At 38.0% G+C, this 254,349-nt stretch overlaps 1 protein-coding gene across 3 annotated transcripts; it reads left to right on the top strand.

Annotated features, from left to right (window-relative positions):
- The first annotated feature begins 32,003 nt into the window (after positions 1 to 32,003).
- Igsf11 (immunoglobulin superfamily member 11) lies at positions 32,004 to 192,847 on the top strand. 3 transcript variants are annotated; one of them, XM_021263276.2, is made up of 7 exons: positions 32,004 to 32,316; positions 171,163 to 171,326; positions 172,394 to 172,601; positions 174,922 to 175,077; positions 185,174 to 185,296; positions 186,141 to 186,207; positions 188,103 to 192,847. In XM_021263276.2, the coding sequence occupies exons 1-7, from the start codon at positions 32,265 to 32,267 to the stop codon at positions 188,545 to 188,547; spliced, it is 1,215 nt and encodes a 404-aa protein (XP_021118935.1). In that variant the 5' UTR covers positions 32,004 to 32,264; the 3' UTR covers positions 188,548 to 192,847. The 3 variants fall into 3 exon arrangements, with proteins under 3 accessions (XP_021118935.1, XP_004835734.1, XP_087071969.1); XM_004835677.4 differs by having other exon boundaries at positions 32,073 to 32,316; positions 186,057 to 186,207; XM_087215843.1 differs by lacking the exon at positions 32,004 to 32,316 and adding an exon at positions 35,053 to 35,073 and having other exon boundaries at positions 186,057 to 186,207.
- Positions 192,848 to 254,349: the final 61,502 nt, after the last annotated feature.

Genomic DNA, 254,349 nt, shown 5'->3' with positions numbered 1-254,349 from the left:
CTTCACTCCAAGCTCTTCTTGCCTTTAGGGTTTGTGTTGACAAGTCTGCTATGATTCTGATAGGCTTTCCTTTGTATGTGATTTGTTTCTTTTCTCTAATTGCTTGTAGAATTTTGCTCTTTTGTAGCTTTTCTGGAATCTTGACTATTATGTGCCTAAGTGCAGAATTTTTTTGGTCCTGGCTAGTTGGAGTCCTATATGCTTCACTTACTTGTATGTCAAATTCTTTTCCCCTGCCTGGGAAGTTTTCTGCCATTACTTCTGTGAACAGTTTTTTAAAAATATCATTTGCACTATCTCCCATTTCTTTATTGACTCTGATAAGTCTTATGTTATTCTTCTTCACATTATGTAGTAGCTGCTGGATTCATTTCTCATGTTCCCTTGCTATTTTTAAGAAATCTTTCTTTTTTTGGTCACTAATTGCAATCCTGTCTTCTATATCTGATATTCTATCATCACATTGGTTCATTCTGCTGTGTAACATTTCAGTGGAGTTTTAATCTCCTGGATATCTGTTTGCATCTGTTTTATGGATTCCATTTGTTTCCTATGCTAGGATTCTATCATATTCCTTAGCTCCTCTATTTTTTTTATCTGTGCCTGCTCTAGAGTTATTAATCATGTCTTTGATTATGGACACAATCTCTGTTGTTATCTGAGAAATTATTTCTGATTTTATTTTTTCCACATCTTCTTTCATTGCCAGTTCATGGAGTTCAGGTGGTTTACTTTCAGATTGTTCCATCTAGTTGCCCCTTGGGGTTGCCTTTGGTGATCTGGAAGTCTGGTTTTGAGACTTTTTAGATGTCTTCTCATTTCAACCACTGCAGTCTGCTGCACCTTTATTGAAGTGACTGAGCTCTCCCAGTGGGCTTCAATTCTCAACAAGCCTCAGAGAGGCCTTCTCTCTGCTGCTCACAACTGCACCAATACCTGGGTTCAGAATGATGGTCTTCTGGATCCCCATCCTGGGCTATTGTACAAGAAGGCTTCTGGCTGGGGCTGTGTGCCTGCAGAGCCTTTTTCCAGATGGGCCTTCAGCTGTGGCCTGCATGCTCAAGCTGCTAATGTCTGGGTGGGGCCCTGCCTGGGGAATGCACTGCTGAGCCACTGGTATTTTGGGGTGGCTTTTGCCTGGGGCTTTTGTGCCTGCACAGCTGTTTGCTAGGTGGGCCCTCAGCTGGGGCCTATGCCCCAAAGTAGGTCTTGAGCTTTTTTAGGTGTTAGATTCTTTATTATAGAGTCAATTTCATTGTTTGTGATTGGATTGTTAAATATATATATATATATATATATATATATATATATATATATATGTCTTGAGTTAGTTTTGGTAGTTTGTATGTGTCTAGGAATCTGTCCATATCTTCAAAATTTGGCAATTTGTTGGAATATAATTGTTTTAAAGTCATTACTATCTTTTGAATTTCAACAGTGTCTGTGATTTCATCTTTTTCATTTCTAATTGCATTTATATGTCTTTTCTCTCTTTCTCTTGGTGAGTCTTAATAAAGGCTTGTCTATTTTATTTATTCTTTTGAAGAAGAATATCTTCTCTTCATTGATTTGTTTTAATGTTTTTTTAGTCTCAATTTTATTAATTTCCACTCTCATCTTCATAATTTCTTTCCTCAGTTTTGGTTTGGGCCTGATTTGTTGTTGTTTCTCAAGTATTAAGATTTCTCATTCTGTTTTATTTGGGGTTGCCCTGTTTTCCTAATGTTCACATTAATTGCAATAAATTTTCCTCTTGGACTTCTTTCAAAGAGTCCCAAAGGTTTTGTTGAGTTGAACAGTCATGGTTATTAACTTCCAGAATTTTTAAATGTATTGTTTGATTTCTTCTGTGATCCATTGGTTATTCAGGAGTATGTTATCAATTTTCCAGGAGCTTTTGCCTTTTCCAAATTTTCTTCTGTTGTTGACCTCTATTTTCACTGCACAGTGGTTGCATAGTACGCATGGGGGTAATTTCAGTACTTTTATATTTGCTTAATCAGGCTTTGTGGACTATTATGTGATCTAATTTGGAGAAGGTACCATGTGCTGCTGAAAAGAATGTATATTCTGTTGTAGAGAGGTGGAATATTCTGTATATATTAAGTCCATATGTTCAAAAGTGTGGTTCATCTCTGAAATTTATTTATTAGCTTTTTGTTTAGTTGATGTGTCTCTTTGAGAAAGGGGGTGTTAAAATCCCCTAGTATGATTGTGTTAATGTTTATTTGATCTTTTAATTTCAGCAGTATCTGTTTTATGAAGGTAGGTGCTCTAGTATTTGGTGCATATATGTTTATTAATGTTATCTCTTCTTGTTGGATTATTTAACTAGTATGTAGTGACCTTCTTTGTCCTTCTAATTAATTTTAACTTGAAGTTTACCATGTCTGAGATTAGAATTGCCATGTAATAACCAGGTATTTTTACCCTGATTTGAGATTTCATGTTGTTAGTGGTTCTTCTTCCATTATGTCCTCAGTAATATCTACAAATTTTTATTTCTCTTTTCACACCACACTTAGTATAGCATATCTTTTTCTAAGAATCTGACTTTGTCTCAAGATTAAGTTAGACTTTTCTCAGCCTTTTTGTCAATTTCCTTCTCTGGAACCTACAAATTGTACCCTTCCTTTACTACTTGCTTCCTGTCTCCACAGGGAAGATATCTTTAGTTTCCTTCATAGTAAAAAGTGCAGGAAATCATTACATCAAAAAGCTAGGTACATGTTCCAACTACCCACAATGAATGCATTCACTATGTATTGCAAACATGTACTATTTTTTAAAAAATCTAAATCTTCATGTTTATTGTAGTACTAGTCACAATAGCTAAGATATGGACTCAAACTAAGAGTCCATAAACAGATGACTGGATTAAAAAAGTGTAGCATATATCACAATGGAATATTGTTCAGCCATAAAAGAATGAAATCGGGTGGAGGATATTATGTTAAGTAAAATGATCCAGGCACAGAAAGACAAGTATCTCATGGCTTCACATGTATGTGGAAGTTAAAAAAAAGTTGATCTTACAGAAGTTCTGAGTAGAATAGTGGTTATCAGAAGCTGGAGGGTGGAAGAAGGGGCAGATAGGGAGAGGTTGTTCCATGGTACAAAGTTACAGTTAGGAAGAATAAACTCTGGTGTTGCTTTGCAGAGTAGGGTGATTACAGTAAACAAAAATATTTTATATATTTCACATAGCTACAAGAGAGTGTTATGTTTGTTCTCAACACAAAGAAATGATAAAAATTTAAGGTACTAGTTATACTAATCAATCAAATTTGATCAGTATACATTGTATATATGTTACACATTGTACATAGACACATATTAAAATATCACACTATACCACATAAATATGTAATTATTATGTGCTGGTTTAAAAAATAAATTGTGAAATGATACCTTATATTTCTCCACTTTTTCATTTCTCATTTACCAGTAGCCCACTGCAAGCTGCTGGTCTGTCTCTGCTATGTTGGAATATCTTACTAGAGCAACTAAGATTCAATGGAATTTTCACCCTGATCTTTTTCTACATTGAATATTTTGACATTTTATAACATCTACTGTGGCTTTGTAATGATACTCTCAGTTTTCTTTCTATTTTTCTGGTATTTGTATACTAGCCTCCTTTGAGGGCCCTTCTTTCTCCCATTTATTCATTCTTTCACTTATTGGATGATTCATTCTATGCATTTTTTGAGTGCCTTGTATGTAGCAAGCACTATACTATGTACTAAGGTAATTACAATGAAGTATAACATTGTCAAGACCTCTGTCTTCCTGTATCTGGGTTTTAACTGGGGAGATCTTCTGCAAACAATGAATGAATGCTGCTGCAGACAGGCAGGTCTGTGCACACCCTACCGAGGTCCTGAGTGGCCCAGAACATGCCAAAGCAGCCTGCTGCAGATAGGCAGGTCTGTGCATGCCCTGCTGAGGGCCCTAGGCATGCAGTACATGCTGAATCAGCCTGCTGCAGACAGGCAGCCACCTGGTTCCACACTACAAAGATGAAGAGGACACCAGACAACCAGACCAAGGTACTGAGTCCTGCTGCACCCGGCCCAAAGGTAGGGGCTTCTGAGCCACCATCCCACTGCTCCTGGTCCAGAGGAAGGGGCTTCCGGGCCACCATCCCTCCGGCTGCTCCCAGCCCACAGGAAAGGGCTTTTGGATCACCATTCCTACCACTGCTCCCGGCCCCTGTCCTACCTCTCCCAGCTCAGAGGAGGTAATCTGTGCAGGCGCTACCAGTTGAAATCAGAAAACACGTAAATAAGTCTCAAAACCAGACTTCCAGATCAGCTACAGCAACCACAAAGGGAAATGAGATGGAACACTCTGATACTCAATCATCTGGACCCACTGAACTGGCAACAAAAGGGGATCTGGAAAAAATGAAATCAGAAATAATTTCTCAGATAACAGGAGAAATTGTGCCCCTAGTGCAAGACATGATTAATAAATCTAGACAGGAGCTGAGGAACATGATGGAATCCCAACATAAGAAAGAAATGGAATCCATAAAACAGATGCAAATAGATTTCCAGGACATGAAAAACTCCACTGAAAGTCTACACAGCAGAATGAGCCAATGTGAGGACAGAATTTCAGATATAGAAGATAAGATTGCAATTAGTGACCAGGAAAAGAAAAATTGCTTCAAAATTATAAGGGAACATGAGAAATCAATCCAGCAGCTGCTAGATGATGCAAAAAAGAATAACATAAGACTGATTGGGCTCAATGAAGAAACAGGAGAGAGTGCACTGAAATAAAAAACCTCTTCACAGAAATAATGGCAGAAAACTTCGGAAGCAGGGGAAAAGAGCTTGACATACAGATAAGTGAGGCATATAGGACTCCAAATAGCCTTGATCAAAAAAAATCTACACATAAGTGTATAATTGTTAAGATTCCAGAAACACAACAGAAGAACAAAGTTCTCCAAGCAGTCAGAGAAAAGAAACAAATCACATACAAAGGAAAGCCCATCAGAATCACAGCAGACTTCTCAACACAAACCATCAAGGCAAGAAGAGCTTGGAGTGACATATTCCAAGCCCTAAAAGAAAACAGCCTCCAACCCAGATTGATGGACCCTGCAAAACTATCTTTCAAAATAGATGGAGAAATAAGATACTTTCATGATAAAGAGCACCTTAGGAACTTGGTGAATACCAAACCAGCACTCCAAAGAATTTTACACAATATCCTAGGAACAGACATTGAGGATCACAACCCCAGGAAGCAAAGCAGAATGAACCCATCTGGCATGACAAGAAATTAAATGGAAAGGGGGAGAACCCAACAAAAAGAAAAAGTCATGGCAATGATAAGTCAATCCATTTCAGTTGTAACCATCAATGTTAATGGTCTCAATTCACCAATCAAAAGAAATACACTGGCAGAATGGGTCAAGAAGCAAAATCCAACAATAGGCTGCATACAAGAAACACACTTCATTCCAAAGGAAACTCATAGACTGAAAGTTAAAGGGTGGAAAACAATACTGCATGCGACAGGAACACGAAAAAAAGCAGGAGTAGCTATCCTCTTGGCAGATCAAGTAGATTTCAAACCAACACTGAGTAAGAGAGATGAAGAAGGACACTACATCCTTGTAAAGGGAAGAATCCAAGAGGAAGAGATGACAATCATAAATATCTATGCACCAAACACTAGTGCACCCAACTACATAAAACAAATACTAACCCACATGAAAAGTCATATATGCACTAATACAATTGTAGTGGGGGACCTCAACACCCCACTGTCACAAATAGATCAACTAGACTAAAAATAAGTAATGAAATACTGGAACTCAATCGAACTCTTGAACAAATGAACTTAACAGATGTTTACAGAGTCTTGCACCCCACAAAATCAGAATACACATTTTTCTCAGCTGCACATGGGTCATTCTCAAAAATAGACCACATACTAACACATAGAACATGTTTAAGTAAGAGCAAAAGAATTGAAGTTATCCCCTGTATATTATCAGACCATAGTGTGATGAAATTGGAGATCCATAGCAAAAGAAACTCAAAAAATTTCATAAACACGTGGAAAGTGAACAACACACTTCTGAATAACCAATGGGTCACAGAGGAAGTTAAAGAAGAAATCAGACAGTTCCTTCAATTAAATGACAATGACAATAGAACATATCGGAATCTATGGGACACAATGAAAGCAGTCTTACGAGGGAAATTCATAGCAGGGAAATGAGCCCAATTAAACAACCTGATGCTGAACCTCAAGCTTCTAGAAAAAGAAGAGCAGGACAACCCCAAAGCTCATACAAGGGAGGAAATTATAAAGATCAGAGGAGAAATCAATGCAATGGAAACTAAGAGAATGATACAAAAAATCAATGAAACCAAGAGTTGGTTCTTCAAAAGAATCAACAAAATTGAAGAACCTTTATCCAACCTTGTCAGAAAAAGGAAAGAAAAGGCCCAAATCCATGCAGTTAGGAATGAAAAGGGTGAAATTACAACAGACCCAGCAGAAATCCAGAAGATCATCAATACCTACTTCCAGAAGCTATATGCCAATAAGATGAACAACACAGAAGAAATGCACAGATTCCTAGATACATATGAATTACCAAAGTTGAACAAAGAAGACCTACAAATTCTGAACAACCCAATATCAACCAATGAAATTGAAAATGTAATTAAAAACTTACCAACTAAGAAAAGCCTGGGCCCTGATGGCTTAACTGCTGAATTCTACAAGACATTTAGAGAGGAACTGCTGCCACTACTGCTTAAACTCTTCAATGAAATTGAAAGGGAAGCAATACTCCCAAATTCCTTCCTGGAAGCAAGCATCACCTTGATCCCCAAAGCAGAGAAAGACTCAACTGAAAAAGAAAACTATAGGCCAATCTCAGTAATGAACATAGATGCAAAAATCCTTAATAAGGTACTGGCAAATAGAATGCAGAAGATCATCAAGAAGATCATACACCCTCATCAAGTGGGATTCATGCCAGGAATGCAGGGATGGTTCAATATATGAAAATCAATCAATATAATACACTATATCAATAGAGCCAAGGACAAAAACCATATGATTATCTCCATAGATGCAGAAAAAGCATTTGACAAAATCCAACATGCATTTATGATAAAAACCCTACACAAAATTGGAATAGATGGTCTCTACCTCAAACTGATAGAAGCCATCTATGAAAAACGAACAGCCAATGTCATACTAAATGGTCTAAAACTGAAATTCTTCACACTCAAATCAGGAACAAGGCAAGGATGTCCACTATCACCACTCTTGTTCAATATAGTTCTGGAAACATTAACCATGGCAATTAGAAAAGAGAATGAAATAAAAGGAATAAAGATAGGAAATGAAGAAGTCAAATTGTCATTATTTGCAGATGACATGATACTCTATATAGAAGACCCCAAGAACTCCACCAAAATTCTTCTAGACTTAATAACCAAATTCAGTGGAGTAGCTGGTTAGAAGATCAGCACACAAAAATCAATAGCTTTCCTCTACACAAATGACAGACTCACTGAGAGAGAAATAGGGCAAATAATTCCTTTCACAATAGCATCCAAAAAAACTGAAATACCTAGGAATCATCCTAACGAAAGAAATCAAAGACCTCTTCTCTGAAAACTATGGCACTCTGAAAAGAGAGATTGAAGATGATATCCGAAAATGGACAGACATCCCCTGGCCCTCCTTCCAAAACTGCTATATTGATTTAATGCAATTCTAATTGAGATCCCAGCAGCATACTTCATAGACCTTGAGAAAACAATCCAAAAATTCATTTGGAACAAGAAGAGACCCAGAATAGCAAAAGCAATTCTAGGTAACAGAGACATGGCAGGGGGTATCACAATCCCCAACCTGCAACTCTACTACAAAGCTACTGTGATAAAAACAGCATGGTACTGGCAAAGAAACAGACCTGAGGACCAGTGGAACAGATTAGAAGATGCAGAAACAACACCAGACGCACTCAGCCATCTCATCTTCGATAAAGGAGCCAAATACCCTCACTGGAGGAAAGATAGCCTCTTTAATAAATGGTGCTGGACAAATTGGACTTCAACTTGCCAAAGATTAAAACTAGACCTATATCTCTCACTATGCACTAAACTAAAATCAAAATGGATTAAAGATCTAAATATTAAAATAGAAACTCTGAACCAGTTGGAAGAGAGCTTAGGTAGAACCCTTGAAGACATCGGTGGAGGAAAAGATTTTATGAACAAAGCCTCAGTTGCCCATGAACTAGCACAAACAATCAACAAGTGGGATCTCTTCTTATTTAAAGGCTTCTGCACATCAAGAAAAACCACCAGCAGTGTGAAGAGACAACCCACAATGTGGGAAAAATCTTCACCTGCTCTTCCTCAGACAAAGGTCTACTATCTCAAATCTATCAAGAACTTAAAAAGGTCAGACCTCCCAAATTTAAAGACCCAATCCAAAAATGGACATCTGAAGTGAACAGACATTTCTCAGACAAAGAAGTAGAAATAGCAAATAAATACATGAAAAAATGTTCAACATCACTGGTCATTCAAGAGATGCAAATGAAAACAATGCTGAGATTCCACTTCACTCCAGAAAGAATGGCTGCTATCATGAAATCAACCAATAACAAATGCTGGCGGGGCTGTGAGGAAAGAGGAACCCTGCTCCACTGCTGGTGGGAGTGTAGACTGGTGCAAGCACTGTGGAAATCAGTATGGAGATACCTCAAGGAACTAGGACTGGAAGTCCCATTTGACCCCACTATTCCACTGCTGGGGATCTTCCCCAAAGAATTAAAAGAATCATACCACAGTGATATATATGCGCCCTTGTTCATAGCACTACAGTTTGTAATACCTAAAACTTGGAAACAGCCCAAATGCCCATCAACTGGAGGCTGGATAAAGAAAATGTGGTTTTTTAATAAAATGGAGTACTACTCAGCCATAAAAAATGAGAAATTAGAGACATTTATAGCTAAGTGGATGCACATTGAGGCGATACTCTTAAGTGAAATAAATAGGACACACATGTATAAATACCAAATAATTTCTCTGGTGTGAGAACCTGAAAGTGTAAATAAGGACTAAACATACAATAGGTAATGTGAAATAGGAAGAAAAGGGGCAAAGGGGAAGAAAGTGGGAGGGCTAGGGGAAAGGATAGAAGGGAATGGGATTAATATGAGAAAATGGAAAAATAGGAACAAAATCTTTGTAGGTAGGGAGGACTGGAGGGGTTGAAGGGAGGGCTGGGCAATGGTGAAAAATAAGAACCAAGAGAGACTATGTAAAGGTGCAAATTACCAATGATGAAAGTCATTATATTGTATACCTAAAATGTACCAATGATTAGAATGAATAATCGATAATGTAAAATAGGAAGAAAAGCTCCAAAGGGGTAGGGGTAGTGGGAGGGGCAGGGGAAAGGAAAGAAGGGAAAGGAAAAAATGATGAGAAATGGGAAAAATGGAAATAAAGTCTTTGTAAATAGGGAAGGGTGGAGGGCTTGAAGGGAGGACTAGGAATGGGGAAAAAATAAGAACCAAGATGCATTATGTAAAGGTACAATTCCCAATGAGAAATGTAATTGTGTTGTATACCTACAATGTACCAATAAAAGAATTAAAAAAAAACACAAAAAAACAATCCTTGAATCAACTAAAATGGTTTCAAATTATGATAATTACGATTAGGGCCATAAAGGAATGTAAATGGAGTGAAGAGATAGGAAACTACTATAGACCGTGTTTATGTAAGGCCCCCTGGCAGAGAAACCAACAGTGGAAAGAACAGAGCAACACTTCAGCCAAAGAAATATCATTTAGATGGTATTTAAAGTCACAGGAATGGATGAGATCACTGGAGACTGAAAAGAGCAGACATACTAACATTGTGAATTGAGCAGAACAGAATGGGCCAGGAGAGGAAATAGAAGTAGCTAAGAAGATAGGAAGTGGGTGAGGTGAATGAACAGGAAAGGATACCCACATCTTAATTTTGAAATCTATGAATAGTTTAAACATTTGTTAAAACAGTAGTTTTAATTTAACAAAGAGGAATTAAGGTTGCAGATAGAATTAAGCCTGATAATTAGAGATTAGAAAGATCTCATAGTTGCTTGATTGAAATATGGACCAAAATGTGTCTTACACCAAGTCATGTAAAATAGCAGCACTGCCTTGGAATATTACAGAGGAAGGTATCCAAAGGAAGATTAGAAAGTTAGACTGGATTTATTATGTGAACAGTTCTTCCAACCTTGGACGGTCTGGACGACATGTTTTTCATCACAACTGTGAAAAGCAAATTTGTGAGGACACCCTGATTGTTCACCTACCTACTTTGTGACAGATTGAGTACCTCAAATTACTTCCAGCATGGAAGATGTGGCAATTCTTACTTGACTAATATATACTTACTCTCAAGGTGGACTTTTATTTTCCTGTACACAGAAAAAGTAGTTTGCTTCTTCCCAAACTGCTATTGCAATACCTACCCACTCACATGGTGTTCCATTTAACATGACTTCTGATCAAGGAAGTGATTTTACAACAAATGAAGTACAGCAATAGGCCTATAGTGATGAAACTTACTGATTTTATCATATACCTCACCATCCCAATCAGCTAGTAAAATGGCTTTTTGAATAAGCAAAGAGTCTGCTGCCAGGTGGCAATACTTTGTAGAGCTGAAGAAATGTCCTCTAGGCTGCAGATTCTAAGTCTAGAATCTAATATCTGACAGTATTTTACCTACTGTGAGGATTTGTGGGTCCAATAATCAAGGGGTAAAAACATTATCATTTTTTTCATTTCCCAGTGATGCACTGCCAAAATTTTTGCTTCCTGCTTTAGGTTCTACTAGCCCAGAAGTCTTCATTCCAAAGAGAAGTGTGCTTTGACTTGGGGGAGTGGACAATTATTTCACTGGACTGGAGGTTGAGGTAGGTGCTTGGGCACTTTGGGCTCTGCATACCTCTGAATCAATACAAAGAAGGAGGTTACTACACTGGCTGTGACCCTCAATTCTGACTGATCTTATACATTTTTGTGGATCTTATACAGATTTGTGATGAGGGGAGCTATCAGAGATAGCATTCTCTAGAAATAAAACTCTATGTCCTTAACTTCATCTGCAAATGGAATAGATCAGTGTCACTGCTAATATATTGATAGTTGCAGAATTAGATTATAAAATACATATATAGAGCACATACCACATCCTACTAGTCAAATAAATAACCTCATTTATGAGTCCACCTCCTGGGTTTGTCTTGACATGTTAAACCACAGCAGGGTCAAATTTTGCCAAAATCAGCTATTATAAATAATGGAAAGCCTGAAACTGCTATGTTAACTCAAAAAAATATATTATTTCCTTCAAAGAGTTTCTTAGTGCAATTTTTTTCTAGCTGTAAACATGAAACATGGACAGCTAAGGCCTTACCTTTCTGTGAGCCTGACTGTGGCTATGTAAAACTTATGCCTTGCTTTCCTCTTAGCTCTCCCTGTTCTCATAGTGTCCCCAACCAGCCTAGGGTTCTTTTACTCGATTTAGATAGAAATTGTGATCTGCCAACTGCAGCTCTGCTGGCAGTTCTGATGTCATCCAGTGATAGCAGCTAATGTTGGATGTCAACAGTTGACACAACCAGCTGGTAGTCACTACTGCTGGTGTTGCTGACTTCCAGGGCTGACTTGTGCCAGATGTTGTAGGGCTGTACCTTAACCCTACTGAACATTGGTTTCTGCTGTTGGTTTTTGAGGGCTGCTGTTCTCTGCACCTGATCAGTGCTAATAGCTCTTAGTGTTTACTGCTCTTTGCTTTGAGTCAACTGCTCTGTCCATATTATTCAGGATGAAAATCCTGAGAAATAATATATGAGCAGGTTTACAGGACCACGGAAGTATTTTAACAGTATCTGTATGGCACAGCAAGAGGGTCAGTACCCTAGAGGGAGCCCTCCTGGACCAAACCTGAGAAGTTGTGGGGGAGTGATACTTATATAGCAGCTGCAAGCCAGTGTCCTTGACAGGCAGGGCTGGAAGCCTAGCTGTGATAGCTGGGTATGTAAATAAGGGACCTAGATTCCTCACTCCCTGGCCAGAGCAGGGCAGGGGCTTCACACTGACAGTCTGGCTGCAATGCTGGAGTAGATCAGCTAGATAGCCAGGGAGTACACTGAAGCAAGCTGTCCCAGTCCACTGCAGGGTGAGAGGAACCAAAGGCAATGAAGGGGAGGGGTGAGACAGGTGCTGTCCAAGCCTCATCCATTGCCAGCTGAGGTGGGGAGAATAGTAGAGTCATCTATCTCAATAGGACTTTACTCTACTCTCAAACATCTCTCCCATATCTCTGGGGTTTCATGTGTGCTCTTCCACTGTGCAAAGCTCTTGACTGAAAGCTACTGGGGAAACTCAGTTCCTGGCTAAGAGCTTTCCTTAAGGGTGTTGCTCTGCTGAGAGTTGCTGTCTTCTACCTGCTGTCCTCCATGTATCTGTGGTTGAGTTGGGGGAAAGGGGGAATAATGTCTCTGATTCTGTATTGAACTTGGCCACCCAGGTAAAAAGTAGCTGTGTTTAGAGCCTCCTTTATTGATACCTTTCCATTGATTTTGTCCTAATTCAGCTCTCAGATGAAGTTGAACCCATCCACCTGTACAAATGTGGAGAGAAAGAACACAGCCTCCTGATCACTGTCCTCAGTTTGCTCTTGTTTACTCCATAGGTGTCTCTATACTGCTGTATTTCCCCTTAGAAGGGAAAAAAATCCAAACCCAGACCAAACCAACCAATTAACCAACAAAAAGAACAAAGAAAGAAAGAACAAAGCCCAAAATAAAGATTGATATTTGAATGCTACACACCAAAAGATCTGATTCTCCTGGTATACTTACTTAAATCATCCTAAAGTAGTTAAGGGCTCAGTGTGCATAAAATATCACCATTCAGCTTTTATTTTTTTTTAATCAGTTCAACTCCCATCATTTTGTATTTTTTTCTCTCATATATTCCAGATACATATTCGTTTTACAATTAGAACAGTATTGTAATATATTATTTAAGGCATGGGTATAAATACCAGACATTCCCATATACACAGGCTCCTGGGAAAAAAGTAAGCCCTTCCTGTTGAAGATCAGTTTATTTTTGTTTTGAATTTTTAGTATATGTGCTGCTGAAGCAAGCACATTGTTTTGAATTTTTACAAGTGTAAGAAAAACATGTCTGAAATTCTTTCTGAGGGCCTGGGGTTGTAAGTTATACTTTTTTTTTTTTTTTTTTTTTTTTTTTGGCTTAGAAGAACTAAGGGAATAAATGAAGGGAATGAATTCTGAAGTCAGCATGAGCTCTGAAGTCAGGAAGATCTGAATTCCAACTTCACTACTTCCTCATGTTGCCTTGAGCAAGGTGCTTTGTGAGCCTCAGTGTCCTCCTCTGTAAACTAAATATACTTCCTGGTGTTCAAGGTAGGGTTAAATGAGCTGATGCAAAGTGCCTCACACCTAGGTGGGGCTTCCACAGATGTTTCTTCCTCCTACCCACTGCTTTTTCTCCCAGAATTATCTCATTCTCCAGTGAATCATTGCTATATGGAATTTTAGAGCTGAAAGAAATAGGTCTCCTTTCTCATTGCCATGACGACAGAATCAGAGAAGTGAAAAATTTTCCTCCTGAAACAGTGAGCAACTGTTAACAAAGTAGCACCTTTTTAATTGGTGGCAAGTATGTGATTTCTTCTTTTTCTCCCTTTGCTAGTTTTCCTAATCCTATTTGTTTATTCTAAAAGAACCAAAGAAGACATTGATTATTGGTTTTCTTACCATGAAAATGTTGACAATGATTTTCTGCCACTTGTAAACCTCCTGCCCTGCTGCCTACAGGGTATCATGGAAGAGACCTGGTATTTTATTATTACCTGAAATTAACTCTTTTCATAACCAATATCTATGCATTATGCTATATTTCATATATAAATTCTCAATGAGTTATATGGCCATCTAGTCTTTCCTTTGCCCTCTAGGATAATTTCCAACAGGAATTTTGCAAATGAAAATATGCAGATACTAGTGAAAAAATAGTGTTTTGAAATTCTTAAAGTTGATTCAACTAATTTCTATAGTAATAATTTCACTTTCTCGTCGTTTCTGTGGTCTTAGTTACCAACTTAACAGACTAAAATTTAAGCCTGTTGCCCTCTTACCATTGTCGTTAATCATATCCTCATATGTTCTAATTATACACCTTACTAAAGAAAGACTATTATATTTTCTTTAAAATAAATAACATTGTCCTTTTCAATCATGTCACCCAGTAAAAGCAATTTTAAAACAATATTTTCTGCTTAAAAATTATTTTTAAAAAGTTACTTTGAAAGCCTGAATCTTGGAAAGCAGTTTCACATAGGTCAGTAAAGAAGTTATTTACTGAAAATGTCTTACTAGAAAGAAGAACTGAGTGGTGTAGAAACAATGTCACCAGCAAAATTATTTGCTTCTCATTGATAACAGACCACTCCAGACAGAGAAATCATGCTGCTTGCATGCAAAAGTAAAATGGCAAAACACTTTTTTGGCTTTTGATAAGGTGTTTGGAGCAGAAAATAATTGATCTCTTTTACAGTTATGGCCAGGGATTTATTAGATAAGAAAGAAGATGAAAGAATTGATAAGAATGGAACTGTAGCAGAGATGGTGAGCTGCTCACCTAATATCCATTGCCTCCTTCCCTTGGTGTAGCAGAGGCAATAATGTATTCAGGTTAAAAAATACTACATTTCCCAGTCTCTCTTACAAATAAAATTGGATGAGTGATACCATTTGGATCAATGATAGAAAAAATGAAAGTTTAAGATTTGAACTCCTGGAAATACTTTTTAAAAGTTGATAATCTATTGTTACTATACTTTTCTAGTCTATGGATTTTCTAATTTTTCCTTTGTGCAACTTGATAGGCATGTTGGGAGCCCATTTATCATGTAACAGTGGGGAAAGCCAAGAGAGTCATAAGTGCTTCAGCCTGACCTCAACCTGGTCATTGTTTCTTTAATGAGATCAATATTGTTGAAGATTGGCTGCTTATGAGACTCTACCAGAGATATTTCAACAATTTAATCATTGAGATTTCTAACAGATAGGATGTGCACAATGTGCCAGGGTAGTGTTTCTATTGAAAAAAAACAGATAAATTGCAAATATATTTTTAAAGTATCAGAGAGCTTTAAAACCAAGTTTATTATACTAATACTCCAGAGAGGGAAGAACCATCCTCAGGCAGGTAGATGAACAACAGTCATTTCTTGCCCAGAGGACATTGGCTTAGGCAGAGGGTCTCCACCAAGAGAAAGAGACATGAATAAAGTTTTTAGTGTCATGCAAGGATAGAATGAAAAAAGGAAGCTTGAGACACTTCAGGTACATGTCTGGTTTTTCCCACAGGACCCATGTTTTGGGGCTGCTCAGGTAGGTGAGGAGCTAAGTTGAAAGCTTCTAAAAGGCAGAGCAAAATCTGTCATGATACTTAGGAAATGAAGAGCCACCACAGAGGGAGACTTTCCATAAACATAGAGCTAACCTCTCCTTAAAGACATTTGCTAGGCTTTAAAATGTAGGAAGCAGAAGGATGAAGGCTGAGAATTTTGGAAGGACAGAGGTGGATCTTTCAGAGTTTCTTAGAGCCAAAGAGCAGGAAACTCACCAGGATCTCAATAAAAAGCTCAAAAACGCCTGAGGTGACAGAGTGACTCAGAGGTACACTCGAGTCTTAAAACTGAAACCCAGATGTAACTCATCTCAGGACTTAACTTGACTGGGGTAATCAGCCTCTCATCCTATATGCTAGCAGAGGACAGGAAAAACTCTTTTGTGATAGTTGATATTATTTAGATATTTGTATTTTTTTAGTACACAGAATACAATATAGAATCAAAAACTAATAGACATGCAATGAGGCAAGACAAAAATGATTTGTAATGAAGAGGTGGGCACCAGCCCACCACTGCATGTGAATCATATTCACAAAGCCTATGTTTAATTTGAGACCTAGAAAGAGAAAAGATAGAGAATAGGCAAAACAACATTTAAATAGAGTTTGAGCCAAAAATATCCCAAAACTTTTGGAATCATCAGTCCATAGATTAGGACTGCACTGAACTACAAACATGACAAATACAAAGACTACATCTAGGCACATCACGGTAAAACTGCTACAAACTGATATGTGAAGTGATGAATGATGATATCCTAATATCCTAATTCCTGGAATTTGTCATTGTTACACTATTCGGTAAAAGGATATTTGCAGATATAATTAAATTAAGGATTTTTTTTGCGATGAGGAGATCATCAGTATTATTTAATCCAGGTGAGCCTTAACAGTTATCCCATGCCTATTCTACCACAGAGATGGAGGTGGAGAGATGAACTACCTGCATTAATTACGAAAAAGAGACATTATTATTATGGATCGTATAGACATCAGAATATGAGAGACTTGTGAAAAAATTCCTCTCCAACACATTTGGATAAATTTGGATGAAATGGATACATTTTTGGGGGCCAAATACAACCAACCAAAGCTGACGAAGAAATAAAAGACTTATTGTCTTTTTTAAAAATGCCCATTGAAAAACAACTATTCATAGTGAAAATCCCACATTTGATAGATACACAAGTGAATTCTTCATGTCCTGGAAATCTATTTGCATCTGTTTTATGGATTCCAATTCTTTCTTATGTTGGAATTCCATCATGTTCCTGAGCTCCTCTCTAGATTTATTAATCATGTCTTGCACTAGGGGCACAATTTCTCCTGTTATCTGAGAAATTATTTCTGATTTCATTTTTTCCAGATCCCCTTTTGTTGCCAGTTCAGTGGGTCCAGGTGGTTGAGTATCAGAGGGTTCCATCTCATTTCCCTTTGTGGTTGCTGTAGGTGATTTGGAAGTCTCGTTTTGAGACTTATTTACATGTTTTTTCATTCGACTGGGCGGGGGGAGCTGTTGGCGCCTGCATGGATTACCTCCTCTGAGCTGGGAGAGGTGGGACAGGGGCCGGGAGCAGCGGTAGGAATGGTGACCCAAAAGCCCTTTCCTGTGGGCTGGGAGTAGTGGGAGGGATGGTGGCCAGGAAGCCCCTTCTTCTGGTCCAGGAGCAGTGGAATGGCGGCTCAGAAGCCCCTACCTTTGGGCCAGGAGTGGTGGGAGGGATGGTGGTCCGGAAGCCCTTTCCTCTGGGCCAGGAGCAATGCGACAGAAGGTGGCCCAAAGCCCTTTCCTCTGGGCTGGGAGCAGCAGGAGGGATGATGGCCGGGAAGCCCCTTCCTCTGGACCAGGAGCAGTGGGATGGTGGCTCAGAAGCCCCTACCTCTGGGCCGAGAGCAGCAGGACTCAGTACCGTGGTCTGGTGGTCTGGTGTCCTCTGCATCTTTGTAGCGTGGAACCAGGTGGCTGCCTTTCTGCAGCGGGCTGACCCACAAGTGAATTCTTAAAACATTTACATAAGAAGTAAAATAAATGTTTCCTAAATTGTTTTATAAAAAATAACACTTTACTTTTTATAAGGCCAGCATAACCTTGATTATAAAAGCTAACAAGGAAATTATAAAAACAAAAGCAAACAAAGGGAAAGAAAGGCAGAAAGAAAAAAAGTTAGGAAGTAAACTACAGCTAGTCATATGAAAATGAATGCATTTAAAAAGTGAAATGACGTTATATGTAAAATGTGCAATACATTGCATCAGGCATGGTGGTGGACCCCTGTAATCCCCAAACCCTGGAAGGCTGAGGTTTGAGCTCAGCCTGGGCAACTTAGTGATTCGTGAGACCCTGTCTCAAGATCAAAAAAAAATCTGGGAATTCAGCTTGGTGAGAAGGCCCTAGGTTCAATTCCCAGTAAAGAAAGCAAGAAAAGAAAGAAAGAAAGAGAAAAAGAAAGAAAGCAAGCAAGCAAGCAAGCAAGCAAGCAAGCTAGAGGGATTTATTTTACAAACACAATGGTAGCTTAGTATTAAAAAGTTAATTAAGGCAATTTACACATTATCTGGAAAAAGAAGGTATTATTTTTTGCATCAAATACAGAGAAGCATTTGAGAAAATTTAGAACATTTTAATGATTTTTTAAAAAAAATCCTGGACAACTTGGAATAAAATGGAATTTTCTTATTTTGTTAAATGTATCTATTTAAAAGGCTTTAGGAAATATCATATGAAATGCTGAAATATTCAAATTTTTCCCTCTGAGATTAGGAAGGCAGGGAACCCTATTACTAACATTTCCAGTCAATGTTTTCTAGAGGTGTCAGGAAATGCAATAAGGCAAGAAAAAGAAATGAATAAAGATTGGAAGAGCAGACAGAAACATATCTTCAGATGACATGACTGTGTAGACTACTAAAAGGAATCTATAGATGAGCTATTAGAATCAATAAGTGAATTCAGTAAGAGAGTTGGAAGTAAGTTACATATATGAGTTAATTTTTGTATATATTGGTAAAAACCAAATAGAAAATGAAATTCGAAAAAAAGATACCATCTATAATAGCACCCAAAACATCTCATAGCTAGGAATAAATGTAACAAAAAATGGGTTGAAAAGCTGTAAAATATTATTATGAGAAATGAAAAAAAAAGCCCATGAAAACCCTTATTGATATGCTAAGTTCTTGTTTTGGGAGACATTTTAATTTTTTTTTTGTACTGGGGATCAAACTCAGGACCTTGCCCTTGCACCAGTCAGGCATGGTGCCACTGAGCTAAAGACATTTTAATTTTTTAATTTGGCTTGCTCCTTTCCTGCCTAAAAGAAAATCATCTTGCACATCCACAAAAATCTAACTATTGCTCCAAAAGCAGGGGATGACTTTTTTTCCTGGGTACCTGTTCTGTCTATGTTTGTGTGAAACAAAACTCATGCATTGACCTCAAGGAGGAAGTACTACAAGAAAATGTGATTAAAAAGGGGTATTGAAAAGGCAAATTTTTCTTTTGAAATATGTCTGTTGCCTGTGTTTGCTAGAGATTATCTACTTCCCCTTTGCCTAGTCAGCCTCTGCCTTTGTACAGAAACCATGTCTTCAGGGAACTCTTTCAAGATCTCTTTGATTATGCCAAATTATTCTGTTACAGGCCTGCTTACAACATGACTTCTCCCCTTAATAATGCTTGCCACAATTGTTTACAGGATTATGTGATACATTCCTGGCCTTTCTACTAGATTAGAGGTTTTGTAAGGGCAAAGATCTATTGATTTTTGATATTTAATGTGGCACCAGTACCTTGGACAGAAACTGGGAACTGATGTAGTCTCAACAGATATCATAAAACACTATATTGTGTACCTTATCAATAATGAAAATTAATATATAATTATATTGATAATGAATCCCTGTCATGTTCATCCTTTTCCTCATGGGAAGAACAAGCTAAAATACTCATTTTCTAAGGACAATGTGGTTGGATGAAGTTAGAAGTTTAAATGGTATGATTGCCTTTGGAAGAGCAGAGTGGGCTCACATCTAGCATGGCTCAAGCTGATGAAACAAATGCCTACATACTATTCCTGGGGTCACTGATGCTTCCATAGAAGCACCAGTCAATACATTCTAGAAATGCTCCCATCAAAAAGTTTTTAGTTTGGAATGTCATTAGGTGGTACTAAACTATGGTGAGGACAGGAATGGTTAGGCATCCAGCAATAGGACTCCCTGGAATTCCTGGTCATTTAGCTGGTGAACTTTTTAACCCAGTCATTTTATAACTTCGCAATACTATGATTACAAAGTTTGCAAGATATAATTGTTTAGTTTCCACTTACATCATAGTGGGATTTTTCTATATTTGTTGAGTTGAAGTATTCTACTCTCCTTTCAAAGATCTCTACAGAGGTTTTCTCAGTTTATTGTGTGGAGATAGCTTGATTCCAAATATTAAATGAATTCAAATATTTGCTTATGGCTACAAAATACAATGAAAGATTTTAGGTGGAAATACCAAGTCTAAAAAATGGATTTTTTATCACAATTATGGCAGTTTCAAATAAAACCAATTCTACTTATATTGGTAATAACAGCAACTGAGAGTACTTGCCAGGCTGATTATCTGTCTGGCACTATAATGGGCATTTTCATACATATTGCCTTCTTGACCTAATAACCTGTGAAGTAGAAATTATGTTCCATTTTTATAAATGTGGTAGTTGAGGCATTGAGAGGTTGACTTTCAAGAATACTAAAAATATATAGCACAGCTGAAATTGAGCAAACCTCTTATCATTTAGACATTCAAAAACAAAAGCTCTGTTTTATATTTATTTGATTCTAGTCATCAAGAAATACATGGGCTGAGGATTTAGCTCAGTGGTCCCGCTGCCTGCCTTGCAAGCACAAGGTCCCAAGTTTGATCCCTGGTTCCAAAAAAAAAAAAAAGAAATACATTATAGGAACCTGCCAAAATCTCTAGGACAAGAAGAAGCACACTGTTCCCATAATTCTGATATGCAATTTAAAATAGCTGGATGCTAATTTTATTTTTTATAAAAACCTATATTGAATCTTAGTAAAAACCACACACACACACACACACACACACACACACACATATATTCACCCTGAATATAAGTATCTCAGCCTGGCTTCCCCGAAAGTATATCCTGAGTCAAAAGCTAATGTATAGTTGGTTTATTTAAGAAGCAATTTCAGGAAACAGAAACAATTGAAGAAAGAGTGAGAAAGAGAAGAGGAAAAATAAAGATGCATTTGTCCTTGGCTGGTTACTGTTGATTATACCAGAACCATGGGGGCGCCTAATGAAATTTGGCTAAAATCTGCTACTTGGAGGATGCAAGGAAGACATTGACTCCCAGTCTACACTGGTCCGGGGTAGATATCCCCATGCTTTTTTTGTTGCACACATCGGTGCCATCAGTTTTCTGCCAGCATCTCTGGCAGGAGCATCAGGCTGTCCTGAGCAGGAAGAGAGGCTCACGGTGCAGGTCAGGCAAAACCAAGACAGTGTCAGGTTACACCTGTGAGCAGCAGATCTGAGCCCACAGCAGAGGCTGAGAAGCTCTGCAGAGGGGCAACCAAGGGTCCATTGCTATGGTACACTTTAGCAGTTCATGGTGACAGTATGTGGATTTTGGTAATAACAGTGATTAGATAAGTATGGATTTTTATAAAAATGTTATTAAAGCTGTGAACCAATGTATTGGAATTAAAAATATTTTAGACCATCTAATTTTTTTCCTTATTGTGTTACCATAGAAACATAACATAGCTCACTGTTTTTAAATTCCAATTTTTATGGGTTATTTCTTATTTTATTATTAAGAGCATATGAAATCTAGATATTTATTTAGTCTCTCTCATGCTCACTAAATGTAAAACTTCAGATTAATTTTAAGAGAGTGGTATCTATTTAATTGAGTAAGATTATCTCTAAAGGAAGACTGTTCATTAACTGGTATAGAGACAGGCTAAAATCTGAACAAACAAAACTTTATGTATTAAAAAGTAGCAGAAAGATAGTTCCAAATTGTTGATCCAGTTGCTAATTGACATAGAAGTATCAGAGTATAGCAGAAAGAACACTGACCTTAGAGGCAGGTAACTTGGCTCTTATTCCCTGGACTTTACTACTTAAGAGCAGTATGATCCTGATCATGCAGTTTGAAGCTTCTTTGGATCTCAGCTTGGATCACTTAGAAAAAATAGGGCAAATGTACTTATAGGACAGGATTTTTGTGAGGATTTGAATGAGATTATTTATGTTAAATCACATAATATAGTTTCAGTGCTTAGAACATAGAAGTATATCATAAATATGGATTGAATTTAAATCTGAAATATACACCCTGTACTGGTTCTAATCCACATCCTGGTCATATACACCATCAGACTAGAGGCCATCTTTCCACTGTCTTCTAGTTCTGATATGTCTTATCTTTTGAGTTCTTGCCTATGTGTTACTTCCTTAGAAAGATTTTCTCTTATGATACTAACCAAGTACAACCCTCACTATTTTTTGAAGTGAGAGTTAATCAGTATTCTTAATTTCCTAGAAAGACAAGAACCTCAGAACACTTTAATCCTAAAGACAATATTCTTTGTTGCAAACAACAGAAACTGATGGTGGTTAATTAAAGCAGAAAGGATCCAAGATGTTGGGTAGATTATAGAAAAGAAGGAAAGTCTAAAGATGAAGAAGACAAAGGACTACAAAAGGAGGTGAGGTAGCCAAAAAGATACCACAGAGGACGGGGATTTAGCTCAGTGGTTCTGGCACCTGCCTCACAAGAGCAAGGTTCCAAGTTCGATCCCCAGTAACAAAAAAAAAAAGAAGAAGAAAAGAAGAAAAGAAAAGATACCACAAGAACATTCCAGTAAGGATTTCCTGAACACTCCCCGCACCACCATTACTGCTGGCCTTGGGCACTGAATGCCATGTCTGCCTCTCATCAGTGGACAGTGGAATCAATTCTCCCTTATCCTTTCCTTACTTTTATATCTTTCATTTCCTTTTCCCTGAATTTTTATGATGCCTGCTCAAGACTTAATATTCCAGAGGTGAGCCTTATGTTGTTATAGATGAGCAAGTTAGAACAATAGAGGTGTGCCACACTCTGCATCAGATTTGAGTCTGTTTATTAAACCAGCGATTGAGAGGGGGCTGGTGCCCAGAAAGTTCTCTCATGGCTGAGAAGCAGTTTGGTTATTCCTTTTAAACTATGCTTTCAGTTGGGGAGGGCTCCAGAGGGGGAGCAAATGGAATTTTACAGAAGCAGAACCATGCCAGGTTCGTGGGGGGGGGCAAAAGGAAGTTTCACACACTAGGTGAGCTACAAAACATCCTGCACCTGCACCAAATTTACTGTCAAAAAAGATGTGGGCTTTGGGTGCTTTGTCCAAGCACAAGCATTCAAGATGGAGTCTGGTTCGTTATCACAATGTTATGTAATAGCATTCTGGATTCTTAGAAGTAGAGAAGAAATTTTGGCTTTCTTTTCCACTGAGAATCAAACTTTGGCTAATTCTTTGAACACTGGAAGAGGCCTTTGATGTTAAGCAGTTTTAAAAAATGCTTAGCACTAAAAAAAATTCCTACCCATTGGATGCCCAACATCCACCAATAAAGATACATGTATCCTTATTTTGAATTTTTAAAAAATCACTCAATATTAAGAGGTAACTCATAGTTTTGTCAGTTACTGTTTCTAGAATTTAATCCAGTGGCGATAGCCATTCTTCTTCTACTTGGATTGTTCCGGCTTGATATTCTTAGTCTGTGGAGTAACTGTAAACTTGTCCGTTAACATCATATTCTAAAATAGGGGCTACAGGGAGAGGAAAGAATCAGAAAGGTTAGTTAAAATTATAAATGTATACATGGCACGGTAAGAAGTGAGGCAGTGACAGAGGCTGCAGACCTTATTTCTGAAACTGATTATATGGTCTTAGCTGTTTCAACCCTGCATCTTCAAGAGATAGCATTCTCTGAGGCACACTCTTAGAAAGTATGTGGATTTCGGTTCTGGCCATGAGCCCAGATGTAGGGATTTAACTGTGTTATCTTCTTTCTTTAAGCAGTGTGTTGCCATGAAAAGTAATCCCCTACTCCGTAGTTCTTCCATCTGGTTTTACTGTTCTCTGAGAGTGGCGGCCAGGTTTTTCAAAGCCTTCCCTCTTCAGTGGACTCTTAGTGAAATGATCATATGCTTTTTTCTTTTAATCTCAATATAATTAATTAGATTGATTGATTTCAAATGTTTAAACAATGTCCTAAAATAAATCTAGTTGATGAGATGCAATATCCTATGTATTTTTGGATTTGGTTTTCTAACATTCATTTGCATTTATCTGCTGCTATTTTTCTTTCTTTTATTATTTTTTGTAAATATTTGATATGCAACATATAGTATCACCAAGATCCTAAAATGAGTCAAAGGAGTGTTTCTTCTTCATCTCTATTTTTTTTGAAAGTTTGCAAAAAGACAGTTGTTTGCTGAAATGTGGTAAAATCTGCTAATAAAGATTGGATTTTTATCTGCGAAAAGATTTTAAGCTATTGTTTTAATTACTTTAATTATATAGGATGACCCAGATTTTCTTTTACTTTTTGAGCAAGTATTGGTAAATTATATTTTCCTAGGATTTGATCCATTTCTTCCAAGTTCTCAAATTTATTGGAATAAAATTATTCCTTATTATTATTATTATTTTTTGATACTGGGGATCGAACTTGGGATCTTGCGCTTATGAGGCAGGTACTTGAACCACTGAGCTAAATCCCTGGTCCTAAATTATTCCTTATTTTTATCTTTTTAATATCTGAGACATCTGTAGTGCTGTATTTTTTATTCTGATATTATTCGAGGTCTCTCTCTTCCTCATTTTTAACATTAATTAGACTCAGTAGTATTTGGTTCATTTTCAATTGACTTTTGGCTGTTGATTTTCTGTACTGTTTGTTTAGTATTTTATTAATTTCCCCTTTATTATTTTTCTCCTATTTCCTTTGTAAGTATCCTATTTTCCTTATCAAAATTCTTAAGCTATGCAGTAATTTATTTGTATTTAGGCTTTCATCTTTTCCAATACAAATATTTAAGGCTTTAAGTTTTCTTTGAAGTATACATTTTAGCTGCACATTACAGGATTTGATATGAGGCATTTTTGTTTTTCTAAATAGATTTTAATTTTCTTCGTGATTTCTTGTTTTTGAAATATTAAGATGTGCTTTTATTAATATTCAAATGCACAAGTCTTTATAATGATGCTTAACTTAATATCATTGTGGTTATATAATGTGGTCTGAATGATTCATTGTTTGAGGTTTACCTCATTCATTGATTAATATTTTTAAAATATTTATTCAGTATCTACTATGTGTCATACACTGTTAGAAGTGTTGAGATTTATCAGTGACTGAGCTAGATTAAAATTGCTGTCCTCAAGGATTGTATCAGGTAAAGCAGACAATAAACAAATAAGATTATTAAGTAAAATAATAGAATTTGTGAGTGATGGAGTGCTAAGAAAAAATATAACAGGGAAGAGGATTTTTATATGTGTTTAAACTTTTAATTTTAGATGGAATGGTCAATTAAGGCCTTACTTCAGGTGATGTATGAGAAAAGACCCTTAAAATGAAAAGACAGATAAGCAGTATACAAGGAAAGAACAATTCCAGAGCCCCTGAGGCAAATATGTTCCTACTTGTTTAAGAAACATTGGCAAAGTCCTTGTAGGACGTGGTCAGAGAGTTCGTGGGAAACTGGATACAGGTGGGCCAGGTGGCAGGCAGAATAAGGGCCTCTGGAGATGCCCACTTCCTCATCCTTAGAATCTGGGTTCTTATATGGCAAACAGGAATTGGGGTTGCAGATGGAACCTGGAAATGTGAAAATTATCCTTGTTTATCTAAGTGGGCCCAAAGTGATCATAAGGATCCTTTAATATGGAAGGAGGCAGAAGAGAGTCAGAGAGCTGGCAGCATGAGCAGAGGTTGGTCTGACTTCACTGGCTTTAAAGATGGAGAAAAGAGCATGAGCCAAGAGAAGAAAGCGAGGCTCTGCTGGAAAACAGATGGAAATGGATTCTCTCATGGGTCCTCCAAAATGACACACTCCTTGTATGCTTTGATTTTAGCAAACCAAGTCTATTTGGGACTTGTGACCAAGTGCTGTAAGAAAATACACCAGTGTTGATTTATGCCACTCTTTAAAGTATTTTGTTACAGCAGCAACAGAAAACTCAGACCTGCCAATATGCAGTAAGGACTTTGACTTTCACTCTGAGATGTAAATTGTCTGAAGGTCTTGGGTGAAAAGTGACCAGATTGGAGCTGGTGAGATCATTCTGGATGCTGTGTTGAGAATAAATTGTGTAGAAGACTGGTATTTTTCATCTAACTTTCGGCTGGACTTTTCTGTATTGTATTTTATTGAGCACTCATCAATACACTAAAGATTTTAAAAATATACTTTTACCTTTTTTTTTTTTTTGCTAAATCAAGGTCTCTAGTCCACACAGAAATAAAGTCTGAACTTTAAACTTCTGTGGAAAACATCAGATTTGAAGACATTAAGATTACTGCTTATATTTCAATATGTAAAATCAGGTAGATTAACTTAGTGAGAAAAGAGACTTTGCAGAATATTTATAAATATATTATTTGGGCTAGAGATGTAGTTTAGTGTTAGAGAGTTTGCCTGGTATGCACAAAACCCGGAGTCTGATCTCCAGCCCTGCCCAAAAAATTTCTTGTAAGAAAAAGACTACACAAAATTTTTAGGTGACATGTAAAATGCTAGTTATGTTATTGCCCCTGTCAAGTCTTAAAGACAGCAGTACTATTTTAAATTTGTCACTGGAATAATCTCAATAGCATTTTGTTATGCCTCGTTCAGAGAAAAACTTCACCTAAAAAAATTGTGTTCACATGAAAGGGTTTCAAGGAAAAGAGGTAATATTTCCCATAACAGACGAAAATTTTGTGACACTTTTCTTTAACAATGTTCACAACAGTGATAGGAATTGGGCTATGGGAGGTGGGTGGAGATTGTGCTCTATCTTTGTGTAAATCCTGTCAAGCTAGAATTGCTGGAGGGATAGAAAGGGATAGATTCAGAGAGACTAAGCTACTGATATATGTAGGGGATAAATTACTCCAAATCTGAGAAAGATGTTTTAAAATATTAAATCATCTACTGATGCGAGCATACCATAAGTATTTGCTGGTTAGCTTGCTGCCTTACTTAAGGAATCTCACTACTTTTGTCTTTACTCCTTTATTTTAGAGATTTTCCATACTCTTTTTTTTTTAATTCTTTTATTAGTACATTGTAGGTATACAACACAACTATGTTCTCATTGGGAATTGTACCTTTACATAATGCATCTTGGTTCTTATTTTTTCCCCATTCCTAGCCCACCCTTCCCTATTTACAAAGACTTTATTTCCATTTTTCCCATTTCTCGTCATTTTTCCTTTCCCTTCTTTCCTTTCCCCTGCCCCTCCCACTACCGCTACCCCTTTGGACCTTTTCTTCCTATTTTACATTATCGATTATTCATTCTAATCATTGGTACATTTTAGGCATACAATATAATGACATTCATCATTGGAAATTTGCACCTTTACATAGTCTCTCTTGGTTCTTATTTTTCACCCTTGCCCAACCCTCCCTTCAACCCCTCCAGTCCTCCCTATTTACAAAGATTTTGTTCCTATTTTTCCATTTTCTCATATTAATCCCATTCCCTTCTATCCTTTCCCCTATCCCTCCCACTTCCTTCCCTTTTTTTCCCCTTTTCTTCCTATTTCACATTACCTATTATACATTTAGTCCTTATTTACACTTTCAGGTTCTCACACCAGAGAAACTATTTGGAATTTATTCATGTGTGTTCTATTTATTTCACTTAAGAGTACCGCCTCAATGTGCACTCACTTAGGTATAAATGTCTCTAATTTCTCATTTTTTATGGCTGAGTAGTACTCCATTTTATGAAAAAACCACATTTTCTTTATCCAGTCTCCAGTTGATGGGCATTTGGGCTGTTTCCAAGTTTTAGCTATTACAAACTGTGCTGCTATGAACATGGGTGCACATATATCACTGTGGTATGATTCTTTTAATTCTTTGGGGAAGATCCCCAGCAGTGGAATAGTGGGGTCAAATGGGACTTCCAGTCCTAGTTCTTTGAGGTATCTCCATACTGATTTCCACAGTGCTTGCACCAGTCTACACTCCCACCAGCAGTGGAGCAGGCTTCCTCTTTCCTCACAGCCCCGCCGGCATTTGTTATTGGTTGATTTCATGATAGCAGCCATTCTTTCTGGAGTGAGGTGGAATCTCAGCATTGTTTTCATTTGCATCTCTTGAATGACCAGTGATGTTGAACATTTTTTCATGTATTTATTTGCTATTTCTACTTCTTTGTCTGAGAAATGTCTGTTCATTTCAGATGCCCATTTTTGGATGGGGTCTTTAAATTTGGGAGGTCTGATCTTTTTAAGTTCTTTATAGATTCAAGATAGTAGACCTTTGTCTGAGGAAGAGCAGGTGAAGATTTTTTCCCACATTGTGGGTTGTCTCTTCACACTGCTGGTGGTTTCTCTTGCTGTGCAAAAGCCTTTAAATAAGAAGAGATCCCACTTGTTGATTGTTTGTGCTAGTTCATGGGCAACTGAGGCTTTGTTCATAAAATCTTTTCCTCCACCGATGTCTTCAAGGGTTCTACCTAAGCTCTCTTCCAACTGGTTCAGAGTTTCTATTTTAATATTTAGATCTTTAATCCATTTTGATTTTAGTTTAGTGCATAGTGAGAGATATAGGTCTAGTTTTAATCTTTGGCAAGTTGAAGCCCAATTTGTCCAGCACCATTTATTAAAGAGGCTATCTTTCCTCCAGTGAGGGTATTTGGCTCCTTTGTCGAAGATGAGATGGCTGAGTGTGTCTGGTGTTGTTTCTGCATCTTCTAATCTGTTCCACTGGTCCTCAGGTCTGTTTCTTTGCCACATTGTGGGTTGTTAGAGATTTTCCGTACTCTTTACAAAGGGAAATGGGGAAGAATTCCTCCCAAGGTTTACTTTTAAAAGGACCAAGTTCTACCCTAGACAATATCTGGCTCTAAACTGCTGTATTAAAATAGTTGCAGAAGGAATCACTGGCCCAAAGAACCAAACAAGTCTCTCCTGACTTTAAGAATGATGGTATAATAAAAAACACCCCGAAGACAAATATCAAGCAAAACTTAAATGCAATTAACCTTTAATTTATGTACATGAATGGAGAGGAAACTGAACTATTAATAATTTAAGATGAGTAATTTAAAAATAATTTATATTTAGCTTTGGAAAGCCTTATAATTCCTCTATCCCTTCCTTAATTATGATTCTCTTGAGCTAACAATAAATTAAGTTTCCATTTTGAATGCAAATTAACTGATTGTGGAAAGAAATTGTCCAGCATTTAGCATTTTAAGAAGAAAAGCATGTCTAGATTTAAAATTTGAATTTGAGTAATACATATTCAAGTATTTGGACGTTGACTTTACTCCCATGTCATTAATGGTTGTGTGGCAAGATTACTACTACAACAATAGCAGCCTCTTTACCAAGTCATTTCGTCCCAGTCATTTCGTTTTCTAATTTTTTCTTGGTAAGTTAGACCAGTTGTCCCTTACCTACAGGTGGGAGTAGGGTCAATCTCATCTAAATTTTACTGTTACTAAGGTGGAGGGTGGGTGTTGGTGGGGTGAGGGTGAGGTAGAGTGAGGCAACTTCAGTGTTTCTTGGTGACAGCTTTAAGACACTAGGCTGTCTTTAAGTGTCGGTCTTTAGAGATGAAAGAAAAAACTTTGTGATGTGGTAGAAAAGGCTATAGAGTAAACGTTAAAAGACATTTGTTCTATTTCTACCTACTGGTATTTGTAGTTCCTGTAGCTTGGTCTCTTTGACACTTAAAATGGTTGATCTTTATTATTAACTTGATTGGCTTGAGAGATGCCTAGAAGATTAGTAAAAGATACTTCTGGATGTGTCTGGGTAGATTATAGGGTGGTACCTTGGGGACTATAACTGGTCCCTGGCCTGTTTCCCTGTGGTCTGCTTTCTGATGCCATGTGGTGAGCAGCTTTCTTCTGCTATGCCCTTCTACCATGATGTTTCTACCTTGGAGCCAGACAACCATGAACTGAAACCTCTGAAACCAGAAGCCAGAATAACTCTTTCCTCCTTTAAGTTCTTATTCGCAGGCATTTGTCTCAATGATGAAAAGCTAATACAAGATTCAGTATAATCCTATGTGAGGAGGACATTATAATCCATACCTTTTTCCCTTCTGGGGTTGTCGTGATTACATAATAACCATGAAAGCACTTTGAAATTTATAATTTATAATGTGTGATGTCTGTTCATGACTCAGACTACTGAAGGGATTTAAAGAAATTTTACTGTGATCAGAAGGCAAATTAGGATAAAAAGGCTAGTGAAAGTCATTACTAATAAATCTACTGAAAGTACATGCAGTGGTATTATCTCTGTGAATTAAAAACCATATTTTTGTTTCATGTCCCGTGGGAGTACACTATTGAAAGCCTCTGTGTCCAGCACCTGGAGTTTCCAGTATTCTTGCTCTGCTTCCTTTGTGTTCATTGGCCCCAAGCTTCAGTGCAGCAGATTGCCTCTTGAAATCTGATCGTCCCCACTCGCCCTTCAGAAGTCACACTTCTACTAAAAGGGTTCCCTCCACCAAATTGTGAACACTCTGTCCTCTCAATACCTCACCAGCTCTCATTAGACAATGCAGAGGTACATTGCAGTGACAGAGACAGGAGAACTTGTTTTTCTGCAGCTCACGGCAGCAGAATGCATATATATCTTAGGTACAATGAAGACCTTATTTGAGTATTTTGGGGTAGGGATCATATCTTATGCTTTGTGTTTAACCTTCAACTCAGTGCCTTACATAATGCAATTAGTAAATATTTGATGAATTGACACAACTTGCTTTATCAGGGCTTTTAAGCCTAAATTATTAGGTTATTTAATAAAAAATAAATATTCTATCTATACAGTTAAATCCAGGGGCTGTGATGAAGCAGAGCGAATGCTCTGAGTAGTACTTAACAGTTTTCAGCTTGTTTCCTTTTCTCCTTATTTTGCTTATCTGCTCTCCTTGGGACTGGACTAGATTGCGAGAATATGTGCAAGAAAGGAGAAAAGAAAAATCCAATCTGTGCTCTGGAGTTTAAAAGGATGTGACCAAGTTAGCTGGTGGTATCATAGCATAAAAGACAAATGTGAAGCAGTGAGCAAAGTGAGGCATTTGTAGTTCATAATGAAAATTTATCTTTTCAATGTATTGTTGTTAAAAATGATTAATATGCTTCTTCCTTATTTGAAAATGTAACACTCACATTTTCAAAACACGAAAAAGTACATCTAAATTGCACCATTTTGATTTTATTTTAATTTTTCCATGTATCTTCCAATCCATGTCCAAATGTATGTTGTAAAAACGTTTTACATATTTGCCTTTCTTCTGTGCTTCCTATTTTTGAATCTGAGTTGCCCTGTGAGGACTGTACCTGCTAGATGAGACCTAAGAAGCTCTGAATGGCCCCAACAATCCCAGTCTATGCTGCTGTAGAAACTGAGCAAAAATGGTCTGGCAGTGTCTGGACAGATAAACTCTAAAAGTTAGAAGTCACAGATTGGGTGTGAAAGCAGAGTGACTATGGGCTAGAAAACAGAACAGAGACCTAAACAGAAAAGCTACGAAGGTGAGGCTTTATAAGGAAGGATGTAGTTAGAGAATGACTAAAGTCAAACACTTTCAGAAAGTTTGAAGGTCTAGCACAAGCAAAACAAACAAGAAACAAAAAGTAAAACCCAGCTAAAGTAACAACTACCCCAACAAAAGTTAAATGTTGATTTAAGAGAGCTTTAATGTTGTAATGGAAATTAAAAAATATTTGAAGTTGTCATAAATTCTGACAGAGACAAGAGAAGATGGCAGTTTCTGACAGAAAAGGGGAGCTAGGAGCATTTTACGGTCTCCGTGCTCTTTTGAGGGAAGAAGGGCAAAAGGGTATCCAGACAAATCCATAAACCATAAGAGTTATAGGGCAAGCCTCGATTTTAATTTTGCAAGAGTCAAGTTCTTTCAGATTATTTAGGTTTCAGAAGAGAAGATTGAAAGTGAGATGATCACATAGAATGGGACCCAAAAACTGCAGCAGAAAAGACGTTGGCTGTGATGTAGGCTGCTAGGTCACCTCGAGGGGGCTCTCTGGGGATTTGGCGGACACCTTCCGTGGCCGAGCGGTTCCTAGCGGGAGGCACCCTGACGCCCGTGGGAGGGGGTCGGCCCCAGGCTCCTTGCGCCCGCACAGGTGGCCCAGGCAGCTGCGCGCGCTGCTCCGCGGGGGCCGCCAGGCGTCGCGCGGGAGCCGCGGTTGCCCTGGAGACCTAGCGGGCGAGTGGGCGGCGCGGTGGCTAGCGGGGCCGCGGCCCGAGAGCCGGGCGGGAGTTGGGGGAGTGGCTCCCCGGGCTCCGGGGGCCGGCGGGCCGGGCAGCGCGAGGTGGCCCGGGCACCTCTGACCGCCGCTCCGCCGCGGAGCTTCCGCGTCGCTTCCGCGCGTCTTTCGTCCTGGCGGCTGGGCGGCGGGTCGGGAGGACCGGGCTGCCCGAGAGCCCCAGGCCCGCCGCGCCTCGGCTGCCGGCATGACTTCTCGGGTCTGCGGGCTGGCGCCCCTGCTGCTGCTCTCGCTGCACGGTGAGTCCCCGAGCTCGCCCGCGCGGGCAGGGATGGGAGCCCACTTCCCTGCGGGAGCGCCCCGTCCCCGTCCCCCTCCCCGTCCCCGCCGCCCGCGCCGCACAGGTGCTCCGCTCCTCCGCAGCGCCTGGCTCACCCTGGATTCGAGATAACGGAACTCTCGCACTCCGTCGTCCAGCTAGAAACAGTACATAGAATCAGATTCCCTTACCCGAGACTGCTGGAGAACTTCAAATTGAAGCTTTACCATAACCTTTAAGAAGCATGCGCACGCTTTGAAAATATTTGTTGTAGAAATAATTCATTTAATGTGGTGCATTACGTTAGAAAACAGTTATTTACACTTTAGCTTCATGTCTAAAGGAATTGTCTCGCAAAATACACAGACTGTAACAGCACTAGGACACCAAACTGATCTTTGTTTCTCGTTAACGGTTTAAAAACATTTATTATTAAAATTTAATTTCCCACTCCAATTTTTCTTACATTTTCTTTTCTCAGGATAGCCATCGTAGGAGACTTTGATTTTCACCGTATAAACTGCAGTCTGCTTTTGTGTGTGCTTTGTGCTGGGGATCAAGTTTTCTCTCCCATTTAACTGATTGCTGAGGTTTACTGAGATTTATGCTGAAGGGTTTTCGCTAACCCTTTTATTTAACAAGCAGGTTTGGTGATTTATAGGTTACTATGGTTAACACTGTTTCTTTCTGGAGATACCAGTATTGTTTCCAGTCATTTTATGACCTCATTTGAACTGATTATATGCCTGGTAGATTGTGAGGTAACCCAATTTCAGTCAGTTTAAATTGTACAGATTTATTAGGACAGAAAAGAATATCCAAACTTTTTGTGTACCTCTTCTGCAGCAGCTAGTGAAGGTATAATCATCATAGTTATAGATAACTTTCCTGGAGTTCAGTACGTATATTTTTAGTGACAGTATACAGATAATAAAGTCACATCAATGTGTACATTTTGTGAACTTGTGCTTCCAAATTAATTTTGTCCTGTTACCATTTCAGTGGGCCAGTGTTTTCTCTCTATTCCATTTCTTTCATGTGTGTATAAGAGAATAGTCTTTTTATTTAATCCTTGAGCATAATTGAAAACTTTATAGATATTACCATGAGAAGAGGCTCAAAGTTTTGGTAGAAAAATCTTGTTAAACATAATATATTACAATATATTTTTAGTCTCTTTTTGTAAATAGCATTTGTGTAAAGTTTGTTTTTGAATTATTAGGCAGTACTTTTAAAGAGTTGATGTAATTCACAGAATCAGCCTTACAAGGTCATCTGATTTGTTCTTTTGCTTTCAGCAGAACTATTTCTAAGCCATACGAGAATGTTTTTAAAGGCTTACAAGGACATTTCAGCCTTTTTGATAATATATTCCATAGAGACACTTTTTACCCACAAAAACGTGTTCATTTGTTTAACAAATATTTACAAAGCTACCACTCTGTGTGTTTGGGTATCTGGTGGGGAAAGGGAGTAGTGGAGTAAACAGATGCATTGGAGTTTTTCTGCAGCCCTTTAGGAGTTTTCAGTTTTAAAGTGAGCCGTGAGCATGCACAAATAATTTATAAAGCAGGGAATATACAACCATGATTACAATGCATGATTATGGTGATATCAAGGAACGTTTTATGAAAATGTTGTCTTTTGATCTGGACCTCGAGTAGAATTTGAACTGCCCCATAGTAGGGAGTGGCTAGGCTTCTTTAGCCAAAGGAAGCCCCTGAAAGACAGATATGAAAGATAAAGTGCAGGCGTATTCTAGAAGAAAAGTTAACTTCTGTATCATTCTACCAGTGGACTAAAAGCATCTAGTGTTTCTTATACTTTGATTCCTTGAAATAGCAAGTGACATTTGAGAAAATTTATAAAAAGAAAGAAAAGACCATATAAAATGAAAATAAAAAACATTAACCTTCTAAATGGCACTTGAAAAAATTATTGTAAACTTCAATACCTTAGCTGTACATTTAATTATGTAAATACTTTGGAAGGATTCACTTTTTAGTAAAAATCTGTGGTTTGACCTACATGGAAGGTTACAGCTACTGTATGAAAATTTTAGAGAAGACAACTTTAACACATCATATATTCAACATGGACTGGTCAGGAAGCAATGTAAATATTAAATCACCATTCATTTAAAAAAATGTTACCCTTAGAACTGTTGTCAGTCCCAAAGGTAATGATGCAGTAGGTGGAAGGGACTTTCTTGTTTCTGCTCCCCCACCCCAACCCATTAACAGCAAATGGCACATTTTCAAATGTGTTTTCGTACTTTGATAATAGAAACATTTATAATGAAAAGTCTCCTGTGAGCCTTCATACTTAAGCCGTGTGATTTAGTGTCAAGGGGCTGAGCTGATGCACAGGACTCTAGTGCAGTAAATGAGACAAAACAAGGGATTGGCAGTACCTGTGGAGTTGGGAGAAGCTTGGCAAAGTTGTTGGTGTTCTGCTAAAATTCTCTTCTATAACTAGTTTATTTGGAATAAGGATTTGAAATCTGTTGTTATCTGGACAGATGGTCGCAATTTATACTCAACCTTTTAAGTATTTTAAGCAATTTGAGGTGAGAGGTGGGCATTTCTAGTCATTTGCAGTAGGCACAGACACCTCACCTTTCTCTTTTGTTCCAGGAGTACTCGCTGGCACTCTTGAGAGCAGCAGCCTCCTGACCATCTGGAGGATCTGAAATTCTCTCCTGCTCATACTTCTGGGAGCAACTGGTTTAAAAGAGGTTGTCAGTTCTTGGGTGGTGTTCAAAAAGCCATCTGATTAGAGTTTAGTCTTAAAAGTGGAGCGTTAATTAGTTTACTCATGGGTTAAGCTTATCTTATTAAACTGTGGGAAGGATTTTTTTTTTTCTTTCTTGAAAGTTTGTGTAACTGATCCTCGTGTATCAGATTTGCTGTCCTCTAAGGAAGAGACCATAGTAGCAGTTTACATTTGCAATGGTTTGAAGTTTTAGAAAGTGAAGTCAAAGAGAGAAAATGTAATTGTTTCCTAATTTATAAATGATAGACACAACCACTGATCTGCTACCAGTGTATCATTGCGATTATCGGAGACAGAAGTGGTGCAACTGTGCCTCATTCATGTATTAGAGGAAGAATCATATTTTAATAAGCATCACTAAAATTAATGTGTTTCCAGTATAGGATTAAACCAACACACATTTGCCAATGGGCACAAAGTCTATTCATTCAAAAGTCCTTTGAAAAAAACCTACTTAGTGGTTTGTTTTCATTTACCAGTTAACTTTTTTGAGCTTGAGAAAGAGAGAGAGAGAAAACTAACATTAGAGGCATACTTTTACTTAGAGAATTATTGCTGGTAAAGAAATTTAAATCCTAGAGTGCTGAGTTCAGGAAAATCTTGCATGACATTGAGTACTTTGGAAGAATCTTCACCAGCTGTGAATCAGTGATTTAGGGCTGGGGTTAGATGGTTAAAGTGTAATAGATGTGTGGGATTGGAAAGTCAGTGTAGTTTTTAATTCAGGGTGACAGATATGTAATAGCACAATATGACATTGTGAATTCAACCTTAATGTAATACAGTTATTTCCAGGACAGTCTAAAAGGAACTCATTAGTCCGATACTTTAAAAAATTGTAAGAATTTTAAATCCAGGCCAAAGTTGATCACATAAATGGAAGCATAATAAAGTCCTAACTTAGAAAAACCCTTTCCCCACCGTTGCCCAAAGTTTGATTGTTCATATGTAAATTCTCTTTCCTGTGTTCTCAGTGTTGATTAATGTTGATTTTTTCTCTCCTCTTTCCACCATTACTTTTCTCTCCCATTTTAGAGGATTTTTCTTTTCTTTTTGAGTAGTGTCATATTCTTCTAAGAAAGTAATTCAGTCATTCCCGTTGCTTCCAGTTGTTATTCAGCTCTACTTGTTGCAGAATTAATTCAAACAAACAAGCAAAAGCCATGTAGAGCCAACCAGGCAGACCCAGAAATCACCTTAGAATGTGGGTGTTGGTGGAGTGTGTGGGAGTGTGGACATAGTTATTGCTAGCTATTGGCTCCTTATTCCATGACTAGCTGTGTAATATAGATTTTCTCTACTTGTAAATGAATGTTTACAGATATATAGGTGGTACTTCTGTGTTTTTGGGTTACTTGAAAAGAGTTTTGTGTTTTTCTTTTTCAAAGAAAAATTGGGTTTTTGTTTGAATTTTCTTTTGAGAGTGATGTGACTTTGTCAACTGCAACGCATCCTTAAGTTTTAGTATATACTTTGTGGAAGAGATGATAGACATCTATTTTCATAGCTTTAAAAAATATTCTATGACTTGTTTAAAAGTTTACTTAAAAATGTATCACTCTTATAAACATTTTAAAGTTGATTCTTAGCTTATCTGTAATCCTAAAACTTTGACGCTGTCCTTCTTTGAAATATTTTTTTTCCTAAAGAATTCTGAAGGTTTTGCTTTATGTAGTTTTTGCTTTATAACCTTTCTGTAGGTTTTGCTTTATGTTTTTATCTCAAGCTGTTAGCATTCCATTGTGAACCTTGAAGTTTCTCATTTCCGTATCTGGTGTATGTATTCTTAGGCTTGAGTCCTGTATGTTATAACTAGAAGTCAAAACACAGTAGTAATCTAAGCTCTTCCTCTTCTTCTGCACATCGTTGGAGATAATTCTTTAGAAACAGGAGCATTAACTAAATTAGCCCCATGTGGGAGACATCATAACCTTCTGCCAGTGGAGACTGGCCATTATCTTTCCTCCCGTTCCCTTCCCTTCTCTTGAAGTTTACATATTTACATTCATAGTTTATGCCAGCTATGATCTATACCCTAATAAACTGTCATCTCAGTTTGCAGTGTTTATGATCCTTCCAGATGTCAGAAGTTATCTCTTCATAGTTGACTCCCCAATCATGAACTTAAGATAGTTTAAAAACCAGCGGCCAGCACACATTTATTATGGTTCTGGACTATCACTAACAGTTATATAGTCTCTGCCAGCCCCCATTGGCAAAGATCATTTGCCAGAACACAAAATACATGGGAAGAACAGAGACTGCAGTGTGGCAAACATCATTTATTGTGATGTTAACATCTGCACATTACGCTGGCATTTAAGGCTTTTACTGGTTAGGAAAGCTTGTAGTACAGTTCACTTAACGCTTGTTGGGTAAATAAGATTGCTATCTCTGATCTTGTTAGCCACTACTTAAGAGAGCATGCAAAGCATTTGAAAATGTGTTTAGTATACTGCAGAGATCCTCAGACTTTCTGACAAAAGGTTATTGGGGCCGGGGAATTAGCTCAGTGGTTTTGCTGCCTGCTGCGCCTGCTGCGCAAGCCCAAGGACCCAAGTTCAATCCCTGGTACCAAAAAGAAAAAAAAAAAAGGTTATTGGGTCTCTAAAGATTATTGAGGCTCTCAAAGAGCTTTTGTTTGTGTGGACTATGTTTATTGGTATTCACCATATTAGAAACTGAGTGAGAACATTTAAAAACTGATCTACTTACAATAAGAGAATTCACTAAATGTTAAATAAATGAAATATATTTATGACAAGTAGTGTGTTTTTCCCCCAAACAAAATAATATTAGTATTGCTGTTGTGCATTTTTGGAAATCTCTTAAATGTCTGGATATTTGCCTTTGTATCCCATTTATTATGATATGTTATTTTGATTTTGTTGAAGTGTATGAAGACTATCTGACCTCATACAGATATGTAATATTTTTGATAGCATTTTCAAATAATTTTGGATATTCTTTGATATCCTACCAAAATATGATATGTGGCATTTTCTGAAAGATTAGTTGCAATGTGGAATAGGAAACCATCCAGTATTTCTTTCTCGGTATGTTAAAATCTATTGGTTTGTCTTGTAATTTGAATGGTCCTTTTACCATGCATGATTTTTGAAATATTATATGTTGGTCACTGGAAAACATTGATTCACTGTGTTAATATATATCTTACGTATGTTAATCTCTTGTAGAATATAAAAAATTTTGTTTTGTTAACATCACCACTGATTTCATCAGAACATTCTTCCAGCATTGTGAAGCTATTAAGCTTACAGTATCAAATAACAGAGTTTTCCAAAATTTTAATATTTGCTCCAGTTTTATAATTGGCAATAAACCACTGTTAGTTATTTCCCTTGCAATGATAGTATAAGGTTGTTCAGTTTTGAGAAAGTGTCTTTCAGATTGTTAGATCTGAATGACCATAATCTGTTTGTAGTTGTTCTTTCAAGTCAGCCTGCTGACCTATTAAAAATGGTTACAGGTCCTCTTAGCTTTGAGCTCACAGGGTCGCACTAGTGCTGTGATGTGTAGTGTACGTGGTTAATGTTTTATAATACCCATTCCGTGACTCAGAATATTAGAAAAATTCAAGACTTAGTAAAATCATTGTTAGTGCCCCATCAAAGGCATTCTTTAATGAAGCTGGATTTTCCTTTTATTTATTTATTTATTATTTTAAAAATTCTTTTATTGGTACATTTTAGGTATACAGTACATTTACATTTCTCATTGGGAACTTGTACCTTTACATGATGTATCTTGATTCTTATTTTTTCCCCATTCCCCTGCCCTCCCTTCACCCCTCCACCCTTCCCTATTTACAAAGACTTTGTTTCCATTTTTTCCATTTCTCATAATTTTTCCTTTCCCTTTTTTCCTTTCCCCTACCCCTCCCACTTCCCCTACCCCTTTTGGATTTTCCTTTTAAACTGTAAGTGTATAATAGTGAAGGCTACAGTGACTACTTGTACAATTTAATGCCAAGGCCCTGATCTGTGATAAAATGTTCGGAGTTTCACCCACCACTGCTTCTATATCTTCAGTGCGAATATCAACTCAGGAAAAAAAGCATATGGAACTTTGCTATTGTTAAGAAAAGTAGTTTTTAACCTATAAAGTTTCTTAAAGGATCTGGGGAGCCCTGTGGGTCCATCGAGTATGCTTGAAATGTCAGTGTACTATAAAAGAATATAGAGTTTTAAAAAATTGATTTAGAGGCAAGTGGGCATACAATTAATATGTAATTGGGAAGACATTCAATAGTATTTGCATGCATAATTTAAAAATAAATAATGAACTCATTTAAGGTTTTACTTTGTATTATAATTTTTTAAATTTCAAAGGTAAAACATTCTAGGTTTAAAAACTCAAACAGTGCAGTAATGTGTAAGAAGTGACTCATACCTTGCATCTACCCTCCCAGGCTTACTGTGCATGTTTTCAGGCCTCTTTGAAATCATGTTTCTTTTAAAATTAAATCATGGGATAGATATTGTTCTACAATCTATTTTTAAAACAACAATTTCATATAGGTATCTTACCACATCTGTTATGTAGGTGTACCTCATTCTTTAGTACCAGTTCAGTATCTAATAGCAAGTATATACCATAATTTATTTAGCTGTTTCCCTATTGTTGGACATTTATGTTGTCTCTAAGTTTTGGATATTGATATTATAGTGAACATTTTTGGACATAAAACCTATACATTTGTATAGTATTTCTGAGTCCATCTTGTCCAAGGTGAATTGTTTGGATGTACACATTTAATGTTCTGGGGGAAACAGCAGCATTGTGCAAAAGTTTCTGGGGCTTTTATAGTCAGACATACTGAGTTTGAATTCCTGACTGGCCATTTCTCTGCCATAAGACCTTAGGAGTATTATTTAATACTCCAAGCTGGAGTTTATTTTGTAAAGTGGAGATGGTTTTTCTCTTGTGTTGAAAAGAACGAAGTTAAATGAAATCTGACATCTTTATAAAGTGTCCTGCATAGTGCCTGGCATGCAGCACATGTTTAGTTAACAGCAATTTTTGTTGTAAGGATCTTCCCTAATTTAAGCCAGGAGATGAGAGTTCATCCAAGACATAGCCACCTGGGCATATCTCAGGTAGCAGTGCTCCAGGCCTGCTTTCATTTGCAAAATGATTGTGTTAAATTAGGTAACCTCTTGTTCACTTTCAGCTTTTGCCCTGGGAATCTTTTAGCCTTGGGAGACATAGTTCCTAATAGTATGAATATTGGTAGTAACATAAGCAGCAGATATTATATGGCTGGATATATATATATATATATATATATATATATATATTTTTTTTTTTTTTTTCCCCTAAAATAGTTACTTGACTTTCCTCTTGCCCGCCTCCCATCAATGTAATTAGATGTTATGATGATTTCTATTCTAGGAATTAAAACGATCATCATCTGTTGTAGATTATAAAGAGTGGTTAAAATATGAGTAATATTTGAATTTTATTTTAAAACTGATATTGGCTCACTTTGGTGAAGGCTACATATGTACGTCTTTTTTCTTTTAAATCCTTTTTATCATGGACAGATCCTCTATGCTATGAGAGGGTCAGTTGAAGCAGGCCATAAATGTGGTAAATATCATATCTGTACCACAATCAGTGTCACCCATCCTTTTACTTGATTTCTGTGAACTTTCTCAGCATTTCTCTGATAATGAATTTTCTTTAGGCTGGCATAGGGGTCTACATTTAAAAAAAAAATTTTATTGGTACATGGTGCCTACATTTTATCTCTTCTAGGTTACACAAAGAATACAGCTATTTTATTAGTGCTGTTATTAAAACGGAAAAGTCCACAAACTTTAAAAATATTGCAAGTTCTATTAAGGAAAATGATACTTAATCTGAAAGCTCTGAGAGATGTGGTTAGGGCACATCTTCATTCTGATTTTCTGTCCTTGATAGGTTTTGTGGCATTGATAGTGTTCTCCAGCTGTTCTTTTTGCATTTTCATGAGAGAGGATATTTTTATACAAATCCATGTGGTCTCTAAAATGGGCAGTTAGTCATATTGGCAGGACTAAAATAAAATTCCAAGATTCATAAATTCACTGCCTACTATGTTGTCTTGTTAACTAGAATCCTTTATTAGATCATCAAATTTTTCCTAAAACTAAACCACACTGATAAGAGATGGTTCTTGGGCCTCAAAATAGTTATAGCAACTTAAACTTGATTCACTTTTATAAAAATATTTTCTGGATTGTGACTTTTTATTCTTCATTTTTTATTTCCTTGCCCTCAAGCAAGATATGCTTTAGTTGCCTGTAACTATTTTGGGGACTAAAATGCATTTTGATCAATCTGTACCTGTGTAGTTTCAGTCTTAACATTTGCACTTATCTGGACAAATAAGTTGTGCTCTTGTGTGCTGCCTGTTCGTTACAGTAATTGAACTCAGAGCGCTGAGTTGTATTTCTCTCTCTTTTTTTTATTGGTACATTTTAGGTTTACAATACGTTTACATTTATCATTGAGTGCTTGTACCTGTACATGATGTATCTTGGTTCTTATTTTTTCCCCATTCCCTGTGCGCTCTTCACCCCTCCACCCTTCCCTATTTACATAGTTCATTTCCTTTTTTTTTTCTTTCCTCATAATTTTTCCTTTCCATTCTTTCCTTTCTTCATCTCCTCCCACCACCCCTACCCCTTTGGACCTTTTCCTGTTTCAAAGTATCAATTATTAGTTACTAATCCTTTTAATCCTTATTTACACTCAGTTTCTCACACTAGAGAAACTGTTCAGTATTTACACGTGTGTCTTATTTATTTCACTTGAGTATGGTCTCAATATGCATTCATTTATCTATAAATGACTCTAGTTTCTCATTCTTTATGGCTGAGTAGTAATCCATTTTGTGAAAAAAACCCCACATCTTCTTTATCCAGTTTCCAGTTGATGGGCACTTGGGCTGTTTCCAAGCTTTAGCTATTACAAACTGTGCCTCTATAAACATGGATACACATATATCTGTGTGGTATGATTCTTTTAATTCTTTTGGGAAAATACCCAGCAGGGGAATAGCTGGGTCAAATGGGGCCTCCAGCCCTAGTTCTTTGAGGTATCTCCACACTGATTTCCACAGTGGTTGTACCAGTCTGCACTCCCACCAACAATGGAGAAGGGTTCTTTTCTCTCCACACCCCCACCAGCATTTGTTATTGGTTGATTTCTTGATAGCAGCCACTCTTTCTGGGGTGAGGTGGAATCTCAGTGTTGTTTTCATCTGCACCTCTCGAATGACCAGTAATGTTGAACAATTTTTCATATGTTTATTTGCTGCTGTTACTTCGTCTGAGAACTGTCTGTTCATTTCAGATGCTCATTTTTGAATTGGGTCTTTGAATTTAGGGTGTCTGATTTTTTTCAGTTCTTTATATATTCTAGATAGTAGCCCTTTGTCTGAGTTACAGCTGCTAAAAATTTTTTCCCACATTGTGGGTTGTCTGTTAGCTCTGTTGGTGGTTTCTCTTGCAGTGCAGAAGCTTTTTAATAAGATGAAATCCCAGTTGTTGATTCTTTGTGCTAGTTCCCATGCTACTAAGGTTTTGTTCATAAAGTGTTTTCCTATGCCAGTATCTTCAAGAGTTCTACCTAACTTATCTTCCAGCAAGTTTAGTGTTTCTGTCTTAATATTTAGATCTTTAATCCACTTAGATCTTAGTTTAGTGCATGGTGATAGATATGGGTCTAGTTTTAATCTCTGACAGGTTGAAATCCAGTTTTTCCAACACCATTTATTAAAGAGGCTATCTTTCCTCCAATGAGGGTGGTTGGCTCCTTTGTCAAAGATGAGGTGACTGAGTATGTCTGAAGTTGTTTCTGCATCTTCTAATCTGTGCCACTGATCCTCGGGTCTGTTTCTTTGCCAGTACCATGCTGTTTTTTATCACAGTAGCTTTGTAGTATAGCTTCAAGTTGGGTATTGTGATACCCCCAGCCATGTCTCTGTTGCCCAGAATTGCTTTTGCTATTCTAGGTCTCTTCTGGTTCCAAATGAATTTTTGGATTGCTTTCTCTAGCTCTGTGAAGTATATTGTTGGAATTTCAATCAGGATTGCATTAAATCTATATAGCAGTTTTGGAAGTATGGCCATTTTCACTATATTGATTCTTCCTATCCAGGACCAAGGGATGTCTTTCCATTTTCTTATATCCTCCTTGATCTCCTTTTTCAGGGTGCTGTAGTTTTCAGCATAGAGGTCTTTTGCTTCCTTTGTTAGATTGATTCCTAGATATTTCTTTTTTTTTTGGATGCTATTGTAAAAGGAATTATTTCCTTAATTTCTCTCTAAGTGAGTCTGCTATTTGTGTATAAGAAGGCTATTGTTTTTTGAGTGTTGACCTTATATCCAGCTACTCTACTGAATCTGTCAATTAAGTCTAGAAGTCTTTTGGTAGAGTTTTTGGGTCTTCGATGTAAAGTATCATATCATCAGCAAATAATGACAGTTTAACTTCTTCCTTTCCTATCTTTATTCCTTTCATGTCTTTCTCTTTTCTAATTGCTGTGACTAATATTTCCAGAACTATATTGAACAGGAGTGGTGATAGTGGGCATCCTTGTCTTGTTCCTGATTTTAGCGTCAAAGTTTTCAGTTTTTGACCATTTAGTATGATGTTGGCTGTTGGTTTTTTATAGATAGCCTTAGTCAGGTTGAGATAAAGACCTTCTATTGCAATTTTCTGTAGGGTTTTTATCATGAATGGGTGTTGGATTTTGTCAAATGCCTTTTCTGCATCTATTGAGATGATCATATGGTTTTTGTCCTTGACTCTGTTAATATAGTGTATTACATTTCTTGATTTATGAATATTGAACCATCCTTGCTTCCCTGGGATAAATCCAACTTGGTCAGGGTGTATGGTCTTCTTGATGACGCTCTGTATTCTGTTTGCCAGTATGTTGTTGAGGATTTTTGCATCTATGTTCATTAGGGAGATTGGCCTGTTGTTCTCTTTTTGGGTTGGGTCTTTCCCTGGTTTTGGAATCAAAGTCACACTTGCTTCCAGGAATGAGTTTGGAATCCTTGCTTCCCTTTCAATTTCCTTGATGAGTTTAAAGAGTAATGGCGTTAGTTCTTCTTTAAATGTCTTGTAGAATTCAGCAGTGACGCCATCAGAACCTGGGCATTTCTTTGTTGGTAAATTTTTTACTACATTTTTCAATTTCATTCATTGTAATTGGGGTGTTTAGAATTTCTATATCTTCTTCATTTAACTTTGTCAATTCATATGTATCTAGGAATCTGTCCATTTCTTCTTTGTTTTCCATTTTATTAGAGTACAGGTTCTCAAAGTAGGTATTGATGATCCTCTGGATTTCTGCTGGTTCTGTTGTGACTTCCCCTTTTTCATTCTTAATTGCATGGATTTGAGTCTTTTCTTTCCTTTTTTTGATAAGGTTGGCTAAAGGTTTATTGATTTTATTTATTTCTAAAAACCAACTCTTTGATTCATTAATTTTTTTGTATCATTCTCTTAGTCTCCATTGCATTGATTTCTGCTCTGATCTTTATAATTTCCTCACTTGTGTGGGCTTTGAGTTTGTTATTCTCTTCTTTTTCTGGGAGTTTGAGGTTCTGCATTAAGTTATTTATCTGAGTTCTCTCTGTTTTCCTAATATGGGCATTCATTGCTATGAATTTCCCACATAGAACTGCTTTCATTGTGTCCCATAGACTCCTGTATGTTGTACTGGCATTATCATTTACTTGTAGAAACTATGTAATATCTTCTTTAATTTCCTCTGTGACCCATTGGTTGTTCAGGAGGTTGTTATTCAATTTCCAGGTGTTTGTGGGAGTTTTGCAGTTTCTCATGTTATTGATCTCCAATTTTATTGCACTATGGTCTGATAATATACAGAAGGTAATTTCAATTCGTTTACATTGACTTAGACATGTCCTGTGAGCTAGCATGTGGTCTGTTTCGGAGAATGACCCATGTGCAGCTGAAAAGAATGTGTATTCTGATTTAGTGGGGTGGAACACTCTGTAAATATCTATGAAGTCCATTTGTTCAATAGCTTGGTTCAGTTCTAGAATTTTGTTGTTAATTTTTTGTCTAGATGATCTGTCTATTTGTGATAGTGGGGTATTGAGGTCCCCCACTACAATTGTATTAGTGCTTATTTGGTTTTTTATGTCCATTAATATTTATTTTGTATAGTTGGGGGCATTCGTATTTGGTGCATATATATTTAGGCTTGTCATCTCTTCCTCTTGAATTGGTCCCTTCACAGGGATGTAGTGACCATCTTTGTCTCTCTTAATTAGTTTTGATTTGAAATCTACTTTGTCTGCAAATAAGATTGCTACCCCTGCTTTTTTCTGGGTTCCTGTCACATGGAGAGCCATTTTCCATCCTTTTACTTTCAGTCTATGGATTTCTTTTTGAGTTGGGTGTGTTTCTTGTATACAGCATATTGCTGGATTTTGCTTCTTAATCCATTCTGTCAGTCTACTTCTTTTGATTGATAGATATTGACTCATCTTTGTTTTATTGTTGTTGGCTCTTATTTCTTTTCCCCCCTTTCCCTTTAGTTTCTTACCTTGCCTGGTGGCTTCCTTCTGTTGGGCCTCATGGAGTTGTGACCTTCATTGCCTTTTTCTAGGATATTGCTTAGAATTGTTTGGAGTGCTAGTTTGGTGTTCATGAAATTTCTCAGGTGTTCTTTGTCATGGAAGTATCTAATTTCCCCATCGATTTTGAAAGATAATTTTGCAGGATACAACAGTCTCGGTTGGAAGTTATTTTCTTTTAGGGCTCGAAATACTTCACTCCAGGCTCTCCTTGATTTGAGGGTTTGTGTTGAGAAGTCTGCCATGATTCTGATGGGCTTTCCTTTATAGGTGATTTGTTTCTTTTCTCTAACTGCCTGTAGGATTTTGTTCTTCTGTTGGGTTTCTGGGATCTTGACTATCATATGTCTAGGTGTAGATTTTTTTTGATCATGGCTGGGTGGAGTTCTATATGCCTCACTTATCTGTATGTCCAGTTCTCCTCCTCTGTCTGGGAAGTTTTCTACTATTACTTCTGTGAACAGTTTTTTTTAATGTCAATTGTACTTTCTCCTGTTTTTCGTGGACTCCTATCAGTCTTATGTTATTCTTCTTTGCATCATCTAGCAGCTGTTGAATTGATTTCTCATGGCCCCTTACTATTTTTAAGAAATCTGTTTTCATGGTCCTTCACTGCAATCCTGTCTTCTGCATCTGATATTTTATCTTCAGATTCTCTTAATCTGCTCTGCATGCTTTCAGTGGAGTTTTTAATCTCCAGAATATCTTTTTGAATCTGTTTCATGGATTCCATTTCTTTCTTATGTTGAGTGATCATGGTTTCCATTTCTTTCTGATGCTGGGCATTCCTGGCTTCCAGCATGTTTCTGAGCTCATCTATTTTTTTTTATCAGTTTCTGTTGTAGAGCCTCTAATCATGTCTTTCACTCTGCTCACCATCTCTGTAGTTATCTGGGAGATTATTTTTGCTTTGAATTTTTCTAGAGCCTCATTCATCTGTTCTGTTATTTCCTGTGCTATCAGTTCAGGGTGTCCAGGTGGTTGATTATCAGACTTTTGCACCTCATTTTCCCTAGGAATTGCCTTTTGTGGGGTGGAAGTCTGGGTTTGTGACTTGCTTAAATGTCTTCTCATTTTTTTTTTGGTATTGTCCTTGGTTTAGTTCCTGGGTTGATATTTTGAAGTTGTTTATTGTAAGTATCTTTGTTGCTGTATTTAAAACCCTTATGGAATGATTGCTTCTCAGAGGTGTCTTCCAGATATAGCTGGTCTTTAGGTTTTAAGTCTCTAATGACTCTGAGGCTATCTCATTTTCATTATACCAGGAAGGAAAACTGTTTAGATCAATCACAACACCTTAGCCCCAGTCATACAATCAGCAACACCATAGCATCAAATACCTCTTAGAGAATGACAATTTGTGGTAGTTATTAATCGATCACCTTTAAAAAATAAAGGGCCTCCTTCAGGGTATGTCTCTGCTGTCACAATAGACAGCGAGGGCAGCAGTGTGCCATTATAAGTCAATGAGTCTCAGTAAGCTAGTCCCAGACCCATGAGATTCAGGCAGATTTCTGGTTGCAAGTCCCAAGTTGAGCTCCCTGTCCTCCTGCAGGGTTGCACTCTGCAAGTTTCTACTGCAGGTTTCAGCTGCTTTTCCCTTGAAGAAAGTCCAGTTTCCGATGGGAGCTGATGATCCCTCCAACTTACTAACCATGGTGGTCTGGTGTACCTTTGTTGCAGAGATTCCCTTCACTTTTCCAGTGGGCTTGTTTTCATCAGGGAGCCTGAGACAGGCGCTCTCTCTGTTGTTCACTTCTGCCGCTCTGTACAATGGCTTTTATTTCCCTCTGTGCCTCTGTACTGTGTAACCAAGTAGCTGCACAGCCAAAAGGCCAGAGGCTGGGGTGGGGTGGATGGTTGTTGGAGGTGCCCGTCGAGCAAGCTGGAGCAAGCAGGTCCTGGTCAGCCTGCAACCGCTCCACCCCTCCCAGCTCCATTAGGCTGGTGGGCCTCTGTATTTCTCATTAATAAGAACGTATAATGTTGAGGGGGTGAGGATTTAGCTCAGTGGTTCCGGTGCCTGCCTCGAAAGCGAAAGGTTCCGAGTTTGATCCCCAGTACCAAAAAAAAAAAAAAAAAAAAAAAAAAGTATGTTGTGAGTGACAGGAAGCTAGACCAGTAAGGACTCTCAGAGCCCTTTAATTCCATAATGTCCTTGATCTGATGAAGCAGCTCAGTAAATCTCTTCACAATTTCCATGACCAAGCCATCTGCCTGCATTAAAATAAATCAAATCTGCTTACTCTTTCACTATATAACAAATAGTCTATAAACTGATGATGATGAGGTCCATGAACACAAAAATAATTTGCAGTCTTCAGCACTTCCTCTTGAGTTCTTGCTCAGATCTCTCAACAGTGGAAGTTGGCCTGGCAGCTCTGTGCTCCTCCAGAGTAGAGAATAGTGACGCTGTGAATTTTCCCAGCTGTGGCAAGTGAACCAATTCAGCTTCCCATGTTTCAACTTTGAAAAACCTTTACTTGACCTTCTACTTCATGTATATTAATTTGGCAAACACACACATGTATTTATTTCATTTTACTTATACGCTGTGTGTGTGTGTATGTGTGTGTGTGTAAACAGCAGACAGACTGAGTTTGTGTCTGCCCTGCTTCTGATATTACCTGGACTTGGTGACTGTGTCATGTGTGGCAGCACCATGCTGTCAAGTGCTTGATCAGCCATGGCCTGTTTAGAGGCAAAAAGTGTTCATTTTTTTTTTTGCACCTGAAAACCACCAAGTCTCCAAAAGCTTTCTTCACAGCTATCTTACAAAATCTAATAACCTTATAAAAACTTCCAGCAAACTAGGTATAGAAGGGCATTTCATTAAACTGATAAAAGGGATCTATGAAAGTTCTATAGCTGACAGTTAGTGGATATTATATTATATTATATATCTGAAAAGTTTTTTATTTTGCCATCTTATTGAAACTTTTGTGTTTGTTTGTTTTTGAGACAGGGTCTTGCTCTGTAGTCCAGGCTGGCCTTGAACTTCCAGCCATCCTTCTGCCTCATTCTCTCAAGTGCTGGGATTATAGGTGTGTGCCACCATAATTATTGGAAAAATTTTTGACTGTGAAGAACTTTAGGTTGCTTTTTGTCCTTTAAAGCATTAAGGAATTTTCTCCAGTGTCACGTACCTTGTGTCTTTCTAACAAGAAGGCTGCTTTCTCTTTACTTTTGATTCTCTGTATATGTAGGTATTTCTTTTCTGGCTACTTTTAAGATTTTCTCTTTCTCTTTTTCACAGGTTTTAAGTAATTTGGTTGTGATGTGCTTTGCCTAGTTTGGGGTTGTTTCTTGAACTTGGGTCTCAGTTGAATGTCTTGTATCTATGAGAGTTATTTTTCATTTTATTTGAAAACTATTGGCCATGATATCTTTAAACATCTACTCCTTTTTTTGTATGTGGGGAGGACTTCAGTTATGTATGCAACTATCCCAATGAAGTTGTTTTTGCCCCCTTACGGTTTTTATTTCATGTTTTAGTTTTAATAGTTACTTCTGTCTTCAATTTTGTGCATCTTTTCTTCTGAAATATCTAATCTGCCCAACTCTTCTTCATTACATTATTCATCTAAGAAATTGTAGTTTCTCTCTGATGAAGTTTGTATTAGTCTTCATATTTTCTGTATGTTTACCTCTTTTCTAACCATTGGGAATGCAGTTAATATAAATATTTTAATTAATGTAAATATTAATGTTTTTGCCTACTAGTTCCATCATCTGTGATGGTAACATAATAATGACTATGAATACCCATGGATGGCCTTAGTCCCAGGTTCCTGGGAGGGAGACTTTAAAACTTCAGAATTTTCGGGGTTAACAGAAGTGACTTTGTTATTTGTAAACCCCATGGATCAAGCCTGAGTTGACATGAGATTTCTCAGAACGGGGACAGTCACCAGAAAGACCAAGTCTTGCTAGCGGACACAGCAGACAAGATGTGTGCGTGTCCCCTAACCTGTGTATATGTACCAATTCAGAGATATTTCTCCTTGGGACTAGATATATCTTACTGATGTCTGCAACACAAATCCATTACTGCATGGATTCTTCTAGTCCCCACCCCTCACTTATTTATAAACTCCCAGTGCAAAAGTAAGAAAAAAAATCTGTATCCTATTATCTGCCATCTATGTACTTAACTATTTAATTACAGTATATATTTTATAGTTGCATCAGAATTGTGAACCCATGGCTTTGTAAAATACCTTTATCAACTACAGTATGTGCTTATGCACAATTCCTTTGTCTTTAGTCTAACACACTGTGCCTATTCCAAAGTTACTTACATCAACACTTTTCTTATTATTTTCTTCAACAAAATTATTTTCTATGATGTAATATGATTAGATTCAACAGAAAGCCTATAACCATTTAGCAGTAACTCCCAATTTCTACCTTCCTTTAGTCCCTGGTAACCTCTAATCTACTTAGTTCCATCTGTAAGAATTTTACATGTTCTAGCTACCTCATGTAAGTGGAATCATAAAATGTTTATCCTTTATGTCTCTTCCTGTCCTGCTCTCCTTTCTTTTGCTAGGCATCAAACCTAGGGCCCTGTGTGTGCTAGGTAAGTGCTGTCCGATTGGGCTACATCTCTAGCTACATGAACAAGGGATTTTAGTATGTAATCTGATCATTTTGAGGGAGGTCTCAGAAATTTTAGGCTAAATTTAGTGTTGATTTCTGCCTCCCAAGAGGGCCTTAGAAGATGTTCTTCAATTTTCCAATACAGTATTGAGAACTCATTCTATATGCACCACTGTGGGTTATACAGAAATAGTCAGTGTGATGCCTCGTTTTAAGGAACTTAATACATGTGTAACTGGAGTTGAAATTATGTATACCTGTAGTTACAATTTGAATATTTATATAAATAAAAAAGGAGTAATTGTAAGATACTTGTTAGGATTATGTGAGGAACTAGAAATGCAGCTATGTGGTTGTTTTAATATCAAGTGGAAGAATAAAGTCAGATATTCAAAAGTCTTGTGTACTACCTGTGCTTGATTTCACCCTATATTTGAAACACAACACTTTTATTTCTCATGTCTTTACAGTTTTTAAGCATAAAAAGCCCTGAGAGTCTTTTGTGTTCCAGGAATCTAGGGGTAGAACAATGAAAAAGGAGCAGGGTCTGTCCAGTCTTGAAGTTTAGACTAACTACTGTGCTTTTGTCTAAGAGAAACACAGTTCATCTCCTTGTGGTGTAATGTGTTACAGTAATAGTGTGAATGAATGTTTTCTCTTGCCTCACTCTCATTCTTGTTCTCACCATGCCATTTGATTCCCCTGTTAATCCAGTTCTCGGGTTCTGCATGCAGTGCAGCTGGCCACTTTCAGGATTTGCAGGAATGATGGCATTGGTGGTAGCAGGAAGCACGTGGAGCCTCAGGAGTACTCCATGCCTCAGGACCCATCTGAAGTGTGTAAGAGACTAAGTAGTGTCTATGTGTCCTGGTTAAGGGACTGTTAGAGGCTTGAGGTTAGAAAGAATTCGTTTGTAGGAATTTCAAGATCATTGTCTTACTCTGTCCTTGTTACCATGGATTGTTTTATAAACAATGGAAATCTGCTTCTCATAGATTTGGAGGCTAACAAATCCAAAATAAATGTGCTAGCAACTTCTGTGTCTATTGAGGATCTTCTTCCCAGTTTGTAGTCATTTTGTTGTCACATGTTCACATGACAGAAGCAGCAGAGGAGCTCTCTGGGGTTTCTTTTATTAGGACCCAAATCCCTTTCACTAGAGCCTGACTCTATGACCTGATCACCTTCCAGAGGCTCCACCTCCACATAGCATGACACTGAGGATTAGGTTACAACATATAAATTTTGGGGGTGAGTGCAGACATTTACTCTGTAGCAGTCAGAGATGAATGACCAGGGTCACAGTATGAAGGTGAGGACAGGACATGCTTACCACTATTCCAATTCAACAACAGCAGAAAGAGCCCCCGCAGAGGACCAAGCCTACTACTGGTTCCCTGTCTGGAAGGAACTTATCCTGATACTCTGTCTGTTGCAGGGGGAAATGACAAACCAGAGCACTTTGTTTTGATAGGAGAGCCAGTTCTCCTCTCCTCTGCCTTGGAGAGGCAGTGATACAGTAAGCTACTGTCTTACAGTAATACAGGGCACAGAAAAGAAATTTGAATGACTGAATGTTTATCTGAGACATGCAAAGAAACATTGACAGATTACAGTATTTGAAGAAGATGTTCAAAGTATTGGACTAGCCAGAGATGAGCAGATTATACTGAATTTAGACCCCCTTCTGAGTCCTGCCACCCATCTAGTATGGGGATGGATTGGTGAGGAGGGGGTTTGTGAGAAGTGGTAAAAAGATCATATCAGTTTGAGAGGAAATAGACTCTGCTTCTTTGCATATGCTTATTTATTAGCGAAGGAATGTAAATTTACATGTGGCCATTCTCTTGATGCAGTGTGATTTAGATGCATGTCTAGTCCCACAGAATCTAGAGTCCTCATCTGGCCAGATGCACCAGTCTTGAGCTCTGTCCTAGTTTTTAAGTAAAGCTGCTATACCAACATGGCAGCAAATGTGTAAGCAATTGCAAGAACTGTACTACATTGCTTTATTGAATCTCAATAAATGATCTTTTCTTTCAAGAAAAGCCTCTTTATTTGCTTGCCCACTTGGAGTGCTTTTTTTAAATACTTGGATTTGGCAGGCTTTTTCTGATAACGCGGTGCCCACAGTGTACTGAATGTGGTTAAACAGCTTGGAACACTGGAGTTGAATAGGCTTTGTGCACATGTGCCAACAGTGGCCAGCCAAGTCATCCTGCAACCCATGCCAGCTCTGATGAACCTCGGTTCTGCTGCTGCCACCACCTCTGCATGCCTCTCAAGTTATACACATTTCTTCTGCTTTTACTGTCACAAATTTCAGGTCTGGATGTCAAGTTGTTGGGTACTCATTTGTGCCATGCATTGCTGGGGATTTTATGTGTACTTATTCATTAATTCCCAAAATAAGTTAAGCATTAGTCTTATTTTCAAGTGAGAAAATTGATGATGCACTTACAGGGTAGAATGAATTTGAGTACCTGGAACTAAGTGCTTTAAAAAATAAGAGAAATATAGGAGATGCCAGTACTGTGTCATGTTCAGACATCAGCAAGGGTTACATTTTCATTTCTAAAGTTCCATTTGATTCTTTGGAGGTTTTGTCTCCATTCTAGGGCCTAAGAATTTGAAAAATGTTTATAGCAGCAGTCCCCAACCTTTTTGGCATCAGGGACAGGTTTTGTGGAAGATAATTTTTCCACAGACTGGGGATGAAGTTGGGGGAGGGAGATGGTTTTGGGATGATTCAAGTACATTACATTTATCATGTACTTTATTTCTATTATTATCACATTATAATATATAATGGAATAATTATACAACTCATCATAATGCAGAATCAGTGTGAGCGAGCCCTCTGCTTGTTTTCCTGCAATTGGATGGTCCCATCTGGGGGTAATGGGAGAGAGTGATGCCTGAAGTGAGCTACTTATGTCCAGTCTATTCTGTAATGTTGTTTTGGTTGCTGTCACTGCAGAAAACCCTGCTTTACAAAGCGACCACTGTTGCCTTGTTGTCCATATTGGTGGACTTGTCAACCTGGATGGCATACCATGGTGACTCATTAATCTGAACAGTTCTACCTAGATACCCTTTGCTATTTCATCAGTTCATCTAGTTAATTGCTAGCCAAAGGACGAACACATGCCACCTTTGGAACTATAGCCTCTCCTAAAAGTTTATGACAAATGTTTTTAGCAGCAAGGAAGATAAACTTTTCATCACAATAAATATAGGATGTTGGAAATGGAAGCAGGCTTCTCAGTGCTTGTGTGGCAATCTCAGGATATTCTGCCTTTTTAATCTAGAATTTATGGGGATTTGAAGTTGTCTCAAATATACTTTTAAGGGCACCTTTATTTGTGATCTCATCCTCTTCTAGAATGGCTTATTAACAAATGGGTTTGTAGATCCATTCTTTCTAATTCAGATGTCTTTTGTGGTTGAGAAGTAATGCTTCAACTCTTTTGAAGGTGATCTTGTATCAGCTGGGAGAAAGAAGGGCTTGGTTCATTCTCTTTCTCAGTCTCTGCTAATGTTTGAAACATGTCAAAAATCCCAATATTTACTCATTGCTCCTTTAATTCCAGTGTGGCTTTGAATGCAGTCATTTTATCTGTTGATTTGAACACAGTTGTCATTCTCCCTTAAAGTGACAGATTGAGTTCATTGAGTAGGTTGAATATGTCACACCAATTAGCAAGTTTTGTGACCCATTCTGTGCCACTGAAATGTCTTGTCAGTAGTGACTGTTTTTTTTTTTTAAAGAAATCTCTAGAGTGATTTTCATAACTCACAAACTCTGGCCAGTGATTCACCTTTAGAAAGCCATCTCATTGCGTAAGAGAAGAAGATGTTTGTGCTCTGCATCCATCTCCTGGAGCTGCATGAACAGACATGACTCATGGGCATGTATTTTAACGTGGTTGATAATTTTAATGACATCCTGCAAAATTTTGTGATGTTTTTGGCTAGGCATTTCTCTATGGATGACACAGTGAGTAGACTCACATTCACAAGTGACCTCTGACTTGAGTGAGTAGTAAAACCAGAAAGCTTTCTAGCTATGGTAGCCCCAGAAGGTCATCCAGTCATGGCAGCTGCTCTGACCATGCATATTCCAAGACAAAACAATTCAGTTTTACCGATATATAATCATTCTATGATTTGAATAGTTCTGCAGCTGTGGTATTGGTTGGCAACAAAGGTGCACATAACAGAGCCTCATGCCTATCCTCTTGACAGCTATATTGCACAAAAACAAGCATTGTTGCTTTTAATGTCAACATTGCTGAATCTGTCAACCTGGATTGCACACCACACTGACTTATTAATCCTAACAGTTGTGCCTGAATATTCTCTACCAGATCAGTTCATCTAGTTAATGTGCTGGCCAAAAGAGGAACACATGCCACCTTTGGAACTACAGCCTCTCCTAAAAGGTTATGACAGATATCCTTAGCAGCAAGCAAGATCAGCTCTTCACCCTTAGTAAAGGGCTTCATAGTTTTAGCAATGCATTTAGCCACTGAGGGTGATGCTCTTAATGTAGACACATTTGATGAAGTGGTGGCCTTCAGTACTTGTTTCTGTTCTTTGTGTTCTTGTTTTGTGTCCACTCCAGAGCATTGTATTTTAATGGTGTAATTTAAGGGTGATTGGTCTCCATGTGACAAAGGTTTCGTGGCTTCCTTTTGGTGTCACCACGTATTATGCAAGGTGGACTTGGAGAATGTGACTCACTTGTGGCAATGAACTTGTAATTTAAGTACGATTCTTGGTATTTTCTTTGAAATTCAGCTTTCTTTCTGTTGACTTAGAGTCTTCTCTTGTCTCATCATCTAGTTTTCCCCCTTTTCAAACAAACTCTCCAGTGATTTTTGTTTTTTACTCATTTTGGCAAGGGTCAACCTGTGGGCTTAGCAAAACTATAACTGAAACAAGTGTGCAGTACAGAAAAGAGGTGTGGATGAAAGTGGTAAATAAAATAATGGTGGACCACACATGGTATAAAATAACTATTGGATACTGACTTACAGCCTGACAGTTTATGCAGTATATAATTTAAGTATATCACCTTATTTACCACTGCAAAGCCTGCCACCAGATGCAGCTTGTCACTTGCCACAATTGATATGTGTGTAAACAGTTACTGTGTATGTGTAAGCAGTTGATGTATTATAGGTTTTGATATGTGTGCAAACAATTGATTTATTATGGTCTCTGTACAGTGAAACCTCTTTGCTAATGTTAGTCTGTATTTGCAGCCACTCCCCAGTGCTAGCATCACTGCCTCAGCTCCACCTCAAATGATCAGGTATTAGATTCTCGTAAGGAGTGAACAGTCCAGATCTCTTGCATGTGCAGTTCACAGTAGGGTTTGTGCTCCTATGAGAATCTAATGCTGCCTCTGGTCTGACAGGAGGTTGAGCTCAGGCAGGAATGTGAACAATGGGGAGTGGCTATATATAGATGAAGCTTCACTTGGTTGCCCTCCACTCATCTTTCTGTGCAGGCCAGTTCCTAATGGGCCACAGACTGGTGGTCCTGGGTTTGGGGACACCTGGTTTACTGGAGCTATAACTCATCATATAAAGACCTTTAGAACTCTGAATATTGAAAAGCATTAAACATTAAGCACTGTGAAATTTGAAGCACCAAACTGTATAGCAGGAATGAACAAGTATAACTAATTTCTGAGTCTTCCCCTCAGGAGGACCACTTTCTCCTACCTCTGTTTTAGCTTTGGTGATCTGTACATATCTGTTGGTAGTGCCCATTGGGAACACAGCACTAGCCATGACAGTATTTAAAGTTTTATTTGCATTTGTATTAAGTACATAGGAATACTAGAAGATTGATGTTATTGAGTTTAAAGAGGAATTGTTAAAAATTACTGTATTTATATGTTTTGGAGATTACTGGTCAACAAGAAATTGTGCTTTGTTGGCTGGGGATTTAGCTCAGTGGTTCTGGTGCCTGCCTTGCAAGCACAAGGACCTGAATTCGATCCCTGGTACCAAAAAAAAAAAAAAAAGAAAGAAATTGTGCTTTGCAATGTATTATACAATGCAGGTGGATGAAAAGACTAAAACTTGATGCTTGACTGAGTTTACAATTGTAGAGGACAGAAGGGGGAAACAATTTTTGAATGCCTACTAGGTATTACTCTTTCAGTTTGGATTATATAATTAATTTTCAATACACCTCGACATTATTACCATTTTATAAATAAGGAAAATGGTGGTCAGAAAGACTAAATAAGGTCATATAGCTCATTTATTTTGATTTCCAAAACCATCTGCCTGTTTTAGGAAACAGAGCAACAAAATATAATTACTTCAGTTTGAAATCTCTCTTCCTTTTTTGGGGAGGGGGAACCTGGAAAGTAATGCTTGTCTTTCAATACCTCGCTTGGATATCACTTCTCATGTGCAGTTTCCCCCAGAGTTAGCCATTCCTTTCCCTCTGTCCATGTAACTTTGTTCACATTTTACCCCTTACCAGTTTACTATGATTTATGCATGTAACTATTTAACCTTCCTCTTCTTTTCTCAGCCAGTGCTTAATTAATATTTGTTTCATAAACAGTAAGTGATAATTGTATAGTTGAGACTAGATATGAAACTGGATAGGTGAGCCCAGTAGAGTGTTGGAGGTTCTGAGTGGTATTTCTGCTGGCTCATCAGAGGCCACACACACCAGACTAGGGCGGGGGGCAGGGGATGGTGTCAGAAGTGTTCACATAGAAGGGAGTATTGCTGGTTCCTGCTGGAAAGTTATATGTGTTAAATTTGGATGACATATTTATTTCAGCCAACTCTTCGTGGTATCTCTTTTCTTTTGTTTCCTCAAAATCAATTATCTGTTGGTAGCTATGGTAACTCATCTGAAGATCTATTATGTGTATAATCTGTACACATTGAATTATTTGCTTCTGCATTAAACATCCCCCTGTATAGTCAGTAATACTATGTTCTTTTCCTTCTGGTGAAAATTGACTTTTCCTTTTAGATTTCTGAAGATAATTTTTTAAAGAATTAAGAATGACAGTCTGATTAATAAATTACCATAAATGGCCATCATCTTTGTCACTATTTTTTGTGCCATTATTTCCTCGTATTGACATTAGCAGTTCTTATTTTGAGAACCTTTGAACACATGACATACACCACCCTGGTTTCTCTAGCATCTCAGCTTCCAGGACCTCTCATCCTCATTCCCAATGCTGCACACCTCCCTCCACTCTTTTCTGGGCCCTGATGCACAGTGCAGTACCTTTTGTGCCTCTTGCCTGGCTCTGGTCTAGCCAGTTTACCTCTGTGCTTTCCCCTCTTCTTTTCCCTTGCTGTTGTTTTAGCTGCTGCTAAGCTGTTCAGCTCGGCTGGTCTGAAGGGTCTGGTCTCAGACTGGATTTCTTTGTGTCCCACCTATTTCAGAGGAGTTTTGTAATGCACCCCAGCTCACTGAGGTGCATCACGTGGTCCCATGTTTTCTTCTCTTCTTTGGTCAGAGTATTAAAGTGCATCTTTTCCCTCTCGTGGAGAGTGGGACAGGTAACCCCTGCCCCACCAAGGGCTCAATTAGATGAAGAGATGGACCTAAAGCACCTGGTGGATAGTGAGAGAGAGTGTAATTTCCTTTCCCATGGCCCTTGCATTATAAACTGCTTATTTAAAGAAATACTTTGTCATTTATTCACTATTGATCCTATGCCTGTTTTATACTAGGCTCTGCTCTAGGTACTAGAGATATGTTCTAGAGGCAAAAATAGATAAAAACCAGGTTGGCAACACCTAAGGCAGTTAAAAAAAAATGAGATAGCATTTAAAATTCTTTTTGAAATCCTTATTTCTTAAAAATTCACTATTAAGTTCAGTATTAAAAATTCACTATTGGGCCGGTGATTTAGCTCAGTAGTTCCGTCACCTGCCCCACAAGCGCAAGGGCCTGAGTTCGATCCCCGATACCAAAAAAAAAAAAAAAAATTCACTATTAAAGAGGTATAAGAATAATTGATCCTGAAAAAATTATTAGCTACTTAAGAGTCCTTAAGTCATGGTAAACATGCTTTTGAAAGTTTTTACATCCTTTTGGTTTTTATTCATGTCCTCTAGGTGCATAATGGAGTCCTCCATGCAGTGACTGGGTCACTTTGGGTAGAAGGTCTCAGTGACACCTATGCGGTTAGTTGTATTAGACAGACGTCTTATACAAGCACTAGTTTTCATTTCTAATTAAATGATTTCTGGCTGAGTACCAATAAAAACTTGAATCATTTTGTTTGAGACAATTATCAATCACTACTGCTTGTAACACAGGGCCTTACACAGGGCAGAAGTAAAGAAAGGTTTTGGGGCTCAGAGAATGTTTCTCTGTCCTTTTTTACTTTTGGGTGAGGGGGTTTTATCAACAGTTACATAGAATGTTTGTCAGCAGTAATGTAAATCATTTTTGATGATGCTTGTTTCTCTTTTTCTTTTAACTTAATTTTATGCATTAAAAATGTAAAATTGTTCTGTTTGAATTGTGTTTATTTAAAATTTTTTTAAACTTGTTTTGTTATTCAATAAATATTTATTTGCTTACAATATAAATGATTCATATACCTACAAAGTACTAAGAAAAGTATATAAGTAGTTATTTACTGATTTGGTTCTGAGTTTAATGCTGATGATTTCAAACCAAAAAGGTATTTCTTCCACATACATTATCTTGTGAAAATTTATCTAGCTGTCTCGCAGTCCCAGAACTGTGGATCCTGAAGATAGGATCATTTCATTTTTCTTCAGTGCTCACCTCCTCCCTCTTTCTTTTCCTGCCTTTGTTTGTATATGGCGTGTAATAAAAAACTTAGAGAAATAAAATGATTTTTAAAAAACCACACAAAAATGTATAAGTGGCAAAGTTTGTTTAGGTTAATAATCTTTCCGAAAAAAAAAAGATGTGAAATGACACACCACACAAATAAGCAAGCAATATTGGAGTTACTCTTTCTGCCTAGTTTAAACTAATTTCAATCTGTGTAGTGTCAAATATTGTATTTTCCTATGGTCTTTCTGTTTCAGTCACCTGACCTCCACAAAATGGTATGCAAGAGTAATGTTCATGCATTACTAATGTGCACAGGTGTGTAATTGTGGCACGATTATTTAAACACAGTGGGGGTGTAGTGTGTAGGAAATAAAATGCCTGTCAGATGCACTGCCCTTAGTAACATTCATGGTTCTGCCATGTCTGAATTCCAGACTGGGCTGGATGAAACAGAGAAGAAAATACTCAAATTTCATTTCAGAATTTGCAGCAGCTGGAGTAAACGTCAAACAGATGGGCTTTTCCACCCTGATTATCCTAACTTCCTAAATTTAGAATTACATGCTTTAAAAAATGTAAATTACCCAAGGGGGTAGGCAGCACATGCCAGGCAGTGCTAACGAGTGCAAATAGATGTCATCTGCTGACTCAGATGAAGCTCAGCGGTACTGCTGCTCCTCTCTTATTTTGTCCCCCTTAGGTTTGTTTTATGTCACTGCTTTTCTTTCTGGAAATGTAGTGGCAAGCTTCTTTTCACATATAGATTAATGTGATTCCAAACTGTTGAGATGTACATAGTCTTTAACCAAAATAGTGTTCAATTTGTCTTAGTACTCATAATTACTCCAAACTAGTGCAGTAGGAATGGGGGTGGAGAGAGAGAGAGAGAGAGACTGACAGGCATTGGATGAGAAACCTCTGCATCTTACCTTCCCTACAAATTAACTGGGTGAATTTGGGGAGGACTCTTCTTCCACTGTAAAGTGGGTGGATTGGGCTCACTTGTCTCTGATGCAGCTTCTGTTTCAAGTCACAAGGTTCTTGGTGGTTTTATAATTTGTCTGCATCCATACATTCTTTTGAACATTACTTTGCCCCAAGGATCTAGTTACAATGGATGGCAGGCACATAGTGGACAATAAACATTGTCAAAAGAGTCAAAACTGTGGGCCTATGTTTTCTGTTAGCAAAATTCTTTGAGGAAATTGTTTAGGAATTGTTTTATGACCACTCTGTCCCAATTAGAATATATGACTTTTTCCTCTGTCTCTTATCCTTCAGGAGACCAAGCGGTCACTAAGTGCATACAAAATAGCCAAGCAGGTGAGGAGGTTCGTGTATACAGATATGTGTGCATTGGAGTGTAAATTATTTGGGAAATCACATTTTATGTAAATGTGCATGTTGAAACACCTTTGTGGGAGAGTTTCAGTAAGAAATTGGAGAAATCTATATGGAGTAAGGGAATTGATCAGCTTTGCAAGGTGAAGGGCAGAAGAGTCCAGAAGGTTCGTCTTGGAGGATGAGTAGAAGTTTAGGAAGCCAGTGAGTGACAGCAGCCAGGCGGAGAATAGGTACCAGAGTTACAGAGGCAGAAAACAGCCTGGGAGCCCTAAGTCTTTCCACATGACTGGAGGAGAGGGACTCCCAGGGAGCCTGGGGTAGAGATGGGGCCAGAAGGACAGGCAAACACAAGGTTTTTGGACTTTACCCGGTGAGCAGTGGGATGCCTTTCAAAGGTGGTAGATGGAGGAATAATAACTTGCTGAAGTTTTTTCTTTTAGCATTTTTTCTTTAGCAGCAGTGTGGAGGATGGATTGGAAGCAGGCCAGGAGGGAGATGGGGAGGTAACCTAGGAGGCGGTCATGGTAGTTAGTGTAAGATCACGTGTCATTCCTCATAAATGCTAATAAATTAAGTTCAAGAAGAGAGATGTACTCTCAATGAATTGACTACAGACTTGATATAATTGTTGTTTAAAAGCTAAAAAAAAAGATGGTGTTATGAAAGACTTTTAAAGCGAATATTTCCTTTTCAGAAGGGGAGAAATACAAGAAGAAAAATTGTTAAATTTTGTGGGAATTTCATTTAGTGGATGAGACGTGAAAAGTTGAGAGGTTATTAATGTTGCAGCTACATTGAAATTTAGCCATTAGGGTTTTCTAGTTCTTAGTGATCAAGCCAAGACCACAGAAATCTAGATAGTGTGGTAAAGGGAAATTCAATTTAATTTCATTAAACACCCAGCTGTGCATAAAGTAAATTAAGCCCTTTTTTTAGAGGGGGCTTAAATTTGCCAATACAATGAATAAAGCCATAAAAATCATAGTTTAGAACTTACTTGGGAATCTCATGAAAGATTTGGGAAATATCTTAGTGAATGATTCTGAGAATGGCAGACCTTTGCAGGTTTTCTTTCCCGAGTTGCATTGAGAGACTAATCATTCTTAGCTGGCCAGTTTCTCTTAATTTTCTAGAGGTCTGGAGGGATCTGAGTCTCTTTTCAGAGATCCTCATTGAGGATGTGTCACTTTTCTATCTTACACTATGGGATGGACCCTCTCCCATCTCCTGGGAGGAGGAGAAGGTGGCATTTTTATTCAAATTTCCTTTCTCCCCTTCTTACCTTGGTTAACTGGCATCCTCTCATCCATTTAAACGACCCATTCAGGGTAATTTGGTATGGAAATAAAACTGGATTTATTTTTTAGTTCACAGCTTTGTGGAAGGTGATAAGTTACTGAGTTGCCTTTGCCTTCCTTGAATTTCTGTAGCTGGAAAGTATTCTTTGAGTCCTGGCACTACTGGCCTTGGCTTGGTACCTACACTTAAAATCATTAAATCTTAGCTTTGTTTTCTGTAAAATGTTGATTGCAACAGGAACTACCTTGTAGGGTTAGTGAGAGAATGAAGTATGCTAATCTATGTGCTTGACATTTAGACATAATTAATTGTATGTCATTTGCCAGACAAAATATGCCTGCATGTGTCTGGACTATTTCCTAATCTATACTGTGGCGCTTACCACCATTCTAGAATGTACATGGCCTTCTCCACTGCCACCTCCTATTTTCTAGGTACTCATGTTCTTGACTATAAAAGTTTATAAGTACAATACATTCTGTATTACTCTTCTTGCAGGGCACTAAATGGTGCTATATGCAAAACATGTTAGATGCTCTCAGTTATAATTTCTTTTCTTTCAACTGCAGTGCAAGGTGGGTGATTATCCTAATTTTAGAAATGAAGACATTGGAGCTCAGTGTTATAAAGTAAGTTGTTTTAAGCTGTCATCCTGTTGGAACTAGGATGAGCACCCAGGTGGATCTGATCCTAAAATCTAATCATGTCTCATAAAGAAGGACACTTTACTGGGTGCTAATGATTTAAAAATAAACAACTTTGATGAGATACAGTTTGAGAACAAAGTTCGGTATCTGTTTAAAGATTATAATTCTGTGATGGTTGTAAATACCCAGAACCCCCCACTGCAGCAAAGATATAGAACATTTTATTACTCCTGAAAAATCACCTCTGACCTTTTATATCCACCCCTCCCCTCCCTCTGCACACAGGCCCAGGGAACCTCTGGTCTGTGACTATATTAGTTTGCATTTTACAGAATTTTATGTAACTGGGATCGTACAATATGTACCCTTTTTTATTCTTACTTCCTTGACTCAACATAATGATTTTGAAAGTCATCCACGTTACTGAATGTACCAGTCGTTGGTTAATTTTTGTTACTGAGCAGAACTCACAACTTTGTATGGCTATACTGTAAGTACTTCTCTTCTCCTATTGAGGAACATTTGAGTTGTTTCTAGTGTATGAGACTGTGTGAACGTGTATTTTCACTTGTGGCGGGTAAATATTTATGAATGAAATGGTTGATGTTTAACTTTCTAGGGAACTTCTAAACTGTTTTTCGAAGTAGTTGCACCATTTTTCTCTCTCTGCTGTGAATGTACAAAATATCATTGCCAAGTCTTGGTATGGTTAGTCTTCTAAAACTGTCGCCATTATAATGGATATGTAGCATGTGTGTTTCATCATGGTTTTATTTTGTATTTTCCTGGTGACTAGTGACATCGAACATCTTTTCGTATGCTTAGTGGCCATTCACAGAATTTCTTTGACCAAATGTTTGTCCAAATATTTTGCTGTTTATTTTCTTACCATGTGTTGTGAAAATTATTTCTATATTCTGGATATCTCTTATTTGTCACGTATATGTACTGTGAATATTTTCTGCCTCTCTGTGGATTGTCTTTTCACTTTTTTTCAGTGGTACTAGGGAGTGAACCCAGGACCTTTCTATGCCAAGAGCTATATATCTAGCCTCTTTTATATTTTATTTTGGGACAGCATCTCAGCAAGTCTCTCAGTTACCCAGGCTGGGGTCAAACTTGTGATCCTCTTACCTCAGCCTCCCAGAGTGCTGGGAGTGTGTGTGCCACTGCACCTGGTTTAATTTCACTTACTTACTTTCTTCCTTTCTCTCTCTCTCCCTCCCTCCCTTCCTTTTGTTTTTTTTAGGAGGAAAGGTTTATTTAGCTCATAGTTTGTAGAAGTTTCAGCTCATAGTTGGCTGGCTCCAAAGCAGAGTGGCAGAGCCAGAGGGGCATCACAGAGGAGAAACAGTTCATGATGGGCAAAAGACCGGAAGGCAGCAAAGCAGTGAAGTAGAGAGGAAGCAAGCAGCAAGTCTCTTTCTTAATTGTGTCTTTCAATAGCAAATGTTCTTAATTTTGAAAATTTTGTTATAGTTTTTTTTGGGGGGTTGTTCTTTTTGTGTTTTATCTAATAATTTATGCTTACCTTAGAGTTGCAGATATTTTCTCTTACATATTCATCTTGGAGACTTCTAGTTTTAGCTTTTACATTTAGGTCTGTGATCCACCTCAAGCTAATTTTGCAGGTGATGTGAAGTAAGGGTAGCTACTCAGGCTAATGCAAATATCCAGTCCTAGTGCCTTTTGTTTAGTAGATCTTCTTTTCCCCATTTAATGACACTTTTGACTTTAGTTGAAATTCAGTTGAGCAACTGGGGTCTGTTCCGTCATTGGTCTGTATGTGTCTGTTCTTTCATCAAATCCACACTGCCTTGATTACTGCAGTTTCATAGTAATTCCTGGAATCTGGTAGTATGCCTTTTTTCTGTTTTTAACATTTGCTTAGGCTATTCTGTCATTTTCATTTCTATATAAAGTATAAAATCAGTTTATCAGTTTCTAAAATACTATCCTGCTAGTCTTAATTGGAATCTCATTGAATCTATATATAATTTAAAGAGAATTTAGATCTTTAGTGGTTTTAGATTTTGTTAACAGTTTTGTATAGATTTCAGTGATGATTTTCATTTCTTTTAAATTTATTCTTAAGTTTTTTTGTGGTGCTGTTTCTCTTTTTTACTATAAATGAAGTTAAATTTTCTTCAATTATTTGCTGCTGATAAGAGAAAGCAATGCAGTATATTTTTATTTAAAAGCTATACCAGCTCATTTATATAGTTGTTTTGTAGATTCTTTGGAATCCTCTGTGGAAATAGTCATGTTATCTGCAAATAGAAGCGATTTTATTTTCTGTTGTTTGTGCCTTTCTTTTTCTTTTTTTAATTGCAGTATCAACAACTTTGAGTATACTGCTGAATATAAATGCTTAGAGTGGACATCTTTACTTTGTTTATGATTTTAGAGGGCAATGTTTAGTAATTTGTTGATAAGTATGATGTGTTCTCTAGTTCTTTTTATAGATGTCCTTCACTAGGTTTAAAAGTTCCCTTCTATTCCTACTGTGCAGAATGATATGATCATAAATGGGAATTGAATTTTGTCACATACTTCTTCTGAATTTGTTGAAGTGATCATAACTTTTTTTATTTTATTCTTTAATTATGGGGAAGTCCATTGATTATTTCTGAATGGTAAATTTACCTTGCATTCTTGGGGTAAACTCTTCGTCATTGTAATCTATCATCTTGTTTTATATTGTTGGATTCAGTTTACTGATGTTTTCTTAGGAAGTTTTGTTAAGGATATATATATATATTTTTTTTAGTTCTTTTATTGGTACATTTTAGGTATACAATTCGTTTACATTTATCATTGGGTGTTTGTACCTGTACATGATATATCTTGGTTCTTATTTTTTTCCCCATTACTTGTGCGCCCTTCACCCCCTCCGCCCTTCCCTATTTACATATATTTCATTTCCATTTTTTTTCTTTTCTCATAGTTTTTCCTTTCCCTCTTTTCCTTTCCCCTTCCCCTCCCTTCACTCCTTCATCTTTGGACCTTTTTTCCTATTTCAAATTATCAATTATTGATTTTAATCATTTTAACCCTTGTTTACACTTTCAGTTTCTCACACTAGAGAAACTATTCAGTTTTTACACATGTGTGTACTATTTATTTCACTTAAGAGTATGGCCTCGATATGCATTTGTTAAGGATATATTTTAATGATAAGGTAATAGTCTGCAGAGTTTGTTAAAGTCTTTTATCAAATTTTAGCATTGTGGTGATTCTGGCCTCAAAAAAAGCTGGGAAGTGTTTCGACCTCTTCTGTTTTCTGAAAGAGTTTGTGTGAAATGGTGTTATATAAAACCGTCCGAGTCTGGAGTTTTCTTAATCAGAACATTTTTGATAACTTATTCAATTTATGTATTAGAGGGCTATTTAGATTTTCCATATCTTCTTTTGTCACTTTCAATCAGTTGTACTGTTGAAAGAATTTTTTCATTTTAAGTAAATTATCGTTCTTTTGGCATAAAGCTGTTCATAATATTCTTATTTTTCTTACATTCATGTGTGCTCTACAGTGAAAATTTCTTTTTTCTTTTCTGCTATTGGTGATTTGTTTTCTCTTTTTAAAATTCCTTGATTAGCCTAGTTAGGGCTTATCAATTTTGTTAATGTTCTCACTGAAACAGCTTTCAGTTTGTTAATTTTCTCTATTGCTTTTGCTTTGGCTGATTTTTGCTCTTTACCATATTCTTTCCTCTGTTTATTGGTTTTACCTTGTATTTCTGTTTTAGCTTTTTGTGGTAGAACTTATGATTTTAAACTTTGTTATTTATAGATAAGCTGTAACTATCCCTGTAAATACTATTCCACAAATTTCAATATGCTGTATTTTTTCATTTGAATTCAGTTCAGATATTTTCTAGTTTCTATCATGAGTTATTTGACTCACAGGTCAACATGTCCTATTTAATTTCTAAGCATTTGGGGTTTTTCCTAGATATGCTACTGTTATTGATTTCCAATCTGTCCTTTTTGGAATGTATATACCAGAAGGATGGTATGATTTAATTCCTTTAAATTTAGTGAAATTTGTTTTATGGTAAAATACATGCTCTCCTTTGGTGAATGTATCATGCATACTTAAAAAAAATTTGTGTTCTATGCTGGTGAGATTTAAGCTGGTTGATATTGTTCTGATTCTCATCTTCTGTGCTGATTTTTTTTGTCCAGTGTGTATTATCTGAGTGGGGAGATTAGCATCCTGTACTATGATTATGGAATTATGTCTTCTTTTCGCTGTGTCAATTTTTGCTTCATATGCTTTGAGTGTCTGTATGGGGCACATACATGTTTATGTTTCCTAGTGAATTAACCTTCTATCATTATTAAATGTCCCACTTTACTTTTGGTTATATTCTTTAAATCTTTCTCATGCTTCCAGGCTTCACATATTTATTACTTGCATGGAATAACTTTTTCTGACAATTTATTTTTCGGCCTATCTGTATCTTTATTAACATCCATCTCTTGTAAATGATGTATAGGTAGGTGTGTCTTGCTTTTTAATCTCTTCTGATTATCACCTGTTGCTCTGTAAGCTACAGAATTTATCTTTATACAAGTTTGTTACTATTTACTCTAGGGTTTATATGTATTCTTAATTTGTCTCAGTATACTGTAGTTAGATTTAATATTGCACTGTTTCATAAAAAATATAGAAAACTTGGAAACATAAGAGTTTATTTTCCATAACTCCTAACATTCTTTATGGAATTAGAGTATTTTTAAACGTTGTATATCTGTGTATATTATCAATCTCAAGGGAATTTTTTTTATTAAATTCTTTTATTGGTACATTGTAGGTATACAACACAATTACATTTCTCATTGGGAATTGTACCTTTACATAATGCATCTTGGTTCTTATTTTTTCCCCATTCCTAGCCTTCCCTTCACGCCCTCCACCCTTCCCTATTTACAAAGACTTTATTTCCATTTTTTCCATTTCTCATCATTTTTCCTTTCCCTTCTTTCCTTTCCCCTGCCCCTCCCACTACCCCTACCCCTTTGGACCTTTTATTCCTATTTTACATTATTGATTATTCATTCTAATCATTGGTACATTTTAGGTATACAATATAATGACATTCATCATTGGAAATTTGCACCTTTACATAGTCTCTCTTGGTTCTTATTTTTCACCATTGCCCAGCCCTCCCTTCAAGCCCTCCATTCCTCCCTATTTACAAAGATTTTGTTCCTATTTTTCCATTTTCTCATATTAATCCCATTCCCTTTTATCCTTCCCTCTAGCCCTCCCACTTCCTTCTCCTTTTCCTCTTTTCTTCCTATTTCACATTACCTATTATACATTTAGTCCTTATTCACACTTTCAGTTTCTCACACCAGAGAAACTATTTGGTATTTATACATGTGTGTCCTATTTATTTCACTTAAGAGTATTGCCTCAATGCGCACTCACTTAGGTATAAATGTCTCTAATTTCTCATTTTTTATGGCTGAGTAGTACTCCATTTTATAAAAAAACCACATTTTCTTTATCCAGTCTCCAGTTGATGGGCATTTGGGCTGTTTCCAAGTTTTAGCTATTACAAACTGTGCTGCTATGAACATGGGTGCACATATATCACTGTGGTATGATTCTTTTAATTCTTTGGGGAAGATCCCCAGCAGTGGAATAGCGGGGTCAAATGGGACTTCCAGTCCTAGTTCCTTGAGGTATCTCCATACTGATTTCCACAGTGGTTGCACCAGTCTACACTCCCACCAACAGTGGAGCAGGGTTCCTCTTTCCCCACAGCCCCGCCTGCATTTGTTATTGGTTGATTTCATGATAGCAGCCATTCTTTCTGGAGTGAAGTGGAATCTCACCATTGTTTTCATTTGCATCTCTTGAATGACCAGTGATGTTGAACATTTTTTCATGTATTTATTTGCTATTTCTACTTCTTTGTCTGAGAAATGTCTGTTCATTTCAGATGCCCATTTTTGGATTGGGTCTTTAAATTTAGGAGGTCTGATCTTTTTAAGTTCTTTATAGATTCAAGATAGTAGACCTTTGTCTGAGGAAGAGCAGGTGAAGATTTTTTCCCACATTGTGGGTTGTCTCTTCACACTGCTGGTGGTTTCTCTTGCTGTACAGAAGCCTTTTAATAAGAAGAGATCCCATTTGTTGATTGTTTGTGCTAGTTCATGGCCAGCTGAGGTTTTGTTCATAAAATCTTTTCCTACACCGATGTCTTCAAGGGTTCTACCTAACCTCTCTTCCAACTGGTTCAGAGTTTCTATTTTAATATTTAGATCTTTAAACCATTTTGATTTTAGTTTAGTGCATGGTGAGAGATACAGGTCTAATTTTAATCTTTGGCAGGTTGAAGCCCAATTTTTCCAGCACCATTTATTAAAGAGGCTATCTTTCCTCCAGTGAGGGTGTTTGACTCCTTTATCGAAGATGAGGTGGCTGAGTGTGTCTGGTGTTGTTTCTGCATCTTCTAATCTGTTCCACTGGTCCTCAGGTCTGTTTCTTTGCCAGTACCATGCTGTTTTTATCACAGTAGCTTTGTAGTAGAGTTGCAGGTTGGGGATTGTGATACCCCCTGCCATGTCTCTGTTACCTAGAATTGCTTTTGCTATTCTGGGTCTCTTCTTGTTCCAAATGAATTTTTGGATTTTTTTCTCGAGGTCTGTGAAGTATGCTGCTGGGATCTCACTTGGAATTGCATTGAATCTGTATAGCAGTTTTGGAAGTATGGCCATTTTCACTATATTAATCCTTCCTACCCAGGACCAGGGAATGTCTGTCGATTTTTGGATATCATCTTCAACCTCTCTTTTCAGAGTGCCATAGTTTTCAGAGAAGAGGTCTTTGATTTCTTTCATTAGGATGATTCCTAGGTATTTCAGTTTTTTGGATGCTATTGTGAAAGGAATTATTTGCCCTATTTCTCTCTCAGTGAGTCTGTCATTGGTGTAGAGGAAAGCTATTGATTTTTATGTGTTAACCTTGTAACCAGCTACTTGACTGAATTTGGTTATTAAGTCTAGAAGACTTTTGGTGTAGTTCTTGGGGTCTTCCACATAGAGTATCATGTCATCTGCAAATAATGACAATTTGACTTCTTCATTTCCTATCTTTATTCCTTTTATTTCTTCCTCTTGTCTAATTGCCATGGCTAATGTTTCCAGAACTATATTGAACAAGAGTGGTGATAGTGGACATCCTTGTCTTGTTCCTGATTTGAGTGTGAAGGATTTCAATTTTTGACCATTTAATATGATATTGGCTGTTGGTTTTTCATAGATGGCTTCTATCAGTTTGAGGTAGAGACCATCTATTCCAAATTTTTGTAGGGTTTTTATCATAAATGCATGTTGGATTTTGTCAAATGCTTTTTCTGCATCTATGGAGATAATCATATGGTTTTTGCCCTTGGCTCTATTGGTATAGTGTATTACATTGATTGATTTTTGTATATTGAACCATCCCTGCATCCCTGGGATGAATCCCACTTGATCAGGGTGTATGATCTTCTTGATGATCTTCTGCATTCTGTTTGCCAGTTTCTTATTAACGATTTTTGCATCTATGTTCATTAGTGAGATTGGCCTATAGTTCTCTTTTTCAGTTAAGTCTTTCTCTGCTTTGGGGATCAAGGTGATGCTTGCTTCCAGGAATGAATTTGGGAGTATTGCTTCCCTTTCAATTTCATTGAAGAGCTTAAACAGTAGTGGCAGCAGTTCCTCTCTAAATGTCTTGTAGAATTCAGCAGTGAAGCCATCAGGGCCCGGGCTTTTCTCAGTTGATAAGTTTTTAATTACATTTTCAATTTCATTGGTTGATATTGCGTTGTTCAGAGTTTCTAGATCTTCTTCGTTCAACTTTGGCAATTCATATGTATCTAGGAATCTGTCCATTTCTTTTGTGTTGTCCATCTTATTGGCATATAGGTTCTGGAAGTAGGTATTGATTGGAAGTAGGTATTGATTTCTGTATTTCTGCTGGGTCTGTTGTAATTTCACCCTTTTCATTCCTAATTGCATGGATTTGGGCCGTTTCTTTCCTTTTTCTGACAAGGTTGGCTAAGGGTTTGTCAATTTTGTTGATTCTTTTGAAGGACCAACTCTTGGCTTCATTGATTTTTTGTATCATTCTCTTAGTCTCCATTGCATTGATTTCTCCTCTGACCTTTATAATTTCCTCCCTTGTATGAGCTTTGGGGTTGTCCTGCTCTTCTTTTTCTAGAAGCTTGAGGTTCAGCATTAGGTTGTTTAATTGGGCTCGTTCTGTTTTCCTAATATGCTTATTCATTGCTATGAATTTCCCTCATAAGACTGCTTTCATTGTGTCCCATAGATTCCAATATGTTGTATTGTCATTGTCACTTAATTGAAGGAACTGTGTGATTTCTTCTTTAATTTCCTCTGTGACCCATTGGTTATTCAGAAGTGTGTTGTTCACTTTCCACATGTTTCTGAAATTTTTTGGGTTTCTTTTGCTATGGATCTCCAATTTCATCGCACCATGGTCTGATAATGTACAGGGGATAACTTCAATTCCTTTGCACTTACTTAAACCTGTTCTCTGTGTGAGTATGTGGTCTATTTTGGAGAATGATCCATGTGCAGCTGAGAAGAATGTATATTCTGATTTTGTGGGGTGGAAGACTCTGTCAACATCTGTTAAGTTCATTTGTTCAAGAGTTCGATTGAGTTCTAGTATTTCATTACTTATTGTTAGTCTAGTTGATCTATCTATTTGTGACAGTGGGGTGTTGAGATCCCCCACCACAATTGTATTAGTGCATATATGACTTTTCATGTCCGTTAGTATTTGTTTTATATAGTTGGGTGCACTAGTGTTTGGTGCATAGATATTTATGATTGTCTTCTCTTCCTCTTGGATTCTTCCCTTTACAAAGATGTAGTGTCCTTCTTCATCTCTCTTAATCAGTGTTGGTTTGAAATCTACTTGATCTGCCAAGAGGATAGCTACTCCTGCTTTTTTTCGTGTTCCTGTCACATGCAGTATTGTTTTCCACCCTTTAACTTTCAGTCTATGAGTTTCCTTTTGAATTAAGTGTATTTCTTGTATGTAGCATATTGTTGGATTTTGCTGCTTGACTCATTCTGCCAGTCTATTTGTTTTGATTGGTGAATTGAGACCATTAACATTGATGGTTATAACTGAAACATATTCACTTGTCATTGCCGTGACTTTTTCTTTTTGTTGGGTTCTCCCCCTTTACATTTAATTTCTTGTCATGCCAGATGGGTTCATTCTGCTTTGCTTCCTGGGGTTGTGATCCTCAATGTCTGTTCCTAGAACATTGTGTAAAATTCTTTGGAGTGCTGGTTTGGTATTCATGAAGTTCCTAAGGTGCTCTTTATCATGAAAGTATCTTATTTCTCCATCCATTTTGAAAGATAGTTTTGCAGGGTACATCAATCTGGGTTGGAGGCTGTTTTCTTTTAGGGCTTGGAATATGTCACTCCAAGCTCTTCTTGCCTTGATGGTTTGTGTTGAGAAGTCTGCTGTGATTCTGATGGGCTTTCCTTTGTATGTGATTTGTTTCTTTTCTCTGACTGCTTGGAGAACTTTGTTCTTCTGTTGTGTTTCTGGAATCTTAACAATTATATGCCTATGTGTAGAATTTTTTTGATCAAGGCTCTTTGGAGTCCTATATGCCTCACTTATCTGTATGTCAAGCTCTTTTCCCCTGCTTGGGAAGTTTTCTGCCATTATTTCTGTGAAGAGATTTTTTATGTCATCTGCACTCTCTCCTGTTTCTTCATTGAGCCCAATCAGTCTTATGTTATTCTTTTTTGCATCATCTAGCAGCCGCGGGATTGATTTCTCATGTTCCCTTATCATTTTGAAGCAATTTTTCTTTTCCTGGTCACTAATTGCAATCTTATCTTCTATATCTGAAATTCTGTCCTCACATTGGCTCATTCTGCTGTGTAGACTTTCGATGGAGTTTTTCATGTCCTGGAAATCTATTTGCATCTGTTTTATGGATTCCATTTGTTTCTTATGTTGGATTTCCATCATGTTCCTGAGCTCCTCTCTAGATTTATTAATCATGTCTTGCACTAGGGGCACAATTTCTCCTGTTATCTGAGAAATTATTTCTGATTTCATTTTTTCCATATCTCCTTTTGTTGCCACTTCAGTGGGCCCAGGTGTTTGAGTATCAGAGTGTTCCTTCTCATTTCCCTTTGGGGTTGCTGTATGTGATCTGGAAGTCTGGTTTTGAGACTTATTTATTTGTTTTCTCATTTTGACTTGGGGGCGGGGGTGCTGTTAGCGCCTGCAAGGATTACCTCCTCTGAGCTGGGTGAGGTGGGACAGGGGCCGGGAGCAGCGGTAGAGATGGTGACCCAAAAGTCCTTTCCTGTGGGCTGGAGGGATGATGGAGGGATGGTGACTGGGAAGCAGAGGGAGGGATGGTGACTGGGAAGCCCCTTCCTCTAGACCAGGAGCAGTGGAATGGCAGCTCAGAAGCCCCTACCTCTGGGCCGGGAGCAGAGGGACTCAGTACCTTGGTCTGGTGATCTGGTGTCCCCTGTGTCTTTGTAGTGTGGAACCAGGTGGCTGCCTGTCTGCAGAGGGTTGATTAGGCATCTTCAGCGGGACTGGGGACCTCGGTAGGGCGTGCACAGACCTGCTTGTCTGCAGGGAGGTGATTCGGTGTCTTCAGTGCGACCTCAAGGGAATTTTTTGTGTTAAATAGCTGTATTTTATTTTAAATGAATTAAGAGAAAAAATTCCTTTATATTTATAACCAATAATCATTTCTGATGTTTTCCTCTATTCATGAAGATTCAGAATCTCCCCTCCCTAACACTTACATTTAGCCTGAAGGACTTTAATATTTCTTAACATGCTGATCTCTCACGACAAGTTATATCTTGCTATCTGAAAACATTGATGTCTCTTTTTTATTGAAGGGTGTTTTGTTTTGTTTTGTTTTGTAGTTTTTTTTTTTTCGTACCGGGGATCAAACTCGTGTCCTTGCGCTTGCGCAGCAGGCAGTGAAATTACTGAACTAAATCCCCTGCCTGTTTTGTTTTGTTTGGGACCAGGGATCGAACTTGGGTCCTTGCGCTTGTGGGTGAAGTGGCGGCACCACTGAGCTAAATTCCTGACCCCTTGAAGGGTATTTTTGTGAATATAGCCTTCATGTTGGCATTTTTTTTTCTTTTTATTTTTTTTGGTTTCGGGGATCGAACTCAGATCCTTGAGCTTGTGAGACAGGCTCTGGAACCACTGAGCTAAATCCCCGGCCCCTTTTTTTCTTTCTTTACCCTAAAGATGTTGTTGAATTGTCTCCTGAGGCTTTAGATAAAAACTCTGCAGTTATTAGAATAATTTCTTCTTTATATATAAGGTTTCTTTTTTCCTGACTGATTTTTTGATTATCTCTTACTTTTTTTTTTGGTACTTTGATATTGCATTCCTAGGTGTTTTCTTTGAATTTATCCTGTTTGTAATTTGCTGAGGTTTTCGAATCTGCACATCCTATGTCATTCACCAAATTTGGGGAGTCTGTAGTCATTTTGTTGGATTTTGTTCTCTTTTCCATAAGTTCTTGTCTTTGTTTATTATACTTTAGTTAGTATATATTAACATTTTGAATTGACACATATATCACTTAAATACTGTTCATGCTTTTAATCATTTATTCTCTCTTCTTCACTCCATTTCTGTTAACCTGTCCTCAAGTTCATTGATTTTTTCCCCCTTTGTTCTTATTCTGCTTTTAAGCTTATCCAGTGAATTTAAAATTTTCAGATATTTTATAGCTCTAAACTTTTCATTTTGTTCATTACAACTTCTATTTTTTTACTCTGTTTTTTAGTCATTACAAGTACACGTTGTTCTTCTTTGTTGAACATATTTGTTTTAGCTAATTTAAAATACATACCTAATTTTATGTGTCAAATTGAGAAACAGTACACATACATGCACACAATGCATGGAGGAAGGAAGGGTGGGAAAGAGAGTGAAGAAAACCATGGGAATACTGATGAATACAGCATCTGTTGATTATGTTTTTTTCCTATATGAATGAATCAGATTTTCTTAGCCTGTTTTGTGCGGAGTAAGTTTTAGATCATATCTTCAACGTTTTGAATGTTGAGAATTGGTTCTTCTTTTGTTAACAGGTATGTTACTTGGTTGGACTCAAATTTTCAACTCTTTTATGCCTCTGGTGAGTAGTGGCTCCAATCTCATTTCAGGATGCCTTGGGTCTGTCTTGTATAATGCTCAGCCAGAGACTTGCAGTTTTCCTACAAGACTGTGGGTCCCAATTCTGTGACCCTCTTCTTTCTAGGGCTCCCTTTCTTATTCTCTGCTGGCCCTTTGCAAACCTTGGGCCTTGGTTACTTCTACTAGAAAGATGGCAGGCTTTAAAGTTTAGCCCCTGCATGCTGTGGCATGACAGGTGGTGGCCTGCCCCATAGTTTAGACAGTCTGTCCCATGCAGACATGCTTTAGAGGTCTACCAGAAGCTTTGGCAGAGCTTTCATACACAAGTTGATGTTCTTCTCTGGCCCTCTATCTCCTTTCCAGGATTTTCCCATCACTCTCTGGTGGTTCTATTTTCCCTGAGCTCCTTCCTGTTTGCTCTGGCCATTAAAGTAATTTTTTTGTTTGTATGTTTTTAAATGGGAGCTTACCACCCCATTGATGAAGATGCGTTTCTTAATCGCTCTACTCATTCAAATGCTCATCTCTTCCAGAATCTTCCTCAGACATACACCCAGAAGTAGTGTTTTACTAACTACCCGGGTTATTCCTTAGTGCAGTCAAATTGACACTTAAAATTAACCACAAGAGGAATCCTATCTTTTCCTGCTTTTCTCCTTCTAATTGTGTTTGTACTTTTTATCCCTTTTAAACAAGACTGGAATGGGAGGTTGTCTGGGTAATGCCTGCTGGATCAGTGTGACCTCATGCATACTGCTTTGCCAGAGGAGTCCCACTCATGGCACATCCAGTTCTCCCTGCAGGAGGCCTTCTACTTGGAAGCAGGAGTCTGAAGGAAAGCAAAACATTTAAGGGGCACCTCACAGCACCCTAGAGGCAGTTAGAAGGATGGCTGTTCTGTGCATAGCTTCCTCAGCTTTTTTCTGTGTCATTCTCCCATCTTTTCATTTTCTTTATTTGCTCACTGATCTTCTTCTCATTCTTAGCAATTTTAATAAATCAGTATTCAAAATCATATCAAAATAATATATTAACCAGTAAAGCTTGGCTTTACTTTTCATGTTTAGTTGTTAATCTTGGTATCATATAATTCAAAGTAGATGTTAGGTCCCTTATAATACCTTATCTTAAATTGTGTGGTGTTTGAAAATAAAATAGTATGACAAAACAGTAATAAGTGAAGCAAAAAGGCTGTTGAAAGCCTCCGAAGTCCTGGTAGTAGAAATAACTGGAAAAGCTAAAAGTAAGCGAAATCATCTTTTTATATATTAATTCCTATTGACTTTTCACAGGTTCTTTATGGACCTCCTTCTTTGTAATATAGATGTTGCAGAGGACTTAGGGTTTATGGAAGATGTTGGATGGGGGAGAAAGTTTAGTATAATTTCAAATATTTTTCTTTAAGATTTTTGGTTGACCTCTAGATTATACAGTCGGAAAGGCTGAACATTGGAGCAAATTGATTAAAGAATGTTTACTCTTCATGCTCAGATGGTGTATTAGGGTTCTCCAGAGAAATGCGTATGCAAGCGCATGCACATGTATGTGTGTCTGTGTGTCTGTGTAGCTATTTGTTACAAGGAATTGGCTCCTAAGATTGTGGACACTAGCAAGTCCAAAACCTATAGAAGTTTTGAAGTCCCATTTCAGGTTCAGAGGAGTAGCTGCAGTAGAGCCGGAAGAGCTTATGTTCCTTTTAGGCTGCCAGGCAGGATTCTGTCCTGTTGTGGGGAGTGTCAGGCTTCTGTTCACTTGCTGAGGCCCACCCGTGGGGAAGGCAATCTCCTGTACTCAGTGGATCGATTTAAGTGCTAATCTGGTCTAAAAACACCCTCACAGAAACATCCAAAATAATGTTTGGCCAAATGTTTGGAAATCCCTGTAGTCCAGTCATATTGTCACATAAAATGAACCCTCAGAGGTGAGTGTGTTTATTTGTAAAGAGGTTATGCTCTAATACAGGCACACTTTAAAGACTTACACAGAATGATTACAGAAATGCCATGTAGGTCTGTGGGGGAGGCATGGAGCACAGTCAGCTTTTGGTGTTGTTGACTGCCTTGTTGATGATGAAACTCCTTCCTTTTTTTTTCTCTTTTGGTACCAGGGATTGAAATCAGGACCTTGTGCCTGTGAGGTCGGTGGCAGCACCACTGAGCTAAATCCCCAGCGCGAAACTCCTTCCCTTTTATTCTTAGGTTCTCTTTCTACCAACTCTGATGTCTCCTTTGCTTTCTATGCAGGATCTTTCAACCCTCAGATTTAGTCTATGTGCTCTAGTGCACGACTGAGGAAGAAAAAGGAACAGGAAAATTTGACTTTCACAGGAGAACTTTCTTAGATGTTTTAGAGTTCACAAAGCACAAGGCCAGGTAGACTGGGTTTTGGATTATCTGCTCCTATTGGCCTCCATTTCAGATTATAAATGTGGCTTTTTCTTTTACTTTTATGTAGATAATTGAAATAATCTTGAGGTTTTATTTACTTGTTTTGTTTTCAGTTGGTTTCTTTAGTCAAGAAATGTCTGTTCTAGGGGATGAAAGGTTGTCCAGTTTCTTGTAGTAAAGCTGAAAGTGCCCAGAGTTGGAAAGCTAAAATGGGAGTAGGAATTTGAGAGCAGAGAATCTGTGGCAAAACTCTTAAGGCAATTCTGTCAGAAATTCACTCAGGCATTAATAGTGGGACTACCCATTTGAAGTTAGGTAATGAATAGAGAGGTCAAACTTTTTATTTTGTTTTATGTTTTTAGATTTGTGATTCTTCTTCCTCTATAGCTGTTGGTGTCAGTTGGTCACTGGTGTTGAAGATGACATCTTTGTTCTCAACATTTCTTGACCTGGGACCCTATTTCTAAAGAACTTTCTTAATTAATTTTAAAAAACATATTGTCATTTTGGGTCTACAAAAGATAGTGTGAAGTGAATGTATTAAATACTGAATCATAAAGTATTTGTTCATTTGTTTATGTAGTTAGTAGTGTTGAAGCCTTTCTTTCTCTCTTTCCCTCTTTCTCTCTCTCTCTTCCTTCCTTCCTTCCATCCTTGCCTTCTTGTCCTTCTCTTCTCTGCCTTCCTTCTGTCCTCCGTTTTTCCCTTCCTCACTCTTTCTTTTTTTCTTCTCTGTCTCTCCTTTCCTCTTTCTCTTTTTTCATTGTTGTCTTTCTTTCTCCCCTTCCCACCTATCCTCTTCCCCTCCCTTTCTTCTTTCTTTATTTCTCTCATCTTCCTCCTCTTCTTCTTCCATCTCTCTTTTTTCCTCTTCCCCCTCTTCATCTTCTTCTTTCTCCCCCCCCCCCCCTTCCATGGTGCTGGGTGTTATATCTTTAGCTCTTTTTACTTCTTAAGTTGCCTAGGCTGGCTTTATGTAGCAGTCCTCCTGTTTAGCCTCCAAAGTAGCTGGGATTACAGGTCATAAAGTTTATTTCTAATATTTAATTTAAGCTAGCATTATGAGTGAGATGTTTTGACTTTTTTTAACAAATGTTGTACCGTATGATTAGAGAAGTTGAATATTTTCAAAATTTTTTGTTAATTCACTTCTTATGAAATATGTCAAGTTACTTAAGATTTTTATGCCATCCTTGTAGCCCTGAAAAAACTAAGAAATCTATTATAACTACTGCTTCAACTGTTGATGAAACATAGAAAGCATTTAAGATGAAATGAACTCTTTAAGATTATTATATGCTGGTACAATTAAGGGGACATATACTGAGCAGTTTTATCATAAATATATTATAAATTATCATAAATATTAAGCATATATAGTCAAATATATTTACATATTCCTATGCAAGTAATAGAATACCATTCCATCCATTTCCTTCTTTTTTAAATAATTTTTTAATAATTTCTGCATAACATTTCAATGTATTAATATATTATGGGGCCGGGGATTTAGCTCAGTGGCACTGCCACCTGCCTTGCAAGTGCAAGATCCTGAGTTCCATCCCTGGTACAAAAAAAAAAAAATACATATATATATATATATATATCTATAAATATATGTAATATATTATATATATAATTATAATATATTATATATATATAATGATAGGCACTTAGTTTCCAGTCTTTTATTATAAACAATGCTAAAATGATATACATACATTATTTTGTATATGTAAAGTTGCTTCAAATTTACCATATAAAATAATGTACCATTTGTCAGATTTTTAAATGTGCTTTGAGGAGTAAGAGTAGATTGAAGTGCAGATTGCAATTTAAGATTATCTTGAGGTGATAAAAATAAATGAAAACCTTATCCAGTTACCTAGTGGTTAAAAGTTTTATTTTATTTATTTATTTTTGATGCTGGAGATTGAACTGAGCGCCTTGTGCATGCTAGGCAAGTGCTGTATCATTGAGCTGCATCTTGGCCCAAAAGTTTCTTTTAAAATACAATAAAAGATAAAATATTTGAAACTACTATTTACAAGTACTTTGTTTTCAAATAACATGTATAAAGGCAGATAATATTTATTCACTGTAAATTAAAGCTGGTTTGATGTTTTACTTGCTATATTTTTCCTTTGGACTTTGAAGCATTGGAGACATTTTGTCTTAAATGTAAGAAGTGTATATAGTGTATATAACACTATATACAGAGCTGGTAAACATCTTGAGTTTCAGGGTTTACTTTTTTTTTGGGGGGGGCACCAGGGATCGAACTCAGGTCCTTGTGCTTGCGCAGCAGGTGGTGAAACCACTGAGCTAAATCCCCAGCCCCAGAGTTTACTGTTTATTTTCCTTACTATCTCATACTTCAGCAATTCTGTTTCCTGTGTTTAACTAGATACAAAATAAATGATGTAAAATCAAACACAAGTCAGCTTAAAACTTTAGGATTCTGAAAGTCACCAGGCTCCTATCTGATTACCAGAATAATAAACCAAATGACTGGATCATAAGCTAATTGATCTTACATTTACTAGCAGTTGTACATGCTCCCTGATATTGACAGAGGTTTTCAGAAGGTCTGTTTCAAAAGAAAATACTTACGTAATTATTTTATGTATTGCATTAAAAATAAAAATGGATATAGATGCCATCACCAGTGTTCTGAACTTAAGTTTGTGAACAGTAAAGAAATGCTAATGTTGGTGAAAGTTAGGAAAGAAAAAGATATTGCATATTATAATTAGTGTCTCTTACATATGCCTTTGGAAAGGTAAGTTTTGCATATTAGAAACTCCTTAGAAATGGCATTTGTTGTGCATAATACTTGATATATATATATATATTTTTTTGTTTGTTTGTTTGTTTGTTTTTTGTGGTACTGGGGATCGAACGCAGGACCTTGTACTTGGGAGGTAGATGCCATGCCACTGAGCTAAATCACAGCTCTCTAATACTTGATATTAAATGGTTTTGCATGGTAACATAGGAAAGTCATAGTAAATTTTAGTTTTATTATTTTTGAAAGTTTTTAAAGCAGCGCCATCCCAAGGTAGCTGTCTAGGGTCAGTAGAAGAGAGGAATGAAGGTAACTTTCACATTAACTTTCCCCAGACTGAGAAACTGCCTGGTGTATTGTCAGAATGCAGACTTTCTGGGACCACCGCAGTTGTGCTCAGAGTCAAGTAAGATTTATGATGAATTAATAACAAAGTCATTTGGAAATTGATAGGACATTAGGAGCAGAGGGACAGAGGTATTGCAAAAAATAGTTTGAAGGAAGTGGCCAAATCACAGACTTTGCTACAAAATTGTTCCTTTAAAAAGATCCTACCTCAGAACCAGTGCTTGATTGGTGGTTTCTGTTGTCCTTGAAGTGCTGACCTAGACCTCACCCAGAGATGCAGACCTTCAAATCAGAGAGACACTTTAATCTTTTCTAAGAAGTTGAGCTTGCTTCAAGCAAGTTGACTTAGTTCATGATTATCCAAAATAGTCTTAGTCCTGTTTACATTGGTCCTGAAATAGTGAAGATAATGCTATTTACATTGGTCTTGAAATAGTGAAGGCAAACGTCAGTTTAGATTTCAGGTCCATATGGTTACTTTCCAGTAAGGCAGCTACTTGGATATCCTCAAGACATAGCCAACAGGTCTGAAATGAAATTCATCTCCTTGCTCCAGACTTGATCTTCTTTCATTCTTTTAAACTTACTTACTGTCTATAGAGTACTATGCACTGAGTATTCCAAGATGACTAAAACAAGATGTATTCTTTTGTCTTCAGACTTTTTTATTGAAAGCCATTGAAGGGTTTTATGGCTTAATAATATAATTCTTGTGTGTGTGGAATGGATTAGAGTGCATCAAGAATAGCAGTAGAAAGACTGATTGAGAGGCTGTTGGAAAGAAAGAGGCATGAGATGGTGGTAGCAAGAAAGAGGATGGTGGCTGTGGCAATAAAGAGAAGTGAATAAATGAAACAAATTTTGGAATTAGAATGGTGGCATTTGGTGATGGACTGAAAATAGGGGTGTGGGGAGCACATGTCAAAGATGATTCCTAGGTCTGTGTTTCAAGCACTAGCATCAGTCTAGTGCTGAAGCCACTCATACTGGGAAGAGACTTGGAGGAGGGGCAAGAATTCAATTTTTTGGAATTATTAAGTTTAAAATGCTGATAGGAAAGCTTAGTATTTGATTACACTGCCTTTATCAGTAAAGCCATCCTCCTTTACCCAGGCCATAAGCCCAGACATCACTCTTGATTCTTTCTTCTTTCTCACTCTCTGGATTTGGTCAGATATGAATCCCTGTAAATTCTGTACCTCCTTAGAGCTTTCTGGACTCTCTTCTTCCCCCTTTCCATCATTTATGCTTATTTTAGGCACTGGTCATTGTCCTGGACTATTGAATTAGTTTCATAATTTCCATCCTTACATTATTGCCTCTCTTTAGTCCAAAGCTTCCCACACCATCTTCTGTAGAGTACTGGTAGTTCTTCAATGGTGGAGGTTAATGGAACACAACCTAGATGGGGTTCCAGGCCCACTACCACTGGTTCACCCATGAGGACTTTGATTTTTTTCTCTTTTAGATATTGGGTTACTATATAAAATCTCATACAAAGCATGTTAAAAGTAATTCATCGGTAAATACAAACTGGAGAGCCCTCATCCTAGTGAATCTTCACCTTGCAAACATCTGCTAGGATGTTATTCCTAAACTAAATATGATCACTACATTTTTCTGCTTCATACCCTTCAGTAGGTCACTATTACCTTTCAGATAAGACTTGACATATGTAACCTATCCATAATCTAGACTCAATTCCCTGACCTCATTCCTGTGGTTTGGATGAATGTCCTCTAGAGGTCCAGAGTTAAGGATTGATTCGCAGGGTGATGGTGTGGTAAAATCTTCAGGAGGTTGGGTCTAGTGGGAGACCCTTAGATCTTTAGGGTTGTGCCCTGGAAGAGGATTGTGGGGCCCCTATCCTGTCTTCTTGCTCTTTTGCTTCCTGACCCTAAGGTGAGCCGTCATTTCCACCACATGCTCCTCACCATTGCCATCTTACCCTCACCAGAGGCCCAAAGCAGCAGGCCAACCCAATCTTGAAATGCAGCTTCCAGAACTGTGAGCCAGTGTAAACCTTTTCTCTTATAAATTAACGATCTCCAGTATTTTATTACAGTAGCAGGAAGCTAACACACTTATCTAACGTTCTTGCTTAATGCCTCTTTTTCCTCAAATATCTTTTAGTCCGCCATGGATCTGCTGTTTCATACTTATTTTTATTACCCTGTCTGAGGTTTGCCTTCATTCTTCAGGCCCTTCCCTGCATTACTTCCTTCTTGTCTGTCAATCCTTTAAAGCTCTGCTCAGGCATCATTATTCCTGTGAAACTGTGGTTCATTGCTATGGTTGGAGAATGGTTTGAATGTGTCCTCAAAGGCTCAAGTGCTGTGTTAAAAGGGTGGATGCTTTAACAGCTGGGCATGATTAGGTCTTAGGGTCATCCTTTCAGAAGAGACTAATGTTGGTATTTTTGAGTGAATGAGTTCTCTCAAGAGTCAAATCTAGGCCATCCTATGTGCTCGGCAGCCTCTGCATGTGTCACGTTGTAACACAGCCAGGAAAGTTCTTGCTGGTATTTCAGGGTCATGAAGATGGAACTGCAGAGCTAAGTAAACCCATTTTCTTTATAAAGTATCCATCCTCAGGTATTTTGTTATAGCGATAAAAATAGACTGGTATAGTCATCTTCAGACAGAATTAACAATCCCTTCTTTGTACTGTTTCTGTCCCAAACTTATTCTTGTAATTTGCATACAGTGCACTGACTGAGAATCATGTGCATACATATTTTTCTTAGACTCAATAAGCTATGAACTTATTGGGTATTGGACCCACTGTTTTTTTTCACTTTATATTTTAAACATAGGCCTTTGCCTATGGTGGACCTCAGGTGATATTTGTTAAAGCTAATAGAGTCAAAGCTGGCAGCATCTATTGCCCCACTTTGGTAGTTCTGCGGAATTCTTAGTGTTTGCCATGTACCATATATATTGGTGTTGGGTTCTTTGCTGTTGCTGGAGCCAGCACAACTCAAGGCCAATGCTTGGAATAGAGACACAGGTTGATATTAGAATAATTTTCCTGGCCACATCTGATTTCAGTTAGCTTGGGGAACTGCTTTCAGGAATGTATAAAGGTTTATTATTTGTCACAATTTAAAAAAAACCCTGCTATATTGATATATAATTTACATACCATATAGTTTAGCTATTTAAGCAGACAATTTGTATATTTGTGCTTTCATTACTTTTACATAATTTTAAAACATTTTTGTTTCTTCAGAAGGAAAACTCATACCTATTTGTCGTCACTCCCCAGCCCTTCTACCCCTCCTAGTAAATGGGAAACCTCTAATCTGCTTTCTTTCTCTACAGATGTGTCTATTTTGAACATTTTATTTCAGTGGAGTCATGTTATATGTGGCCTTATTTGATTGGCTTCTTTCAATTAGTGTAATGCTTGTGAAGTTTGTTGGTGTGTTAGAATGTTATCACTACTTCATTTGCTGAGTAATATTGCAAACATGGATATACAGCTTTACCTGTTCATCAGTTGATGGACATTTAGGTTGCTTTCACTTTCAGCTGTCCTGAATACTGCTCTAAACATGTGTAGAAGTTTTGTGTGATATATTTTTTTATCCTTGTGTAAGAGTGGAATCACTGGGTCTTGTGATGACTCTCTGTAAAACTACTGAGTGGTTTTAGAAGTAACAACACTATTTACATTCTTATTTCTTCATATCCTTGTCAATGCTTGTAATCATCAGGCTTTTTATTGTAATCATTCTTATGGGTTTAAAGTGGTATCTCATTGTGGTTTTGTATTTTCCTGATCACTAATGATAGTGAGCATCTCATCTGTTTATTGACCATTCATATGTTCTTCTTGGAGAAATGTCTTGTTTAAGACTCTTTACCCATTTTTAATTGGGTAGTTTTTTTCATTGTTAAATTTAAAGATTTCTTTGTATGTGCTGGATACAAGTCTTTTATGAGAGGTATGATTTTCTCACCTTCTGTTGGTTGTCTTTTCACTTTCTTGGTAGTGATTTAAAGTACAAACATTTTTGTTTTTGTGGTGCCGGGGATTGAACTCAGGTCCTTGCGCTTGTGCAGCAGGCGGCAAAACCACTGAGCTAAATCCCCGGCCCATCATTTTTTTTTTTAAAGTACAAACATTTTTAATTTTGATGAAATTTATTAATTTTTTTCTTGTGTTATTTGTGCTTTTGGCATTATATCTAAGAAATCATTGCTTAACTGTGGCAAAACTTCCTGTGCTTGTCTTCTTTACCTAAACTTTTTTTTTCAATCTCTAGATAGTCATGGAGTCATTGTAACTTATTTCATGCCTTGGACTTGTACATTCTCAGGATCAGAGTGATGAAACCAGATCCATGGGTCAGATGGACCATAATTATGTGCATGTGTTTTGAGATGAGGCTCAGGTATTTTCTGTAATCTATTAATAAAGACCTGGTGAATGAACAATTAAAAATTTTGGCAAAATGACATATAAAAAACTTTGTATCTTTTGCTAAATGTTTAAAGAACATCATCTAAATTATCCTGTGCTGGAATCTTGGAGTACAATTTAAACTTGTATATAATAAGAAATTTATAAAAGAATTACTTGGGTAAAACCTAGCAGGTTAGGTTGATAACTGGGAGATCCATAATATCCAGATTATGTCTGCCATGTAAAATTTAAAAAATGCTAGCTATAATGCCCTTTCTTGTTTATTTCACATGTTAGAATATTGGATATTTGAGATCTTTTTTTGGTACATTTCCTTGCTCTTCCTCTTCGTGCCAGTTTAAGGAATTGCTAATTGTCTATTCTTGCTGGAAAGTACTGATTTCCATTTGAATGTAACAGTCTTTTTGCTAAAACTTTCCTATGGTTGATTTGAGCAAATACAGAAGCCTTCTGTTTGTGGACTGAATGTTCAGCCAGCCGTGACGTAGCCACTATTATCAATGAAGCTTATTCATCGCTCTGTGCTAGTGCATTGTACAAGGTTTGCTGAGGATCTTGGAGACTTTGAATAGAGCGCTTCTCCTTGCTTACCTCTGTGCACTGTTGGTATTAAGTGATTCTGTTGTCTGTCTTTTGCAGACCTTGTGGATAATTAGATCTTTTTGTTTTATATGATTCCCAATAGTGTTTTGCAGATGCTAGGCACAGATCGAGAGTTTGTTCATTTTCTAAATTAAAAAAGGGCAATTAATGTTCTTCAGAGATAATTTTGTTCCATTCTTTTATATGCTAATATTATCTTATATCCAGTGTCATTTTACAAAGATATAGGCAATATTATGTTTTTATAAAATGAAATGAAGTGGCAGTTGAAGATCTTAGGCTAAATCTGATTAATCTTTAGGTAAGTTAAACTTTTTAATACTTAATTTTGTATCATTCTCAAATATATTAATTCACACATTAATTGCTGAATTTCACTTGTGTAGATACAGCTGTAGAAATAGGTATAATGGGGATTATTTGTCCCAGTGCACAACCAGAATATAATCAAAGTTATTCAACAAAACCCATTGTATACTTTGGTAAAGTTTTGTGCTGTGAAATGTAGCAGGCACTGATTATGAAATCCATATAAAATATAATCAGCTCTCCATCACATGGACGTTGGGCCTGGCCACACAATGATGTTATGACAGTATTATTACCTCTGTGTGTTTGTTGTAGGTATTGGGGTACAGAATATCCATGCTAGAACAGTGATTGTATTTTTTCTGATTCCTCCTCAAAAAATTAGGTCTTAAAATAGTGCATGACACTGTAAGTGCTGAATGAATTAAATATAGCATTACCTTATAATCACAACTGCCTTTCATTTTAGTTTGCAGAGAATCTTGAATCGAATTTTAGTTTGTATGAGTGTTGTTTTGAACTTCATGATGCATAGTGAAACCTTGCTAGGAAAGAGACTAGCGAACTCAGTCTGAAGTGGATGCACTTGTGCTGCAATGTGCCTTAGCTTTAGAGGTATCTTAAGACATCCTGAGAACAGGAAGGAGACATTGCCACATTCCTAGCACTGGAGATAAAATAATTGTTTGCTATAGGAGATAATGTTTGAACTAGTAGCACCATTGAATCAGTCTTTGTCAAGTAGTTGCTTTGAAGGGAGAGTGCTTGCTCAAATGCCTTTCATTTTTCTGATTTTACTGAGGAACCACAGGTAGATGCCTTCCAGGTCTCCCTCCCCAGAACATTCAGCCCTCATCTCCTTCCAGTCCCCATTCACATTCATTAGTTTATATGTCTTTAGAATCTGCATTTTGGAAGGTTGTGTTGTCAGCTTCAGAAGCATAGAGCCTGCCACATTTCCTGTGCCTTTGGAACAAGGGTTCTGCTCTGGAGGAAAGTGCTGGCAACCTGAGTTCCAGCCCAGACTTTCCGACTAATTGATTGCATGACTCTGGGAAAGCCATATGCCTTTTCTAACTTGTGTCCTCACTTGAAATCTAGACTAAGTTATTTCCAGGGTTGCTTTACTTTTACAAATACTGGGGACTTAACTCGGGCACTGTGCCACTGAGCTACAGCCACAGCCTTTTTATTTCTTGTTTTGAGGCAAGGTCTCACTAAGTTGCCAGGCTGGCCTTGAACTTACAGTCCTCCTGCCTCAGCGTTCTGAGTAGCTGGAATTACAAGTGGGTACCATGGGATTGCTTTCTAACTCTTCCCTTTGGTTTTACAGGGGTCCATGTTTTCGTGCCTTTCTTTTAGTCATTTAAGCCTGGATAACAATCTTTATATACTGCTGTACGTGTACCTTGCCAGTGGTTAGTGTATTGTATTGACATTCTCTTTGCTTTTTTCTCCCCTGGTGTACTGTTGCTTCCCCAAAAACATCTTATTCATCTTCGTGTTAGCAGTTTTTGACCTACAGTCTCTATTTGTGCCCTGTTAATGTTGGTTGATCTGTTGAGTTGAACTCTGTTCTTGCATCAGAGTTTTGTTTAGCAGCCTGGCTGTCATGTAAGAAACCTTGCATTGGTTGCATATTTGGGACCCAATTAATATATTACAGAAATGATTAAGGTTGTAAAAGTCATAAAAGCCCAGTTAGAGTAGTGCTGATCAGTCATATTCAGTTGTAAGACAGGAGGGAGTTGTGGTTATTCATTCATTGTTCTTAGGAAGGTCTCGTTGATTATTAGCTTGATGAAGGATAAGAGTTGGTATTTTTCTGTCTGTGCTTTCTTGGTCTCTGGCAGCAGAGAAAAAGATGTGAATTCTCTGTCCACAGACTCCGCCCTGTGGGGCAATCTGCCAAGATTCTCAAGTCACATGCCTAGTGAGCTCCTTCTACATTTTTTCTACCCTTGTGTTTTTCAAGGCTACTGTTGTTGGGCTGTCTGCCTGGTATCCCTGAATCGCAGCTCTCTCAGTTCTCTGAGTGATGAACCCCTAACACTGTTTAGCAACTGAAGCAGTCTTTATGAGGAACTGGATTACCTCTGCCGAGTAAGCCAGAGATGTTTTTACTATGGCTTTGCAGTACCAGGCAGGTCTTCCAAAAATGGCAGGCATTGCACTTGTTTTTGTCCTTGTTCCTGAACTTGAAGTCCTGACTCACCCATTTGCTATCCTCAGTATCCACACTTTGCCCCAGAGTGCCCCAAGCCTAGGATATGTGTGGGAGGCAGCCAGTCCTCCCTCATTTCCTGGGGTAGAGGGGCCCTCATTCTCTGGAATAACCACAACAAATGACTCTTACACTTAAGTGGCCTCACTCTTCTACTTAGACTTTCCATTATGCATTTCATTTGCAGATCTGAGCCTTTGGTCCCTTTGCCAATAACTTTCATTTACCAAAATGTTAGGAAGGTTAGTTATAACTTGATGTTGCAACATTTTTTCTGGCTGCATGTTTGTGACATGGTTTGCAAAGGTTTAGGGGATAGATGTCCAGTGGAATGAAACTAATTAATGCTTAAATTTTATTGATCCACTAACTTTAACTTTCCTTAACACTGTGTTCCAGGTAATAGCCACAGTCTTGAATAACCCCATTACCCAGAGTTAACCTACTTTGCTGTGAAATGTGGAGAAAAGAGAAAACCAGGACTAAAAAAGAAGTTGGAAACATTTCTCTTCTAAATTTTTGCTTTTCCTTTTCATTCTGTTGAATTTCTGAATTCTTGCTTTTAAATGAGAAGCACTTTTGAGTTCATGTAAAATCTATACTTCAACATTGACCCATCCAATTCCCAGCCATGTTACCTTGAGAGAGTTTTCTGTCCTCTGTGAGCTGTGGTGAGCTTTCTGTGAGCTTTCTTCTTGCAAGAATACTGCCACTACTTAACTTGATGGGTACATTAAATATTAAATAACATGGTGAAAATGTATACTTGGCATGGTACACCGCTAACCTGGGAAGACCTCCATGAAGGCTCCTTTCTGCTTTCCTATTAGAGTGAGCATTTGTAATATTGCTTAGTATAAGTTTATCACTTGTGCCTCTGTTGAAAACTTAGAGAAAATGTTACAAATAGCGTCAAGTAAAAGTTGAGGCACCTAATGAATAAAATGAAGTTTAGTTCAAAGAGTATTTATTGCACACCAGCCTCTGTGGGTGGAGAAGATAACTTCTTTGGCCACTTTACAGCCTGAAGAGTAAGACCGATAAGTAAGCAGACCTGGGGGTGCGATGGGTGCTGCAGAAGTGTGACTGGGTTGCTTTGCAGATCCATTGGGGTGTACTTGATTTTGTCAAGCAGGAGAGGTGTGTGAGGGGTGGCAAGAAGTCAGGGAGGAGTTCCTGAAGCAATAGACTTTTGAATCAATCATAGCTCATTAGAGAAGAGGGCACATTTCGGGTAGAGAGAAGTGTATGAGAGAAGATTTTTATAAGTATAAAGCAGCTTTGCATGTTCAACTGCAAGTTGTTCAGGCTTGCTTAATTGGGCAGTGCGAGGTGGCTAGAGTTGGAAGGTGAAGCTGCTGGTGGCCAGCCTGTGGAAGGCTTTTCTCATGCTAAGAAACTTGGTTTACATCCTATAGAGAATGGGGGGCATTCATTCCAAGGCTCTATATGTTGTTGTGACATGATCAAATTTGTATTTTATAAGAAGCATTCTGGTGCTGGTGCACAGAGTATTGGAGGGAGACAAGCTAAGAAGGAGGAGGCATGTTGAACTGGTGCAGAAATTAAGAGGAGAGATGATGGAGGCGGAACTGAGAATGAATGGCAGAAGGGATTCAGAGGAGGAGACCAACTGGTAGTAATTTTAGAAGTAAGACCTATGAGAGCCTCATTGTAAAGGATGGAAGTGTCAATAGTGAATGGCTTAGGTTCTTACTTTGGGTGCTTTGAATTGGAATGGTGAATGCAGGAAGATCGGATGTGAGGGAAAGACAACTGAGTTTCAGACAAATTGAATTTGTTCTGCTTGTGGGATCTGATCCAAGGGAAGGGATTACAGGCAGGCAGCTTGATACATGGGTCTGGGACTTAACAGAGGTCAGGGTCAGAGATGCAACTTTTTAACTTAACCTTAAATGATAATAATGATTCTAGAAACAAGTAAAACGGCTCCTCTGTCCTTACATTAAAAAAACCACACAGATTTATAATATATCACAAATATAGTGGTCATCAGAACTGTCTGTTAGATGTCCCCCCTTTCCTCCCATTCCAGCTCTCTCATTAATGGAGAGAGAATATTGTTATCTTCCTTTCCTCCCTCAATTCCCATAGTGTCTTTTGGTTTGAAATTAAATGATTGAACTTTGAAGCATATTAGATTTTAAAGTGATACTTTCTATAACTCCAAGCTGCATTTTGATGTAGCTAAGCATATCTTCTGAAGACTTTGAGAATATTTCAGAGTCATTTATTGTCACCATCATCATCATCACCATCACTGTCATCATAGATCATTTTGTCATTAGTTTAGAAAAAATTATTGGAAAAATAAGGATGTATTCCCTAGGCTGTAAAATGGGATAAATGTAAATCCTCAGCTGCAGTGGTTTTTATTTCCTCACCTGGCTTGCCCTGCCTTCTCTCTCCTGGAGACTGTGGTTTTAGATTGGAATCAAGGTGTTCCAGAATGATACCCTTCAGTTCTTGCAGTTGTACAAGAGAGATGTCTGGAAGGATTACACTAAGAAATGGGGAGGAGATGGAGAACTCAAAGCCTTGTCAAGGACTCAAAGCCTTGCATCTGGTGTGAGAAAACCTAACATATTTACAGTGGGTGTTGAGGCAACATAAAATTGTAAGAATTCACTAGAGTGAAGGAAGTAGTTAGGACCTGGACCTCCATAAATACATCACCCACTGTCCCAATAGTTTCTCTGTTTCCCTTTGCATACTACACAACATGGCAAATGGTTTTCATTCTCTGGAAATGAGTTTTCAAGTATCTTAAAACACTTTTCAGGAAAAATGGGACTTCTCAAAATGCTTTCAGTATCATTTTTCTCTTTTCAAGTTTTAATTATTCATACATTTCTCCTATTGATCCATAAAATTGAGCAAAGAAATACCAATATAAAGTATAAGAAAAACCCAGACCAGGAATTAAGGTGACTTAGAGTTTACGCCAGGCCAGCTTCATTGGTAAATACAGGCTGAGATATAAAAAAATATTTCATTCATAGCATTATTGGATCATTGGTCACATATCCTGTGCTTGCACTTCATAAGATAATGGCAGGCTGGTAAAAAAAATGTTCCCCAAGTATTCTTTTAATGATTATTGTCCCATTTTCACATCAGAGAAGATAATAAAATTTAGTATTTTATTTACAGAGGAGAGTGGCAGGAAGTTTACTTCTTAGAGGGACTCATCATCATTTTTTTTTTTTTTTGTACCAGGGATTGAACTCGGGACCTGTGCTTGCGAGGCAGGCGCCGGAACCACTGAGTTAAATCCCCGACCCTCATCACCATTTTTGAAAGATGAGATTATGAAAACCGATGTCTGATACTGAGGTGAAAGTGTTTCATTGGGTTAGGTTGAAACTGTCATGTGATTTGCATTTCTCTCCTGGTTCATTGTAGAGGGCCACGGCACTAGAAACTTGGATGCACATTAATAATCTGGGTAGAAATTACATTAGAACTGAAACAAGAGGTTTATAAGTTTTGGAAAGGAGAGTTACCTATAACCACTCTTTAGAATATTTTGTATCTTCACACTGGAAGGAAAAGTCTCTTTCTGTCTCTAGTTTTCCTGGTAGCAGGAGTTCCACTCTTTCTGGCACTCAATTTCTGTGTAGTGTGGCAACGTTTTTGGCACCAGAGATCATGGCTACAGTGGTGGATGCATCCTCTGGAGCTGGGGAGGAGGTGAGGAGAGCCCTGGGCACTTCAGTGATGATGGTGGTTTTGGAGTCATGCATTAGGAACTTTACCTAATAGTACAGATATAACAGCTTTAGAAGAGTCAGAAAAGGCAATTTGAAGGTTTGAGCCTGTGGCCATTAATGTGTGTGTTCACACACGTGCACCCATGGCTATGTGCACAGGTTAGGAAAACAAATTTTTAAGGGGATGATGACTGCATTTTTAGACCTCAGATTTGCATTGGTGAGCACTGGAGTGGTGGCTGGAACGCTGACATTCCATCTTTTGTGAAAAGCTGGAGTTCACAGTGTTTTAGACAGAGATTATTTTGTTGCTGGGCCCAAAGAACCTCCCCAGTTCTACATTTGATCAGGCACATTTTTGAGATTATAATGCAGGTTTGTAGAAATAGGTAATTGTTATATAAACACCTAGCAAATAACTGTCAATGAATGTGTCCCCCTTCCCTTTTCTTGGTTTACCAAGGTTACAAATTTGTAACATAAGGCCAAACTCAGTGAGTGAATGCTCTTTTTAAGTAAATGTACTATTAAGGAAATATAAAAGTGTGATAACATTTAAAGATATATTTGGCAGGGCCGGGGATTTAGCTCAGTGGTTTCACCACCTGCTGTGCAAGCGCAAGGACCCGAGTTCGATCCCTAGTACCAAAAAAAAAAAAAAAAAAAAAAAATAAAGAACTTTAAAGATATATTTGGCTTTGTGAACAAATGATTTAATTTTAACTTTTCTAAGAGAAAGTTTCTTGAATAAATCAATAGAAGAGAGTTTATTTTCTTTGAAACTTAATCTGTAGCCATCTGCTGCTCTATCTCATTATGTTCTTCATGTAATTAGAGCAATTAGGATCAAGCTTGTGCCATATATTGGCCTTAGAAGGAGGGTTGAGCTATTTCTAGACTTGTTTTGAGAAATTGGAGATTAATGACCTAATCTTTTAGGTAAATTGATAGAAACGGAGAAGCCTTTAAACTAGGAAAGGAAAAGGGCATTTTTGTTTTTGTTGTTGTTACTCGTTATGTTGTTTTCTTATCATAGTGGTAAGTAGGTATCCTAATAATCATGTTTTTAATGAGATGATCTCAAAAGGTGGTAGAGAAGAAACATTTTAGAATGAAAGACAGGAGGTTGGAGCTTGGCTCCAGACTTTTCAGATAATACAGGCTGGAGATAAGGAGGGCGGGGAATTTAAAGAATAAGACAAAATCAGAGATACACAGAATTCTTCTTGGGGAAGCCAGTCACATGGCTGTGGTTTTTCATAGTGAAGGAGGGAGATGAGATTAGGTACAATAACTACAGATGTGCTCACCCTCAGTGGGATTCCTGAAGTAGTTTGTAGAGCCACTCCATGCTTACCTAGGGTTGATATCTATTCCACATCTTGGGCAGTGCTTCTCCTAGGTCTGGCAGTCCTTTCTTCCTCAGTGCTCCCTTCACTGCAGTGGTGATTTTCATCACAGATACTGAACCATTGCATTCTTCTTCTGGCTGACCTTTCCCATGTCATTATCTACTCCAAGGGGACTTACCTGTGACCACCAAATGGCATTTTTATGAAATACTACCAGATCATTGGATTCTTTCCATTTAAATGCTTTTATTTAGGGTTCATATTGCCCACAATGCCACATTTCTTATCCTGTGTTTAAGGTGACCTGGAAGAAGGGTGACTTACTTTATCTGCTGTAGCTCTTCTGAATGACCCTTATTTTCAGCTAGTCTAGTATCCTCCCTGTTTTGAAACTTCCCTTGTTCAGCTCTGCTTTCTGCATATGCCCTTGCTCTTGTTTAAAAGCCCTCTTGGTTCTCTAAGTCCTAAATCCTTCAAGGTCTGTCTCGGTACCTTACTGTCCTAATAGTGTTCTACCACGTATTATTTTAGTATTTGTGCTGCTGAAGTGAAAACTGTTTCCTACCACTTATTATCTCTTACATTTTTACTTAGTAGTCCGGTACAGTGCTTAGCATAGCTGTTAGTAGTAGATTGGTGCTAGAAAGTCTGTGGTAGGGATTGAAGCATAGGCCATTAAAAATAGAAGGAACTTTAGAGGTCAGGATGGCTCACTTTGTTTAGAATTTCAAGTTGCTGTGGCACCAGCTCTTTGGAAACTCAGACAAGTCAGAATAAAGAAATGACTTGAGTCTTTATTTCATTCCTTTGTTTGATCTTCTGCCAGGGCCTGGTGTCACCAGATTCCAAGGCACAAAATTCCCGACTCTCACACTTGACAGAGAAGGGCATTTTTTTCCAGCTTTGAGAGGTCTTATCCTGATGCACTGAGTACACTTTGCTTCTGGGTGCATGCCCAGTGTCTTATACATAGAATGGTTAATTCTAGGGCTGTCCATGACCCACTCTATTCATATCAGGGCTCATTTTGTGTGCCAGGCCACTGCTGAGCTTGGCATATGCTAGTGGGCAAGAGAGGCCTGGTTTCTCTCCCTCATGTGACAAGCTGTGCTCCCTGCTGGTTGGGGCATGTGCCTGCCTGAGATCGCAGCAGAGAGCAGAACACACTGGGAATGAGAGGCTAAGCAGTAAGAGCCCAAATAAAAATAGGCATTAAAAATCGAGGGAATTGAAATTGATATTAAGAATTGAAACAGCCAGGCAGAGCAGGTTTCAGATATCTTAATGCCATAGTCTTTACCCAGAGTTTACTGAAGTTCTAGTGTCATCTGATGGTCATGGACTCCAAGTTGTCATGCATTTGTGGTGCAGTACACACCTTATTCCTACTTTACAGAGGTGTTAATTTCTTATTAATAGTGTCAGTTTTTTCCTTTTTTAAATTAAGTTGATAGATACAGTTTAGATATACATAATGATCGCATTCATCATAGGGAGTTTGTACCTGTGCGTGATATATCTTGCTTCATATTTTTTTAGTGTCCATTTTTTAGCTCTTCTAATTTGCTTTTATGCTAGTGAGACTCTGGGATATACACTGAAAAGGTTTCATTTATCCTTGAATCATATCTCCCAAACATACACTAGAGCATGTATAAACTGAGCACTAGCTAAGCTGATCAACAACTCTTTATTGAACAGTATTTTCTAACGTGAAAATATGAAGGTCCTTGTTCTCATGGAATCTGTATTTTAGCCAGGAGAGAAACATTAAGCACAATACCTAATAAGTTTGGTAGGAAGTTATGAGCACATTGGAAAACAGAAAAAGTGGTAAGAGCTAAAGATTCAGAAGTGAGATGAAATATAGTCCAATATTTACAATTTGGGTGAGGTTAAGCCTTGTATTTTAACATTTGAGGGGGCTTTTCACAATTTTTTGGATCATGGGACCATGAGGAAAGGAAGCACCCAGAGCCTTACAACTACTGGTGGGCTCCACAGAATAAATTGGCTCCACAATTGGCTGTTTTATTCTGGCCATTTGGCATTGGTGAAAAGGACAGGAATAAATCCCAAATCTCAAGTCTGGATCAAAAGCTAACGAGAAGCCCTAAAACAAAACTCTGGAGTCCTTCCTTTCTGTTCTTACAGTTTTGGGACTTTTCCCTGTTTTAGTATTTGTCTTCAGTGTAATTCAGTGCAATCATAGTTTAAATGTTAGGGGATTTTGACTGTATTGACAAGTCAGTGGTAGCTAACCTATGGCATGTGTGTTATTTTTCTCATAAGACAAAAGATTTTAGTGTATGAGTTGTTTTTGCTAAACTAAAACCTCAGTATTCAAGTTTAATTGCAGTGCTGGCACTTTACAATAAATAAGTGGGTTTTGGCCTGCAGTTTGGGCACTCAGTCTCTAAAAGGTTCACCATTGATTTATAAATGTTATTGGGAGAATACTAGTATTCATTAGTTTATAAACCAAAATGCTCAGGTGTGAAGAAAGCCTTAACCAAGCAGGGAGTTGGGGCAGGATAATTTCTTCTACCTACCAACTATCCTTTCATGTCTCTTATCCTTTTTTCATCCAATTACTTCTACTGAAATGAAATATATTTCAGAATTAAGACCAAGCCACATGGCCTAGTGTAATCTTGAATACCTGATGCTGTATTTTTTATGTGTGCATATAAGCCTAAAAGGTTTTTCTTTAAGTATTTGTTTTCTGTTACTGAATTTTCACTTCTTAGAGTTTGCTAATGTGACCGAAGCTGACCTAATAATCATTCATGTGAAAATCTCTGTCCATTGTATGCTTCAGTCATTCCAGTGCTTTTTCCATTTTAATACTATAATTGACTCTTGTTATATTTCTTTAGAAATAAGTAGAGATGTAAGTAGTATAAGGTACATTTGTGAGTTCAGAGCTCACCAGATTTGCAATATCACAACACTTTTTTTTTAATCTTTCTCAGCTAAATATTTTTTCGAAGAGTAAATAGCTCAGGTATAGTACCTACTTCTACAAAAAAAGAGGCCACTTAATGGAGAAATGGAATGCTACAGCAGATTTTAGTGTTTTAAGAGTTAAAAAACTTTTAAATAAGGTTTCCTTTAACAAAACTGTATAGCTATTTAAAATGTAATCATATTTGAAAACCACAGTAATGAATATTTATTGAGAAACAACTCAGTAGTGGTAACTTTTAGAATAAGACCTGAATCTCCTTTTCTGCTGTTTAAAATTGCCATATTAAACTAGAGAAATCTAGATGAATGTATTTCAAAATCTTTCTGTCTAACTTGGCTTCTGTACTGATAATGCTCAAATTTTGCTAAATTGATATTGGGAACATGCTAAAGTTAAGACACTATAGATAAATTTTATTTCCTCTCATTCAGTACCTCTACTTCTGTCAAACATTCCTGCCAGATTTTTCTTTTACTATCTCTTAAGTTTATTTATTCTCTGTTCCCAAATATCTGTTAGTTCATGTTATCTTTATGACCTGCTTAACTTGATGTGATAGCAGTTGGAGGTACCAGCCAGTGCCCTGTGGGAAGGCCCTGCTATTACTTGTCATCTTACCCCTTTGTTTGAAAATCTAACCTTTTTTTTTTTTTCAGGAAAAGATATATATAGTATATCCCCTCCCACAAAAGTGTCAGAGTCTTGACTTTTGAATTTTATAAGTAAGTTCTAGGGATGAAGGGACTTGATCCAAAAGAGCCAAATCAATTCTTCCTTTCTTCTGAAAAGTAGAGCTTGGGGTGGTGGCGGAGAGATCCACTGTGCTCAGCATGACTGGAGAATAGGCAGCGAGAGAATAGGGATCAGGGGAAGCTTTGCAAAAATTCTCTGTGGCAGGGATAACTTTGGGGGCAAGGAAGAGATACTTCTATGCCCCCAAAGGCATGGATGTTGCCAAGAGATAGCCAGACTTGCAGGGGGCTTGTGGCAAGAATGAGGAGGGTAAGGGAAGGACCTAACTGCTACAGATAGGGGAAGAGCTACAGATGTATGCAGAATAAAGGTTATTGACCTCTACCTACCCTTCCCTTTCCCTACCTCTAAATCTAGCATTTTATAATTCTCTAGAACTTAGATATAACTCTTGATCAAGGGGAAACCTGGCATTGAAATTACCTTGAGTTGACTGAAATTTAGTTTTTAAAATTCAGCAGAATGGGGCCTCAAAACAAAAATTAAATTCAGTTATACAAAAATAAACCTGTTTCTCTTGTACCTGACTTTGTGCTTTGTCGCAATAACTGCTGCACTAGTTTCTTTGGTCTTCTGTTTGTAATTTTGCTGCTTTCAATGGGGGAAGATTTCACAATACATGGCCTGTAGGTTCTTCCTAGTCTGGGTCCACCCCGCAGTTCCATACTCTTCTCTCATTTAGGCAGGACAATCCTTTCCTCATTAGCCTCCTGTCTACCAGATGATTTCTGCTATTGTGATGGTGATTGTCAAACTGATTAAAGGAAGAGACCCCTACGAAATTAGCAAAGCACATGTCTAGGTATATCTATGGGATGTTTCTAGAGATGGTTGGGATGTACACCTGCAGCCCCAGGGGAGAAGATACACACTGATTGTGGATGACACCATCTGGTGGGATTGAAGCTTGGATGAACTGAAAAGAGGAAGAAGGAGGAAGTTGGTCTGTATTTCACAGCTCAGTTCTTCTTGAGCAGGTGTCACTTTTGCTGCTGCTGTCACCTGTGGACATCAGTTTGTAGCTGCTTCAGCCTTTAAGCATGGACACACACCAGCAACTCCCAGGTAGCTTCCAGGCCTTTAGCCTCAGGCTGGCACCTTCTTAGATTGAGCAGCTCCTGGATTCTCTGGTTCCATAATGTGCAGATGGCCATTGTGGATTATGTAGCTTCTAATTCTGTAAATTGTCTAATCTACACACACACACACACACACACACACACACACACACACACACACACACACTGTATTGATTCTGTTTCTCTAGAAAACAAATGCAGCTATGTTTTGCATCTGGAACATCCTCCAAAGGCACATGTGTGTCAGACTTGGTCCTGGCATGGCATGAGTGAATCCTTGAAGTGGGTTCAGTGGGAGGTCTCCATATCCCCAAGGGCGTGCTGGTGAAGGGGATAGAGGGACCCTAGCCCCTTGCTTGTTCTCTTCCCACCTCCCAGACACAAGGTGAGCAGTTTTGATCTGCCATGTGCTCCCAGCATAATGTTCTACCACAGGCCCAGAGCAATGGGGCCAACTGATCATGGACCAAAACTTCCAAAACGGTGAGTGAAAATAAATCTTTTCTCTTTCCAAGTTGATCAGCACAGATATTTGCTATAGTAATGGAAATCTAATACATCTTCAAAGCTTCCCACGCAACTACTCTTCCTTTGTGCATATATCTCCCTTTTTTATTCACATATGGGCTGTCCTCTCCCCCCCACCCTTTTTTTTGGTACTAGGCATCGGGCAGTTGATGGCACCACTGAGCTGAATCCCTGGTCCTCTTCTCCCCTTTTTAAAACAGTCTACATCATACCCATTTTCAAGGTTTGACTCAGATTGTGCTTCCTTTTAAAAATCTTTATTTTCAAACTTTCTTGGTTTAAAAGAGATATTTACAACGCCACTTAGCTCTTAGTTACATAGCACTGTTTGTGCTTGATTTTTTTGTTCCATGCCCGTTAGTTATTTTTCTCCAGCTGGATGATGAGCTCCTTAGACGTGGGCCATAACCCATATTTTTCTTGTGTTTTCTTGAATGTTCACAGATGGGGCTCATAGAGTAGATACTAAAAAATATTTGTTAATTAATACTGTGATTGCTATTTGCAGTATATGTGTGAGATGCATTTTGTCTTTATCTGTTTTATTCTTTATGTAATTTTCTATTTCTACCACTTTTGCAGTTGAAGAAGCAGGTGGTGGGTGGATTCACTGTGCATGTCTCTGACAAGTAAAACAAAGCTGATTTGCTCTATATTTGGAAAGCTTGATGGTGTTAATTTTTCAAGTGTCACTTAAAAGTGGGTAGCTAAATAAGTACTCCGAGTGTTTTTAATGCAGTGGTGCACTTTGGTAAAGAAGCCTTTGGAGTCTGGTGTCAGAGGTTTAACATCTTTAGGCAACACTTACTTAAGAGTTAGTGAAGGGATAAAAGAGTGATTGCTGTGGATTACATAATAATTTTTAATTGTGAAAAATCTTACTACGTTAATTAGGGTACTTTTTTGACACTTAAAGCTTCAAATGAGTTCCTTTAGATATAGATTCTAGTTCTGTTTTGTTTACATGCTTAAAAGCACACTAGTTTCCTGCCCTGATGTGCGCTTTCTCTTTCGTTCAGCAGTAGAAGCATTGCACAGAAGGGTCTTTCTCTGTTGGATCTTAGAGGCTGGATCTTCTTTTCCACACTACTTCTCTGGCTCTCAGAATTCCCTGGGGGCCTGAAGCAGGCTGGAGATGGAGGAAGGAAGGAACTGAAACCCTAGAGGCTTCAGGCACACAGGAATCTTCTTCACCTCCCTCCCTCAAGCAAGCATGGGTTTTACCCAGACCTAGAGAGCGCAACATCTGTTTCACAGAAGTAGGCTATGTGCCCCTGAGTAGAGATGACCTATAAAATTTGTACCTTTTTACCCATGTAAAAAGATATTGTAAGTCTAGTATTTTTAAAGAATTCTCAAATGGGCCCTTATAGATGACTTGAGTTTTGTAATATTCTGCTTGAAAGGCAAAATTATCTGAGCACTTGTTGGTTAAGAAGTTCTCAAAATAAAACAACACGCACACATACTTCCTTACTGCTCATCATCCCGAAAGCAGCCTGTGTCACGTTATGTGAGATCACTGGAGTGTGCGCTTGCTGTGAGAATAAGGAAGAACATACACTAACTTTGCAAAGAATCTGCCTCCTTCAGTGGTGCCCCTTGGCAGTGCATAATAGAAATAAAGTAGAAAAGCTTCTTCAGAGAGAAAAAAGTTATATCTCTTTACTTGCTTGAAAGGACCTGAAGGCCACCTGGCATGGCACAGACATGAGGAGAATGGCAGAGGTAGAGGCAGCATCATTTAGAAATGCTTTACTTAATTTGCAAAAGATGATTTTTGGATACATGATTGATGCATAGCTGTGGAAGGTGAAATTGTTTTGGAGACTAAATATGAAACAACAGATTCTTAAAAAGCTATATTTAAATGTTAAAGAAATATATTTTAGAGGCTGTGCAGAAAGACTAGAGAAGAGATGTAGCACAGGTCGTACTGGGATCAGAGGCTTTTATAAACACTTCTTTTTTGCTTTCAAGTAATGAATGAAATATCTGGGCATTTATATGGAAGACTTCATATGTATTAGTCTTTTAGTTTAATATTTTTGGCATTCTTGAAACTCAGTTTATTTAGCATCCCTGTACATTTATTTAGTTTATTTAACATCCCTGTATATTTAGAAATTCTGAAAAACTTGATATTTCACTGAGAATCGAACAATATGGTTAATGTCGAAATCCTGAGTTAACGTTGGAGAGTGTATCTTTTCCCCCTTCCTTTCCTTTCCCTTTCTTGGCTTATCTTTTAGGTAGAATTACAGTGTGGTGCTGTGTCACTGTCACCGTCACCGCCTCTGCCTCCTGTGCAGGCAGAGACCTGTGCATCCCGGAGATGAGCTGGGAATGGAAATTGGACAAAAGGAGAGGGGAACTGGCTGGCTTGCTTCAACTGCATGGACATTCAGTCTGTCAAAGGATAAACTGGAAATAATAGGAAGTAATGACTCTCTTAAATTTAAATCTAAATCTGATACTTATAAATGTGATCTGGCTGCTTTTTTATTTGGGTTACTATATGACCGTTGGTATGCCTTTGTGATGCTGCTTTTGTTCTCTCCTGAATCCTGGTACCTGCCCTAGGAGATACGTGATACAGAGGTAAAAGTTGGCCTTTTGATTCTGCTCTCTAGTAAGCACACTAGCGAATGCTTGATAATGTAAAAGAAATCAGAAAGCTTAGATGCCTTTTGGCAGACTTACCACACCATTCTGATTTTTGGCTTTTGTGTAAGATAAGTCAAATAGCTCAGTGACATTATGAAGAAACTGTGTTGTAGGGAGCAGCGGGAAGGGATGGAGTCAGGGGCCTTCTCTCATCTCTTGTCTGCCACAAAACAGCCCAGTGACTGACTTCAGATGGAAAATACAGGAGTACCTTGATTCATGAATGCTGTTGATTAGGAACAGTTTGATTCACAAACAGAAGCATTTGGCAGAATTTTGTTTTTATTTGCAAACTCCACATCAGGTGACAAACACAACTGTGGTCATCTTTCCCACATAAACACAAACATGGCCATCTTTTCCAGAATCATACAACAAATTAAGTTCATGAACTGAGGGATCACTGTAGTCTTTCTGAGTCATTTCCTCACCTGTGAGGTGGAAATGATAGTACTTATTTATCTCATTGGAATCATTTTTGAGGATAACAGTACATGCAAAAGTGCTCGACATAGGCATGCGTGGTACTAAACCTTCAAATGAATTTAAGTAAATAATTGTTGAGCACATGCTGAGCACCCCTGGCCTTGCCTTACAGCAGTTTACAGTTCAGTCTTTGTGACGCCTGAATCTTTCGTAGTTGTCCCTGCCCCTTGTGCAATGTATGTTTAATTCAGTGGTCGGACTGGTAGTCAACACCAAGGTTCTGCGGCAGACAGTGAACAGTGTTACAGAAAGCAAATGGTATCACCCCACTGCTGGGCCACATGTGATCAGGCAGAGGAAGAGCCATCTGGTCTGGCTGCTACTCAGTCTAAGAGACAGGGTGGGTGGAGAGAGCCGTCACAGAGAGTGATGCTGAAACACACCTGTCAGAGTCAACAGGTAGAGATGAGAACTGTGAGGAATTCTGAGCGTGATGGGTGTATGGTGAGGTAAACTTTAGCAAGTGGGTATGCACCTGGGATTGGTTTGGTGTTATTCATGCATTTTGTATAAAAAAGGAGACAGTACTTTTGTGGTCTGAGATGAGTTCTGATTACATTTGTGTTGCACTAATTTCTCTGATTCGCTACTGGGTTTTGCCCATATAGTAGATTTACCTTTATTTCCCCCACTTTCTGTGGGCTTCATTATACCTTTCCTTTATCTTCTCATTTGATCTTTTCTGAACATTTAGAACTATGCCATCTCCAGACCTCAGCCACCTAATTTCTGAATATAAAACAGGGTGGCCTTCGCTCATTTTCCTTTCATCTCTCTAAAATGATACTTTTATTGCTTTGCATTAAACATGTGTTAGTAGATGCATCCCTAATTCCAAGCACTTTTTAGTGGCAGCCTTTAAAAAAGATACAGAAGGAGCTGGGGATTTAGCTCAGTGGTTCCACTGCCTGTCTCAAAAAAGATGCAGAAAAGTATAAGGAAGAAGAAAATTGAAATTACCCTTAATGCTCAGCACCTTTGTTAAATTTTTGACATATCTGTTGCTTAGGAAACACTGGGATTTTCAGTGCAACCCACGTAGATGAAAGCAGCATTATTACATTTAGAAGAAAACAGCATCATTTTTACTTATGATTTCTGATCATTTAGAACTATGCTCCCTCCCCCAAATTATAATCACTTCTGTAGGAAAGTGTTTTTTTAAAAACCAATCTAGGATAAGATTACTATGGTCACTAACATTGATTCAGTTTTGAGCCTAAAGAAAGCAATAAAATAAAGATTAAGAGAGAGAAGATCTCTTTTCTTTAGTCATTTTGAACACACACAAAGTCCTCAATAAAGAAATTACTCTCTTTTTTCCCTCTTACTTTTCTCACTTTATTTTTTATATTCCTTTTTGGCTTTTAAATTTAGCTAAGAAATAGAATCTCACCAAATCTCTTTTGTTTACCTTAATGTGACACGTTAGGATTTTAGAATGTCCTCTTAGAAAATACATTGATTCATCTAAATTGAAGCTTTCCAGTTTGGTGATGGGAGATTTATCTATACTTCCTAAAATTATATGCTAATATATATTTTTATGTGTATTTCTGGGAGAATGATTGGTTCCTAAGTTTCACCAGATTTTCAAATGAATACATGATCAGAAAAAAGATTCAGAGTCTGAATTTAAAATCTAGTGGCCTAGATCTTGAATTGTTGTCAACACTGACAACATGAAAAAAAGTATATACTATATGAGGAAGTTGTAAAATAAATGAAATTTAAGACAAATTGGGTTCATTGGTTAGAAAAAATTCAAGGGGCATTGTCAGTCTCAATCATATACACTATTGTACTGTATTCTGAGGCTACCTATAAGCTATGGAATTTTTTCTTTTGTATTGGGGATTTAACTCAGGGACACTGTACCACTGAGCTGCATCCCCAAATCCCCAACCCTTTTTGTTTTCTGTAATATCTCATTAAGTGGCTCAGGCTCAGCTTCAAGTTATGATCCTCCTGCCTGAGCTATGGGATTTTGAGGACAAAATAGATCTGGTTTCTAATTGTGGTATAACAAATTTGGTAAGACTATAGAAGGACTTCCTAACAAGAATTTTATGTACTACAGTGACTTTGTGTAATGGTCTCTATAAGTCTTTATAAATTGTATAATCTGTTTCTTTGAATGAAATTGTTAAAAAGTGATCTTACATAAAGTGAAAATAGGTGGAATTATGTTTATTTTACATGCACCTAGCATTGGTTTGTATTGACTTTGTATTTCCTATGAAATAACTCATATGCTGAGTCTAAAAACAGACTTACTGTGTAGTTAAAAATATAACGTCTTCCATTTGTATTCTATCCCATACCCCACTTTTTCTATTGCAGGTAATTGTATACTAACTGCCAAGTGTGTACCTACCTTAAGCTAGTATTTTCAGACTGTCTTCTCAACCACTGATATACTGGTGTCTTCTGTCCTGATCCCCTCCCTTCCCCCTTTAGCTCTGCCCATTCTTCAGCCCATCCTCTAACTTGCATTCATTAGGTAGATGTATGTTAATTGCCTATGAAGGGCTGTATTAGTATGCATATATAGATATGACCCAGTTTTTAACTTTTTTTCTTATTATGTGCTTTTTTTTTTTAAAGATATGCAAAGCAAATCTGTAACCCTGGAATGTAATGATGCCCCAAGACTATTTTTCCAAAGGTAATTCTTTGTATAGAATGCTACAGAAGAGTCAAGAGGACATAACTGGAAGATCCCAGGTGTAATGCACAGATCCTATAGATAGTGCAGGCTTGGGGTGGAGTGGTGTTTTAATGATTTTAGGAAAACAGGGTATAGGAGGGTAAACTAGTTGGCTCCTTGATATCATTTCAGGCTTCAGTTTTCTGAGAGGGGTTAACAAGCATCACCCTAGGCGTAGGCAGAGACCTCTGAAAACAAAAGTGTTCCCTGAATGATGGAGTTCACTGTGCACCTCACCCACAAAGCTTGGCAAAGAGGCTGTCATCAGTCAATTAAAGTCAATTTCAATTAGAGAATATTAATTAAAATTGCAGCCTCCCTAAGGGGAAAACATTGATTCTCTCTCCCTCTCTCTCTCTCTCTGTGTATGTGTGTATATATATATATATATATATATATATATATATATATATATATATATATAGTGTACTTCTGTATATAGGTAAATAGAAATATAGGGTTTTTTTCCCAAGCAAAAGAAAGATAATAACAACATTTTTGAATGTTTCTAATAATAGTAACCCAATGCTTTTAGGTTCTGTGACTTCTGCGCTCTCTGTACACCAAACACAACTTCTTTCTTTTCATTACCTGCCCTCTGCCTCATCTTCATGAGGATCTTCACTGCTTAGGAATGGAAGTCTCCCCAGGACTATAGCTTCTCTGCTCTCAACAGAGTGAAGGTACTACATGATCAAAAGGAATTGGCATAATGAAAAGAACGATTTCCTTACTGAGTCTTTTAGACATTGGAGTTTATCAAGAATTTCTGACTTCTGGATGGATGTAAGCAGTCTAGCATTCTGTTAGCAGAAATGATCTGAAGTACAGGAAGTCAGAGGTAGAATGGACCTTGAAGAACTTATAGCCTTGGATGGGATTTGGCTCAGTGGTTCCAGCACTTGCCTCACAAGTGCAAAGTCCCGAGTTCGATCCCTGGGGGCGGTTACTAAAGATAGTCTTGAGGTTTACCTCCTTAGATTCTGAGTGTCTGGTAAGGTCCTTGCATCGTCATTCATATGTCCCAGATAATCTTGTGGTTCAGGGACCTTGTTCTGCGGGTCGTTGAAACCAGGGATTCCCACCTGGCTTCCTGGCACCAGCAGTGTAGGTTTCTAATTCTAGTGTCAGCAGCTTGCCTAGGTCCTTTACTCTTTGGGAACTGTTTTGGTGAGGATCACCAAAGACTGCCTGGTCAGATCCAATGTGGTTGCCTGGCAGGTTTCAATGTAAATAAGTTCACTTAAACAGACGAATCAATTCTACAGCTTTTTATGCCTGTGGTTATCCTTGCCTTTCTTATTTCTGCATTCTTCAGGTGCTTGTCTTAACCCCTACAGTCATTCCTCCTTATTTTTTCTGCAGTTCCCCTTCCTCTGCCAACTCGAGTTGTGCCCACATATTCTGGATTTTATTTTTGTCTTTTACTAGAATGATCTCTTGTTCTGTTTCAGGACTGCAGTGGCCCACTTGCTTGTCTATGACATCTAGATTTTGTTTTTTTTATCTGTATAGCCACCCATCAGGCATTTTCATCTGCCTGTTCTGCAGAACCCTTAAACTCAGCATCTAAAATTGAACCCAAAGTCATTGTCCTCCAAGTACCTGTCCATCTATACTGTATTTTTTCTTTTGGTAAAATGGTCCCATCAGCATCCTATGCAGAGTACTTGACAACCAGAATAGAGTGACCTAACACTTCTATATGACAAAATTATTTTCAGTAACAATCATGAAATGAAACAAATAATGGCCAGAAAAAATGTTCTTAATGAAATATAAACATGCTAGTAACAAAATATTTGAGTATTAAAATACGTGAAGGAAAATATAAGTTACTGTAATTATGATGATGTGATAACTGAATAAAGGGCTAGCAGAAGGGAGTGGGAGGTAATAAGTAAAGACGTGAGCTTTCCAAGGGTCAGAGACTGATTTTCAGTGGGAAGGATGGAACTGCAATAATTCAAGTTGTGTTTCTCTCATTGTCTCCTGCGTGTCTACTGTGTGAGCACAGAAGGATGTTGTGGGAGACACGTGAGCTACAGAGAAGACTGTGGCTGCACCTTTGGGGAGAGCCCAAGCCCTACAGCACCGTGCACAGAAATCCCATGTCATTAGCCATTATTCCAATGTGACTTCTGTGTGGCAGTTGGTGTTTATTATGGGATAAGTAATGAAAATGTGCTAATTCAGTACTTAAAGTACCAAAATTAATGATAACCATGGCAGTTATTTAGAGTTTAGACTAACACATTTTCTCAGGAAGGAATTAATTAATAATATTGTTTAGAATAAGTGCTTCACGGTGACAATAAGAAGCAAACTGAGTTTTGGTCAGTTGTATTATTTTTATATTTATTTATTTATTTATTTATTTATTTTTGGTACCAGGGATCGAACTCGGGTCCTTGCGCTTGCAGGGCAGGTGGCGGAACCACTGAGCTAAATCCTTGGTCCCAGTTGTATTATTTTTAAATTACTGCAAATAGTATACTCCATTACTGTCTGAACTCACTCCCGTTCCCTTAGTATCCACTGGGTCCCAGTTCACCTCAGCCAAGAACTCCTCCATTGTTTTAAGAGTCCTTTTGTTCTATGTTTTTGGAAATTTTTTCCGATTCAATTTTGACTACGTTGTTTAATTCATATATTTTGAGACTTTTCTTTGCTAATATGAACATTTTTGGCAAATTGCCTTTTGTACTTTTTAAAAACAGCTTTTTTCAAGGTATAATTTATATATTGTAAAATTACCCATTTGTGTACAGTACCATGCTGTGCGTTTTGAGAAGTGAACATTGTGTGGATAGGTAGAAGAGCCTGTGGGCCCGCAAAAGCATAAGGTTGGGTAGCAAGGTCTTCCTAAGTGAAGCCACCTATTGAGAACACAGGCCAGCCCTACAGAGGGTACAAGCGGATCGCTTTGAAAACTCCCAGGTTCAGTTATATCTGAGTAGGAACCAGTCCAAGGAAGAGAGCTGACAATATTGGGTAGCTGACAATAGCATTGATGTCTAGGACCAGCTGAATCATGGTCCTCTTTTACCCAACAGAAGGCTGATGAGAGCCCCTTTACATATTGTTTCTTGTTCTTCCTGGCAGAGGTTGGAGCAGAGCTCTTAAAGACTGTCCTAAAGAAGCTGAGTTGCCCAGAGGAAGCCCTGCAATCCAGCTGTTTTGGCACATCACATTTTAGAATAAATGAACATTTAAAGCAAAGGGTTGTTTAAACTGGTAAAGATTGAAAGATTGCTGATTAGTAAGTCTGTTTTCCAACTACTACTAGTGATATAGGGGGAAGAGATGCAACTCCAAAACCTACTAGATATCCAAAACACAAGTTCATGTTCTTTAAAATCGAAGAATAAATTCTAGGAACAATGGAGGTTAAGATTAGGAAAGATTTATTGAAAGAAAGCTTATGTCTAAAAGAGACAGAAGGGGGAGCGGAAAATGGGTTGCCCGCCCACCCCACTTTTCAAAGATGTTTTATACAGCAAAGCCATGTGGTGAGGCGGGCACAAAGTGGGACAAAACTATAAGACCAAATGGAAATTTACAAGGTGGGCATGAGGTGGGACAAAACCATGACCAACCAATAAGATTACAAGTACAGTCACCCAGGTAATATTGATTAAATGGGGATCAAACGGGAAAACAAGTCACATACAAGGAATTTCCCATTTAGAATATCAATCACTGCTATTTATCTCTAGGGGAAGTAGTACTTCTTTTCCTTTTTATAAGGCTAACCAGTGAATGTGCCTCAATTGTTCTTCATGTTGGCTCCTTGCTGTGTTGGCTCCTGGAGGGCTGGCGCCTTAATTAAGGGAGGCCCTGTCTAACTGCCTACAAGATGTCTAATTAATTTACCTATCTGCAATACTAGGATGGGGCTCCTAAGGATAATTAAATGAGCTATAGAATGAAAAAAGCTGCATTTTCTTTGCATAGGTGAATGCTTCAAAGCAAATTTGTAGTATTTTCTACAAAAGGTAATCCCTGCCAAAAGAGAGACTTACAGCTTTAATGTGTGATTTAAAGGGTAATGTAATAAATGCATGAGAAAATTACAAATATATACACCAACAGTCTTAATCTCTGACCTCTGAAGGTGATTATTATTTTATTTATCTTTCTGTACCCTCTTATATTGTCAAAGTAAATTGTATACTTAAAAGCTAGGAGAAATAGATACTATATATTTTTTTCTTGGTTATTTGCATTATTATACACTTTTATGGAATACATTTTATGCATATATATTTCATACAATACTTTTCTAGATTTTTATATTCTGCTATCTATCTATCTATTTATTTATTTATTTATTTATTTATTTATTTATTTATTTTTGGTACTGGGGATCAAACTCTGGACCTTGAGCTTGTGAGGCAGGCACCAGAACCACTGAGCTAAATCCCTGGCCCTATGTTCTGCTTTTTATCATCTAACATTATAATTTGATTTCCCCTTCCCTCAATGTTTTTTTTTTTTTCTTTTTTTTCCCCCAGGTATAGGGAATTGAACTCAGGACTTTGTGCTTTCGAGGCAGGCAAGGAGCCACTAAGCTAAATCCCCAGCCCTTCCCCAATATTTTTTAAAAAAGCATTAAAATATAGCTATATAGCAGTTCGTTGATAACTCACTTATCTGTTGCTGGCCACCTAGCTTGTCTGAAAAATGTCACCATTTTAAATAATGCTATAATATTAATGTTTCTTTGTGAATCTTAGCAGATTTAGAGTTTTCTATGGGATTTTTTTTGGAAAGAAATTTCTGGGCCAGATAATAGGAACATTTTTAATGTCCCAGATACCAGTTTTAATTTCAGTGATCCTTTAGGGATCTTTACTAAGGACTAAACTATCTTGTCTGGGTTTAACATTTTTATTCTACAATTTAATATCTCTTGTACACAACAGCAGTGGCAATTAACTACACACAAACACACATACTTGCATGTCCATGTGCACACACACACGCACACACATACAGAGCTATTCTAGTTAAAACTCAAATCATTCTCTCTCCAAAATTCATAGTATCTATTTATTGTCTGTTTATTCTTTTTGAAGGAAACCTCTCACTGTTCATAGTATGTTCACTGTTCACTGTTCATATGTGTTATGAATTTGACAATGACAACCAGCCCAGAACTGGCTTTGGTAGTCATACTTCAGGGTGGGGTCATATTGTCCCTTGATGTCACTCACCTATTGTTGCATCCTTGATAACTCTTGACAACTCTTGAGTAATTTGTCTGTGAAGAGTTCATTTCTTGCACGTCTACCTTGAGTATGGTTCTAATCCTTCTGTCTAATTATTCTCCTGTCTTTCTAGGTCTTCCCCAAGACTCAGACTATCCACAGTCATTCCCTTGTGAGCCAAGCCATGTCAGTCTCTTCCATTTCTGATATCTAGTAGCATTTGTGATCTGATACAAGCATCTTACTCTAGGGCTTATATCAAAGCAAAGACTTGTGTCCCACAGCTCAGAGCAAGGAACATCATAATCGATTCCCTGTTGAAAGAAAAATCTTCCACACACGTGGGAGGGTAGGTGGTCTGTTTGCACTCTTTGCCTGATCCAGACAGCATCTCCTAAGTGTGATTCTTAACATCTAGTGGAGTATGGTGTGCCCAACTTTATGTATTAGTGAGACAACCTTTGCTCCCCTATAAATATTTTGTAGGTGCTGTCACAGTCCATAGCTTTCAGCATGTGTAAAAGTTCTACCAAGAAGGAAAAAAAGGAGTTGGCCCTTGGAATTCATGAAGTGAGATGATGGTTTCTATTAATATAAGAGAATCTTACTTGCTGCTTTTGTGTTCTCTACAATGCTTAACTCGATGCTAAGGACATAACTTGTCCTTATAAATATCTGTTCTCTGTTCATCTATACTTGTGTTTCATTTTATTATTATAATAATGCCTTTGGTGATAATTAAATGTTGAAGAACATCTGTTGTACAATATACTTATTAATCCTTCATGTCACAAGCTGACCTTGTCATTATCATGGCTTTTTGCTCTCTGTAATTAAATCTAGCATTCTTTATTTTTTAATTGATTCCAGTGGCAGAACAATCATAACCATCAAAAAAGTGCATTTCTTGAAGTTACTATAGTGAATATACATACATCCCTTTGTAATAATTCTTTTTCTTGCTGCTTATAACATTGTCCTTGTTTTTTCCACTGAAAGTTGGAGACCAATAAAATGTATAACTACAAGATTCCTGGCCATATTCCTCATATAAGTAAGTTCTGAGTACCATGTGATAAAGTAAAGAAGGGAGATTAAACTACAAGCTTTAGTAAGAAAATACGTCTACAGCTTCCCTCACTCTCCCCTCTAAACATGAGTGGTTGTCACAATGGTCTCTTGATTCATTCTCACATTTGTTAACTTCTATTCATTTATCTTCTTTTATGAAAGAACAGTAATGATGTTCATTATTAGCAAGATTAATGTGAACTTTAATTTTTCCTTTAGTGAGACTTTGAATTTTTTTCCACCTTCTGTGAAATACCATAGAGAAATTCAGGGCAATGTCTGTAGTTCTGAGAAATACCAGAAAAGAGGTCATTTGCAAGTGATTGTAGAAAAAACCTGTTAAGTTTAGGATTTCTTTTATTTTGCTAATGTCTTCCTAATTGAATTGAACTATGCAGCAGCCCAGTAGGAAAGGTAGACATTTAGTGTTCTCCTTTCTTCTAGGAAAGGAATGAATGCTGGCTTTACCCCTGTTCAAGTTAATAACAAAATCAGGTAGGGGTTCCTGTCATTTAGTTTATAGAACAGTCACTTTCTACTGAGGCCTCTTCTGGCAATTGACTGCTGTTTTGAAGCAGAAACTACTTTCTTCCATTCAAACAGGGCCAAAGTGGGGACCAGTAATTGAATTGAAAACATTGTAAAGTATATTCCTTGTGAAATAAGTGATGACTGGGGGGAATAAACTAGTCTGAAAAGAGTGGAAAGCATTATGGTTAAGAGCATGTGCAGAGTCTAGAGCCAGACTGCTCTTATTAAAAATTTAGGTCTGGCAAAGAATTATTATGAATAACTCTATGCCCACAAATTTACTAATTTAGATGAAATGGACCAATTCCTTGAAAGCTACTATCTGCCAAACATCACACAAGGAAAAATAGATATAAGCCTATATCTTTCATGTAAATTGAATCAGTGATTAAAAACTGTGATGAATGGGCTGGGGATTTAGCTCAGTGGTTTTGCAGCCTGCTGCGCAACCGCAAGGACCCGAGTTCGATCTCCAGTACCAAAAAAAACAAACAAACTGTGATGATTAATTTTACATGTAAACTTGAGTGGGCTGTGAGCACGCAGATTAAATGTTTTTCCTGGATATGAAAATGTTTCCAGATGAGATGCAGATTTGAATCAGTGGCCTCAGTTAAGTAGATTGCCCTCTCCAGCATGAGTGGGCATCGTCCAATGAGTGGAGCACCAAAACAGCACACAAGATGGCAGAGAGGAGGCCTCCCCTCCTTGAGCTGCAACAACTCATCTGTTTTTGGGTTGGGATTGACGTAATCAGATCTCCTGGGTCTCTAGCCTTTAGACATGGGCTGAATTTAACCACCAGCTTTTCTGGTTCTCCAGTTTGCACATGGTAAATTGTGGGACTTCTTACCCTCTGTAACCACAGGAGTCAATTTCTCACAATAAATCTAGATATAGGGAGAGAGAGAGAGAGAGAGAGAGTGTGTGTGTGTGTGTGTGTGTGTGTGTGTGTGTGTGTATGTGTATGTGTATGTATATCTCCTGTTGGTTCTGTTTTATGGAGAACCCTGTTGGTATACTAATCTCTCAAAACAGGCCCAGATGTGTTCACTGGTCATTTTCATCAAGAAGAATTTATACCAATTCTCTATAGTTTCTTTCAGAAGATAGAAGAAGCAGAGGGAATATGTACTGACTTTATGAGGTCAGCATTGCCCTAATATCCAAATTAGATAAAAATATTATAAGAAAGTAAAACTATAGGCAGATAGCTCTCATGACAAAAACTTCAATAAAATACAGCATTAGCAAATTGAACCTTACAATGTATAAAAAGAATTTTACACTATGATCAAGTGGGATTTTTCCCGGTATGCAAAGTTGGGTCAGCATTCAGAATTCAATATAATCCTTAAAGGATTTTTTTTTTTCTGGTACCGGGGATCGAACTTGGGTCCTTCCGCTTTTGCAGCAGGCAGTGAAACCACTGAGCTAAATCCCCGGCCTGAAGAATTCAGTATAATCCATCACATCAGCAGGCTAAGGAAGAAAAGGCCTATCAACAGATATAGAAAGAGCACTTGACAAAACACCATGTCTTGATAAAAACTCTGTAAACTAGCAAGAGAGGAAAACTTCATCAAGTTGATAAAGATTATCTACAGAAAACCTATGGCTAACATCATAATGGTGAAAAACTAGGAACTTTCATATTAATATTAGGAATAAGGCAAAGATTTTTCTTATTTTTAAAAATTTATTCAAATATTTGTTGAAGATAGTGAGGCAGACTTTGTTCAAGAGGGCTCATGACATTAGGTATAGAGATTGCTGCAGTGTGGGCTTTGTAGTGTGGGAGAGAGATTAGACTCAATTAAGACAAGGACAAATGGGGTTTTGTAATCACTGAGCAGAGTGGGAAAAAAATATCCACGTAAAAATGTGTGCACAGATGTTTATAGTAGCTCTGTTCATGATTGCTAAGCCTTGAAAGTAGACACTATGTCCTTCAGTAGATAAATGGATAAAAATAACCTGAAGTACATCCAACAATGAAATATTCAGTACTAAAGGAAAATGAACTTTCAAGCCATGAAAGATATGGGAGAAACTTAAATGCATATTACTAAGTGAAAGAAGTCAGTATGGGAAGACAGCATAGTGTATGACTTTCTGGAAAAGGAAAAACTATGGAGACAGTAAAGTGACCTGGTTGCTAGGGGTTAGGGATGAATAGGCAGAGCCCAGAGGATTTTTAGGGCAGTGAAAAATACTCTTGGGTTTCAGTATCCCCTCACCCCCCAGAGTACATGTTGAAAATCCTCATTATGCTGGAATTAAGATGGGAGGTCATTTGAAAGAGAATAGGTCACGAAGGCTCTATCCTCATGAGTGAATTAGTGCCTTATAAAAGAGTCAGTGACAAGTAGCTTAGGCCTTTTTTTTCTTTCCATTCTTTCTGTCATTTCCTTGTATGTGCTCAAGGTATTATCTTGGAAGTGGAGGACTTGGTCCTCACCAACATTGAACTTGCTATAGTCTTGATTTTGGACTTCCCAGGTTTCAGATCTGTGAGGAAATAAATTTCTGTTCTTTATAAATTAGTAAACTGGAGGCATTATGTTACAGAATTACAAATGGACTGAGACAGATACTATTATAGTAGATACATAGCAGTATAACTTTGTGCGAACCTGTAGAATGTACAACAGGAATTGTGAACTATGGACTTTGAATGATGATACTGTGTCAGTGTAAGTCTATCATGTAACGTATACTATTCTGGGGGAGGATATTGCAGTGGGAGAGGCTTTGTATGTGTGTGCTTTGGGGGGGTGTTAAATCTCAATGCTGTCTTCTAAATTTTGCTTTGAACGTAAAACTTCTCTAAAATAAAAAATTTTGACTGTCATTTATTAGCAGTAAGTTGTAATGTTTAATTCTTCTGTCTCAATTTCCTTATTTGTAAAATAGAAATAATAATATATAATAATACTATATAGTGACTATCTTATATAGGAGTTAAAAGGATGGAGTTAATATAAATGAAGAACTTAGAATATTCCTGACACATAGAAAGTGCCCAATAAAAGGATAGATATTAATAGAACTATTGTTGTATTTTAAAAAGAAGTCCCACTGCAAGTTTATTTGAAGTGGTGCTTTGTGAAAAGAAATTGATAAATAATAAAAAATATGGTGATATTTTGTAGGAGCAGAAATGTGTGTGTGTGTGTGTGTGTGTGTGTGTGTGTGAGAGAGAGAGAGAGAGAGAGAGAGAGAGAGAGAATGAATCATAAAATGTTAGATAGCGAATAACTGGAGAATACCCTGTCTACAAGTATTTAATTTAGGTTGGAAGCAAAAATATTCTAATCACCAAACCATATTCATGTGTCACCCAAGTCTGGTCCAAGGGACAACAGTTGTAATCCACTATACAGGGGATACATATGTGATAAATATTTTATCTCTATAGCAAGATTAAGTATCTAAAGCTGTGCTATCCAATATTCTAATAATTATCTGTGTGTAGATATTTAAATTTAAATCAGTTATAAAATGAAAATTCAGTTTTTCAGTTACACTAACTATAACCCAGGTGGCAGTGGCTACCCTATCAGATAATACAGATTATCATCATGACAGTGGATAGAGCTAATCTAATTGCTTATAAAACTTCCATATCTCACTGAGAAATAGGCAATCCATAGCCAGTAGACTAGTATCACACAGTGGAGTGGGATTGGTTTTACACTGTGACTATTATTCCACTCCCTAGCAGCAGTTTATAAGCTTGTTTGCCCAGTATGCTTTTAAGGTAGGATTTTGGTTTGGTGAGTATAGGCTTCTACTACTAGGGCAATCTCCAGTTTGAGGAAAAATGTTCATGGGAGAACAGAAAGGGTGATTTTTCTCCTGAGAACTTCAGAGGCTACATTATTAATACCTTTGTAGGCAAGAAGAAGAAAATTCAACTGGAGTATGTATGTATGTGCATGTATTTTTTTATCCATTAAGAAAAACATATTAGTATATATTAATGCTTAACCATTTGTATTCTTTATAAAATATTTAAAATGCATATTACCTTAAGAATTTTTATTATGTCACAGTAATGTATCTCATGGTGTCAGTCATCTGTCAGTTGAATAATACAGTAATAACACACTTTTAATCATCTAGTGGTAATTTGAAGAGGTTTTACTGTGCTCTGACTTAACAGAGAGAGAGTATGGTGATATGAAGATCAGACCTCTCAGGGCCTTGCAGTATAGTGGCAGATAGAATTGTGTCTCTGTTGCCATTCATGATAACAGAACCACACAGTCCTTCTTAGAGCATGGAACACAGAGGGAACGTGTGTATCGTCGTTTCTTGAGAAAGCACTGGTAGCACTAAGTGTTATATGGATCAGAGGGAATGACCACTCACCTCAACAAATTTATACTTGCATTGGTGACTTAATGAGTATAGGAATAATAAATATAATGAATAATGAATATTTCTGTGTCCTCCCTTCAGTGAGTTTTTGGTAATTGTCTGGTAATTGTCGCTCCTCCCTGCTACCTTTTTTTTCTTTCTTTTTTTGGCACCAGGGATCAAACTCAGGACCTTGTGCTTGCAAGGCAGGTGGTGGAAGCACTGAGCTAAATCCCCGGCCCTGCTTACTTAAATGTATTCTAGTCCTTGGGGTTGAGGACTAAGGGCATTTTTCAGTGGTGAATTAATTTCAGATATTATTTTCACTTTAGAGTTAATACATCCCTTCTCCCAGAGGTGATGTTTGGAGAGGCATTTTTTTAAGGGTTTATTGATTTATTTTGTTTTCAATTATACAGTGTTTTAATTACAATATCAAAATTTAGAGGACATTACCACAGATTTTACAGAATTTAAAAGGATATAGAAAGCATATTACAAAAATCTTTTTTGAAATAAATTTTATAACTTCTAAGAAGTACCTTGGAAGACAAATTAATGAAACTGACTCTGGAGGAAATATAAAACTTGAATAGCACCTATTAAAAAAAGTATATTCCTAGCTATATAACAGCAGGCTCATATATATTTTAAATGATAAATTATATCAAACATTTAAAGCAGAAAAAAGGAACACTTCTCCCCTCATTTTAGGAAATTAACATTGTGCTAATACTAAAACTGGACAAAGATAATAGAAGAAAAAAGTATGAACATAGATAAAAAATTTTTTAACAAAACAAACTATTAGAAGTCAGATCTGCCAGTATGTAGAAAGTGGTTTTATTATAGGGATAGCAGTGTTGGTTCAGCTTTGGAAGATCCACCCCCAAAAGTCATTATTTTAACAGAGGAAAGGAAAAAGCCATATGATCCTATCAGTAGTTGGAGAAAAAGTATTGGACTAAATTTTACAGCTGTTCAGAGTAAAAGCTATCAGGAGACTAGAAGTAGAATGAATCTTCTCAACAGATGACATGTACTCCATACTTCCAGCAAAAATGCCTTATATGAATGGAAAAGATACAGTGCTTTCTCCTTAAGGTGGGGAACAAGGGCAGATATGCCTACTCTTCATCTGTCCATTAAACTTTGAAACATAGGCCCAAACCAAAATAGTCTGGCAGTAAAAAGAAACAATTAGCATAGGATTGGCAAGGTAGAAGTAAAATCTTTATGTAGATGAAATGATCATCTACAGAGAAAATACTAAGAAATCTCTAGGAGCCCCTAGAACTTGTATCTGAATTTAGCAGGATTAGAAAACACAAGGTATATATAAAAATTCAGGTCTATGTATACTTGTTATAAATGAAGAATTGGATATTGAAATTTAAAAGTTATGTAGGAGTACAAAGGACCTAGAAAAGAAAAAAGAAAAAAAAACAGCATTGGAAGACATGTAGTACCTAATTTTAAGACTTCCTCTAAAGCTACAGTAATCAAGGCAGTGTTGGTGTAAGGAAAGACATATAGATCGTAGGAATAAAAGAGAATCTAGAAATAGAACCACACATATATGGTCTACTGAGTTTTGAAAGATTATTTAACATTAACATTTTATAGAACATAAACTCAACTCAAGAGCCGAGGAAAAGATGTTTTCAGCAAATGGCACTAGAACACCTGTTATCCATATGTAAAAAATTAACCTCAGCCCTTTATTTCCATATATAAAAATAACTAGAAAGGATCTGTGAATCTACATATGAAAGACTAAAACTATAAAACTTTAAGGGAAAATGTTCATGAATTTAGGGTAGGCAAGAATTTCCTAGGATACAAAATCATGATGTATAAAAGAAAAAAATTGATAAATGAGCTTCCATTGAAATTTAGAACTTTAAAAGACATCATTAAGAAAATGAAAAGTAGTCCTTAAACAGACCATATTTATAATACGTATAACCTATGACCAGAATATATAAAGAACACTTACAGAGCATTAATAGACAACTCAATTAAAAAGTAGACACAAGAGGATGATAAATAGCCAGTACAGCACAAGGAAAGGTGTGCAACACTAGAATCAGAAAAATACTAATCAGTACAATAACAAGATCGTATTATACACTCATTAGGGAGATTAAATTAAAAGTTTTGAAAGAACAAATTTCAGCTGAGGTGTGAACCAATTAGAACTTTCTAATACTACTAATGTGAGTGTAAAATGATAAAACCATTTTGGAGAACAATATAGAAATTTTTTGTATTGCTGTTAAGAACCAACAGTTCTGTTCTCAAGTTTTTACTTAAGAGGAATGAAAACACATGTTCACAATAGATTTGTAATACAAGTTGACTATCCCTTATCTGAAATTCTTGGGACCAGAAGTGTTTCAGATTTTGATTCGAAATCCACTTGATCTGCAAAGAGGATAGGTGCTCCTGCTTTTTTTTGGGCTCCTGTCACATGGAATATTGTTTTTCATCCTTTAACTTTCAGTCTATGAGTTTCTTTTTGAATTAAGTGTGTTTCTTGTATACAGCATATTGCTGGATCTTGATTCTTGACCCATTCTGCCAGTCTATTTCTTTTGATTGGTCAATTAGGACCATTAACATTGATGGTTATAACTGATATGTATTGACTTAATCATTGTCATGACTTTTTCTTTTTGTTGGATTCTCCCCCTTTGCATTTAATTTGTCCTACCCAATGGATTCATTCTGCTGGGCTTCCTGGGGCTGTGATCCTCGTTGTGTTTTCCTAGGATATTGTCTAAAATTTTTTTGGAGTAGTGGTTTGGTATTCATGAAGTTCCTAAGGTGCTGTTATGAAAATATCTTATTTCTCCATCAATTTTGAAAGATAGTTTTGCAGGGTACATCAATCTGGGTTGGAGGCTGTTTTCCTTTAGGGTTTGAAATACATCACTCCAAGCTCCTTGCCTTGAGGGTTTGCATTGAGAACTCTGCTGTGATTCTGATGGCCTTCCCTTTGTATGTGATTTGTTTCTTTTCTCTAATTGCTTGTAGAATTTCGTTTTTCTGTTGGGTTTCTGGAATCTTAACAATTATATGCCTATGTGTAGATTTTTTTTGATCACGGCTAGTTGGGAGTCCTATATGTGGAGAGGCATTTTGACTTACGTGTGACTGCTTTTTGTTTAATCCTTTCTCTTGGGCCTTAGGATTGTGTTATATTAAAGAGAATGAACACCATGTATTATGGTTTGGGTCTAGATGTCCCCCCAAAGCCTCATGTGGTCATAGGCTTGATCTAGAGTGTGCGAAGCTAGAATTGATTCATGATGGAATGCTAGGCTCAAGGGCACTAGGATTAGGGTGAGTGCTACCTGCCCTAAGTAGTCTGAATAAGATAAAAGGGGGAGGAGGATGCTGTTAACTCTCTTGTTACCTTTGCTGCCTTGTGCACACCATGTTGTGTCCCTTTTGTGATGCTTGTTTGCCATCCCAGCCTTGGAGCCAGCCGATTATGGACTGAAACCTCTAGAACTGTAAGCCAAATAAACCCCTTCCTCTTTAACTTTGGGTGTCAGGTATTTTGTCTCAGCAAGGAGAGAAAAGTAACTAACACACTATGAGTCTTGAATTTTAGTTTTGGCTTTGACAAATTTCTTGAGTTACTTGTGCAAGCCACTTAATCACTTCTGTCCTTGCTATCTCAGTGTATAAAGTGAATCAATGCCCACCTAACTCACAAAAATGTTGGAACTGACTTATGAAAAAGTAAAGCTGTTTAGATCCCTCAGCAGATCTCAAACCCTGGGTTTGCCACAGTTCTGCAAGGCGCGCTTCATTGTGAAAGCTCCTTAGATGGTAACACAGCTCTTTTGAAATGAAGTTCAAGTATATTTTTATGTCTCTGTGTGTTTGTATTGGATTTCTTTTCAGTGGTATAAACACTTAGACTGCCCATGGGGTTTCTTAAAGCTTCTGGGTAAGTGAGGCAAAATATAACTTATCTCTGCCAGGTAGTCAAAGCAGCTCCAGTGATAGTACCTGAATAATAGTAACTGAGTAGTTTCTGACTCTGTGCTCCTATAGTAGGTGGGAAAAATCTTTGTCAATCTCTTCTTGATTTCTTGGGACAGATAGTCTTAGTAGTTCTGAGGATTTTCATTGGCTGTGGTTCCCCTTTGTGATCCTTGTTCCCTGATCTACCCTAGTTGAGCGGAGGGTCAGAGAGTGGTCCTTTTCCTATTAGAGTTCTTTTATGAAGCTTACCAGGATGTCTTTATCTTTTTAAAATTTCCAGGATTTTAAAATATAGCTCTTGTTTTTTAAGGTTCTTGTAGCTTCCTCTTGAGGAACTAGGGATGGATTTCCTAGGTGTGAAGCAGAGAAGGGAACCAATGGATCCGTCGTGTGACACCCAGCCTGTTTCCCAGACCGGATCTTTATCACACAGACTTCCTCCTCATGTACTTTGAGTTTTTGGTCACCTAAGGCACCACCTGAAATACCTTAAGGTTACTATTGCTCCCATTTTGTGAGAGACTCCTTTCTGGTGTTTTGGGGCTCAGTGTGCTGCTTTCACATGCACTTCTTTCAGAGGTGCAAGTCTTCACATGGACAGGTCTTCAAAACCTGCCCTGATCCTTAGAGTTCCTAAAAGTAAGTACTCCCCTGCTCTGTCCTTTCGTGATCCTTGAATTCCTTAAGAATTTAAAAAATTAGCACATAAAGTTGAAATACTGTATAAGTACATTGTGGATTGGTTAAATCTAGCTAATGAAAAAGGCATTGCCTCACGTAATTATTCTGTGGTGAGAGTACTTAATATGTATTCTCTTTACTTTTTAAAAGAATACAACATATTCTTATTAATTGAAGCCACCATGCTGTGTAATCTGTCTGTTGAACTGTTTGTCCTTAGTGTAATTATTTATCCCTTGACCACTATCTCCTCAACTTCCCTATCCTCCCAACCAGCCCACGTTCTACTCTCTACTCACACAAACGTTGAGATTTAACATATTGGTGAATCATGCAGTATTTGTCTTTCTGTGCCTGGATTATTTCATTAAACATAATATCCTTAATCCTTAAATTCTTAAAGTAACTTTTGAAAATAAAGGTAAAATGTCATATCTTATTTTTAGCAGAAAGGACATTATCTGAAGATAAGATTGCAAGAAAAATACAATGTTTAATTCTTTGATTACATTCTACATTTTTATCATTTGCAAAGGACTTCCACAGTATATTTCTGTATTTCTTTGCACACACACACACACACACACACACACACACACACACACACTGAATTGCTGGTTTCCAGAATTTGTATATGTTTGGAACATATATATATGTATATACAATAAAGAACATTTTATATAATATAATTGATATAAAAATGGATCATTTATGTAACATGTAAATGTATAATTTATTTATGTAATTTATAAAAAATGGTTACATATGTCTCAGAGTTGCTCAGATTAAAAGCATTATGACCCAATCTGACAATTCACATAAATGAGAAAAAACCCAGTACTCCAACACTTAAACATGCACAGACACAAAACTCCTAGCCTATTTTTAGGGGTGAGTACTAGGGATTGAGCCCAAGACCTTTGAACAGAGGTACATTCCTAGGCCTTTGTACTTTGATGATGATGATGATGATGATGATGAATTTTGAGTCAGGGTCTTGCTAAGTTGCCTAGGTAGGACTCAAACTTGTAATCTTTCTGCCTCAGCCTCCTGATAGAATTACAGGTGTGTACCACCTCACTTGGCTGCCAAAAAAGGTTTTTGAAGTGGTTGTTCTACAGCTAGGCATGTGCTTATGACCCAGGAGCCTGTCAGCAGTAGAAGGGATGAATGTGTGATGATAAATGCTACAGAGGAATAGAAATAAGTGAACTTCAGCTATATTCAATAATCTGTAAAGGAAAAATTACAAAAGCAGCCAAATATATAAAAATATACAATATGATTCTATTTATATCAAGTTCAAAACTGGGCAAAACTAAAGTGGTAGAAGTCAGGATAGTAGTTACCTTCAGTGGGGGAGGGTAATCCCAAGAAGGGCCTCCGGCAGGGGTTGTGAGATTATGGTTGTCTTACTTTCTTTGAAGCTGAGACACAATATCCGACACCCAGAAATGAAAGGAGGAGAGGTTTGGCCACTTTTGGTTCATAGTTAGCTGGCTCTGAGGCAGGACCGCATAGTGGAAGGAAAGCTGCTCTTGTTATGTGGCCCAGAAGCAGAGAGAAGGGAGGATACAGGTAGGGAGATACACTCTTGCAGGTCACACCCTCAGTGACTGCCTCTTCTGATCAGACGCCACCTCCTAGCACCAAGGCAGCTATAGTGTCCCCATGATTCAGTCATCTTCCCAAAGGCCTGCCTGTGAGCACACAAGGCTTTGGGGACATTCTTGATCTATAGTGTAACAGTGGTGATGTTCTGTTTCTAGTTCAGGCCATGGTTTCACAGCTGTGTTCTTCATGAAAATCCATTAGGACTTATACTTAAGATGTATTTATTTTTAATGTCTATTATGATTAAATATTTTTACATTAAAATGTGAATTATAGCTATTTTTATTTGTACTGTGTTAGATTTATTTGCTCATTGTAAATAATTCTCAGTAATAGTTTCTCTCACAGTTAAATATTATTTGCTTCATTATGTAACTTTCTGATACAAGCATTTGGAGCCACAAATTTTCCACTAAGTATCACTTTAATTACATCTCAGATATTTCAAGGTTGTAGGGAAAAACACTCATGGCACTCCATGGCACAATCAAGGGTTAGTTCAAAGCAAAAGATTTAATTCACAGTTGACCCAGTAAAGCCATGGAGAAGGTTGCTAACCTAATACTACAGATTTGAGGTCTTTTAGAAGAGAATGAGAAATAGAAACAGGGTGAAGAGGATCCTCTTGACATATACCTGACAAAACCCCCAAAGCAAGCAAATAGAAACATACTTGGACATAGGGAAGGAAACACATTGAAACACAAGCCCACAGTTTGACCCTATTGAAAATACAAAATTTTCTGAAAGAACTTATGCAACAAAAAGATAAAAGGTATGTTTTAAAAAGGTATTGATTAACTTTTCCATATATATAACATTGGTTCTGAATTAACTTTACTGTTGAAATAGACACCAAAGCTCAAATTACAGGTCCCAGTAAAAATTTAAAAGGTACATACTATATTCTTAGGAATGTAAATAAATAGAAAATAGAGAACAAATAGGTATGTCTCTTTCTAACCATTAGAACTACCTTTTTGCTTAAGTCTCCCATGATCATAACACTCATCCTAAAATACCACATAGTTAGCATGATTACTCTGACCCAATAAACACTAAATTATAATTACATTATGTTTTTGTCATTTAAAATTGGCCTGACAATATAAGACTTAAAGTAGCTAACATTGCCCATTGTAAATTAAAAGAGCCTTGAAAAATTGAAACCTACATAAGACCTATTTAGAGAAGGGATGATATTTCCATTTAATAGCCTTATTTAACCTGATTTCGAAGTTGAAAAGAATGAAAGATTTCACAGTGGATTACCATAATCTTAATGCTTTGATCATATCCACTGTAGTCCCCATTCTCAGTATTACTGAAATTATTGACTGCATCCAAACAGTAACTGGATAATACATTGTAGTTATAGATTTGGCTAATACGTTTTGTCCTGGGCTGACTTCAGCAGCCTCCCAGCTGCTATTTCCCTTCATCTTTGAAGCCACACAGAACACCTTTATGAAGCTATCCATGAGGTATCTCTGTAGCTTTATCATGAACACACAAATTTTGGTGGCAAGATCTTAACCACACCTAGCTTTTTCCAGAAGCACAGGTACCACATCACACTGATGACATGCTCCTCCAGGGAGATTAATTTTTATCAAGGTTATGCTAAGTACAAAGGTCACAAAAAGGACATGGGCCATCACTCCATGCATAACAGTTGTTCTAAAGTGAGCAACAGCAGAGGTTACTTCATGTGCTATACAGACATTAGTGCCACCAATACATCACCAGCAGCCATCACCCAGTGAAGTGGCTGTTTGGAAAGCTGTTATTCTTTCTTCATTCCTTAACTAGGATTTCCCTCATCAAGGATATGACCTGGGGATCAGTAAAAGCTGCTAATTTCAGAGAGTTTTCTTAGCACTTGTTGCCCTGGCTGACGGTTGCTCTATCTGCACATTTTTATAGACTTTTGGGGCTATTGCCCCATTGTCTCCTTGTGTTTGACCAATGGCAACAATTTCTTATTGGAGCTTGTTCCATTTGTTTTAAAGAACTTTTGGAATCTTTTGCCTCTTAGATACCCAAAATATAAATCTAGGTGACATCTGCCTCTGGATACACAATTGTCGTAATATAAGGCCTCCCTTTCCCCTCTGACTTGCATACACTGTTAGTAGTGACAAGGCCACTCATTTCACTTTTCAAACTACAGGATGATGGACTTGTAGGGTTTCATTTTGATGACATTGGGGATTGAACCTAGGGCCTTTGCACTGTGCTGAACTCTAGCCCTGTTTTGCTTTTGTACTTTGAGACAGGGTCTTGCTTATCATTAAGTCACTCAGGCTGGGTTTGAACTTGCAGTCCTTTTGCCTCGGCCTATGAGAGTGATGGGATTACAGACATGTGCCTCCACTTCCGATGCAGTTTTTCTTTTTTGTTTTTTTTTTTTGTTTTTGGTACTGGGGATCGAACTCAGGACCTCACGCTTCTGAGGCCGGCGCGGAAACCACTGAGCTAAATCCCTGGTCCTATGATGCAGTTTTGAATAGGCATTTAACAGAACTTTTACCTTCTTTATTGGCCACAGCATATAGGACTCAGTACCATAAAGGGTCACTTAAACAATTTCAAATTCAGGTAAATGAGACATGGCATATTTTAATCATTACACATTATAGGCAAGTTTTAATAAAGAATTTGAGTGTGTTTTGACTGATGATAGTTAGTAGCCTGGCCACTTCTCTTTCCCTTGTCCACATCTCAAAAAGCTAATGAGGATGCCCTACCGAGGTCCTGAGTCATGCGGAAGACGCCGAATCACCCCGCTGCAGACAGGCAAGTCTGCCCACACGCTACCGAGGTCCCCAGTGCCATGGAACACGCCGAATCAGCCCGCTGCAGACAGGAAGATCTGTGCACGCCCTATCAAGGTCCTGAGTCACGCGGAAGACACCGAATCACCCCACTGCAGACAGGCAGCCACCTGATTCCACATTACAAAGGCGCAGAGGACACCAGACCACCAGACCAAGGTACTGAGTCCCACGGTTCCCGGCCGAGAGGGAGGGGCTTCTGAGCCGTCATCCCACTGCTCCTGGTCCAGAGGAAGGGGCTTCCTGGTCACCATCCCTGCCGCTGGTTCCAGCCCAGAGGAAAGGGCTTTTGGGCCACCTTCTGTCCCACTGCTCCTGGCCCAGAGGAAGGGGCTTCCAGGCCACCATCCCTCTGGCTGCTCCCAGCCCACAGGAAAGGGCTTTTGGGTCACCATCCCTACCGCTGCTCCCGGCCCCTGTCCCACCTCACCCACCTCAGAGGAGGTAATCCTTGCAGGCGCTGACAGCCCCCCGCCCCAGTTGAAATGAGAAAACAAGTAAATAAGTCTCAAAACCAGACTTCCAGATCACCTACAGCAACCCCAAAGGGAAATGAGATGGAACACTCTGATACTCAACCACCTGGACCCACTGAACTGGCAACAAAAGGGGATTTGGAAAAAATGAAATCAGAAATAATTTCTCAGATAACAGGAGAAATTGTGCCCCTAGTGCAAGACATGATTAATAAATCTAGACAGGAGCTGAGGAACATGATGGAATCCCAACATAAGAAAGAAATGGAATCCATAAAACAGATGCAAATAGATTTCCAGGACATGAAAAACTCCACTGAAAGTCTAGACAGCAGAATGAGCCAGTGTGAGGACAGAATTTCAGATATAAATGATAAGATTGCAATTAGTGACCAGGAAAAGAAAAACTGCTTCAAAATGATAAGGGAACATGAGAAATCAATCCCGCAGCTACTAGATGATGCAAAAAAGAATAACATAAGACTGATTGGGCTCAATGAAGAAACAGGAGAGAGTGCAGATGACATAAAAAAATCTCTTCACAGAAATAATGGCAGAAAACTTCCCAAGCAGGGGAAAAGAGCTTGACATCGAGATAAGTGAGGCATATAGGACTCCAAATAGCCTTGATCAAAAAAAATCTCCACATAGCCATATAATTGTTAAGATTCCAGAAACAAAACAGAAGAACAAAGTTCTCCAAGCAGTCAGAGAAAAGAAACAAATCACATACAAAGGAAAGCCCATCAGAATCACAGCAGACTTCTCAACACAAACCATCAAGGCAAGAAGAGCTTGGAGTGACATATTCCAAGCCCTAAAAGAAAACAGCCTCCAACCCAGACTGATGTACCCTGCAAAACTATCTTTCAAAATGGATGGAGAAATAAGATACTTTCATGACAAAGAGCACCTTAGGAACTTGGTGAATACCAAACCAGCACTCCAAAGAAAGACAAGAAATTAAATGTAAAGGAGGAGAACCCAACAAAAAGAAAAAGTCATGGCAATGACAAGTCAATACATTTCAGTTATAACCATCAACGTTAATGGTCTCAATTCACCAATCAAAAGAAATACACTGGCAGAATGGGTCAAGAAGCAAAATCCAACAATATGCTGCATACAAGAAACACACTTCATTCCAAAGGAAACTCATAGACTGAAAGTTAAAGGGTGGAAAACTATACTCCATGTGACAGGAACCCGAAAAAAAGCAGGAGTAGCTACTCTCTTTGCAGATCAAGTAGATTTCAAACCAACACTGATTAAGAGAGATGAAGAAGGACACTACATCCTTGTAAAGGGAACAATCCAAGAGGAAGAGATGACAATCATAAATATCTATGCACCAAACACTAGTGCACCCAACTACATAAAACAAATACTAATGGACATGAAAAGTCATATATGCACTGATACAATTGTAGTGGGGGACCTCAACACCCCACTGTCACAAATAGATCAACTAGACTAAAAATAAGTAATGAAATACTGGAACTCAATCGAACTCTTGAACAAATGAACTGAACAGATGTTTACAGAGTCTTCAACCACACAAAATCAGAATACACATTCTTCTCAGCTGCACATGGGTCATTCTCAAAATAGACCACATACTCACACATAGAACATGTTTAAGTAAGTGCAAAGGAATTGAAGTTATCCCCTGTATATTATCAGACCATCGTGCGATGAAATTGGAGATCCATAGCAAAAGAAACTCAAAAAATTTCATAAACACATGGAAATTGAACAACACACTTCTGAATAACCAATGGGTCACAGAGGAAATTAAAGAAGAAATCACACAGTTCCTTCAATTAAATGACAATGACAATACAACATATCAGAATCTATGGGACACAATGAAAGCAGTCTTACGAGGGAAATTCACAGCAGTGAATACGCATATTAGGAAAACAGAACGAGCCCAATTGAACAACCTCATGCTGAACCTCAAGCTTCTAGAAAAGAGCAGGACAACCCCAAAGCTCATACAAGGGAGGAAATTATAAAGATCAGAGGAGAAATCAATGCAATGGAGACTAAGAGAACAATACAAAAAATCAATGAAGCCAAGAGTTGGTCCTTTGAAAGAATCAACAAAATTGACAAACCCTTAGCAAACCTTGTCAGAAAAAGGAAAGAAAAGGCCCAAATCCATGCAATTAGGAATGAAAAGGGTGAAATGACAACAGACCCAGCAGAAATCCAGAGGATCATCAATACCTACTTCCAGAACCTATACACCAATAAGATGGACAATACAGAAGAAATGCACAGATTCCTAGATACATATGAATTACCAAAGTTGAACGAAGAAGACCTAAAAATTCTAAACAACTCAATATCAATCAATGAAATTGAAAATGTAATTAAAAACTTATCAACTAAGTAAAGCCCAGGCCCTGATGGCTTCACTGCTGAATTCTACAAGACATTTAGAGAGGAACTGCTGCCACTACTGTTGAAACCCTTCAATGAATTGGCAAGGGAAGCAGTACTCCCAAATTCATTCCTGGAAGCAAGCATCACCTTGATCCCCAAAGTAGAGAAAGACCCAACTGAAAAAGAGAACTATGGGCCAATGTAACTAATGAACATAGATGCAAAAATCCTTAATAAGATACTGGCAAACGGAATGCAGAAGATCATCAAGAAGATCATACACCCTGATCAAGTGGGATTCATCCCAGAGATGCAGGGATGGTTCAATATACACAAATCAATCAATGTAATACACTATATCAATAGAACCAAGGACAAAAACCATATGATTATCTCCATAGATGCAGAAAAAGCATTTGACAAAATCCAACATGCATTTATGATAAAAACCCTACAAAAATTTGGAATAGATGGTCTCTACCTCAAACTGATAGAAGCTATCTATGAAAAACCAACAGCCAATATCATCCTAAATGGTCTAAAACTGAAATCCTTCACACTCACATCAGGAACAAGACAAGGATGTCCACTATCACCACTGTTGTTCAATATAGTTCTGGAAACATTAGCCACAGCAATTAGACAAGAGAAAGAAATAAAAGGAATAAAAATAGGTAATGAAGAAGTCAAATTGTCATTATTTGCAGATGACATGATACTCTATATAGAAGACCCCAAGAACTCCACCAAAAGTCTTCTAGACTTAATAACCAAATTCAGTCAAATAGCTGGTTACAAGGTCAACACACAAAAATCAATAGCTTTCCTCTACACAAATGACAGACTCACTGAGATAGAAATAGGGCAAATAATTCCTTTCACAATAGCATCCAAAAAACTGAAATACCTAGGAATCAACCTAACGAAAGAAATCAAAGACCTCTTCTCTGAAAACCATGGCACTCTGAAAAGAGAGATCGAAGATGATATCAGAAAATGGAAAGACATCCCCTGCTCCTGGGTAGGAAGGATTAATATAGTGAAAATGGCCATACTTCCAAAACTGCTATATAGATTCAATGCAATTCCAATTGAGATCCCACCAGCATACTTCATAGACCTTGAGAAAACAATCCAAAAATTCATTTGGAACAAGAAGAGACCCAGAAGAGCAAAAGCAATTCTAGGTAACAGAGACATGGCACGGGGTATCACAATCCCCAACCTGCAACTCTACTACAAAGCTACTGTGATAAAAACAGCATGGTACTGGCAAAGAAACATACCTGAGGACCAGTGGAACAGATTAGAAGATGCAGAAACAACGCCAGACACACTCAGCCATCTCATCTTCGACAAAGGAGCCAAACACCCTCACTGGAGGAAAGATAGCCTCTTTAACAAATGGTGCTGGAAAAATTGGGCTTCAACTTGCCAAAGATTAAAACTAGACCTGTATCTCTCACCATGCACTAAATTAAAATCAAAATGGTTTAAAGATCTAAATATTAAAATAGAAACTCTGAACCAGTTGGAAGAGAGGTTAGGTAGAACCCTTGAAGACATCGGTGTAGGAAAAGATTTTATGAACAAAAACTCAGTTGCCCGTGAACTAGCACAAACAATCAACAAATGCGATCTCTTCTTATTAAAAAGCTTCTGCACAGCAAGAGAAACCACCAGCAGTGTGAAGAGACAACCCACAATGTGGGAAAAAATCTTCACCTGCTCTTCCTCAGACAAAGGTCTACTATCTCGAATCCATAAAGAACTTAAAAAGATCAGACCTCCCAAATTTAAAGACCCAATCCAAAAATGGGCATCTGAAATGAACAGACATTTCTCAGACAAAGAAGTAGAAATAGCAAATAAATACATGAAAAAATGTTCAACATCACTGGTCATTCGAGAGATGCAAATGAAAACAATGGTGAGATTCCACTTCACTCCAGAAAGAATGGCTGCTATCATGAAATCAACCAATAACAAATGCTGGCGGGGCTGTGGGGAAAGAGGAACCCTGCTCCAGTGCTGGTGGGAGTGTAGACTGGTGCAAGCACTGTGGAAATCAGTATGGAGATACCTCAAAGAACTAGGACTGGAAGTCCCATTTGACCCTGCTATTCCTCTGCTCAGGATCTTCCCCAAAGAATTAAAAGAATCAAACCACAGTGATATATGTGCACCCATGTTCATAGCAACACAGTTTGTAATAGCTAAAACTTGGAAACAGCCCAAATGCCCATCAACTGGAGACTGGATAAAGAAAATGTGGTTTTTTTATAAAATGGAGGACTACTCAGCCATGAAAAATGAGAAATTAGAGACATTTATAGCTAAGTGGATGCACATTGAAGCAATACTCTTAAGTGAAATAAATGGGACACACATGTGTAAATACCAAATAGTTTCTCTGGTGTGAGAACCTGAAAGTGTAAATAAGGACTAAACATACAATAGGTAATGTGAAATAGGAAGAAAAGGGGCAAAGGGGAAGGAAGTGGGAGGGCTAGGGGAAAGGATAGAAGGGAATGGGATTAATATGAGACAATGGAAAAATAGGACCAAAATCTTTGTAAATAGGGAGGAGTGGAGGGGTTGAAGGGAGGGCTGGGCAAGGGTGAAAAATAAGAACCAAGAGAGACTATGTAAAGGTGCAAATTTCCAATGATGAATGTCATTTTATTGTATACATAAAATGTACCAATTATTAGAATGAATAGTCGATAATGTAAAAGAGGAAGAAAAGGTCCAAAGGGGTAGGGGTAGTGGGAGGGGCAGGGGAAAGGTAAGAAGGGAAAGGAAAAAATGATGAGAAATGGAAAAAATGGAAATAAAGTCTTTGTAAATAGGGAAGGGTCGAGGGCATGAAGGGAGGGCTAGGAATGGGGAAAAAATAAGAACCAAGATGCATTATATAAAGGTATAATTCCCAATGAGAAATGTAATTGTGTTGTATACCTACAATGTATCAATAAAAGAATTTAATACAAAAAAAAAAAAAAGCTAATGAGGAAGTCTGGGTACTTCTCCTGGGGCCCTGGTGGGACATTCATTCTACCCAGATCTGGCTCAAGCATGTAGATACCTTTGATTTAATCCCACCCTCTAACCACAATCAAAGCCATGTGAGCCTCTCATGTACATAATGTTTAGTGTTATTATTTATTTTTAATGAATTCATATTTTTATTATTACAAAGTACTCATCTTTATCCTTGTCTTGAAATTATCTTGACTTTTTCATTATTACAGAATGCCCTTTGTTATACTTGTCTTGAAGTAGATTTTATTTGTTACACTACTTCAGATTTCTTTTGGTTAATGTTTTCATGGTATTTTTTTCCTATTATTTTCATTAATTTTATCTGTAAAGGATATTTCTTGGAAATGTATGCTTCTTGTAAACTTGATTCTTTTAAACTTGTTTATATATAGAATGTATCTTTTTGATACAGAATGTTTTCTTTGTAACTAGATTGTTTAGTCCTTTTACATTTAATGCAATTACTGACATGATTTGTTTTAAGAGTACTGTCTTATTTTCTATTCGTCCCATGTAATCTTTGTTCCTGTTTATCTCCTTTTCTGATTTTTTAATTGATTATTTTTTTGTTTTCAGCTTTATATCCTCTGTTGGCTCTTTTGGTTGTACCAATCCCCCCTTTTACATAGTTGTTGGAGAGATTACAATATACACCCTTTATTATAATCTACATGCATGAATATTATACTGTTAAAAGCCTAGAAACAATATATTTGCATTTACTACCCTTTTGTACTTTGTGCTGTTATTGTCATAAATTTTACTTTGGTATGTTGTGCAAATCACATCACACTTTAAAATTATTACTTTTTAAATATGTTAACAAATGAAAGGAACTCTCTTATACTTACTCTTGTACTCACACTTTCTGGCTTTATTTCTTTATATGTATTCAGATTTCTGATTAGTATATTGTTCCTTCTGTTTGAAGAGTTTTTAAAAAAAACATTTCTTGTGATGAGGTCTGATGATGAATTCTCTCAGCTTTTATTTACCCAAAAATGTTTTATTTCACTTATTTTTTCAAGCCTTTGTTTTGCACTTGTATAATAAGGTATGATTGACACAAACTAAATTCACTCATTTTGGTGTATAGTTATATTAGTTTTGATAAACATGTATAGTTACATAATCACCACAGTGAAGATATAATCCCAGAAGATTCCCTCATGTCTTTTGTGGTTAGCCTCTTCTGTCTTAGGCCCTAGTAACTAGTCAGTTTTCTGTTCCTATTGTTTTGTCTTTGGGAGACTGTTCCATATGTTGAGCCATGTGGTATATAGCTTTCTTGTGTCTGACTTTTAAGATTTTCTCTTTATCTTTGGATTTAGCAGTGTAACCATGATATGTTCAGTTGTTTTCTTTATATTTATACTGCTTTGGTTCTGTTGAGCTCCTTTTATCTTTAGATTTTTTTTTAGTAGTACTAGGAATTGAATCCAGGGCCTTCACACTGAGCCCTTTTTTAAAATTTTTATTTGGAGGTCTCACTAAGTGGCTGAGTTGCCCAGACTGGGCTTGAACTTGCAGTTTTCCTGCATCAGCCTCCCAGAATGCTAGGATTACATTCTCAATGCCCAGCTAATCTGTGAATTATTTTTATTTTTTTCTGGTACTGGAGATTGAACTCAGGACCTTGTGTTTGCGAGGCAGGCATGTTGCCATTGAGCTAAATCCCTGGCCCTCTATGGATTATTTTTTTCAGAACTGGAAGAAGTTTTGTCATTATTTCTTTTCTTCTTTTTTGTTTTTTGGTACCAGGGATTGAATTTAGGACTTTGTGCTTGCAAGGCAGGCACTGTGCCACTGAGCTAAGTCCCCGGCCTTTGTCATTATTTCTTAATGGTTCATTAATTAATGGTCTATTTTTATTCTGGGATTCCATTTACACATAGTTAGGCTAGCTGATATTATCCCATGAGTCACTGAGACCCTGACAAGTTTTTTCAATTTCTGTTCTTTGTTCTTTAGTTTTAATCTTTAAACATATTTAAAATAACTCTGTTGGAATGTTTTTCTGCTAATTCTGATTAATCTTTGCCATCTGTGAGTTAGTGTTCATTGATTTTTGCTTGCTTTTTGTGTATGGTAAATTTTATTATGTCAGACATAGTTGATACTGTTTTAGAGAGTATAGATTTTTTTTTTGGCACCGGGGATCGAACTTGGGTCCTTCTGCTTGCACAGCAGGCAGCGAGACCACTGAGCTAAATCCCTGGCCCAAGAGTATAGATTTTGATGTAGGAGTGTTGGGCTTTCTTCTGGCAGAAAGATAATTCACTGGGGTATATACTTTATTTATTGGAGGTATGATATTAGATGCTTTAGGGTAGGACCCAAAGTTGTCTTTACTCTAGGGGTATAGTGGCCCTATTACTAAAGTATGGCCATTATGAAATCTTAATTCAACATCTGGCATGTTCAACAAGGTCCTTCTATGCTGGCTGGTTTAGTAGTTTCTCCACTGTGGCTCACCCTATATCTCCCAGTACTAGCCAACTGCCAGTATTCCTGTTCAGCTCTCAGCTTTCTTATAGTTCTTTGCTCTTGAACCACATGAAGTTTTGCCTTTTATCATATCCACCTAAGTTATGAGCCAGAGATGGAAGGGAATGTTCATGTAGATTTCTGGTTTACCTCATAGCTCCTAATCTTTGATAAACTGCTTCATAAATTCTGTTTACCTCAGTAGCCCTAAACTTGAATTTCTGCCTTCTCTGTTTGAAAGTGAACCTTCACTGCTCTGTTTTGATTCCATTTTTCTTTTTTTAAAATTTATTAAATTTATTGGTACATTTTAGATATACATTACGATCACATTCATTATTGGGAATTTGTACCTATACATGATATATCTTGGTTCTTATTTTTTCCCATTCTTCTGCCCTCCCTTCAACCCCTCTACCCCTCCCTATTTATATAAGCTTTGTTTATGTTTTTTTCCTTCTTTTTTCATTTTTTTCTTTCCCTTCTTTCCCCCACTCCCTCCTTAGTTCCTCTTCCCCTTTGAACATTTTCTTCCTATTTCACAATATCTATTATATAACCACAAGTCTAGATCATGTGGTTAAAGGTGACAGGCTAATAGTTGTCACAGTTTGTCATTTTCTAAGCTGCATTTGATGCTATTGTTGATGCTGATTGTAGCTTCCATGGCTTCTCTCTTGGGCCAGCTTTGTTTATTATTTACAGCTTTGCTCAGATCCACATTCCTGGTATCAAGTATTTTGTCTTAGCAACAGTAGCTTCCTTTGGATAATGTAGACTATATGCTATGAACATACTTTTACTTCTTAAAAAGTTATGAAGTTGCTTATAGATTTTCTGGATTACTTACCCTTAAAGTTACCAGTTTTAGTTGTATATGGATATAGTACATAATTTTTATGTTTCTTTCTTTCTTACTTTTTATTAATTCAACTCATAATCTTCCAGTAATTTAAAAAATTTTTAATTTTTTGTACAATATAGTCAGATTGTCAAAAGTATGATATCCTACAATAACTGTAGTCAAATATCTCTTAGATATTTGAAGTATCACAGTAAGTGTTTGAAGCTCTTATATTTAGTTTGAGCTCATTCAGAAACATTTGACTAGTGTTGATTTTCTAATTTAGGAAATATTTATTGAGTTCTCATAGGGACTGTGGACTAATATATTAAAAAGTGGAGAGATATGAATCATAGATAAATGATATTTATAAAATCACCAATTGTAATTTCTTCTTTATATTTTCAACTCCCACTTATCCCAAAACTTTAAATGTACTTTCCAGAAACTATTAGAATGGATTAATTTCAGAGTTATTTTCTATATTTCCATCATCTATCAATTGGTAAATGATCAAATGAGTAATAGAACAAAGAAGAGTGAAATAGGTGTAAAGAAGCAGAGATATCAAGCTTCTTACTAATAAATTCTTGACATTTATTCTTGGGTACTTAAGTTTTTGTCCTCTGCAACAAATCTGATACCATGGAAAAACACTCAGCTAAAATTAAAAACTATCACTAGCTCATCTGAGAAAAATGATTTCCCTTTTAATAGAGCCAGTTTTTTTCATTTATGAAATAAAAGGATTAGAGTAGATGATATTCAAGATCATTCTTCAAATGTTTAACATTCTTAGATGCAAATTAAATATATATGCTGTATATATTTAATGTACATACATGAGATCTAGCATATTTAATGTGTATGTATATGATATCTAGCATCTAGATGATATCTAGCATCTAGGATTTACCTTAGTATATGTGCTGCTGAAGTGAGCACATAGGATTTACCTTAAACCTTTATTTTTACATGAAAATTGAGGCCACCTTTCCCAGCCCAGAGGAAGGGGCTTCCAGGTCGCCTTTCCATCACTCCCAGCCAGGAGGAAGGGGCTTCCAGGCCATTGTTCCTCCGCTCACAGCCCAGAGGAAGGGGCTTCTGGGCTGTCTTTCCACTGCTCCCAGCCCAGAGGTAGGGGCTTCCAGGCCACTGTTCCACCACTCCCAGCCCAGAGGTAGGGGCTTCTGGGCTGCCTTTCCACTGCTCCCAGCCCAAGGTAGGGGCTTCCAGGCTGCCATTCCACCTCTCCCAGCCAGGAGGAAGGGGCTTCTGGGCCACTGTTCCATTGCTCCCAGCCCAAGGTAGGGGATTCTGGGCTGCTGTTCCACCGCTCCCAGCCCAGAGGTAGGGGCTTCCCAGCCACCTTTCCACCACTCCTAGCCAGGAGGAAGGGGGTTCTGGGTGACAGTAGTACCCCCTGACCCCTGTCGAAATGAGAAGACATGTAAACAAGTCTCAAAACCAGATTTCTAGATCACCTATAGCAACCCCATAGGGAAATGAAATGGAACACTTTGATACTCAACCAGCTGGACTCCCTAAACTGGCAACAAAAGAGGATCTGGAAAGAATGAAATCAGAAATAATTTCTCAGATAACAGCAGAGATTGTGCCCATAGTGCAAGACTTGATTAATAATTCTAGAGAGGACACAGATAAAAAAAAAGTAGAGCTGAGGAACATGATGGAATCCCAAGATAGGAAACAAATGGAATCCATAAAACAGACACAAACAGATTTCCAGGAGATTAAAAACACCATTGAAAGTTTACACAGCAGAATGAGCCAATGTGAGGACAGAATTTCAGATATAGAAGATAGGATTGCAATTAGTGACCAGGAAAAGAAACATTGCTTCAAAATTGTAAGGCACCATGAGAAATCAATCCAGCAGCTGCTAGATGATGTAAAAAAGAATAACATAAGACTGATTGGAGTCAATGAAGAAACAGGAGAGAGTGCAGACAACATAAAAAATTGTTCACAGAAGTAATGGCAGAAAACTTCCCAAGCAGGGGAAAAGAATTTAACATTCAGATAAGTGAGGCATATAGGACTCCAAATAGCCTTGATCAAAAAAAATCTACACATAGGCATATAATTGTTAAAATTCCAGAAACACAACAGAAGAATAAAGTTCTACAAGCAGTTAGAGAAAAGAAACAAATCACCTACAAAGGAAAGCCCATCAGAATCACAGCAGACTTCTCAACACAAACCCTCAAGGCAAGAAGAGCTTGGATTGTTGTATTGCAAGCCCTAAAGGAAAACAGCCTCCAACCCAGATTGATGTACCCTGCAAAACTATCTTTCAAAATGGATGGAGAAATAAGATACTTTCATGACAAACAGCACCTTAGGAACTTCATGAATACCAAACCAGCACTCCAAAAAATTTTAGATAATGTCCTAGGTACAGACAATGAGGATCACAACCCCGGGAAGCCCAGCAGAATGAATCCATCAGGTGCAATAAGAAATTAAAAGCAAAGGGTGACAATCTAACAAAAAGAAAGTGTCATGACAAGGACAAGTCAATACGTTTCAGTTATAACCATCAATGTTAATGGTCTCAATTCACCAATCAACAAAAATAGACTGACAGAATGGGTCAAAAAGCAAGATCCAACAATATGCTGCGTACAAGAAACACACTTAATTCAAAAAGAAACTCGAACACCGAAAAGGTAAAGAGTGGAAAACAATACTCCATGCGACAGGAACCCCCCAAAAAGCAGGAGTAGCTATCTTCTTTGCAGATCAAGTGGATTTCAAACCAACACTGATTAAGAGAGATAAAGAAGGACATCACTTCCTTTTAAAGGGAACTATCCAAGATGAAGAGATGAGAATCATAAATATCTATGCACCAATGCTAGTGCATTCAACTATATAAAACAAATACTAACAGACCTGAAAAGTCATATATGCACTAATACAATAGTAGGGGCGACCTCAATACCCCATTGCCACAAATAGATAGATCAACTAGACAAAAAATAAGTAATGAAATACTAGAACTCAATCAAACTTTTGAACAAATGAACTTAACATGTTTGCAGAGTGTTCCACCGCACAAAATCAGAATACACATTCTTTTCAGCTGCACATGGATCATTCTCCAAAATAGACCAAATACTCGGTCATAGAACATGTTTAAGTACATGCAAAGGAATTGAAGTTATCCCCTGTATATTATCAGACCATAGTGCGATGAAATTGGAGATCCATAGCAAAAGATACCACAAGAATTTCATAAACACATGGAAATTGAACAACACACTTCTGAATAATCAATGGGTCCAGAGGAAATTAAATAAAAAATCAGATAGGTCCTACAATTAAATGATAATGACATATCAGAATCTATGGGACACAATGAAAGCAGTCTTACGAGGGAAATTCATAGCAGTGGATACTCATATTAGGAAAACAGAACGAGCCCAATTAAACAACCTGATGCTGAACCTCAAGCTTCTAGAAAAAGAAGAGTAGGGCAAACCTAAAGCTCATACAAGGGAGGAAATTATAAAGATCAAAGCAGAAACCAATTCAATGGAGACTAAGACAATGATACAAAAAAATCAATGAAGCCAAGAGTTAGTTCTTTGAAAGAATCAACAAAATGGACAAATCCTTAGTCGACTTTATCAGAAAAAGGAAAGATAAGGCCCAAATCCATGCAATTAGGAATGAAAAGGGTGAAATTACAACAGACCCAGCAGAAATCCAGAGGATCATCAATACCTACTTCCAGAACCTATATGCCAATAAGATGGAAAACACAGAAGAAATGGACAGATTCCTAGAAATCTATGAATTACCAAAGTTGAATGAAGAAGATCTAAAAATTCTAAACAACCCAATATCAATCAATCAAATTGAAAATGTAATTAAAAACTTATCAACTAAGAAAAGCCCGGGTCCTGATGGCTTCACTGCTGAATTCTACAAGACATTTAGAGAGGAACTGCTGCCACTACTGTTTAAACGCTTCAGTGAAATTGAAAGGGAAGCTATACTTCCAAATTCATTCCTGGAAGAAAGCATCACTTTGATCCCCAAAGCAGAGAAAGACCCAACTGCAAAAGAGAACAATATGCCAATCTCACTAATGAACATAGATGCAAAAATCCTTAATAAGATACTGGCAAATAGAATGCAGAAGATCATCAAGAAGGTCATACACCCTGACCAAATGGGATTCATCCCAGGGATACAGGGATGGTTCAACATACACATATCAATCAGTGTAATATACTATATCAGTAGAGCCAAGGACAAAAACCATATGATTATCTCCATAAATGCAGAAAAAACATTTGACAAAATCTAACATGCATTTATGATAAAAACTCTACAAAAAATTGGAATAGATGGTCTCTACCTCAATCTGATAAAAGCCATCTATGAAAAACCAACAGCCAATATCATACTAAATGGTCAAAAACTGAAATCCTTCACACTAAAATCAAGAACAAGACAAGGATGTCCACTATCCCCACTCTCGTTCAAATATAGTTTTGGAAACATTAGCCATGGCAATTAGACAAGAGAAAGAAATAAAAGGAATAAAGATAGGTAATGAAGAAGTTAAACTGTTATTCTTTGCAGATGATATGATGCTCTATATAGAAGACTCCACGAACTCCACCAAAAGTCTTCTAGACTTAATAACCAATTTCAGTCAAGTAGCTGATTACAAGGTCAACACACAAAAATCAATAGCTTTCCTCTACATGAACAACAGACTCACTGAGAGAGAAATAGGGCAAATAATTCCTTTCACAATAGCATCCAAAAAACTGAAATACCTAGGAATCAACCTCAGGAAAGAAATCAAAGACCTCTTCTCTGAAAACTATAGCACTATGAAAAGAGAGACTGAAGATTATATCAGAAAGTGGAAAGACATCCCCTGCTCCTGGGTAGGAAGGATCAATATAGTGAAAATGGCCATACTTCCAAAACTGCTATATAGATTTAATGCAATCCCAATTGTAATCACAGCAGCATACTTCATGGACCTTGAGAAAACAATCCAAAAATTCATTTGGAACAAGAAGAGACCCAGAATAGCAAAAGCAATTCTAGGTAACAGAGACATGGCAGGGGGTATCACAATCCCCAACCTGCAACTCTACTACAAAGCTACTGTGATAAAAACAGCATGGTACTGGCAAAGAAACAGACCTGAGGACCAGTGGAACAGATTAGAAGATGCAGAAACAACTCCAGACACACTCAGCCATCTCATCTTCGACAAAGGAGCCAAACACCCTCACTGGAGGAAAGATAGACTCTTTAATAAATGGTGTTGGAGAAATTGGGTTTCAACTTGCCAAAGATTAAAACTAGACTTATATGTCTCACTATGCACTCAACTAAAATCTAAATGGATTAAGGATCTAAATATTAAAATGGAAATGCTGAATTGGGTGTAACAGAGGTTAGGTAGAACTCTTGAAGACATTGGTGTAGGAAAAGATTTTATGAACAAAACCTCAGTTGCCCGTGAATTAGCACAAACAATTAACAAGTGGATCTCTTCTTATTAAAATGCTTTTGCATAGCAAGAGAAACCACCAACAGTGTGAAGAGACAACCCACAATGTGGGAAAAAATCTTTACCTGCTGCTCAGCTCCAATCCATAAAGAACTTAAAAAGATCAGACCTCCCAAATTTAAAGACCCAGTCCAACAATGGGCATCTGAAATGAACAGACACTTCTCAGGCAAAAAGTAGAAATAGCAAATAAATATATGAAAAAATGCTCAACATCCCTGGTCATTTGAGAGATGCAAATGAAAATAATACTGAGATTCTACCTCATTCCAGAAAAGAATGGCCGCTATCATGAAATCAACCAATAAAAAATGCTGGTGGGGCTGTGTGGAAAGAGGATCCCTTCTCCACTGCTGGTGGGAGTGTAGACTGGTGGAACCACTGGAAATCAGTATGGAGATACCTCAAAGAAGTAGGACTTCCAGTCTGATTTGACCCAGCTTTTCCCCTGCTGGGTATCTTCCCCAAAGAATTAAAAGATTCATACAACAGTGATATATGTGTACCCATGTTCATAGCAGCACAATTTGTAATAGCTGAAATTTGGAAGTGGCCCAAATGCCCATCAACTGGAGACTGGATAAAGAAAATGTGGTTTGTTTGGTTTTTTTTATAAAATGGAGTACTACTCAGTCATAAAAAATGAAAAATTAGAGACCTTTATAGCTAAATGCATGCACATTGAGGTAATACTCTTAAGTGAAATAAACAGGACATACGTGTAAATACTGAATAGTTTCTCTAGTGTGAGAGACTGAAAGTATTAATAAGGACTAAAAGCTTTAATAAATAATGTGCAAAAGGAAGAAAAGGGGCAAAGGGTAAGTGGAAGTGGGAGGGTCAGCGGAAAGGAAAGAAGGGAATGGAATTAATATGAGAAAACGAAAAAATGGAAACAAAGTCTTTGTAAATAGGGAGGAATGGAAGTGTTGAATGGGGCCAGGGCAAGAGGGAAAAATAAGAGCCAAGAGAGATTATGTAAAGATGTAAATTTCCAATGATCAATGTCATTATGCTGTATACTCAAAATATACTAATAAAATAATATTAAAATAAGGTTGAGGAAGAGAAGGTAGGAGATACTTCAAACATGATTTCTTAATCTTTTATAGCTGAGTATCAAAAGCTATGCCTAAGTCCAATAAAAGGAGTCTAAGAAAAAGGCATATGTATCTGGTGCTATTGCTGTATAACAGGGGTCCCCAAGCCCTAGACAACAGACTTATACTGTATATTTATGTTTCATATGTATTTACAGCCACTCCCTCTCACTTGCTTTACTGCTTGAGCTCTGACTCCTGTAAGATCAGGGGAAGCACTAGATTCTCATAGGAATGTGACCCTACTGTGAGCTGCACAAGCGAAGGATGTAGGTGATATGCTTCTTATGAGAATCTAGGGCTTGATGATCTCAGATGGAGTTGAGGCTGTGATGCCAGTGCTAGGGCATGGCTGCAAATATAAATTAACATTAGCAGAGAGGTTTGACTGAACAGAGGCCATAATATATCAGTTGCCTGCAGACTTATATAAAAGCTTTATGTGTGAGTGGCATGTGACAATTAAGCTGCATCTTGTGGCAGGCTAAAGTCAATGAACATTGGGATTTTTGACATGTTTCACATATTAGCAGATATTTGAAATAGACTGAGCTAGGGCTTCCTTTTCCCAGTTGGTGCATGATCACCTATCTCACCTTTCAAAAAAGATTTTGAGCATTACTTCCCAACCACAAAAGACCCCTGAAATGGGAAGGAATGGATCTGTCACCCTGTGACCCACTTGTGAATAAGCAGGGTGAACTGACTTTGTTTGTGCTAGAAAAGGATGAACTATTTGAGATTGTAAATGATGTTATCCTTTAAAGAATGTTTAAGACAACTTAAAATTTCCATACATTCTGGATTAAATTCAAAATGGAGCATCCTGAGATTGTCACAAAAGCATTGAAAAGTCTGTTTCTATTCACAACATCTTATCTTTTTAAAACAGGGTTTTCTGCTGTGACATCAACCAAAATGAGATTATGCAGCAGACTGGACATAAGCAACATATTTCTAGTGTCACTGTCTCCCATCACCTCTAGATTACTTGCAGGAAAACAATCAGAATTTCCACTGATTTTGTATTATGAGGAGGTATATAATTATTTCATTATATATTACAATGTAATAATAATAGAAATAAAGTGTACAATAAATGTAAAAAAGAAAATTGAAAGAATATGTAATCAGTTATTTTTAGAAGCAGTCATAAATGTGGTACACAAAGCCATCCAAAATAAATACTTTCAAAGAGACTTTTAAAACTTTAAAGTTTATGAAAGTAGTCTTGGAGAATACCAACAGCAAATCCCATCTGGTTGCTGACTTGATTTCTGAACAGAGTTGGGTAACTGATACTCTTATGAATAGTAAACTCACTGCGGGTGCCAATTCCAGGGTACCAAACTGAATTTAACTTGGAAATAAAAACTAGGAAATAAGAAAAGAGTGATACTATCTTAGGAAATTTAAATGTTCTTTTTTCAGGTAAACAATGTATTTAGTTTTAATCAGCAGAAAAATAGTTGGTTTAGAAGTTTGTTTATAAAATCGAGACATTGGATAGTTGTAGAGGACTCTTATTTAAAAGCAAACTCACTGACAGAATATATGATTACTGCATTGGCAGGAGCGGCTACTTGTGTTTCCTTCAGAACTCATGCACATTGCCTGAGGTGATTTTATCTTTGTTTTCTTTTTTTTAAAAGCATATTCCCCTATCAGTTACAGATCCAGCACAGATACATAGTTTTTTTCTTCCACAGTTTTGTTTAATGATACTTGCTACTAGATGTTAGTGTGAATCTGGAGAAGGCCATCAACTGTTAATTTAAAAATAGAAAAAAATTTTTAAGTGAAGTAATTCATGAATTTTAAATTGAGCTATTTATTTGGTTCACCTTACATTCTTCATATAGTTCTCTTGTTAGTATTTTATGTATATAATCTTATAATGTATATATAACTCTATGTTCATAGTATGTAAATGTATGTATGCATACACACTTTATACACTCCCTCCCTGAAGTGTAGAAGGGTTGTTAATGCTAGAGGAGATATCTTATATTTGAGGAGTGGATTACTCAGCTTGTGGGTTCTTTACACCCCTGACCTCAATAGCATTTTTCGTATTTATTGATCATCTCTGCTGAGGATGAGGTGATGCCCCTCACTGCAGTGTGGCTTCAGAGTGGAGATTAAGGTGAAGGAATCAGGCGATTACCTTGAAGACATTCTCATCAGGAAATTGTGTTAAGAGGAGTAGTTCTGTGATATCTCATTTCTCTTTTAGGGAGGAGAAGTCAATCTTTACCTCAACAACTGCTTCTTTCATGTAACTTTATTAATACTGTTCTTTTCTTGATACCTAATCTAAGCAACAAACCTCTCTAAATCCAGAGATTATGCATATATACTTTTGTTGTCAATCAGCCTACAGTTCTTTAGCTCAATTCCCATGAAGATGAAATAATACCAACTGGAGAAAGTTTTATTGTAGTTATGCTCAAGTTCAGAGGAGTCAGCACATGGGGCGGGGTCCTCAGACTGGCTCTCTGAGGAAGCTTTCAGCAAAGCTTTTGTAGCTCTGCTACAGCTTTGTTCAGGTACACTGGGTAGTTGTTGCACATGATTTTGGCAGAGGTGCTCACTGTGGCCACCAGGAAAGTTATACAATGGTCAAAGTCTGGCATTCTGCACAGCCGGGAGTTGTAGGAAGGTCTCTTGCAAGCTTTGGAGGAGGTCGGCAGTTTCTGAACCTGATTGTTGGATGAAACATCTTTTGAAAATGTCGTATGACATGGATGAAAACCTTCACAGGGACAGGGGTGTGTTGGGATCAGAACTTCCATAGTGTGCTTCATTTATTTTAGGTTTTTCCATGATCATTAATTAATTACCAGCTATTGTGCACCTTATACTCTCTATGGCTAAATCTCAAATCCATAGACAGTTCTTTTGAAGAGCCATAGAATTATGTGAAGAATTTCACTGGAGTATAGTGTGAGTGTTCCTGAGGTTCATAGGGTGCTGGAGATTGGCCTTATATTCAGTATGCCAGAGGTATGCACTGTGTAAAAAAATTGTATTTAGCATAAATGTTTTGGGAGCAAAAAATGTTTTTAGTGAATGTTTTGGAGAGGAGGAAAGAAAAAAATAACATTAAAAATTGTGTGGGAGAAACATGTTAAGTAGTGATACACCTTAGAGCTGATAGTGCCTTACAATTTCCCCACCCTTTTAACTCAGAAGTGGTGGAAGCATACACTTTACTGCATGCATCTCTTTTCAGTGTGACTAGACTCGAGCTGGGTACTGTCACTTTCAAACTATCATCCAGATGAAATGGTTGCAGGAAACAGCTGAATTTTTCCAGAAAACGTGCAGGTCTGTAGAAAGTTCTAATATATATGCTTTCCTTAGTGTCTTTAGTTCACTGTCATTTTTCCTCATACCAAGGAAAACATACCATATTCTCTGAAAATTATTTTGCTAAAAATTCATGTGAAATACCCCATGAAACTCAGAGTTAACAGGGCTGGATAACTGGACTGGGAGCCCACAGGTTATCTGTACCTCAGATTGCAGAGTCCTTGGACCCTAGGGGTCTCTTCCACCTTTCCTTGGGCCCTGTGTATAGGTCACGGGCCACTAGCTGTCCTTGGTGCCATGTTATCTTTTCTGCCTTGGGAAGACTGAGCAGTTCACAGTCAAGTGATTCCAAGAGCAGCCATAATTATCAGTATGATACCCCTCAAATTATAAGGAAAATTCACAATCAAATGAACCTCATCCAAAGGAAAAAAAAGTGTGTATCTTCTGCATGATACTCATTTCTATGTGTTTACTCAGCATCTATATTTTCTTTAGTCCTCAAGTTCCATGAGGGCAGGAACTACATCTCTCTGGTGTCCATTCTGTTACCAGTGCCTCATATGTGGTTGGCTGCCAGGTATAAAATTGCGCTTGCCTGGGGTCATCTAAGAATGTGGGCTGGGGTGGGGGCATGAAGAATGTGATTTCTTTAGGGTTCCTCCCCTAGCTGTTGTCTCATTCTTCCTCTACCCCTCCCTAAACTACCACCTACATCAGCTGTCCAAGCTTAGAAATCTGTTTGTTTCTCATTCTTGAAAAGAATTCAGTGTATTTTTCCCATTAAGCTATTAATAATATACCTGACATCCAACATTTTCTTATTTCTCCTTCACTTTACTCATTGTGTTCATTGCTGTACCACTCCTAAATTTCAATAAAAGGATCTATAAAAATGTATCTTCTTATGATATCAATATTACTAAACATAAATGTATCAGCTGAACCAGTAGTAAGAAAACTTAGGTTGCCAGAATATATAATAAAATGTAATTCAACAGTGATCATCTCAGAATCACCTAAAGGGGATGTTGTCTGCATTCTGTTGTAGGCTTCTGATGGGAACGTTGACCTTCTGAGGTGGTATCTAGGCTCCCAAAGGTTAGCAATGGAAAGAGAAAATCTATAATAGTCCTTCTTCTGAGGGGACACTGATTTGTCTAATGTCATTGCCATTGCAACCCTAGGAGAGTTTTCTTCTCTATAGTGTGGTACTGTGAAAGTTCCATTCTGTGTGCTCCCTGGTGAAAATATGAGAGCCATACCTGCCTTGTTGCAGAACTTCTTCATGTAGAAACCTTATTTTTTGTGTTAGTCAAGCAGTTAAATATAAAAGTGAAGCCCAAATTAAAGGAACAGGGACAGCATACTAGGGCCACTGATGCCCAACAAATCACCATGCTCCTCTGCTGCCATGACCTGCTGTAGAAATCCTGGCCAGGAGTGAACTTTTCTGTTTTTTTTTAGTTTCAAACTCTAGAGAAAGGCTAATGGCACAAGAAATGCACCAGCAATGTACAAGGGTCACAAGGTCACAGTCTTGTAACAGCAGTATTAAAGTAGTCTAGTTAGGTAGGAACAGTAAGTTAGGCAAAAATCCATTGTTCTGGACCAAATAATGGGAAATCTCTTGGGCCTTAAAATATTTTCTCCTTTTGTAGTAAAATAGGTTCATTTTAGAGATTGAGTATTGTAAAGTGCTCTAAATATTACAAATATAAGTATTATAGAAAAATAATAGTTATACTGTGCTAGCTTAGTTATGGTTCTTTAGTGGTTAGTCTACAGCATTAGGAAGTCTTGGAGAGAATGTGTAATTTTTAAAAACCATTACCTGCATTTATCAGTTTTGGAGAATTTTATATCACATATATAACCAGCTGTGGCATTAGTTGCCTACCAATTCCTGAAAAGAATTAAGTATACTCAAAAATGAAATGCTAAGGAAAAATAGAAAAGAAACAATAGAAAACAAAAACTAGTAGGAAATAAAAGGGTAAATCTGTATCTTTTGTATATGTATAGTGAGTGTGGGTGTATATAACATAGGCACTTCTATGGTTGATATGGAGGAAGTTATAATACGAAAAGGCACAATAAGGTTGAAAGTTCTTTATGTCGACGACAGAATTAACAGCCTCCCCACCGTGCTGTCTCTTTTTATGCTCTCCACCCTCATGTGATGATTGATCCTCAATGCTGCAGTGCCTGGTGCTGAGGGGAGGATGGCTCAATGCTGCATTTCAGAAACCACACCGAGGAACTGATTCTCTCACACTTCTTTTAAGTTTTATAACTTTCATCATTTCACTGTAAGCACAGAATGGGAGGACAAGGGTGAGCTGTCAACCCAGGAAATTTTTGTTTTGTGTGGGTTTATCTTGGTTTGTCTGTTTAAATTTTTAATCTATTTTTCTGTTTGATGATATGAGGGAGGGAGAGCTTAGAGAAAGAACCTGATGTAGAACAGTTGGTATGTGGTTAATCTGCTTAGAAATAATATTAATCGGTGGATCAGATACTGTCAGCCATACAGCGCCTCTTGTCCCTCCCTTCTTCCCTCACTCTTTTCTTGCTTATTCTGTACTACCTTTTACTTGCTTTAGATTTGCCTCATTTTCTATTAATTTTTTTCTAAAGTTTCTTTTTAATTTTTTCTTTGAATTTCATCTTTGAATTTCACTACTGCTTTGTCATGGAAGGTAATTCCATCTTGACTTTTTACTTGGGGATGGAAGGTATAATAACTTATATACCAGAATTAAGCTTTCTCTTAACATATGATTAAGAGTAATTTTGTATGGCTCTTAATAATAACAAAACTGCAGCTGTAGGCATATGGCAAAATAGAGTATGACCATAATTTTCTTGAGACATTTCATGCTATTGGGACAATTATGTGTTGAGATAAATTATACCATTTTATTCTGTTTTCTCTTACTACTTATAACTTTATTTTTCTGAGATCAGATTCAATTCTTTTTTTTTTTTGGTAATGGTGATCGAACACGGGTCCTTGTGCTTTTGAGGCAGGCGGTGGAACCACTGAGCTAAATCCCCGGCCCTCAATTACTATTTATGAAGACCTCTTTTTGTCCCAGGAAGTTTAATGTACACTTTTTCAAAATGATCTTGTGAGGTAGATAGTTTTATACATTTTAAAAAATATGTCAAATTAAGCAAAGCCTGGGAGGTTATGGGACGAACATGGATACATTGTCAGAGCCTAATTATGGCATTATCATGCCACCTCCCAGTCTTGTTTGTTATTAAGCTTCATGTAGAGTACTTAGGACAGTATTTAGAACATAAGTTCTTGATGAATAGCATTAAATATCTATTGGCATTTAATGTATTATGGTCTTTATATTAGGACCTGCCATGTAGTTTGTACTTAGAACCTAAGCAGGAAAGGGCTATGTTAAGATAATTTAGGGTGTCCTGATGGTTTCAAGGAAGTGCAGGGAGCCTTGAGGGCCTTTAAAAGGGACCTGTAACCTGTTCTAGAGGTCAGTGAGAGTTTGAAATCTGCAGCATGTGTGGGAGTTAGAAGGATTGAGAGTGTGTGTGTGGCTGGGTGTGTGGTACACAGTTGTTAATTCTAGCACTCGGGAGACTGAGGCAGGAGGATTATGAGTTTGAGGGCAGCCCAGTCTACCTAGCAAGTCCAAGGCCAGCCTGGGATACATAGTGAGACACTGTCTCAAATAAAAAAAAACTCAACACATGTATGTGTTTATTATTTTACACTAAGGAAATGTATATTACATATAAACCATGAAGTGCCAAAGCCCAGTGTATTGCCAAACAGGAGTAAAGTCCACTGTGGGAGTGGTGTGTAAGACTGTGTGGAGAGACAGATAAAGGTCAAATTAAGCAAAGCCTAGGAAGTTATGGGAAGTACATGAATACATTGTTAGAGTCTAATTATGACACCACAGAATCTCTCTCTGGATTCTTAGATTTCTAAGAGGTTCTGGAAGGATAAATGACCAAATTCCCTATTTCTACACTTAAAATCTCTTATTTTTTTTATGCTGTCGACCCTGGATAATGCATTAAACTAGTTTAAAGTTAGACTAATACTAACACAAACTATCCAAAAAATCAAGAAAAAAAATTAAAAATAGTGTTCATTTTGGAAAGAGGCATTGTAACTGGCGAGTAAGAATAAAATAGTTCAGTTGGAGCCTGTTAAAGAAATAGATTCAGAATATAACATCCTTCCTGATGCTTTCAGATGGCTTTATTTGTTCATAAATAACTCTACTTGTTGAGTTAGCCACTTTTATCATATGAATGCTTCATTAAACAAATGGAGCTTGCTCATTATAGCCAAGTGGGGTTGTATTCAACCAAGAGGGGAAGTTGGGAGTACATGCCTGTATTTAACAGCAAAGGCCATTTATCTGGCCTCTTGGCATCTGAAAGCTCTACATAGTGTTTCCCAATATAAATCTTCAATCTGGTATCCAGAGTGATAGGGACATTCAACCACAGTATCACCATGTAAGAAAGGTCTACCAAAATGTCAGATGAAGTATCCTGTAAATAAAGTAAAAACTAAACCAGGAAAGAAAAATACTCCTTCTCAGTTGCATCATTATCCAAGTTAAAAGACTAGAACTTTCAGAAAGTCTTTAGAAGGCTAAGCAGCAAGGAATTTTGATCCCCCCCCCACCAAAGTCCAACCTCTTACAAGTTCTGACTCAACTGAAGCATGAACCACTGTAATACAAGGCAGTCATGAAACAGAAAAAATAGCTCGTCAGTTTTTTCTTCCTACTCCTTGCCTTCACTCTAAACTATAATTTCTGAAATTTGAAAACTCAGAAATAAAAAAGTTCTTCATTTAATCCTTAGTGTATTAAGATTTATTAAATTATATTCATCATTCCCTGGCTCCTTAAAGATTTGCAAGAAAAGTCTGTTTCTTTGTTCTCCTTAATTAAAGGTAACTCTCATTATGAAAACTTTACCCACATGCAGGAAATCTAGTGTCAGTTGCTGGGGCTTCCTTTGTACACACCAGAGCCCACTATGGAGGACCCTCTGACTCTCTGTGGACAAACTGTTTGCTTCCCCTGCTCAAGCCTCAGGGTCCTTAGACACCTTATTGCTCTGCCACTTCATGCCCTGTGGAACATGGGGAGTCCCAGTGTCCTGGTGTGGCTGCCTTTTTTTGGGTTTTGTGGCTATTATTTTCTTCATTATCCAAGCAAAGTAGAGCACAGGTCTCCTCAGGGAGTGTGGCCAATTTCCATTCCTCTCCCTGTTGCCTTAGTGTGCGTAGGAGGAGATTGGGTCCTGCTGGTCATTGGTCATCAGAGGCTTCAGTTTTGCACCTTGCAAAGCCTGAAGTAAGGGAACATGAGGTCTGGACACTGATAGCATTAGAAAAGGTGAGTAGGAGGAAAGAGAAAGGCAGTTTTTAATGTTTTCACTTACTGCTTGCTATAGTCAACATTTGTCCCCTTCATGGCAGGCCATCATATTTTCAATCATACTTCTATATTTGGAAAAATTTCCATATGATGAGTTGTGTTGTGAGGCTGAGTGTCTGATCCAGTAGCTGCAGTAAGGTTCTGGCCTAGAGGGTTTGGTGACAGGGCAGTTGCAGTGGTTTCCTCATCAAACCAGTTCTACATCATAATTTTTGGATATTTGCCTGGAAGATAAATCTTTAACTCGTATCTTTAAACATGTCAGTGTTTCTATGAGTTTTCAGAAATCTTTATTCTAAAAAATATCTGTTTCAATGAAGTATAATTTATATACAATAACATTCTTTTTTCCAAGTGTGTAGTTTATTGCATTTTAAGATATGCTTATCGTCTTGTGATCATCACCACTGTAAGCATGTATAGAATATTTCTGTCACTCCCACGAGTTCTCTTGTAGCCATTCTCTGCTTCACTCTTCTCTTTAGCCCTAACTCCAGCACCTGCCAATCACTGATTTGTTTTCTACCCTCATGGATTTGATTTTTCCTTAATACAGATTTTTAAAAAATGCGATGCATGTGGTTTATAATCTTTGTTTCTGGATTATTTCACTTACTATGATGGCTTTGCAGTGTTCCATATACCAGTAATTTGTTCTTTTTTGTTCATGAGTAATATTCCACTGAATAGCTGTACCACAGCTGCTTTATTAGTTGACAGACATTTGAGTTTCTGGGTTTTTGGCTGTTGTGAATGAAGATGCTATGATTATTTACATACAGCTCTTTTTGTGGATGTACATTTTTACTTCTCTTGGAGGAATATCCAGGATTGGAATTACTAGATTGTATAGTTAAGTGTATATTTAACTTGGTAAGAAACTGTGAAAATGTGATGTTTTCTGGAAGCTCACTGTAGTTTAAGTTCCCTGTTGATTACTGAAATGAGCAGCTTTTCATACTCCCTTGTGTGTTTTCTGTGGAGAAATATCTGTTCACATTTTGTGGGTTTTAAAAATCAGGTTGTCTGGTTAAATCATAAGAATTATGTTATATAAATACACCTACTGGATACATTTTAAAAATATTTTCTCTCGAACTGTGACTTGTATTTATATTTTCTTAGTAGTGTCTTTTGCAGATAAGCACTTTAATTTTTATCAATTTGTGAATATTCCATGCAATTTGTTTCCTATCCAGAAGTCTTTTCCTATCCCAAAGTCATACTGTATATAGAGGCTATTTTTTTCTAGCACTGTTTTTTTTGAAAAGGGTATCTTTTCTCCAACTGAATGGCTTTGATAACTTTGTCAGAAATTAATTGACCATATATGAGTTATCTATTTCTGGACTCTCTATATGGTTGTCTTTACCACATTATCATGTTTACTTATGTTTGCTATTGTAGCTATATAGTTACCTTCCTCTTACATAAAAATTTCTTTCTTTGTATAAATACTTTACCATCTTTATATTTACTATCCTACTAGCTTATGGTCTTATTTCATTGTAAAGTTTTAAATTAGATATTTTAAATGAAATGCTTTTCTTTTTCAAATTTTGACTGTTCTAATCTTCATTTTTGCGCAGACCTTTAAGAAGCAGTTTGGTACCTTACTGAAAAGTTGATTTGGATTGCTTTAAATTTATGGATAAATTTGAAGAGACTTGGTATCTTAACAGTATTGAGTCTTGATTAATGACTATAGTTTCTCTTTCCATTTATTTAAATCTTCCAGTTTCTCTCAGGAAAGGATTTCAATTTTCATTGTATGGATAGTATAGATATTTTGTTAAAGTTATCCCTAACCATTTCATGTTTTGATCCTATTATAAGTGACACTTTTTAAAAATTATGATTTCCAAATATTCATTGTTACTATGTAGATATATAATTGATATTTGCATATTGACTTGGGTTTCTGAAGCTGTAGCAAACTTATTTATTAGTTGATTTTTCGTAGGTTTGAAATAATTTTTAATGTAAATGATTGTGTTATTTGAAAGTAAATACAATTTTACTTTTCCTTTCTCATCTTTGTATTGCTTATTTCTTATTCTTGCCTTATTACAGTAGCCAGGACACCATTAATAAAAGTGGCAAAAGAAGGCATCTTTTTCTTGTCCCTGATCATAAGAGGAAAGTCTTTTACCATAAATGTTATGGTAACTGCCTATTTTTTAAAAATAGATGCTAATTAACAATTTGAGGCAGTTCCCCACACTTGTTTGAAAAAAATTTTGATATGGATAGTGATTTTTATAAAACATTACATTGTTTTTCTTTTTTTAGTATGTTGACATTTGAAATATTGAATGAACCTGTCTTTCTGGGATAATAAATTATCCTGTGTATTGTTGGACTCAATTTGAATATATTTCTTTATAGCCTTTTCTCTCTGTGCTCAAGAGAGATTGTAGTCTCTAATTTTCTTTGCATGCATTATCTTCATTAGATTTTGGTGTTTGGATAATATTAGTCTCATAACATGTTGAGGGGTGTTTTAGTTATTTCCCTTGTTGCTGGGACAAGATACCCAGAACCCACAACCTAAGAAGAGGTTTATTTTGGCTCATGTTCCAGTTCATAGTCAGTTGCAAGGCAGGAAGGCATAGCAGAGGAGAGCTGCTCACAGCATGGTGGACAGGAAACAGAGAGACAAGAGAGGAGCCAGCAAGGGAGATAAAACCTTTTGGGTCTTATGTACAGTGACCACCTCTCTGACCAGTCCTCATCTCCTAACAGCAAGTCAGCTATAATGCCCCTATGAGCAGTCACCTTCCAAAGGTCGTGCCTATGATCACATGACACTTTCAGGGGATACAGATATAAACCATAACATTCTTCCCCTAGTGCCCAAAAGACTCATGCCTGTCTCTTTATGCAAACTGCATTTAGTCCATCTCTATGAGTTACCAAAATCTTAACAGTTTCAGCATTGCCAAAAAGTCCAAGTCCAGAGTCTCCTCTGAGACTTGAGGCAAATTCTCAGCTGTGAGCCCCTATACAAATAAAAAAGAAGTAAAACATTGTCAACATACAATGGTACAGGATAAACATTCTCATTCCAAAAGGAGAGATATGGGAATAGAAAGGAATGGGATCAAAGCAAGATGGTAACTAAGCAGGGAAAACTTTAAATCCTGTAGCTCTAAGTCTAGAACATGGGGCAACTTGTGGTGAAATGTGTGTGAACTCTCCTAGGTGGCCCTACCCCTATGACATTGCCAGTGGTTGTAGCCCTCATAGCTTCTCTCTTGGGCCAGGTTTGCTCATTCATTGTGGCTTTCCTGAGGTATTCCACATTCCTGGCTTGCCCACCTTTCTGGAGTCCCCACTGCACTTTTGGCTTCACTAACAGCCTCATGCACTGCCCTGTCAGGGGCACACTGCCTGGCATCCAAGTCTTTTTCTGAAATCTGGGTGGAAGCCTTTATAACCTCACAACTCTTGAATTCTGCATGCCTATAGAACCAACACCATGTGGGTGACACCAGGGTCTGACACTGGCTCCAGCAGTAGCCAAGCCCTTGTGCATCGTGGCCACAGTGGTCTTTGAGTGCCTGGATGGCTGAGCACCATGAACTGAATCCCTGGGAACAAATTCCCTAATGTGGCTATTCTGGATTATGGTGCACTAGGTTCTCTCTTCTCAAAGCAAAGTCTTTCACTTTTGCAATTCTGAGCCTATAAATGGTGGAGCCTTGCTGATTCCTGCTGTGCCCTTAAAGCCCTTTTTCATATTGTCCTGATACAAAGTACTTTCTTCTTTTTAATACTAATCTTTTTAGCAACCAGACTCTCCTTTGTGCCATTTTTGTAGATGCTTTTTTTTGTAAAACTGAAAACTCAAAATGGGCTTTTTGCTCTTCATTTTCAGTACAAACTTTGCTAAAAGCCCCCAACAACATCCATGCCACAGTTTCAATGTTGGGGTCCCTTGAAATTTCCTCTGCCAGATTAGTCTACCCCCTTAATCTTAGTCTCCCACAAAATTTCAGTACATGAGCAAAATATAGAACATACATGGCCTGGACTCTGAATGCCAATGGAGTACTTGTTTCCAGATGAAACTGGCTGAGCTTGGTCCTCCATTTCTGTCTGCATTCTGGTCATAAGAGTTCCAACCAGAATCTTCCATCAGACTCAGTTTACAGCATTCAAGGGCTGCTTATAGAGTTAGCATCTTCAAACCTTTTCAAACTCCTTCTACAAATCAAGTCCTGAACCACATGGTCAGGTAGTCATAACAAAGATCTCATTTCTGGTATCAAAATCTGCCTTTGTTACTTCTCTGTTGCTAGGATAAAATACCTGACCCCCACAACTTAAGGAAGAAGAGGCTTATTTTGGCTCATGTTTCAGTCCATAGTTGGCTGGCTTCAATGCAGGAAGGCATGGCAGAGGAGAGCTGTTCACTGCATGGTGGACAGGAAGCAAAGAGAAAAGAGAGGAACTGGGAAGGGAGGTATAACCTTTTAGGTTACACCCACACAGACCTGCCTCTTCTGAGCAGGCCCCACTTCCTAACAGCCAGTCAGTTATAATACCTCCAACATCACTCACCTTCCAAATATCCCCCCTATGATTATGTGAGGCTTTATTTAGGGGGGCATCTAGATATAATGCTTAACACGGAAGTAGTGCTTTACTTTCTGGAAGAGTTTATATGTAGAATTGATACATTGTTCCATTAATTGTTTACAGTTTACTACTGAAGCCATTTGGACCTGGGGTTGCGATGATGGTAGGGCTTTGAAATGCAAATTAAACTCAGTTTATTTAATAGACATAGAGCTATTTGGATTATCCACTTTTGTGGTTACTTTTAGAAGTTTATGTCTTTCAAGGAGTTTGTACCTTTAATGTATCTTACCAAAAACATTTGTGTGGTGTTACTGATAATATTTCTTTATTCTCCATTTAATATCTGGAGAACACATAGTGGTGTTTCCTCTTTCATACTTGATACTGGTGATTTTATCTTCTCTTTTTTACTTTTGAACAATCTGAGCAGAGATTTACCAGTTTTATTCACTGTCTCAGAGAACCAGCTTTTGGTTTCATTGACTTACTTTATTCTTTTCCTCTTTAACTTTAAATTTTATTAGTACTTGTTTGCAGTACATACTGCTTGCATTTATTGTGGAGAATTGGTACAGGTGCATAACATTTTAAGTCTCTAAATCCCCTTCCCCTCCTCTCGCTTCTTCCTCCCTCCATCTCTTGGTACTATTCCCATTTGCAAATTATCTATCTCCTTGTTTTCTATTATCAATCTTTTATTTTGCTCTTTAAATTATTTATATCTTGTGTTTTTCATATAAGAGAAACCATGTGAAATTGAAGCTTGTATGTCTTGATTTATTTCATTTAACATCATAGTTTCAAGGTGCTGTATTGTTTTCTGCATTGAATTCTACTTATATTTATGCATCTTTTCTTTTAGCCTGTACTTGATTTAATTTGCTTTTCTTTTCCTAGTTTCTTCCTGTATAAACTTAGGTTGATGAGTAAAGATATTACTTCTTTTCTAATATGAATACTTAGATGCTATATTGATTTTTTTCTCTAAGTAATAATTTCATTCCCTCCCATAAATTTTAATATGTTGTATTTTCATATGTATTTAATTAAAAGCATTTTCTAATTCTTTATGTGATTTCTCTTTTGACCTATGAGTTATTTAGAGGGGAGGTTTTTTTTTGTTGTTGTTGTTGTTTTGTTTGGTTTCTTGAGATAGAATCTCACTATGTAATTCAGGCTGGCCTTGAACTCATTATGTAGCCCAGGCTGGGCTGAATCTTGAGGCAAACCCTTTGCCTTAGCCCCCTGAGTGCTGGAATTACGGGCTTGCACCACCATGCCTGGCTTAGAAGTGGGGTTTCAATAAATACTTGGTGACTGTCTTGGTCACTTTCCTGTCACTGGGATACAATACCTGACACCTGCAGTTTAAAGAAGGAGAGAATTATTTTGTCTGACAGTCTCAGAGTTCTCAGTCCATGCATGGTTGGTAAGCTCCTAGGGAGAAATGGCATGGTGGAAGAACCTGCAAAGGAAAGCTGCACATGTCATGGCAGCCGAGAAGCAGAGGAGTTGTGGCGGGAGATATGCCCTTCAGGTCATACCTCCAAATGACTTGCCTCTTCACACCAGACCTTACCTCCTAACAGCAAATTCAACTCTAATTCACTAAGTGTGGCACTCCCATGATTCAGTCACCATCCAAAAGCCCAGCCTCTGAATATATGAGCCTTTTGGGGAACATTCTAGATCTCAAGCGTAAACAGTGGCTTTCAAAGTTTGTTCCTGTTAGTTGAGTTCTAGTTTAATTCACATTCTTTGTATGATTTCAGTTCTTTTAAATTTGTTAACACTTATTTTAGCCCAGAATGTGGTCCCTCTTGGTAAATGTTCCAAGTCTACTTTAAAATAGTGTTTACTGCCGGGGATTTAGCTCAGTGGTTCCACTGCCTGCCTCGCAAGCTGAGGACCAGGGTTTGATCCTCGGTGCCAAAAAAATAAATAAATAAATAAAATAGTGTTTATTCTGTGCTGTTGAGTATGGTATCCTAAAATTCTCATACATTAAGTTCACTGTGTTGTTCATGTCTTTTGTATTTTTATGATTTTTATCTATTTCTTCTATGAATTAATGACAGCAAAGTAATGTAATCTCCAACAGTTTTCTCTCCCTCAATCCTGGCATATTTTGCTCCATGAACTCTGAAGCTCTCTAGGAATAAAGAGAGCTGCGTGAGCTTTCTAATGTGAGCTGTGTGAGTCAGTAATGCAACAGAACTGTTAGGTTCTTGATTAACTGAACCCTTTATCATACTTTAATATCCCTCCTTATCCCTGTTTAAGTGATCCTGCTCTCCTCTCTTCACTTACACTCCTTTCCCAAACTACCAAGAGGGGAGGTCCAGTTAGATTTTCCCAGGCACTACTATATTTGATATATGTTCTGACAAGGATCTTATGACATTAACAAGCTACTGTCCAGCTATAGGTGACTCTTGTTAATGAAGTGCTGATTCTTCTTTTAGTCAGCAAGGAGCACAGAGGAGCGGGTAGTATACTATCCCAGGAAGAGTGACTATAGTAAGTTTAGAATAGCAAGATAGGGATGAAGTTTAACATCTCAAAGAGGAACTAGTTAAGGTCCTTCCCCATACCTAGATGTCTGTATTTTACATTGCTCTCAGCAGAAAGTTATCTTGCCTCAGAGAGTGCTACAATTATGGCTTTCCCACATACCTAGGAAGTCTGCGGTCTTTTGCATACTTCTGTGTTCCCCATACAAGTTAACACCAGGCCTCAGGACTTCAGGGCTGTGGCCTGGCCCCACCAATCTATGCATATCATGACTGGTCCCCAACAAACAGGAAAATGTCGTACCATAGAAATATAATATCATACAATACTGACTGTGTAATGAGTATTTAATGCTTAAGCCAGAAAATAAGGACCTACAGTTTTATGGTAGCCTGTCTTTGTATACTAACAATAAAATATAGTATGTTATGTGGTATAAAATAGGGATTTGGTAGTTATCCTGAGAATTGATGAATGTAGGGGACTTGTTTGTAATAGAGCCATCTACATTGATGAAATTAACCAGATATTAATCATTATTTAATTTAGAACTCTGTTGATGGCCAGAATATAATTTAATTAATTTTTTTAGTTTAAATGACAGTTTTAAAAAAGTTTATGTGAGTATAAAGGTAGACCATTTCATCTAAATAAAATTTGGTTAAAATATGAAGAGAAAATGATTTTTAAAATAAGTACAATATTAAAGGATTGTGCTATTTCTTAGTTTCCTTCCAAGAGTGCATTGTAGAATTTTAAAGTTTTGAAATTTATTTTAGTCTAGTGTAACAATAAAACTTAATTTGAAGAGATTAATAGACTCGTGAGATCATATGGACATGATATGAGCCAGTGAGCTTTTTGTATCTACTGATGTTAAAATTTGGGGCAAAAGGGTAACATTAAGTCTCCCAACTCGCCAAAATGTCCTTTTGCTTTTTTGCTGACTACATTTCCAGAGGAAAATTTTCTGGCAGTGGGGCTGATCCAGAACTATGAGCACATGCTCCATAGACATCAGAGAAAACTGTTTTGCAGTCTCAGTTGATGGCTTGGGCCAGTCCCTGCTGGGAGTCTGTGGTGTTCTAGCTCTGATGAGTTTCAGGGAGATTTCTGTCATATGAGTCTCCAGGAGGCAGGTTATTATAAAATGTTGTTGTTCTGTTTTCCTAGTTATGTAGTATGGATAATTCCTCTTAGGGATTTTCTTTTTCCTCTCTTAGGATTTTTAAGGACTCTTCACCGGTAGCTTCTTTTCCTCTAACATGTACTTATAAGATAATGTGCATTTCTTTTGGGCTTAAATCTTGAGGACTAGAGGAGTGAGTATAGACAATTGTAATTTATCATTTCAACTCTCTAGAGGAAACATGTCCATGCACTTTATGTCTTTTTTATTTAATTGCTACAAGTCATTCAGAATTCATGAGTTGACTTAATTTTTTCTTGAGTGAAAGTACTAAGAAAAGATTCAGGTCTGCAAAATGCTACCAGTTCTCCTCTTAAATTATGCATTTTACTTGTAAAATTGCAAATTGTAAGATATTTTAAGTGAGTTTTTAATCCAATATTTAGCATTAAAGTTTAAATTCTTACCTAGATTTTAAACATGAAAATATACTCTGAAAGTGTTATCTCTTATGTCTAGATGTCCCCCCATAGTTCAGAGGTGGCTGGATCTAGTGGTGTGACACTGGAATTAGGTGTGTGATGCTAGGATTAGGGGTGTGTGATTACTAAAGTAGTCCACTGATTGGTTTGGCACAGTTCTGGGTGTGGATAATGGGAAGGCCCACCCTGGGTGATAGTGCTACCTGCCCAAAGACTGTGTAACCCAGAAAGAATGTAAGGGACAGAAAGATGATTGGTATCATTGCTTGCTGCTTCCTTGCTACTTTGCTGCCTTCCTGCCTTCTGCTCACCATGAACTGTTTCTCCTTTGTGATGCCCCTCTGCTATGCCACCCTGCCTTGGAGACAGCCTATTATGAATTGAAACCTCTACAAACTCTGAGCCAAAATAAACCTTTCCTCCTTTAACTTTGGGTGTTGGGTATTTTGTCTCAATAATGAGAAAAGTAAGACAAAAAGAAAATAGGGTTTTTGATTGTTTTTTATAGAATAGATTTTTTTTAAATTAAGCATTTAATATGTGTAAAACACTGACTTCTCTCCTTACACAAAGAAATTGATTTTAATAAATTTGATCAATAGAGTCCTGAGATACAATCACAAACCAACATTATTTTATCTTCCACATACCTTTAAATTTATTCAAGAACCAGTTCTTCTTTCCCTAGATGAAAACTAAAGTGGGTTGTACAATTTTTCTGAGTATTGTAAATTTGAAAATTAACAAAGCAAGAAAATCTTTGTTTATACACACACACACACACACACACACACACACACACACACACACACATATTCCCTGAATGTCAGGGATATATCCTTTGGGGATCCAGAGGGTTCTGTGGCTTCCTTCTACTGAGGCCCTGTTAGGAAGGCCTCTTGGCCAGAAATCAAGATGACCCTGCACCAGCTGTTGAATGTGCTCACATATCACCATTGGAAGCACTGCTAAGACACTTTCAGGGAATATAGGTCTTTTTCTAAGGTAGGAATAGGGTGGGGCTCAGTGCATCACAGCTGTAATTTAAAAATTCTGTCTAGAAAGCCTCCTTACAAGCTTTCACTCTGACTCATTTGCTACCTGCATATCTTTGATGTTATATAATAATTTTCTGCTATCTTTGTATGAATTCTCCAGGGTAATCTGTATTTAAAAAATCTTCTTTGGTATCTCATGTATGAGATCTTCAAGTCTTAGATGACTTATAATCCTCTTCCATAGAGAATTCTGGTAGATAAAGAGAATCACAGTCTTTTTGTGTGAAATGTTTCTATGTGAGAGAGAGTAGAGCAGGTATATTTACAAATCAATTGAATTTTTATGCTCAGTATCAATCCTATTTGTAAAAAAAATCACCCTAATCATAATACAGGTGATAGTATTGTCATCATTGTTTTCTGAGACATTATCAGTGGAAGGAGTTTGGTATGGCAGAAAACATACTTTATTACAAACCAGGAGATGCAAATCCTAATCTTAAGACCTTAGGCAATCCTACCTCTTTGGACTTTAGTATTTTTAGGTATAAACTGAAAGAATTATGTCAATCAAGCAACATTTGTGTATTGAGTTTTTATTGTATATTTCCTTAGACCTTCCAGTGAAGATAAGTACATTAATGAAAGTTTAACTGCAAGATTGAATAGTGTTCTGACAATTTCTCATGATATCTTATCCTAGATTGAGAGGTCAAGGGAAACTTTTCTATGAGAAGCTAATATGAAAGATGAATAGGTTACAAAGTAAAAAGCTTCTGGTTGGAGCAAAGCAAACCAGACCAAAAAAAAAAAAAAAAAGATGGAGGAGGAGAACAGAGTCCTGATTTAAGAAGTTAAAAGAAATTTAGTGGACAAAATAGATCAGATTAGATGATGGATAGGGGTTAGAAGTTGAGAGAATAGAAGTTAAGAATTATTTCTAAATGTCTTGCTTGTCCATGTTTAATCCATTTGAGCCATGAACTACCATAGGGAACATCAAAAGGTAGCCAGATATACAGGAGAGGTTGGCATGGAAAGTAAGAATTTGGTCTTGGACAATTTGACCTGAGATGCCTTTGAGATAGCCACATGGAGAAATCTAGGAGGGAATTGGATATAAGAGGTATGATGTGGTCTAGAGAGATAAATTTAGAAGACATTGACATGTGATAAGAATTGAATTCATGGTCATAGATGAGATTTTGCAGAGAAAGAGTTTAGAATAAGAGATTAAGTCAGCCCTTTTAGAAAAACCAACATTTGAAGCTAAATGGAAAGGGGGAAAGAGCAGGAGTGACTGAGAAGTACCCAGAGATATGAGAAGAAAGCCAGATGTGTAATCTATCACTGAGGCTAAGGGAAAAGTGTGTTTTGAGGAGGGAGGGACCTCACCTGTGGTAGATGGTCCTGTGAATTCAGGAATGATGACAAAATATCTTGCAGCTGCAGGAAACTGGGAAGCCCAGGAGGAACTATGTTTAAGAAGTGGTGGTGGGTGGGGTGGGATGTAGCTCAATAGCTTGCCGGGGGTGGGTGTGTGTGTGTGTGGGAGGATGGGGGGATGGTGAGGGGTGGGGAGAGAAGTGATGGGGCGATTGTTTTGAAAAGATTAACTGAAGAATCAGAGTGGGATGTTCTGACATAGGGAGGTAGGAGTTTTAAGTTGAAATACCCAAGAATGCTTAAATGCTCTGAGGAAGACTAATGCAGAGAGAGAGGTTGAAGCTACAAGGAAGGGTGCAGTCAGTGACATGGCTACCAACGTGGCCCAGAGGATAGAATTCAATACTTATGAAAGGGGTTTATTTCCCTAAATAAACTCCTCTAATTGAACAGGAGAGAAGAAGAAGAAGAGGCCAACTAAAGTTGATCTGTGGGTCTAAAAACGGGGAATTTTCATTTTATATCTGTGTGTAAAGTTCATTCTATTTTTTCCTTTTTTGGTACCAGGAATCGAACTCGGGACCTTGCGCTTTCAAGGCAGGTGCTGGAACCACTGAGCTAAATCCCTGGCCCAAGTCCATTCTATTTTTAAATGTTGCGACTATATAATATAGTAGTGATAATTATAACAGACATTTATGGAATGGTTTGTGTAGTAAAGGCTATATTTTCTATGGACAGACTGTCTATAGACTGTTTGAATCTGGACAATACCATTTTCTTTTCTTTTGGTACCGGGGATCAAACTCGGGACCTTCCGCTTTTGAGACAAGCGACAAAACCACTGAGTTAAATCCCTGGCCCAACAGTACCATTTTCTAGCTCTGTGATTGTGTGACCTTGAAATTGTTTTTAATTTTTCTTGGGCCTCGATTTTCTCTGTAAAATGGGGATACTGACAGCAGATACCTTATAGGGTTAAATAAGTGCATCTGTCTGTACTTAGTATGTGCTTGGTGTGCTCAGTGGGCCCTGGACGTTAGCTAGCAGTAGCAGTCATGGTCATCTTTGGGAGCTGGTACTGCTTGCATCCCACCTCTTCTGTGTGGGAGATAGCATTTAGCCCTGTTGTACAGATGAAGCAACAGACTTGGAGACTGACTTGTTTGAGGTCACATAGGCAAGATACAAGGTCCAGCTTTCAATAGTTCAGCTTCAAATCTACATCTTTACAAGTTCTGGAAACAGCTTTTCTAGAGTATTTCTTCTATAGCTATCTCAGAACTCAGGATTTCAGGGATCAGTACTGGTATAAATGTGAATTAAACAAGGTTGGTCTTTCCCAGTTCCTGCTGCCTCTGAGTTTCTCTATCTGCTAGCAGACCTGCTACTGTCCCCAGCTCCACCTTGGTCCTGCACGTTTGCTAGTCGTCTGCTTTCCCCATCTTGGTGGTTCTTCCCATCTACATGTTTCTCATTCATTCCTAGTTTATAGTGGCCATTTTATTTTTTTACAATTTGTATCAAAAAGTGTGTGAGTCGTTGAACTTAGTGTAGTGAGAATGGAGGTTATCCATCACCCTGTAAAGATTGATGATGCTCCTTCAACTCTGCCTTAGAGTTTTGTCTGAAGAAGGCAGTAATGGAGGTTTGTTGCCAGTTTGGCTTCCACACTTATCCTTGAAAGCATCTCTAGTGCCATTTATCATAAATTTATACTTCCATAACCCACTTGTGCTTTTTTTTTTCTTTTGTATTAAATTCTTTTATTGGTACATTGTAGGTATACAACACAATTACATTTTTCATTGGGAATTGTACCTTTACATAATGCATCTTGGTTCTTATTTTTTCCCCATTCCTAGCCTCCCTTCACACCCTCCACCTTTCGCTATTTACAAAGACTTTATTTCCATTTTTTCCATTTCTCATCATTTTTGCTTTCCCTTCTTTCCTTTCCGCTGCCCCTCCCACTACCCCTACCTCTTTAGACCTTTTCTTCCTATTTTGCATTATCGATTATTCATTCTAATCATTGGTACATTTTAGGTATACAATATAATGACATTCATCATTGGAAATTTGCACCTTTACATAGTCTCTCTTGGTTCTTATTTTTCACCCTTGCCCAGCCCTCCCTTCAACCCCTCCAGTCCTCCCTATTTATAAAGATTTTGTTCCTATTTTTCCATTTTCTCATATTAATCCCATTTCCTTCTATCCTTTCCCCTAGCCCTCCCACTTCCTTCCCCTTTGCCCCTTTTCTTCCTATTTCACATTACCTATTATACATTTAGTCCTTATTTACACTTTCAGTTTCTCACACCAGAGAAACTATTCGGTATTTATACATGTGTGTCCTATTTATTTCACTTAAAAGAGTATTGCCTCAGTGTGCATCCACTTAGCTATAAATGTCTCTAATTTCTCATTTTTTATGGCTGAGTAGTACTCCATTTTATTAAAAAACCCACATTTTCTTTATCCAGTCTCCAGTTGATGGGGATTTGGGCTGTTTCCAAGTTTTAGCTATTACAAACTTTGCGGCTATGAACATGGGTGCACATATATCACTGTGGTATGATTCTTTTAATTCTTTGGGGAAGATCCTGAGCAGAGGAATAGCAGGGTCAAATGGGACTTCCAGTCCTAGTTCTTTGAGGTATCTCCATACTGATTTCCACAGTGCTTGCACCAGCCTACACTCCCACCAGCAGTGGAGCAGGGTTCCTCTTTCCCCACAGCCCTGCCAGCATTTGTTGTTGGTTGATTTCATGATAGCAGCCATTCTTTCTGGAGTGAAGTGGAATGTCAGCGTTGTTTTCATTTGCATCTCTCGAATGACCAGTGATGTTGAACATTTTTTCATGTATTTATTTGCTATTTCTACTTCTTTGTCTGAGAAATGTCTGTTCATTTCAGATGCTCATTTTTGGATTGGGTCTTTAAATTTGGGAGGTCTGATCTTTTTAAGTTCTTTATAGATTCGAGATAGTAGACCTTTGTCTGAGGAAGAGCAGGTGAAGATTTTTTCCCACATTGTGGGTTGTCTCTTCACACTGCTGGTGGTTTCTCTTGCTGTGCAGAAGCTTTTTAATAAGAAGAGATCCCATTTGTTGATTGTTTGTGCTAGTTCAGGGGCAACTGAGTTTTTGTTCATAAAATCTTTTCCTACACCAGTGTCTTCAAGGGTTCTACCTAATCTCTGTTCCAACTGGTTCAGAGTTTCTATTTTAATATTTAGATCTTTAATCCATTTTGATTTTAGTTTAGTGCATGGTGAGAGATACAGGTCTAGTTTGAATCTTTGGCAAGTTGAAGCCCAATTTTTCCAGCACCATTTATTAAAGAGGCTATCTTTCCTCCAGTGAGGGTGTTTGGCTCCTTTGTTGAAGATGAGATGGCTGAGTGTGTCTGGCATTGTTTCTGTATCTTCTAATCTGTTCCACTGGTCCTCAGGTATGTTTCTTTGCCAGTACCATGCTGTTTTTATCACAGTAGCTTTGTAGTAGAGTTGCAGGTTGGGGATTGTGATACCCCCTGCCATGTCTCTGTTACCTAGAATTGTTTTTGCTATTCTGGGTCTCTTCTTGTTCCAAATGAATTTTTGGATTGTTTTCTCAAGGTCTATGAAGTATGCTGGTGGGATCTCAATTGGAATTGCATTGAATCTATATAGCAGTTATGGAAGTATGGCCATTTTCACTATATTAATCCTTCCTACCTAGGAGCAGGGGATGTCTGTCCATTTTCTGATATCATCTTCAATCTCTCTTTTCAGAGTGCCATAGTTTTCAGAGAAGAGGTCTTTGATTTCTTTCGTTAGGTTGATTCCTAGGTATTTCAGTTTTTTGGATGCTATTGTGAAAGGAATTATTTGCCCTATTTCTCTCTCAGTGAGTCTGTCATTGGTGTAGAGGAAAGCTATTGACTTTTGTGTATTGACCTTGTAACCAGCTACTTGACTGAATTTGGTTATTAAGTCTAGAAGACTTTTGGTGGAGTTCTTGGGGTCTTCTATATAGAGTATCATATCATCTTCAAATAATGACAATTTGACTTCCACATTACCTATTTTTATTCCTTTTATTTCTTTCTCTTGTCTAATTGCTGTGGCTAATGTTTCCAGAACTATATTGAATAAGAGTGGTGATAGTGGACATCCTTGTCTTGTTCCTGATGTGAGTGTGAAGGATTTCAGTTTTAGACCATTTAGTATGATATTGGCTATTGGTTTTTCATAGATAGCTTCTATCAGTTTGAGGTAGAGACCATCTATTCCAAATTTTTGTAGGGTTTTTATCATAAATGCATGTTGGATTTTGTCAAATGCTTTTTCTGCATCTATGGAGATAATCATATGGTTTTTGTCCTTGGCTCTATTGATATAGTGTATTACATTGATTGATTTGTGTATATTGAACCATCCCTGCATTACTGGGATGAATCCCATTTGATCAGGGTGTATGATCTTCTTGATGATCTTCTGCATTCTGTTTGCCAGTATCTTATTAAAGATTTTTGCATCTATGTTCATTAGTTACATTGGCCCATAGTTCTCTTTTTCAGTTGGGTCTTTCTCTACTTTGGGGATCAAGGTGATGCTTGCTTCCAGGAAGGAATTTGGGAGTATTGCTTCCCTTTCAATTTCATTGAAGAGTTTATACAGTAGTGGCAGCAGTTCCTCTCTAAATGTCTTGTAGAATTCAGCAGTGAAGCCATCAGGGCCCGGGCTTTTCTTAGTTGATAAGTTTTTAATTACATTTTCAATTTCATTGCTTTTATTGGGTTGTTTAGAATTTGTAGGTCTTCTTTGTTCAACTTTGGTAATTCATATGTATCTAGGAATCTGTCCATTTCTTCTGTGTTGTCCATCTTATTGGCGTATAGGTTCTGGAAGTAGGTATTGATGATCCTCTGGATTTCTGCTGGGTCTGTTGTAATTTCACCCTTTTCATTCCTAATTGCATGGATTTGGGCCTTTTCTTTCCTTTTTCTGACAAGGTTTGCTAAGGGTTTGTCAATTTTGTTGATTCTTTCGAAGGACCAACTCTTGGCTTCATTGATTTTTTGTATCATTCTCTTAGTCTCCATTGCATTGATTTCTCCTCTGATATTTATAATTTCCTCCCTTGTATGAGCTTTGGGGTTGTCCTGCTCTTCTTTTTCTAGAAGCTTGAGGTTCAGCATGAGGTTGTTCAATTGGGCTCATTCTGTTTTCCTAATATGCGTATTCACTGCTGTGAATTTCCCTCATAAGACTGCTTTCATTGTGTCCCATAGATTCCGATATGTTGTATTGTCATTGTCATTTAATTGAAGGAACTGTGTGATTTCTTCTTTAATTTCTTCTGTGATCCATTGGTTATTCAGAAGTGTGTTGTTCAATTTCCACGTGTTTATGAAATTTTTTGAGTTTCTTTTGCTATGGATCTCCAATTTCATCACACTATGGTCTGATAATATACAGGGGACAACTTCAATTCCTTTGCACTTACTTAAACATGTTCTGTGTGTGAGTATGTGGTCTATTTTTGAGAATGACCCATGTGCAGCTGAGAAGAATGTGTATTCTGATTTTGTGGGGTGCAAGACTCTGTAAACATCTGTTCAGTTCATTTGTTCAAGAGTTCGATTGAGTTCCAGTATTTCATTACTTATTTTTAGTCTAGTTGATCTATCTATTTGTGACAGTGGGGTGTTGAGGTCCCCCACTACAATTGTATTAGTGAATATATGACTTTTCATGTCCATTAGTATTTGTTTTATGTAGTTGGGTACACTAGTGTTTGGTGCATAGATATTTATGATTGTCATCTCTTCCTCTTGGATTCTTCCCTTTACAAGGATGTAATCTCCTTCTTCATCTCTCTTAATCAGTGTTGGTTTGAAATGTACTTGATCTGCAAAGAGGATAGCTACTCCTGCTTTTTTTTGGGTTCCTGTCACATGCAGTATTGTTTTCCACCCTTTAACTTTCAGTCTATGAGTTTCGTTTTGAATGAAGTGTGTTTCTTGTATGTAGCCTATTGTTGGATTTTGCTTCCTGAGCCATTCTGCCAGTCTATTTCTTTTGATTGGTGAATTGAGACCATTAACGTTGATGGTTATAACTGAAATGTATTGACTTGTCATTGCCATGACTTTTTCTTTTTGTTGGGTTTTCCCCCTTTCCATTTAATTTCTTGTCATGCCAGATGGGTTCATTCTGCTTTGCTTCCTGGGGTTGTGATCCTCAATGTCTGTTCCTAAGATATTGTGTAAAATTCTTTGGAGTGCTGGTTTGGTATTCACCAAGTTCCTAAGGTGCTCTTTATCATGAAAGTATCTTATTTCTCCATCCATTTTGAAAGATAGTTTTGCAGGGTACATCAATCTGGGTTGGAGGTTGTTTTCTTTTAGGGCTTGCAATATGTCCCTCCAAGCTCTTCTTGCCTTGATGGTTTGTGTTGAGAAGTCTGCTGTGATTCTAATGGGCTTTCCTTTGTATGTGATTTGTTTCTTTCCTCTGACTGCTTGGACAACTTTGTTCTTCTGTTGTGTTTCTGGAATCTTATCAATTATATGCCTATGTGTAGATTTTTTTTGATCAAGGCTATTTGGAGTCCTATATGCCTCACTTATCTGTATATCAAGCTCTTTTCCCTTGCTTGGTAAGTTTTCTGCCATTATTTCTGTGAAGAGATTTTTTATGTCATCTGCACTGTCTCCTGTTTCTTCATTGAGCCCAATCAGTTTTATGTTATTCTTCTTTGCTTCATGTAGCAGCTGCTGGATTGATTTCTCATGTTCCCTTATCATTTTGAAGCAATTTTTCTTTTCCTGGTCACTAATTGCAATCTTATCTTCTATATCTGAAATTCTGTCCTCACATTGGCTTATTCTGCTTTGTAGACTTTCAGTGGAGTTTTTCATGTCCTGGAAATGTATTTGCATCTCTTTTATGGATTCCATTTTTTTATTTTGGGATTCCATCATGTTCCTGAGCTCCTCTCTAGATTTATTAATCATGTCTTGCACTAGGGGCATAATTTCTCCTGTTATCTTAGAAATTATTTCTGATTTCATTTTTTGCAGATCCCCTTTTGTTGCCAGTTCAGTGGGTCCAGGTGTTTGAGTATCAGAGTGTTCCATCTCATTTCCCTTTGGGGTTGCTGTAGGTGATCTGGAAGTCTGGTTTTGAGACTTATTTACGTGTTTCTCATTTCGACTTGTGGGGGGGGGGGCTGTTAGCGCCTGCAAGGATTACCTCCTCTGAGGTGGGTGAGGTCGGACAGGGGCCGGGGGCGGCGGTAGGGATGATGACCCAAAAGCCCTTTCCTGTGGGCTGGGAGCCGCAGGAGGGATGGTGGCCAGGAAGCCCCTTCCTCTGGACCAGGAGCAGTGGGATGGCAGCTCAGAAGCCCCTATCTCTGGGCCGGGAACAGCGGGACTCAGTACCTTGGTCTGGTGGTTTGGTGGTCTGGTGTTCTCTGCATCTTTGTAGTGTGGAACCAGGTGGCTGCCTGCCTGCAGCGGGGTCATTCGGTGTCTTGAGCATGACCCTACTTGTGCTTTTGTATTCCTGGCCTGCTACATCAAATAACCTTTTCTTCTTCTAATCTAAGATTCTTTCAACTTCCTTCTTAAAATATAAGCCTTCCTCTAATGTTACTTAACTTAAAGACTTTCTTATGTTGTCAAGTGCTTTATGTTTTTTCACAGATGGCTTTTTCATGGTAAACATTTATTTTATTGTGACATTTCCATACATGCGTAAGATGCGCTTTCATTATATCCACTTTCCCTCTCTTTGACGAAATATTTTATTCTGCAAATTTAGCTCCTGAGAACATCTTCAGACTGTGTGTGAAGAGCATAAAGTTCTTTAGAAGGAAGATGTTATGTACAATTTAAAAACTACTTATAACCCTGAGAGTATGCTATCGTCTTACTTTTTTCAGAGAATTGAAATACTATGACTTCAAAATAAAGCAGTTTGAGATACTACCATCGACTGAAGGTGTTTTTCATGATTTAGAATAGCTGCTTTGCTGGGTCTCCCTGGTCACCTATCTTATGTTCCTGTTACTTCCATGGGTTTCCATTATGCTGAGGGGCAGGCATTCTTTGCAAAATAGGCGACAGTAGATTTTCACTTTCCAGGAGTTGGCTCTAGTGAGCCACTGTTTTCTTTATTTAAATTTTAACAGAGTTATTGAGATATAATTTATGTTTCACAATTTAAAATTCAGCAAAACTTCTATTAATATAGTTGTACAATCATTATAATAATCTGATTTTAGAAAATTTCCATCACCCTAAAAAATCCCATTGACTCTATTTGTGTCAATCCCTACTCCTCCCTTCTAGCCCCAGCTAGCGGCAATTTACTTCCTGTTTCTATAGATTTGCCTTTCCTGGATGTTCCTTATATGTGGAGTCATGCATTGAATGGTGTTTAAATCTTGTGATGGTTAAGCTTAATTGTCAACCCCATTGGGTTGGGAACTGAGTAGGGGATTAATAAAGTACATGCTGGGTGTGCTTGGGTGGCTCTTGGTGCATGACCTTGGGTTTTGTACCTGGTCCCTGGTCCCTGGTCCATTCCTTTCTGGTGCTGCTCTCCTTCAGTGCTTCCTGGTTGCTCTGAACTAAGCAGCCTGGCTCTGCTATGTCCTTCTGCCATGATGTTCCTGCTTTGGAGCCAGCTGAACATAGATTGAATTCCCTGAAACCATGAGCAAAAATAAACTCTCCTTCCTGTAAGTCATGTGTGTTGGGTATTGAGTCCCACCTGTCAATCCCATCTGATTAATACAGATCTGGCTTCATTTATTTGGTAACATATTTTTGAGGGGCTTATCCATGTAGTAATGTATCAGTAGTTTGATACTTTTTATTTCTGAATAGCATTCAATTATATAAATCTACCACATTTTATTTATCCATTTGCCAGTTGATGGATATTGGTATTATTTGTATTTTGGGTGTGAGTTGGATAATGCTGCCATGAACATTCATGGGCAAGTCTTTATGCAGACATATTTTTCAACTTTACTTGGATGAGTTCCTAGGAAATGGTATTGCTGTGTTGTGTGGTATGTTTATGTCTAACTTTTTAAGAAACTGCAATTATTTTTCAAAATGACTGTACCATTTTATGTTCCTACCAACAATGTATGAGATGCTAGTTTCTCTACATCATTAGTACTTGGAATTGTCTTGATTATAGCTACTTCAGTAGATGTACAGTGGTATGCTATTGTCATTTTAATATGTATATCCCTTTTCAATTGAGGTTGTCTTTTTGGGGTTTTTTGTTTTGTTTTGTTTTTGTACCAGGGATTGAACTCGGGTCCTTGTGCTTGTGAGGGAGGCAGTGGAACCACTGAGCTAAATCCCCAGCCCTTGTCTTTTTAAGTGTATTGTCATAGTTCTTTATAAATGCTAGATAATATGCTTATATAAGTATTGTATTGAATATATGATTTATATTTTCTCCCTGTATATGCTTTGACTTTTTATTTTCTTAACTTTTTTTTTTTTTTTGGTACCAGGGATTCAACTTGGGTCCTTGCAGTTGCACAGCAGGCGGCAAAACCACTGAGCTAAATCCCCTGCCATTTCTTAACTCTTTTAAAGGACAAGTTTTTTTAATTTTAAGGAGATCCAACTTATTAATTTATGATATTGGTGGCATATCTAAGATCTCTTTGACTAATTCAAAGTAACTAAACTTTTCTTCTGTGTTTATTTGTAGACTTTTATAGGTTTAGTTCTTTTATTTAGGTCTATGAACATTTTAAGTTGACTTTTGGGTGTTCTTTCAGATATGGGTCCAAATTCTCTCTTTCTCTTTTTACATATTATTATCAAGTTGTCCTAGTACCACTTGTTAAAAAACATTGCCTTTTCTCCAATTTAGTTGTTTTGTAACCCTTATTGAAAAGCAATTGACCATAAACTCAAGTTTCACTAGTCTTAATCTTGTACTATTTATGTGTCTGTTCTTATGCTAGTACCATATTGTTTTGATTACCATAGCTTTATGACAAGTTTTAAAAACATTTAAGGTGGATTCACCATTCTTGTTCTTCTTTTTCAGTATTCTTTTGGTTATTCAAGTTCTTTGCCTTTGTATATATTTTAGAATGTTTGTTTCTTTTTTTTTTTGGTACCAGGGATTGAACTCAGGACTTTGCACTTGCATGGCAGGCGGTGGCACCACTGAGCTAAATCCCCGGCCTAGAATGTTTGTTAATATCTGCAAAAAGCCTAGTGAAATTTTGTTTGGAGTTACTCTAAATCTGTCAGTCATTTTGGGAAAAAATTAATCTTTTAACAAAATTAGATCTTCTAATTTATGAACATTATATATCATTTATTTAGTTTTATTGATTTCTTTCATCAGTGTTTTATATGTAGTTTTTAGCATGTAGATACTGCACATATTAGACTTACATATAAGCATTTTTGTGGCATGCTATTATAATGATACTTTAAAAATTCAGATATTTTTCATGTTTCATCACCATTTGTAACCTTTGCTCAAACCCTACTGGTAACATTTCTCTCATGTATTTTTGTTTTTGTTTTTGAATCTGGCCAGCTAGTGGATAGAGTCTTAGAGAATAAGTGACTCTATTTTTTCTTTCTTTCTTTTTCCTGAAGTATTTGGGGTTGAGTTCAGGGCCCTGTGCATGCTAGGAAAGCACTTTACCTCTGAGATACATCCCCAGCCCATTTAAAACTTTATTTTGAGACAAGGTCTTGTTCAGCTGCCCAGCTGCCTAGAACCTGTGATTCTCCTGACTCAGACAGCCTTTGAGTACTTGGGATTACAGATATGTGCCACCACATCTGGCTCAAATATTTCTAACTGCAGTTTCCAAGAGGTAAAGGGGTGGACCACTTTTATTATTTCACTCAGTGATGGTCAGCCATTGTGTAGTAAGACCATCATGTCAGTCTGTTCACATTATCAATAGTAATATGATCATGTTAAACACGCACACCTTTCCGAAAGGGTTTGGACTGTTGGGAAAGGGTTGGTGTATAACCTCCATGTTCCTTCTTCTTCTCTAGGTGTTGCAGTGTCCCTAGAAGTGTCAGAGAGCCCTGGGAGTATCCAGGTGGCCCGGGGCCAAACAGCCATCCTGCCCTGCACTTTTTCTACCAGCGCTGCCCTCCTTAATCTCAATGTCATCTGGATGGTCATTCCTCTCTCCAATGCTAACCAACCTGAACAGGTACTTCTGTCCTGTCCTATGCTGCCTCTGAAATAACCCTTTAATAAGCAGTGGGTAGGGAAGTATCCTAATATATTTTGATTTAGTGTGCCAGTGCTATTGTAGGTCCCCCTTTCTGCGTTATTACCAACTGTCAGAAAAGACTATCCTCTTTTTCAAAGACTTTTATTATTGTTGTCATGATCATCATAATCATCACATGCTAAAGAGATTGTTCTGAGAGTTTTATATGGGAACATAGAATTTTAAAAAATCATTCCTGATGGGAAAATACCACCATAGAAAAAGCAAGATCTATTTTGTCACTAAACAGGTGATGAATGTGTACTTTTTTAAAGTTGTGGTAAGAGGAATTAATGTTAGGTAGTAGCACTTGGTGTTCTGAGTTAATTTCACAAGTATTTAAACACAAGTAGGCATGCTAGACAACTCATAGAGTGTTATGTAAGTTAGAGGGGGCCACACAAAAGAATGTACATGAAATAAATGAAAATGGAAGCTAATTTCCAGCAATCTGGAGAAAGATTCAAGTGCATTCACAGCGCAAAGGACTTTTTGTTATATACCATTCTGATTCTTCTTGCAAGAATAGTTAACTTTAATACTAGAAATTAACATAAGAATAACAGTCATGGACTTGAAACTCTGCTTTCTTTTAACGACATTTATTTATGTTCAGTCTGTAACTGTAATGTACCATTTTGTGGCCTAGTAATCATGACAATGGCAATGCTAATGTTTTTTAAACTTTTAATTTTGTAATTAGTTTTTTGAACTGGTAAAATACTTATGGGTTAATAGTAGAGTATCAATACACATTTTCTATGTTTTGGTGAGTTAGATAAGGGAAAATTGTTATTCTACTTTAGTATGTGAGAATTTAGAGCCCTGAGATACCCATGGACATGTGTGATAACAAAATATTAGTAGTAACAAATCTTAAATTAGAAATAAACTTTTCCAAAATTTGGGGCAGGTACATTTGGTACTGTTTGCTAGATAGCTACCTGTTATATATCCAGGAGGGGATACCGTGGCCATTTGGTTTATTTTGCTTTCTTTTGCAGGTCATTCTGTATCAGGGTGGACAGATGTTTGATGGTGCTCCTCGGTTCCATGGTAGGGTAGGATTTACAGGCACAATGCCAGCCACCAATGTCTCTATTTTCATTAATAACACTCAGCTGTCAGATACAGGCACCTACCAGTGTTTGGTCAACAACCTTCCGGACAGAGGGGGCAGGAACATTGGAGTCACTGGCCTCACAGTGTTAGGTGAGTGACAGAACAGTTCCATGGACTCATGTATGCATCTACTAGCCAGTATGTTTACACAGTCTGCTTATGTTCTCTGCCTGTCTTTTCTCTCAGTTCCATCTCATCTTTACTTGTCCTTGCTTTTTACACAGTCTTCCCACTCTTTTCTTCAGATAGTCTCTGAGACTTCTCTAATGATGTTTTCTAAAGGTGGATACAGGTGGAATAAAATACCATTAGAAGTAGACTCTGTCTTTAAGCTTCTACAGAACAGAAGCTTCTTTTGAGAGCAAATTAAATCATGAGTCATTTGTTGTGAGTACAAAGCTGGGTTTCTGTATGTGTAAGAAGTAATACTACTGTTACATGCTACCTGTGTAACGTGGAGTGGGAGCTCCACAGATCTCAGCTGGCCCCTGTTGTGCTGGAGAATTTTTAATAATACTTTTGACTCTCAAAAGTATCTTTATTTGAACAATATGTCGTAATATCAGCTTAATTCCGAGATTTAAAGCCTTGTCCCATAAGACAATGAACAAAGCAAGGTGTGGATAGAAATTCAGATCTCCTTATTCGGAGCACTACCCTTTCCATCACACTGTACTGCTAGACTGTGTCATACTAAATTGCGCCCACTTTAAACAGGTCGGACTTCTCAATTTTCCTGTCTGTAAAATAGAATACTGCCTTCCATATGAATACTTGTGGTAAAAGTGGCTAAATTCAGTTCATTTAGGGAGATGGAGGAAGTGTTTAGAGAAGGGCAGGGGTCCTGATCCTTCTCTGTCCTTCTCAGTCTCAGAACCTACCCCCTGGTCCTTGTCAAATCCCTCACACCCCGTCTTTCCTCCCATTGTCCCTTGAGGATACTGATGTTGGAATTCTTGCTGTTTTCCCTCTTTGTGCAAGAATATTCTCTAATGTTTGGTGCCCTTTTCTTCCAGTCTTTGAATAGAATTAAAAAACTTAAAGACCAGGTTGGGGATTTCTCCTCTCAAAATATTATTCATTATAATACATTAAAATTATATAGATTTTGAAGTACTCTGAATATTGGATACAAAGAACTAACAGAATTAAATATTATTCTTTTTTTTTTTGGTATTGGGGATCAAACTCGGGTCCTTAGCTTGCAAAATTAAATATTATTCTGATGCATATACCCGTTAAGTTAGGTAGCTGGCTTCTTGCATTATCCAAGATTATTTATTTTTATTTGTTAACGGCAAAAGCCTTTATTTTACAGTTAATGATATCTCCAGAGAACTATGTTGAGTTTTCTTCAGAGTATCACAGTGGCAGTGTCAAAAGGGATAAGAAGAGAAAATTGTTTACCCCATCACAGCAGTTAGGGTTCTGAGATTTTTATTCTTCTTGCCTTTCGTTATATTCTCTTCCTCCGCTCACTCTCTTTCCCAATTCCTCTGAATATTCTGCATTCATTTCTTTCATTTTTGAAAAAGTGAATGTATTTGTTGAAAAATCTGCAATATAAACATGTCATTACTCAGACTTAAACTCTTAGTGTCTTCATTTCCCAATATTGGAATTTAAACCATGGAGTTACATTTCTGTTGCTTGCATTTTATTAGTGTAAGTAACCATTCACTACCCTTCCTACTAATGTTCTTTTCTGATATTTATTTTCCTTGTCTTTTGTGTTTTTATCTGAGTGATTATAATGCCTGATTAAAACAGACATTACTGGATAATAATATCCAGTCCATTACTATCTTCTTTATCTTAACCTTAGCCTTACTCTTACTTTCCCTGGCATGAAACAGAATTTGGCATGAAGTGTGCCCATCTGTTTTTTGTCTGTAAAATAATGAGCCTCTTGGGCTGGGGATTTACTTAGTGGTTCCGGTGCCTGCTGCACAACCGCAAGGTCCCGTGTTCGATCCCCGGTACCAAAAAAAAAAAAATGAGCCTCTTAGCCAGAGGACAGCTGGAAGGGTGGGTCTTCTGTTCCTTGAAAGTGTCTCTAAATGCAGACTTTCAGCAGTGTTTTACAGGCAGCATGTTGCATGAAAGATCTTAGGAACTTTTTGAAAGAAGCAGGATGAATCTAAGACCATAAGGTATCTTGAAAATATAATGCAAGTGTGTAGTTCTCCTACATATTTACCCCCTTCAGACTAAAGTGGCAGGCCCTGTGCACCTCCCCAAGCCTAGGAATTAGTGCATGGTTGTCCTCTGGCTTCAGTTGTGGGGTGTCTCCTGTGTGATCCCCAGTCATTGTTACCTGAGGTTCCAGGCTGCTGAATACTGATGTCTGCTCCTTCACCCCTTGACTCAGAGTAAATGTGTACCTTATTGCTCCCTTTTCCTATTGTAGTTCCCCCTTCTGCCCCACACTGCCAAATCCAAGGATCCCAGGACATCGGCAGCGATGTGATCCTGCTCTGTAGCTCAGAGGAAGGCATTCCCCGGCCAACTTACCTTTGGGAGAAGTTAGACAACACCCTCAAGCTACCTCCAACAGCTACTCAGGGTATGTACACTGCTGCTTTACCTTTTTTATTCATTACCATGAAAAACCTTAGGGTTCATCAAGTAATTAACTTTAATAGAATTTGAAAAAACTCTGTATTTGTAAATGCTGAAAAAACTTTCTGGATCATTTTGTGTTTTCAATTTTAAAGTGAAGGAAACATTTTCTTTCTCTTCTCTATACTGCCTTTATGAAATACTGCTTATCCAGTGCCAACTGCATATGGAAAACCTGTTCTGTCAGTATGAAGATGTAAAATAGCTAAGTAGTACCTTCTTTGAGTTAACTCTAAGACAGACCTTGACGTTTCTGTCTGGGAACCCACTTGTTACTTGCAAAAAAGCTGTCTGTTTTAGTGTGAGAAGCATCTGCATAGTTTCAAGAGGGCTAATCCTGTTTTCACCCTCCAGTCTGCTTCGAGAAGGAACATAGAGAAGAGACCAGGAAAAGGGCTCAGATCGCAGCAAACCCAGGGACTGGTCACACCAGACACATAAAGATGGAGAAGGCCTGAGTGTCATGGACATCCAGCTAATTACATTTGATTTTGAGGAAAACATTGTTGAAAATTAAGGAAATTTCATGAAATGAGGGGAGAATGTAGAATTACATATATAAAATCTTCTGTTTCAATAAAATAAAATACAGCATCCCCATGTGTTGCAAGTATTTAATACAGAAAATGTTCCTTGCAGTATTCTCAGGGCTGATTTACAAATCTTAATTTAATATGAAGGGTTGGGCATTAATGTAGAGGGCCCATTCAATTTTCATTAGACCTAGCTTGAGTTATATTAAAGGTCTTTGCCTGCCATGGAAAAGACCCAAGTTGTTTGGTCAGCTTAGATATATATATTAAAAAATGACTACTGCAATACTGTTGTTTCCAACTGATGGTTCATTGCTAAATGTTTTAGCCACACTGTGGGCTAAATAGCTTTTTGTAGACTGACTTGTTAATCTCACCATTGTAAGTGACATACTTAAAATAGCTTATGTCTTGAAATGCTGAAAACTATATTCAAATTCCAGATTTTCCAGTAACTATTTCTACAACAGTGTTACTTTTTTTGCAAAATAAAGGGCTTAAAATATCAACTTCAACATCCTCAGATTCCCTGATTGGTACTTTGTAATATTTCTATGAATTAGTGGGTCAAATTGGAATTACAAATGAACATTTATCAGTGATGATGTGTAAATTGTGAAGTACCTTTAGAAAGAGCTTTTCATACCCCTGTCTCTGGATAAGTATGTATTGGTCAAATTTTTTGGTATTTTCTTTGCAATTGGAATATTCTTTGGTACTTTAACATAAAAGTGAACTTGAGGCCAAGGATGAGAACTTTTGTCTTTTGTAATTCAAATTCTAGATTCATTATCAAAATTACTTTGAATAACCTTATCTGTCATACTAATAATCATTAAATGATTCAGATTTAAAATTTAAAGTCACTTCTCAATGTGTATGTTAATAAATTAGATTTCAAAATAACATATAATCCCCAAATAACTTAGATTTTTTCCCCCAGAAAATGTGCTTTATTAATTGTCCTTACAGCTGTTTACTGACTCCTGAATGCATTCTCTGAGGAAATACAATGAATGAATTCTGAAAGCCTTGGTTTGAATATTGTCTCTACCTTTTAGCCGTATGACCTTGGGGAAATTGACTTACTATTTTGTGCTTCTGTTTCCTCCAATCTAAAAATAATTGTAATATTTAAATCAGGCTCCTGGAATGTTGGATGAATAAATCAGTCATAAAATTCTTAGAATAGTGTTTGGCATATATAAATACTCAGTGAATATTAGATGTTTCATTTTAATATTACTTGAACAGATTAGTGAAATTGCTCTAGTCCTTTCCCTGAAGGAGTAAGCTGTTCAAGTTCTGGCTGCAACAGTGCACTCAGTCTGGTCCCAACCACCAGGTTGGAGGACCAAGTCTCTTTCTCTTGTAATTGTGTGACCATGGAAACCATCGTCAATACTTTTCTAGACCTATATCCAGCTTTCACTTCTGACTTTGTTTCTCCTTTGTTTCTGGTCCTGCTGGATATCCCTTTTCTTTGTTATAAGAGCTTAGTGATATATTTATAATTAGAGTTGGCTGAACTCTTTTGTGTGTCTGTAGTTAGAAGGGATTGCATGCTAGTGTAGGCCACATTATCTCAGCTACAAGTTGGAAGTGACAGTTCATAATGACTTCTTTATGATTAAAGTTATCCATAAGCATAAAAACTTAACCATTGCAGAAATGAAGTGAGAAGAGTAAAGTCTAATAATCAGCATATAGGTTAAGGGACACAATAAGCAGGGTCCTGTGGGTTACTTCGTGGTAACAGGAAACAGTGCTTTTCCATTTTTACAAAGAATTCACATCAGGAAGTAGACAATACTCACACTGTGCTCTATCATTCCAGGCTTTTGTCTGTATCAATATACTTTTTTTTTCTTTTCAATGGTTTTATGTAAATGTTATTTTTTGTTTTTTCAGCCTGATTCTTTTAACTAAGAATATATTAAGGACCATTTTGTGAATTATAAAAATTTATTTAACTGTCTTGTTACAGGAATATATTGTAATATATGGCCCTTTATTTCTGGATATTTAAGTTATGTTGAAATTGTAACTTTGATTTAACTTTACGCGAATATATTTCAGGAGGTGGCTCTATAATTTCTGTGATATTTTTTTGCTTTGTTTGGTGGAGATGGGTATCAAACCCAGGGTCTTCCCCATGCCAGGCAAGTGCTCTACCACTGATCTATACCCCAGCTCCAGTAAGAGGCATTTTAAAATTATTTCTTTTTATTTGGTATAGAATTTTTTAAATACAGTGTAAGTAATTTTAAAAATTAGCTCCTTCCAGAAAATATAATTTGCAGTACATTTCTCGAACAGTAGTCTATACCCTAACCTATATTAAAATCATCTAGGAGGCTTTTAAAAATGTTCATTCCCCTTTCTGTCCTCTGGACATTCTGATTTTAATTGGTCTGTGTTAGAGTCCAGAATGAATATTTTTAGAAAGTGTTCCCAATGTCCAGCCAGGGTGGGATTCACTTGGATAATACATTTATACTCCCAGAAGGATACATATGAGGTGATTTTTCTTTCTATAATGCTACCTATTCTCCAAACTGTACAGCCTCTTGGCAACTAGAGATTGAGTTAAATACAGTTACTCTTCACAGTGGTTCAGAATACTTAAACTCTGCAAGGGAATCTGCGGGAATTTAATTAGGAAAAACTCCTCTTTCTGATTGAAAGAGTAAGAATAGCCTTTATAATTCTGAAGTACAGGGAACCTTAAAGTGAATTTTAAAAATTACTGTACATAATGGCAATTCATTTCATATATTCTTTTGCCTTGGTAAATATAAGGTATAACCTTGTGCTTATTTTATTATTAATGGTTAGTTTCTAAAACTGACTTTACATTTTTCTTCATTGTTCCTAAGAAACTCCATTGTCCTATTCTTCCAAAGTTTAATACAGTGGAGGGGAATGATTCACTCTGCTGACTCGGGAATGCTATGCAGAGTATCACTTGGAGAGCATAACCTGAGCAGGAGACCATCTTAGCACTGTCACATTATAGGAGAGAAGACTGAGGCCCAGAGAGGATCCTAGGTTTGCCCAGTTTACTGGTAGAAAGAATTTCCATTCTTTTGCATTAATACTTAGGAATCTTGATTCTCACTTTTGAAGTGCCAGTTCTGTGTCCCTTCACAGTGAGAGTGGTTCCCTAATTTTGTCATGGGAGCAGAAAAGTTTCATCACTTAAGTTGTCAAGTAAATGGGTACCTTTTCCTGCCTCATAACAGGTTATTCTGATTAGACAAGTCTTTCCTCTTCCCTTTTCCCTTTGATGCAAAAAAGCAAGTCCCATGTCATGTTCAGTACACCATCTTTAAAAGATTAAATGTCAGTGATTATCATAACCAACAATATTTTTGTTTGTACATTCTTTCATTCTTTAAACACATGTGTGCATAAATACACACAGTCCTTATTCTGTGCAGCTATTTTAGGGGAGAGTATTGGAGAAGGTGGAGAAATCAGTAATATGAAGAAAAGTATTTTTAACCTAGAGCTCATATCTGATAGAGAAGACAGATACACAGAGATAATAATACAACATGCTAGGGGCTGGGGATTTAGCTCAGTGGTTTTGTCGCCTGCCTCCCAAGCGCAAGATCCCAAGTTCAATCCCCAGTACCAAAGGAAAAAAAAAAATAATAATGCAGCATGCTCAATGGTGTAAGCACTTATACAGTGTTATAAGATTGAAAGATAGAAATATTCTCCTTGGGGAGTTCAGGAAGAACATTATAGGGAAGATTCCTGAACCAAAAAGTATCTCAAATAATAAATTGCTTGACCACATAAAAGGGGTATTATAAATGAAGGGAACCTTGCATGTACACTTTTGCAAGTGTAAAAGTTTGACATTTTAAAATGAGAAGATTTATGAAACTGATGTAAAAGTTTATGTAGGTTTGGCCAGACAGGAGCATGGGCAAGGCCAAATCCAGACTGTTTGTGAAAGGTTTGTGTAACATGCAAGGAGTTTGGGTGTTACCTCTGAAACTGTGGGTGTTCACAGACTTAAAGTCAAGATAGCTGGATGTACATCTTAGAGGCAGTGTCAGAAATCAGGGTTAGAAATTGTCATCTAGCTCATAAATGAGAGGTTTTGGTCATGCTCCATGAAGAAATGAGAGGGTCTGGATTAAGTCCCTAGTGATAGCCACAGAGAAGGAATGGGGAAAGTTAGAATTACAGAGGGATTGAAATAAGAATCACCAATGTATGCAGTATGGTTAGATGTTGGGATAAGAAATAAGTTTTGGAGGCAAAACAAGCCTTAAAGTTGCTAATTTGGATGTGATTCCATGTAATGTTAGTATCAGGCTATCTGAATATTATAATTAATCCAGTATTCCCCAGGATAATTTATTGGTGGTTTGTAATGTTTGAATATTTGCCATAGACTTCAATTCTTTGTGAATACGTTGATGACAGAGGTACAGAAAGAAGATGAGAGTGTTACTATGGAATATACCGATATGAAATCAGAAACGGACAGATTTAAATCTGAATGGCCAAAAGCAGTATCTATTTCAGTGGTGAAGCCAAAATAGGACAACCAGACAAAATATTTTCATTATTGAATAAATGAATTGAGCTAATATGAAACAGCATGTGTCCTTATATCCATCTGGATGGTGTTTGGGGGCATTTTACTGATGTGGACAGGTTTTCCCCTGTTCTCTATCTCCACCTTAATTCAACCAGCATCAGGACAAAATGAAGTGAAATGAATAAAGTTTTCTTTATGTGGAGAGCAAACAAAGATCAAGGCTGCTAGTATACTTACTGTCCTTTACATTTCCCCTTAAGAGTGATGAAGTTTTAACATTAAGTATATGTGATATTATCTTTAAGTTTTTAAACAGGTTTTTTTTTTTTGGTAGCGGGGATTGAACTTCGAACCTTGAGTTTGCGAGGCAGGCGGCCAAACCACTGAGCTAAATCCCCAGCCCTTAAACAGATATTTTATTTGGCATTTATTTTGTTAATGTTCTCTTCTTTTTACAATTTTTAATCATCAAATGTTGTTTTCAAGTCAAGATCACTTTTACATATATAATTTTAAAATATATGCATCTGAAATATATAATTTTGTCATAATATGTTGGTTCAAATAATAGTAAACCACGCATTTTTTATTAAATTTTTTTTTGTGTTATTAGGGATTGAATCCAAGGGTGCCATAACAGTGATTATATGCCTAGATCTTTTTTACTTTTTTAACTGTTTTTTTTTGATACCGGGGATCGAACTTGGGTCCTTGTGCTTTCGAGGCAGGCGATGGAACCACTGAGTTAAATCCCCGGCCCAACCTTTTTTACTTTTTGAGATAGAGTCTCATAAAGCTGCAGGCAGGACTTGAACTTGTAATCCTCCTGTCTCACTATTATTATAATACTTCTTTTAACAGAATATTTATGAGACTTTTATATTAGAACCATTTACTACTGATTATTGCAGTAATTCATTATTATTTAAATAGGTAAATAATGAAAATATGGAATATTTTATTATTTGGGAATTCTTACACCTTTCATCCTTAAATCCTGAAGATTAATATTTTGGGGGATTTTCCAGATACTAGATCTTTTTCAAGTTTCTCAACAGATCTTTCTCATGATTCAGAAAAATATATAAATGTTCCAAGAAATTAATGGAAGAAATTCTCACATGGAAGCATTACTAACATATACTAAGCTCATTATCATGAATAATCTCATTTGGTTCTCATAGTAACCACTGATGCATAAGCACTTGGCTAGCTCCATATTACAAAAGAGAAAGCTAAGACATAGATGAAGAGCAGGTAACACCATCAAGACCACATACATGATTAGTAAGAGGCTGAGCAGATTTAAATCCAGGCCAGCTGACTCTGGAACATATGCTCTTAGCTCATGCACCACTGACCAGGCAGCCAGAAGTGAGATTCTGGAGCTAATGAGAAAGAACAGAATTGGGAAGATATTCTTAGATTTGTTTCTTTCTAATTCTGAAGGGTGTTTTAGTCAGGTGTATAGCTTGTGTGGGGTACAATTCTGCTGTGAACTAAAACAGTGGGGTTTGGTGCCCTTTGAGCTTTCCAAACTATATAATTCCACACAATTGAACTTTCCCTGTTCTTTGAAAGAAAACAGATCAAAAGAACTTTTATTCTCTAACTTAATTTCAGCAAGTCACTTCTGTCCTGGAGCCGACCCAGTGAAGTGACAGATTAAGGAATTAGTTCAGGAAGGGCTATGTGCTCTGTGGCTGCAATGGTCTGGTTTTGCTGAAGAGTCGCTCCCATCTCTGCTTTGCATTGTCTATATAAACAACCCTGTTTTGTTTCTGGTTAATCCTCGCTTATCAATGTGCCTGTCTCATTCCCTGATTATATTCTGAGTTAGTTCCATCAGGGTATGAGAACCTCATTTAATTACACTTTCTTATAGCAGTATGCATGTTGTGTCTGCATCTACAGAAACAAAGAGGAGAACAGTGAGTGACTTTACCTTTTAAAAATAAAATTTTAACACAGAAGTCTTTAGAGTTTACCTCTTTGTAATACCAGAATACTGCTCAGAGCAGCTGTTTAAAATTTCCCAAATTGTTTCTTTGGGAACATCAACAAAATTACTATTTTGGTGTGAACTGATCAAATTTTTAGAATTTGAGGGAATAAGAAAAAAAATCAAAGAAAACAATAGTATGTGGAATTGTGGGGTTGATTACCCGAAGATTATGGTTTTCTAGCGTGATGATAGTGGGACATGTGTTGAAGAGGGAGTTAGGCAGATGGCTTAGTCTGTAACATTAACAGCATTGGGACACTGCATCGTTAGGAAATATCCCCTAGATTCACTGTATAGAACAATATAATTTTAAATGTCTATTGAAAGCCAAGTGAATGTATGGTAATTTTGAGCTTTGGATTTGGACAAATTTGATTTTATAGACTTCTGCTACCTGTGTACTATGTGACCTTGGACAAATTGCCTAGCTACTCTGAGATTTCTTATTTTTGAAAAGTAGGGGATATAGAACTAACCTTGTTATAAAGATTAAATGAGGCCCTTTTCAAGCTTTTAGTATAGTGTATCTGGTAGATAAGAAAGTAGCACTTTTGATGGATTGATCATCTTTATTTATTGAGCACCTTTCTATGTGCTGGGTGATTTCAGAGTATGGTGATACAATAATTAAGACAAAGCCAGTCCTTACCTTGATGAGATAAGACAGCAAGCAATTGTAATAAATGGATGAAGTGCCTACTAGGGCTGAAGAACAAGGAAGCTAGAGGGGCACATATGAGTGGTGTCTAAAATCAAACAAAACACAGGACAGGAGAAACTCACTGCTCCCAGTGGGGCCTCCCAACACTGAAAGCCCTCAGAGTTTTTTGTTTTTACTTTAAGGAAGAGGAATTAGTACACAAAAGCAAATCAGTTAACCATTAAGTACATTGACTTTGATGTGTACAATACAATTCAAATATCCAAAATTATGATGCATCATGTCTTGGATATGGAGATATATATATATATATATAATATATTATCTATCTATATGATCCATATCTCTCTGTATATATGATCCATATATGGGTTTAACCTTTTCAATATTCCCATTAAAAAAAGCAAAAAATAAAATATCTCTGTTTCCTGGCCTATATATTGAAGTTAACTCAAGTATGTGTCTGATGATTTAGAGTCATTCATGAACACATTGCATTCTATTATATTAGGCTGAGGATTGCTCTGAGGGCATGCTCTGTGGGGGATTTTTCAGTGAATTTGCTCAGATACTTGGGTCAGACTGGACCACTGGTTTTCTCCTCCCTGGTGTTGTGCTGACTTCTCAGGCCCTCATTAGAGGGCCTTCCTATGTTCTCTCCAGCACCTTGTATTCTCTAGCCCTGACTGGCACTTAGCCCATTTATTATAATTGCCTGCCTTCTTGTCTCATTAAGGTTTGTCCTGTTCATCATTGTATCACCATCTTCAAAAATTACCCAGCGTAAAAGATGGCACTCAACACATATTTTATATTAAATGAAGGAATTGATAAAGGCATGCATGCTCTGGCCAGATCTGCTTTTGTTGACCCCTTTCTGCTTCTGGCTTTGATCTAGATAAAGATGAAAGCTGTCAGCAGAATCCAGGTAACTAAATCTCAGTTTCATATGAAAATAACAGTCTAGAATGGGGCAGTTCCAAGTATAGCCCCCGGTGTGCTTGTAGTATATGCCAGATTTTTTGTTTGCTTGTTTAGTTTTGTTTTAACCTGTGCCATATGGAGGCTTTTCTGCTTACCTGTAACTATACAGCTATCTTGAGTGGCTAAAATGACAGCATGCCTTATCTTTCCTACCAAAGGGAAGCATTAAGACCAGAGCTTAGAGGTGAAGCAGCCATCTATCCAGTTCCAGTTTCAAATGAGCAGCCATGTAATCTTTTTACCCTTCTAAAGCTTCAGTCTCTATCTGTTCAATGGGATTAATAATAAAAATACCTCACAAGGTCACTGTAAAGATTGATATAATACGTGTAAAAGCTTACCTGATGCTTGATACATATTCATAATTGTTAACTTTGATTCTTACTATTACTGCAAGTCATTTACATTTTATAGGAATAATCAAACTATGCTTATATTGATGAGTTATTAAAAAGGAAAGTGTGAAAATATTTCTTGGTCATACCACTGTGTGACCTTGAAAATGCAGTGCTCCAGTCTACTGCTGCTTCCCCTCTGGATCCACCTGTGCTTCCATCAAGGCCCAGCTCCTTGGAGGCTGCTCCTGGGGAGGGTTGGGCTCAGTGGGCAGGCCTTTTGCTGCTAGGAGCTTTGGGGCTCCCTTAATGAATGACTTTGGCTCAAGGACTCCCTGTGTGTCTGGTGGAAACTTCCATAAAACTGTGCTTCAGGGTGAGACTTCTGTCCAGACTTCCTTCCTCCCTCCCCTTCAGAGGTCAGACCATTCTAGCTTTCTTTTATTGGTGTTTCTTCTAATAAACCTGCTTCTTGGAAAATCTGAGCTAACGCAACAATTGTAATAATTGTTGGAAGAGAGTAACAACTCATACCTTAGAGCACAAAGTTGACTTCTTCTCCATCAAGTTTAAGGTGGATATTATTATAGAATCCAACTTGGCCTTTACCTTACTGCATTTGTTTAGAATTAAAATTTTATGTTACTGCTTATAAATTCTCTAGGACACAGATTAGCCAGCCTTGCCTCATAGAAGGCCACTAACATTTAAGACAGAATGTGTTAATCTACAGATTGAATTTTAAGGATAGTTTTTAATAATTAAATTCCAGATCTTTAACATGTTATAGTGATTTTAATCTTTAACATTCATGAACCAAAGATTTCTTCCTCCCCCCAAAACAAGAATATAGGTAAGTCTTTAGTATACTAATTTATTTCTATAGTCTAGTGTTCTGCTGATTTTATTGGTTTTCTTATTCATCCCATCAAATCCTTATTTTATTATTTTGTAACAGACCAGGTCCAGGGAACAGTCACCATCCGGAACATCAGTGCTCTGTCTTCAGGTTTGTACCAGTGTGTGGCTTCCAATGCCATCGGAGCCAGCACCTGTCTTTTGGATCTCCAGGTGATTTCACGTAAGTATATGGAATTACAGTGATAACTGTAGGTGTGAGTCTTTTTTAAACAAAGGGTTCTGCTTAATTGTTTAGAGGTTATCTGAAGATTCAGTAGCAATTCTTTTGGTTTTAATCAACGTTGAAAATATTTTGTAAATATCACAGTGTACTTTTCAAGCCTCAGGATTATGATAGTCTTTGTGACAAAACATCATTCTCTTCAGGATCATTAGACTCAAACCTGGTCTTGTTTCCTAGTGCTCTAGCCATTGTATAAATTTGTAATGGTCTTAGAGCTATGCACAGACCTTTTTAGGGGTTTCCCCTAATATGTCCTTATCTGCCTAATTGTTGAGAATCTGGTTATAAATCGTGCAGACACTTTCTCTTTGTTGAGAATTCTGGGATATTAGAATTCTAGTTGCAGCAGGGAGTGCTGTGGCTGGGGTGAGACTGTAAGGTATGCCACCAAAGGCCAGGGCTCACTTGGGGCACTCAGCAAGTTAGATTGACACCGACTATTTCCCCTCTGCTCCAGCTGCTGCTCTCCTGAGGCTGTGAGAGTTGTTTAATGGTTTATTCATTCTTTGATGTTGAGAACCTACTGTGTCTTAGTTCTGCCACTGGGGATAAAGGAAGTTATCCAAGGTTTATTTTAATATAGATGCAATACAATAGGCAGTTTTGTACATATAAGTAGGTTTACATGTTTATACAGCTGTGTGGGTAGAAAAAATTTCTCTCCTTTCTTTAAATCTACCTTAAATATATTTTGCAGCCCAGCCCAGGAGCATTGGACTTATAGCTGGAGCCATTGGCACTGGTGCAGTTATTATCATTTTTTGCATTGCACTGATTTTAGGGGCATTCTTTTACTGGAGAAGCAAAAATAAAGAGGAGGAGGAAGAAGAAATTCCTAATGAAATAAGGTTTGTATGTCAGATAATTTGCTCTGCATAGTCAAGGCATATTTTTATTTATTTTGGCAGTCAGGGTTGCTTTGCTAATCTTATAACTGTCATGGCCAAGAAATTAAAGTGGCCAAATGATATATTGTTGTATGGTCTATGGCTTTTTCTCATAGTAATGCTCATCTGTATTCAGTGGGTCATGAAAAATCCAACATGTGCCTGACTAGGAAAAGACAATGCAGAGTGCCCCTGCTCCTTCATATCTCTAGAATTTTGAGGGTTTGGTGACTCCCACAATCAAAAAGTTAGTTTAGAATATGTGTGGCCTTTCTAATAAGAACATACAATAAGAAGGAGTGCTCCGTGGTCCTCTACATAGACATAGCTGGATGGTTTACGTTGTTGTGACAGAATACCTGGGGCTGGCTACTTTGTAAACAAAAAAGGTTTATTTTGACTCATAATTCTAAGAGGGGCAAAGTCTAGATATCTCTTCTGATGATGGCCTTCTTGCTGCAGAGTCTTGAGGCAGCAGAAAGCATCAAAAGAGGCAGGGAGCAAATGTGTCTGGGTTCGCCCCCTCTTTTTATAAAGCTGCCAGAATTCATAGGCACTTTACCCGAATGACCTTATCTAACCCCAATCACCTTCTGAGGTCCAGTTCTGAATACCAGAGCTGATGGAGTTTTTAGCCTCAAAGTACTTCCCAGTGGAATCAAATTTCAACATAGAACCCTTGGGGGCATTTGAACTATAAAAAAACTATAGCTGACAGATCAGACAAGAGTATAAATGCCTCCAGAAAAACGTCAGGTTGATCTTTAAGGACAAATGAGTCTTGGAATGTTTTAGAGATCTGAGGGTTCAGGCCTGGTTCTCAGATTTTACCACCACATCAGAGCCTCTGCTCTGAGACTGAGACTCCAGTCTCCACAGTGTGGCATATTCCAGTCTCCACAGTGTGGCATACGCAGCCCTTCAGGGTTTCTGCCCCTCCCCCGCTACACTCCTCTTCTGCTACACCCTGCTCATTCTGTGTTTCGGTCTATTCTGCATTCTTCTTTGCCTCAGGATCTTTGCTCAATTTAATGCTTTCTTTGCCTTTCCCTTTCATCCAATTCTTTACTAAATGCCTTGATCAGATTCAAGATTTATCCAAGCATCACCTCCTTACATAAGTTGGCCTTGGCCCCTTGCCAGACTTTTCAGATAACGATGTTCTTGCATTGACTGTCACCCCCACTTGACTTCTTAAATGTGTTTTTCTTTTGCATGAAACATTTAGTAGTATGTACTCAATAAATTTTAAATAAATGAATTAACATCTAATTTTTAACTTCTTTAGCCTCTTGTTATTCTTAAGAGTTTGGGCTGTAGGTAGGGATAAATTCCATCCCTGAGTAACATCACAACAGAAAACTTTTCATCACCATAACACAGTGATTTCTCAAACCCTGAAAGGAGTAAAAGCAAGACAACACTAATCATTTCTTGAAGTTGTCTATTATGTATGGCTTGGTTTTCTAGCTATTTTATGGCACCTTATTCAGTGGATTTCTTTATGGACTATTTAAGAATTTACGGGTAAAAGATACACATAGACTTATTTGCAAATCATGTATGTGTATATGTATGTGTTTTGTTTACAATAGAAGAGACCTTCTTTGAGCAATTTGATATTTCCTGTTTTACTCTTGGGGATCAAGCTGGTGAGGAGAGGTCCTTCTGACAATAGTCTCACAGGATGTGAGTGCCAAAGCAAAGGCTACTCATGGCTGCTACCTTTGCTTCATGGTAGAGGATTTGTTTTTTTGGTGCATTAGCCTTAGTGTGACAAGAAAGAGCCTTGGGGAGGAGGGTAGGATAAACCTCAAGTAAATCCTAATGACAATTTAAGATTTGATTCTTTTCAGAGAGGATGATCTTCCACCTAAATGCTTTTCTTCTGCCAAAGCATTTCACACAGAGATATCCTCCTCGGAGAACAACACGCTGACCTCTTCCAATACCTACAACAGTCGATACTGGAGCAACAACCCAAAAATTCGCGGGAACACAGAGTCATTCAACCACTTCAGTGACTTGCGCCAGTCTTTCTCACTCCACTCAGGCAATGCCAATATCCCATCCATCTATGCCAACGGGAACCATCTGGTCCCAGGTCCACATAAGACTCTGGTAGTGACAGCCAACAGAGGCTCATTACCACAGATCATGCCCAGGAACAATGGCTCGGTCAGCAGGAAGTTCCGGACCCCACATACACCCTCCCACACCATCAGCCAAGCGACACTGGAGCGAATCGGTGCAGTACCCGTCATGGTGCCAGCCCAGAGTCGGGCAGGGTCCTTGGTATAGGACACAGGGGATGTTGTGTTCAGAAAAGTATAAATGGAATGCCTCCATCCAAGGGGGTGCTGGGGTGGGCAAGTGCTGGGAAAGATACATTCTCCTTATGATTCTATTAGCAAAAGCACAAAAAGATGGCAGAGCTGTTTCCTGGCCACCAAGATGTATAACATGGACTGGAATACTCTGTTGGGAAGAATTGTTTGTCCACCACAGATGTCCTGGGATTCTGTTCAAGTAGCTGCATCTCAAAGATGTGCCAAGCCAAGGAGAAAGATCTAAGAACAGAATAGCACTAAGAACCCAAACTGCAGTCCAGATGGGCTTCTTCTTTAATTCATGCCTAACTTGATAATTTTCAAGACTGAAGTGCCAGAAGAAGTTTAAATAATAAAATTATTTAAAAATATAGATGTCTTTAGAAAAAACAGTGAACAACTCTGTGATGTGTTTTGCTTCTCCCAGTTCCCTCATTATGTAGAGGGCTTAATAGCATAAATGTGTAGTATTGATCCCAAAAGGACTGGCTCTTTTATCATAGAATCAAAACTTTTTACATGAACAAAATTCCACGAGAAATGGGGGAAAACAAAGGAAACTTCTTTGAGAAACCCCTCCATATTTATTTATCTCTTCCTGAACCATGAATTTCATATTTGGAATTTTGCTATATTGACAGATTCTTGCCTGTCTGCATTATTCTAGGATCTGTTATGGATCCACGGCAATTTCTGTTCATTATTTCATGGGAAATTTTTTTTTTTGGTACTGGAAATCGAACTCAGGACCTTGTGCTTTCAAGGCAGGCAGCGGCACCACCGAGCTAAATCCCCAGCCCTGGGAAAATATTTTTTAAAAGAAAACAATTATTATTTTTTTTAAATACATGAGAGGCATAAGGCTAGGAAAGAAAAGACTCACACCTTGTTCAGCAATTACACTTAGCGAGCCCAGTAGCAGGCCCTTCTCAAGAGTTCTAGGTTATGTGGTCAGAAGGAGGCAGGCAGGTGTGAGGGAACCTAGTCTCACCTGACAGCATCCCAGAGGTGGTCGTCCAGGGCTCCTGTGTTGTCATCGCAGGGGGCTCTTACGGAGGACAGTACTTGATGCCTTTTGTAACTAGGTAGGTAATTCCTCCTTGTTTAACAGGTAGAAGTTATATCTTGTTACAGGAAGGGCAGGGATGGTTTGTTTTAAAATAACTCTTTTTGCAAAAGAGATAAAACAGGAAATGGGGTGTCTCCCAGTGTGCTCCTGGGAGAATTTGCCCTATACTTGACAGCTCAGGTTTGTAATTTTGACCAAATCATTTTACAACACTATGAAGTGACTCCTTTTGTGATTAATTAGCTGGCTTGGCTGGCCTTGCAGTTCACCAGATTCATTGAAAAGCTCCCATTCTACTTTGTGCTATGAAAATCTGGCTGTACTTGTGTTAGTGACTATCTCGCCTTAATCACACTTTAACTCATAAATGATTTTTTCCCACATTAATTTCCTGAACTATTTGTGATACTGATCCCAAGGTTCAATATGAGCATCTTTTCTTCCATCAGGTGCTCTTACTCTTTTTTCCCACCTTGGTTTTTTCCTTCTTTTCCTGCAAGCATAGTCTTCATGGGGAGTGGCCACACGTCCTTCCAGTTATTTGACTCAATGGAAACAAACAGTTGCTGCATACACTGTCTTTCCAAAAGGGCCACGCTCAGAACCTAACCATTGCAACCATTTTATGTTGATAAAAAGCTGAATTTACCTTAGCATTACTTACATGTTCCATTTGATCTTGACTTGGTAAAATTTAAATAAATGTATGTCTATACTTTTTATAAAGAAAAATGAAAATACCATGTCACAGAAAAGATACTATCAGATGTTGTTTAGAAACATTTATCTTGCATTTCTTTATTCTTTCTAATTATCTAAAAATAAAAAGGTTATTCATATAAAAGAAGTTGTCATTAATTATCAAAATACCAGTGGACATGTGCTTTTTTAATTTACTGTTTCCCTTAATGTTGTGTGCATTTTTTCCATTTTGTTAAATAGTCAAATTAATGAGCATGTAGTATTTGAAACATTACTTAACCTTTCTCTTACTATTAGAAATTTAAGTTGATTCAGTTTCTCACGCATATGACTGAAGATACAGTGATCTTAATACACTGACCTGTTTTTGTATTTCTTAGTCTGAAAGTTTGTGAAAACTGGGTTTGTGCCTGCTCTTTTAATCATTGAATCTCTCACCCTACCACAGTGCCTACTATGGTGTTGAATATATAAATGACTGATAATGTCTAAACTGAAATTGCCAAGCCAGGTTATGGACATGATTGTAGCTCTTGATATATATTGGGTCATACTTTGCTAGAAGGAATGTAAAATATTGTTTTAATTTTTTATTTTGAAATAATGTTTACATGCAGCTGTTAGAAATAATAGAGATTACAAATACCCTTTACCTGATTTCTCCTAACAGTGATATCTTGTGTGACTATTATATAATTTTACAAATTGACATAGTTATAATTCACCAGTTTTGTTTAGATTTCAGCTCTTGTGCTTGCACATTGTATATGTGTACATGTGTGGACATTTAATTACATGCAGTTTTATCATGGGTAAATTCATGTGAACACCACACATTTGACATTTAGTATTCCATAAGCTAGTCTTTCACAGTCTTCTCCTCCTTAAGCCTCCAATCCCTGAATATCACCACTCTGTTCTCCATCTCTATAATTTTGTCATTTTGAGAATGCTCTATAAAATGAAATGAAGTATGTAACCTTTGAGAATTGGCTTTTTTTTTTTTTCCATTCAAGACAGTTTTCTTCAAATCCATCCAAGTTGTGTATCCGTAGTTTCTTTTCTTCTTATAGCTGGGTAATATTCCATGATGTGGATTACTAGAGTTCTTTTACTCATTGAAAGACATAAAGGAGTTGGGTTCTAGTTTTTGGTAATTATGAGTAAGCTGATGAAAATATTTATGGCTGGGTTTCAGTATGAACTATGAGTAAATGCCTAGGAGTGCAGTTTCTGGGTTACATGTGGTAAGCGCATATTTAATTTTGAAAGAAAAGATATGCTCTTTTCCAGAGTGGTTGTACAGTTTTAAATTTCTTCCAGCATGTATCAGCAGTCCAATTTCTCTGCATCTCGGCTGCATTGGGTATCATCAGTACCTTTTATTTTAGCCATTTTGATGCGTATGTAATGATAACTCCTTATGGTTTTAATTTGCACATTTCATTGGCTAATGATGGCCAGCATCTTTTTACGTGCTTGTGTATTTTCTCTGTATCTTCTTCTGTGAAAGGTCTTTTCATGCTTTTTGTCTATTTTCTAGATTACTTATTTTTTAAAATCTGTTTTTGCAGTTTAGTTTTGAAAGATATTTATATATTTTAAATGCAACTCTTTTTTGAATATGTCATTTAAAATATTTTCTCCTAGTTAGTTCCTTGCCTTTCCATTCTCTTCATGGGTCTTTCACAGAGCAAAAGTTTTAACTTTAATGAGGGTCTGTTGGACACAGTGGCTCTCACCTAGTTATTGCACTTGGGAGGCTGAGACAGAAGGATTACAAGTTCAAGGCCAGCCTGAGCAACATAGTGAGACCTTGCTTCAGAAAATTTTTTAATGAGGCCTAATTTATCAGTTTTTTATTTTATGGATTGTGCTGTTGGTATCCAGTCTATACTCTTTACCTGAACCCAAGTCCTGAAGAGTTTCATGATTTTTTCTTAAAAGTTTTATGATTTACATTTAATTCTGTGGTTTATTTCAAGTTTTGTTTTTTTAATAATAGGTGAAGTTCATGTTGTGGATTATTTGTATTGCCTGTGTAAATCCATTTGCTTTGTGTCCTTCCTCTAGTAAATGGCTTTGTATTTTTGAAAAGTGTCATTTAGACATACCTATGCAAGTCTCTTTCTAAGTTCTCTTGCTGTCTCATGGATCTTTTTCAGAGTATCTCTCCAGCAGTATTGCGTTGGTCACTGTAGCTATTTAGGAAGCTCTCTCGGCTAGCAAAGTGGTTTCTCCCATTTATTCTTCTTTTTTATAGTTTTAATTATTTGAGGTCCTATGTCTTTATAAATTTTAGAGAAAGGTGACATATCTACAAAACACTTTGCTCTTTTCATAGGATTTTCATTGAACCTATAGAATCAGTTTGGGAAGAATAATATCTTTACTATGTTAAATCTTTCAGTTCATGAACATGATCCGTCTCTCTAGTCTTTTGGGTCTTTGATTTATTTCAGCAGTATTTGGCAGTTTCAGAATAAAGATATTATATATATGTGTTTTGTTGGATTTATGACTAATTCTTTCATCTTTCGTAGCAATTATAAGAATACTGTACGTTAAATTTTGTTTCTTTATCTTTTTTGTTAGAAAATTAAAATGTGATTTTATTTGTGTGAGGAGGGGAGGGGAGGAAGGAAGATGGAGTGTCACTTCATTCAGGCTTGTGGATGGTAGGTGGGGATGGAGGCTCATCTTCCTATTAAAACCAGGAAGAGAGAAGTAGAGTCTCAACTACCCTGCCTTGTATCACCTGTTATACCACCAAATCTTCCTGTACCACAATTCCAATCCAAATACTCTGTCCACCATAAGTCCTCTTTTTCAAGTCTAGTGAGAAGTGAAGGCTCCCTCTCATGATCTATAGCATTAACTACCTGCAAAGGAGTTATAGTTTGTATCATGTTTCTGTTATTTATGCATGTGATTCATCTCTCCATTTTTGATCCCTAAAATACGTGCTAAATTCCATTCTAGGAGCCAAAAATGGAAAATTAGACACAACCTATATCTTGATAGAGCTTGTATTTCAGGAGGATGCAGACCTGTAAGTGAATAACTGTAAGCAGTATATGAGTGGATGTTTAAGCATGCTAGACAATCTCTTCTATATGTACTTTGGTTGTGGTCACAACAGCATATTGCTTCATTTGGAGAAAGTGCTTTAAGGACGTGAAATTCATGCAACTGAAAATACATGAGTAGTCTCTGAACCTTAGAGTGAAAAGTGGCAATCAAATGTCAGTAAATTCCCAAAGCAAAGCTGCATCAAATTTGTTTACCCAGGTGGCAAATGATGTCACAGTTTTGTTTTGAAAAGCTGTAGAGGTAACATAAATGCACTGGTTTGGAAGACTACTTTGTTCAGCAATTACAAATAATCCCTTTTGTGCTGACTACATGGCAGGCACTTTTAAAAATGAATTTCCAGTATGTATTTAATCTCAGTGCTACATGAAAGATGTCATCAGGCGTATTTTTTAAGTTCAGAAACTGGAGCTAAGAATGGTTAAACAACTTGCCTAAATGAGAGTAAGCCGTCCATCATTGTTCTCAGTTGATATTTCTATCTGACTGAACCAATGTCTGAAAAGAAAGATCTGGGATCCCTTTTTTGGTCTTCAAATAACCCCCTTTTGAACAATTCATTTAATCTGTGTTAAGTAAAGTAATACTGAAGTTTCCGGAAAAATGTTGAGAAGATAAATGCTAGCCAGAGAAAAGGTGACTTGTAAATTCTGTGTGTATGTAATTATTTATAGCTTTTCCTCACAGCTCCTTGCTGAAGAAGGTATTATTTCTTTATTTTAGGTTAAGCACAAAATCCTGACTTAATCATAAGACATTTACAATAGAGACGAATTGTTAGAAAAATAAGTGTAGACCCCTATTGTATATTTAATACTGGATAACTGATAGCTCATTTGCTTGGCAGGTCTTATAACTAGCGTAATGATAGCCTATGATAATTTATATGGAAGCCACATTTCTTTATCATTCATTAGTTGCTCCCCAAATTCATCAGATTTATAGCGGTTTTATATTTGGCCTACGGACAAAATTGAATGCCCATTTATAGGTATATAGAATTTCAATTGCCCATGACATTGGACAAGTTACAAAATTCTCTAAGGTGCAGTTTTATCTACAAAATGGAGATAATAGTAACTACCTTTGAGATTGTAAGGAGTAAATGAAATAATGTACATAAAATGATGAGCATGGCATCTGGCCATAATAAACACTTTGCCATCATTAGTAGTAGTTCAGAAGCTTTCAATTTTGAGGCAACAGTTCAAGTCGTTACTCAGGATTCCAGCTTTTCTTGCCAGAGGAACTAGTTGAGTGCTACTGCCTATGAAATGGCACTTTGGGAGTCTTTATTTAGGAAAAGGGAGAAGACTTGGTAATGATTGTCTGCTCAAAGAGTCCCTTGTTTCCTTTTTTCTCACATTTTGTTCCTAACAGTATGCATTTATGTTCTGATAACCATCAATTTTAAGTCACCGAGGAGGATTAAGAGAGTGGGAAAACATCAACATTTACACAGCATCTACTATGTGCCAGACAACATGGTAATTACTTTGTATGTATTCCATTTGATCCCCATAACACATGCAGGTTCATTATTATGGTCATTTTACAGATGAGGAAACTGAAGTTTACATAGCTTACGGTCACAAAATTAGTTAAGTTGTAGAGCCAAGGGTATCGCCATCTGTTGTCACTGCTCCTCCATTAAGATACCCAATAAGGGGCATGGTGCTCCTCAAACTCTGTATGGCAGAGATTGCACCCCTGAGTCCTAGTCTCTTGAAAATTTTTGTCTCTGACTTCTAGATCATTTGAGTAACTTTTTCCACATAATCGAGCTTTTTGAGCCTTCCTTTTTCATTCCCACACATTAGGGAGCATCACAGCCTTTTAGTTCTTTCTCATCAGTTGCCTAGGACATTTGCAATTTGCTTGAAACACTGGTTCCCTGCTGCCTTTGGTAGAGCTATTGACAGGATGAATTTGAGGAAGTTTGCTTAGGAGAGAGGCTTTGAGGTGGACAGGAGGTGTCTGAAGGCATGTGGGGTATTTTGAGAACATTGGAAGAGGGAGAATGCACTGCCTCACCTGGGTCCTGAGTGCCAGCCCCAGCTCCATGAAGTCCTAACTGATTCCAGGCAAGTTCTTTTACCCTCTGAGGCTACAAGATGGGAGTACATAATAAATCCTGTATCACAGAGGATGGATGTATAGGGGCATAGTTCTTAGAAATCAGAGTCGTTATTGGTTATTTTGTGTTGTGTTTTGAATTTTATAAGGAGAAAAACATTTGGACTAGAAAAGATCAAGTCTCATGTAGAAGCCTGTAATCCTCCTCTTCCTCCACACCCCTCCTCCCAGTCATTCAAATGTCAAGGCCTGCTCCCCCCACCCCAGTCCTGTGTTATGATGTCGGTGTAGCTGTGATTTTCTGAGACCCAACCTCTTTAGTATAGAGATGGCAGCCTGAAATGCCTGGAGAGGTGATGTAAATTTGCCATGTGGGCCAGGTAGCGAGTGTGGTAGCTTGGAAGTTTAACCCTCCAAGGCATTCAAACAGCTTCTTGAATTCCACCATGACCAGGTCTCTTGAATCTTCAAGAGAAGCCAGAAATTTTAATTTGTGTATGAAGGCAGTTAATTTAAAAGAAAAGATAAAACCCTGTTTGAGTTAACTGTGTTTGTGGTCCTGGATTGGCAATCTCTGTTATGGAGAAGACTTTTTTGCACTAGCCTCATAGTTTGATCTAGCTCCAAGCAGAATTGTACCTGGTGACCGGAAACCATGTGCTAGGCACTGTTCAGAGCATTTTCCATCTATAAACTCGTTTTAATCATTGCAACAATTCCGTGAGGTAGGTGCCACTATCCCATTCATAGACGAGGACCTTTGGCTTCAATAGAGTAAGCAGCCCAAGGTTCTATTAACAGTGGCAGAGCTGGGACCCGCATTCACCTATAGAAGAGCTGTCTCTCCACTGCTCTGCTATTGTATTTGCTGATGTTTGTGCTTGCAGAAAAAGAAAAGGTGTATTTCTAATCATTTTAAGATTTAGAGGAAGATCTGTATGATTTAGATGAGTACAGCTCTCTCCCTAGTTCTCTTCAAAACGATCTGGACTTCTGCTTGGAAAAGAGGGGAGGTCTGGTTTGCTCATCTGCATGTTTGAGGAAGTTCCCCCTGAAGTGGAGGAGCTGAAAGCCCTTATTGTGTAGCTGCCGCCCAGCTGGCCCCTCCCCCAGCCCAGGAGAGGTCACGAGCCAGTCCCGGAGCCTCCACACAGCTCCAGAAGCCCAGGCAGGAGAGCTCCTCATTAACAATGCATTGATCTGTGACTGCACTTTTATAAAAAGAACAGCTTTAATCGAGGCCTCTGCAGGTTTTTCTTGTAATGTGTAATGTTTTTGGTTACTTACAAGGCACTGAAGAGGAATTAACTTTTAGATGGGTACAGGGAATCTTCCGATGTGTTGCTGTTAGCACTTTTCCCCCCTTTTGAATGTAAGGGTGAAAAGAATGTTAAAATTCAGAGAAGATTATCAGGAAAGAGAATATCTCCTCAGTTGATAGAACACAGGCAAGAAGAGGAAAATCTTTCACCTAGCTCTGACTTTAATTATTTTCTTATGAAGAAAAAACCTTCCCTGTCTTGTCTGAAAAAAGAAAGTAAAAACTTCCATTTTAATCTTGCACTGAAAAACTTAGGTTGATACGAGGAAAACCAAGCTAAGGAGAAACTTGTGCTCAGAGAAGTGGAGGGCTTGGGTGTTATTCCTCCCGTTGAGGAAAAGGAAATGATTTATTGAGAGCCTGTCTTGTGCGAGACACGGTCCATACATTATCTTACTTGTTATCCTTAATTCCCCTCGGCCTCCATGTCCCTCTTCTGTCCCCAGATACTACTGTGGCTTCAGAACAGGGAGCTGCCTAGAGAAGTCCATCTACTGGGCTGTGGGGAGGAGGGGGATGGAGGTGGAGAATTGTCTCTGTCATTCTTTTAACGTGGCAAATACCTGCTTTTATTTTACCTGTTTACTTAGAGATTAGGCTATAGGAGACAACCCAAGGAATAAATCTCCTCCCATCCTACGTACCCATTGCCACCAGCAGTACCCCATATTGATTCCAGCCTCCGTATTTGACATTTCTTTTCTTTTTTTTTTTTTTTTGGTACCGGGGATTGAACTTGGGACCTTGTGCTTCCGAGGCAGGCGGTGGAACCACTGAGCTAAATCCCCGGCCCAAAACTTTTAACCTCAGTAGTCTCCTGAACTCTCTGGTTTTTGTTTGTTTGGTTTTTTTTGGTACCGGGGATGGAAATCAGGTCCTTGCGCTTGCGCGGCAGGCGGTGAAACCACTGAGCTAAATCCCTGGCCGGCCCCGTATTTGACATTTCAATATCCTTCCCCTCCTCTCCATCCCAAGTGCTTTTCCTGTAGCCTTTATTTGCCCCATTCACTTAAATTATCACAATGGTCTCTTTAGCTGGACTTGCTGTCTTTTATCTCACTGACTTCCAGACAGTTGCTGATTGAAAATGTGATATTACATCTCCGCTATTGTATTTCTCAATCAGCCCTTCATTGCTTACAGAAAGACGTTTAGTTAAAAAAAAAAAAAATGTACATCTTACCAAGGGCCAATTAGTCAGTATTACGGGGGACGGGAGTGCAAGACAGGGACCTATAACTTTTAAGGCTGCATAGCAATATGTGTTTTTGTTAAGAATCAGTGGCCCAGAGTATCCAGATTCCTCAGTGACCCTCATACCAGCCCCTGTGATCTTGCTCAGCTTGCTAGCCTCACTCTGCAGCCGATTACCTGCTGCTTGATCCTACCAATGTGCCCTCTGTCCTCTGAATTTACCTTTCCTTTCTGTGCGCCACTGCTTCTTCTACAAGAAAGGCTTTGACTTCATGGTGTGAACTCACCTTCAATCTCAGCTGAGGTATCCGCTTCTAATAGAAATTCTCTCTCTCTCTCTGTCCTCTCCCTCTCTCTCTCCTTCTCTCTCTTCCCTGTCCCTCCCCTTCCTCTCCTCCATCTCTTTCTCCCTCTCCTTCCCTCTCCTCCCACTGTGTATCCTAATAGTCATCACCTGCAAAACCAGTGCATTTATTTTTGAAGTTTTCGCCTTCCCATGATATATTTGGAGAACCTTTGCATTTTAAGTACCGAGAACATAATGTTTATGGCTAATAAATGTCTATTGAATAAGATGAATACATTTTACAGTTAACCTAAGAGGATAAAGGAGTCCAGCTCTGTCTGACTCTTGTGCTTTTGTCTTCTTCTCCCTGCAAGAAATTGCAACATGGGAACATTAGGCAGAATGTAGACACAGAAATACTCTGACTCTTAGGCATGGCCCCAGAGAAACATCCCATTGTATTCATATTTTTTTAAATTATGAAAATTAGGCTCTGAAAACAGTTTATATCTTGCTTTTTATCTCTCAATGTCATATTAATATATTTATATATTATTATTTTAAATATTTATGTAGATAGAGAATATTTCATTATATTATTAGCATATTTTTCAATCTAGTGTTTTTTAAACTGTGGCTCAAACTCTACCTAGTGGTAGGTTTAGTGGGTAGAAATCGACACTTCTTTTAAAAATTGAAATTGGATACATTGTCTATAGGGAAAGTAAGTTTTATCTCATGAAAATTATATATATATATATATATATATATATGCACATACACAAATGTATGTTTGGTATGTGGATATAAATAAATGGTGGGGCCGGAGATTGCTCAGTGGTTTCGCCGCCTGCTGCGCAAGTGCAAGGACCCAAGTTTGATCCTCGGTACCAAAAAAAAAAAAAAAAAAAAAAAAAAAAAAATGGTGTAATTGAGTTACAGCATACTTTGAATTTCTTGTTGAGGACATATTTAAAAGTTCAAAAGCAACTGTTTAACAATTCTGTATAGGAGGACATTTAGGTTATTTATACATTTTTACTGTTATAAATAACATTTCAATATAGATTTTTTTTAAAGTTTTATTTGCAGGATTTATTATTTTTTTTAAGGAAAACTTTGGGCCAAAGAATGAGTTTTTAGCCTCCTTCTATCTGTGGCTAAATTTTGCCTAGTGGGAGTATAGCAAATTATCCCACCAGCATCATCCTAACCTTATGACTCAGGTGATATTTTGGCATTCATCCCTGACTCATGACCACCCAGGAATCAGAGGAGGGAGAAAAGCACACTCCAGACAGGGACAGCACAGTAATCAAAGAAATGGTGATGGGGGCTGCTGGAGGTGCCTATTAATTCTGAAGAATAGAAGGTAGTGTTGTGCATGGGTGGTTGCTGAAAAAAAGAAGCAGTAATATAGTAAAGTAGTCTGTTTTCAGCATGTGCTGCTAAATTTTTGATCTTTATTCTTTGACAACTGAAGCATCACAGTCTGAAGTTGTGTGAGAAAATGCGGCCTATATTATAGATACAATGAAAGAGGAACTAAGCTTCAATTGTCAATTACAAGGCTATTTCAAAATTAGGGTAATAAGTGCTGAGAAGCTGAATGGAAGTCAGGGGAGGGAGGATAGAAACAGTATCAGGTGGGAAGCCATCTCACACAGAAGCAGAAAGACGTGTGACTCTGGCTGGGGATGAGGAAGGAAGCAATCCAGGATGGCTTGGGGTTTACCAGATGGTTTGGAAGCAACCTGCAGAAGATTCACTTTGCTTAAGGCTGGGGACAGTGGTTCTCTGGCTCACGGGTGATGTGATGGAACTCAGTCTCCCCTTCCAATGGAGAAATGGCAGCACAATTACCTTGGAGAGCTCTTGAGCCTCTAACCTTGAGTTAGTGACTTAAACTCCCCAGTGGTCTTGTTTTGGAAGTGTTTCTAGAACAATGTGATAACATCATGGTATGGGAAAGTGTAGGACTATTGAGAAACAGACATTTTTTTCATCACACTGTATCATTTGCAAAACATCAGAAAGCTGTTCTGATGGACAAAACTTGGAAACTAATAATTGGTTGAGGTGTAGGACAGAAATCCCTTTGGTGTTGGATACAAGATTCTGATTTAGAGAAAAATTATGAAGTTTAATTATTATCATTTTTTTGGTACCGGGGATTGAACTTGGGACCTTGCATGTGTGAGACAGGCGGCAGCACCACAGAGCTAAATGCCTGGCCCGTGGAGTTTAATATTTTAAAGTAGTATTTATGGATATTGGGTAATTAAGGGCTCAGGGAAAATGCTAAATGTGTCATCTTCTTGGTCCACAATTTTTTCTAATAGACAAGCATACACAATGGAAAATATTTACCTCCATATATTAAGCAACTGAGGCAAACCTGAAACAAATTTTCAACAAATATTAATTGAATGCTTGTCATGTGCCAGGAACTGTTATAGGTCCTGGCAACACAGTACAAACAACACAAAGTTTCTTTCCTCAAATAAACTTACATTCTAGAAATTCTAATATCAATCAGGATTAGGAAAGACATCCCAGCAATGCTAAGTCATAGACATGTGTGGCACTCTCAATTAATCATAAAGTTTTCTTCTTTACCACTCTAGATTCTAGAGAAATGGGAGATTGTGGTTTTGAAGCTATTGAGGCTGATTATCCTCTTTCAGTCAAAATCTACCTAGGATGGATGTACAAAGTCTCTAACAAGCATATATGACTGATTCCTCTTCAAGTATGCAGAGTGTGTGCCAGCCTTGGATTTATAAGTCAATACCTCCTTAAGCTGATCAGTTGGGTAACCTTGGCCAATGCTAATCTCTCTATCCTGGTTTCACTTTTAAAATGAATACAATAATATCTGCTCTTGTCATTGTCCAAGAGAGTTAGAAATTTCAAGTGAGATAACAAATATTAAAAACCTATGAAATGAACAAAAGACAAACAAATGTAAGATTATTATTCCCACATTCTTACATAGACCTAAAAATAGGTTGTCTAGACTTATGGACAATTGGTTCATAACTATTGATTTTGGGAAAGGGAAAATGGGCAATGTTATTACGTGTTGCATCACATTGAGAAGATCCTGACTCTGGGGAGGTACTAGAATCTAGAAAGAAACACTTTTGAGAATTCTCCTTTATAGTCTGCCACTCCCCAGCAGTTGGCACACAGCTGTAGTCCAGTGACACTTCCTGAGGGTTTGGTAGTCAAAAAAGGGTGGTAGGGGAGAAATACTCTGTTAGACAGATGTTGTCTGCAATGAAAGATAAAAAGAGGCAGTGGTTTCCAGTTTTGTTTTGTAATTTTTATTCATGGTATCATACAGGCGGTGTCCTGCATTATGTGACGTGTATTATACTGTTTCTCCATACTTTTAGATCTTGGGCTTTATTTGTATTGAGTAAGAGTAACACTCGCTGCAGGTTGTAGGAAACTGCATTCCATAAACATTCACCATTTGATTTTCCACAGGATATGAGATGGCAGGTTAGTAACAACACTGATCTCACAAACCTCTGATGAAAATCAGTTTTCTGTGCTGTAGAATTCTTGTTTACATTTAATCGATGTGCATCTAAATTAAAAGCCAGTTAATAAATATCGCTGAGAGCACTCACTCTGTGCACTGTGCTGCCACTGTGTGATACAGGAGGGATGGAGTGAAGTGAGGTGCACTGAGATTGGAACCAATCCCCCCTGTCACATAACTTTTTATAGTCATAAAACCCACCTTGCCTATGGTGGTTATGTGGGTTAAATAATGCATACGTGACCTATCTGTAAACTCTATAAATGATTCTAAGATAGGGCTAGACACCTTGGAACCATGTTATTGGCAGCAGTGACAGGGTGGTTTTACACTGGGACAACTTTCCCCAGGATTCTGGCCTTGTGTGATTCTGGGTCAGGAATGTCCACCAGAGGGACTCACAAGGAATTTGGAAAGGAGATGTGAAATGCAGGCCTTGTGCTCAGAAAGCTGTGCAGGACTCCAGGGCTACCACAGTGCACACTGTTGCTCATCTGCTTTGCCTTCAGCAGGGTTCAGCAGCAACAGGGCCAGCAGCTTTTTCTGCTCCCACCAATCTCCTCAGCTTCTCCAGGTTCCCAGCCAGGCATGAGTGCAGCTCTGTTGAGGAGCCTGGCTTTTTCTTGGCCTTCCAGCAACGTGGGCTAAGTGGTGTGAGAAACTGTTGTGGATTCCAGTTGCCCTTGGTTTCTGCTCTGGTCCACCCTTTCTTTCCCTACTGCCTGCTCTTCTGATCTAGACTTCAGGTCACAGGTAGAGGCAGAAGAACTCATCCTCATCAGCTCCCCTTTGTGGCTCCTGATTACTGACTTGTCTCTCACCCTCCAACTCTCCCTTTGCAGAATTTAACTTACCCAGCTTTCTTCACAGTTGCATAAGGTCTAATTCCTATAATAAACTCTTATGTATAATAAACTCACCATATGGGCCTGCTTAATATAATAAACCACTCATATGGTTCTATTTGTCTGATCTTCCTGTTCAGGATACATACTTCAAGAGTCTTTTCTAAGTGTTTTACATACATTTATGAATTTAATTTATACCACAAGTCTGGTAAATAGCTCCATTTTATTGACATGTTGTAAATGAGGACATGGAAACACAGAAAAGTTAAATAATTTGGCCAGCATTACAGAGCCACTGAGTGAATCCCTGCTTCCATGTGGCTTCAGTCTGTGCTATTATCATCTGTGTTACAGTATCTCCTGGTTGTTTTTTCTTACCATTGTTATTGGAGTTCAGTGTCAGGAGACAGCAGTGAGAACTGAAGCTGCCTCTCGAGCAACTTCATTTGAATGGAACTGAGAGTCCTGGTCCTGAATTCACACCAAATGTGAATTCTAGATAGAGCCACCAGTTTACAAGGAAGAAAGGGGAGGGAGGATGGTCACATTAAAACCAATATGCAAGTGGTTTGATGGAGGAACAGGGTTAGATTTTCAGAGGAATCTCAAACAAGTAGGTGGTCAGCATGGAGGGGATCAGACACAGGTGCTGTGAAGCTGGTTAAAAGCCTTGCAGGTTCAGAAGTGTGAATCTAATGAAGTTCCACTCCCATGAAACAATGATTAAAGTGTAAATAGGAGAAAGAAACTGGTCCTCAAGATCTGCCTGGCTGGGCAGCTCTTAATACCAACCTTCTGTGGGACTGCAGAGTCCAGGGTAGGTTTACATTCACAGGTGACAGGTAAATGACATGATTGGTGCCATTTGTCTCCCTTTGAGGACTCTCCTGTGATTCTGTGGGCTCAGATGGAGCTGGCCCAGTCCCCTCCTTCCACTCCGGGCCAGAGAGGAGCATGTGACAGAGGCCTGAGCAGTTAGAGCTTGGTTTGCTACTGAAGACAGTCTTGGCTGAAGTGGCTTCATTCCTCTAACCTCAGTGTTGGAGTCATGGTTGATAATGTGACATTAGGAGGACCAGTCAAGGCTTCAGAATAATGTTGTCTTCTTCTCTGTGATTGGGAGCTATAAGTACAGCATAAGTTAGAAATACCTGTGGGCCATCCTTCTCAACCGAATGAGCAGATGAGCCCAAGACGAAAAGGAAAGCAAAACTGACAGAACCCAAACAGAAATAATTGAGTTCTTAGATCCAATCCATGTGCACACACAAAAAAGAGCTTTGAATCTTTGTCATCTGTTATGATCAGCACTAAGACACAGGAGCATCAAGCACTTGAAATATTACTAGTCTGTGTTAGTTCTCTGTCACTTTGACAAAATAACAGCGAAAGTTCAGAGGAAAGGTTTATTTTGGCTCATGGTTTCAGAGCTTCTAATCCATGATCAACTGGCTCTGTTACTCGTGGGCCTGTGGACAGGCGGGGGCGGAACAGCATGGTGGGGGGAGTGCAGGGCAGAACAAAGGTGATCGGCTCCTGGTGGGAAGTAAGGGAAGGGGAGAGAGAGAGAGAGAGAGAGAGAGAGAGAGAGGCCAACAGGGACAGAGAGACTCATGGGTCTCAATATCAGGTGTCAAAGGCATTCACCCAGAGTCTTAACTCCCTCTCGCTAGGGTTCACCTCATCTTTTAAAGTTTCTACCACGTTGTACATAGGGATCAACTTTTTTTTGGTACCGGGGATCTGGGATTGAACTCAGGACCTTACGCTTGCAAAGCAGGTGCAGTGCCACTGAGCTAAATCCCTAGCCCTGGATCAACTTTTTTTTTTGCTACCAGGGATTGAACTCGGGTCCTTGCGCTTGCAAGGCAGGTGGCGGGGGATCAACTTCTAATATGTGTTTTTTGGGGGGCATTTAATGTACAAACCATTACACACTCCAGATTGAGATATCCTGGAAATATAAAATGCACACTATTTTTTTTTTTTTTTGGTGCCGGGGATTGAACTGAGGACCTTGTGCTCTCGGGGAAGGTGGCAGAACCACTGAGCTAAATCCCTGGCCCTTTTTTTTTTTTTGGTATCAGGGATCGAACTCGGGTCCTTGTGCTTGTGCAGCAGGTGGCGAAACCACTGAGCTAAATCCCTGGCCCCACACTATTTTTTTTTGAAGATGTACTGTAAAATTTAAATATATCATAAATACATGTTGAAAGTAGTAGTTTTGGACACGTAGGGTTAAATAAAATATTTTACTAAAACTAATTTTAGTTTGATCTCTTTCAAAAATGTGTCTACTAACAATGTTTAAATTTTTTGTCTCCCACTCTATTGGTCTCTAGACTTCTACTACAAGGGCTAATAAGTCCTCTTTTTTTACTGATTCTAATTTGAGGTGAGTCTATTGCTTATGAATGATAAAGGACCCAGCTGGAGAATTTAGGAAGACACAGGAATGCAGGAGATGCACTGCATAAATCATCAGATGTAGGCTGCAGAACTTTTGTGGTTTCCTAAATGTTTCTCATTTCTCTTCTGCACTGTAGGTACAATTTCCTAATGTCAGCTAGGTATTTCTCTTTAGCTATGCTATCATTGCAAGGTGCATAGGTTCACACCAAACTTTGGGGTTCCTCTGCTCTGTCACACTAAGATCCTTGACCTCATGGCCCTCCCCGACCTCCTGACTTTGAGTCAGAACAGACGTGAGTCAGGATGAATTTAAGGTGGTCTTGCTGTTTTACTGATGTGTAAGCTGATTAATCGGAAAGTCTGTTGCATTATTATTCCCCATAGTTTTCACAGGTCCTGATCCTGCCCCAGTGATAGAAGCAAAAGGTTTCTGTCTTTTTGTCCCGTTACGCTGCACCCCTTTGGTCTCAGGATCGCGCAGGTAAAATCATCTGCTTGGTTGCTCTGCCCTCTTGTGGCATAAACAGAGATTGTTAGTAGTGCTGATGAGTCCCCTAAGAAGGAGTAGTAAAGGATTTGAGAAATATATTTTTTTATTTGCTTATTTGCTTTCATAAAAATATGAAATATTTTCTGACTAATTTATTTACCAAATTAAAATCAGAGATCAAGCCATATTCAGTAAACTAATTTAAAACTGTCCTTCAGTGTTAAGGATGAAAGAGAGGAAAGATGTGGAAAAAGGAGTGATTAAGAGTAAGAGACAAAGACCTCAAGAGTGAGGCAGAGGAAGAACAACTAAAGCATATTTTAAGGAGAGAGATGGCTGGGTGTGGTGGCACATGCCTGTAATCCCAGCACTCAGGAGGCTGAGGCAGGAGGAGTGCTGTGAGTTCGAGGCTAGCCTGGGCTACATAGAGAGTTCAAGGCAGCCTGAACTACAGAGGGAGAGCCTGTCTCAAAAAACCAAAGAGAAAGCAATGGCTAGGGAGTGCAGGTTCTGCACAGGCCAGTGCCATCTCCGCAGGAAAGCTCCAGCAGATCAGGATAGAACCGGGGTCCCCTTTGGGTGGCAGCTGGGTAAACAGGCTTGCTGTGGAACACAGCGAGGAGGGCTGTGGGGAGAAACAGCTCAGAGCTGACGAGCTTGGTCGGGCAAGGCAGGGTGGATGGTGTGAAGAATACCCACAGTGTCTCGGGCTTAGTGCCAAGGGGTGTCTCTCAGCTTCCTGTGGAAGGCAGTGTGAGGAGCAGAGGGCAGGGGACACTGGAAGCGGTGATAAGGCAAGTCTACCCTTTCTTTAGTCAGCTCGGGCTGTCATGACCAAATATGCAGACTGGGTGACTTTGCAGGAAGTCACTTGCTCACAGTTCTAGACATAGAGGTCCCGGATCAAGCTGCAAGGACTCTGGATGAGGCCTCTTCCTGGCTTGCGGATGGCTGGCTGTCTTTTCTTTGGGTCCCCATGTGGCCTTTCATTTGCGTGTAATGGAGAAGGGGGGGATCTGGTGTCTCTTCCTTTCTTATGAGGATACTAGTCCCATCAGATTAGAGCCCCACCCTACAGCCCCATTTAATTTTAATCACTCCTCCAAAGGCCTTGTCTCCAAGTACAGTTGCATGGGGGGGGGGCGGGGTGCAAGGAACACGTGAGTGTGTTGTTGAGAAAGTCCTCTCTAGGCAGCATGGCAGGCATTGGAAAGTCCCCAAGGCCCTAGGAAATGGGGGATAATGGCAAAGTGACAATGACTGGATGAGAGGAGATGGCCAGGAAGGATGAGGTCAGCCTACATTAGCTATTCAGGTCCTCACATCATCTGCTGTGAACAGCAATAGCAAGCTGACCGGCTGAACTCCAGCCCCAAGGGTATCAGAGGTAAAATGCTCTTCTCCAGCATAAAGGTGAACTTGTAATGACTTTCAAGCCTCATGAGCCCATCAAGAACTTTGTCAGGAAAAGAGAGAAGCTCTGGCAGAACTTGGTTCTAGCATTTTCACTGGCAGCTCTTTGGTTTCATTTTTAAAAATTGTCCACACCTTTTTCAGGCACTGAGGCAGAGCGGACTCAGCTTTGGTGAGAGTGGTGCAGAGAGGGTCAGCAAGTGACATGCACTGATGTCCTGCGGGGATTGCCTAGGAGGAGCAGGAGGGAGAAACACACACACACACACACACACACACACACACACACACGCGCGCGCCCTCTGGATGTAATAACCTGGAGGTACTTCTCATAGTGGAGAACTTTTATCATCAGACTTTCTGGTTCATCATTGTTAAAGTTCTTATACCAGGTGATATTTCCCAGTTGAGGGTGGACTTGGTCCTTGCCCCTGAGATAGCACCAAGCCAAGGGCTGGGATCCAGGTTTTGAGACCAGGGCTTTCCTCTGTACAAGGCCCAGGGCAGTGGAGCTGTCAGAGAGGCACCTGGAGGACCCCTGCTGGGACCCCTGCAGAGGACAGTGCACCCTGAAAATGGTTAGTTCCCACTACACTCAGCAACCAGCTTGCCCTCAAGCCAGCAGTGGATGTAATGGAGCAGATCTATAATGAGAAGTATCCACATGGGCAAGGGCTAGAAGAAGAGGAGAAGCAGAGGGTGACTAGCTCATGTCCAGAAGACACTAAGCCTTTTTGCAGTTGGTGGAAGGGAGACCACAAAGAGGTAGAGAACTAAGGAGTAAAGTCAAGTTTCCATGTAAGTTCGGACACCTTGAAGGTCCTTCCCACGCTGTTCAGAAAGCACATACAACTGGGCCAGTTTCAGAGCATTCAAAGTCTCCAGACCAGCCCCCACCTTTGGTGCATAGACACAGCCCCTTCATCAGAGGCAGGACAGGAGAAGAGGCAGCAGGAAATTTGGGCAGGCACAGCACACTCACAATTAATTAGCTCCTGAATAGCCCTGAATTTATCTCTTCCTCCCTCATGTGCAGATCCATGGGCTACAATGCAAACAAAGTACAGTTAGGAGAAGAATGAGCAAAAGTGGTCCAGGTGGAAGGGTGTTTGTGTCCAGAGGTTGAGGCCATTGGAAAGCAGGGCTTGCAAGTGCAAGAAACACATGTTCAGAGTTGTTGGTGAGAGGGGGGTGAGGGAGTCAGTGCTGAGCATATAGAGGAGTGGTTCAGCCTATACTTGAGGGCATGCCACAAAAACGTCCATAGAAAGGGCCTTTCTGCCTCAGGGGTCACTGAGCTCAGAGAAAAAGTTAGATGCTTTATTTTGGGTTATCTGCTTCTCAAGGTGTCACATTCCCAAAGTCTCATGTCGCTATATGTTATTGTTATTCACTCTATTTGGCATACAGTTGAAAGCCTGACCCTTTGGAGAGAAGAGGATTTCTTTACAAGGTTTACTATCTTTAAGGATAGAAGTTGTTAAGATAACTCAGTGCTCTGAGTTCTGAGGTTATTATGCCCCAGGAGCCCATGTGCAACAACTTGTTGTGAGACTGGCAGCCAATCCAGGGTTTTGAAATTGTGGCCGGTGCTTCTGAAAACACCTCTCTCCTCAGAGAGGTGCAGGGCAGAGGGTTTTCTGTGCCTTGCAACCACTGTGACCTCAGATCCTTTGTTGCTTACTGATGTGCTAGCAGGAGAAGCAATTCATCAAGACCTGCTCATAGAACTGTATGGTCCAGGAGTTTGCAAAGTCAGATCCCTTTTTATTTTAGGGTAGCTGTTGGCTTTTCTACAAAGGAGTAGAATAAAAATGTCTTAGTTTTGTGGACCAGTTTCTATTGCAACTACTTACTCAACATCTCACATTGTAGCATAAGGGCAACCATAAACAATATATAAATAAATAATCATGGTTATCTCCCAATAAAATTCTTTTTTTTTTGCTTTCATTCTTTTATTGGTGCATTTTAGGTATACAATATGTTTACATTTAACATTGGGTGCTTGTACCTGTACATGATGTATCTAGGTTCTTATTTTTTTCACATTACCTGTGCACCCTTCACCCCTCCACCTTTCCCTATTTACATACTTCCTTTCCATTGTTTTTTTCTTTTCTCATAATTTTTCTTTTCCATTCTTTCCTTTCCCCATCTTCTCCCACCACCCCCACCCCAATGGACCTTCTCCTATTTCAAAGTATCAATTACTAGTTATTAATCCTTTTAGTTCTTATTTACACTCTCAGTTTCTCACACTAGAGAAACTATTCGGTATTTACACATGTGTTTCCTATTTATTTCACTTAAGAGTATGGCCTCAATATGCATCCATTTAGCTATAAATGACTCTAGTTTCTCATTCTTTATGGCTGAGTAGTATTCCATTTTATTAAAAAACCACATCTTCTTTATCCAGTTTCCAGTTGATGGGCACTTGGACTGTTTCCAAGCTTTAGCTATTACAAACTGTGCTGCAATAAACATGGGTACACATATATCTCTGTGGTATGATTCTTTTAATTCTTTGGAGAAAATACCCAGCAGGGGAATAGCTAGGTCAAAAGGGACCTCCAGCCCTAGTTCTTTGAGGTATCTCCACACTGATTTCCATAGTGGTTGCACCAGTCTGCACTCCCACCAACAATGGAGAAGGATTCCTTTCTCTCCCATACCCCCGCCAGCATTTGTTATTGGTTGATTTCTTGATAGCAGCCATTCTTTCTGGGGTGAAGTGGAATCTCAGTGTTGTTTTCATCTGCATCTCTTGAATGACCAGTGATGCTGAACATTTTTTTCATATGTTTATTTGCTGCTGTTACTTCTTTGTCTGAGAAATATCTGTTCACTTCAGATGTCCATTTTTGAATTGGGTCTTTGAATTTGGGGGGTCTGATTTTTTTCAGTTCTTTATATATTCTAGATAGTAGCCCTTTGTCTGAGTTACAGCTGCTAAAATTTTTTTCCTACATTGTAGGTTGTCTGTTAGCTCTGTTGGTGGTTTCTCTTGCAGTGCAGAAGCTTTTTAATAAGATGAAATCCCAGTTGTTGATTCTTTGTGCTAGTTCCCATGCTACTAAGGTTTTGTTCATAAAGTGTTTTCCTATGCCAGTATCTTCAAGAGTTCTACCTAACTCATTTTCCAGCAAGTTTAGTGTTTCTGTCTTAATATTTAGATCTTTAATCCACTTAGATCTTAGTTTAGTGCATGGTGATAGATATGGGTCTAGTTTTAATCTCTGACAGGTTGAAATCCAGTTTTTCCAACACCGTTTATTAAAGAGGCTATCTTTCCTCCAATGAGGGTGGTTGGCTCCTTTCTCAAAGATGAGGTGCCTGAGTATGTCTGAAGTTATGTCTGCATCTTCTAATCTATTCCACTGATTGTTGGGTCTGTTTCTTTGCCAGTACCATGCTGTTTTTTTATCACAGTAGCTTTGTAGTATAGCTTCAAGTTGGGTATTGTGATACCCCCAGCCATGTCTCTGTTGCCCAGAATTGCTTTTGCTATTCTAGGTCTCTTCTGGTTCCAAATGAATTTTTGGATTGCTTTCTCTAGCTCTGTGAAGTATATTGTTGGAATTTCAATCAGGATTGCATTAAATCTATATAGCAGTTTTGGAAGTATGGCCATTTTCACTATATTGATTCTTCCTATCCAGGACCAAGGGATGTCTTTCCATTTTCTTATATCCTCCTTGATCTCCTTTTTCAGGGTGCTGTAGTTTTCAGCATAGAGGTCTTTTGCTTCCTTTGTTAGATTGATTCCTAGATATTTCTTTTTTTTTTGGATGCTATTGTAAAAGGAATTATTTCCTTAATTTCTCTCTAAGTGAGTCTGCTATTTGTGTATAAGAAGGCTATGTTTTTTTGACCTTATATCCAGGTACTCTACTGAATCTGTCAGTTAAGTCTAGAAGTCTTTTGGTAGAGTTTTTTGGGTCTTCTATGTAAAGTATCATATCATCAGCAAATAATGAGAGTTTAACTTCTTCCTTTCCTCTCTTTATTCCTTTTATTTCTTTCTCTTTTCTAATTGCTGTGGCTAATGTTTCCAGAACTACATTGAACAGGAGTGGTGATAGTGGACACCCTTGTCTTGTTCCTGATTTTAGCATGAAAGTTTTCAGTTTTTGACAAATTAGTATGATGTTGACTGTTGGTTTTTCATAGATAGCTTTAATCAGGTTGAGATAAGACCTTCTATTGCAATTTTCTGTAGGGTTTTAATCATGAATGGGTGTTGGATTTTGTCAAATGATTTTTCTGCCTCTATTGAGATGATCATATGGTTTTTGTCTTTGACTCTGTTAATATAGTGTATTACATTTCTTGATTTACGAATGTTGAACCATCCTTGCAACCCTGGGATAAATTCGACTTGGTCAGGGTGTATGATCTTCTTGATGACCCTCTGTATTCTGTTTGCTAGGGTCTTCTTGAGGATTTTTGCATCTATGTTCATTAGGGAGATTGGCCTGTAGTTCTCTTTTGGGTTGGGTCTTTCCCTGGTTTTGGAATCAAAGTCACACGTGCTTCAGGAATGAGTTTGGAAACTTTGCTTCCCTTTCAATTTCCTTGATGTGTTTAAAGAGTAATGGTGTTAGTTCTTTAAATGACTTGTAGAATTCAGCAGTGAAGCCATCAGGACCTGGGCTTTTTTTGTTGGTAATATTTTTTACATTTTCAATTTCACTCATTTTAATTGGGGTGTTTAGAATTTCTGTATCTTCATCATTTAACTTTGTCAATTCATATGTATCTAGGAATCTGTCCATTTTTTCTGTGTTTTCCATTTTATTAGAGTATAGGTTCTTGAAGTATGTATTGATGATGCTCTGGATTTCTGCTTGTTCTGTTGTGACTTCCCCATTTTCATTCTTTTTTTTCCCTTAAATTCTTTTATTGGTACATTTTAGGTATACAACACAATTACATTTCTCATTGGGAACTTGTACATTTACATGATGCATCTTGGTTCTTATTTTTTCCCGATTCCTAGCCCTCTCTTCACCCCCTCCACCCTTCCCTATTTACAAAGACTTTATTTCCATTTTTTCCATTTCTCAGCATTTTTCCTTTCCCTTCTTTCCTTTCCCCTGCCCCTCTCACTACCCCTACCCCTTTGGACCTTTTCTTCCTATTTTACATTATCCATTATTCATTCTAACCATTGGTACATTTTAGGTATACAATATAATGACATTCATCATTGGAAATTTGCACCTTTACATAATCTCTATTGGTTCTTGTTTTTCACCCTTGCCCAGCCCTCCCTTCAACCCCTCCAGTCCTCCTTATTTACAAAGATTTTGTTCCTATTTTTCCATTTTCTCATATTAATCCCATTCCCTTCTATCCTTTCCCCTAGCCCTCCCACTTCCTTCCCCTTTGCCCCTTTTCTTCCTATTTCACATTACCTATTATACATTTTAGTCCTTATTTACACTTTCAGTTTCTCACACCAGAGAAACTATTTGGTATATATAAATGTGTGTCCCATTTTTTTCATTTTAGAGTATCGCCTCAATGTGCATCCATTTAGCTATAAATGTCTCTAATTTATCATTTTTTATGGCTGAGTCATACTCCATTTTACAAAAAACCCACATTTTCTTTATCCAGTCTCCAGTTGATGGGCATTTGGTCTGTTTCCAAGTTTTAGCTATCACAAACTGTGCTGCTATGAACATGGGTGCACATATATCACTGTGGTATGATTCTTTTAATTCTTTGGGGAAGATCACCAGCAGGGGAATAGCGGGGTCAAATGGGACTTCCAGTCCTAGTTCTTTGAGGTATCTCCATACTGATTTCCACAGTGCTTGCACCAGTCTACACTCCCACCAGCAGTGGAGAAGGGTTCCTCTTTCCCCACAGCCTGGCCAGCATTTGATATTGGTTGATTTCATGATAGCAGCCATTCTTTCTGGAGTGAAGTGGAATCTCAGCTTTGTTTTCATTTGCATCTCTCGAATGACCAGTGATGTTGAACATTTTTTCATGTATTTATTTGCTATTTCTACTTCTTTGTGTGAGAAATGTCTGTTCATTTCAGATGCCCATTTTTGGATTGGGTCTTTAAATTTGGGAGGTCTGATCTTTTTAAGTTCTTTATAGATTCGAGATAGTAGACCTTTGTCTGAGGAAGAGCAGGTGAAGATTTTTTCCCACACTGTGGGTTGTCTCTTCACACTGCTGGTGGTTTCTCTTGCTGTGCAGAAGCCTTTAAATAAGAAGAGATCCCATTTGTTGATTGTTTGTGCTAGTTCAGGGGCAACTGAGGTTTTGTTCATAAAATCTTTTCCTACACCGATGTCTTCAAGAGTTCTACCTAACCTCTGTTCCAACTGGTTCAGAGTTTCTATTTTAATATTTAGATCTTTAATCCATTTTGATTTTAATTTAGTGCATGGTGAGAGATACAGGTCTAGTTTTAATCTTTGGCAAGTTGAAGCCCAATTTTACCAGCACCATTTATTAAAGAGGCTATCTTTCCTCCAGTGAGGGTGTTTGGCTCCTTTATCGAAGATGAGATGGGTGAGTGTGTCTGGTGTTGTTTCTGCATCTTCTAATCTGTTCCACTGGTCCTCAGGTCTGTTTCTTTGCCAGTACCATGCTGTTTTTATCACAATAGCTTTGTAGTAGAGTTGCAGGTTGGGGATTGTGATACCCCCTGCCATGTCTCTGTTACCTAGAATTGCTTTTGCTATTCTGGGCCCCTTTTTGTTCCAAATGAATTTTTGAATTGTTTTATCAAGGTCTGTGAAGTATGCTGCTGGGATCTCAATTGGAATTGCATTGAATCTATTTAGCAGTTTTGGAAGTATGGCCATTTTCACTATATTGATCTTTCCTACCCAGGAGCATGGGATGTCTGTCCATTTTCTGATATCCTCTTCAATCTCTTTTCAGAGTGCCATAGTTTTCAGAGAAGAGGTCTTTGATTTCTTTCCTGAGGTTGATTCCTAGGTATTTCAGTTTTTTGAATGCTGTTATAAAAGGAATCGTTTGCCCTATTTCTCTCTCAGTGAGTCTGTCATTGGTGTAGAGGAAAGCTATTGATTTTTGTGTGTTGAACTTGTAACCAGCTACTTGACTGAATTTGGTTATTAAGTCTAGAAGACTTTTGGTGGAGTTCTTGGGGTCTTCTATATAGAGTGTCATGTCATCTGCAAATAATGACAATTTGCCTTCTTCATTTCCTATCTTTATTCCTTTTATTTCTTTCTCTTGTCTAATTGCCATGCCTAATGTTTCCAGAACTATATTGAACAAGAGTGGTGATAGTGGACACCCTTGTCTTGTTCCTGATTTGAGTGTGAAGGATTTCAATTTTTGACCATTTAGTATGATACTTGCTGTTGATTTTTCATAGATGGCTTCTATCAGTTTGAGGTAGAGATCATCTATTTCAATTTTTGTTGGGTTTTTATCATAAATGCATGTTGGATTTTGTCAAATGCTTTTTCTGCATCTATGGAGATAATCATATGGTTTTTGTCCTTGGCTCTATTGATATAGTGTATTACATTGATTGATTTGCGTATGTTGAACCATCCCTGCATCCCTGGGATGAATCCCACTTGATCAGGGTGTATGATCTTCTTGATGATCTTCTGCATTCTAATTTGCCAATATCTACTTAAGGATTTTTGCATCTATGTTCATTAGTGAGATTGGCCTGTAGTTCTCCTTTTTTGGTTGGGTCTTTCTCTACTTTGGGGATCAAGGTGATGCTTGCTTCCAGGAATGAATTTGGGAGTACTGCTTCCCTTGCCAATTCATTGAAGAGTTTCAACAGTAGTGGCAGCAGTTCCTCTCTAAATGTCTTGTAGAATTCAGCAGTGAAGCCATCAGGGCCTGGGCTTTACTTAGTTGATAAGTTTTTAATTACATTTTCAATTTCATTGGTTGATATTCGGTTGTTTAGAATTTTTAAGTCTTCTTCGTTCAACTTTGGTAATTCATATGTATCTAGGAATCTGTCCATTTCTTCTGTGTTGTCCATCTTATTGGCATATAGGTTCTGGAAGTAGGTATTGATGATCCTCTGGATTTCTGCTGGGTGTGTTGTAATTTCACTCTTTTCATACCTAATTGCATGGATTTGGGCCTTTTCTTTCCTTTTTCTGATAAGGTTGGCCAAGGGTTTGGCAATTTTGTTGATTCTTTCGAAGAACCAACTCTTGGCTTCACTGATTTTTTTTTTGTATCATTCTCTCAGTCTCCATTGCATTGATTTCTCCTCTAATCTTTATAATTTTCTCCCTTGTATGAGCTCTGGGGTTGTCCTGCTCTTCTTTTTCTAGAAGCTTGAGTTTCAGCATCAGGTTGTTTAATTGGGCTTTCTGTTTTCCTAGTATGCATGTTCACTGCAATGAATTTCCCTAGTAAGACTGCTTTCATTGTGTCCCATAGATTCTGATATGTTGTATTGTCATTGTCATTTAATTGAAGGAACTGTCTGATTTCTTCTTTAATTTCCTCTGTGACCCATTGGATATTCAGAAGTGTGTTGTTCAATTTCCAAGTATTTATGAAATTTTTTGAGTTTCTTTTGCTATGGATCTCCAATTTCATCACACTATGGTCTGATAATGTACAGGGGATAACTTCAATTCCTTTGCACTTACTTAAACATGTTCTATGTGTGAGTATGTGGTCTATTTTTGAGAATGACCCATGTGCAGCTGAGAAGAATGTGTATTCTGATTTTGTGGGGTGGAACACTCTGTAAACATCTGTTAAGTTCATTTGTTCAAGAGTTCGATTGAATTCTAGTATTTCATTCCTTAGTTTTTGTCTAGTTGATCTGTCTATTTGTGACAGTGGGGTGTTGAGGTCCCCCACTACAATTGTATTAGTGCATATAGGCCTTTTCATGTCCGTTAGTATTTGTTTTATATAGTTGGGTGCACTAGTGTTTGGTGCATAGATATTTATGATTGTCATCTCTTCCTCTTGGATTCTTCCCTTTACAAGGATGTAGTGTCCTTCTTCATCTCTCTTAATCAGTGTTGGTTTGAAATCTACTTGGTCTGCAAAGAGGATAGCTACTCCTGCTTTTCTTCAGGTTCCTGCCACATGCAGTATTGTTTTCCACCCTTTAACTTTCAGTCTATGAGTTTCCTTTGGAATGAAGTATGTTTCTTGTATGCAGCATATTGTTGGATTTTGCTTCTTGACCCATTCTGCCAGTCTATTTCTTTTGATTGGTGAATTGAGACCATTAATGTTGATGGTTATAACTGAAATGTATTGACTTATCATTGCCGTGACTTTTTCTTTTTGTTGGGTTGTCCCCCTTTACATGTAATTTGTTGTCATGCCAGCTGGGTTCATTCTGCTTTGCTTCCTGGGGTTGTGATCCTCAATGTCTGTTCATAGGATACTGTGTAAAATTCTTTGGAGTGCTGGTTTGGTATTCATGAAGTTCCTAAGGTGCTCTTTGTCATGAAAGTATCTTATTTCTCCATCCATTTTGAAAGATAGTTTTGCAGGGTCCATCAATCTGGGTTGGAGGCTGTTTTCTTTTAAGGGTTAGAATATGTCACTCCAAGGTCTTCTTGCCTTGATGGTTTGTGTTGAGAAGTCTGCTGTGATTCTGATGGGCTTTCCTTTGTATGTGATTTGTTTCTTTTCTCTGACTGCTTGGAGAACTTTGTTCTTCTGTTGTGTTTCTGGAATCTTAACAATTATATGCCTATGTGTAGATTTTTTTTTTGATCAAGGCTATTTGGAGTCCTATATGCCTCACTTATCTGTATGTCAAGTTCTTTTCCCCTGCTTGGGAAGTTTTGTGCCATTTCTTCTGTGAAGAGTTTTTTTTTATGTCATCTGCATTCTCTCCTGTTTCTTCATTGACTCCAATCAGTCTTATGTTATTCTTCTTTGCATCATCTAGTAGCTGCTGCATTAATTTCTCATGTTCCCTTATAATTTTGAAGCAATTTTTCTTTTCCTGGTCATTAATTGCAACCTTATCTTCTATATCTGAAATTCTGTCCTCACATTGGGTCATTCTGCTGTGTAGACTTTCAGTGGAGTTTTTCATGTCCTGGAAATGTATTTGCATCTCTTTTATGGATTCCATTTTTTTCTTATTTTGGGATTCCATCATATTCCTCAGCTCCTCTCTAGATTTATTAATCATGTCGTGCACCAGGGGCCCAATTTCTCCTGTTATCTGAGAAATTATTTCTGATTTCATTTTTTCCATATCCCCTTTTTGTTGCCACTTCAGTGGGTCCAGGTGGTTGAGTATCAGAGTGTTCCATCTCATTTCCCTTTGTGGTTGCTGTAGGTGATCTGGAAGTCCAGTTTTGAGACTTATTTACATGTTTTCTCATTTCGACTATGGGGGTAGGGGGGTGCTGTTGGTGCTCTCATGGCTCACCTCCTCTGAGCTGGCAGAGGTGGGACAGATGGCAGCCCAAAAGCCCTTTCATCTGGGCTGGGAGTGGCAGAAGAAATTGTGGCCATCAAGCTGCTTCCTCTGGACCAGGAGCAGTGACCCCTTTTTCATTCTTAATTGCATGTATTTGAGTCTTTTCTTTCCTTTTTTTGATAAGGCTTCCTAAAGGTTTATTGATTTTATTTATTCTTTCAAAAAACCAACTCTTTGATTCATTAATTTTTTGTATCATTCTCTTAGTCTGCATTGCATTGATTTCTGCTCTGATCTTTATAATTTCCTCTCTTGTGCGGGCTTTGAGTTTGTTATCCTCTTCTTTTTCTAGGAGTTTGAGGTTCTGCATTAAGTTATTTATCTGAGTTCTCTCTGTTTTCCTAATATGGGCATTCATTGCTATGAATTTCCCACATAGAACTGCTTTCATTGTGTCCCATAGATTCCTGTATGTTGTACTGGCATTATCATTTACTTGTAGAAACTGTCTAATATCTTCTTTAATTTCCTCTCTGACCCATTGGTTGTTCAGGAGGTTGTTATTTAATTTCCAGGTGTTTGTGGGAGTTTTGCAGTTTCTCATGTTATTGATCTCCAATTTTATTGCACTATGGTCTGGTAATATACAGAGGGTAATTTCAATTCATTTACATTGACTTAGACATGTCCTGTGAGCTAGCATGTGGTCTGTTTCGGAGAATGACCCATGTGCAGCTGGAAAGAATGTGTATTCTGATTTAGTGGGGTGGAACACTCTGTAAATATCTATTAAGTCCATTTGTTCAATAGCTTGGTTCAGTTCTAGAATTTTGTTGTTAATTTTTTGTCTAGATGATCTGTCTATTTGTGATAGTGGGGTATTGAGGTCCCCCACTACAATTGTATTAGTGCTTATTTGGTTTTTTATGTCCATTAATATTTATTTTGTATAGTTGGGGGCATTCGTATTTGGTGCATATATATTTAGGCTTGTCATCTCTTCCTCTTGAATTGGTCCCTTCACAAGGATGTAGTGACCATCTTTGTCTCTCTTAATTAGTTTTGATTTGAAATCTACTTTGTCTGCAAATAAGATTGCTACCCCTGCTTTTTTCTAGGTTCCTGTCACATGGAGAGCCATTTTCCATCCTTTTACTTTCAGTCTATGGATTTCTTTTTGAGTTGGGTGTGTTTCTTGTATACAGCATATTGCTGGATTTTGCTTCTTAATCCATTCTGTCAGTCTACTTCTTTTGATTGATAGATATTGACTCATCTTTGTTTTATTGTTGTTGGCTCTTATTTCTTTTTCCCCCTTTCCCTTTAGTTTCTTACCTTGCCTGGTGGCTTCCTTCTGTTGGGCCTTGTGGAGTTGTGACCTTCATTGCCTTTTTCTAGGATATTGCTTAGAATTGTTTGGAGTGCTAGTTTGGTGTTCATGAAATTTCTCAGGTGTTCTTTGTCATGGAAGTATCTAATTTCCCCATCGATTTTGAAAGATAATTTTGCAGGATACAACAGTCTCGGTTGGAAGTTATTTTCTTTTAGGGCTCGAAATACTTCACTCCAGGCTCTCCTTGATTTGAGGGTTTGTGTTGAGAAGTCTGCCATGATTCTGATGGGCTTTCCTTTATAGGTGATTTGTTTCTTTTCTCTAACTGCCTGTAGGATTTTGTTCTTCTGTTGGGTTTCTGGGATCTTGACTATCATATGTCTAGGTGTAGATTTTTTTTGATCATGGCTGGGTGGAGTTCTATATGCCTCACTTATCTGTATGTCCAGTTCTCCTCCTCTGTCTGGGAAGTTTTCTACTATTACTTCTGTGAACAGTTTTTTTTAATGTCAATTGTACTTTCTCCTGTTTTTCGTGGACTCCTATCAGTCTTATGTTATTCTTCTTTGCATCATCTAGCAGCTGTTGAATTGATTTCTCACGGCCCCTTACTATTTTTAAGAAATCTGTTTTCATGGTCCTTCACTGCAATCCTGTCTTCTGCATCTGATATTTTATCTTCAGATTCTCTTAATCTGCTCTGCATGCTTTCAGTGGAGTTTTTAATCTCCTGAATATCTTTTTGAATCTGTTTCATGGATTCCATTTCTTTCTTATGTTGAGTGATCATGGTTTCCATTTCTTTCTGATGCTGGGCATTCCTGGCTTCCAGCATATTTCTGAGCTCATCTATTTTTTTAAATCAGTTTCTGTTGTAGAGCCTCTAATCATGTCTTTCACTCTGCTCACCATCTCTGTAGTTATCTGGGAGATTATTTTTGCTTTGAATTTTTCTAGAGCCTCATTCATCTGTTCTGTTATTTCCTGTGCTATCAGTTCAGGGTGTCCAGGTGGTTGATTATCAGACTTTTGCACCTCATTTCCCTGAGGAATTGCCTTTTGTGGGGTGGAAGTCTGGGTTTGTGACTTGCTTAAATGTCTTCTCATTTTTTTTTTTTTGGTATTGTCCTTGGTTTAGTTCCTGGGTTGATATTTTGAAGTTGTTTACTGTAAGTATCTTTGTTGTTGTATTTATAAATCTTATGGAATGATTGCTTCTCAGAGGTGTCTTCCAGATATAGCTGGTCTTTAGGTTTTAAGTCTCTAATGACTCTGAGGCTATCTCATTTTCATTATTCCAGGAAGGAAAACTGTTTAGATCAATCACAACACCTTAGCCCCAGTCATACAATCAGCAACACCATAGCATCAAATACCTCTTAGAGAATGACAATTTGTGGTAGTTATTAATCGATCACCTTTAAAAAATAAAGGGCCTCCTTCAGGGTATGTCTCTGCTGTCACAATAGACAGCGAGGGCAGCAGTGTGCCATTATAAGTCAATGAATCTCAGTAAGCTAGTCCCAGACCCATGAGATTCAGGCAGATTTCTGGTTGCAAGTCCCAAGTTGAGCTCCCTGTCCTCCTGCAAGGTTGGACTCTGCAAGTTTCTACTGCAGGTTTCAGCTGCTTTTCCCCTGAAGAAAGTCCAGTTTCCGATGGGAGCTGATGATCCCTCCAACTTACCAATCACAGTGGTCTGGTGTGCCTTTATTGCAGAGATTCCCTTCACTTTTCCAGTGGGCTTGTTTTCATCAGGGAGCCTGAGACAGGCGCTCTCTCTGTTGTTCACTTCTGCCGCTCAGGACAATGGCTTTTATGTCCCCCTGTGCCTCTGTAGTGTGTAACCAAGTAGCTGCACAGCCATAAGCCCAGAGGCTGGGTGACGGGGTGTTATTGTTGGAGGCGCCTGTGTGGCCAAGAGGTTGGCTGGTGGGCCTGCCTGGGGGCATGGGGGCCTCCTCCTCACCCTGTCCTTGTGGCAAGCTGGTGGAGCAAGCTGGAGCAAGCAGTTCCCGGTCAGCCTGCAACCGCTCAGTCCCACTCGGCCAATAAAATTCTATTTGTAAAACCAGGGAACTGCCTGGATTTGGTCCACAGGCTATAGTTTGCTGATTCCTTATATAAAACATATTTTATAATCTTTTCTCATTTTAGCCTTCTACCATCCCCAGAATGACCTATATTCCTAGGTCATCAGGAGAGACAGGAGGAGCTTAAAATTACAAGATACTTGTTTTCAGAGTTCTTGCTAGTTCCTGCCCTTGGTTAGCTAAAGTACGTATCCTGATCACCCAGCCTTTAAATGCCCTTCTGGGAATGAGTTACTGAACCGAGCCCCAAATGTTACTGCCATAGACAGTCCTATATCAATGGATACCTGGAGCACCAAGATTAGGTCACCCCTTCCTAGCAGGTATGGGGACACTGGGCCAAAGCAGCTCCGACTATGCACTAATAGTGACCTGAATTTAGAAAGTGTTTCTGGGTTAAAAATAGAATTAAGAAAACCACTAACTAAAGTTAGAGAAATATAGGATGGAGAGATAATTTTGTTGGAGGTTGCTCTTTTGCCTACTAGCTAGGAACAAGGACAACTATTTTTATGGTAGGTTCACTAAAGGGCATATGATTGGACTCATGGGTTTTTCTGGATGTTAAGTGAGAAATAATACCTCAGTATTGTTTTAATTTGTGTTTTTCTTATTAGAAGTGAGGTAAACATCTTTTCTTGTGCTTATGAAACAATTCCCTTCCTGTGAATTTATCTTTCTGTCTGTTGCCCTTTATTTTATTAGATCTCCTTTTTCTTGCTGTAAAAGTTTTAATCTTTCTACACTATAGAGACTCATTTCTTTTAGAATATAGGTTTCTTTTTAATTTCTACATTAGTTTTTCTTAATTTTAATATGTTTTTTTCCTTTTCAATTATTTATAGTAAATCATTCATTTTCTTTATTGCTTCTGAAATTTAAGTCATGTAGGAAGATTTTCTTTCTGAAGTTATTTAGGCATATATTTACTTTTCTTTTAGTCTTATGTGTTTTCACTTCTTTATATGGAAATCTCTAATCTATTTGGGAGTTACCTTTGTGAAAGGATAGATTCAATTTTATTTTATTTTCTAAATGGCGGTCTAGATGTCTCAAGGTGATTTATTAAAAAGTCATCACTTAGGTCTATTTCTAGACTTTCTTTTCTGTCTGTCTACTCATGTGTGAATATCATACTGTCCTTTGTGTGGGGCAGGGGGACTGGGCTTTGTGCATGCAAGGTAAGTGTTCTGCTACTGGGCTATATTCTCAGCCCCATATGGGTTTAATTTTGAAGGCTTAAGATTTAATATCTATTAAATATGGTAATATATTTAATGTATTATTCCCTTGCCTCTCCCCATTTGCTCTTCTTTTATCAGGATTTTTCTGGCTGTCTTTTCTTCTTTGTTCTTCTAAAGAAACTTTATAATTAATTTGTAGAAAACAATTCTCCTGGCATTTTTTCAAGGTTGCATTACATTGATAAATTAACTCTGAGTTAAGATATTTATAATACTGGATGGTGTTATTCAAGAATGTGGCATGTCTTTCTATTTATTTATATTTATGCTGTATCTTTCATGAATATTTATAATTTTTATTTTACTTCAATTAAAAATATCCTTATTGGGTGGATCTGCTGGTGATGAGCTGTCTTAGTGTTTATATATCTGAAAATGTTGTAATTTGTCCTCATTTATGAAGAATATTTTCACTGTATATGGAATTCTAGGCTGATGGTACTTATTTTTTTCTTTTAGCATTTAATATATGTCATTCCATTAAGCTTCTGGTTTATGTTGCTCCTAATGAGAATTCAGTGATAATTCTTAGTATTTTGTATCTTCTAAATTATTTCCAACTATTTGACTGTGATATGCTTAGGTGTTCGTTTTCTTTATATTTGTTCTGGTTGTGGTGTGTTGAACTTCTTCAGCCTATGGGTTGATAAATTTCATCAAATTTGGAAAATTTTCAGCCATGTTTTTCAGATATCTTTTCTAAAAAAATTATGTCTTACTTCTTTCACTGGAAATTCAATCACATGTTTATTACATTGCTTGATATTGCTACATAGTCACTGAAGTTCTATTTATTTTCAAGATTTCCTCCTCACCCATTCGCAAGCTTCAGTTTGGACAGTTGTCTTAGTCATTTTCTCATCCATGGGATTCAACACCTGACACCCATGACATAAAGGAAAAGAGGTTTATTTTGCCTCATGTTTTAGTCCATGGTCCCTGGCTTCAAAGAAGAAGCAGAGGCGCATGGTGGAGGAAGAAACTACTCACATCAGGGTGGCCAGGAAGCAGAAAGAATAAAGGAAGGAGCCAGGGAGAGAGCTATACCCTTTGGATCACACACATAATGATCAGCCTCTTCCCATCAGATCCCACCTTCTAACAGCAAAGCAGACGTAATGCCCCTTAATCCAATCACCTCCCAAAAGCCCACTCCCACTGTGATCACATGGCGCTTTGGAGGGCCATTACACCTAAACTGTAACAATGGTTTTCATTGACTTGTCCTTACGTGTACTAGTATTTTCTTCTGCACTATCTAGATTGCTGTTAGATTTTTTAGTGTATTTTTTATTTAATTTCAGTTATCAACTTTAAGTTGTTTAGTTCTTTTATGTAGGGTTCACATGGCCCTTGAGATTCCTTATATCTTTATTCATTATATATATGTATATATTCTTTTGCATCCTTAAAAATATTTATACTAGCAATTTATAGTTGTTTGCTAATTGTAACATCTCTGCTATCTTTGGATCTGTTTCTATTGATTCTTCTTGTTGTGAACCACATTTTCTTACTTCTCAAGGCATAATTTTTCATTGTGCTTTGGACACTGTAGATGCTACATATTTTATAAGCTTGGCTTTGGTTGTCTTCTCTCAAAGAAGTGTTGGTTTTTTTCTGTCAGGCAGTTAATTTAGCGAAGGATAATTTTAAGCTATGTTAGGATAAATCTGTAGTGACCTTTTCTGTATGGCTAAAATAAAGCAACTCTTCTCTGACTTTTTGAAGCCTCAGTTGAATTCCTGACATATGTGGTGAGGTATCCTTACACTGACTGGTTAGAGCACCCATATTTCTCAGTACTGTCTGATCTCTGCAAACTTCACTCATTGTATAGATCCTCATCCCCCATAACACTCTCTGGTTTGCTTAGTCATATCTCATCCTATGCATATGCAACCCAGTCTTTGTTCAAAGTGGCAAGCAGATGCCTTTGCAGATTTCTTGGCACTGCCAACCCTCCTCTGCAAAGCTTCCTCCTTCCTAGCAGAAGGCTCCACAGATTCTGTCCCCCGAGGTCCTCATCTTCAAACTCTGCTTGTTTAGGGAATAAACTCATTGTAGGGATAGATGGGACCCGTAGGATAGGGTCAGAAGAGAGTTACAGGCCCTTTAAAACTTAGGAGAAGAACAACCTCTGAAGTGTTCTGAGAATGTAAATAACAGGGAATACATCATCTTACTTTTATAACATTGGCCACTTTGATTGTTGCAATGTGCACCCAGGTTCCTCTATTAGCCCATGAAACTCGAACCCCTAGCAAAGAAATAGAACAGCCAGTTGGGTGGGGCTGCCCCCAGAGGGAGACACCTTCCCAATCCCATAAATATAGGACCACTGCCCATGCTCAGCAGTTACCCAGTTGTAGGGCCCCCACTACTTTGAGTGGCTTTGTACCTCTTTCTCCTGTCGATAAACTCTGCTTTTGCTTTGCCCCATCTTCTTTTTTTTGTTGTTGTTAAATTCTTTTATTGGTACATTGTAGGTATACAACACAGTTACCTTTCTCATTGGGAATTGTACCTTTACATAATGCATCTTGGTTCTTATTTTTTCCCCATTCCTAGCCCTCCCTTCACCCCCTCCACCCTTCCCTATTTACAAAGACTTTATTTCCATTTTTTCCATTTCTCATCATTTTTCCTTTCCCTTCTTTCCTTTCCCCTGCTCCTCCCACTACCCCTACCACTTTGGACCTTTTCTTCCTATTTTGCATTATCGATTATTCATTCTAATCATTGGTACATTTTAGGTATACAATATAATGACATTCATCATTGGAAATTTGCACCTTTACATAGTCTCCCTTGGTTCTTATTTTTCACCCTTGCCCATCCCTCCCTTCAACTCCTCCATTTGCCCCATCTTCTAACTCCTCTTCTTCTTTCTTTCTTTCTTTTTTGTTAAATTCTTTTATTGGTACATTGTAGGTATACAACACAGTTACATTTCTCATTGGGAATTGTCCCTTTACATAATGCATCTTGGTTCTTATCTCCTCTTCTTTCTATGTTGGTAAGAGAGAGAGATAGACCCAGGAAAATTTGATGAGTGGGTTGGTAACCCAACATCCACCCAGGGACATGACATATTTTGAGGCTCATCTAGGATTGACAAAGACCACTGGACATGACCAGTATAACTCAGCCTAAATGGGAGTGGACATGAGAAGACACTCTGTCCTCTTGTTGGCTCACTTTCTGGAGACCCCCTCATGATTTAGCATGGAGGAAATCTCTTGTCTGGGCCCCTTTGGATGATAGGGGACCCCACTCTTGGGAGTGTTCATCCTCATATAGCTAAACAGCAGTGTGCAGGGACTTGGTACCTTATACAGCTAAACACTGGAAAGCTGGCAGGAGTCAGTACCTCCTACAGCTTACAAGGTGTCTACAGAAAGCTGATGGCTAGACAACTTCCATCTTCTGGGCCGCACCTGTTTGGGGTGCATACCAAACCACCTTTTTCCAAGAGGACTGACCCTTCCATCTTCTGGTCTGAACCTGGTCTGGGGCTTATACAGACCCACCTATTACTAAAAGACTAAGATCTTGGCCTGCACCTCCTCAAAGACTCAAATTGATCTGCCCATTGTCAAGAGGGAACTCTTTTTGGTTCAGTTAGAATGTAAGATCCCACAGGCAAGAGGAGAGGGAGGAAGGACTTCCAGCATGACCCAGTGACCTCTGTCCATTGGCTCAAGAGCACAGTTTGTTCCAGGAATCTCCAAATTGTATTTCTCATGAAATACAAGACACCCAAGACAGCCCCCTCTGCCACTGCACTGTTTGGGAAAAACTGGACATTTAGACCCTAATGAGATCACTTACTCCCAGTCACTTTTCACTTGTTTTGCCAATTTTCAGCTGGGTTGCATAGGGACCTCAGAAAAAAACCCAAAAAACAAACAAACAAAAAACCAAAAAGGGAACTCATGAGAGAAATGCACAAGAGGACCACTCTGGGGGACAGACCCTCAGCCCCCAAATTGCAAAAGTGAAGGACTTTGCTTTGAGAGTCCTAGCACACCTTGTTGCAGAATAGTGGTGGCCTAGGGAAGTTGCTGCTCAAGATAAAACTTACCATTCCAAAAAGTACAAATAGGGAAATAGAAGGGAATGAGACCAAAGCAAGTCCAAAATATAGCCGAGCAAACATTAACTCCTGTAGTTCCATGTCCAGCATCCAAGGCAATCTGTGGAAAGATGTGAAGACTAATGTGCTTAGGTGGCTCCACCACTACATTACTGCCAGTGGTTGTAGCTCCCACAGCATCTCTCTTGGGCCAGCTCTTCTCTCTCCTTGTAGTTTTCCTCAGACAATCCACATTCCTGGCTTCTCCAGCCTCCTGGAGTCTCCACTGCACCTTCAGCTTCACAGTCATGGCTTCACACACTGCTATCTCAGGACACTCCTCCTGGCCTCCCAAGCCTTCTTCTGAAATCTGGATGGAAGTCTTCCTGACCCCATAACTCTTGCATTCTGCCTGTGCATAAAACCACATAGATGATGCCAAGGTCTGCTGCCAACTGGAGCAGGAACAAGACTTTCTTCTCTCTTGTGCCATTGTATGTTGGAAATGTTTAACTTTCTTTTCACTTGTACTTGTACAGCTAAGAGTTTGTCTTAAATCTCAGAGGATATTTTGGACTTAGACTTTTCAGCAATGCTGAAACAGGATCTGGCAACTCTTAGAGATGCACTAAGTACTTTTTGCATAAAAGGATTTACATGAGTCTTTTGGGGAACAGAGGAAGAATGTTATGGCTTGTGTCTAGATGTTCCCCCCAAAGCCTCATGTGCTCATAGGTGTGAGTTTTGGGAGGTAGCTGAATCTAGGGTCTGTGATGCTGGGATTAAGTGTGTGATGTAGGATTAAGGATGTGTGATTATAAATTAGTCCACTGATTGGTCTAGCATAGTTCTGGATGTGGATAATGGGAAGGACCACCCTGGGTGTGGGTGGCACCACCTGAAAGGTGGGAAGCTGGGAGGGATCAAAGCTTGCTGCTTTGCTGTTTTGCTGTCTCCTGCCTGCTTTCCATTGACTGTTTCTCCTCTGCCATGCCAGCCTGCCTTGGAGCCAGTCAATTTTGGACTGAATCTTCTACAAATTGTGAGCCAAAATAAACTTTCCCTTTTTAACTTTAGGTGTAGGGTGTTTTGTCTCAGCAATGAGAAAAGTAACTAAGAGAATGGCAATATCTGTCTTGTGTCAGTTACTGTCATGATCAGAAGTAGAGGTATGACCTGCATGTTTTATCTCCCTCTGCTTATTAATTGCATGGTGTTCAGAAGAATACCATGTAAATTAAAAAAAAAGAAAACAAAGAAGTCCATGCTGCTTTCATTATCCTGCAGTATTCTAAAGCCTTCACCCATGGAGTTCACTCAAAGTATGTGCTTATCTCTCTAGCAATGCCCTAAATCATTTTAGCTTTCACAGTTTACCTTAGAGCTTTGACAATTTGTTGCACTCATTTCTGAGCTTGTTCTGTTGACCCTCAACCCTTGAAGGACCCTATTCTGGCCTACTTCCCTCTGTATCCTGGGCTCTAAATCTAAAACTTGTGCTGCAGCTGTGCCCTTGCCTACCTGGTCCTTGTGTTTGGTTATACCATCAGCTGAGAGAAGATTCAGTTCTTTCCAAAATAGGATGAGAGAAATAAGTGTCATCAGTCTCTAGAGTCCATGATGGGATGCAAAGACATTCCGGTTCCTGTGGACACTGTCTGAAAATTCAACCCCTAGGCTGGCAGCACACCCTTTGCCGCAAACCACACAAGGATTAATAGTGACTTTGCCCCGTACCTCCTCTTCTTTGTGTCAGTGAGGCTGTCACTTCCCTAGAATTGTAGATTCACTTAATTTATTTGCTTAATTCCCATAGAGAACCCACATGCTTTCTCATGTTTATGCTGAGATGCTCTTTCAAAAGGCCTTTAGCAAAGACAGCCTTTCCTTATCCTCAGCTAGTCAGCCTGATGAAAATGTGCAGCTGTCCTGCCAAATGGGCAGAAGGATGCTGATTGCTCTTATTACTTTATCCGAGGCAGAAACTGGGTTTATAGTGACATTCAGTCACAATTTTATTTTGTCTTCATTGGCCAATGAAAAGCTTATCTTCTTCCAATTTACTTATAGAAAACCACATACCAAAAGAGAGCATAAGAGTGATTTTTGTGTGACATGGCTCTTAGCAAGGATCTGAAATGTTACCTGCTTTTCTCTTGCATTGCAGATACACAGTCTCTTTTAGAAAGGGCATGGGGAAACACTGCCACACTTTTCTAATAGATAATGATTACTTTCTATTACTTCTATTTAGTTTCATTAGGTTGAAAAATCCTCATACAATGCTGTCAGAAGGTATATGCTCAATTCTGAACATTTTCTGGAAAAATGAGACATCATTTAATATCAATATATTGTGACCTCATTCTGAGAACTTTTACAGAAAATTCCCAGGCCATTTATTGCATCAAGTATTAATATTATTGGTTTATTTCAAGGAGATGTCTTATCAAAGAATTAGTTAATTAGAAATTTAATTTGGAGACAACACAGAACAAACATTAATTTCTTATAAAAGCCAAAGTATCCTGTGTGGGCCAATGGTGACGAGCTTTAGCTCAGCCTCCAGGAGTATTTCCTGGGCCTCAGAGAGGGTATCACCCAACCCTCTGGAGTCCACTCTTTCCTCAAACTCTGCTGTCAAAATCATGTCTTTAGTTGTTGTTTGAACCCCTGGGTAATGTAGAACCCACAATTTATGTCACATGTTCTTTGCAAGGGACTTAAAGGAGAAGGGAACTGCGGATCCTTTTTCCTGTGTGTTGCTCTTTGGTTCCTTTGTCTTTCTCCAGCTATTTACTTCCACACTTCTTTACTGACCAGCATGCCTCTGCTGCTCTTTAAGGTTTATTTCCCAGTCAATTATTTAGCCTTTGCCTTCCTTTATGCAGCAATTCTATATTGCAGCTACATTGCATTATTAAACATTTTCATGATGAACAATTCACAGCAACATTCAATATTAAAAACATTCATCCTGAGGCAAATAGGATCTCTAGTTTATTGAATGTGCTCTAATAATAATCTGATGTTCTTTTTGAAAAGGTCCTCAAATGCCAATATGAGTTGCTGAGTGGAAGATCTCTATGGAGAATCCCAGTGCCTGCTGACTCTCTGAATTTGTCCTTGGTTCTAAGCAATTTGGTTCTCACTAAAACTGTGAGCCTTTCTTTATAAAAACAGCTGATTTGCCATGAAGATGTTTTCCTGATTTCTCTCTTTCTCTCCACACTGTTTTGAGAAATAGAGGCCAGTTTGCTTCTTCCCTCATTTTCAGTTCTAGGTGAACTGCATTGTCTTATTGCATTAATTAAATTGTGCATTTTTAATAATACACCAAGCTCAGCCTCATGTAAATGAACAGAGCTGTATAATTCCCATCATTTCTGGAAGAATCTTTCTCATCTTATTCAGCCTTGAAATACTTTGTAGTGTAGTCTCCAACCTTTTCTCATATGCATCTTAAGTAAGTGGCATTGCCTTAAAAGAACTGTATTTCTCATCTGAGAAAATCTGCTTTTAAAGAGACAGAGCTATACAAATGGATTGCTTACAGTATCCTTCAAGACTTCACAACTCTCATCTTAGTACCTTAGCTTCTCAAGTGAAAAATGAGGATAATAATATCCAGTCCTCATAGTCACTGCAGACATACAGCCAGTTATACATAGTGTAATGCACTTAGAATAGTGACTAAAATATTCAGTAAATGTTAGCCACTGTCACTGTCATTTGAAAGGATTCATTGGTGTAAAAGGCATACTTTAAAGTGTGTATCAAGTCAAAATTGTATCTAAGCTTATTTTACCCTCCAGTGCCCCAGTACCAGTAATTGCACTTGTGATTTAGATCTCTCCAGGCAGAACCTGAATGCAGGGCTGTATCTGTGTCTCACCATGTTTCGCTCACCACCTCTGTATTCTTTTTCAATAGTCCCTGATTATCAACTGAGATAGCCTACAATTTTACCTTTGCTTGCTTCCTCTTCTTTGGTCCTCAGCCATGGGTAAGTATTTACATAAATTGAATAATACTATAAAGCAGAAAGTTCTGTTCCCATAGTATGGCAGAGTGTTTTCCTTGTCCCTTTCCTATGGTCACTTCCTGTTTTAAGCAACGATCCACGCAAATGTGATCCTAGTCTCATTGTCTTAATTTGTGCCGCTATAACAAAATTTCACAGATTGGGTAATTTCTAAACAGTAGACACTTATTTCTCACAGTTCTAGAGGCTGGAAGTACAAGATCATCTGGTGTCTGATAAAGCCTCCTTGCATTCTAACATCCAAGAGTCAACATCGTGTCCTTACATGATGGAAGGAACAGAAGGGGAAAAGGACCCTAATGTGGTTTTCTCCACCCTTGAATAAGACACTAATCCATTTGTGAGGGTAGGCAATTTATCACTTAATCATTTCCCCAAAGTCTCCACCTTATAATACTGCCATAATGAGGATTAAGTTTTAGTGCATAAATTTTGAGGGGCACTCAGACTATAGCATCTAACTATTAAAAAGTTGCTGATTAGTTAATTTCAAATTTCATAGGACATTATTTAGTATCCTCACAAGTAGTTTAACTTCGACATGATAAAGTATGCTGTTAAGGGTGTTCACTATTTGCAGATAACTGGAAATGTGATCTTTTACTAGTGGTACCTATTACCAAATTCACTTAGCCTAGTCTCAGATTATAGTGTAGCCTAGCAATTAGTAATAGTATCCCTCCACAATCGATGTCAGAAGTGTCTTGTTTGGGCAATAAATTATAAATTCACACTCCTTGACCTCTTGTCCTGTAACTACCCTCCAAATTGTTCCATACTAGATGTTCACAACCTAACATCAATTTTCGTAGATCTCTATCTCTACATTTCAGCTTGCTCATCTCTTTAGATACCTCTCTTTTAGCAGCTCTGATACAAAGCTTCCAAAAGAATTGTTGTTTATATTAGAAACCTAACATTTGTGGTGAAAGGATATGACAAAAATAGGACACCAAACTATAGCAGAACAGAAAAATATCTTCTCTGGTGGTCACCTTCCTGGGCCATTCCTTGATTGCCCAAGATAGAGAAAGGAATCTTTTGTGCTTAGATAAAATGTCCTGTGCTTGTATCTATTTTAGGATTCACCACATTATATTTATATTACCAACCATGCTCCTTGAATGCTCGGACTACTTTGTAATTATTAATGCTTTCTAAGGGCCTTGCATAGCTCTGGGTACAAAGTAGGTGCTGAAAAGATGTTTGTTGATCTATTTATAATGCCCAATTGAACTCAAGGTTTTTATTAGCTCTTCTATTGACCAAAATTAATTAGAGATTGATAATCACCTAGGTTATGAAGAGAACTAAGCAGATGTGTTAGTCATGCAGGCCACATACCAGTGTGTGATTCTTCCAGTCCTCCATGTCTGAAATATGCTCTTCTTCTACCTCATAAGGAAGCAGGAGAAGCTTTTTCCTTTTTCCCTACTTTCTGTTGATCTGATTATACTACTTGTTCTTGGTCATCCCATTCCTATGGCAACTCTTACCCTAGCGAGGAGTTTCTTAGTGACTCTCAGGTAAGGACTTTATCCAGTTCCAGAGAGGCATGAAGAGGGCCCACAAGTAGTCACTGGTTTGGGTAATAGGTCACCTGGCCGGAGTTATGAATTTGGAGTTTGAGCTAGGAGCTGATCTTGATAAAAGAGGTTGATCAAAGATAAACCAATTAAAATTTGTTCCTAGGATTATTTTTATTCTCTGACAATAACTCTAAAATATCTGAGAGCAGTGGTTCACCTATGGTATTTAGACTGTGAATTTGAATGACTCACACTATTCTTATCTTGCTATATAATGAATAATTGAAATTAAGGCATGTAGCAGGAAGAAAAAATTGTTTGAAAATCTAAAGTAACTACAGTGGTTTCTGCTTTTTAAGTGGGCATAGAAGTAACATATTTCATATCAGAAGAAAAATATATGTCTGTACTGCTTTCTTCTGTTCATGGAGGCCAGAAGGGAAGAAAGAAAGGAAAAGGTAGAACTTCAAAATCTCTGCAGGTTTTTTAAGGTCCAGTTTTTGGAGCAAGAGTAGATAACCTTTTGTTTTATCAAGGCACATAAATAAGCTTTTTATATATGCAAAAGTTAGCACAGAGCTAGGTTGGGGTGGAGAACTAAGTTACTCTGCATAAGAAAATGAGTGCAATGGAATGTTAGACTTGAGGGAAAAGATAGCCAAACAACAGGTTAAGACAGTCCAAAGACTTTTAACTATGTGTGGGGGTGGCAAATATTTAGTTATAAAGCATAGGCATTACTTCTGTGTAAAACCCTCCACCATTCCAACTCTATAATTCCAACCACACCTCCCCCTGAAAACAAGCAGTAATGGAGTTATCTATCTACATTGCTTCTGTTGAGAATGGCAGAGCTCCTCAAATTTTAATTCGTGTGCACTTCCTTGGGAATCTTCCTAAGTTCCCAGATTTTGATCGAGTAGCTCTGAGGTGGGTCCATGATTCTCCATTAGTAACAGGACCCAACCATTACCAAAGATACACTTGGAAAGATAAGGAGGGGGTAAAACAACCATAGGGGAAGAAAGGTAAGTAAAATGTCACATTCACAGGTTGAGAAGCAGGCTCAGAAAAATCTTGAGAACTTAAAACCTAGAGGTTCTTAGTGTCTTGAGAACAGAATGAGACTGCTAACAGAGCATAGGAGAGAAGGGTGGAGCCAGTTTTAGATAACCTCAAGTGACCAGAGGAGGTGAGCTTACACCAGTTATGGCATGGAACTACTTTTTATGTTTTAGGATTGAAATATTCCCAATTTTCTTTTCATCAACATTTGTCCTTAATATTTTATTTTTATTCAGTTTTCCGCTCCTTGAACTCCAATCTGCATTTTGCTCACATCCAATACATAGTCTCTCTACTGGAATCCTAGGAAGAAAAGTCAAACTTGCCCTAAAAGTGTCACCCCTAATTAATATCCTGGAAGGCCACCCTTTCATTAGCATTCAGACCTGGTTTCAGCCCAGATCATTAATGGATTCTTTTCTCCAAGGATGATAATTACGTGTGACACTGATGTTCCTTGCCAGTCTAGGGGATATGAAGAGCTTTATCACTGTGAAGGCTCATGGGAGAGTCAAATAGTCTGGCTGAGAGTTATTCCATGAAAATATCTTCAGCTGACATTGTAATCAACACTTCAGCCATCATCAAACTTGATGTTTCTGCATAACCTCATTGAGGTTCCTGTAATTTCTGACAACATGAGACTGTGGATCTACCACTAGCACATGTATGTCTGATATGACCAAATAATATGAATTGTTTTCCGTTCCTCCACTGAGTCATCCATAGACAGGTTAAATTCAAAGATAACAAGATTCCTCCTCTGGAAGCAACTCCAAACTAGAGTTTGCATTCTAACTCAGTTAACATGAGCTCTGAAATTGCAGCTTACATGATGGTGTGGTCTAAATGTTTATGTACTTCCCAAAGTTCATATGTCAAAATCAAGATAAAAGAGACTCTGGAGCTGTCTTGTCCCATGTGAAAATAGAGCAAGAAGTCACCATTTATGAAGCAGCCAACAGGCTTTCACAGACATGGAATCTGTCAGCACCTTGATCTTGAGCTTTCCAGACTGCAGAAATGTGAGAAAATTCTGATATAAGCTTCCTGGTCTATGGTGTATTGTTATAGTAGCCTGAATGGACCACAAGATACAATACTTTTAACAACCTCAGTTTTTTCAACCTTTCATTTTGTTCACCATTCTCCAATCTAGAATTTTATAGCTTTGTATACATCAAAGAGCATCTGTATGTACTCTTATTTGATGCATAGACAATTATCCCCTTCTAATTCTCCTTTATTGCTTAATCATCTTCCCAGTGGAAAATTACTTGTCACTAGTCTTGGTTTATATTCATAGGATAGTGTGTTCCATAAGTTTATGCAAGTATTTTCTCCATTTCTGCTGATAATTCTCAGTGCTGTTGCTAAATCTAACATGTTGGGATGTGAACAGCAACTCTTCCCACGCAGCAGGTGAATGATTAAGGCAAGGCTTGGCAGGTAGATCCAGGAGTAAGAACCAGGCATCAGGCCAGGTAAGGAACTAGGCAAGTTTGTCTGGGGCCACAGCTTCCTGGAAAGTAAAGCCATGCCCATGATTCACCATTCAGGAAAGGATTGAGACTTGTACTTTTGAAGAAGCTGAGGGGTAGAGAAAAGCAAAGAAGAAAATCAAGGATTATAAGATAGCAGGTGAAAATGATGCTGTTTACAGGAGCTATTTTTCCCCCAGGAAGTTTATAGATGCTTCTTGTTCAGGGTAAACCTGTTCACTTAAGTGGCTGTCTTTGAACCCAGAGGTGGAAGTGAACGCAGTTAACTATGTGGAGTAGAGTGCAGCAGAAATCAAAGACAAAGAGAAAGTCAATTCCTGATGCAGATATCATTGATCATGTAATTTCTGAAACCTGTAATGGTTTGGGTCTAGATGTCACCTCAAAGCCTCATGTGGTCATAGGCTGGATCTAGAGTGTGTGAAGTTGGAAGTGATTCATGGTGCAATGCTAGGCTCAAGGGCATTAGGACTAAGGGTGAGAGTGCTACTCACCCTGAGTAGTCTGAATAAGATAAAAGGAGCAATAAGATGCTGTTAAGGTCTCTTGTCTTTGCTGCCTTGTGCGTGCCATGTTGTTTCTCCTCTGCAATGCCTGTTTTTCATCCCTGCCTTGGAGCCAGCTGATTATGGACTGAAACCTCTATGAACTGTAAGCCAAATAAACCCTTCCCCTCTAACTTTGGGTGCTAGGCATTTTTTCTCAGTAATGAGAGGAAAGTAACTAACACACCTTCTATCGGAAATTACAGGATGACTCAGGACTGCTGCTGCCTGGAAGGGACAATAGCAATCATATGGCAAGGTAAATTTAAGAAACATTTATACGGCTCCAGTATGAACTTTACTAACAGAACAAATCCTAGTACTCAGTATACAGTGAAAACCAAATTAATGTTTGATGAACTGAACTGGACTAAAGGCAAAAAGGCTAGATCTGATTGTGTGGAAGCCCTGCACTTGTGACATTAATATGAGTTAAAAAGGACAGAAGTATTGAGAAAATGCAAGACAGCAGTACTGTAAAAAGAAGGCTGCATTTTGGGAAGGGCTGGATTATAAAAACAGGTAGACAGACAAGCAGAGTGAGAAATCTAAAGGGCAGGTTAATTCAGTAGCTCTCTAACTCAGGAAGAGCTCTCTTCTTTTATCCTTTTTATTCCCACCCTCAGTGGGATACTTGGTCTTCAGAACTGCCCCTCCCTTAGTGATGAGATGTCTGCTGCTATTTCAGAGCCACATACAGACAACAAAAAATGGAATTATGAAGACAAGCTCTTCCAGGTTCTGCTTCATAGGGAGGGCCCAGTGCACCTCTCCTCAGACTTCTATGGCAAGAACTAGGCTTCTGCTTACTTCTAAATCAATCACTGAGGAAGAAGCAAAATGAGATTTTCTTGATTAGCACATATTATGCTGAACAGAATGTATTGCTTGGGGTTGAGGGCTGAAGATGGCTAGAATCTCTTTAAAAACCAGGTAGCAAAGGGTAGATGAATGAATGAGTTTGAGGAGCTAGTCTTGCCATTAATTTATCTAATAACAGAAATTTAGGGGGTTTGGGAGGCTCTTGGAACCAGTTTTTGTGAGGGCCAAGGCTCTAGTGTCTGGTGTGCATTGCCACATTGAACTCCCTTCTGAGAGAACACTGTATACTCTGAATAACTGAACTAGGGTTGTACTTAAGGCCACACAACTGTGAGGGCAATAAATGGATGCAAGGGGTTAAACTGCATTCTCAGGTTGTGGGTGGTCTTTGGAAGTGGAACTTACCTGTCCCCTTTGATGTGGAAGTTGTGTAGCAACGAAGTCTTTGAGAAGGCTGTTCTTTGCCAATTTCACCATGTAGTTCTGAGATCTTTTCACAAGAGAAGTTGATCTTGGTTCAGTGACTTTTCTGTATGGTCTTAATTTAAGGATTAATAGTGTAGGTGCTTATTCCTCAGACTCTAAGCCCCTATCTCCTTTGTAGCAAGTTATCTTGTCATAGGTCTCTATTCTCTGCATATCCTAATTTCCCCATTAGAAGTCAGGCTCCTAATCTTTCAACCTATGGGAAAATTCATTTCTCTCTTGAACTTTCAGCCGGCTTGTGGGGAAGTTAGGAATAGAATACCTTTTTCATGGCACCCCTTATTTTACTAGATTACTGTTCTGCCCAATGTGATTTTTTCCAGCACTCATACTTCCAGGTGTATTTCAAGTTCAAAAAGGCTAAAGAGAATATTGCTTACTTCCTAACAAACTTTTAATCATGTTTCCCACTTACCGTTCAGGTAGTTGCAACATTCATGAGATTATACAGAGTTAAATGTGAAAGTGTGCCTTATTCCTCTAGCACTGGATTATAAATTTCTTGGCTAAATTCAGTTAGAAAATGAAATTCTTCTTACCTCATTCTCAATTTCTCTATGGAAAAAGTCACGAAAAGCACTTTTTATGTTCTGTCTCCTGAGATTTAAATGCCAGTCTAAGCTCTTGTACCCTTGACACATTGTCCCAAGATGATTTGACAATGGAGACATTTTAGATGCCATAGGATATTTCATAACTTTAAATATTTTATAACAAATTAAATGTTAATTATATGCTGGTCAGGGAAGAAAATCACTGAAGTATTTAATTAACATTTAATTTATTAGTCATCAAATATTTAAGTAGCTCCTATCTGAGGGCCTTTTATTCCTCATTAGTTGTAAGTCAGTAACAAGTTACTATTGTTAGCTGGTAAGTTCCTACTAATCTAAGTGAGTATGGTTTTTGTAGATTTCTTTTAAAAGATCTCTGCATACTTGTTGTCTGGGTCACTTTCCTCATTGCTGGGACAAAATACCTGACACCCACAATTTAAAGGAGGAAAAGTTTATTGTGACTTACAGTCTCAGTCCATGTTTGGCAGGCTCACACACAGAAACTGGACAGTGCAAGGGCTTGGGTGGAGGAAAGCTTGTCCTGTCCTGGTGACCAGAAGTAGAGAGAGAAGGGAGAGACTGGGAGAGAGACATATCCTTTCCGGTCATGCTCCCAGTGACCCACCCACCTCTTCCCACCAGGCCCCACCTCCCAACAGCACATTCAGCTCTGAATCCATGATCCAAAAGCCCCATCTCTGAGTGCATGAGGCTTTAGGGGGGCATTCTCCATCTAAAGCATAACATATGTACAGACAGACCCCAGTACAGGGAGACTGTATTTCTAAAGGCATTTTTTTTCTAGTTATTTTGTGAGTCCAGTTGATTACTTGGACATATTTTCTTACAGAAACCCTATGTTTGCAGGGTACTTTATAGTTGAAAAGTGCTGTGATCTATCTTCATGATCTCAGCATTTTGCAAAATTTCCATGTATATAGGGTGGATAAAATCACTGCTAGTTTATAGGAGTTAGATTCTCGGTGGTATTATGTGACTGCTCCACTGTTACACAGTCAGGAATCAAGGTTTTGTTTTTGTTTTTGTACTGGGGATTGAACTCAGGACCTTGCACTTGAGAGGCAGGAGGTGGAACCACTGAGCTAAATCCCCGGCCCAGGAATTGAAGTTTTCTGCCTATGAATTTTGCACTGTGTCATGATCAGTGTCAAGTGATATTTCAGCCTCAGAAAAGTCCTGACCTTAGCAGGCCATTTCTATTTTTTGTGTCTAATTTATTATGAATGAAAAATGTAGCCTATAATCCATTTTTAAGATAAATTTTTATTTAAGCAAAAATATTGGATCAATTTGTATAATTGTTTCATGAACATAAGACAGAAACCACCATATTCTCTATTTGGAGCAATATGCTTCTCCATTTATATAATATAGTTATTGCTTGTATTACTCAATTTAGTGATTGTGCTTGTCATTTCTTATAAGTATTTGCTTAGTTTTTGTCTAGCATGTCTACTATTTCTGAAAGAAATGTATTGAATTTTTCTACTATATTTGTATTTTTGCTAAATCCTCTTTGAATTTCCAGTGCTCTTTGCTTTACATATTTTTCTTCTGTGTTATTTGTTGACTACTATATCTTCTTTATAAATAGTACATTTCTATTGCAAATTAATACATTGGCCTTTTTAAATAATGATGTTTGAAATGTTTCATCCAATTTTCCTTTAATTTTATTTTACCAATATCTTTTTGTGTATATTTATTTATTTTCAGCCTTTCATTATCATGTTGAGTGTTTCTTATAACCTTAGAGCCTCATTTTTAAAGAAAAAACAAATCCAATTTTGTCTTTCCTTTTAATGGAAGAAGTCAGTCATGCACAGTATAAGGACTGAAATATTTGATGTTTTTCCATCACTCTTGCTTTAAATGTTGTATTCATTACATGGCAGGGTACTCTATACCTAGCTTATACATACATATATGAATATAATTGAAGCACATAAAGTATACATAATTATATGATTTAATAAATTTTAACCTATGTATACATTTGTAAAATCATGTCCTCTGTCAAACACATGTTCTCACCACCTTCTAGTTTCCTGGGTTTCTTTCTCATCCATTCCTCTCTTCACTCTCAACTTGAGACAAATTCTGTTTTTTCTAATAAAAATTAGTTTGAATTTTCTAGAATTTTATGTGAGTGGAATCACAGAGTAGGTACTCTTTTTTTGTCTGACTACTTCATAATATCATTGCTTTGAAATTTATCCATTTTGTATATGTAGCAATAGTTCATTTCTTTTATATCCCATATGATACCACAGTTGATATTTGTGTTGTTTCCAGTTTTTGGACTTTATGAAGAAAACTGCCATTAACATTCATGTAGAAGTCTTTATAAGGGCATGTAGTTTCCTATATCTTGGGTAAATATGCAGGAGGAAAATGGCACCCTTATGTGATAGTTGTATATTTAACTTTATTAGTCACTGCCAAACTGTTTTCCAAAGTGGCAAAACCATTTGACATTGTGAGAGTATATGAAAGTTTTTCTTCCAAATCTTTCCCAACGTAGAAGGTAATAATAAGACCCAGAGTCTATACTCTGAATGTCTTTTCACTTGATACACAAAGAACCAGGAAAATGTGTTTCTTTCTCAAGAGAAAAGATAATCATCAGAGACTAATGGTCATCTGAGATGACCCAGATGTTGGAATTATCAGACAAAGCCTTTACATCATCAATTATATCTACAAGATGTGCTCACAAAATGTAGTGAATGTTTAAATGAAAAAAATTATTACAGTAAAACACAAATTGCCATCCCCCAAGTTTTCTGTCACTTTGAACACACTTATCCTGTCATTCTTACCACTTCTGAAGCAATTCTGGAGTCCTCTTTTGTGAGTGTTTTTTGTTGCACTTGGCTGCCTTGACACCTTGATTAATTCAAAACATTTCCCTTTCATGGTCAGATTTTGGGCAAAAGCCAGAAATTGCCTTGTGCCAGATTCACTGAATGAGGTGGATGAGGACACTCCATAATGTTTTTATGAGCCTGCCTTTCCATTGAATGGCACTGAGCAATGACATTCACCATATTTTTATCACATTTTATAAAGACACTCATGAAAGAAGACTTCAAGAACTGCTTCAGAAAGTGTCAAGAACAGTGGGATAAGTGTATTTGATATGTGTGGCGACATGTATTTTGGGGGGATTAGTGGCACAGTGTTTTTTAGTGTAATATAATTTTAAAAAATTTAAATACACACTATATTTTTGATTAGCCGTGGTATGCTCCACGAAGTCAAATTAAATATATTTGAAATGAATGAAGAGAAATGAAAGTTATAAAAAGAACCAAGTGGATTTTTTTGTTAGTATAGGTTTGTGATGCATAGTAAAAATATTCATTGTGGGGGAAGAGACATCTGTTTGTCTATCTGTCTATCTATCTATCCCATCATATCTGTCACATTCCCCCTTCTCCTCCCCTTCCTCCCATCTCCCCCATTCCCAGACCTCTTCCCATTGTTTCAAAGAACCCATTCTTTGATTCCTTGATCCTTTGTACATTTTTAGTCTCAATTTCAGTGATTTCTAGTCTGATCTTTATAATTTCTTTCCTTGTATTAATCTCAGATTTGGATTGCTCTTGTCTTTCTAGGACCTCGAGATGCATAATTAGATTATTTATTTGAGTTCACTGTATTCTTTTTATGTGTGTATTTTTATCTATAGCCTTTGCTCTTAGAACTGCTTTCACTGTGTCCATCAGTTTTGGTATGTTGTGTTTCCAATAAAATGGAAAATTTAGAACTAAAAAAATATAATACCCAAAAGAGAAAAACGCACTGGATGAACTTGATAACACAGGGAAGAAGACAGAGAAACAAGTCTGTGAATTTGAAGAAAAACCAGTATAAATTATCCAGTTATCCGAGGAACAAAGAAATAAAAGACTGAAAAAATTGACAGAGCCTCAGACCTGTGATATAGTACCCCAAGGTCCAACTTCTCTGTCATAAGAGTCCTAGAGTAAGAGGAGAAAGAGACCAGGACAGAAAACACATTGTAAGAAACAATGGGTGAAACTTTCCAAATCTGAGGGGAAAATACCATATGTTTACATTAAGAAAGCACAGTGAAACTTTAAAAAGACTAAGTCATAGAAAGCTATATCTAGATATCCTGGGAGCCCCTAAAACATTACTGGAAACTTCTACAGTGGGCTTCAGTCCCCTGCTCAGTGTATGATACAAGCTTGAGGAAAAAAAAACCCTAAAAGACAGAACTAAGAGACACAGAAAGTGAGGAGCCAGGACGGGCCTATGCTGCTTTAGCAAAAAGTGCTGGTCCATCCAAGTCATTAATTTTTATTAGTAATCAATTGGGGTAAAGGCAAGCTATGAGCAAGGGCAGGACTACATGAGAAAATGTGCAGCTGTGCGGTTTCTATGGAAATTAATGTAAGCAAGACTTGAAAAGGACAAGAGAAAGCATTCTCAAATTAGGAACAGAATAGACAAAATATATAGTTGTAATTAGAACATTGTCATTCTAGTTAAGAAGGTTTTAGTTGTGGGAATGGAATTTGAATGTAAGTTTCTCTGACCTTAGCACAGAGGCTTTGGTGGGACTCACTTCTATAAACAAACCAATTGTGGAATTAACTCTTCACAGCCTGCACTGCTTACAGCCTGCTTTGGGCATAATCAATACTGCAGTCTCCCACATAGATACATCATGGACTGGGACAGATGAGACTTAAACAGAAGCACGTTTGAAAGCCTCTGGAGAAAGTGATTTGGTATATACAGGAAAACAATGATTAGAATGACTGTAGATTTCTCATCAAAAATATGAAGATCAAAAGAGTGAAATAAAAACTGTAAGCACTGAATGAAAAGAGCTGTCAACCCCCAATTTTATGTCCAGTGAATATATCCATCAGGAAAGAAGGCTAAATAAAAGAGTCTTGCTCAGATGAAGGTAAGCTGATAGAATCATCCAGAGCAGATCTACTTCATAAGAAATGTCAAAGGAAGATTTTTCAGAATGGAAAGATCTTCAGAAATGAAGGACAAAAAATGGAAGTGGAAAATCTCTGGGTGAATAAAATACTACTGTTTTCTCTTAAAGTCTTAAAAATATATATGACAAAAAGCAATAACTATAAGATTTTTAATGTATGAAGAAGTAATATACATGTTTATAACAAAAAGTTTGGTGCAAAGGATCATATATGGAAGGCTTCAACCCTACCTTTTATGTGAAATGGTACAAAATTTGTTGTACTTGGGTTAGAAAATAAAGTTTGCTATTTATATTGTAATCCCTATAGCACAAACACTAAAAATAAGGCAAAACAAAACAAAAATATATGGCCCAAAAGCTGATTGATAGATTAAAAATGAAAGTCTAAAAATATTTAAATGATCCAAATCAATATGCTTTTTTTTTAACTTTTTTGCTAGTTTTTTAAAGTTGATATTTATTTCATTTGCTTCCTCTAGTTTGGAAGTTCTGTGTTTTTCCCATTCCCTTTTCTGTTACTCAAACTCATATGCATATTTATCCTCTGTTTTAAAAAAAGTGTTGCCCATTTCCTTTTTACAATGCTTTATCTCCTCTCTATATTCCTCACCATTACTTCAATAAAATAATACTTAAAGAATACTTTCACCTCCTGATAAAGCCTTAGTCCCCACTCAGATGGAAATATTGGACTACATTAAGGCCTTCTTTCTTTCCTCTATCCTTAGCCTGAAAATGTTGCTTAAGCAGTTGTATTATTAAAATTCTATAGCACTGTTTCCTCTCCTCTTTGTGATTATAGATTTTATTTCTTTGTTCTGATTTATTTGTTGTTTGGCTACAGCCCTAATTTGAGCATTTTCTTCTGGAGAGGTATGAGTGGCATGCATATCTGCAAATAGCTTTTTCCTTCTGACACTCAAACATTATAAGGCTTGGATGTCAAATTTGTGAGTTGCAATATTTTCCTCTTAGTAGTTTACAAATAATAATCCAGTATCTTCTAGATACCAATGGGGTAGATAAGAATTTCTATACAGATTTATAATAGATAACTTACTATTTTTGTTATAAACTCATAATAAATTGTGTTATCCCTGGAGTTCAGAAATTTTAACTAGATGTCCTTGGGAGTATAAATTTTTCATTCAAATTTGCCTAGAACTTAGTGTTATTTTTAACCTGAAAACTGGAATTTTTCTTTCATCTCAGGAAGATCTCTATTATCATGTTTAATTATTTCCTCTTGTCTCTGAATTCCATTTGTGACTTCTAAAACTCACATTATTTCCATTTTGCTTCTCTTTAATCTATTCTATTTTTTTATTAAATTCTTTTATCGGTACATTGTAGGTATACAACACAATTACATTTCTCATTGGGAATTGTACCTTTACACAATGCATCTTGGTTCTTATTTTTTCCCCATTCCTAGCCCTCCCTTCATCCCCTCCACCCTTCCCTGTTTACAAAGACTTTATTTCCATTTTTTCCATTTCTCATCATTTTTCCTTTCCCTTATTTCCTTTCCCCTGCCCCTCCCACTACCCCTACCCCTTTGGACCTTTTCTTCCTATTTTACATTATCCATTATTCATTCTAATCATTGGTACATTTTAGGTATACAATATAATGACATTCATCATTGGAAATTTGCACCTTTACATAGTCTCCCTTGGTTCTTATTTTTCACCCTTGTCCAGCCCTCCCTTCAGCCCCTCCATTCCTCCCTATTTACAAAGATTTTGTTCCTATTTTTCCATTTTCTCATATTAATCCCATTCCCTTCTATCCTTTCCCCTAGCCCTCCCACTTCCTTCCCCTTTGCCCCTTTTCTTCCTATTTCACATTACCTATTATACACTTTAGTCCTTATTTACACTATCAGTTTCTCACACCAGAGAAACTACTTCAGTATTTATACATGTGTGTGCTATTTATTTCACTTAAGAGTATCACCTCAATATACATCCACTTAGGTATAAATGTCTCTAATTTCTCATTTTTTAATGACTGAGTAGTCCTCCATTTTATAAAAATACCACATTTTCTTTATCCAGTCTCCAGTTGATGGGCATTTGGGCTGTTTCCAAGTTTTAGCTATCACAAACTGTGCTGCTATGAACAAGGGTGCACACATATTACTGTGGTATGATTCTTTTAATTCTTTGGGGAAGATTTCCAGCAGTGGAATAGTGGGGTCAAATGGGAGTTCCAGCCCTAGTTCTTTGAAGTATCTCCATACTGATTTCCACAGTGGTTGCACCAGTCTACACTCCCACCAGCAGTGGAGCAGGGTTCTTCTTTCCCCACAGCCCCGCCAGCATTTGTTGTTGGTTGATTTCATGATAGCAGCCATTCTTTCTGGAGTGAAGTGGAATCTCAGCTTTGTTTTCATTTGCATCTCTCGAATGACCAGTGATGTTGAACATTTTTTCATGTATTTATTTGCTATTTCTACTTCTTTGTGTGAGAAATGTCTGTTCTTTTCAGATGCCCATTTTCGGATTGGGTCTTTAAATTTGGGAGGTCTGAACATTTTAAGTTCTTTATAGATTCGAGTTAGCAGACCTTTGTCTGAGGAAGAGCAGGTGAAGATTTTTTCCCACATTGTGGGTTGTCTCTTCACACTGCTGGTGGTTTCTCTTGCTGTGCAGAAGCCTTTTAATAAGAAGAGATCCCACTTGTTGATTGTTTGTGCTAGTTCATGGGCAACTTAGGTTTTGTTCATAAAATCTTTTCCTACACCGATATCTTCAAGGGTTCTACCTAACCTCTGTTCCAACTGGTGCACAGTTTTGATTTTAATATTTAGATCTTTAATCCATTTTGATTTTAGTTTAGTGCATGGCAAAAGACATAGGTCTAGTTTTAATCTTTGGCAAGTTGAAGCCCAGTTTTTCCAGCACCATTTATTAAGAAGCTATCTTTCCTCCAGTGAGGGTGTTTGGCTCCTTTGTCGAAGATGAGATGGCTGAGTGTGTCTGGAGTTGTTTCTGCATCTTCAAATCTGTTCCACTGGTCCTCAGGTCTGTTTCTTTGCCAGTACCATGCTGTTTTTATCACAGCAGCTTTGTAGTAGAGTTGCAGGTTGGGGATTGTGATACCCCCTGCCATGTTTCTGTTACCTAGAATTGCTTTTGCTCTTCTGGGTCTCTTCTTGTTCCAAATGAATTTTTGGATTGTTTTCTCAAGGTCTATGAAGTATGCTGCTGGCATCTCAATCGGAATTGCATTAAATCTATATAGCAGTTTTGGAAGTATGGCCATTTTCACTATATTAATCCTTCTTACCCAGGAGCAGGGGATGTCTGTCCATTTTCTGATATCATCTTCAATATCTCTTTTCAGAGTGCCGTAGTTTTCAGAGAAGAGGTCTTTGATTTCTTTCATTAGGATGATTCCTAGGTATTTCAGTTTTTTGGATGCTATTGTGAAAGGAATTATTTGCTCTACTTCTCTCTCAGTGAGTCTGTCATTCATGTAGAGGAAAGCTATTGATTTTTTTTGTGTTGACCTTGTAACCAGCTACTTGACTGAATTTGGTTATTAAATCTAGAAGACTTTTGGTGGAGTTCTTCGGGCCTTCTATATAGAGTATCATGTCATCTGCAAATAATGACAATTTGCCTTCTTCATTTCCTATCTTTATTCCTTTTATTTCTTTCTCTTGTCTAATTGCCATGGTTAATGTTTCCAGAACTATATTGAACAAGAGTGGTGATAGTGGACATCCTTGTCTTGTTCCTGATTTGAGTGTGAAGGATTTCAGTTTTTGACCATTTAGTATGATACTTGCTGTTGGTTTTTCATAGATGGCTTCTATCAGTTTGAGGTAGAGACCATCTATTCCAATTTTGTGTAGGGTTTTTATCATAAATGCATGTTGGATTTTGTCAAATACTTTTTCTGCATCTATGGGGATAATCGTATGGTTTTTGTCCTTGGCTCTATTGATATAGTGTATTACATTGATTGATTTTCATATATTGAACCATCCCTGCATTCCTGGGATGAATCCCACTTGATCAGGGTGTATGATCTTCTTGATGATCTTCTGCATTCTGTTTGGCATTATCTTATCAAGGATTTTTGCATCTATGTTCATTAGTGAGATTGGCCTACAGTTCTCCTTTTTGGTTGGGTCTTTCTCTGCTTTGGGGATCAAGGTGATGCTTGCTTCCAGGAATGAATTTGGGAGTATTGCTTCCCTTTCAATTTCACTGAAGAGTTTAAACAGTAGCAGCAGCAGTTCCTCCCTAAATGTCTTGTAGAATTCAGCAGTGAAGCCATCAGGGCCCGGGCTTTTCTTAGTTGATAAGTTTTAATTACATTTTCAATTTCATTGGTTGATATTGGGTTGTTCAGAATTTGTAGGTCTTCTTCATTCAACTTTGGTAATTCATATGTATCTAGGAATCTGTCCATTTCTTCTGTGTTGTCCATCTTATTGGCGTATAGGTTCTGGAAGTAGGTAGTGATGATCCTCTAGATTTCTGCTGAGTCTGTTGTAGTTTCACCCTTTTCATTCCTAATTGCATGGATTTGGGCCTTTTCTTTCCTTTTTCTGACAAGGTTGGCTAAGGGTTTGTCAATTTTGTTGATTCTTTCAAAGAACCAACTCTTGGCTTCATTGATTTTTTTGTATCATTTTCTTAGTCTTCATTGCATTGATTTCTCCTCTAATCTTTATAATTTCCTCCCTTGTATGAGCTCTGGGGTTGTCCTGTTCTTCTTTTTCTAGAAGCTTGAGGGTCAGCATCAGGTTGTTTAATTGGGCTCATTCTGTTTTCCTAATATGCTTATTCACTGCTATGAATTTCCCTCATAAGACTGCTTTCATTGTGTCCCATAGATTCCGATATGTTGTATTGTCATTGTCATTTAATTGAAGGAACTGTCTGATTTCTTCTTTAATTTCCTCTGTGACCCATAGCTTATACAGAAATGCGTTGTTAAATTTCCATGTGTTTATGAAGTTTTTGAGGTTTCTTTTGCCATGGATCTCCAATTTCATCGCACTATGGTCTGATAATATACAGGGGATAACTTCAATTCCTTTGCCCTTACTTAAACATGTTCTATGTGTGAGTGTGTGGTCTATTTTTGAGAATGACCCATGTGCAGCTGAGAAGAATGTGTATTCTGATTTGTGGGGTGGAACACTCTGTAAACATCTGTTAAGTTCATTTGTTCAAGCGTTCAATTGAGTTGTAGTATTTCATTACTTCTTTTTGTCTAGTTGATCTATCTGTGACAGTGGGGTGTTGAGATCCCCCACTACAATTGTATTAGTGCATATATGACTTTTCATGTCCGTTAGTATTTGTTTTATGTAGTTGGGTGCCCTAGTGTTTGGTGCATAGATATTTATGATTGTCATCTCTTCTTCTTGGATTCTTCCCTTTACAAGGATGTAGTGTCCTTCTTCATCTCTCTTAATCAGTGTTGGTTTGAAATCTACTTGATCTGCAAAGAGAGTAGCTACTCCTGCTTTTTTTCGGGTTCCTGTCACATGGAGTATAGTTTTCCACCCTTTAACTTTCAGTCTGTGAGTTTCCTTTTGAATGAAGTGTGTTTCTTGTATGCAGCATATTGTTGGATTTTTCTTCTTGACCCATTCTACCAGTCTATTTCTTTTGATTGGTGAATTGAGACCATTAACATTGATGGTTATAACTGAAACATATTGACTTGTCATTGCCATGACTTTTTCTTTTTGTTGGGTTTCCCCCTATCCATTTAATTTCTTGTCATGCCAGATGTGTTCATTCTGCTTTGCTTCCTGGGGTTGTGATCCTCAATGTCTGTTCATAGGATATTGTGTAAAATTCTTTGGAGTGCTGGTTTGGTATTCATGAAGTTCCTAAGGTGCTCTTTGTCATGAAAGTATCTCATTTCTCCATCCATTTTGAAAGATAGTTTTGCAGGGTACATCAATCTGGGTTGGAGGCTGTTTTCTTTTAGGGCTTGGAATATGTCACTCCAAGGTCTTCTTGCCTTGATGGTTTGTGTTGAGAAGTCTGCTGTGATTCTGATGGGCTTTCCTTTGTATGTGATTTGTTTCTTTTCTCTAAGTGCTTGTAGAACTTTGTTCTTCGGTTGCGTTTCTGGAATCTTATCAATTATATGCCTATGTGTAGATTTTTTTTGATCAAGGCTATTTGGAGTCCTATATGCCTCACTTATCTGTATGTCAAGCTCTTTTCCCCTGCTTGGGAAGTTTCCTGTCGTTATTTCTGTGAAGAGATTTTTTTATGTCATCTGCACTCTCTCCTGTTTCTTCATTGAGCCCAATCAGCCTTATATTATTCTTCTTGCATCATCTAGCAGCTGCTGGATTGATTTCTCATGTTCCCTCATAATTTTGAAGCAATTTTTCTTTTCCTGGTCATTAATTGCAACCTTATCTTCTATATCTGAAATTCTGTCCTCACATTGGCTTATTCTGCTGTGTAGACTTTCAGTGGAGTTTTTCATGTCCTGGAAATCTATTTGCATCTGTTTTATGGATTCCATTTGTTTCTTATGTTGGGATTCCATCATGTTCCTGAGCTCCTCTCTAGATTTATTAATCATGTCTTGCACTAGGGGCACAATTTCTCCTGTTATCTGAGAAATTATTTCTGATTTCATTTTTTCCATATCCCCTTTTTGTTGCCACTTCAGTGGGTCCAGGTGTTTGAGTATCAGAGTGTTCCATCTCATTTCCCTTTGGGGTTGCTGTAGGTGATCTGGAAATCTGGTTTTGAGACTTATTTATGTGTTTTCTCATTTTGACTGGGGGTGGGGTCTGTTAGCACCTGCACGGATTACCTCCTCTGAGCTGGGAGAGGTGGGACAGGGGCTGTGAGCAGCAGTAGGAATGGTGACCCAAAAGCCCTTTCCTGTTGGCTGGGAGCAGTGGGAGTGATGGTGGCCAGGAAGCCCCTTCCTCTGGTCCAGGAGCAGTGGGATGGTGCCTCAGAAGCCCCTACCTCTGGGCCGGTAGCAGTGGGAGAGATGGTGGCCTGGAACCCCCCTCCTCTGGGCCAGGAGTGGCAGGACAGAAGGTGGCCCAAATGCCCTGTCCTCTGGGCTGGGAGCAGCAGGAGGGATGGTGCCCAGGAAGTCTCTTACTCTGGATCAGGAGCAGTGGGATGGTGGCTCAGAAGCCCCTACCTCTGGGCCAGGAGCAGTGGGACTCAGTACCGTGGTCTGGTGGTCCATTGTCCTCTGCATCTTTGTAGTGTGGAACCAGGTGGCTGTACAGAGGAGCAGGGGGGTGGGGTGGGTGTGTCCAGTGGTTTGTTGCTGGGACACGAGCTGATTCAGCATGTTCCGCATGACTCGAGACCTCGGTAGGGCGTGCTAATCTATTCTATTTTGTCTTTCTCCTTAACATTTTTAATTTTCTGTATTTTGAGAGTGATCTTCTAACTAGTGTTACAGAGCACTGATTTTAGTGTCATCATTGACCACTTCTATGTCAATTAATTTCCTGAGATAGGTTGAAAATCAAAGTTTTCAGTACCTGACCATCCTTTGTGTTGCATGAATATTATGTTTGGGTTTCATGAAGTACTACTGATATACTTTTGGTCAGTTGTCATCTGTCTTCTCTGAAAGGATCACTTTGGTGGGTATCTATTTTGTTTAGTCTTGCCTTCTCTGGAACCATTAGATGTGTGGTTATTTTCCTCTGTGGGTCATTGAGACCCAGGTCTGGTTGCAGGAGTATTTTAAGTGGCAGCACCCCAATGGTAGGGAGAGCTGATGTCACTTTCACCTTGTGGGATTGTGGAGTGGAAACAGCAGCTTGGAAACAGTCTTCCTTTTCTCATACTTCACACACTTTCCTCATAGGAGGAATAAGGACACCTCAGCCCTATATTTGAGCACATTTAAGCTTCTTGGCAACCTGGGAGACCTCTCACCAGGTGCCAATGTTGACCTTACTCTGAAGGGAGACCAAGTTTCTTCAAGGCCTTCAATGGTTACTCCAGCTCTTTGATGCATCAGTTATCTCATGAGCTCTCCCCTTAGCCATAGATTATAGCCCAATACCTTCCTAGCACCCAGCTGCCTATCAGCCTCTGCAACTGATAGGGACAGGAACAGTAGGTCATGTGGATTTGGTAGGAGAAGGGAGACAGGTACTAGGTTGCTCTGCTCCCAGACTCCTGCTTCTTGTGGACAAGTTTAAAAGAGTTCAAGCTGATTCTGCACAAAAGTAGAAGGAATGGGAACAGAGATTTAAGCAAAACAAGAACATGTATGTACCCATTTCAGATGTTAACTTATCTATGGAGACAAAGGGAAGAACTTCATCTTAAGAGAATTGTGGCAAGTTTGAGACATTCTATATTTCTAGCATTAATAGTATTAAACATACTATTACTTAGTGCTCACTGATTAATGACTTCTAGTAGTCTTGTGCTAGTCAGCTTTTTGTTGTGATAAAATACCTGAGAAAAGCAATTTATAGGAGAAAGGTTTAACTTGGCTAATAGTCTCAGAGGTTTCAGTCCCTGGTCAGCTGTCTTCTTTGCTTTTAGGCCTTTTGTGAGACAGAGACATCATGGTGGAAAGGCACAGTGGAACAGAGCTGCTCACTCCAAGGCAGCCAAGAAGGAAAGAGAGAGAGAGAGATGGAGGTAATGAGGAAGAGGGGGAATGAGGAAGAGGGAGGAAGAGAAAGAGAGATTGTGCTGGAAGTTTTCCTCTTTCTACTTTTATTCCACCCAGGCCTCCAGCCTACTGGATGGTGCTGTCACATTCAGGGATAGTACCCACTTCAGTTTGCTGTCCTCCATACTAATCATTTTTAGAAACATTCTCATAGACACAGACAGAAGTATGTTTTTACTAATTTCCTAGGTGTTTCTCAGTCAAATCCAATTGACAATCAGGGTTAACCATCACAGATCTAGTATGGTCAATAAAATAAGGAATGACCTTAGCTTTTGAAACAGTTCAAATGTGTTCTGCAAAAAGTATGTACCTAAAGAGAAGTGATTAAGCCAGAAGGGCTCTTTCTTCACATTGGGTTGAGGCTGTTATTGTGGGAGCAGCTTACTTATAAAAACATACGTTTGGCCCCCTTGTGCTCACTTTTACCCACTCGGCCTTTCTGCCATGTGATAATACATCAAGAAGTCAGGTGCCAGATACCAGTTACCTGATCTTGGATTTCCCAGCTTCCAGAACTATGAGCCAATGAATTTCTGTGTATCATGAATCACCCAGCTTGAGGATATAAGGTCAACACTCAAAAAACAATAGCCTTGTTATACACAAATAGCAGACTCATTGAGAGAGAAATTAGGGAAACAATTCCTTTTACAATAGCATCCAAAAAATGAAATATCTAGGAATCAATCTAACAAAGGAAGCAAAAGACCTCTACACTGAAAACTACAGCACCCTGATAAAGGAGATCAAGGAGGATATAAGAAAATGGAAGGACATCCCTTGCTCCTGGATAGGAAGAATCAATATAGTGAAAATGGCCATACGTCCAAAACTGCTATATAGATTTAATGCAATGCTGATTGAAATTCCAACAATATACTTCACGGAGCTAGAGAAAACAATCCAAAAATTCATTTGGAACCAGAACAGACCTAGAATAGCAAAAGCAATTCTGGGCAACAGAGACATGGCTGGGGGTATCACAATACCCAACTTGAAGCTATACTACAAAGCTACTGTGATAAAAAACAGCATGGTACTGGCAAAGAAACAGACCCAACGATCAGTGGAATAGATTAGAAGATGCAGAAATAACTTCAGACATACTCAGGCACCTCATCTTTGAGAAAGGAGCCAACCACCCTCATTGGAGGAAAGATAGCCTCTTTAATAAATGGTGTTGGAAAAACTGGATTTCAACCTGTCAGAGATTAAAACTAGACCCATACCTATCACCATGTACTAAACTAAGATCTAAGTGGATTAAAGATCTCAATATTAAGACAGAAACACTAAACTTGCTGGAAGATGAGTTAGGTAGAAATCTTGAAGATATTGGCATAGGAAAAGACTTTATGAACAAAACCTCAGTAGCACGGGAACTAGCAGAAAGAATCAACAACTGGGATTTGTTATTGAAATCTTATTTCTTATCTTATTGAAAAGCTTTTGCACTGCAAGAGAAACCACTAACAGAGCTAACAGACAACCTACAATGTGGGAAAAAATTTTTAGCAGCTGTAACTCAGACAAAGGGCTACTATCTAGAATATATAAAGAACTGAAAAAAATCAGACCCCCCAAATTCAAGACCCAATTCAAAAATGGACATCTGAAGTGAACAGACATTTCTCAGACAAAGAAGTAAAAGCAGCAAATAAACATGAAAAAATGTTCAACATCACTGGTCATTCAAGAGATGCAGATGAAAACAACACTGAGATTCCACCTCACCCCAGAAAGAATGGCTACTATCAAGAAATCAACCAATAACAAATGCTGACGGGGTGTGGAGAGAAAGGAACCCTTCTCTATTGTTGGTGGGAGTGCAGACTGGTGCAACCACTATGGAAATCAGTGTGGAGACACCTCAAAGAACTAGGGCTAGAGGTCCCATTTGACCCAGCTATTTCCCTGCTGGGTATTTCCCCCAAAGAATTAAAAGAATCATACCACAGAGATATATGTGTACCCATGTTTATTGCAGCACAGTTTGTAATAGCTAAAGCTTGGAAACAGCCCAAGTGCCCATCAACTGGAAACTGGATAAAGAAGATGTGGTGTTTTTTTTACAAAATGGAATACTACTCAGCCATAAAGAATGAGAAACTAGAGTCATTTATAGCTAAATGGATGCATATTGAGGCCATACTCTTAAGTGAAATAAATAAGACACACATGTGTAAATACCGAATAGTTTCTCTAGTGTGAGAAACTGAGGGTGTAAATAAGAACTAAAAGAATTAATAACTAGTAATTGATACTTTGAAATAGGAAAAAGTCCAAAGGGGTAGGGGTAGTGGGAGGCTAAGGGGAAAGGAAAGAATGGAAAGGAAAAATTATGAGAAAAGAAAAAAAAATGGAAATGAAGTATGTAAATAAGGAAGGGTGGAGGGGTGAAGGGCGCACAGGTAATGCGGAAAAAATGAGAACCAAGATACATCATGTACAGGTACAAGCACCCAAAGATAAATGTAAATGTATTGTATACCTAAAATGTACCAATAAAAGAATTTAAGCAAAAAAAAAAAGAATCATCCAGCTTGGGATCAACTTAATGTCTTGTTTTGACCTATCTCAAATATTCCCGGAGTTCATACTGTTTTGAGGAGCTAAACTGATCATCTAGATGTTAAGTGGATTTGTAGCATGGGAAATGAGGATGGGAAAGATGGCTCTATGAAAGCTTGCACTGTGTTTTTCATATATGCTACTTGAATATTCCTGTGAGGAAGGACAACTGTACTAAGGAACAGAAGAATAGCCAGGGTAATTTTAGTCTGTTGGAAGCTTATAACTCTTCTTGGAACCAAGCATTTATTGGTCCATAATTCATGGAGTTGGGCCTTGGTGGGAATGGTAAAGTGAGTCTGTTCCATTGCTGTTTTCTTCCTCCTGGGAGGAGCTGCCCTGCCTGAGTTGTCTTGGGTAGTAGGAAGAAGCTATTTCCCTCCCTTTGCTAGAAGTGATTTTCATCCCCATTAGAATGCTAAAACGCACTGAATTAAGATGTGTGAGTTTAGGGGAAAAGGGTCTAGGAGAACTCTCGGCCTGTTATGTTTATATGCCTCTTAGGAAAACAGTCTTCCATATCATTCTGTCTGCTCTCTAAGGGCTACACTGGGATTTGGACTGAACAACTTATGATAGTAAAGAACAACATTTTCTTGGCTTTGTTCACTACACACACACACACACACACACACACGCACACCTTAGAGTCCTTTTAGAGTAGTAGTGATGATCATAGTAGGCAGTATTTGAGTGTTTGTGGGCATTAGGGACTAGGCAATTTCTCTTAGTCACGCTGAGTTTTAACATAATTTTTAATCTAAGAACTGAGACAGATCTAGTCTGGGCAGTTTTAGAAGGTCCGTTAAGCTTTTCATCTTGAGAAATCCCTGCTTGCCCCAGGGACCATTGGGGCTGAGGGCTGAAGCTCTTTTGAAATAAAGAAGAGCATAGTGGATGTCCCTGAAACTTCCAATGATTTCTCAGGGTGGGAAGTCTCTGGTTAAGGAGGAGGAAAGAAAACCTCTTGTCAGTCATTAAACTATTGTCTCTCACCTCCAAAGCCACCCCTCTACTGTGTACTCTGCCAGTCGCCTTTGTGCTTTGCCAGCCAGATCTGTATTAGCATTGCCTGTAGGGGCGCTAAGAGTAAGCCTGAGAGATTGGACTAAAGAAAGACGATGGAACTTGAGTACTTTCTGTTTGCTGTTTGTTCCTTTGATTGGCCCCCGATATGCTTCTTCACTCTGGCATCAACAATTCCTTCCTAAAGCAGCAATAAATTGGGTTTGTAGTTCTTTGAACATCTGAAGGATCAGTTTCATTTTACCCCCTTTGAGACAGCAGCAGTAGTCCACTGTCACCCCAGTTTTTGAGGCCTGTATCTCTCCTGTAAGGCTTTTATTCTTCCTCTAAGTTTTAGTAACTG

The sequence above is a fragment of the Heterocephalus glaber genome, unplaced genomic scaffold (assembly GCF_053883595.1).
Source record: "Heterocephalus glaber isolate CG9 unplaced genomic scaffold, H.glaber_assembly_v1.0 deba00000122, whole genome shotgun sequence".
NCBI lineage: Eukaryota > Metazoa > Chordata > Mammalia > Rodentia > Bathyergidae > Heterocephalus > Heterocephalus glaber.
The sequence above is the reverse complement of the archived record's forward strand: the minus strand, read 5'-3'. Positions and strand labels throughout refer to the sequence as shown.

What these genes read in the sequence shown, in the direction of transcription:
- Igsf11 (XM_004835677.4), top strand. Translation starts at nt 32,265, where the DNA reads ATGACTTCTCGGGTCTGCGGGCTGGCGCCCCTGCTGCTGCTCTCGCTG. An exon ending in ATGCTAACCAACCTGAACAG is followed by an intron (nt 171,327 to 172,393) that starts GTACTTCTGTCC and finishes TTTCTTTTGCAG; the next exon opens with GTCATTCTGTATCAGGGTGG. An exon ending in GGATCTCCAGGTGATTTCAC is followed by an intron (nt 185,297 to 186,056) that starts GTAAGTATATGG and finishes TATATTTTGCAG; the next exon opens with CCCAGCCCAGGAGCATTGGA.